Source organism: Pelodiscus sinensis, chromosome 13 (assembly GCF_052426305.1).
Source record: "Pelodiscus sinensis isolate ZL-2025 chromosome 13, ASM5242630v1, whole genome shotgun sequence".
In the NCBI taxonomy this organism is placed as follows: Eukaryota; Metazoa; Chordata; order Testudines; family Trionychidae; genus Pelodiscus; species Pelodiscus sinensis.
This window is the reverse complement of record NC_143064.1, coordinates 21,635,637-21,856,327: the sequence shown is the minus strand read 5'-3', so window position 1 is coordinate 21,856,327 and position 220,691 is coordinate 21,635,637. Positions and strand designations below refer to the sequence as shown.

The 220,691-nt window shown below is 43.8% G+C and overlaps 1 protein-coding gene, 1 long non-coding RNA gene and 1 pseudogene across 8 annotated transcripts; 1 reads left to right on the top strand and 2 right to left on the bottom strand.

Annotated features, from left to right (window-relative positions):
• Positions 1-9,150: 9,150 nt before the first annotated feature.
• Positions 9,151-217,445, bottom strand: PAK3 (p21 (RAC1) activated kinase 3). 7 transcript variants are annotated; one of them, XM_089781853.1, is made up of 18 exons: positions 120,856-122,420; positions 67,926-68,122; positions 60,113-60,213; positions 57,911-57,964; positions 56,321-56,332; positions 56,038-56,082; positions 54,743-54,896; positions 51,737-51,774; positions 49,305-49,436; positions 46,677-46,839; positions 40,219-40,282; positions 33,604-33,652; positions 27,357-27,469; positions 26,105-26,222; positions 25,217-25,316; positions 24,122-24,318; positions 17,223-17,360; positions 9,151-16,301 (listed from the first exon to the last, which is right to left on the bottom strand). In XM_089781853.1, the coding sequence occupies exons 2-18, from the start codon at positions 68,098-68,100 to the stop codon at positions 16,212-16,214; spliced, it is 1,743 nt and encodes a 580-aa protein (XP_089637979.1). In that variant the 5' UTR covers positions 68,101-68,122; positions 120,856-122,420; the 3' UTR covers positions 9,151-16,211. The 7 variants fall into 7 exon arrangements, with proteins under 7 accessions (XP_089637979.1, XP_075797030.1, XP_014435593.2 ...); XM_075940915.2 differs by lacking the exons at positions 56,038-56,082; positions 56,321-56,332; positions 57,911-57,964; positions 120,856-122,420 and adding exons at positions 147,701-147,789; positions 149,896-149,957; positions 216,870-217,445; XM_014580107.4 differs by lacking the exons at positions 56,038-56,082; positions 56,321-56,332; positions 57,911-57,964; positions 120,856-122,420 and adding exons at positions 147,701-147,765; positions 149,896-149,957; positions 216,870-217,445.
• LOC142831311 (E3 SUMO-protein ligase KIAA1586-like) lies at positions 74,180-79,413 on the bottom strand (annotated as a pseudogene).
• LOC142831238 (uncharacterized) lies at positions 125,523-154,455 on the top strand. The gene is made up of 3 exons (XR_012906910.2): positions 125,523-126,051; positions 151,588-151,721; positions 153,939-154,455. It is a non-coding gene; the product is annotated as an uncharacterized LOC142831238 (long non-coding RNA).
• Positions 217,446-220,691: the final 3,246 nt, after the last annotated feature.

Here is a 220,691-nt window from a genome sequence, read left to right as displayed (position 1 = left end):
GATCCACTGGTTGGTGACATACAGCCCCCTACATGTTCTAAGCCAGTAGTCACCAACTAGTGGATCAGGATCTACCCATAGATCTTGGAGCCTCTGACAGCTTCCTGACCAAACCAATCAGGATCACCTATCAAACATTGGCCCTTCAGTTGCCCCTCCACCCACTGTCATGCTGCTCCTGCCCTCTGCCTTGGAGCTGCCCTCTTGGGAGCCTCCTGCTTGCTGTGCAGGGTGTGGGATGAAGAAGGGGGGATGCTGATGTTAGGGTGTCCCTCCTCCTCCCACTTCTGTACCCCATCTCCACACAGAGAGAAGGGATGGAGGGAGCTTGACAATGCAAATCTCTGTCACGCTCAGTGTGTGTCTATCATTCTCACAAACACAGGGTCTGTGTCTACATTGGCACCCTTTTCTGGAAAAGGGATGCTAATGAGACAAGTCGGAATTGCAAATGCCGTGGGGGATTTAAATATCCCCCGCGGCATTTGCATGAACATGGCTGCCGCTTTTTTCAGGCTCAGGGCTTTGCCGGAGAAAAGCGCCAGTCTAGACGGGATCTTTCGGAAAATAAAGCCTTTTCCGGAAGATCCCTTATTCCTGATTTTAAGAGGATTTTAAGATATTTAAATCCCCCGCGGCATTTGCAATTCCGACTTGTCTCATTTGCATCCCTTTTCCGGAAAAGGGTGCCAATGTAGACACAGCCACAGTGTCCTTCACTCTCAGTTCCTGACCCAACACATACGTGGGAGGTTGTTGTTACTTCTTTTACTGCTTGCAAAGTGGGTAGTTTTGGTTTTTGACGGTCCCCACTCTGAACCTCTCCCTGCACCCAAACTCCTGAAACCCCTCCTGAACTCCAGTCCCCCACCCTGGGCTAAGCCCGGAGCCCCTCCCACACTCCAAATCCCTTGGCTCAAGACCAGAGCCTGCACCCCAACCTCCTACTCCAGCCTGGTGAAAGTGAGTGAGGATGGGGGAAGGAGGAGGATGGAGTGAGCAGGGGGAGGCCTCAGAGAAGGGGTGGAGCAGGAGCAGGGCCTCAAAGAAGGGGTGGGAAGGAAGTTGGGCCAGGGTATTTGGGTTTGAGGTAGATTTTACATTGCACTGAAATTGAAAAAAGTGACCTAGTGTTTAAAAAGGTTGGAGACCACTGTTCTAAGCCAAAAATGAACCTATCATGACATTACTGTGAGCTCTTCAGTGTAATGTACTGAGCTAGAAAGCCTTTTGTATAGCTTGACAGTTCCTTCCTCCACACCCAATTTTCCCCTGTGGTTTCCTCCTACGGCACGGGACATTTCTCCCTGACCCCAGCTGGAGAAGGACTTATTCCATGAAGCATGGGAACTGAATGTCCGTGTAACTTTATCTTCTGTGTGCAGTGCCACTTGGTTTTCTTTTTTATGGGCACGTGTTTGAAATTAACACTGATGGCTCAGTAAAATGCTGTGGTAGAGAGTTCCCCAAATTAACTCCATATTATGTTAACATATATTCCTTTTGTCTGTTTTAAAAATGGTTCCCCTGTTGACACCCCTCTTTTTCTTGTGCTTATAAAGACTAGTGCTTCCCACCTGTGTTTCTCAGGATCCTGACATCTGAGTTCTTCTAACCTATCTCCTCTTACTTTTCTCCTAACTCTTAGGGGAAAGTGCTGGTACAAAGTCCTGCCAATACTGACACTCTGGCCAGTGACTATCACCTGAGCAAATCAAAACTAGTTATCAGAGGCAGCTTCCTTTAACTTTTCTGCTCACTAATGGCCTGAATTCAAGCCCGCTGAATGGAGAGAGGCCCATTGACTTCAATGGCCTTTGAACAAAGTCCATTCCTAGCCAAGTATGGGCCTAATTTTTCAGAGGTGCTGAGCGACTCCAGTGGGAGTTGTGGATTTCCTGCATCCCAAATTAAAGGCCAATCTTGAGAAGTTGGGTGTTCAAATGAGATCACAGTGATCAAGTGTGCATATCACCATTGTGCCAAGCCCTCAGAAGGAACTACCCCTGCAGGACAATGTTTTCACCTCTTGCACTGCTTTTTTTGCAGAAATGACACTTCTGTGTCTTGGAAAATGTATTCACATGATGTAAAATAAACATTTTTAGCTTTATGAATAATGGGCTCTTTGTGTCTTTTTAACAGAAGCCAGCAAAGGCAAACTTTGTGTGCCATAGTATGGCAAACTGGACTTCAAAAAGGAAACGTTTTCAGCACCTGATTTTATCCATTTCAGAAACCTCTGCTGCAATCCTTGAGACCAGCACCTCAGAAGGCTCTGTGTTTGCTAGCTTGGTTGCTAAGACAATTGGCTTTGCTAGAAAATACCCACTAGAAATCATAAATACAAACACATATGTCCCTCCAATCTAGTGCCAGGTCTTCATCCATGGAAAGAAAAAGCACTCTGAAAAATGATTTGCACAAGTAAACTGTGAACTGCCTAAATTGCTCCCAGGCTGAGGGTCTCACCAGGTGAGGGGCAACAGGAGAACCTGGTGAGCATGGCCAGGTCTACTGGCAGGGATAGGAAGCTGCAGCTTGATCAATGGTATTTCATTGCTTTACTGAAAAGGCAGGAAGCAGCTGCATTATTAAGGTCTCATCCCACTAATCCTACTGTGTGTAGAACTAGGATTTGTTCACTGAAGAGATGCTATGGCTTCCTACAATAAACCAGTGTTTCCTAGGGAATAGTGCATTGGCCTGGGTCTCAGGTGTCAGAGAGTCTATTATTGGCTTTGCTACTGCCCTTTAGGTAACCACGGGCAAGTCACTTCACCACTCCATGCCTCGCTTTCCCCATCTGTGCCTTCGCTCCTTTGTAAAGGGCTTTCAGGTCACATGTGTGGTCTCGGCTATATTCCGAAGTGCACGTCCGCCTTGTTTCCTCATGGCCATACAAGCCTCACTGAGCTCAATCTTTGCCTGGGATACACAGGGATAGTTTGCACTTCATTTTCTGGGAATGAGCTCTCCGATTGCTGGCCTGCTAATTTAACCAGCCCATCACATTGTTCCACTGGGCCTCCTTAGGTGCTAGCCCACACCTCACGCTATTACAGCAGAGCCTTCGCCTAGACAGCAACATTTCCAATAAATTTGTGCAAAGAGTGGCACTAGCTGGAAAGCACTGGTGATATGCCTGGTCTTGGCCAATGCAAATGAAGCCAGAGAGCATCCCAGATCCTAACCAGACAGCTGCATTGAAGCTGCATGAAGACTGCTTAGGGATGGATTTCCCTACTCCAGTTGTAATGAATCCATGGTCCCACTGGGTGGCACTGCTGCTCTACAGCTGCTTTCCCTGAGACACTTTAGATGCCTTGGCACCTGGCTACACTTAAAACACAGGGGTGCTTTGCTGCAGACATGGCCCCCTCTGCCAACAGGAGCACATGGCCTGTTGGTGGCCGTCAGCCACCTCCCTGTTGGTGCCCAGATAACAAGTGTGAAAACTGAAAACCATTCAGGAGCGTGGAAAGGCGAACTATTGCGACTGCCTCTATAAAATTGGGACATCTGTTAGACCCCACTAAAAAAACAGACACGCTTCGGGGGAGGGGAAAGGACCAGCCGGGGGGAGGGGGAGGGCTGGCTGGGAGGGGGGCAGGAAGCAGAGCTGGGGAAGGATTGGGGGCCAGGGGGCAGAATGCGGGGGGCAGAGGAAGGGGGTGGGAGCAGACTTGGTGGGAGGCGGGGGGTGCAGCCACTGGCCACAGCCAGAGTCCTTCCGGCCGTGCCCCCGGCAAGTGCTCCCTTTACTTGCCAGCAGAAGCTGGGCAGGAGCGGGGCTGGAAGCCACTCCCCCGCCCCCTCCCCACCGCCCCGGCTTCTGCTGGCAACCAGAGGCTCCCAGCCGGGCAGGTGGCTGGGAGTCCCAGCCCCCGCACCCCACCCAGCTTTTGCGCGCGACCACAGGGCTCCCAAAGCCAAGCGCGCTCTGCCTCCCAGTCGCGTCCCCCACCCCTGCCAGGCTTCCCGCCAGCGCACTGCTGGAAATTCATAAAATACCGGACATTGCACATCTGGTATTTTCTGAATTTTTCTACCGGACTGTCCGGTAGAAAACTGGACATCTGGCAAGCCTGTGAGGTACACTGCTAGGCTTGCCAATGGCACTGGGCCCAAACTCAGAAGGAGCCCCAATGCCTGGACCTTGTCCCTCTGCCCCCCACCTTGAGGCCTCACCCACCACGTGCTCCTCCTTGCCCCACCTGACCCCCAGGGCATGGGGACAGTGCCCATGGCTGGGCTGGGCAGGTTCTTGAGGGGGGTCATGTCCAAGGGTCGGTCCCACTCCCCAGCATGACCCTGGCGCCAAGCGGTCTCTGACCGCTGTGACCTGTGGGAGCCCTGGGGCTGAGCCACCTAGGACTGGCACAGGGACTGGGCTTGTCTGTCTGAGCAGGAGAGGGGACGTGGCCTGGTCCTGCCAGACAAGTGGGTCCTGAGACAGCCCAGCCCCAGCAGGCTCCACTCATTCTCTGGCCTGTCTGCGTTGGCTGCTCCCACGGGCTGGAATGAGCCCAGCCCCATCCAGCATGTGGCTGTGGGGGAGGGACAGGTCCTGGGATGTGGCAGTGAGGAGCTAGGGAGGTCTGTGTGCTTGAGGTGCTGGGTAGTGGGGGGGACCCTGTGTGGGGTACTCCGGGGAGGGGTGTGTGAAAACAGGTATTCCCCTCCCTCCCGATTTCATTGTGTCACCATCATTTTTGCCAGGGACCCACAAAGGGAAGCTGGAGGTGTGTGGGGGGGGAAACGCTGGGCATGCCCATAAGCACAGTTGGGGGGGGGGGGGCCTTGCCTTCAAGCCAAGATGAGACGTGTGGGCACATATGCCACTGCCCCCCCCATCCCATTTCTGTGTGTGCAGAGCTGCTTTTGAAGCTGGCGGCCCCCTTCTGTGTCCTAGTGCTGGGCACGCGCCCCATGTGTGGCGTGCACACCAGCCTGTTTTCTGTGCAACAGTGAGTGTCTGTGATGTAGGGTTGCCAGGTGTCCAGTATTGTACCCGACAGGCTGGTATTTGCGTTCTCTGTCCGGTAACAATACCGGATATGTGCAATGTCCGCTTTTTTCCGGCTGCGCACCGAATGGAAGCCTGGCGTGAGCGGGGGAGTGCCTGGGAGTCCCAGCTGGGAGGCGGGGGCTGCGATTGCTGCCGGGAGCCTTCAATTGGTTGAGTGTGAGGAATGGGGGAAGCCTCCTCCTCACTCATGGGTCGACAGCCTGCGCGGGACAGGCAGCACATGCCCAGGTCCCCTTCTCCCCCCCCCCCTTTTTTTCCTTCAACAAAATTTTTTCCCGGTGTTTTTTTTGGGGGAGTCGGTATTTTTCTTTCAGCCATCTGGCAACCCTACTGTGGTGGAGTAAGCTGGGAGAAGCGGTAGTGGGGATGCAAGTGGGGGAGGAGGTAATGTAGCAGTGGGGAAGGGAAATAGGATGGTGAAGAGAGCGGGGGGGGGGAGGAGCCGAGGGACAGCAAAGTGCCCAGCATGCAGCAGCATCTTGGCAGGCCCACTGAACTCCCCCTCTGACACGCCCCACCACCTCTGCACCCGGACCCCAGATCCTGCTGAGCTTCCAACACTCCCTGCCAAGCTCCAACCACCTTCACTGCTCTCCCCCAGCAGTGTCCCATTGCCCCTGCCTCTAAAAGACACCCCCCCCCCCGAGCTCCTGCACTCAGACTGCCCCACATAGCACCCTCACCCAGCTCGCCTTGCTGCACTTGGCATCTGCTGCCAAGCTGAGTGTGCTCACCCACACCTGGTGCAGCTGTCATGGAAGGACAGGACCCCAGGATGTTTCTGGGGCAGCTCTAGCCCTTGTGCTATGGCCTGTCAGATGCAGCCTCACTGCCAAGTCCCTGAACCCTTGGGGAGGTGGATGGGGCAGGCTGGAGGGTGCGCTCCCACTGCCGTACGGGCAGTCTGTGTCCCTCCCACTGCCATGCTGGAGCTTTTTAAGGACTTTTGCAGCACTGTAAAATAGTGTGCAGCACATTTTAATTTTTTTTGGTGCAAAATTCCCTCAGGGATATGAGGTGCTGTGCAGTTATGATGGTTGGGCTGTTGAGGGGGGGAGGGGGCGCTGGGGTGGGACACTGGGCAGTTGTGCACTGGGCGGGTGCAGAGAGAGGGCTGAGGGTGCAGGCAGGGCTGGGGGGAGCTTGGGGTTTGTGGTGGTGGTGGTGGTGTGAGCGCGCTGGCTTGAAGTGCTGGCTCTGGGGTGGGGTCAGGGATGAGGGGTTTGGAATGTAGGCGGGTGCTCAAGGAAGGGGGGGTTGAGCTGGAGAGGACTTTGGGGTGCAGAGTCCAGGAAGGAGTTTGGGTGCAGGAGGGGGCTCAGGGCTGGAGTAGCGGGTTAGGGTGCAGGAGGAGGTTGGGGGCAGGCAGGGCCCTGGCAGTGCTTACCAAAGCTTCCAGAAAGTAACCACCAGCTCCCTACAGCACCTAGGCCCATGGGAGGTCAGAAAGGCTCTGCATGCTGCCCCACAGCTCCCATTGGTCACAGATCCTGGCCAATGGGAGCTGCAGAGACAGCACTTGGGCACAGGGACCTGGTGGCTGCATCTAGGTGCTGCAGCAGGGAGGAATCCTGCCTTAGCTCCAGGCTCCCACTGGGCCACCTATTGGACTTTTTGCAGTTGGCCAATCAGAGCCGCTGGAGTCCCTTTTCGACCAGGTGTTCTAGTCGAAAAACTGCACGTCTAGAAACCCTAGGCCCTTGCGAGGTGCTAGCTTGAGTGCTGGAAAAATTCTTCTGCAGAGCTAGGGTGGGTCTACATTGGGTGTTAGCTAGGTGAAGCTATGTCTCTTGGCAGAGGGGGATGAGCGTGGAGTGTAGCTATACTGATGTAAAAGCCTAGCATAGCGCAAACCATGCTTAGGGTCTTGCAATAGTGTTGGTCCCAGGATCTTCACAAAAGACAAGATGAGATTTCTCCTCTCCTCTCCTCTCCTCTCTCCCCCTTCCCCGCCCCAGCTTGTAGCAGCTGCCCTGTAGCATTGTGACATTCATTCCACTCAGAAAATGGTAGTCGGAACAGTCGCACAAATCTCCTCATGGAGAGGGCTTGAGTCTCGTGATTGCCCAGCACATCTTACACTATCAAGTGCACAAATAACAATCCACTCCCAACACAAGGTCACAGGCATGTAGAGCACAGAACACACTCGCTGTTTCAGCAGCTGGGAGCACCAGCCTCCAAGACAAATTTTCACTCTCTGCTGGTGTCTGACATGAGCCTCTCACACTCTCTGGCTTACAAAGTATTAGCAGCATTTCGCGTTTGTAGGATAGGCTCAGAGGCCACATTCTGCTCTTATGCACACTGTACCAGGTTTGGCCATGTTTAGCTAGCCCTTGCAAACCTCGGCCTCACACTTGCCTGAAACTCATGGGCCTTCTATTCTCCCTCTTTTGCCCATGGAGGATGAAAGCAGAGAGAGTAAGTGCCAGATTTAGAAAGGCAGCTAGCTGCCTTACGTTGCAGAGTGGCACCTATGGGATTCATAAAATCATATCAACAAGTGAGGTGCCTAACTCACTTAGGGGCGTTTGAAAGCCCATTTGTCAGCTCTTTAGGCACTGCAGTATCTTTGTAAGATTATGTCTACACTGCCGAGAAAAGTTGGGAAAAGATATGCAAATTGCAAACCGTAATTTGAGTATCTTTTTCCGCTTTTTTTCTGAAAGAGGTTTTTCCAAAATTTGGCCCATCTACACAGGGCCAAATTTTGGAAAAAAAACTCCTTTTTCGGAACATCCCTTATTCCTCTCACTGAGAAGAATACAGTGATGCCAAAAGAACACATTCACTTTTTCAGAAACTGTAGTCTAGCCATAACCTCTATCTGGCCTTAAGTAAATGACTTGACCCGGGTCACCCTCGAAGGTAGAGGCAAGCACGGACTCTGGTCGTCTGAACTTCAGTGCACTGTCTGCCTTGCATCATTGCTCCTAAAATACAAACCCACACAACTAGGGCAATAACCTGTTTCTGTCCATTCTGCACAATGGTAGCAGACACTAGTTCTCTAAAGTGAGAACCTCAGTGCTACGTGACATTATGTCAAGACCAAACTGCATGTGAGGCAATGCCAAGACAGATGTGAATGCCCTGAGTCGGAGGACCTCCTGTGGCAGTTGCACACGTTACGGTGCATGCTGTCAGAACACAACACAGTGGGTGAGGCCAAAGCTTTGTTTGGTCCAATTTCTGTTGGTGAGAGAGCACCACACTTTTGAGTTACACAGAGCTCTTCTTCATGTCAGTCTTGAAACTCTCTCACTTGCTACAAAGTTGGTCCAGTAAAAGCTATTCCCTCGCCCACCTTGTCTCCACTATCTTGGGACCACTATTTTCATTTGCATGCTATAAAACAGTTTCAATGCTTTTGGGCATGATAGCGGCAGATCAAAGCTGCTATTGTTAAGGGTGCCCAACATTTTCCATTGTAAGACCCTGTTTTCAGTTGGTTGTACGTTTGCCAAACTTCAGACTTGAATTTTTACATGCCAAATTTTACCTCAGCAAAATTTCAGTAAGAATGATTGATGTGTTTCTGAGGGGGCTAGTGAAAAATACATCATTCTGTTTATCTTTTCTTTAAGATGCTCTAGGGTAGCTGTGGCAAGAGATACAGGACCTCCTGCATCCAACTGGAGGATGACAGGTAGGAGGGCTCATTGCAGGCTGACAGCAGATGAGTCACTATGAATGAACATTTTGTCTGCATACAACTATATGGATCAGTCACAGTGGTATCAGAAAGGCTTAAAACATGAACAGTGTGTATGTAACCAAAGGAGTGATATCTGCCTGAGTCTGCAGACAGCTGGAGGAATGTGAATGGATCACAAAAAGGGGCTATCTCCAAGACCTGCAGCTCTGGGGACTTTTGCCAATGCAAATGCCTCAAAGGATTGCACGTGTGGTAGGAAGAGAAGACCTCAGGAGGGTCCATTCAAATGCATTGCTGCCACTCCAATTACCACCTGTGTTCTACATGGGGGCAGAAACACAGAGGCATCCATATCATGGTTTGCTTAGGACCCAAGATTGTCTTAATCCAGTCCTGTCTTATTTTACTATCTAACACAGGGAAATCCTATGGAGAGAGCTGAGAAAACACAGTTCAGTGGTATTTATTACTTTTATTTGCAATACTTTAGGTCCAAGTTTCAAACTGCAATATTTTTACACTCAAGACACAGTCATGCACAATCCATATTTCAAATTTTCTATTGCTTCAACCACAATTTAAAATAACTTAATGTTGGAAAGCAAAAATTCTTTTAAAAAAACTGAATGCTGAGGTCAATCAGATGGCTCCGTCCCATCAGCATATTTACAAAGTAAATAACTTAGTTCTCTTATTTTTAAAAAGATCATAAGTACCTCTTAATCCAAAGTTACCGAAGAATTTCACTACACACTTTTTATTTTTTTACAGATAAACACATCCTAAAAAAAGGAATGTACAGCAAAATGAGATACAGTTTTGTTAAACAATGAAAATGTAGGATCCTCCTGTTTACTTTTATCTGGATACCCTGCAAAAAATCCAGCAAACACCAGTGTAGCTGTGAACAGGTTGCTTCTGATTGACCCGGAGTTTACAGGTGGTTAAAACTCAAGCCAATTAATTGTTGCAGGATTCTTAGAATGTATGTGTATATGTGAGTACAGCACATGCAGTGCAGTATAAATATACATATACAAGCTCTAAAATAACACCCTAGTGTAGCCACTGGACTCAGTTTCTACCCATAACATTAGTTATTTCCACCACAGCCTTCTGGTCTGTATAGTACGCTGCTATTGCGGCATGTCACTCTCCAAGCAGCCAGACATTCATAGGATTTGCAACCAAAGAGTTGACTAGCCTTTTTGTATTGTTACTCTACAGACAGATTTATTAACATTGCCTAAAACGGACATAAATATTGCTGTTCAAAGCAACTGTGCACACACACAAGTTCAGAGCTCAATATCTTAGCTGGAGTGGATGGAAAAGGTCTATGCACCTCAAAAGGCAACATTCAGCCTATTCTGACATGTAAAGCACCAAACTGAGTCTGACTCTCTTGCAAATCCTTACTTATGCAGTAGGCAGCACATAAAGTGGCATTCTGTTTGGGTGGCTCTGCCTTACCAGAACCTGCTAATTAAGGGGCCACTTCTGCTGTCATTGACGTCAAAGGCAAAATTCTTACTGATTTCACTGAGAGCAGAACTGGATCCTCTACCTGGTCCCTAAGTGTACAGCAAGACTGGACAAATGAAACCGAGAATTCTCAGCAGCAAAAGGGTTTTAGTTTAAACCAAATCAAGCCCACATTATTCCCTTAAGTCTTCTCCTATACTATTGCCAGCTTGTCAGATCTGGGAGACAGGCCTCAGGAATGTCTTGGGATTGCAGGCAGTGATATAGTGGAGGTTACGCCCCCAATGGACTTGCTCTGTAGGCTGAGGATGCTGATTGAAAAACACTGCTGCAAACAGGCAATTGGTAAAAGGAATGACATGAGAAGTGTGACCACTTTATCTGAGACACAGTCTTGCTTAGCAGCCACTGAGGATGGAAGGAGCAGAGAGGGAAAGCAAATAAAATGTAGAGACTAGGTAGAGCACTCACTGCAAGGTTAGCCCTCTTTTGCATCTCTCTTTGGAAATATTCTAGCTGTTCCAAGTCCCTGAAGGGAGTGAAGGGGGAGACAGAGAAATGGTGATTGCTAGGGACACGTATTTCTTCCCTTGTAGCCTGCGATTCAAATATGTATATAAAAGCGTGCCCTGGCGCCTCAGAGAGGCATCTGCGTGAATGCCAGCTCACTGCTCCTGACCGCAATCCTATCCTTCCTTATGTGCTTTGACACCATTTGGTAGGTAACTGGTGCCACTGGCGATGCCTTGCAGTAATTGAGCACTAAGCATGCATGAGTAGCTATGAATGAGGACACGACTAGCTTGGAGACAGCAGTGCTTTGCACATAGATGCTAATGCAGGCATTTTGCATCCTTTAGGAAAATGTCAGGTGCAAAGCCACCATGCTCCAAAAGTAATGAAGGTCATTTTTTTCACTGAAAAGCAACTTTAATATTAACATAACATGTTCCCCACAGTTTCCTTAGGGTCTGATTCTGAAACCGAGTGCTTACTCAGAAGAATAGCTAAGCAGTGACAGAATTGGACTCCAATAACAGAACAGAAGGCACCAATTAAAGAGAACATACTCTTCCTTCCCCAACCCTGCCACACCCTTTTTGAGACTGCAGCTGTTTCCAAGGATCCACACAGCCTGCGTTGAACCACAACACATCAATATCACCTCCCAGTAGGGATTTACTCCTTTGTGACACAAGCCCAGTATGTTGGCTCATCTCTGAACCATTCATAAATAGGGGAAGGTGTAAGCAAGATTTTGCAGGCTTCAGCCTAGAGAACTACCCTTTTAGATCAAGAGGGGGCATGAATATCTTAAAGATACTTGAAGATCTCAATTTGCAGATGCTCCGGCACAAACCTGAGCAAGCTGTTAGAATGGTTGCCCTTGAAACACCGAGGTGGTCCTTTCTCTGGACCCAAAAACCATGAGTTAAAATTGAAGATATTTGCCCATTCCAAAGAGAATAGCTATTTTAAAACGTGGAGGCTTTACTTCCGTGCCATAGCCACTTCTTCCTACTCCCCATTTTTTAGTTACTCAGTGTGAATGAATGATAGTCCATTTGGGGAAAGATACAAGTCAGTGGCATTTTATACAGCTCATAAAGGCCAATCTAGCATCACTGTGCATACCTTGGTGTTCAAGCAAAGCAACATTTCCTCCTGTATTCCTTGCTAGATTTTATGGAATCTTTTTGGCTTGTCAACTGTGTCATTTGCAAACCCACTGATCAGAGAAATATATTTATTTACACGCTTACTGTACAGTATTGAGGAATATTCCTTATGTAGCAAAAACTATGACTCCGCATTAGAAGTAACAACCATGTAGGTAATTAGATATGATTTAATATTTCCCTGCTTTTAGTGACTGGAATGTGCTTGGTTCCTGGGTGGGACAGAAACTGGGGGAACTGGCTAACGGGAACCATAATATTGAGGTGCTCTCACTAGTCTCAAAGAAACCTGAATAACAACGTCAATAGAATAAATAAATAATTGAGTTAAACTGTGCAATGAGATTTGGCCAGCCAGTAGCCAGTGATGGAAAACAGACACATTCATATTTACAAAGGCAGAAAGACATGACAGGTGATAATACAACCGTTGCCGATACTGTGACCAAAACCTGAGAGCACTGTAAGATCCAGCAATTCCTCTGGCTCCCGTGAATGCATGCAGAAGCCTTGTTATACCTATAAGGCTTGCCCCCCACCCCGCTTTTCCATTTTCTTAAATAAATAATCTGTACTGTGCTTCTCAAGCATCCCTGATTTTACTGCTTTCTTGCTCCTGTCCTAGGTCCTTTTGGAACCACAGTGAGCTAACGGCCATTTTCACTATTTTCACGCATCACTAGGGGGACTGGACCAACATTTGAGATCTAGAAGTTCTTTTACTCTATTATGAATTTAGAAATAAAACACAAAAAGGCAATTAACCAGTCTATTACATCCTGGAATGAACATATCTGAAACATGTATAGTATGTTTATCTTTATATATGCTTTTGGCAGGAGGAACAGTTTATCTCCAATACTCCTTAAAAATATATAATTACCTAAACTAGGGATGGCTCTCAAAATACAAGATGGTGCCAGAGACTTATCTGATTGTTTCCATCTTTCTTCTTTCAGTAAAGACAATGACTATCCTGAGAGGCTATTTTTCAATTCTGTAACTCACGCACCAGGCCCATCTCTTCAGACCTTCTTTCACATTAGTATTCCACTACCAAGTTTGCCTCCAAATTCAGGAAGATATAAAAGCAGATGCTACCTTTCTGCGTTCACTGGCTTGAAGCATTTAGTGCCACAGAATCTCACAAGTAAAGAGTTTTAGGAATGCTACTACTCCCTTATAAAAGGGACATAAAGTAATTGGTCCTGTTCACAGAGTAATCAGCGGGGCAATTATAGCTTGTGTGCTGGATTCAGTCACTGGCAGGAATTGGATTTTCATTGACTCTCATGAGCATGCTAGGAATTTTTTTTGAAGTAAAGTCTCTGGATTTGCTACTCCAAAATAAAATCAATATTTTTACAAATAAAATAAAAATTAAGGCCTCTTATTAGAGCAGTTGCATTAAAAGAAAACCAGTCACATCAACATTTCACACACTGAAGCATACACTGTTCTGAAGTGTATATCTTTGATTATACCTTTTTAACATTTTGTGGAAGGGGGAGGGATCTGGGAAATAAAGGCAAAGTATTTATAGCTGGAAAAAAACAACTAGGAAAAAAACAGAAAATCGAATAGTGAAACCTCCCAAACAAAGATCTGTACTGGATGTCCCCCTTTCAAGGGACAGATGTAAACACCATGGTGGATAAAAAGCAAAGAAAAAGCTACACTAGAAATAGAAACTGTCACTTGCTCCTTTGCTTCTTGTATGGAATTTAAATTCATTTAATTCAGATTGATGCTTCACAAAATAAGGTTGGGCCCTTGTAAGTTTGAATCACTGGATTTTCAAGGAAGCCTAAACTCTCATCTCCTAGATGGCTAACTAGGGAAAGACCAAAATGACATCATTACAGAAGAAGAATATTTACTTATTTGGGCATAAAACAAAAACTTGTTCTGCATCCCAGGAGGCTGGGGAAAGTTAATTAACAGCTGAGTATGGTAAACTAATAAACACTGCCTCAGTCAAGTCCCAAAGAAACTGAGCTGGACAAATGATGAGCCAGCCAGTTGGCAATATTAATGAAAGTAACAACCCAACCCAAAAGTTCTGACTAAAATCCAAAGCCAAACAACATTTTAATTCCTAATCAGAAAAGGTCTGAGCACCCTTGACTCATACTAACTACAGATGAGGATGCTTAAACCTCTCAAGAATGCTCAGCTCTTTGCATTACCAGAAACTAAATGTGAAGTCATCTTGATTGACATTTGAGGGTTTATTATTATTTTTACAGAGGCATGCTCCTGTAATTCTGATTTTTACATGTAGCCTTAACACTAAAATCCAGTGGCAAATATTCCATACAATATATTTTGCAGCATGAAAACTAATCAGGTCTGTTCTCTTCACATAATACAAATTGTTTAATTAAACTATTTTACTTCTTTACAAATAATTTTAGTAGCCAGTACAATCCTCAATCAGTTCCAGCAATTATTCTCCCTTTGACATACACATACTTGCATGAAGGGGAGGTTGGTACATGTTTGAGGGGAGAGTTGAAGGCTGACCCTGTTTATGGTCTAGAGCAGTGTTTCTCAACCAGTGGTAGGAATACCCTTCGAGGTACTTGAGAGAAGTCCGGGGGGGTACGTCAACACAATTGAAATTTGGAGAAAACTGATTTTTTTTAAAGTTTTACAGTTTTATTATTTTTTTACTTTTTACACCCAAAAATTTCATTGCCCACACAGCTATGATTAAGTTGTTTACACAAATGTGTTGCAATGGTAGAAAAAAAAATTGTGTGTCTGAAAACTGTAGGTCCTGGGGGTATTTAACTTTTTTTTAAAGGGGTATTTTATAAAAAAAGGTTGAGAAACACTGGTCTAGAGTACAGCTGCTCCCCGAGTTATGACCACCTCCACTTACAACCATCCGCACTTACACCCAAAGCAGTCGTAAATGCGGATCTGAGTTATGAACGGCAATCCGTGCTTAAGAACAGCGCGGTCACCATATAACTTTATGGGATCCGAGTTACGAACACTTCGAGTTACGGACCAAGTGTTGGTCCATAACTTGTTCGTAACTCGGGGAGCGGCTGTATTTATGTATTCAATTCTGCATTTACCTTTCCCTCCCTTCACCTAGCACTATACAAAACCCCTTGTTTAAATAAATACTTTTCCTCCACAGTCTTTTGCTGCGTTGGCAGCCATACTCATGTAAAACTAAATCATTCAAACTCTTACTTTCTTGAGTAGCTGCTAACATTTTCAATAGGACTATTCACATGACTAAGGGACACTCACCCGAATAATAATTTAGAGGACTGGGCTGTCTGATTGATTGGGAGTTTTACAGATGCCTTTTCCAGCAGGTACAGCTTGGCTATGGGGATGGACAAACTCAATTCCCAGAATCAGTGGGCTGAATTCTGCCCCTCCAATACTCCTGTGCAAATCCAGTTTAAATAGGGCTGCATTGGCATGGATGGAGCAGATACCAGTTTTCATCCTACTATTGGTTCGGGTCTCATGCTATGAACTAGTATTATTCCATAGGGCACCAAGTGCCTCTCTCTGGCAAGGGGGCTGAGCATCCTCAAGTCCCTTCACTGGGAGTGTCCTTCTGTCTCAGTGCTGGGGAAGCTGCTTGTTGAGCACTCTGGAGGAATGAGCCAGCACCTGGCAAAACCAGTCCATTTTTATTACAGCTTCATATCACACAAACCCTTTCTGAACAAACGTGGTGGCCTTCTTGCTTTTCTGATTACCAGACCCTCACCAAATCCAACTGCCAAGGACCCAAACTCTCACAGCTGAAAGTGTGTAGCTCAACGGGATGCTCTTCCTGCTTGGCGCTTGATTTATTTTAGGTTGGAAAAGCAATTTCACTTTCATTCTTACCATCTAATGGAACCATGAATGGGCCAATATTAGCAAGTGGGTTGTATCCAGCCTAGAGGAAGTTTCTCAGCGCAGGAGGACCCTTCTTCAATTCCAAACCAAACCGAAAAACTCAGAAAAGTGATTGTGAATCTTTAAGAACCAACCAATCCTTTAAAGGTGAATGCATAGGATGGCCACTGGGAGTCTTGCTACTGAGTTTCTTTGACCTTCGAAATGGCTGAGACAGCAAGGTGATTTCTGGCCTTGCGGCTCAGTTTTGGACCCCGTTCGATATCAGAAATAAGTTAAGGAATCAGAGAGCAGGAAGAAGACACATGATAGGTTTTTAGTCCTCAAAGAGCTGGAAAACAGCTGGCCTCCATCATGACTGTGACTATTTGTCCTTATGTCTGCCTGTCCTGCAGCACAAGAATTGAGGTTTTACAGAGTTTTGTTCAGTCCTGCTCTGGAGGTAGCTGGCCGGGGGTAAAGCCAGCCCACAATGCTAGCGGCTGCTGTTCTTAATTGCTTCCTTTGCTGCAATGATTAGAGGAGTCAGGCTGGAGAGAGGCTTGGCTAATTTTAAAAATGGATGCTATTAAAAACAAAAACAGAAAGAAAACATATTTGTTATTTTCCTTTCAAAGCTCACTTTCAAGCAGTTTTTTTGTTGTGCTTGCACCATATTTAGACTCTCATTTTAAAAGGACATGATTCTGCTTAACATGTCAACACATGAAGGACAAATTCATCTCTGGTGCAATTCTAGTGACTTTGGGGAAAAGTTTGACTCAGTCTCATTTTACACTCCAATCTTGTACTCAGAAGAACTGAGGTGCAGGTTCAGAGCAGTTGCCTTTTTTATTAAGGCAAAATTCAGACTACAGAGTAGTAGGTGACAGAGAGCACACATTGGCCTCTCATCTCTGGGGCCAGACTCTCATCTCATTTACACCTGTGATTCAGCTTTGGTTGACTTAAAAGAATTTTGTCTTTAACTGCAAACATGTAAGCAGATGAGAATCAGCCCTGTTTTATGTCCCCTTTCCCCTGCCCCATTCAAATGCCATTCCCTGGTTCTGAGAAAGAAAAATACTCACATTATATCTACTGCTAGTGTCAAAGGTAGCAAGACTGAAATATAACATAACATGATGACATGAGACTACACACTACCATCTTGTATAGCTAGGAGGGCTCCATATTTGGAGGATACAAACGTCACCTCTTAGGGTGTGTCTACACTTGCAGCCTAATTTGAAATAGGACTGCAAATGTAGGCATCTGAAATTGCAAATCAAGCCCGGGATTTAAATATCCCGCACTTGATTTGCATCTTCCCAGCCATGTGCCCCTTTCTTTTTTTTTTTTTTTGAAATTGACAAGACTGGACTAACTGCCCGCGTCTACACACAGCAGTGAAACGGCCATTCAAAATAAAGCCCTATTTTGAACTACCTGTTAAACCTCATTGCAGCTGTGCTGTCATCTCCTCCCACAGCTGTGCCCATTTTACCTGCAAAAGCTCCTTGGCAGACCCTCGTCTGTCTACGTCCATCTCCAGACAGCGGTTCAGAAAGTCTCGGAACACAGCAGAAAGTCTCTCAGGATTTTGAAGCTCTGGGGTTCCATTAGTAGCGATCAGATACAAAGCCTAGAGAAAAATTAAACCAGAGGATTTAATCTATTTCTTTCAGAGTCCTCGAATTCTAATATGTATTCCTGTTTAAGGCCAAATTTACACTCGAAACTTTTGCTGGCAAAGCAATGTCCATTACAGATGGGGTATTTTGTGACATTTCTATGCTGGCAAAAGCTGTAGTGTAGAAACAGTTACAGCAACATAAAGGGCTTTTGTCCACATAGCTCATTGCATTTACCTAATAAGCTACCCCAACAAAAGCAATTTTTGCTGACATAAGTTGTGAGTGCAACAGGAGGGTTTTGCTGGTAAAGCTACTTTGGAAAACCATTTAGGCTGCGTCTAGATTGGCATGATTTTCCGGAAATGCTTTTAATAGAAAAGTTTTCTGTTAAAAGCATTTTCGGAACAGAGCGTCTAGATTGGAACGGACACTTTTCCGCAAAAGCACTTTTTGCGGAAAAGCGTCTGTGCCAATCTAGACGTGCTTTTCCGCAAAAAAGCCCCGATTGCCATTTTCACAATCGGGGCTTTTTTGCGGAAAACAAATCTGAGCTGTCTACACTGGACCTTTTGCGCAAACGCTTTGCACAAAAGGGACTTTTGCCTGAACGGGAGCAGAATAGTATTTCTGGAAGAAGCACTGATTTCTTACAGTAGGAAGTCAGTGCTTTTGCGGAAATTCAAGCAGCCAGTGTAGACAGCTGGCAAGTTTTTCCGGAAAAACGGCTGATTTTCCGGAAAAACTGGCCAGTCTAGACACAGCCTTTAAAGTACCAACCACACCTAAAACACATGTACAAAGGAACTTGGAACAATTCTTAAACACTGCTTACATAAGACAGTATGATACAGTTGATACTTCTCTTCATTCTGGACAGCTGGATACTACAGAGATTTTGTATCATAACTCAACCGTAGTGCATCAGTTTATACATTCAGAGAGGAAAATAGGGAAATTTTGGACTTGATTTTCAATATATGCATACAATCACATGTTCACTATGCATGCACACTTGCCATGTACATAAAATAGATGGATACCTGCATGTCAGGCATCACACTGGACCTAAATTTTGTAGCAGTTTACAAATTTGGTGTCAGGAAAAACTGAAGTTTTAAAGAATTAAATAGAAAAACCATTAATACTATCCACACAATAGGCCAATGTTCATTAGTTTGATGTTGATTTCAATGTGCTTGGTGTAGCCACATTTTTGATATGTTGCACAAGGCTACGTGCAAAATGGGATGATACAGGTTTCTAGACAGTAAACAGAAGGTTTTGTCAGCTAAGTGACAATGGGTCTCTGCCCTCGAGAAGGGGGCAGTTTGGAACTGCTGGCTAAGCAAAATAGCTGGATGTTTTTGCAAAAGTATAAGAATATGTCTAAACTTTCTCTCCCCCCGCCCTTCCCTTTTCCTATTTATTTTGAGTTTTCTTATCCCCTCGTCATAACTCTGGTCATCTGGAGAAGTGGGCTGTGCCCACGAAAGCTCATGATACCATCTACATGTTTTGTTCGTCTATAAAGTGCTACCAGACCATTTGCTTGCTGTTTTTTTCTATAAAATTAAGTTAACCAAATTTATGCTGGCATATAGCCAGCTCAGTGATCACATGGTTGTTGTACGTCTACACTTTGTAACTTGTGTTGATGGCGTGTGTCCTCGTCAGATGTGTTTGCCTGGATTGAAATGTTATTGCGGGGCACTGTGGGACCACTTCTCAAAGTCAAGAACAGTTGATGTAAGCAATACAGTGTCTACATGGAGACTGTGTTGACTTCGCTACATTGATATTAATTCTACACCTCTCATGGAGTTATTAATTCAGCAAACCTGATGATGCAAAGGGGACAACTACCACGGGGCCTGACAATTCAAAGGGGACTGCTACTGCAGCAGTGGCAGTGGCTGGAGCCTCAGATTCTTTAAACTGCCACCAGAGCCTGGGGAGGCATGTTCTGGGTGGCACTAAGTGCTGGCTGAGGAGTGTGGTATGGTCGGGGTGATGCTGAGGGCTGGATGCCCAGCCCCATCCCTTCTGCCTGAGGACCCACCTCATCCAGGAGCATGGAGCTTGACCTGCCTCACCTTGTCCAGGGGCCTGGAAATTCTGTCAGCCCCCTGTAAGTCAGGGTGGTAGGCAAGTTACATTAATGGGAACAAACATTTTAGCATAGACGCTTAGGCTACATCTAAACTGCCAACTTCTTTTGGAATAAGCTTTTCCAGAACAGATCTTCCAGAAAAGCTTATTTCGAAATAGAGTGTCTACATGCAAAAAGCAAAACAAAATAGTGACTTGCTATTTCAAAAGATAGTATCCCCACTGATTGGACGCTATCTCACATTTAAGACCACCTGGAACCAGTTCAGGCAGAGCATTAGGTCAGCATTTGCTTTCTGGAGCTGATGCCTAAGGCTATCGGAGACACCTGGGTTATAAAAGGGAACTATGGAACCCTACCAACTTTTTGCACTTACACTTTCAGAATAGGAAGAGGCCTGGAAATCCCCAGGAAAAAAAAATCTGTTTCTGTTAGAACAGTCTGTCTTACAAACAGATATTAGCTTTGATCTTAGAGGGTACCCAGACTATCAGGACAGATTCAGGTTTTATTTGCACCACTGTCCATTCAGAGTAATTGCACATAACTGATGTCTCTGGATTTAAACAGGTAGGCTACGTCTACACTGGCATGATCTTGCGAAAAAACTCTTTAGCGCAAGAGTTCTTGCATTAAAGTAGTTGTGCAAGAGAGCATCTACACTGGCATGTGCTTTTGCACAAGAGCATCCATGCCAGTGTAGATGCTCTCTTGCGCAAGAAAGCTCTGATGGCCATTTTAACCATAGGGCTTTCTTGCGTAACAAATTCATGTTGCCTGTCTACACTGGCCTCTTGCACAAGAACAGTTGCGCAAAAGGGCTTATTCCTGAGCGGGAGCATCATAGTTCTTGCGCAAGAAGCCCTGATTTCATACAGTAGAACGTCAGCTTACTTGCGCAAGAACACACAGCCAGTGTAGACAGGCAGCAAGTTTTTGCGCAAGAGCAGCCGCTTTGGAGCAAGATCGCACCAATGTAGACACAGCCGTAGAGTTTAGATCTGTGCCACTGTGTCTGAGGACTGCTGAGTTCATAGATGAATTGATCTTTTCCAGCTTTTACCACCTAAATGACTCCATCAGGATGGAGACATTTGAGATGTCAAATGACCTTCAGTTTCGACAAACTTACTGTCTCCCTTCTGTATGATGTAGGCATAGTATTGATCTGTTGGAGTTGCATCTGCCCCATTTTCAATTCCAAGTCATATAGGAGCTGCTGGTTAAATGCAGGAGCCCTTTTAGAAGCGGATTCACTGTGCTGATTTCGTCATAATGCATGAGTCATGAGGAACAGTCATCCTTAGCCAGACATTGCACCTTTTGAACATTTCAGGGGCAGTATGCAGGAAGTGAACAGATTTCTCGTTGGTAGTAACTGAACTGCAAAGGGGCAGTAAGCATTTGGCATACAGAAAAAAAACCAAGAAGTATTCAGCAAATAGTTATAGCTGAGATTCGGGAAAGTTAGATACAGCCAGTATATATGTCACATGTCATACTCACATGTGTTAAGATCAATTTATAAGGACTCTCAGGCTGGGAATTGTAGAGGCCCAAGTACTCTAGAAATATTTTCCAATTTTTGATTAAAATTAATACAACAGGCGATTCATAGGTAAAAAGAAGAAAAGGGCTTGTTTCACAGAAGCTTAAACAACTCAACATGGATTTCAAAGTATATTGCATTTTTGTGCACTAAGGTTTGTATCTTCGGGCCTGAGTGCATATCTGGCACAGTGAGTCACTGTAAAAAGAGAGTAACACTATTGCTGGCTGTGTTTGTGAACTGGAAGTGAATTAGGATCTCCAGAGGCTAGGAAAGGCACGTGTGTCATAAACTGTCTCTGAACACTTGTAATTCAAAGGCTATAAGGAAGTAATCAATCCAGCGTGGAATGTGCTTTCCTTGCATCTGGGAAATGACACAGGCTTTTGGATCTGGGCAGCTATTAACTCCGTCCATGATTAACGACCTTTAACTGCCTTTATTATTTATTTATACATTTATATTGATGCCAGCAACTTTAAGCACCTGGGCACCTTACATTATTAAAACAATTATTCATGTAATAAAATATCAACCCTTCAGTTTAAAGCTTTGCAGAACTCCCTGAACGCAGACAAACACTTAACCACAGCCATTACAATGACCTATAAACCTGCAGGAAAACTGGCCAAAAAGGTATATTCCTAGAAGCTCCCTAGACCACCCCTGGGAGCAGTTTTCAGAAGCATGGACCCTTCCCTGAGGATGCCCTGAAGAGCTTATTTCTGGGAATTAGAGTGATCCAACAAATCATAACTTCAACAGGAAATTAACCTTTGCTTAACCTGGATGGGCAGCGGTATAGCAGAATCTGAATGCAAGCAGAGAGGAGAAGCCTAATTAACTTTGCAATCTTTGATCAGCAGCTTCTAAAGGAATCCAAATCACTCACTGATGTCATATGGTAGGGAGATTCCAGCAGGTCAAAATCAGCTGCAATCCAAGGCATTACAGTTTTGCAAGGGTTCCCAGAGGAAGATAATAAGGTAGGAAATCATTCTCCTTACCAAGGAGCTGAGCACAGCTCTGTCATACCCACACTTGTGAAGATCAATTTATGAGGACTCTCAGGCTGGTTCTGCTCAGAGGTCACTGCTGTAGCACCAGACCAATAGCACAAGTGCCCATTAGAAAGCAAGTCTCCCATTTAGTGTAATTATAAAAATCCACTACCCATGTCCCCTCCCACACAGTACCTCCATGCACTGCAGTCTGCAGGTGCAGGTTGTCACGTGCAGGGAGGAAAAGCCCACACTTGCACTCCACACCCCGAACCTGTGGCTTTCCAAAAGAATTGAGAGCCTTTTGCAAAAATGGCCACATCAACTTCGTTTAAAGCCCCATGGGCCACTTCATCCTCACTGGTCCTTTCCTTAAGGGCAATGACCAGCACACTTTCTACTCCAACATTATTTTTGATCATCTACTAATTCTTTCAGGCTATGTCTACACTGCAGGCTTCTTGCACAAGAAGCTTTTTTGCGCAAGAGAGCGTCCACACTGCATGGACACTCTCGCGCAAGAAAGCTCTGACAGAATGGCCACCAGGGCACCTGTGCTTCTTTCGATAGGGGTTTTTTTGGCGCAAAACCAGCCTATTTCCCGTCCACAATAACTCTTGCACAAAAAGGAGTTATTCCTTGTAGAAAGAGGAATACCTATACTGCAAAAACCCCTCTCTTCTGCCGATTCACTGTACATTTTCTTGTGCAAAAACGCGCTTGAGGTGTGGACGCTCCACGAATTTTTGCGCAAAAACTCTGCTGTGCAGACATAGTCTCAGAGGCAATAGCCTTGAGCTGGTGATTGCAGTCTGGATACTACAGACCAAAACCTAGGAGTATGTCCACACTGCAATAAGAATCTTATGGCATGGACAAGGCTGGCCTGGGTCAGCTAATGGTGACTTGAGGGACCCGGGCTATCCAACTGCAGTGTAATAATTGGGCTCGGGTTGGAGCCTGGGCTCTGAGCCCCCATGTGAGGTGAGGGTCTCAGAGCTGGGACTACAACCGAAGCCCAGATATGCATACTGCAGAGATTGGCCAGCCCTCCAGGACTGTTCTGAAGTCTCCAGGAATTAAGATTAATCTTGAATTAAAGATTATGTCATGGGATGACATCTCCAGGAATAAATATAACTAAAATCGGCAACCCTGTCCAATGCCCAAGTCTGAGTCAACTAACCCAGGCCCCGAGATGGTGCTGCAGGCTTTTTGCTGCAGTGTAGGTGTCCCCCATGAGAAAAGCTAGAGGCCGTGCTTTGTTTTGATAGTCTCTCTCTAAAAATCTGGAATTACTTATGAAATGTTAATCCATGGGTGAATTCAGGAAAGGAGATACAAGCTGTATCTTCTGTAAATGTAGGCTGCTCTATGGCTCCAGGAATTCATCCCAGGGACAGGAGACCCGTGTTCAGCTGTGTATTTCATTCAGGCACATATCTTTCAGGCATATAGTTATGTAAGATTTCCTTTGCTAGTCACTCATCTTAATATGCATATGGATTAATTTAGGGAATAAAGACACTTCTTAGGGCAAAAATTTAAACTATTCCATAATATAAATGCCCCAATTGTTTGCTACCAATATTTGTATTAAAGGATAACTTTGAAATTGCACTTAATAATATTTAGTAATTACAGATTTCACAGGTAATTGCAGGTAAGACATTTCATTTATTTAACAAATATACAGTAGTCTGTGTTTGGGAAAATCGTCCTTTCCCCCTTGTTCTGTTCAAAATTCTTTTCACAGGAGTTTATCAGCTGGAGAAACTTGGAATCAGAAAGATTTCTGCCATCAGAGATACGGCACAAGGAGACTTAAGAAAACAAGTCGACATACCGAGCATTTTTAAACAGCTCTGAATTAAAAAATGACATATTGAGAACACCACCATGTCCCTTATCTCCTTTATGTACCTTTAGAGGTATATAAGCTTTTGTAGCCCGGAACCAGTTTGAAAACCAGTGCTTTAAACAATATATCGGTATGCTGCAATGACACTGTTGAAACCACACCTAGCTTGTGTGGTTTAGACAGGATTTTGTATCTAAAATTAGGACAGCATAGAAGAACAGTGGTATATGATTCCACATGCACCTTACCCTGAGAGGATTTTCATTAAGGTACGGGGGTTCTCCTTCCACCATTTCTATTGCCATGATCCCTAATGACCAGATGTCAACTTTGGGGCCATACGCTTTTCTTGTTACTACTTCAGGTGCCATCCAGTAGGGAGTCCCCACCATTGTGCTCCGTTTGCTCTGCTCTGGGGTGATCTGAGCACAAAACCCAAAATCAGCTGCCGAGAAGAAAAAAATACTGTTAACACTGTGAAAGTAGAAAGAATTATACTGTAAGAAAAAGATGAATTGTGCTGTAATAACTGAATAAGTTGAAGGAATTCTGTTTGTCTTTTTAAGAGGAAGAAGAAAAGTATGTTAATGTTGATTGTAGGTATGCAGATCAAGGTGCTAGCCAATTTGGGCCTGAGTTTAACAGGAAAAGAAACATTAAGTCTTAGGAAGCAATTCCAGATAATCAGGGAGATATAGCCAGGAGATTGCTGTGTGCTTAATATTGAAATGAAGATACTTAACCACACTAATAATGTGAAGTTTTGCCACACCCTTTGATCTTGTTAACTTGGCCTTTTGACTGTATAAAATCAAGGGGTTTGAACCTTGTAGGGTACTCACATTTTCTCCATGCATTTTAGCAAAGCTTTGCTGAAATAAACAGAGCAGTCTGCCAAATCTGTGAGTCCTGTCTGACTTTGACAACACTAACTTGAACTATGAAGCAAACCAATACAAACGTCCCATTCTCCATACAAGAATGCATCAGAGTATCTGCTGGATACCTTGCTTTTGCTTACATACCAGGATATAATCAAACCAATATTGAATTGGACCATTTATGTTCTTTTAACAAAGTCTGATGCTATAGCTATGTGAGAAATGACATATCCTTCGGGGTTTTAGATCAGAAGTCTGGGCTCTAGAAGAACACAGTCAAATAATTTTAAGTCACCTACCTATGTTTTGAGATTTCCCTGAGGTGTTAAAATTGTTTTCAAAGGAAACACTCCTTGACCGCAGTGGCCAATGTACCAGCACTTCCTTCTGATAACTGACAGTCAGTTAGCAATTCCACAACCACCACTGGGGGAATAATGCCACCTGAACAAAAACACCTACTCAGTTTGACAGATCCATCCATCCCAAGTAGAATGTTGTCACTCTTGATGTCTCTATGGATCACTTGGTTTGAATGCAAGAAATCCAGCGCTTGCAGGCACTGATTAAAAAAAAAGGAACATAAAGGTAAAAGTTAATGGCCTGATGTCATTATAGGGGGAGAGGGGCATAAAAATATCTTTAAAAGATTTAATTTCTATATGAATTGTCAGCAGTGGCAGAATATTGTGCTGTTAAGGGAAATAGCTTGCTGTTTCATCGCTATTAGAATAATAATTTACTAAATGAAGGCACATTAGCGTTTTGAATTGGAAATGTCAATTATTGTTACAGACTATAGCCTGGAAGCACAGACAGAATGATTGCTGCTACAGTGAACGTAGCTATCTCTGTCCCACATGACAAACCATTATTTGCCAGAAAAGAAAGAAAAAAGTTATTTCAGCATGAATTGGCTCACTATTGGCAGAATGCTCCATGCCAAAGAATTTAGTGTTAGAATTTACAGCAGACTTTAAAATATTTTTAGTCACTTTTCAAAAAATGCCTCAATTTTGGATGTAATTTCTCATACTTGAACAAATAAGCATGTGTTTTTATTTGCAGGTTTTTGCATTCTGTCACAAGACTATTTCCTTTTAAAAGGCAAGGAACAAGGTGCACTGCTGAACTACCATACATTCAAAGAAGCAAACCTAAGCATAACCAAATCAGTGAAAAGTGCCATCATAACTGAACTTTATTACAAGGGTGGCATCTTGCAGCAGAGCATAGATCTGATCTCCTTTAAGATACACTTCCTACTCTAATATTAAAAAGAGATCCCTTACATTTTTCCCATACCATTATACTATCCCAGCATACTCATCCATGCCTGGCACCTCTTACCTCCCTACAGACAGCTGCTATCTGTCCTTCATCCATACAGGTCTCCGTAACAACGTCTGTTAAAGAACCTCCTGCCAAGTATTCCATGACTACCCAAAGTTCATCACCTACTAGGTAGCTGAAACAAGAAAATGAAGACACCATTATCAGTAAGCACAACTATTTAGGCCTGGGGTGAGGAAAAAACAAAAACGGATGGCCCCCAACTGAGAAGGAAAAAGACACTCCCCATATTTCTTTCGTAGAAAAGAACCTAGGAGGACCCAGGCTAGTAGATTTTGTGTGTTCTAGCTCCATGGGGAAAGCTGGGGGGCCCTTAGGTTCCCCACCCCGATTTAGAGAGCTGTTTTGACAAATGATGACTTTGTCTATTTGTCATTTCTCAGGTACAATTAACAGTTCATCGTGTGAAGAATGTGTATAGTGCAAATGAAAAAAGGTAATGCATTATAAATAATACTTTAACTATATATATTGTGTGCTTTAGATAGTAAAAATACAGTTGAGAAAATGTAAACTTTAAAGAATGTTAAACCAGTCTGTCTCACATTACTTGTTTCACTATGAAATATGCATATAGAAATATAACCAAAAGCTATAAGGATATCCACTGATGGGGGCCGAAGATGGAATTTGATTAATGGTTTGAAAACCTTGAATAATGTAAAGACGGGGAAAGGAAATCCTTCATGTGCTGCCTGCAGAAAGCACAATCAAGCTGTAGCTGAATGTTTTTCATTTAGCCCATCAGAAGCAAAGCAAGAACTTTTTTCAGTGCATTTTTGAAGCATCCATGGATATACAAAACCAGTTTTAAAACCGACAAAGCAAAAGTTTATGAAGTGCTTTGACACATGAACAATTCTTTTAAAATTTAGTCTTCACTGAAATCACATGAATGGTATCCAGTTGGGAAGCACCAGTTGACAGAGTTTCTATCACTGTTTGCCAGTGCCCACTTTAAAAAATAGGAAGAATGTGTCCAACTACTAAAACACGCAGATTTATGTAGTTATTGACAGCCGTTTTCGGTAAAGGCCTGTGCTGGCCAAGATTTTCAAAAATTGTGTCTATACAGTTTGCAGGACTCTTTCACAGGTGCACATAAAGAATAACTTTCTGTATGTTTGTATAAATGGATCCTTATGTTCAGCGATCAGCTTTGTGTGCACAAAAGGTCACTGCACACAAAAGTTTAAAAATTGGCTAAATCTTTGACCCAAGCTCAAAGTTAATGACTGACACAGCTTACCTGTCTAAATAGTTAACGATATTAGAGTTCTTATTTTCCCTCATAACAAGGATTTCATTAATAATTAGTTCCTTTTTAGGCTGCTGCTGGAGATTCATTTGCTTTATGGCCACCTAAAATGACATTTAAAAAAATACTGTTTAATAGTATAAATTGCAACAGACCAGAATGTAAAAGAAATAAATGTGTTTGAAACCATACACTTCAGAACAGCTGAAAACTATACCAAACTGCCCTTTTATTGGGCATTAATTATCCATAACTAGCACAGCAATACTATGCTTTATACTTTGAAATCTACCCTATTTCATCCACTACTTGGATGCCAATTACAGAGTACACTGCCTTACATCTTATTTTGCAAAGTATATAAAATAGCTTTTAAAATGTCTACTGTTTCTTAATATCATTAACATGCTATAGTCCTTTCTTATTCCAAAATGGTCTCAATTCATTGCATTCATTTTTGCAAGTAATTACTGATTCTGGTACAGTACTTTGATTAGAATACAATACAAAATCATCTTGCAATAATTGTACAAGAACAAAACAAGTTCAATAACTGTTCTCCACAGGGAAGATTATACATTCCCATTACATAAATTATATAAAATGCACGTATGAATGTAATACAAAAAACAACATTAAAAAAAACATTATTAAGGTAAAAGAAGCCAACTTAATTCTGGCATTTCCTGACTTGAATGCTTGACTTAGCAATCTGAATAATGTTGTTTTAATGATGTCATGTGCAATTATTTAGGTTTTTTAAAAAACCTGTAAAACCCCGCCCCACCCCCAGCCAATGAAAGCGGTGGGAAGAGACACCTGCAGACTCACCTGCCCATGCTCCCCCCCCCCCCACCTCAAAGTATTATCTCTTTTGCCATAACCTCTGCAACATGTTTCTGACCCAGGCCTGTCTCTTCTTCCTCATCCTGTTTACTCATCCCAGGCCCATTCTGGGCTGGCCTAGTCTCCACTCATTAGACTTCTTATTCCAGTCCCACTTTCCTTGACCAACCTGTTCAAGTCTCCTCATCTAAGCTCTCCATTCCACGCCCACTCTTCACTCTCACCTCTGTTCCTAGTCTCCTTGTCCAGACATCTCCAGTACCTCCTAGTTCTTCCTTACATAAGAACATAAGAATGGCCACACTGGGTAAGACCAAAGGTCCATCTAGCCTAGTATCCTGTTTTCCAACAGTGGCCAATACCAGATGCCCCAGAGGAAGTGAAAAGAAACAGGTAATCATCAAGTGATCCCTCTCCTGTCACCCATTTCCAGCTCCTGACAAACAGAGACTAGGGACACGATTCCTACCCATCCTGGCTAATAGACACTGGTGGACCTAACCTCCATTAATTTATCTAGCTCTTTTTTGAACCCTGTTAAAATCCTGGTCTTCACAACATCCTCTGGCAAGGAGTTCCACAACTGACTGTGTACTGTGTGAAGAAAAATGTCCTTTTATTTGTTTTAAACCTGCTACCTATTAATTTCATTTGGTGACCCTTAGTTCTTACAATTACAGCTCTACTAAGCTTGTCCCCTATCTCTTTTCCCAGGCAGTCAGTTTGCCTCATGCCCCAACTTCCTCTTTCTCCTTTTCCTCCCCATCTATCAGTCTTCTTGCCTGAATCTACTCCGAACTCTCAACCACCTCTGACTCTTCCCCCCTCCACTCTGCCTGGATCCAGTGGCAAAGGTGTGGGAGTGGTGATCATCTCCCTGCTTAAATATTTGGGGCCCAGTACACAGCAGCAATTGCAAGGAAAGTGCTACTCAGTCCCCAGCTGTAGACAGCATTTGGAGTAATTTAGCTGCAAAAAATCTAAGACATCTCAACTGAGCACTTGCTGTAAATTTTCAAACACTGCCAAACCATTATCATAGGGACACAATAGGCACAATTTCAAATCCCTGCTCCCAGGGGAGCTAACAGCCTGAACGGGACTTTAGGCAAGGAGAGAAGGGGCCCAGTTCCGTACTCCTGGGACAGGATCTCAGGTGGAAGGGGCAGGGCTTGAGTAGCTAGCCCTTAGTACTACCCAGAGCATGGTGCACCCCCTCTCCCAGCCCTCAGAGATGCACGGAGCACACTGCACAGGGATCTGGTGGCAATTTGAATGAGCAAGGGCTCCTGGCCCCTTTGAATCAGCAGGCCCTGCGGCAACTGTCTCCTTTTCTCCCTCCCGCCATCCTCCCTCCCATTGCCTGCTCCACAGCAGGAGATTCTCAGTTTGCCAGAATGTTTAAACTGAGACAATGTAGTTTTCAATAACCTGCTTCTCAGAGAGAGCTGAACTGTTTGGGCTAAGAATTTTCTTTAAAAAAAAGAAAAAGAAAAAAAAGTAGCCTGCAGCAGATCTCTGACAATTGAAAACAGGGTCATATGACAAGAAATGTCAGGCAACCATTATATGATGTGGCATTATCTGTCCCGACTCTAATATGCACCAGAGGTGAAATTCATTCCATCTCAAAAAACAAAGGATTTGAAAGGGGAATGAATGAAATCCAGCCAAACAAACATGGGAGAAGCAGCCCTTTCATGGACACTACTGCAGCTCTATGTTGGCCTCTTTGGACCTGGTTAAGAAAATACTTCCCAGGTATAGAGGTGAGCTGAAACAGTAGGGCATCCAAACAAAGAGCTGCACTCAGACCCTCTCCCCCAAGAACTGTGTAAGATCCCAATACTCCTAGCAATTATACATGTGCTTAACTTTAATCACACGGGCAGTCAGTCAATGGGAGTATGTCTGTGCTTAAATTCAGCATGCGCGTAAATGTTTGTAGGACTGGGCTTAAACATGTGTTTTCATGGTAAACATGATCTATTCTAAACCATTATCTCCAGGGTTCTGAAACCCTTATGAAAATCCCATTACTGTAAATGTGTGACATGGTCAGATGAATGTTTTTGTGTCTGATCCTGAGAGAAGTGACTAGCAGCTCTGGATGATCAGCACTTCTGAAAACAATGCCATTTTTATTAGGATGTCTAAATATAGCTTTCCAGGGTGTCTCATCACTTAATCTTGAAAATGTTGGCCATTATAAATTATTTTATGTAATTTCAAAAACTTTGAAAAGGAAAAGGAAAAGTAGCAAAAACTTGGGAAGTTCGAAGTCAAGACATTCTTCATTCAAGACCTCATTCATTCTTCTGCACCCCCAACTGTGACTGGCTATTTCAAGGTCACACGTAATCAAAATATAGTGTCCTGCACTGTGATTGATACATGAAGCATAAGTGCATGTTTTAAGGACAGATCTTTATCTTTAATTTTGAGTTTCCTTGTTTTTAATGGTTTGGATCAACCAACTTCAATGTTATCAAAACATTGTTTATTAACAATACTCTGTCTTGAATTAATATTTGCAATGCACTCCGAAAATGAAAAGTGCTATAGAACAGCATGAAGTGTTATTAGCTGAATCAATGATTAAGATAAATTGAGAGGCACTGATGGAAACATCCAACAGCTAATTTGACAGTAGGTTGTTATATTAATACACTCAGTAATTAAGTGCAACCACAGGGAAAACAATAACAGGAAACTTGTAAATGGCAGAGGTGCTTAATAACTTCTTTGTTTCGGTTTTCACCAAGAAGTTTGAGAATAATGGATGCCTAACAGTGAATGTTAGTGGGAAGGGAGTAGATTTAGAAGTTAAAATAAAAAAAGAACAAGCTAAAAATTACTTAGAAAAGTTAGATGTGTTCAAGTTACTGGGGCCTGATGAAATGCATCCTAGAATACACAAGGAGCTGATAGAGGAGGTATCTGAGCCTTTAGCTATCATCTTTGAAAAATCATGGAAGTTGGGAGAGATTACAGAAGACTGGAAAAGGGCAAATATAGTGCTCATCTATAGAAAGAGAAATAAGAACAACCTAGGAAACTACAGATCAGTCAGTTTAACGTCTGTGCCAAGAAAGATAATGGAGCAGGTAATTAAAGAACTCATCTGCAAACATCTGGAAGAAAATAAGGTGACGGGTAACAGCCAGCATGGATTTTTAAAGAAAAAAACATGTCAAACCAATCTGATAGCTTTCTTTGATAGGATAACGAGTCTTGTAGATAAAGGATAAGCGGTGGACAAGGTATACCTAGACTTTAGTAAGGTATTTGATATGATCTCGCATGATATTCTTATCAATAAACTAGACAAATACAACTTAGATGGGGCTACTATAAGGTGGGTGCATAACTGGCTGGATAACCATTCTCAGAGAGTAGTTATTAACGATTCACATTCCTCCTGGAAAGGTATAACAAGTGGGGTTCCGCAAGGGTCTGTTTTGGGACCGGTTCTGTTCTATATCTTCATCAACAATTTAGATACTGGCATACAGAGTACGCTTATTAAGTTTGCAGATGATACCAAGCTGGGAGGGCTTGCAACTGCTCTGGAGCATAGGGTCATAATTCAAAATGGACAAATTGGAGAAATGGTCTGAGATAAACAGGATGAAGTTTAATAAGGACAAATGCAAAGTGCTCCACTTAGGAAGGAACAAACAGTTCTACACATACAGAATGGGAAGTGACTATCTAGGAAGAAGTACTACAGAAAGGAATCCAGGGATCATAGTGAACCACACGCTAAATATGAGTCAACAGTGTGACGCTGTTGCAAAATATGATTCTGAGATGCATTAACAGGAGTGTTGTGAGCAAGACATGAGAAGTCATTCTACCACTCCACTCTGCATTGATAAGGCCACAGTTGGAGTATTGTGTCCAGTTCTGGGCACCACATTTCAAGAAAGATATGGAGAAATTGGAGAAGGTTTAGCGAAGAGCAACAAAAATGATTAAAGGTCTAGAAAACATGAGCTATGATGGAAGGCTGAAGAAACTGGGCATGTTTAGTTTGGAAAAGAGAAGACTGAGAGTGGACACGATAGCAGTTTTCAGGTATCTAAAAGGGTGTCACAAGGAGGGCGAGGGATAGGGGGGAGAATTGTTCTCCTTGGCCTCTGATGATAAGACAAGAAGCAATGTGCTTAAACTGCAACAAGGGAGGTTTAGGTTGGACATTATGAAAAACTTCCTGTCGGTCAGTGTGGTTAAACATTGGAATAAATTGCTTAGGGAGGTTGTGGAATCTCCATCGCTGGAGATATTTCAGAGCAGGTTAGATAGACATCTATCTGGGATGATCTGGATGGTGCTTGGTCCTGCCGTAAGGGCAAGGGTCTGGACTTGATGATCTCTCTCCCTTCCAGTTCCAGTATTCTATGATTCTATGCCTTTCTGTTTAGGATATAACTTCTCTTTTCATACTCTTTCTGGTCATGTTTTCTGGGAGTGCTCAATAGTATTGGATGACCTTTCTCTGGTCAGTGCAATGAATCACAAATTTTCCTAATACCATTTAGAGATGGGCAGCTCTTTTGATATAAATACCTTTATACTAGTAGAACTGTTTCCACACAATAAGAGTATCTCTAGACTACATGGCTGTTGACAGAGCCATGTAGATGAGTTTACTAGACATAGGAAAATGAAGCAGCGATTATTTAAATTTCACAAGGTAAACCTCATTTCACAAGGCATAACTGTGTGGTCAACAAAGGCTTCCTTTGTTGACCGTGGCGAGTCCAGACTGTCCCGCTGTGCCGCCAAATAGCTGATCGGCACAATGCGGTGGCCATTTTTATGTAAATGAAGCGGCGATTATTTAAATCGCCGCTTCATTTCCCTATGTCTAGTAAACTCATCTACATGGCTCCGTCGACAGAGCCATGTAGTCTAGACATACCCTAAGATGACAGAAATTTATCTTTATCCATTTCTAAACCAGTATAGTTAAATCTGTAATAAAAAATTATGTGTAAATCAACCCTATGTGTTATCCATGATGCCTTTACAGATTTCTTTCTATACAGCAGTACAGGGATGCCATAATAATCTAGGTTGCTAGGGCTGGGATTGGTGAGATTTAAGAGGATGCAAGAATTGGATTAAGGAAAGAGTAGGTAGGGGAAATATTCTACTTAATAGCTAGCCATATTAAGGGTTCAATTTTGCTTCAATTGGAAGTCAATAGCAAAGCTCTCATTGGTTTCTATGTAGTGAGGCATTTCAAGAGTTCAAAGGAAACCATTTTAGGGATATCCTAACGTTAAGCAATATGTGAATAATGAATATGATATAATATGACAAAAGAGAAAATATTCAAGAATCACATACAAATCTGGATTTACTACTTAATATTAGCACTCACCTCCTGTCCTGTGGCAATATCTATTGCTGTATAAACAGTACCCGATGCCCTAGAAAAAAACAGCAGGTAAGAAGTGAGGAGATGTACAGTGCCTTTGAACAAAGTGAAACTCATGCACCAAATCTCTGCCTAAGTTGTTTATGGAATACATGTATTCAGCCAGTACAGAATTTAACTGTGCACAATGTAAAGGATGTAAGATAAAAAACCCAAGCTCAGGACATGAGTGAAAGGTGTACACTGAGTCATTTGTTGTGACTAGACCCGGTCAAAAAAAAGGGAGGGGTTTTCCTGGAGAAAAAAAATGCGTTGGATTGATTTTTTTAAAACTTTTTTTGTTTAAAACAGAAAAACCAAAAAAGTTATCTTTTTTTTTAAACCCAAAAAGTTCTGCATTTTCTTCTGTTTTGTTTACTGCTGGAAATAAGACACATTTCCCAACCAGCTCTACCTATGACTCCTTCTGCATGATTTAGGGGAAGAATTTATGGGCTTCAGAGGACCTGTACCCAATCCTCATTTCTTAGAAGCACTCTGGGGACTCTGGCAATGGAGAATAAGAAAGCAGGCAAAAATTAGGGAAAATAATTCCCTCTGTCCATCTTCCAGGAGGAAGACACAGATACACGCTGACGATTATTAGCATCTGAGATGCTCAAAGATACTGTGTTTGCTTGTAGGCTTTCTGCAGAGCAACCGGTTGGTGTCTATATCTTAAAGCAACAAGCAAACCTTGACAAAATCTCAATTTTCCTAAAGGTTTATCTTAATATTAATGAAAACCTTCTAGTAGAGATTCAAGTGTGGTTGAGTAGAGCTACTTATGTTTCATTCTAACTTTGTGTATGAAGCACTGCTAACTTTATTTTCTACTCTCAACATCCCATTTTCTGCCCAACTGCTTACTTCTATGAGCTCTTGTTTGGCTTTCCAACATTGCAAAGTTGTCCTTCTATTTTAATGTTTTCCTCAGAGGTAGAGTTTACTGATCTTCACAACATGGAAGGATAGGTTAGGAACCTTAAGGTTCTTTTTGAGGCAGAGATTTGCCATGGACTTGGTCTGTCCCTGAGATAACTGGCTAGATTGTGAAACCTCATTTTTAATTCTGTTTATGGCCCTAGAGACAATGTTTCTTTTATTTGCAAAATTCTGCCAGGTGAGAAATCCTAGATTCCTAAAACCAACTGCAAATAAAGAGATAAGAAGCCCCAGATTCCTAAGCACGTCAAGTCACTCGGCAGCTTCCTACTGTAGGGTGTGAGACGCTTGAATCCTTCATCATCCTTACATTCACATTTCATTTTTAAAGCAGATCTGGAGTCTGTCATAGAGTCACCAGAAAATAAAGTGATACACTGATCAGCATATGCAGACTAGACAGTCTGGTTTTTTGCCATCTGTTCCGGATTAAGAAAGATTCTTTTCCCACAGTGTTATGGATGGCTAGAATTGGAAAGAGGTAATACACAGAGTAAACCACCTAATTAATATTTAAATGTCAAGGGGCCAGGTAACATTTGCTTACACTACTGGAGACTAACACCTGAATTAAAGCATAGGTTCTCAAAATGTGATCCCCTAGAGACCTTTCCTGCTGGTCTGCAAAAGCGGGTGGACCAGGAAATTTTGGGAAAGGAAGCAGGAACATTTACTTACTCTTGAGTGAAAACCTTGGAGAACCAGCTAATTTAAATTGAAACCAGCTAGTGCTGCTCAGTGTTACATGACCTTCATGATACTTCTGTTTACCTGGAAGCTGAAATATTTCCACAGCATTATAATTTGGCAGACTGACTCTTTTGTGCACTACAGACTGAGAGCCTGCATTGGAAACAATGTTATCATTTGGCATGCTATGCATTCTTTTAATATAAATGCAAATGCATTTTTCTATGACTAATTATTGAGATTAATCCAATTTGTTTTCATAAAAATCAAACAGCTTATTCAGGGTTGCTAATACTGAGCTGTATGTACCTCTTCAGCTCACTCCTTGTTAGGTTTTTTTAATGAACAGCTATTTGAATTAGGGTGCTTTTTTGTAGGCTCAAGGCTATCTTGTAAGAATTTAGGTAGAGTATTTCAAATAAATACTTTTACACTATATAAATACACAGAGAAATACAGATATAAATTACATTATATAAATATGTAAATAATTTTACATTAGGGGCTTGTTCTTTCAAGTGGTTATAAATTCTACTCAGTTTCTAACAACATCTTAGTTTTAATAAAGTTAGGCACTTAGCAGGAGCTGGAATTGGATCTGTATCAGTATCCAATGGAAGTGGTGAAAGTGAACCAAGAAACTTTATTAGCTTTATTAACATGTGTCCTACAATTGACAGGTAAATGCTCTTTGCTGCTATATATATCTTAAATTGTGTTATTTCCACTCCAACTAATCTGATGAAGTAGGTTTTACCCACAAAAGCTCATGATTCTCTCATGATTCTCTTTGTGTGTGTGCGTGTATGTGCACATGCGTGTTACACAGCTATTTTGGGATACCAGAGGTATGCCGAAATAGCTACCCCGCATCCACACAAGCCACCTGTTATTTCAAAATATTTTTCAAAATAACGGGTGTGCTATTTCACCATCCCGGTAAACCTCGTTGCACAAGGGATAAGGGATGGCTCGAAATAATACATTATTTCAAAATTAGGCACGGTGTAGAGCCATCAAATTTCAAAATAAGCTATTTCTAAATAGATTCGAGATAAGACATACAATTTGTGTAGTGCAAATGGCATATCTTATTTTGAGTTTAGGGTGCTGTGTATATGCACCCTAAGGTGCCACAGGACTACTCTTTTTTTCAAATCATTGAAGCCACAAAATATCTTTATGGTAGGAGGAACCTGAAACTGATCTGAACCAGTGTAGCTTTCATAGAATCATAGGGCTGGAAGAGACCTCAGGAGGTCATTAAGTCCAGCCCCCAACCCAAAGCAGGACCAATCCCAACTTTCTCTATCAAGAAACAATAACCTAAGTTTCTTAGCTATTCTGAAATATCCACAAATCCTACACCAAAGATAAATACCAGGAAAGAGATTTAGCCCTGATGCTCACCCACCACCAAGTGTAACTCTGCTGACGAATGTACACTGTTCACTAACCATATGGAGCACTACTGAGCGACTGCCCACCCAGTTCACTTTTCCTTACATCAAAAGCTCTTTGACAGCTGCAGTTTGCCACGTAACCATTTCTTTCCCCATTGCCTTCAGTCTCCTTATTCACAGCTACTGAAAGATCTAGTCACACATTTCCTATTCTATTACTACCTTCATCATAAAATTTAACTGATTATTTGTAATAAATGCCAGGAAATCAGCTCGGTTCGCTGGGACATCTCGGTTCACTGGGACATCTTCATTGACGTTCACTAAATATATAAGCTGAGTGATGACCACATCATCTCATTTACCATGTCCCATCATGCACCGCAATTCCTTGTCTCACTTGAAAAGCAAAGCCCAAGTGTACAGCATCCGCAGAACAGATTTCACTTCCCCTGTGCTTCAACAATCTTTTGAGATCTGTATTCAGGGCAACGTGAAGGAACATTTACAATTCTCTTTGCCAGACTTGTGCAATATGTAGAATGAAGCTTTGCTATCACAACGGTCAAAATATACTTTCATCTTGGCTATAAAATTAAGCTTTGTTCCTGTCCCGATAAAACCAAAGGGATTGTTTTTGTATGTCTTTTTTTAAATGCAAACACTGCCACTACATTTTAATGCGAGTCCTTAATCTGAGTCATTATATATTTTTCACATTTTTTAAAAAAGAGTGGAATGTCTCCAAAAAAAATTCTTTCAAGGAAACCTGCAATGATTCAGATGCTAATCCAAAAATCGGTGTGATAAAATCAAACAAGAATTCTTAGGAGAATAGGTTCTCTTTCTCAAAGTCGTGAAAGAGCTTCTACATCCCACTTTTCAGTGACTAGAAATCCAACAAGAAAAGCTTCTTTCACTGTTTTCCTACTTGGAGGCCTGAAGTTTAAAGCCATCAGAACACATAATATAGAGAGAGTTGACAATAGTTAAGGCTGCATTCTAAGACACTATTTCCTGCTTCCAGGTGCTTCTAACTTTGACAAAGTTCAATCATTTTGGCTGAAATTTGCCATATGAATTGCTGGTCTCAGGCTACTGTTTTTTAAACTTCAGCAAAAAAAAATGTTTTTGAAAGTTCAGCCATTTTCAAGAAAATTGTTTTGCCTATTTAAAAATTCCTACTACTGTTTCATTGAGAAGCGCTTGTAAGTCCATACTTGGAAGTAGGGATTTGAAAAGTAGTGGGAGAAATCAGATCTCCCTCGTGTCAAGGGTGCCTTTTGCTATCTACATGACACCAAATGAGGCTGGGGAGACTGTGCAAAAGAAATATGAGATCGTTTAATAAAAGATTGTCATAATGCAAATACATAAGTAACTTTAATAGTGTCATTTCTTAACTTTTAATTGAACAAAACTTTAAAAACAGCGAATAGTCCTGCAGCACATTAGAGACTAACAAAAAATGTAGATGGTATGATGAGCTTTCATGGGCACAACCCACTTCTTTAGATGAACTTCTAACTGTGTGACTTTACAACAGCAACATCATGTAACACAGATTGTGAGGGGACAGGTGTTGGGTGCTTATATACATAAAATTAACAAGAGTTCAAAATGGTTCTGGTCTATTTTAGGATGAATTTTGGGCAATAATTTAATATAGTTCTTATTTTATCTAAACTTGTTTGTACATCCATATTTTGAAACAAAAGGTTTGCCATGAAAATAATTGATTTTGGTAATAGCACTATTTATGTGCCTTAAAGTTCCCTAACAACTACTGCAGTCTTGCTCTAACTATAATTGTAGGGTAAAGTGACCTGCTTAAAGGAATAGTAATAGAGATGTAGCCATGTTACTCTGGTCTTGCTGAAACAAAAGACAGAACTATGCAGAACTTTAAGGACTAACAAGATGGTTTATTAGGTGATGAGCTTTCGTGGGCCAGACCCACATCCTCAGATCAAATTGTGGAAGAAAATAAGCACGACCATATATACCAAAGGGATACAATCAAAAAAAGTGAACACATATTCTAAAATCTGTTCTAAAATATGATTTGTCAATTTTACATGTGTTCACTTTTTTTTATTGTATTCCTTTGGTGTCATGCCTATTTTCTTCCACAATTTGATCTGAGGAAGTGGGTCTGGCCCATGAAAGCTCATCACCTAATAAACCATCTTGTTAGTCTTTAAAGTGCTGCATAGTCCCGTCTTTTGTTTAAAGGAAGAATGTGTTTGCTAAAGTCTTAACATTGTTCCCTATTGTTTGGGCAAAGAAAAATGGGTCTGTTTCCCTAAATATATAGATCTTTCTTTTGTCCATTGCTTGCTGTTTTCAGCAAAACTTTCCACTTTGAGGCAAGGTTATAACGTGTGTCTCTCCCCTCCTTCCTTCTTCCCCAAATTTACATAGTTTTGACTAAAGAAACACCCTCTTCATTTCTTTAATAAAATTGCTGTGTGCGAACTTTTGAGTAAAAGTGAGTAACACATAATAGTCTAATTCTTAAAGCCCAAAATAAGAACATTGTTAGAATAATGGTTACTAAAGTTTTACCCTATTCTAGACTCCTGAAAAGGTATTTGCTTCTACAATGATAATACATAGTTGATTGTACCACTTCAGCAAAAAATCATATGGTTTTCCATAAGATTTTATGATGGTTATCAGAAATGAAAAGTCTAATTCTTCTCAAAATAATATTTTGTTGCTGTGGTAAAGTAACTTGCAGTAACACATGATACTAGTGTGTGTTTATCTCATCACAAGATTGTAATTACCTTATCTTTGTAATGCACAGGTCTGGTGAGACTATGCCTTGTGCTTAATCTACATGTGATTGGATTTGGGACTTTACAGGTCAGAGAATTTCCACAAAATCAATACTTTGCTCTTACTAATATGATAAAGCATACATGGGATTCCATTCTGGATAAACACCTAACACTTTGAAGAAACCATGTTTCTGATGACTAGCAAATGATGTATCTTATGGCCAAATATTGAGAATTCTGTGCATTAGAACAGATTGCATTTCTGTGTACCTACTTTTCATTATCTATGCTGGGAAATAAGGGTTATTTAGCCTCGGGCTTTTGTTCTCAAAGTACATGATTTTAAACCTGACTCCTGCAATATTCTTTTCAACTAAATTATTTTTGACTAATGTCTCAGCTGTACAATAATACCCAACAGATAAAATGATAAATGGCATTTTCATGCAAAACAGGGTAAATGTGTGTTTCTCTAGTATGTCTGTATAATTCTGGTCATAAAAAAATTGGCTTCTTCCATGAAAGCAGATGAAATACACCATACATCTGAGGGATGACAAGTTTGCCATGTCCCCGTAGTATGCTATCAAGCCAAACATGAAAATGTCTTTGATGACTCCTCTTGGTCACAAGAAAATATTGACCAAGTACAATCTAAACAAATTATTTGAAAGTATAACTTCCTTGACTTCAATGAAGTAATGTCAGCAAAGTATTTGGCCCGCATTTATAATTATGACTCCAACTCTACTTACCCTTGACCTATTTTTTCAAATCGTGTGTATTTCTTCTTAGGGTCACCAACACTCACAATACTTCCTGAAAGAGAAAAGAACAATGAAACTCACTTGAAAATGAGTTTTATATCTTCTTCAATGACAAACTGCGGCAAGTCAAAAATCAATCATTATTACATGGCAGTATTGCCATTATGTGCCGTTTAGGTTCAATGTGGTCATATAAGCAGTAAGAGTAAGAGTAGGAGTTTAATAATTCAGGTGGCATCCACTATTTTTCTTTAATCCACTGAAGAGCTTGTTTGCCTCTGAAGCTAGAAAGAAAACTAAGAATGCGAACAGTGGAGAAGAGCTTGCCTAAGATTCAGATATGAGTTAAAGAATTAATAAATATGCAAATGAGTATATGCTTAAATGTTAATGAGAGCTAGCATAAGAGTACTAATTTCCTCAGAACTAAATACTCTCTTTATAATTCCATAGGGGGGTTCGCACTTTTATATATTAAACCCAACTTTGGTTTTTGGAATCAACATTTGTATACAGTTGCCATGTAGAGACCAGGAAGAAAGTGATTAAATGTTTTAGCCTTTCCCACAGACTGTCTTTTTAATAAAATAACAGGTAACATAAGTATTTAATTACAGGCTTTCGACAATCTTCATTACATAGGCTTAGTTGTGAAAGAGCTTTCATTTGTGTAATTCATTTATACAACAGCAACACTGCTTGTCTTCAGTCTGACTTGTCTCAGTAACAAACATTTTATTTGGTACTTTACAGTGTGCACACATGCTAATCTGACTAAAAGAGAAGACATCTTCCACGATTTAAAAGAGCAGCAGTATTCTTCAGACTCTAGCTTTTAATTTATTTAAACAGTTATTACATTAATAAAGTGCTGGTAAGTTTATAAATAAATTGATCTCCACAAGCAATGATGGACAGAGTGCTGCCCTCTACTGAATAATTGTTGCAACAACTGGCATTTATTAGAAAGTTGCGAATACATTAAGGGTGGGATTTTTTTAAAACGTGTGGTTTAGAAGCCCAAATCCCATTGGAAAAAAAAATGCTAATAATTCAATAGTTTCTTGCTTGATCAGAAGTGTAAATGGGCTGAATCAGGAGCAAACAGAAAAAGTGGGGAAAGTGTGCTTAAACTGAGTAATGGAGCCACAACCTTATAAACCCTCACAAACGAAAGAATACAGACTTAGCATTGCTACAAACTTCCATAGATAAAACATAAAAATTGATGAAAGCTATAAAACTAAATATTCAGTGGCTACTAAAGATTTACTTTACAGGGTATAATGCTACAATATTTGGATATTATTCCTTGATTGAGAAAAATGTCTAGAATGTGATAATGATTTGTGTGCATTTGCCTGGAAATTTACTCTCTCTCTCTCTCTCTCTCTCTCTCTCTCACACACACACACACACACACACACACACACACACACACACACACACACACACACACACACACACACACACACACACACACACACAAACGCCTGTACTTCCAAATGATGGACAACTAGTTGAGTTGGAACTCTCTCTCTCTCTCTCTCTCTCTCTCTCTCTCTCTCTCTCTCTCGTCTACAGTATTTCTACAGAGCCCATTGCTTTTTGGATGGGTATCTGATTAACTCATCTCTGGCCAAGTGCAATGGGGAGAAGCACAGATATTATCTGGGGTACATTTTCATAAAGGAATCCTGCTGAACAAGGCAAGATCCTTAACAGGGAACTGTTGGGAACTGGGATGTGCTATGGCAGGTGCTGTACTGCTCCTACAATCAGGAGCATCATGAGTTACCAGCCAGGATTTCTTACTGATCGCAACATATGTTCTTGCTGCCTGGAGGAACAGCAACCAGCTCTCATATGCCTCATCCTACAAAGACGTAGCACAAGTTATTCTTTCTTTACTTTCAGTCTCCACATCAAACGTTTATCGAAAGCAGCATTTCAGGGACCTTGCAGATGTTAACTAGTTTACACTTAGGTGAAAATGCAATAATTGCCACTCATTGACAAATGCTTGATGAATTGAAGGGAAATGGCCTCACTTCAAGTATGCCATGGGTTTTCTCAAAACAAACTACAAACAGAATGACAGTATTGAAATGCAATTGATTCCAGTCCCACCTCCGCTCTCTGAAGTTGGTAGAGTGATTGCATTCTGCCAGCCTACCAACCCTTTCCCACTGATTCACAGAAATGCAGTAAACGTGTTTAAAATAAAATAATAAAAATGGCACCCAGATGGGCGAAATGAAAGTAATTAAATACTTCCCATGATAGAGCAGTGATTTCTGAGGAATATGGAAACAATATGGAAGAGATCACAACAGGTCAACTAGTGCATTCCCCTGGCTTCAAGGCAGGACTAAGTAACAACTAAACCCGCTAATGGGGGGGGGGGGACAACAAAGAGTGCAAGAGCCTGCAGGGCTCCCAGCTGCTGCTACTACTACCGCAACAGCGGCGCCTGGAGCACCGAGCTCTTTAAATCATCGCTAGAGTGCTATGCAGAGTGCTCCAAGTGGCGGGAAGGGCTGGCTGACCATTCTGTCTGAGGCCCTGCCCATTCCAGGAGCACAGAGTGGGCCTCCCACCAACTTGCCCAGAGGCCCAGCATGGCTGTTAGCTTGCCTACCCCAGCAGTTCCCAATGGTCAGTCCGCAGACTGGCAGCGGGCCGCAAACCCATGTCTGCCGTGCTGTGTCCACAGCTTTTATTTAGCCCCACCCACTGGGGTTCCCAAAGAATTCCCTTCCTGCCCACTTCCCCAGCAGCAGCAGGATGAGTGGGGTGACTGGCGGCTGGGACTGTGGTGAGGCTGTCCCTTCTGGGGCAGCCTCACCATGGTCCCAGTTCCAGCTTTGGCAACCACTACACGGCCTGGCAGGCAGGGCCATGTGGAGAGCGGCAGCCCTGTCTAACAGTGCCAAGCACCATGTGGAGAGTGGGTGCCCTGGCCAGTGGGGCCAAGCACTGTGTGAAGGGCAGCTGCCCCAGCCAGCAGGGCCAAGTGCCATGTGGAGAGCAGCAGGGCCAAGCACTGCATGGAGAACGGCTGCCCCATGGAGAGTGGCTGTCCTGGCTGGTGGGGCCAAGTGCCACACAGCTGGCAGGGCCAAGCACCCTGTCATGGGTGGCTGTCCCTGTAACCCCATTCTCTTCCCTCCTGGCTCAGCAGGATCCTCGCCCTGGCCTCCAGCTGCTCCCAGCCAGTGGGTACACACATTACTATTATGCATTATTAAGTGCATAGGAAAATATGAATGTACAGAATGTGTCAGCACTGTCAGACCGGTTAACTACTCCCTCTTTAATTCTGGTGCAATTGAAGCAAACGATTTGGACTGTAAAATACTCTTTAACAAGTATTAGAAAAATTGTATTGTTTTATTTAAATGTGTATGTGCAGCAGTTTTTCAAATTCTCGTTAACTATTATGTGCCACCTCCTTTGATTTGCTTGATATACCATGGGCTAAACTTACCATAATGAATATGCAAATATTTCCATGCATTCACACATTTAAGGGTTTAGCTTTAGGATTCGTTATCAGACTGTAAAGATTTTCATTAGTCAATACTAGCAATGATGAACACTGAGCATAGGTACAGGCAGTAACATTTGCCTGGTCAAAGAAGAACCACACTCTCCGAAGAAGAGGCTACAATTATATAGCAAAACATCACGTTACAGATTATCTCAAACTTTTATTCATTTTAAGAATACATTTTTCTCAATTCAGGAGGGTGTTGGCTTCAAGATTATACGTCAAATATTTAAAAAGATCTAGAACTCCCCACTCAATTTATTTATCAACTAGTTATACTTGAGGATAGACTGAAATAGCCTATTTTTGGAATATGAGTACCCATTTGCTAAGAAAGTAGCAATGATCTGTCATTTTACTTAGGAGACTGAGTAAACCTGTTTTGATTGAGACTTACCAGGGCTTGGTGTACATCCATGGACCATGATCAGTTTGTTTTTGGGGTAGCTCACAGGTAGACTCATTACAGAATTATTTGGTTAGGAATTGAGTGTGGTAAAATCTCACATATGCAAAGGGTACCACAGTTGTATTGATGCTTTGCTACTGAGAGATGCTTGCAGAGATGTAATGCAATCAGTTCTCAAATATTTTTAATCAGCATCTAATTACCCCAGATTACTGGCACCAACTTTTCTATATACTTTTAATTAATGAAGTTAAAAAGTAAAACTAAACTGGGTATGGTATAAAGGCAGTTTTCAAAGGCTTTCCCCTCCCTTCCCCTCTCACTCCCCTCAGGGTTTTATAACTTCCAGCCTTTTCTATCTATCTAGATTTGATAATATCCTCATCAGGATATCTGAACAAAGAACCTAATTCCAGCACCCATTCAGATGAATTGTGTCCTTCAAGAATGGAGCACCTTTACAGAAAAGGAACTCACTATTTTAACAGAACACAGTTTTCAGAGCATGAGATTTCCAGAAGGCAGGAGGAATCTTAAAGGAGTATGATTCTACTTATGAATTACATGCTGACTGAAGTACTATCATATTTTGTTGAGATCACAACAGAATGTGCAAGCTGAGCAGAAACAGGCTGAGAAGATGCCTGGTCGGAAGACTTCCAAGGAATACTTAGGATGGTGTTACAGTGGGTATTCAGTCAGCCACATTCTTTGCACTTCATTACAGAACCAACATCCTTGGATGGTGTTTGGGGCCATTCTGCAGCTGCAGGCTCCATATTTCAGGTGAAGCATAAAACTGAGTAAGGTCTAAATGTGAGTAATTATACTATGCAGATTTAGCTGGATTAGTTCCTGTTTTAAACTGATATACAGTATAGAACCTAGCAACCAGACAGCAGCCAACCACAAGTCTTGGATCAGGCTGAGTATTGCATAGGTACTCTTGGGCTAAGTCCAGACATTTTTAACACCTGCATGCATGTGGCTCCAACGTTCTGATGCCCTCATCCCACGTCCTATTTTTGCCTCTTTCTTCCTTCCTACTCTCCTCTCTCCCCTTTCCCAGCCCATTCCCTCCATCATTTGCCTGCTCCTCTTTCCCTCCACACTTCTTTTCTCAATTCCTCTCCTCCTCCCATATCTAAAACTTTGGCCAATGGCCCATAGCTCTCCAAGCAACACTAACACCCTACATGTGTCTGGCGTGAAAACAAGTCAAAGCTCTTGGGCTAGGTCTGGCCTTGGGTCAGGCTTTAAAATTAGGCCTGAACAGACCTCCAGTGTAGTTCTGCTCTGTATTAACAGCTGACGCTTTCCATGCCACGGATACTGCATTTCACTGGTTGCAGCCTTAGATGGATAGTTTTAGTTACTAGGCCAAATTCATGCTCAGTTATATATAAACGCCAGAGAACACAGTATGATAATGAAAATAGGGTCATAAGGGTCTCCCTTCTATACCACTACGTCTGCAAACTGGGTGTAATAAAGCTTTATATGAAACAACAATGGCTTGTAAATGTTATGGATACCTACATATGCTACAGTTTATTGAATTTAGCCATGCAGCGGCTAAGGATGTAAAGGAGTAGCTGACTACACGATAAGCAGGAGCTTATTGGGTAGTGCTTTCGACTACTCACTCACTCACCCTGCCTCTCCCACACCCCGCATTTTTAAAGGGAAGCTGGCAGGAGAGGACGCTGGCTGAATCCCTGTTCCCAGGTCTCAGCACAAACACCGTTTAAAAATGCACAAACTTCAGCCCAAACTCCCTTTTAAAAAAAGCAGAGCAGCAGCAAGCGGGTGAGGGGGAAAAGGAGGGGATGCTTGTGCTGAAACCCAGGACCAGGGACTCAGACAGTGCCTCCTCCTGCCGGCTTCCCTTTAAAAATGCAAAGCACCAGTGGGAGGTTGTTCTGAGACCTGGCACGAGCTGGAAGTGAGCACTGACACTGCCCTTCCTTACTAACTAATCGAGTAGTTGATGGAAATTTCATTGACTACTTGACTAGCCAATTAATTGGTACTTAACATCCCTACTGGAGGTGGAAGGAGAGGAGGTGCACTACCAAAACAGCAGGGACTGGAGTCTTTATGCCACTGTGAACCCAAAAGAGACATAGTGCCTTGAGAGGAGGAGATATTCATTGGCAACTCTTGCTACCATTTTAAAAGAGCTGTAGTATGTGTTCCCTTCTCAACCCAATAGATGCCTGCTGGTGACTCAGAACACCAAGGGTTACTAAGCCTCAGTGTTCAGTTTACCCACAAATGTTCTCTGACAGATTACAAAACCCACTCAGAAGGAATGGATTACCTTCATCTTTTATTCCCCATCCACAGAGCACAATTGCAGTGTGTACAAAAAGGTCCAGTTGTCCCAGTAACACTAAAATAAGGATATTCCTTCTGCATGCCTACTGAAGGGATACACGTAGACAATGCCTTATCAAACAAGAGGTAAGGGCAAACACTTACTCAGTTTTTCTAGGATCTCTTCATCTGTCATCTTGGATTTTTTTCGTTGCCGGTCCGTATTTCTGTACAAAGTGTTTGTGTTTGAGTTCTCAGGCTGAGGGGTTGTAGCCTCTTTAACTAGTGCTGGTGCAGCAACGGGTTCAATTACAGACCGAGTATAGATCTGTGACAGAAAATTATTTTATGGTCAGAAAAATAAATCCTCATCAGATTTTCATCTCGCACATAAGTCTTTATAGGGGCTCTGCCCACTTACATGCCACACTGAGAAAAAATCATGTTCCTTTATCACCCGCATTTGTTTCCTTTGTGCATTTCTCAAAACATGGACAATAAAAACGAATGAAGTCAGTTTCATCCATAGTTAAAATCGGTTTCATTTTTAGGTTCATGGTGCTGTAGTTTTGTGTTTCAAGCCCTGGAGGGGAACATTTACTTGCTTATAGTCTGATTAAACTCTGAAGGGAGACTGTAAAAAATGACATTGTGAGGCTCTGTGTCTCAGAGACTCAAATTGTCAGTTTACATATATAGCTAGGGAATGGAGAATCAGGCTAGGCTCTTTCTGACCTCGGCTCAAACTGCAGGCAAGATGTGCTGAGAGAGCAAGAAGACAGACATTTAAGGAACAGTGAGTGTGCCCAGTTTGGTATTGGGGGTGAATGAACGAAACTTCAAAGAGAGAACAGAAGCTCAGGGAGAAGGCTGGGCCCAGACGAAAATGAGGTAAAGACTGTGGTTTTGAATTCTATTTTGAAAGACTTTGCTTAAGTTTTAATAAATTAGACCTTGAGCAAGGGAAATGTAGTCATTTTAAGAGAAATTGAGGAAGGCCTCTGCATAGCCATGTTTGGCCAATGGGGGCACCAAAGGGAATGGGCATTTCTTGACAATCTGTAATTAAAATATATTTCTTTTGGAATTCAGCTAAAAATACTACTGAAGATACATGAGGCAGAAGAGTATCCAGCTCAGCCTCCAGAACCTGTGATGGCTCTGCAGAACAAACAGGAGTAATTAGTAACAAAAGCTTGTTTTAGGTCAGTTAAATCTGAAGATACAGGGTATGACTAGACTGAGGGGGGAAGGGGTAATCAAGTTGTTAAGACAATGCCCTTTCTGGTTGAAATGGCAAGAAACTGTTTTTTTTTTATGATACTGTTTGATAGCTTCCCCAATTATCACCTCTAATATCATTAGCTCACAGACATTTACCTCCCCCGCCCTCATCCCCCCTATGTTCTGAAATTTGATTTTTCCTTTTTATATGTGTTCACATTTTTTTGATTGTATCCCTTTGGTATATATGGTTGTGCCTATTTTCTTCCACAATTTGATCTGAGGAAGTGGGTCTGGCCCACGAAAGCTCATTGCCTAATAAACCATCTTGTTAGTCTTTAAAGTGCTACATAGTCCTGTTTTTTGTTTCAGCTACACTAGACTAACACGGCGACATCTCTATTACTACCCTTATAAACACAATCTATTATTGTAATAGAGCAAGTTAATGTAAAAGCAAGACAGCTACTGTTATTCAGAAAGCTTTTTTGCTCTTCTTTAAGAAGAAAAAATCATTTAAAGAAAAGTAATGCCATTCAGCTATTATTTTTTTGCTTCTGGAACCATGTTGGTCTCATGTTACAGACAGCAGTTCTGAAGGAGGCTATCACAGTGGATTTTGGAACCTCTGAAAGTAGGTACTGAGCTCAGAGATCACTGATCTAAAGGAAATTTAGCCTATTCAGTTCATGATCTAGGAGTCTGAACCAAGGACATGAAAATCTACAAAGTTTTGATCTTGATGGGAGCAGTTTCCACAAAAGTTCAGTAACAACCATGATACAAACATCACCAAAGCCAATGTCTGCTCCAATGAATCATACTGATCCGGCAGATGCAGTAGAAGTGGATATGGCTGATTTGGACTGGTTTATATTTTCATCTACCATCACAGAGTATTTAGACTTAACAGATCCCACCATTATAACAACAGGCCTTATTATTTTCATGATGGGAAACACATCTTTATCGAGTCACTATCCTGTGGAATTCCTTCCATCAATTTGTAACCTCACAGATCACTTCTCCCACTCATAACAGTGTAACAGTCCCAAAGTAATGGCAGCAATTGCTTGCATGGAGTAGCATCATTAGGAAAACATTTGTATATGTCATCTGCCTTTTAATATGACAAGTGCTTTGTCCTGTTAGAAGACAAGAAATTGCACTGTCTGTATTTGCTCTTTATTTCATCACCCCATCAATCTGTTCTCTCTCCTTCTCTCTCTCAGTCAGGAAGCAAGGAGGAAAGCTAGCACTGTCACAATAAGCTCTCTCTCCACTGACCATGGCTAAATCCACGTTTATTACACATACACACATATAAAAACTGAATTCAGAGTTTCATAATACCTATTGGCATGATGGGAAAACCTCAGGATTATATGAAAAGCCTCAAATCAGAATGTCCTGGTTTCTGCAGATTCATGGGAATTAAAAGCTATAGTTAGGATTCTATCACTAACGCTTCACTCTGAAGAAATCCTATGCACCTTCCTTTTATAACAGATATCTCTCTCCGCTATACCATACTATCACAACTGTAACCAAAGCTACAAACAGGCTTACTGATTTTGTATGTTCAGGCCGTGGTGCAATAACAGGTGGAGGTTCATTATCATCTTCTTCTTCATCATCATCTTCATCCTCTTCTTCTGAAACTGGGGGAGCTAAAGGGGGTTCTGATGCAGTTTTTGTGCTCTGTGGAGAAAAGGCAGTGGCATAAATGATTGTTCACTTATTGCTTAAAGACAGAGCATAGGAGGCTTGTCAGCATATCTACTCAGACACAGAAGAGAATTTTACATTTATATATAGTTGTAGATGCTTCAGTTGTTAGTTGCATGTGGTGCAATCTGTTTTTTTTTTATTATTACAAATATATGTACTGTTTGGTTCATTCGTTTTGGTGTTTTTAATTTTGCCTCTTATTTATTCATTGCCAGTCTTGGTAAGGTACTATCAAATTTACTGGTTTGGGCTAGTAAATTGTACCCTGGGCAGCTTTAATAGAATAATTAAGTTAAATAAAGGCAAATAAATAATGTATTTACTTACTTAATGAACGACTAATTTAACCGAGAACAGTACTTGAACACATACAGGAATTAGAAAATCACCTCTAGTTTGTGGTTAATTGCTTTGGCAACATGTCTGCAGAAATGATTAAGCTAACAAGTCTACCTTGTTAGACTAATTAATGAATCAAAGGATCCTTCATTAAGTCAAACAGGAAATTCTGTATTATAGAAAAAAAGTTATTCTTTTTTATTATTTTACACATTGTAATATTATTTTTTTCCTATTTAGATGCTTTCTCAGTCATCTTCATCTAATGCTTAATGCTTAGCATTGCTGCTATTTACCAGGTTTCAGTGAATCAGTGGTATAAAGTTAATGGGGCTACAAGTAGCATAAGCTCAGCCACTATACATAAAATGTGGACTAATGACTAGAATTTGCTCGAAGAAAAGTAGACGGGGGGGAAATGTCCAATCAAACATTTAGCAAAAGGTTAAGGGAATTTTATAAGGGGTTTAAGAAAAGGAACACAGAGAAGAACATCGCTATCAAGGCAGGTTCTTAAGCGAACTAGAGATGCTTATCAGGTCTCTCTGAGCGTGGGAGAAGGGGAGGGTGCGGAACCTGTGAGATGACCACTTCTCTTCAGGATAGTACATGGTACCAGTGTTAAAAGGGACAGAAAAGATTGTATGGCTCTTCCAGTTTAAACCCCTATATTTTGCAGGACATTTCACTAAATCATTCCGACCACCACCTTAGTTAATTGGTCCCATATACAGTGATATTGCATCTCCCTTGAGAATCTATTTTATTGTACAACTGCTTTTATTGAAAACGGTGACCTGTAAAACAAGTTACAAAGGTGTCAAAACTTTAGAATTATATCTTGCATAACCCAACCACCGGGTTAGAGGCACATTCTCCATATACTATATGATATCATGCAACTTTGCTAGAACTTGGAGTTCTCTTAGTGTAGGTAGGAAAGAGCTCATATTAATTTGCAGCATATCACATGACTGTAAAGTTTCCTGTTCGGTATTCCTCTTTTACACACTTTGGGATATAACACAACAACATTTAAAAAAAAATCATCCATTAAAATAATCTCATTTATAAGATGTCAGACCACAACAAACCATTTCTGATGTAATTTGCATCGACTATTTGATTAGATGATAAGGGCGCCTCCGCCTTTGAAATGTAGCAAGACTCTGCTGGGAGGGCTCTTCTACATTTCAAAAGCAAAGTGCTGCCAGGAGTGCAGGGTCAGCAGGGGACTCAAACTTGTTCTTGTGTGATTGTCATATTCTTCAAAAAATTTATTTTAGTAAGGATACTTGAACTGGCTGTCATTAATAAACGTAACTGTGAAATTGAGTCACCGAATTTTAAAAAAGGCCAAATGCCTATTTAATTATTTAAGTATTTAATATTAATACTGATAAATTCAGTAAATACTTATACGGGCATCATAAATACATCTTTAGGAATTCCACAGTAATCCAGTATTATTTATAATGGACCAATGTTCAGAACATTCTTACAAATTTTTACAGTGAATTATGAATCATTTCTAACCTTATTTGTAATCAGTCATCTATCTAGTTCAATAATAGATGTACAAAAGCAAAAAAAAATAGAAGAGATTTTATTTCAAGATAGAAAAATCTACCTTAAAGTGTAGTTATAAGCTAGAATAACACATTGTACTTAATCATAGAAACAATAAAGGGCTGGGAATGGTAAACAATTTTCTGTCAACAAACCAAGACTTTACTCTCTCTGATATTACACAGAAAATTAAAAATAGCCAATGACATCTAAATGCCACTACTGCAAAGATGTTGTGTGTGACTTCCTTTCAGTTGAAGAGACTGGTATTCTGAATACCAGAAAATTCAAAGTGCCTGGATTACTCCACCACACTTACACAAACATCATAAATGAAAAAGCTGGGGTGTTTTTACACTTACCGAAGGATGGGCTGCTATGTATCCATGGGCACTCTTATCTGAAAGATGCAAAGGGAGATTAGCTAGATGCTTTTCATAACAGAGCTTGTTCTGGGGAATCCAGAAGAACAAGTTAAACCAAATTCATCAGCTTTCGTTCACAATACCCCTTGAGCAAAACCAGTTACTTCATAAAGATGACTGCAAGATGGTGTAATGACTGAGGTTATTTCTTTACTACAATGTCTACCTTTTACTTTAGTGTCTGCTTTCCATGTTTCGCTCTACCCTTTACTACTCAAAAGAGAGAGAAAATGGTCTGTCTTCACTTAGCACATGTTGCTCACCAAGGGTATGTCTAGACTACATGGCTCCATCGATGGAGCCATGTAGATGAGTTTACTAGACATAGGAAAATGAAGCGGTGATTTAAATAATCGCTGCTTCATTTACATCAAAATGACCGCTGTGCTGTGCCAATCAGCTGTTTGGCGGCACAGCGGGGCAGTCTGGACACACAGTGGTCGACAAGGGAAGCCTTTGTCAACCTCTCCAGCATGCCTCGTGAAATGAGGCTTACCCGAGCGATCGACAAAGTCTTCCCTTGTTGACCACAGCGCGTCCAGATTGCCCCGCTGTGCTGCCAAACAGCTGATCGGCACAGTGCGGCGGCCATTTTGATGTAAATGAAGCAGCGATTATTTAAATTGTTTAAATCGCCGGTTCATTTTCCTATGTCTAGTAAACTCATCTACATGGCTCCGTCGACAGAGCCATGTAGTCTAGACATACCCCAACAGGGAAGGTAGTTTGAAGTCAGGCTTATGATAAAGTTGCTTGGAGAAAGAGAATGTTTGTTTCTTTCTATTGAGATCAAAATTTTGCCAAAAGAAAGTCACAGTATAATCCCCCTCATATTGTGATCATCCCGTTATTATGAAGACACAATAGCAACTCCATAAGATGTAATTCAGTTTTCTTTCTAGAGAGGATGAGTCGTCCTGTGGCACCTTAGAAACTAACAGCTTTATTAGGGCATAAGCTTTCATGGGTAATAACCACTTTGTCAGATGAATTGGACCGGAAGTTACAAAAGAAAGGGTATATATATATATATATATATAGAAGAAGTTGCTTGTGTTAATGAAGCTAATCAAATCAGAGTGGAAGTGGCTCATTTACAGCATTTGAGCTGGAGATGTGAAAATCCGGAGAAGGGAAATTGCCTTTGTAATGCATTATAACCAGTTGAGATCCTTATTCAATCCTAAATTGATAGTGTTGAATTTGCAAATGAATTCCTGTTCAGCTGTCTTCCCTTTGTAACTGGTTTTTGAAATTCTTTTGTAGAAGGATGGCTATTTTCAAATCCATTACTGAATGCCCAGGTAGGTTAAAGTGTTCCCTTACAGGTTTATGGGTGTGACCATTCCTAATGTCTGATTTGTGTCCATTTGTCCTTTGGCAGAGAGACAAAGGCAGTTGCCCTGGGGGCTGGCAATTCAAAGGGGCCCCAAGCTCCCAGCCACTGCCACTGTGTCATCACTGGTGGCTGGAGCCTCTAGCCTCTTTCAATTGTCAGCAGAGTGCCATGAGCAGGGAAGGGGGAACACCATGGTCCAAGTGGTGCTAAGGATTGACTGCCCTCAGCCCCACCCCCTTACACCTAAGGCCATGCTCCTTCTGGGGAGCTGGAGCCCCCTCATCAAATCACTGTTTAAAAGATCTTCAAGTGGCTGTCCTCAGAAACCAGTTCTACTAGCCAGATACACAGAGAAACACTGGAATTAGAGTTCATCCACAAATTCAATTCAGATGCTAATGGACTCAATCTTGATGAAGGGTGGTTGGAGCACTATCAGCTTAACACTCGTTGAAGGTGCAAACAACTCTTTGTGTAGACTTCTATGTCAGGAATGATACTATCAATTGACTTTGATTCTTATCTGCTTCATTTTAACTACCCAATCTTCAGATAGTGATAGAAATGTAGCCGTTGGACAAATGTCTCAGACACTTCGCCAAAAGATCAATGCCCACAAAACAGATATTAGACAAGATCACAAAGAAAAAACAGTTTCTTGCCATTTCAACCAGAAAGGACATTGTCTCAATGACTTAATTACCTGCATCCTGCTTCAAAAGCCTTTTAAGACTGCACTTGAAAGAGAATCCTCTGAACTGTTATTCATGCTTAAATTCGACACTTTACACCTGAGTCTGAATAAACAATCTAATTATCTTACCCATTACAAAGATAGCTTCCCCAATTATCACCTCTAATATCATTAGCTCACAGACATTTACCTTCCCCCCCCCCCCCATTCCCCTTCTGCTCTGAAATTTGATTTGTCTTTTTCATATGTGTTCATTTTTTAAAATTGTATCCTTTGGTATATATGGTTGTGACAATTTTCTTCCACTATTTGACCTGAGGAAGTGGGTCTGGCCCACGAAAGCTCATCACCTAATAAACCATCTTGTTAGTCTTTAAAGTGCTACACAGTCCTGTGTTTTGTTTCAATCTTCAGATACTTACTGATTCCCCCTAGCTCCTTTTCTCCCACCCCCCTGCTTTTTTTCCCTCCCCTCTCCCCCTTCTCTCCTATTTATTTTGGGTCTGCACATCCTAAACTCAAAACTCTGGTCATCCAAAGATGTGGGCTGTGCCCATGAAAGCTCATGATACCACCTACATGTTTTGTTAGTCTATAAAGTGCTACCAGACCATTTGTTGTTATAGAGTATCAGTTTTGCCTCTTACATACCAGCTTGGTTTTCCCTTTAATATTTATATACCCACTGCCTCCTTTTGTTCCCCTCCTCCCACTTTTTCTCCTCCCTCCCCTTCTTCCTTATTTATTTTGATTCTGGATATAGAACACTCTGGTCATCTGAAGAAGTGGGCTGTGCCCACGAAAGCTCATGATACCATCTACTTGTTTTGTTAGTCTTTAAAGTGCTACCAGACTATTTGTTGTTTTTTAAGTTTATTTCAGTTTCTTGTACAACATGACTTCAACTTACCTCCTGAAGTAAAGCTCATGTATTTCTGGTTGTTAACTGTTTCTTTGGAATCATAGAATTTGAGAACATCTAATACAGCTTGTGGATTCTTCTTTTGCTCCAGTTTAGTTATATTGGAGGTCTGTAACAACCTGGCCCACTGCTCTGGAATTCCCTGTGGATGCCAAGCAGAAGGAATGATTATTTAGGAAATTCAGTAGTCACAGTCAGTATAGTTTCTTACCAAGAATCCCATGCTACCTGTAAGATTACTTTCAGAAACTTAAATTGACATCTCATTTAAAATAAGAAACTGATACGGTAGATGTAATCCTTCTCTTCTCTATCAAAATACAGAGCTAAAACCAGGATCCAACTTTTAAAAAAGAAAAGAAAGTTATGACTGACGGGAAAAAAAGTGCATGAAACTCATCTTTAAATCAACTCTGCTCTTCCATGGAGTAATGAGGTAAGGCTTAACTTGTTTTCCTGGTGATTAAGTGCAGACATAACAAGACTACTCTATATTGGTGGACAACACGGTGTATTTTAGGAGCTTTACACTGGATTTTCAATTCTTAGTAATGGAAATATATAGTTGTTGTTCTAATTAAAGATAAACCCCCTCCCTGATGCATTTATTTGACAATATGTTTAGGTCAGGAGAATGTTGTTTCTAGTTTGGAGAAGGGGGCAACAATTTGGATTGAAATATAAAAATTGTAACACTGAGTTGTGTAACACGGCTGTTACTGCTGCTGGAAGTCTCTTTTTTCAGCACCTTTAGCTCTCTGTGTTTGTTATTAAAAATTTATAGAAAGTAGAAACTCAGAAAACAGGCTGAAAGTGCCAAAGCCTAGCATAGGTTTTCAATCATATTAGGAGGTAGGGTGGCATTTGGAAATTGGTCCAATTTCTGAAAGCTGCAAATTTGCATTGGAATATTATCGTTGACAAATTGTTTTAAACATCCAGTATAATTTCCTAAATTTCGAGCCTACAATTTTCCCCTTTTACTGCACAGCCAACATCTAGCAGCGAATTAGAGGAGCTACCGAATAAAGACTAATCCTGACGTGCATCTAAGCACAACCTTGGTGCCACCCCAATCTAGATATACATTTTACATGGCTTTTTCCTATGAAGTTCTCTGCAAACCAATGTGTGATATGGGCCTCCAGAGTTTGGGATTAATGACAAAAATGTGGGATAAGCCAAGCAACAAATCTACTGCACACACATGAACCTGCTGCTGCAGTGCTATGACATCTCAAAGAAGCACTTTGATGCAAGCTTCTTTTGGGCCTGTGACGCACCTCTGGGAGCTTCCCTGTGCACATCTGTGAGCCATAGAGATCTGGCTGTAATGAACGTAAATAAAGAAAGAAAAGAAAGTTAAAACAGAATGTGGGACAACTTAGAAGGTGGTAAGGAGGTGAAACCAATGGGCCGAAATGGGGAAAATCCCATCTAAAGTGGGAAAATTATGAAGTAGGTACCAAATAGATTAGGTACTGAACAGCTACAGGAAGACAGACTCAGGAAAAACAGAAAAATCACAATTGTTCCAAAGTTTGGAAGCATCATCCCCCTTTTTACCATTTTTTCTCCCTTAAATACATTATTGAGAATTCACAGCAAGTGACTGGAAAAATTACACAGTGGTTCTTTTTTGTTGTTGTTGTTTTTTAAACCAGTTCAGCAGTTTTTAAGAACTGTATGCAATTTTTTCCATTGCTTTTCCAGTCTTCAGAACACAACTGGCCAGTGCACAAGTGAACAAAGTGCAACTGAGAAAGCAGTTTTCTAGTTCAGATTTCATATTAGAGTCAAGTATTGCTATAATACAAGAAATATATGTGTCCGAGTGAAAACCCCAGGAAACTTTGGACAGACAATTGTTTAGGTCACTAATGTGCAACTTCTTTGGACCTAAAGCCATGACTTCTTCCAACTGGCTAAAATCTTGGTCAATAATCTTTAAAAGTTTGGTGTATGGCAAGTTTTTTTTTTCCAGAATGGGGTTCAGAAAACTATTTCCCCAGAAGGCATGCCTTACAAAATTCACTTTCAAACAAAACAAAACAAAATCCTACAAATCTGGAGCCTTTCTTCCCTCAAAATAAATACAACAGCTTCTTCAAGAGAATTAATAAAGCTAAAGAAGCATGCTTCCACCCTACAGTTTTCAACCAATTTCATTTGGTGTTTTGTGCCCTAATTCCTAGCAATCACGACCGCTTCAAGCACAGTGAAATGGAGATTTAACATGCATACATGAGTAACAACACAGCTTGATGCTAAACTCTTAAAGCCAAAACTCAGGAACCCATGCAAGTGTTCCTGATTCCAATTCTAGATGAAACAAATAGCAGCCAGGTAATAGTCATAGGGGCGATTAACATTAGGTGTTAGAAATTTTTCTATGCATTGCACGTAACCATAAAGCAAATATGGCTAGCATGATGACCACTACAATCATTTGACATTTTAAATATTCGCACATTTCTTGCATATTCTCATGGCACTTCCAAACTTCTGAGAGACACAGACAGTGTGATCACTAAATGGTGGGAATTTTTTTAAAGTAGCTAATGTCAGGTCCTTCAGCAAAATTTACTTACCATGCCACAATTTCGCTGACATGAGACTTGTGTTCAGGTTGGGAAAAATCAGGTAAGCCAAATGTAATACAATACTTATAGCTGGTGACCAAAACTAGTTTGTGTCTCTCGGGCAAACTGTGGTCCTTAATGGAGCAAAATTTCCTTTGATCTGAATGGGCATTTTGCTGTATTAAGTATTGCAGGACAGACCTCAAGATCACCACCAGGCTCGTTTGTTTCATGTTGGCTTTCTTTTTTTTTTTTTTTTTTTTTTGTAAGTATATTCAAATAGTGCAGTTATCCCTTTATGGCAGCAGCCCAGTGAATTAACTTCTGCACTCTCATGCTTCAGGAGCAAATATGTAACACTGTAGAAATTACGGTCCAACAAAGTATGGTTGGACAACAGCAAGCTAGTGCCCATAATTTAAAAAAGAAAAAAAGTCTTTAAAAAGCAATTACTGCTATAAAAGTGCAGACTTTCAGTGCAGAACAGATGTTGCTTTTTATAAAAGGCCAGGACCTGTGCTGATGCACTGCCAGTGGCACTAGAGGTGAAAATAGGAAGTCTGATGCTGCAGACCTTAGACACAATGGAGGCTGACAGCAATATTAAAAATGACTCAAATGGTGATCTCTGAAGTGCAAGTAGAAGGCACCTGAAACTTAAATTCTTGTTTTTGTTGTTGTTCCACTCGTTTTTCTTCTAGCTGACAGGGAAGTGAAAATTACTCGGATCACTGCCTACTGGGGAAACAGGGATAATAACTGTGATCCATTTCCCTTTTCTTACAGCCAGAATATAGAAGAGACTAAGGAGAAGAAACAGATAAAGAGAAAAGACTGAGAAATGCTGAATGCAGAAAAAGAGCAAAAGAACAGAACTGAGAGAACAGTGAACAGAGGGCTCAAAGAAAAGAAGAGAGAACACAAAAGAAAAGGAAAGAATAGGATAGAAAAGATGGGAGGGAAAGTGAGAGAAAATGTAAACACTAAAGGAAAATAAAAAAAGGGACAGAATGTAATGTAGCACTGAAAAATGGCAGCAAAGGTTAAAGTTAGCCTTAGTATCTACTTCAAAGCTATGTCTACACTATGGAGTTTTTTTCCAGGATACCAAAGATATCCCAGAAAAACTCCGCCGCATCCAGGAAACGCGTCTGCTCTTCCGACATTTTTTGCAGACGAGCAGACGCACTCTTTCGGAAGCCCTGTACACCTCGTTTCACGAGGAAGAAGGGCTCTTCCAAAAGAGGAGGCTTTTCCGTAATTTGGCCCAGTATAGACGGGCCAAATTTCAGAAAAGCCTCTTCTGAAAAAACAATCAGAAAGAGGTAAGCAAATTGTGGAGCGCAATTTACGTACCTTATTCTGAAAAAAAAAAAAGTGTAGTGTAGACATAGCGAGAGAGAGACAGAAGGGGAGGGAAAAACAATGACATGTGGAGAATACCAGAGAAGTATTTTGAAATTGACATCGTTGTTGCATTTTTCTCAGGGCAAAAGACCAATTCTGGAGATCTAAATTCAATCTCTCTCCAGATATTACATAGGGGAAATTCCCAGTGAAGCTAGTCAGTTTTTCCTGAGTAAGAACCTCCAGATCTGGCCCAGAATATTTCTGTACAGTTTGCATTAGAAGTCATATCTACTCTTTAAAATCCAATATAAATATCTGAAGGTAACATTTTCAAATCACTAAGGGCTCTTCAATTCTAGTTCTCTTATAAAGAGGTGTTGCCACTCAAAAGCTTTCATTTTGTATGCATTGTTTGATTTTATTTATTTATTTATTTAGGAAGCAGGAAGGTTCTAATTTCCTGAAACATGTTAAAGAAACAGAAGAAGAAACCAAAACAAAAACCACAGAAGAACTGCATTTAATACCCAGACTTTGGAAACCAGGGCACATACGACAGGAAGCCACAAAATGGTTGTCCCATTTCACCTGTTTTATTTATGCTCCCAATCAACACTAGCACTTCCTATCGTTCAACGTTTGTACAGCAGAGTCTGATCAATCAGCGCAAAGGATACTAAAAATATGGAAAGTTGTGAGCGGTATTAGGCTGGGATAAAATAAAAGCAAACTCACTATCATGTTAGGCGTACTAATTAAATACAATACCTAACCAGAGATCCTCTCCCACTGACTTCAGTGGGCTCATTCAGACTCATTTTTCTCATTACTTGCACTGAAACACACTGCATTAGCTCTTCCCACTAATCTTATGTGGTAAAGTTGACTATTACATTATTACCATTCTCAAGCTAAAAGCATGCTTGATTACCAAGTCTTTAGACAGGGAATACCTCGGAGTCTGTTTACTGAAACAATTGATCAGCCTTCCACCATGGCTGATCTGCAACTTTCAGCATTGCTCTAAAGCTGTCTCCACTCCAGCCCAGAGTATGCACGTTAGAGCCAGAAGTGTCCAGATGTGTGTGTGGGTGCATGCTTTCCTTATTTGACATCTTTCCAAAGATAGTGACCAGGATAGAACAACTTATAAGACTTATCCAGGCAGGCACCTGGGTTCTTTCTAGTTTTCATTTTCCACAGGCACTGTGCTGTTAATCCGGGGGGCTAGGGTGGGGGGAAGGCCAGGGGATAAGCAGTGGGGAAAGCAACCAGAATCAGAGGCAAAGTACTGAAAAATCCAAATCCAACAAGTTTGTTTTTTCTCAGCGTGACTGATGTCATCTGAAGTTTCTGGCTACAAAAGACTATTTTACTGTCAAGGAACTGGGAGACTTACTAAAAGTGCAATATAGAGGTTACTTACAGTGAATTCCCCGGTGACTGCATCAAACCCCACATGAATCGTATGTTCAAAATCTGACGGAAGAGAGATCTCAGGACGTTCTTTCTCTTTCTTCTTATTGGCTAGAGGCAAAAATGTTAACATGCCCTTATTTTTGAAGTTTTTTCATTCGCAGGTTTTAACAATCAGATTTAGTCAAAGTAACCATTTTAAACTGGCAATCAATAAATTCAAAGGGAATCTTATCCACAACATAGACACAGGTTAATGAAGTGCCAGCCTAATGTATTCCTTTTTCCAAGGTGGTCCATAAGGTTATGTTTGATTTTCTTCACGTGACCAATCCAAATTATAGCTACCAAGAGTCACGCAGGGAATCCACTTCAACAAATGCAAAGCCTTCTGAGGCATGTATAAAAAGGCATCAAGTAGGCAAATTATTTCCACCATCATTTCTCTTTACAATCAAACCTTCATATTCAGTTGTTAATACTTAATTTATTTTTTCAAAACCTTGAAGTCTGTCCTAACAGATTTTGGTGCTTCTTGTGGAAGGAGTTTGACTTGGGGGAAGGGAATCGATAAAAGTTGCACATACATTTCCTCTCTATTCTCTTCGAGCACTTTTTGCAAAATCCATTCCCAGCACTTATCTCCACTGAAGGACTGAATGCAGCACCACTTCCAAAACCAGTTTTCCTGGGTAGTCAACTGACAGAAAACAAAATTTTGCCCCAACTGGTGGCCAAATCAAGGTACTTCAGGAGCACTTTTGTGTCTGGCAGATTGTTTGAAATACTATGCATGACAGCCCTCTATAGAGGTACCTCTGCTACTGTGTGTTATGGTGAAATCACTGTGTTCATGCAATATCTGGGGAAGCCTATTCAAATACAGGCAGAGCCCTAGTTAAAATATCAGATATAAGCTTATAAGCTTATGAATATACTTTACCGTAGAACATATTTACATGGACTCTCAAATACATCTCTAAAGGCTACATATAATTTATACGCTATGTTCAAACAGTAATATAATTCATTTTGCTGGCAGTACAAATGGAAATATTTGGTTCCTTTGGAGAACCATCATACTTTCCAAACAGAAACCATGCAGCAGATAGTATAGGATATAACTATTTGCAAGTTCTTCTTTTATCCAGGTGCAGTGCTGTTGAAGGGAGCAACTGAATCCCTATGGAATAGTTTTGCCTCTTCACTTGAAATAGCACGTACTAAAAGGGGGGCTGGAAGGTATTCAAATTTCTATCGACAAAGTGTTTAATTTACTAACGACAGTTCAAGAAAGATGTTAATAAAATGTTTTATGTAGAATGCACATTGCATTATCTCTGGTTCTTTATATTGAACATTTCTGCAGTACACCTTTGAAGTCAGCTATTCCTCCCTGCCCATCAATTTAATACACATATTTAGGGAACTGTTTCCAAATTCTGATCATGTTCTTAGACAGACTGGCTCTGCAAGTCAGATATGACTTCACACTAATTGTCACAAGGTCTGCAGAGATATATGGGGTCACGATTCGAGTCTTCGGGTGCCACTGTAATACAAATTAATAGATAATATGGAAACTGTGAGCTAATGATCTAAGATAAGGCACTACTGGATAGTGGAGGCAAAGAACACCTCCTCAAAAGTTGTGGGAGTCATGTTGTGGACCTGCATGTTCGGTCGGCCAGACGCACGCCAGTTTAATAAGACAGCAAGAAGTGATTGTGTATTCCTTTCATTTGTCCTTCAAACTCCCTGGGTGCATTATTAAGGATAACCAAATTGTACAGGAAAAAATGGTTCTATGGCAGCAATTTTGTTGAGAGACTTATCTCCACATGCAAGTTTCATGTTTTATTGACACAGAGCAATGGAGAGCTGAGTGATTTGATTCTTTGTTCTATAAATATTAATATTTTGCACATTTATTTGTATCTGAGCCAAATCAGACTTCTACCTTAAACACTTAGGGTATGTCTACACTACCACCCTAGTTCGAACTAGGGTGGTTAATGTAGTCAATCGAAGTTGCAAATGAAGCCCGGGATTTAAATATCCCGGGCTTCATTTGCATCTTGCCGGGCGCCGCCATTTTTAAATCCCCAGTAGTTCGGACTCCATGCCCGCGGCTACACGCGGCACGGAGTAAGTAGTTCGAATTAGGCTTTCCACGAGGAGTAACGGTAGTTCGAATTAGAAAGCCTAATTCGAACTACCTACTCCGTGCCGCGTGTAGCTGCGGGCACGGAGTCCGAACTACCGGAGATTTTAAAATGGCGGCGCCCGGCAAGATGCAAATGAAGCCCGGGATATTTAAATCTCGGGCTTCATTTGCAACTTCAATTGACTACATTAACCACCCTAGTTCGAACTAGGGTGGTAGTGTAGACATACCCTAAGCTAGTGGCTTTTCCTTTAGTCTTTCCTGACAGCATTGGGTCCAACTGATGGCATTAATACACTCCCTCATCTAGGGTACGTCTAGACTACATCCCTCTTTCGACAGACGGATGTAAATCAGATACTTTGAAATTGCAAATGAAGCCAGGATTTGAATTTCCCACACTTCATTTGCAGATCATGGCACTCTTTTGAAAAAGCGCTATTTTGAAAGTGAAACCGCAATCAAGATGGTTACAGGATCTTACGAAAAAGGCTTCTATTTTCGAAAGAACCGCATCTAGATTGCAGTTTCAAATAGCCGCCTGTTATTTTGAAATAGCAATTTCAAATAAGCCGCCTGTTATTTTGAAATTATTTTGAAATAACGGAATTCCTGTGTAGAAGCTCGCATTGTTATTCCAAAATAATGCCAGTTATTCCAAAATAAGCATGCTGTGTGGACACATCCGAAGTTAAATTAGGTGCTATGAAATATGCTCTATCAAAAAATAGAACTCATTATCCTTTACAGGATGCTCATTCCTGGTGACAAGCATTATAGATTACATGGCATACCTTTGACAGGATTCAAAACACTGATAAAATGTAAATTAAATAGGGAATTAGATGTCTATATATAGCCTCACTATCTAAACATTTTGACACTTTTCTATGCCCTGCAATCCAAATCACACACATTCTATGTGAAGTGGTGAAATATAATGTGATGGACTAATTCCTTTGAGATGGATGACTGGATTGGTACTTCCATATTGGTAATTCTTGCTCCCTTATGTTATAAATATCTCTGATAAAATGGCCGATATAAACACAGCTCTCCAAGTTTGGGAAGTGTGAAATCACTTATCACATCTGCAACAGTTAGTACAGATCAAAAGATGACAAGGAACTACACCGTGTTCTGTCTGGTGTCTCCCAACCACACTATTATGATGTCAAAAAAAGCATCTCTTCGGCAGTAAAATGTGACTCAGCTAAGTAGTGACTTTTTATTTTATCTAATGAGAGAAAAGCAGCTTGCCCTCTGTTTACCTGCTCATTTCATTGTTGAATTCCCTTCAATCCTTATTTCATTCTATTCTTTTCTGTGTCCTTTTCTTTTTATAACCTCATTCTAACCTTTACTTCTTCTATTTTACCTCAGTATTCCTGTTCTTTTCTTTCTTCTCCCTTTCTCCACTATCCCATCAGGTTTGTACTTCTCCCGATTCCTTATTTCTTTTATGTATCTTAGGCAAGGCCTAGATTTAGTTCTCAACTGCACTAGTCAATCTTCACTGACGAGTAATCCTGTGGCACCTTAGGGTGCATCTACCCTACACCCTTTGCTCAAAATAAGCAATGAAATTTGAACTATGCAAAGTGTGTAGCTCAGGGATATTCAACACGCGGCATGTGGCCTGTTTGTTTGCGGCCCGCAGTGCGGTTTGGGTTTATGCGGGGCTCAACACGTAGCACAGGGAGGGGATCCTTTGAACATGGCCTCCACTGATAACATGCTCCACAACGGAGAGGCGTCTCCCAGGCGGAGTGAGCACTGAAAGATGTAAACAGATGGGCTGGATGGAACCGATGGGTACAGGGTGTCGGTGTTTCTAGCTACCAGGGAGGAGGTGCCGGGAGCGCTGGGGCATTGTGAGAAGTGCTTTGTATTCATGTCCTTCAGTGTCAAAGAAGCTATTTGCATATATATGCAACCACACTTAAATTGAGGCCCTCAGCATGTGCTGTATCATTGTGGCCCCCGGTGCTTCCAAAGTGGAGTAGCCCTGGCGTAGCTTTCTTTGAGTGTATTTCAAAATAGCTTTTTTCATAATTTGGCACTATCTACACAGCGCCAAATTTTGAAATAAATCGCTATTCCAAAATGTCCCTAATCCTCATAGAACAAGGTTTGCAGGGACACTGGAATAGCAATCCCGTTATTTCAAAAGATATTTCAAAATTATGGGCGCACTGTTCAAATGCGGAATAGTTATTTGGGAGTACCCCGAAATAGCACTGCAGTGTAGATGTACCCTCAGAGACAAACAACAATATATTGTATCATGAGCTCTCGTGGGTAAAACCCACTTCATCAGATGAGCAGGTGAAGTGGGTTTTACCCATGAAAGCTCATGATACATTATATTTTGTTAGTCTCAGGACTTTTCCTGATTAATTAGTGTTAATATTGTTATTGATGCTACAGATTTACACTGATATAACTGAAAAGAAAATCAAGTGGATAAGTTCCCTATAATTTGCTCACTGGGACACCACTTCCTACTATGTGGTAGCAATTTGTTTTTCCAGAGCAGCAATCCAGGTGATTCAGTAACAAGGGAAAAGGTGGCTCTATCTATAGGACAGCCCCTCCCAATCCCTCCACCACACAACACAGCCAGATTCCTTCAAGGGCTCTCTCTGTTCGCTGTTTTCTTGAAGGTGCAGAGCCCAGCTGGAAGGAGAAACCCCTATCGCTTAAGAGAAAAGGAGGTGATTAGGGCACCAGCCTGGGACATACAAGACCTGGTTTCAATTCCCTGCTCTGACACAAGACTTTTTGTATGACCTTAGTCAAGTTACTTATTCTTTCTGTGCCTCAGTTCCTCATGTGTAAAATGCGTGCACTGCCTCTCAGGCTGTTGGGAGCACAGAGGTGCAAGTTTCTCAGAGCCTAGGACCACACAGCTGTGACTCAGCCTCTATGACCATAATTCATGCACCACCACACATCCACTTCCAGTGGCTCAACCCTGCCCCAAAGCACATACCCCATTGAAACCTTAAATCATCTCCCACTTATATCTGAATTCTCCAACACTGCCAAATAACCTCATCCCAGTAACTCACCCCAACACATTCATAACATAAACTCCCCCTAACACAAACATCCCCACTGTGTCTGTGCCACACACAGTTACTATCACACACATAGCCGTACACACTTTCCCGCTTCTGTGCCTGACATATTCAATCTGTGTGTCAAAGTCTGTCTCCCATACACACAGTGTCTCTCTTCCACACACACACACTCTTTCTTTAGCCTTCTGCTCAACCCCTTCCACCTGAGGCCCCGCTCTTTCTGAGGCTATGTCTAGACCGCAGAGTTATATCAGAAAAAGATATGCGCAATTTGCGTCTCTTTTTACGCTTTTTTTTTTTTTGGAAGCAGCTTTTCTGAAATTTGTCTCGGCTACATGGGGCCAAATTTTGGAAAAACCTCCTTTCAGAACATCCCTTATTCCTCATACAATGATTCCTCGTACTCCTTGGACACAGAAGAGTTTGTCCAGAATATCAGAGGTATCCCGGAAAAGCTCTGCAGTGTAGACAGACCCTAAGGGGCCTGCGGTCAGCCCATGACCATTTACCAACATTCATGGAGTACCCCTCCCCCCTGCTGCAGAGGCTCATGCACTAAGCTCCAGAGGTCCCAGGTTTGATTCCTCCTGTCGGTGTTACGAAAGCATATTAATCTTCCGTTCTCTTTGCATGGTGCAGAGCCTATCAGAAAAATCTATTGTGGCATCAGCATGGAACTGGGAGGACCTGTACTGCTCTCAGAGTAATGTGACATGTCACAAAAATACCTTCTGACACAAGGGCAGATATACGTTATTTCCTGTCTTAGTTCAGATGTCAGACTGATTTCTACCTTTACAGCTGTAAATGCATGACATGTCAAATGATGCAATACAGCCAGATGGCTTAACTGTAACTGCATTTAAAATAATAACCATATTTACCTTCCTTAACTCTGCAAATGCATTTACTGCAAGATACAATAACACAACATATATTCCTAGTTCATGCATTTGTAGTCCTCTTACTAAAGGTGCCTCTGCTTATTTTCTGGGAAGATCCTGTGTGCTGCAATCCAGCCTCACAGACTACAATTCCCATGAGTCCTTGGGAAAAACAGGAAGGAAGTGACTTGTGTGTGGAAGATCTGAGTCTCTCCATGTGTGTGGAGGAAGTCTCAGCAGTCTGTGGACTCATCCCTCTGTTTTTGGAGCAGAAAGGGAGCTAGGCTGCTGTGGAGGAATTTGATCCAGTTTGGGAGCTGTTATGTCCACGGGTATGAGGAATCAAATTTGTCTTTTTTGTATGTGTTCACTTTTTTTGATTGTATCCTTTGGTATATATGGTCATGCCAATTTTCTTCCACAATTTGATCTGAGGAAGTGGGTCTGGCCCACGAAAGCTCATCACCTAATAAACCATCTTGTTAGTCTTTAAAGTGCTGCATAGTCCTGTTTTTTGTTTCAGCTAGACCAGACTAACACAGCTACATCTCTATTACTATTGTGTCTAGAAGCTACTCTGCATCCAGCACACAGAAGGAGACTGAATAACTGGGCATCTTTGGGGAAATGCAGCCTGGGGCAGACCTCAGAGATACAGACTAACTCTGGGTTCAAAGAGAGGCAGAGAGGCCAACCCAGCAAACCAGAGCTGCTGCATAGCTTGGACCCACATACACCCTACCTTCAGAGAATCTCCATTACAGCTGCAGTTCTTAAAGCGCGTCCACGCAAGCAAGAGTCTGGGACTCTGAATCCAGGGGTGTGCACACTGGGGTAGGATAAATATTGGCAGCTAGATAAGTTCCTTTTACTTCTGTGTACTTTGTTAATTGATGTATTCACTGGTAATTTGTTAAAGCCAAGTTTATTCCTGGAGGCTCCCAAGGCACACCAGTGTGTACAGGGCCAGCCAGGTGGAGGCACCACCCTTGTACATTCTTTTTGAGCAAGGGACTGTAGCAAGGGGGTGGATAGGTTTTCCCTAACCAAACAACATCACCACTGGGTTACTCAGGATCTCCTTTTATGTCAAGACCATCAGGCACCCTGGCACACCTGTGAGTGTGACCTGCTCCCAAGTAACCCAGGGAGGAAAAAGGGGGTTACACATTTAAAAAAAATCCAGGATACACTTCTACCTTAATTGGGCACGTATTTACAAAAAAAATTGCAACCCCCTTTCCTCATCTCTACAACTGCAAATAAAAGCAACAACCTTCTCTCTATTCCTTAAATGCAATTAAAACAAATCAAAATGCACACCTCCCTTAATTCTGCACATAAAATCTGAAACTTATCGTCTGGGTTTCAATTTACAAATACAAGACAAAACCCAGTCTCAACAGCAACTGCATTTAAAAAATGTAAGACTATATATGTGTGTTTTATTTTTCTGGTCAGCTACACAAAGATAATTAATTAAGAATCATCTCTTCCTCTTTAAAAAATGGCATTAGAATTATAGTAACATAAATCTTCGTGTGTGTGAGTGTGTGTGTGTGAGAGTGAGAGGGGGGAGGGAGGTTAGTTACCCTGACCCCACAGATGAAACTAAAAGAAAGCACAGGCAGAAACAACAAACCACAGAAAGAGAAAAGTAGCTCCTTTGCACTGCTGATACTTTACTTTTATCCCCTCCTCCTGGGAAGATGGAGCGCAGCCTGGCCTTCTTGTTCTTCTCTTCTGGGGCCATTGGGAGTGGTTTGGAGCTGTGGTTCAGTGCTGAAGAATCACGATTGTTGCTGTTCATTCTCAATGGAGGGGCAGGAGGTTTCTCTTCAATATCCAGACTATCGGACATCTTCAGCAGCCCTCACTGCTTCCTGTAAAAAGCAGCACGGAAAGCTAGAGATCACAAAAAGACACTGATCTGCAGATGAGATGAGTTGTTACAGCCCCCAGGCTAGGGAACTGAAGCTCTTTGGCTTAAGCTATAGCTGCTTGTGCTTTAACTCTGGAAGCTCCCACCTTGTTGGCCAAAGATGTCAGCCTTCACACTTGCAAGGTCACACCTTATAAACCCTGAGGCCCTATAAACTTAAATGTTATGTTCAAGGTTTGGCCCTGGGAAAGTTATTTATGTGTTTGCAGGATTGGGGCTAAAGTCTCTAAGGCCAGGTCTGCTCTAAAGGGGAAAGTCGACTTAAGATATGCAACTCCAGCTATGTTAATTATGTAGCTGGAGTTCACATATAATAAATCGTGTTTTTGTACCATCCACACAGCGGGAAGTTGATGGGAGCAAGATCAACAATGGCAGCATTGGTCTTCCACATAGTATAGACATGGCTTAAGAGTAACTGTATTAACACTCATACAGTTAAAATTCTGTCAAGATTTTCTCGATACAACTTTTTTTATGGGTTAATAACATTCCTATTGGCTTTAATGAGAGCTACATGCATCTGAACTCAAAAGGATTGGTCCCAAAATAGAGACGGTCACCCCAGGCCAAATTTGTTATAAAAAACTTGGAAAAAAAATAAAATGTTTGTTTGTTTTTAAAAGTACTACACACCAATTGATTGTTTCTGAATTTTTTGTCTTTATATCTGTCTTTATTTTAACTGAATTAAGCAGGCATGAACTCTCAGATGGCTAAGCTCTGAGATTCAAATCCTTTTCCCCACAGACAGGTACAATACAGAAATGGGCAGTGCAAAATCAGCTAATGTGCCTCATGCTTGCACTAGAGATGTGCTAATAGACTTTACAATGAGTCAAAATTTAAATCCAGTTTCTACAAATGAGCTACTGAACTGAGACCTCTCTCTCCAACGCATTTCATTCAGGCTAAGATCACTATTGACCTGAGATTCATAGGGCCTAAATGAGAAAAGTTCTTTGGGCATGTCTAAACTAGGAAATTATTTCAAAATAACTTATTTTGAAATAATAACTCCCGAAATAATAATTTTGAAATTGCGTGTTCACACTATGGGGAAGCCTTGAAATTCGTTTGAGGCTGGCTCCGTTAATGTGGACGTACTACCTCGACTTAGAGCCCCAGGAAGCACTGGAGAGTAATTACTTTGAATGACTCTGGGGAGTACTTATTTTGAAATAGCAGCAGGGAAGCATCCACACTACAGCTATTTCAAAATAACTACCGGTATTTAGAAATAGGCGTTATTCCTCATGAAAAGCAGGAATTATTATTTTGAAATAACCAGCCACTTATTTTGAAATAACGGGTTTGGAAGTCTGGACACTACCCTAATAACTCCCCTGATTTCGAAATAATTCCCTAGTGTAGACCAGGGCTTTGTCTCATCAGCAGCACCCTGAGCCATCCAGCCCCATTTAAATGTTTTAACAATTTTTTCAGGCACTTTTGGTGGAGTTTGGAGGGGGAAAATTGATTGCTTTTTTAAAAATAAATTAATGACAGTTGCAAATTAAAAAAGCTAGTAGAAAGACTTTGAACATGTGGACATAGTGTATGCATACAGCTTCCACATGGATCTGACAGACCATAGCAGCACTAGGTAGATCATATTAATGATCCATGAACTAAAGTGTTTTCTAAGGATTTAATGTGGGCCTCAGAAGTGATTACAGTTGTTCTAGCCAGTGACCCTATGAGGCCTTGACACCTCATAGGGTCACAGAGTTCAGGCTGAAGTCTGGGCCCAAATCTCTACACTACAATTAAATACTCCCCCCCCACCCCTTAGCTTGAGCCCCGCAAGTCCAGGCCAATCACAAGTTTTTAATTGCAGACACATTCTTAATGTATTATAAACTGCTCAATGAGCATCCTGCCACAGTATTTTGTTCTGTGATAAAAAGGTTTATGTCTCCTTCCTCACATGGCTTTAGACAATTCTTAAAAATTATGAACTAGAGGCAACCATAATCTCAAAGATGTTATTTATCATTAACCCAGATATAAATACATTCCAGTATGCTCAAAATAGCCTTCACCCTCTGAGATCACTACATTAAGGAGGTAACAAAACCATGGAGGCGGGTTTTTTTATTTGTTATTGAAAGAAATAAGTTTATTTTGTGAAGTCTTTTGCACTGTATGAATTTGCAGCTCTTCCATAGAATGGAACAATTGTATCTGTTACTGTATCTGTTTGTAAACTATGCCAGTTTTATGAAAGAGGCCTTCCCCTGGGAATTCTTTCCACAAAGAATACTATTAATGGTTTCTGGCCCAATGCGCCAGTGATGTAATTGTTTCCAAGATCTTGAAAGAAATAGTATATTTTGTCCAGAGCTGCTTCAGGCTCAGTTTCAAAAGCCAAACACAGCAGAATTTATTCACTTCTAAACCTAATAAGGGTGATAGTCTAAAAGGTCTAAAGGTTGATATTACCTTTCTAAAGGTGTCTAAAGGAAAAAAATAAAGCAAGCCACGAGGTAGTGTGCACAGAAACAATTTCAATTTATAATTCTTCTGCTCAAGCCACATCTCCTGTCCTTTCATTTAAATTTCAAACATCATAATATAGCTCTGGATTGAGACAAAAGAAAATTAACAGTCTGAAAGGGTGGATCTGGCCTTTGTGGTTCCTTACAATAGGGCCCACAATCCTACTACTCTTTGCCCCAGGAAGCAGTGAAGTGACAGGAAAGAAGCAGAAGAGGTGGGTCCACCAAGCCTTCTTAGAGAGGCCTCATGGAAGCAGCCAACCATAGCCCACCAGACTCAGATAAAAGGAGAAACCTGGCTTAGCAAGTTCAGTTCTTGGGTGCAATAGGAAGGGTGTTGACAGGTGCTCTTCTCTGACCTGCAGCTAGAGAAAACCTGAGGATGTTGGCTCTTAGATAGGCTGGAGATAAAAGAGGCCCAGCAAAACAGCAACAATAAATTGGAGTAAGTTACTCCAATATATGTGGCTACTGTAGACAGAGTCCTTAGGCTGAAATCTAGAACAGTGGACAGGCTTGGGTTCCCCTACTAGCCACAGGTAAAGTGGTGTAAATCCCCAAAAGGGGACAGGACTTATTTGGGAGCCTAAGGGCCAAATTGAAGGGACACAGAGCTGGGGATGAGGACCCTAGAATGCAGAAAGAGAGTCCAATAAATAAGCAGGCTAATATCCTGAAAGGGTTTCATTTAGACATTGAGAATGGGCTAGAAAGAAAAGACACTGAAAACTCACCAAAGTCAGTATGCAGCCTTCAGGAGGCACTGGGGCAAGAAAAGGACTGTGGTACTGCACCCACCCAGTTGGAGGCACTCAAGAGATGAGTGCTTCCTTGCACTGTCATGCGCGGCTTCAGACTTCACGATAGGACTGCATAGTGTGTCCGTACTTTAAAAAATTCCTCCTGGCTATTGAAAGTGCTTACACACCATTCCTAATCAGACACCGTTAACATTACCAATGATCTTCCCTTTGTCCAGAGACACTAACGAGACTGGAAGATCAAAAACTGGCTACCATTTTCTTACGTTTGCAAAGGCCGTGATTCTTTGGATATGGAGTTTACCTTTGAAAACAATGCTTTAATTACTCTCATCAATAATGCTGACAATAAACCAGTGGAAACGTATAGCACAACACTCATGGGAAACACTCTCATTACAAAATGGTATTTACATCTGACTGATTCTTAACAGGGCCCAATGACTTCCATGACATAATGAGACTAAATTCCTTCTTAGGTACCCTAAATTCTTCAGTAATATTTATTTATTCCCTCTGTCACTCCTATTCCCTTTCATACTATTAAATACACACACCTCTGATCACAGATGAAAATATTCATTGTTATGTTTCCTTGTTGTTTACTTTGTCATCTCTCGTTAGCATGACTCCCTGGGCCTCAGCAGCAATAAAATTGTCCTGTGACCCAGTTCAGAGCCTCGTTCAATCCTAAGGAAGGTGCAGAGGGTGTAGTCAACTTTAGCAGCTCGCCTTCTTAAAAATCCAGGCCTGGCTGATTTGCTGTTCTCCTCCCCTTCTGGTTACAAGACAGACACCATTTCTGGAATCCTGACCCCATGCTGTTTGGTTTCATGTAATGAAGCATGCTACATAACTCTCCCTTGTGGGAGAATCTGGAGTACAAGAGGCACCTGAAAGCAGGACCCAGCAGCCCAGAGAGACACACACACACAGGGCATGTCTAAACTACATTTTTTGTTATCATCTTCCGATCTCACTTTTGAAAGAGGATCTTTTGAAAGTGAAAGTAGTTTGGACGTGTGTGTTTTTTTCGGGAAAAAAACCTTTTTTTGAAAAAAAACCCACGTAAACCTCCTTTTTTATGGAAGGGCAGGTTTTTTTCGAAAAAGGGGTTTTTTTTTCTGAAAACCCCCCCCCCCCCACGTCCAGACTACTTTCACTTTCGAAAGATCCTCTTTCAAAAGTGAGATCAGAAGAAGATATGCACATTCCCACAGAATTTGTATATCCTCTTTCGAAAAGGCTACATAGTCTAGACATAGCCACAATGTCTAGTGCCCACTACAGCAAAACTGCAAATTCCAGGACAGAAAAACTGAATTCTCCCGCTTCTTGAAATAACAGCATATTCTACGGCCTAAAGATTGCGGAGTGAGTGAAGTGAATGGCAATTCACACTTCTGGAAACTATTGTTTCAGGTTATTTGCAGACTCAGGAAGACAACAATGTTGTTTACACTAGTCATATTTCATGACTCTTTGCAGCCACCAAGGCTAAAAACTCCCAAAGAAAAGACTGTAAAGCACAAATTTGCAATAGGAGATAAATTCCCTGGTAAATTACGTAGGCACAGAACTGTGAAACACACAAGCCCCGATTATAAGCCCCTCTACAGTGTGACTATGAACAGGCTAATACTGTTGAGCAACCCTACAGCAATGTACCAGCACACACCAGGCAGCAAGAGTAGTATTAGCTCATCATCAATTAGCACCTTTTTAAGAGGCTAGCTTGCACAGAATAGGCTTTTCCCTTCTCAACCCTCTAGAATCTAGTTATTGCAGTCTGACCCACAACTCTTTAATAACAGACTGAAAAACTGATGTGCACATGCAATGAGTAAAAGAGATTTCAATTTCATGTTCAAGGGGATTGTTTAAAAACAAGTGTGAGGATTTTGGTTTTTTTACTGTCTCCCTTAAAAACTCTGACTTTAGGGAAACGTTCCAACCACGGTCTGTTTTGCTTGGGAAAAAAAGGCCCCGTGCTTCAACTACATTTCCTAGGCTTTCTCTATAGTGTTGTAAAATCATAACTTTCCTGCCTCAGTGCCCCTCTCATCACTGTGCCACACGACTTGTGTAGTAAGCAAAGGACAAAGACATTTGCCCACCAATGACTTCTCATTCTCCATCAGTTGCCTAAGTGCTGTAGACCAGTAGGAAGGTGAGCATTAGAGTTAGGCATAAATCTATGACCCTGCACACAGACTCCACTGGTAGCACTTACTTACATCACTCTGGAGCTCTCAAAGGAAGATTCGATTTTTGTCTGCACTTAAAAGTTTAAAGCCTAGCAGCAGCAGTGCTTTAAAGTGAAAGTGTGGCCATGGCACAAGCACTGGGAGAGAATTATCCTAGCTCTCTATGGGCACATTCAGTGCTTTTTTTGTTTTAAAAAAAAAAAAAAAAAAAAGTGCAGGTACTCCCCAGCTGAAGGATTTTGTTGAGCAAAAAACAGTCGGACACCTGTCCTGAGCGGCAACAACCCAGACCAGGAAAAAAGATGACGGTACTCATTTCTTGAGGAAAGTAAATTGGAAAAATGGTCTCCCACCCTTTTTCTTACTGAGCCCCCTAAATCCTTTTCTATTGAATTTGTGATAAACTTTTATAATTACGTTGAAATAAATAAAGATTTTTGAACTGAAAAATCAAAATGAAACATTTGTATGTGCCGTTTGTTACTTTGATTTTAAGGAATTAATACATGAAAATGTACTAAATTGAGTTTTATAGAAAATTCCAAATTTTCATCAAGTTCTCATCCAATGCAATGTCCTGACTTCGTTCCTTACTGTTGGTGTCTATGGCTGAATGTTTTCGGAGTAACCATGAGTCCACATATTTTTTAGGGTCGAAGCAAGGGAGGAGCAGACCAACAATTTTAATAAACAATAGTGCTGAAATTGTTTTTGTTATAAACAAAGCTCTGGTCGAAGTGATGATCAGATTCATTTGTGAAAATCCTCATTCACATTCACTTGAAGAAATGTGAATAGTACTCAGAGCATTTCAAATGCAGCAATTTTTCCGGAGCTGTCTTTTCAGTCAGATATTCACAAAATCCGTAAATCAGATCTCTTTCATTTAGTTGCAGACTAATCGATAATTTTCTAACTTCAATCTCGCCGAATGTCAATTGAGAATTAACATCTTCAGGCCACTGTTTTTTATCAAGCACACGTATCCATTGCATCAAATCATCATCTTCACTATCAAGCAACCTTTTTTAGATTGATTATTTTCAAGGTTCTGTAAAAAGCTTCCAGATCAATTGAAGGATAATTTTTATAATCTTTCTTGTGAAGTGAAACACCCCGAAAGCAGAGATTTTTAACAGATTTGGTGGCACTTTCATAATACAGGCCTGGGGTCATTTGTCTTTCTTGAAAAATTTGTTCCCACAGCTTTTATCTTGTGATCCACCCTGTATAGGTCCATGTCGCGCTCTTGCAAGTCCAAGCTCAATTTGGACAATTCTTGATGAGCATCACACATAAATCCTAAATTCAATATAAAATCTGTGTTTGTAATTTTTCACTGTAAGCCCTCATATATGCATTTATCTTTTGTGTCCCTAGTTGAATCATTCTTTGCTTCTTTGAAATGTTCACTAAAGCTTCACCATTATCCCAAACAGCTGAAACTGTCCGGAAACTGGATGCCACCCAACGTGTGCTTAAAATTCAGCCAATTTTTACAAGTTGAATCTCCAGCAAGTTTGCACACACTTTCAGTTCTCTGCTATTTTTAGTCAACATGTTATACAGGACATAAAGCTTATCAATAATTGCTTTCAATCCGTTGATACCTGAAACCGATTTTACTGTGTCACTGACCAACAGTTCTAATCTGTGATTAATGCAATGCCACACAATTAAAGAAGGAAATTTGTCCTTCATTAGTTTCATATCTCCACTTCTATTCCCCAACATCAGGACTTCACCATCACATGCAACACAAACTAAATAAGTTTTTAAGTAGTCTTCTGTCAGTCCATATGACTGAAGACAATCAAGCAAAGAATCAAAAATGCCTTTTGCACTAACACTTCGGAGTACGATCAAGTCCAAAAATAAATTTACCACAGTATTCATTCCACTATCTGTGACACAAATTCGAACATACGCAATTAGGGTTGATTTTTTACTCAGAGTAGTAGACTCATCAATTATCAATGAAATTTTGCTTTTTGATCTAGCGATTTCATCAGCCAAATTTTTTCTCATTTCATCACTAATGTGATTCATGCTGTTAATACACGCGTTCGCTGAGTGATGAATACGGCCCATGTCAATTCTGTTTAGTTTTTGTAAATCAGTTTCAGATTCAAAATTATGAAATGATTGGTTTTCTTTTGCCACCTTATATGCTATGTGAAAATTTTTTGCAGTAATCACTTTTTCGCGAGATAAAGCCTTTAAACACATATTCTCAAGGGTCTCTTTCTCAGCTTCTGCAAGCAATTTTAACACAGCTTTATGCCATGCAGTTTCCTTGTGATCAAAGTTTTTTTCGTAAAGACATAAGCTGTTGCTCTTGATTTCATTGTTTGCCCATTCTTTAGAAATTTTCATTCCTGCCTTCTTTTCTACTCCAAGAGTTCTAATTTTTTGACAGGGCGTACAGCCAAGCTTCTTATTTCAAAAATTTAGCCAATTATACTTCATGCAAAAGTCATTTTTTTGATCAACAGTCCAGTGCCTAGGCCAGTTGTTGTCAGTTTGCTCTTGGACACCAGTTGAACCAGGAACAGCAATGGTCACTGACGCAGTTAATTCTTTCTCTTCATTCACGTCCTCACTTGTTCTGGCTTTCTTATTCATGGAAGGTGAAAAGAAACTTGTAATCCTTTTTATTTTTATGCTGGGGCTCATGACACAGTAAACTAAAATATACACATGTACTCACATTGGCATTCCGTCTCCACGCTGGAAGTCACATGACATGACTATTTCATGTACCAGGGAAAGCTGCTCCTGGGGTCAGCGGGAGCTGTGCTGGGGGAAGCGGCAGTGCAAACTGCTCCTAGACCAGCAGGGGCTGTGCCAGGGGAAGCAGGGCAAGCTTCTCCTGGTGCTGGCTGGGGCTGTGCTGGGGGAAGTGGTGGCGCAAGCTGCTCCCAGGGCCGGCGGGGGCTGTGCCGGGGGAAGCAGACGCGGGAGTGCTCCCCAAAAAAGGTGACGGTATGCCATACCGGTGTGTACCGTCACAAAAAAAGCACTGGGCACATCTATACTTACGAGAAGATTGATGCTCAGGAGGTCAATCTTGTAGTGTTTGATTTAGCGGGTCTAGTATAAATCCGTAAATCGAACTGTGAGGACAGCCCTCACTAGCATCTGGTACTCCTCCTTCTGCAAGGAGTAAAGGAAGCTGACAGGAGCATTTGCTCTCGTCGGCCTCCTGCAGTGCGGATGTCTCCACAGCTCGGCTTGAGGTAAGCCAACATCAGCTATGCAAAATGCATAGCTGGAATTGCGTTTCTTAAGCTGACCTTCCTGGTCTAGTATAGACTAGGCGGATGTAAACTACTTTCACAAGGGGTAGTAGCTAACGGCACTGGGAGCTATAGTACGGTTCACACTGGTGCTTTACAGCACTGTAACTTGCTATTCTTAGGGGAGGAAGGGGAGAAGGAGGGTTTCACATCTCTGAATCAGAGAGGTACAGCACTGTGACATGCCAGTGTAGACTCAGCCTGGTACAGTGTTTCTCAACCAGTGGTAAGAGTACCTTAGAGGTACTTGAGAGAAGTCTGGGGGGGTATGTCAACAACTGAAATGTGGAGAAAACTGAATTTTTGTTTTAAGTTTGACAGCGTTTTATTATTTTTGTACTTTCTACACCCAAAAATTTCATCGCCCTCCCTGCTACGATTAAGTTGTTTAAACAAATATGTTGCAATGGCAGGAAAAAACCATTGTGTCTTAAAACTGTAGGTACTGGGGGTACTTATAATTATTTTAATGGGGTACTTTATAAAAAAAAAGGTTGAGAAACACTGGCCTAGTACACTGGCTATACAAAACTATACAAAACTACCCTTTTGCAAAGCACTTCCTTAGCTCTAGCCTTAGCATACCTGAAATTATGCATGGCTATAGACCTCTAAAAGCTCATTAGGCATGTTGTTTACAATTGGTGGTTTGTAAACAATGGTTCAGACTGGTGGGCTCCAAAGACATTTTCATTTATTCTCGATTGGTATTTACTAAAATGGGCATGTGGCTTTGCCACTGCCACATTGGACAGACTTGATTTGGAATGCCCTCCTCTATGATCCTCTGCGCTGGGATCAGAGGCCTTTAAAGAAGGTGCCATGGCAGCTGCTACTGAAGTTTCCACAGATACCATCTCTACCTATTTATCCATTTCTCCCCTCACCAGTCTTCATTTAAGTGGATTTTTCCTCCTTGTCACAGCTCTCCTTTGTTCTTTCTTTTTGTTTAGCTGCCTTTTCTTCACCTCCTAACTGTTCACTCCTTTTCCTTTCCTCACTTTCTTTCATGGGTACTTTGGGTTTTTTGTACTCCTGTCTTGTGACTGTACATGGTCAACAGCTGTAACCTAGAGAAGAGCTTCAGACGGCTGCAGGTATATAGCAAGGACTCAGGTCAGCAGTCCAGTCTGCTCTGCAGCTCTTTCCATGTGCAGTCTATTTGCAGATCCTCAATGCAGAAGAAAACTGTCTAGGATCAGTCAGTTTCACCTTGTTAAACTCTTTCTACAGGATTGCAAATAGTGAAGGAATAGGACACTAGTTACTTTCCCAGTGGAGCCCCACCCAGCTCCTCCTCCACCCTTCTGGCCACCTGTGTCTAAAACCCCTGTAGATTATAGGTTACAAAATCTTACTATCATCAGTGAGGAATATGTATTACTGTTTACAACAAGAGACTAAGACTCCTGGGTTGTTTAATTTCTGTGCCTCAGTTTTCCCATCTAAAATGGCTTCTTGGGTTCTTTGGGTTAGACAAGCCAGCAGCAAAGTCAGGAAAAGCATGAGCAGAAACGTTTAAAATACTCAAGCCTTTCTGAACACGTGTTGATTTGATTCAATGTAAGTTTTGGGCAAAGCTTTATTCCTACAGCTCTACCAAACTGACAGCTATACAAAAAGCATCACGGACTGTGAAATCTGGTATCCCCCTGTGAGATGTCTCTGGTGTCCTCCCTTGTGTGCTTTTATCCTATACTATACAGATTTCACATGGGAGATGAGCATTTCTCAAACTGGGGGTCCTGACCCAAAAGGGAGTTGCAGGGGAAATCACAAGGTTATTCTAGGAGGATCATGGTATTACCACTTCTGTGCTGCAGTTAGAGTTGGACAACTGGAGAGTGGTAGCTACGAAGTTGGCCAGGTTGGTCCAGCTCGGAAGGGAGCACCCCGCCAGCAGCAGCAAAGTAGTAAGGGTGGCAGTACCACACCCATGTTGCCCTTATTTTAGTATTGCTGCTTCAGAGATGGGTGGCCAGAGAGTGGCAGGTGCTGACTAGCAGCCCAGTTCTGCAGGCAGCAGTGCAGAAGTAAGGGTGGCCGTACCATACCAGGCCATCTTTGCCTTCAGAGCTGGATTTCTGGTCAGCAGCTGCCATTCTCCAGCTGCCCATCTTGGAAGCTGCCCAGCTCGCAGCTGTACAGAAACTGAATCAGCCGCTGATCAGTTTCAGCAGCAGCTGACTTGGGGACGCTTGGGGTTCTTAAGTTGAATCTGTATGTAAGTCAGAACTGGCGGTCAGTTTCAGTTTCTGTACAGCTCGCAGCTGTACAGAAGTAAGGGTAGTAATGCCACAACCACCATACAATAACCTTGCGACCTCCATACAATTCCTTTCTGGGTCAGGACCTCTACAATTACAGTGCCATGCCATTTCAGATTTAAGTACAGGCAGTCCCCGACTTACGCAGATCCGACTTACGTCGGATCCACACTTACGAACGGGGCTTTTTCGCCCCGGAGCTCGCAGGCAGCGGTCCCGCCACCTCGACCTCCAGGGCGAGAAAAGCTGCTCCCGGTGCCTCTGGTCTGCTGGAGACCGTCCCCAGCAGACCAGAGGCACCGGGAGCAAAGCCGCAGCCGCGGCGTGTTCCCGCGCTTCTGAGGCTTTGCTCTGGCAAAGCCTCAGAGGCACGGGACCGCGCCGCGGCTGCGGCTTTGCTCCCGATGTCTCTGGTCTGCTGGAGACAGTCCCCAGCAGACCAGGGACACCAGGAGCAAAGCCGCAGCCGCGGCACGGTCCCGTGCCTCTGAGGCTTTGCGAGAGCAAAGCCTCAGAAGCACGGGAACCCGCCGCGGCTGCGGCTTTGCTCCTGGTGCCCCTGGTCTGCTGGGGACCGTCTCCAGCAGACCAGGGGCACCAGGAGCAAAGCTGCAGCGGCGCCTCTGAGGTTCGTAAGGGCAAAGCCGCAGTGTTGCCTCCCCCCCCCCCCCCAGCAGACCAGGCTTTTGTTGTGGACCCTGGGGCAGAGCGGCTGGGGCGCTGCCGGTTGGTCCCGCAGTGCCGCTCTGGGCACTACAGGACCAACCCCAGCACCCCGGCTGCTCTGCCCCAGGCGTCCTGATTCAGCCGCTGCTGGTCAGTTTCAGCAGCGGCTGAATCAGGACGCCTGGGGCAGAGCAGCTGGGGTGCTGCTGGGTTGGTCCAGTAGTGCCGAGGAGCGGCGCTACTGGAGCAACCCAGCAGCAGCCCAGCTGCTCTGCCCCAGGCGTCCCCAAGTCAGCCGCTGCTGAAACTGACCAGCGCTGACTACAGGAAGCCCGAGGCAGAGTTGCTCTGCCCCAGGCTTCCTGGAATCAGCCGCTGATCAGTTTCAGCAGCAGCTGACTTGGGGACGCTTGGGGTTCTTAAGTTGAATCTGTATGTAAGTCAGAACTGGCGGTCAGTTTCAGCAGCGGCTGAATCTGCCAGTTCCGACTTACATACAGATTCAACTTAAGAACAAACCTACAGTTCCTATCTTGTACGTAACCCGGGGACTGCCTGTATATGAAATCATGAAATTTACCATTTTAAAAATTCTATGACCATGAAATTGACTAAAATGGACCATGAATTTAGTAGGGCCCTAGTTTTACTGGTCCTATATCTGGGCAATGCAGCCTGTGTGCGGATCCTGAACAGCTTTTTTTGCCTAGACCAGGGGTGAGCAAGACAGCCTCTGCAGGCCGAATTTGGCCAGCCAAGCAGGTGGATCCGACCCACAGCTGCCCTGCTGCTCCTCTGCCTCAGGCCAATCAAGACCTGGGGGCAGGGGAGCAACCAAAGTCTCCTCCCCCACCAGGAGCGTGCGGCACCAGACGGAACCAACGGCTGTTTTAAAATACCCAGGAGTTCTCTCTAGCCACCGTGCACCCGTGTCAGGATTGGGGCACGGGATGAGAAACTTTGCACACTCCCCCCATCCTCAGGCTCTGATTGGCCCTGATTGGCTTGGGGGGACAAGAGGAGCCCGTGAAGTCTCCTCCCACTGCTGTGTCCAGAGGTAACCACCAGCTGACTATTTTACTCTAGGCACCAGTGGCAGGGAACAAAACTTCACGTGCCCCCCCACCCCGCGGGCCAATCAGGGTCTATGGGTGGGGAAGCATGAAAAGTCTCCTGGCCCCAGCCCTTCTGCCTGAGGCCATGCTCCTTCCGGGGTGGCCTGTGATCACTTCTGAAATTTATGAAGTGGCCCCCTTTTTAAAAATTATTTCCCACCCTTGGTTTAGACTCATTATTTCAAAGACAGCAGGATTTAGCCACAGCCTGTTACAATTAAGATTCAGAATATCCTGTTTCTAGAAGCCTTTGTGTTCATTGTCAAAGAAATTTGCCTCTGAGATGCTGTTGCAGCCTGTGATGCAGCAAAAATATTTCTAAGATCCCTTGCCTGTGAAGAAATTGGCCAATTTTCAAGCAGACTTGCAAATGAACTTAACGTTGCAATGGTCTTTTCACAGAGCTTCGTCTATAAATATTTATAGGGCAAAAGGGTACTTTACTAGTGATTGAGATGGGCCAAATTCTGCTCAGTTACATCCATGCATCTTGCAAAAATCAGGAGAGTTGCATGGTTGTAGCCAATAGGGACTATTGAGCTCTGAGATACTGTGTATATTTCATACTAAATAATCATATTTATACAGTACTTTCCATCCAGTATCACTCATGCATCTATATTTTCTACATCTTACACAATTAGAATAAACCTGCATCTGCATGTATTTCTGGCCTCCCTGGAATTCAGTAGAAAAAGCTGCTCATTAGCTCTAGTTTTGCTGTTTGAGAGCTTCAATTGTTGATTATTACACTGACATCTTTTTGATAAGTTAGACCAAACTCACAAAATAGAAAAAGCAAAACCCAGCTCCTCCGGCCTTTACTTCTGTTTCTGCAGAGGAGTTCACCAACTTTTTCCAAAGGAAACCTGGAAAAACATGTCGTGAACTTTCTGTTCCCCTCAACTCATCACCCTTCCCCTCCTACAACTCTCGCTTCTTTCTCCTCGCTTGTCACAAACACGGAAGTTTCTTGTCTCATTCTCTGGTCCTTCCACTTGCCCTTGAGTCCCCATCTATCTTCTGATCTTTCTCTTGCCAACTCTCCCTCCCTTACTCATTCTAAATCCTCACTCTTCTCTGGCTCGTCCCCTCACAATACAAGGATCTGTTTATCTCTTCCATCAAAAAAAATCCAAAACTCCCAAAATCTCTCCTGTTACCATGTCATTTTCCTTTTCCCTTTCATGAGCATTCTGTTTACAATTGCTATCTGAAATTCCTCTCCTCAAATTTCATCCCTAGACCCTTTCCAATTCAAACTCTGCCCTTTGCATTCCATGGAAACTACTGTTGTTGAAGTCTTAGCCAAAACCCAGATTTGGTGCTCCAACCTTATCCTTGAGCTGTCAGTGTCCTTCAACAGCATATAGACCATGATGATCCTCTTGAAATTTGTTCTGGTTTGGATTTTATGACTGTTCTCTCCTGGTTCTCCTCCCACCTCTCTGGCCATACCTTTAGTATGTTTTTTTGGAGAACCCTCTTTGAAACCTCTCCAATTTTCTGTGAGGGTTCCACAAGGCTGTGTCCTTGGTCTTCTTCTCACCTCCTTCTATACCTTATCTCTGTATATTTCATCCACATATTTTCCTTCCACCATCTCTATGTGGATGATGCACAAATCTACTTCTCTGCTCTGGACCTCCTTCTGGCCAAACTAGAATTTCCTGTTTTCCCTAACATCTTCTCATGGTTATCTAGCTATCAGCTCAAGTTCAATATGACTAAAAACAGAGCTTGCATTTTTTTGATCCCAAGGCCTTCCTATTCCTTTCTTGATCACTCTGGAGAACACCACCATCCTGCCTTCCAATCAGCCCATAACCAAGGATGGGTGGCATCCTTGACTCAGATTTCTTTCCAGGCTCTCACATCCCGACTGTACTTAAGTCTTAGAGATCCATTCTCTAAAATATGGCCTCTCCATTCCATTCATACAGCTACAACTCTCGCCCATGTACTTGTCTTAGATTTCAGTTGCAGCAACATCCTTCTCTCTGGTTTTAACCCCTGCAATTTTGCTCTGCTCATACGCATTCTGAATACTTCTTCAAAGATCGTTTTTCTAGCTAGCCACTTTGATCATGTCACTCCCTCTTTGCATCCTGCCATTGCTCCTCCTTTTCTTCCATATCAAATGTAAGTGGCATGTCTCCATTTTCAAGGCTCTTCATGGCCTGCCTATCATCTCTCATTTGTTACTGAAACGTTGACTCCAACCTACAATCATCCCATGATTTCATCCACCCTCGTTGTTAAAAAACAAGTACTTTGTGCTTTCTCCCATGTTGCTCTCACACCTGGGAACAGTTCCCTGCAAAATTAATGCATTGTCTATCCTCTCACCATTCTTGTCCCAAAGCCTACAAAAAATTGAGAATGATTAGGCTGCTGGTGTGCTAAGCCATTATCATGATGACCAATCTTTGTTCCAATATTTTCTTGTGCTCCCGAAGGGTATAAGATCTTTAAGGGATGGCCCATCTTTTTATTCTTCATACAGCAACAAGCCCAGTGAGGTCTTGGTCCGCAGCTAGAGCTCCCCAGCAATATGAAAAAGCAAAATAATAACGCCAGTTGTGGCACTCACTTATGCCAGCTGTTAGTTAAATGGACAAAGTGGCACACATTTTCTGAATAAAAGAATCTTTCAGCTCTTATTAGTACACGTATCCCACTTATATAGCTGTAAGCAGTATGATTTTTATCCAATAAAAAAGTAAACTATAACTCCACAGCGCATGAAGAATTACAACTATTCTCACAACTATAAGCCCTAATTTAACAATGGCTCACCATTTAGAATTGTTTTTAGATGAGTATCTTAAAGCACTTTCCAAACATTCAACAATTAAACTTCCCAAAATGTGTAGATGGCAAGTAAGCATTATTTGAACTGAGCAAATAATTCAGACTGAATCCTTTTTTAATTTACTCTGTTTCTGTTTGCAACTAGTCTTTGAGGAGCTTGTAAGTTTCTCCAGGGTATTCATTATTCAAAATTATTTCCAGAAAACTTCTACATGTAACTCTTGGCCTCTGGACTGTTCCCAAGCAACTCATTTTGAGGACTGAATGTTCAAAATTCAAGTTGTGTCCAATCCAAACTAACCAGGTCAGATGGCTAACATAGAATCACTTCTCTTCTCTGAACTTTTAGAACCAGGTCTGCTATGAATACTAATGTCAGAATCCAAAATTCATTTCCACTAAATTATTCTTTAATGTTGGTTTAAAATTCACTATTCCATGTAAATTAACTTACTAGATTCTTGTCAGAAAGCCATCACAATACATTTGATGATTTTGAGTAAATATGTATGGAAATGTAAAGGAGACAATATAGATCTAGGTGATGATTGTTCCCATTTTTCTGGCCTAGACTGCCCTGTGATTGAAGGTCACACCGCGACTTGTTAAGAGAGCCCAAAATAAAACTCAGAGGCTGTGTCTAGACTGGCCAGTTTTTCTGGAAAATCAGCCACTTTTCTGGAAAAACTTGCCAGCTGTCTACACTGGCTGCTTGAATTTCCGCAAAAGCACTGACAATCTCCTGTAAGATTGTCAGTGTTCTTGCGGAAATACTGTGCTGCTCCCATTCGGGCAAAAGTCCTTTTGAGCAAACCTTGTGCGCAAAAGGTCCAGTGTAGACAGCTCAGCTTTGTTTTCCGCAAAAAAGCCCTGATCGTGAAAATGGCGATTGGGGCTTTTTTGCGGAAAAGCACTTCTAGATTGGCATGGACACTTTTCCGCAAAAAGTGCTTTTGCAGAAAAGCGTCCGTGCCAATCTAGACACTCTGTTCCGAAAATGCTTTTAATGGAAAACTTTTCCATTAAAAGCATTTCCGGAAAATCATGCCAGTCTAGACCGGGGGGGGGGGGGGGGGAAGAAAGAGAGAGAGAGAGAGAGAGAGAGAGTTTTACAAACTCTAATGCCAAGATTTTTCTTTCAATTTCATTTTAACAAACTTTTCAGCCAGGCCCCTGCTCTAACCATTTGGCTACAGTGCTTTCCGTAGTTTTTTCCACTCTTATTCAATGCACCAATCATGTCCACAGTAGCCAACAGTATGAAATAATGTGTCAAATAAGATTTAATCTCCTTGCCCAGCCTGAGCTCTCTTCCCACCTGGGGAAGATTTGCTGCACTTCTCCAGATTCCTTAGCATCCCAATAGCCACTCCCAGCACCTGCTCAACTCAGCTGTATGAGACCTCTGACTCCCGTCAACTTCTATAGCCCAAGGGCGTATGGTAAATCACCTGTACCTCGCCAGAGGCTCAGCATGGAGGAAGTATTCACTCCACAACATCTGCACTCACAAAAGCTGTCTGTAGCTTTTCAGGGCAGGCCCTCAGCCCTGCAAAAAGTATGTTTAATTTACAAACTGAAGTCACTGATGCTGAATGCTAAACACGTGCTTAAGTGCTTTGCTGAATCTGAGCCTAAACGCATTGGATAGTCTGGTCTGAATAGCACCACCTAAATGGGATAAGGAGTAAGGACATTGGGGCTGCAGTGCAGCAATGAGACTCCACTGGATCACCAGCTTCTGCGGTCCTCCTGGCAAGGTGTGGGAAGGGGCCCAGCTCTGCATGGCCCAGAAGGAGCCTTGGGCAGAATGGACAGGGGCAGCCAGCCCTCAGCACCATCTGCTCTGCAGCACTGACACCCCCACTTCAGCCTTCAGAACCATGTGCCACCACTGTCACAGGAGCAGCTGGGAGCCCTGATCTTCTTTGAATTGTTAGGCCCCAGGGCAATTTCCCCTTTGCCCCACCCCCCATCGGCAGGCCTACCAAACAGGCAAACAGCGGGAAACAGGAAACACTCACTGCTCTGTGAGATCTGGATCCAGGCCTAGAACATATACGAGCAACACAATTTTTCCCTCTGTGCACTTTTAATCCAAACTGAACACGTCCAAACTCTGCAGTCACCCCATAGATCTGACCACCAGATGAACCATTCAAGCTTTGCTCTGAGGCTACGTCTACACTGGTAGCTTCTTGTGCAAGAACTCTTTTGCCACAAGAACTCTCCTAGACTGGATGGACTGAAGGTTGAATGGCATCTGATTGGTCTGGACTGGAAGAGTTTGCAACCATCGGAGGGGAATCAGCATCCCCACTCTAAGTCCCTTGCGCAAAAATGGTGCTTCATTAAGTATGCAAATGAGGCGTGGCAATATATATTGCCATGCCTCATTTGGATATGTTCTTGCGCAAGAGAGCGCAATGTAGACATAACCTAAAAGTAATTCCAGTGCCACTGCGCTTGATGGAACAGAGCATTATTAAATATTTGTTCCACATGTAGATAATTCAACTGCAATCAAGTCACCCCTTAATCTTCTTTGTTAACAGGTTGAGCTCTTTGAGTCTATCACTATTAAGATGTTTTCCAATTATTTAATCATTCTGATGGTTCTTCTCTGAACCCTCTCAATAGAGCAACATCCTTCTTCAACTGTGGGCACCGGAACTGGGCACAGGATTCCAGCAGGTGTCGCACCAGTGCCAGGTATCGAGGTAAAATAACTCCACTGCTGCTCTTCTCTCCCCCTCTTTGGGCATCCCAATTAGCACTTTTGGATACTGCGTCTCACTAGGAGCTCATGTGCAAGATTTTTTCAGAGTCACTGTTCTGCTAGATGAAGCCCCCCCATCCTGTACATAGGTCAGGATGTCCCTAGAGGTGAACAGTCAGCTGTATTAAAATGCATATTGTTTGCATGTGCCCATTTTACCAAACAATCCAGACTGCGCTGAATCAGTGATCTTCCTCTGCATTATTTACCACCCCCCCAATTTTTTATATGAGGTAGCATACAAGGGCCTATTCTGTTAGGTGCTTATTCTGCTGGCTTCAATTACTCTGTTGTTGGGTTATTTTTTCCACAGTAGTACTGCTCTAGGTGGAAAGCGTCTGAGTCTCACTAGCTCCTCTTTGAGCATGGTTTGAGGAAGGCATACTTATCCCATTTTAATTCCCCAGGTACAGGCAGTCCCCGACTTACGCGGATCCGACTTATGTCAGATCCGCACTTACAAACGGGGCTTTTCTCGCCCCGGAGCTCACGGGCAGCGGGTCACCACCAGTGTCCTCCGGGGCGAGAAAAGCTTCTCCCGGTCTCCCTGGTCTGCTGGGGGGGGGGGGTCCAACAAAGCCGCTGGACCCGCCCCAGCAGACCAGGGACACCCGAACAAAGTCGCCCAGGCGGTGGGAGTTCCGCTGCCTGGGTGGCTTTGCTCGTTTGCCCCGGAGCAAAGCCGCCCAGGCAGCGGGACTCCCGCCGCCTGGGCGGCTTTGCTCCTGTCCCCCTGGTCTGCTGGGGGGGTCCAGCAAAGCCACTGGACCCCCCCAGCAGACCAGGGACACCCGAGCAAAGCCGCCGCCTGCCCAAGTTGCTCTGCCCCAGGCGTTCCCAAGTCAGCCGCTGCTGAAACTGACCAGCGGCTGACTACAGGAAGCCCGAGGCAGAGTTGCTCTGCCCCAGGCTTCCTGGAATCAGCCGCTGATCAGTTTCGCAGCAGCTGAATTGGGGACACCTGGGTTTCTTAAGTTGAATCTGTATGTAAGTCAGAATTGGCATCCAGATTCAGCCCCAGTTGAAACTGATCAGTTTCAGCAGCGGCTGACGCCAGTTCCGACTTCCATACAGATTCAACTTAAGAACAAACCTACAGTCCCCCTATCTTGTACGTAACCCGGGGACTGCCTGTACTTTTTTCCCCTTTTGTTCCTCACCAGGCCTCTTTAACATCCCACTAACTCTGTATTTCTAAAATTCTCCTGCAGTGGTAGTGATCTTATTGTGTGTAATAACAGCACAGCAACGTCACGGGGTTGGGATAATTACAGATCTAGAGTAGGTAAAGGGGGAAAAGCGGAACACTCAAGGTCAATGCTTACCAGAAGATCGATGCTCCAACATTCGATTTAGCGACCCCTGTAGACCCCTAAATTTACTGTAGACCCTTAAATTGAATGCAGAGGGGAGCTCCTGCCGACATCTGATATGGCTCCCTTTTACAAGAAGTAAGAGAAGCTGACAGGAGCATTTACTCCTGTTGGCCTCTTGCAGTGTAGATGCTGCCAAGGCTTGGAGGGTTGGCTTAAGGTAAGCCGATTCCAGCTATGCATTTTGCATAACTGGAGTTGCATATAATTTGATGGAGGTTAGGTCCATAAAAGGCTATTAGCCAGGGGATATAAATGGTGTCCCTGGCCTCTGTTTGTCAGAGGCTGGAGAAGGATGGCAGGAGACAAATCGCTTGATCATTGTCTTCGGTCCACCCTCTCTGGGGCACCTGGTGCTGGCCACTGTCGGCAGACAGGCTACTGGGCTAGATGGACCTTGGTCTGACCCAGTACGGCCGTTCTTATGTTCATATCTTAAGCCTACCTTACTTGTCCAATGTGGACCAGGCCTCAGTGTGTGATCACATTTCAAGTTCCCAGCTATATCCCTGCTTTGGACCAGTAAGTGAGGTTTAAGTAGGTTAGAGGAAACTTTCAACTTACATGCAAGAAGCTCCGGAAGATCCATACAGATCTCCAGTTTAACTTTAAAAAGGGGCAACTGAAAAAACAATGTGCAATTTTATAACCTTTCTATAAAGCTGTGTTACACCAATTGTGGGTTTGACTGCTCAAAAACATAAGAAAAATGCTTTGCTTCAGAGATTCTCTGGCTTTTCCATATTGTGACTCCATTTTGCAACAGTCAGTCTCCTCCCTACCCCATCTAGAAGAAAAGGAGAATAAAGCCCCTTCCCCAAAACATGTTCCTGGACATGAAGGGATTGGGATCCCCAGCCTACGAACACCTAGTCCATAATAAGAGAGTTTCAACCTGTACTAAGCAGGATTCTCTGGTCTGGCAACATACATGGTCCAGCACGGATGTTGCAGGACCACAGTCCCAGAGGAGGCTCAGCGGCAGGATCCCTGCAGGGCTGGCAGGGAAGTGGGCTGTGCACAGCAAGCTGACAGTGGGGCCACAGCACATGGCAGCAGGGTTGCGCAGTGTGCTTGGGAGACCCGGCACATGGCTGTCCAGTGGGGCTGGGAGCCACAGCTGCCTGGAGGGTCCCGGAGCCCCAGCAGGGTGTGTACAGCTACCCTGCGGGTCCTAGAGCCCTAACATGACACACCTGGCTGCCGTAAAGGGGTCGGCAGGGCAGTAGGGCCAGCAGGATGTGGGAAGCCAGCCAGGAAGCAAGTGGGCAGGGCCAGAGGGACAGTGGCAGGAGTCCAGAAATGACCTCCCCATGTCCAGCAAAATCCCTCATCCGGGACTGGACAGGTCCCGAGGGAACCAGACCAGGGAGGTCCAACCTATATTAGTTATATAGAAAGTTGGAAGTATCTAAAACTAACACAGTCTAATGTTTAGAGCAAAGTACTTGGGTTTTAGACCCTGCTTTCTGCCACTGATTCAAGGTGTTATCTTGGACAAATCACATAACCTTTCGGTGCCTTAGTTTCCCTCTGCATATAATACAATGCATGTCTTTCAGAGAAACTGAGGCCCAAACTTTCAAAACTTCTCATGCAAACTCATACAAATGTTCTGATGTCAGAACAGAAGGCAAGGCGTCACATGCCTGTATCTTCATACAAAGGTTTATGTGCACACCAAGGGCTTTAATACCTCAGCCGGGAATGTGTAAGCCTGCATATGCTCCTTTTGAATCCTTCATCCTCTAATGAATATTTATGAAGTATTCTGAGATCCCCAGTACAAGTCTCTAGAGAAGAGTAAACATTCAGGATGGCAGTAAGCACTAGTGTAACCTGATATCAGATTTAAGTAAACATCAAAAACTACTACCCAACAAAAAATGCATATAAACAAAACAAAGAAACAAAATATCGGAAGAAAGACTGGGGAGGGAGGGGAAGGAGAAGAGAATGGGAACTAAAATAGATTCCAGTGTGTCAGCCTTTCTGTGCCAGGCATAGGCAGGGTTCTGCCATAAAAGCTTAGACAGGATCTCTTAGAATCAGCATTTGCCTCCCTGATGGCTGATGACCACCACTTTTCAATAACTGCCTGCTTTCATTTTACATCATCATCCAACCTTTACCGGAAGCTGGGGAAAACTGAGGGTCTTCCTAGGCACCAAGTGGCTGCTGTTTTCTTATGAATCTCACAGAAAACAGACTGAAAACCCGACTGAGGAAAGGTTGAGGGTGCATTTTGCTCCTCCATATGTCAGTTCCTTAGTCATTACAAACATGGGCCTGATACATACAACCAAAGAACATGTAATCTTCCCTGAAGTAAGCAGGAGCTGTGTCCGAACAGAGCAGGAAAAGTCTTGTTGCCAGCAGAGCTTGTTTTGGGAGCTGCAATATTTCACACTTCCATTGTGATTGCTCTAGCTGGGGAGATACTGCCCAGCTGTCCCAGTTCCTAGGAACGAAGGATGTTAAGTATCGGGTAGCTGACTAATCGAATAGTCAATGCATTTTTGCATCAACTATTCGATTAGTCGATAGGGCGTCTCCACGGTAAAGTGTAGCAACAGCTCTAGCGTTTCAAAGCGGCAGCGCCACACTGACCCTGGGCCTCTGCACAGTGCTGCCACTTTGAAATGCTCTAAGGAGCCCAAGGCCGGGCTCCCCATGGCATTTCAAAGCATCAGCGCTGCACAGAGTCCGGGGTCAGCTGTTCCCGGGCGCCATGCAGTGCTGCCGCTTTGAAATGCCATGAGGAGCCTGACGTTGGGCTCCCCGTGACATTCGAAGCAGCAACGCTGTGCAAAGCAGCTGACTCCGGACTCCATGCGGCCGCTTTGAAGTACTCCCTTCTCCTCCCCCATTGCTGCCTCTATCTGATAGAGGCAGCAAGGGATATGGGGAAGCAACTAGTTGACTAGTCCTTTACATCCCTACTAGGAACATCCCTCATTTCAGAGACAGCTTCACCTCTTACACATGTATGTGCTGCACAAGCCCGCACGGATATATGCTAGAGTACAGACTGACAGTGTATCTCTTGCGCCACTTCTGCCAATTCCTGGCTGAGCAAGATCTAATTGGCATGGTGACATGGGACAGCCCGGCCAGAAGACATGTGCTCTGAGGTATATGTCCGGCAAGTTCCCTCCAGGGCTCCAATCTGAGAGCACTCATGCTGTACCACAGGACTTGGAAAAGCCAGTGCCAAACTGCCTAAATTTCAACTTGCTAATCTCCATCACTCAGGGGAAAATGCCCTGATGATGGCTGTAACCTTTTGCTTCTTTGTTCTGTCTACAGAGAAGAAGGATGAAGTGGTTGGGTCAGCCGCCTGGGATTTAAAACCAGGGGTTCAATTCCCTGCACTGCTACAGATTTCATATAGGACTTTGGAGATGGCACTTAGTGGGAAAAAAAGAGAGATAACAATAGGGTGCAGTTACACAAACATCTGGGAATGAGCAGCCTGTTGGCAAGCTTTGAGCAGGTTGGGAACTACAACAGTAAAGCACTTCAGGTTGCAGGGCAAGGGCGATGCAGCCCTCCATCCCCTCTCTGCTCTGAACAACACAGAAGTCCATATGTGATAACATTGACAAGCATTTGTAATATAACTGCATCCTTCTTAGAGATCCCTGGCACATTTTAAAGGCCTGGGCAGTACTGCCAGCACCGAGCATTAACAAATTGATAGTGTGGAGCCTGAATCTTGAAATTAACTATTTTTTTAACAAAAATCATAATGTTTAAGCTAATGTGGGAATCTCTATTAGCCTTTGGGGTTTAAAATGTTTAACTTTTTAGTCTTCAAGATTCTCTCTGCAAACATGAGGGCTTTGAAATGAAAGTTGAGATTTCTTATCTAATCACATGACTCCAAGAACTGGGGGGTTCTAAAAAAACAAACAAACATGAGAATTCAAACAAAATTACAATACTGCCTGTGTCACATTACGACTGATATAGAGTTGAGAACATATTATATGTGCATCCTACCTGAGGTGCCAGCACAGAGATTCAATAGGTGAAGTGGAGAATTTGGATTTGGTGCAATCTAGTTGACCAGGGGCTCTCAAACTTCACTGCACTGAGACCCCCTTCTGACAATAAAAATTATTACTTGACCCCAAGAAGAGGAACCAAAGTCTGGATCCACCTGAGTTCCACTGCCCCAGGTTTGGGGGGGGGGGAGGGGAAGAAGGACAAAGCCAAAGCCCAAAACGCACTGCCCTGCACGGAGAAGGGCTCCAAGTCCCTGCAAATTGAAGCCAGCCCAGGTGAACTAGGGTTGCCAGATGGTTTAACCAAAAATACCAAATAACCCCCCCCCCAAAAAAAAACAGGGAAAAAAATCTGTTGAGGAAAAAAAAGGGGGAGACCAAAGTTGTTGACCAAAGGGGGACCTCCAAGAGTTATTAAGCAAAAAAAAAAAAAACACCAGCATGGCCCCTTTAAGAAATGCTTTTGAGACTTTTTCACCCTAACAGGCTGCAGGCAGCCGTCTGCCATCTTGTCTTCCTGCTCCGGGCCAGATAGCTCCCCCTGCAGAACCAGGTAAGCACCTGGGATTTTCGCCTCCTGGCCAGGAAATAAAATAAGAAAATACTGGACACACAACTTCCTGCTGCCACAGAGAAGCATGGCACAGCAGGCTAGGAGAGGATGGCAGGCCAGAGCCGAGCAGGCTGCGGGACCACTCCAGCTCCCACCACTGCAGTAAGTGTGAGGGAAGGGGTGACTTCTGTTGCTGCCCCTCATCAGGGCCCTAGTAATCCCTGGCTTGCATTATTGCATGGGGAAGGGAGCAAGGGGGAGGAGCAGGGGCAGGAAGGGGCATAGTAGAGGTGGGGCTTAAGGAAGAGGATGGGGCAGGGCCCCCACTAAGGATGGCTTTGGGCACATCTGTAACATGAGGAAATGCAGAGGGGAAGAAAGAAAACTGAGACTGCTTGTAACCACACACCTTGTTGACAAAAAGGTTACGAAACTGGATCTTTTCAGTGGTAAGCTGTAGGCAGGAACAACAAATTATTCATTAGACTTAAACTGTGGCAGATACTATAAAAAACCCAAAGTTACTATTCTATCTACAGAGACTTCTAAGTTCAACCAAGTTCTACTAATTTTTCATGGAGGAAGGCTCATCCAATATTATGTATTTTAGATACACTTACCTAATCATTACTATTGTTTTGCATTCTTAGGGTCTTATCCAAAGCTTAAAGTCAAAGAAGAGAATCCCAACGACTGCAGTAGACATTGTATCAGCTATTTTTTATACGTATCTCAGACACACACATGCTCAAACACACATCCCTCCCATTAGAGCAGTTCAATGGCAGTCTAGACGTAGCCTATGTGTCATCTACATTTTGTTTACCGTTGCCCACATCAGGGTTGCCAGAATCCAATGGTTTCTGCCCACTTAGGTTTTTTTCCTACTGATGTTACTAAAGTGACACACATGTAAAACAAGGGCACATGAAGTGAGGTGTGTGCTGATTGCATACAACATTGACTGAGAACCATGCACGCCTTCTGCATCCAATCAAAGCACTGCTCCAGTGGGCACACCCTGCATACTATAGGTATGCAAACACGGTTTGCAAAATACCTTATCCCAGGAGACCGTCTTGGTTATGACAATCTTGCAGCCCACTGAGATGAAGAAGGGCCACTCATGTGGCCCACTCACTAGCTTGGGTTACCCATCACTGAGTTAGAGACTAGGCAAGGCTTTGGAAAGTGTATGCTATTAATACTAGTATCTAGGTGGCATGTCAAAAAAGCAATTGCAAATGACACAGGCATTTTTGGCTTCTATTTTTAATTATGCATACACCTGGTTTAGACACATACAAGTTCTTGCACATAGGTATGCACGCAACCCAAATCTGCACTAGGATTTGAGTGCACTAAATGCAGATGTATATGAGTTTTGATATGTACGTGTTCGAAACTTTGGATCATCACATCCTCATTTATTATGTTTTCATTGTCTTAAAGCTTAACTCAGCTTTCAAGGAGTCACTTGTGATAAGCACGGCACTTCAGAAAAGTTATTTTTATACTTTCAATGGTCTTAAATATTTCATATTACATGGGAGAGACGTATGGAGAGTGGAATTATATGCTCTTGCAAAACCTTTTATCTCAGGCTCACAAATTTCTTTACCAGTACTAGTTAATTAAGCCCCATGACACCACATGGGTATACAGATGTTTACCTAGCCTTAAATCCAGTAATCTCAAAGGGCATCAGGAATGAATCAATGTGCTGGTACTAAATGAATCACACACTCTTCTGCAGAGTCAGAACCATAGACTATCAGCTCCAGAAAGACAGGTCTCTGCCAATTGAGCTGAATGAGAACAGCCACTAGAGGCAGACACTGCACACAGAACATGTCCCCCCAGGCAGTCAAAGCTCGCCCTGAGCATCTGATACTAAGTGGAACTTCTATACAGGTGTGACACCAATCTGTAATAAATTAAAAGACGAAGAGACAGAGGCAAGGAGACGTTAATAAATGTGTCCAAGTTCCCATGATGGGTCAGTGGAACTAAGAAAAAAATAGTTATATTGCCACTTAGTTCTTAGATAGTGCTTATAGACCTACGAAGTTTCAGCAACTAGTTCTTGTATGCTCTAACCACTAGGACACACTCCTGTTGGTGCAAAGAGGATAGCCCAGGAGTCTTTGCTCCACCAATTGCTTACAGAACGTCTAGTATGTAAAAATTGTTATTTTTAATTCAAGCATGCAAAATGTTCACTGTAATCCAAAAGTGAGCAAATTATTCTAATAAAAGGTGCATTCAAGCCAACAGATTTATCTTTCACATTACATTTCTGCACCTGAGATGTCTTATGGACACACGTGACTCCAAGATCTGGGACATTTAAAAAACAAACAAACATGAGATCTATAGCAAAATCGCAAGAGCTGGTAGTACTGCATATGACACATGTATTGATAGGGCAGCCCTGTCCAAACAAAGGAATACAGTCAGACAGTTTATCATTCTGAGAGATCAAACCTACAAAGCCAATTGATCAGTCTGTGTACAGTGCTAAGATTTTCATCACCCACCCTGTTACTATGAGCTATGATTTGTTTCTCTGTGATTTGCTCCTTTTGTTCCAAGAGGTTTGGCCTTCTGTGAATGTTTCTGATTAACTCTCGTTTCTGCAGCACTAGCTAAGGCAATCGGGGCCAAATTTCCAAACTATCTTGGTCCTATTTAAATACCAAAACAAGTGGCTGGATTTTGAGTGTTCAGCACCCACCTGTTCCTGTTGTTCTTAAGAGGAGCCACTCGGAGTAAAGTACGTTTAAAAATATGGCCCTAGATCTTCATGTCCAGGCTCAAGTAGGAAGAGCTTTTCCCCACTCCACCATCTGACTGCTGCGAAGAGATCTTCCGCAAAAACTTCTTGTGCAAGAGCACGTCCACACTGCAAAAGCGCATCCAAAAAGTCGTGTGCTTTGGCGAAAGAGAGCATCCAGACTGCATGGATGCTCTCTCAGACAGAAACTCTGATTGCTATTTACAGAATGGCCACCAGGGCACCTGTGCTTTTTTTGATTGCTTCTTTTTGTCCAAAAGACCCCTCTGTTCCCCGTCCACACACACCTTTTTGCACAAGAACACTTGCGTAAAAATGAGTTATGCCTCATAGGAGGAGGAATACCTACCCCGGAAAAACTGCTCTGTTCTTTCGTTTTACTTGCGCAAAAACGCGATTGCGGTGTGGACACTCCATGAGTTTTTGCACAAAAACGGCCGGTTTTGCACAAAAACTCTGTAGTGTAGACCTAGGCTTAGAGTGTCTACATTAGAGATCTGCACCAGTTTAACTGGATGATTGTAAACTAATTTACACCAATGCAACTTATGTAACAGACAAGCCCAGGGAATCCTGTAAACTTGCTCCTTGTTGGTGAGATAGTTTCCAACTTCTGATCTTTTGACTTACTAGCAGGGAACCACAAGTCAGCTGATCTAGAGATCAGGGAGTTTTCCCTTTCTCACTTCACTTACACCCATGGGAAAAATCCCTCTCAATAACTTGCTAACAACAGCTGTTGAAAAGCCAACTGTGCACACACACACACACACACACACCCCAACCTTATTTTGCATCATTCAGCTATCTCACTAATCTTCCTACTGAACTCAGTGGATAGGGTAACAGGGTATTAAGTAGACTTGGCAAGATTATCAGTATGTGCTGCATGACGCACCATGGTTTGTAGCTGTTCAATCAGCCTGCAATTTCAGATAGCTCCCTTTCCCCAACTTCTTGTGTTTGCTTTATATAACTTTAAGAAATAAAGAGGCAATAACTTCTCTCTCTTCCTCCCAAATGATAAATGATCTAGCAAGCGGATAAAACAATGATACAATAATACGTCATTAAGCCGCAAACACTGCTGGTGGAGAATGGCTAAAGTCTTACTGATTAGAAATGATACCTAGATACATCTAGACGCTGCACTGTGAACATGCAGAGAGACTATACAACGTCTTGTTTTCTCCCAGAAATGTTCAATAGGCTTTCTAGCTAAGATTGCTTACTGCTTTGCTTGGGATGAAAACTTTTCAGAGTCTCAGCTGCTGTAGATATTGCCTCCTGCCCCTCACACTCTCGCAGTTGTTTGATTTTTATTTAGTATCAGAATAGTCTCCCTCTTCCAACCCCCATTTTTCTGTGCACTCAGTGGTTCATAATGTGCACCTAGCTTGTTGTGTTGAAAGCACAAATGGCATCTACTATTAGAGAGATGTGGGACTCACAAGCAACTTGGCACAACTAGGGTTGCCAGATGGTTTAACCAAAAATACCAAACACCCGCCCGTTTCCCCCCCCCACACACACACACAAAACACTGGGAAAAAAATTCTATAGAGGAAAAAAAAAGGGGGGAGACCAAAGTTGTTGAGCAAAAAAAAATAAAAAAAATCAGCATGGCCCCTTTGAGAAGAGGCTTTTTTGCCGGTGGCCATTTTGTTTTTCTGTTTCAGCCACAAGACAAGCTCCTGAGGACCCAGCTAAGCGGGCAGGTGGGAAGGGTGTCCGGGGGCCCAGGGGGAGGTCCGCTGGCTGGGCTCGGTTGCTAAGTGTGTCGTAGGGTTGCCATGTGTTTGGTATTTTCGCCTCCTGGTGGGAAAAAAAAAATCAGAAAATACCGGACATTTTAGGTGTCCAGTATTTTCTGAATTTTTTTTTACCGGACAGGAGGCGAAAATACCAGACTGTCCAGGTCAATACCGGACACCTAAAATGGGCTCATCACATGAGGCCCATCAGGGTTCAATGTGTGGCCTGCAAGATATTTTGTCTACCACTGCCCATATGCAAAGTTGTCAGATTCTGCTAGTTTCCATTGGCATGGGGTTTTTTTCCCTACTGGTATTAGTAAAATGACATGTATGTAAAGCAAGGGCAAGTAAAGTGAGGTGTGTGCTGACTGCACACAACATTGGTTAGAGAGGTGTGCACTCTCTCTGCATCCAATCAAAGCATTGCTATGGTTCAGCTGGCATATGCTGCAAATTCTAGGTACACAAGTACAGCTAGAAAAACTACCCTATTCCAGGAGACCGTCTTGCTTACGACAATCTTATAGCCCACTGAGATAAAGGAGGGGTCAGTCATGCACCCTACTCACTAGCATAGGTTGCCCATCGTTAGTATAGCCTCTTGACCCACCCTTGGATCATGACTGTAATGAGCTATTCAGCTGCAAAAATCAAATGTTTTCAGCCAGTTCTCTGTTTACATTTAGGAGAAATTATAGTTAGTCCTCTCAGGGGCTTCTGGTGAACAGATAGGATGGACTCGGGGCTCAAGCACAGAATGGAGGGTCAGAAGGTCTGCATTCATCCAGAATGACCTGGGGCAAGTCTATGCCTCAGTTTACCCATAAATAAAATGAAGATGGTAGCACTGCGGTAGCTGCATAGTTCTTCAGTGGGGTAATGAAGAGCTACGCAGCTGCCTTCACTAGTGTCTGCAAATTACCTCAAGCTGCTTGGGAAGAAGACGCTATAAGTGCAGAGTATGTGTGTGTGTGCGTGTATATATATATATATATATATTTGCACAAGTCTCCACTTACAGTAGATAAGCACTGCATAGCTCGAAGGTGCATGCTCTGCCTGGTGTTCTGCCCTTTGACATGTAAGCTGAGCTGGCACACACCAGCCTGTCTGAAGGATTTAGGGCAATGTGTGTTTTGCTGCTGATTTCACACATTTGCATAGGTTAATATCTGCTGTCCCTCTGACTTGGCCAAGACTCTTGCCAAGTACAGACTCTTCCTTTTAAATTTCCATGTGAATCTCATTTTGCTTAAAGTGTCTTGCCAGCCTATCTTGTGTATCAAGTGCCGTATTTATCCTCAGAACCAGTGCTGCATAGACATCAGCAGTGCAGACTTCCACATACTGCTCTCCCTCCCCCGCCTCACTAAAGGCTGGAGGGACACTCTCTAGGAGCTTGGTGTTATTTGAGTCTCCATTTGGTCCATGGCCTTTCTTAGAGTTGCCAGGCCTGGTTTTTGACCGGAATGCCCAGTCAAAAAGGGACCCTAGCCAGTCTGGTTACTGGTGCAGGAGGCCCGGGGCTAAGGTAGTCTCCCTTCCTGCCCTGACTCTGCACAGCTCCCAGAGTGGCCGCCCAGTCCCTGTGACTCACAAAGAGGTACCAAGCGCTACCCCCACCCCAAGTTCCAGCTCTACAGCTCTCATTAGCCAGGCACCACAACCAAATGGAGCTATGGGGGAAGCACCTGCGGACACAAGGGCAACACACGGAGCTTCTTTTCACCTAAGGGTGGCAGGATGCGGCTGCCACTTCCTGAGAGAGCCTCCGGATCCTACAGAGCCTAACCCCTTGTCCCACCCTGAGTCCCCTCCTGCACCCCACAGGCCTCATTCCCAACCTCACCCCCCCTCACAATCCAACCCCCTGCCTCAGACCAATGGAAGTGAGTGAGGGTGGGGGACAGCAAGTGACAGAGGGAAAGAAGGGGTGGGGCTTCAGGGCAGGGGTGTTTGGTTTTGTGTGGTTAGAAAGCTGAGGCTGGCAATGAGAGTGCCAGCTATACTAGCGGCATTTATGTTGTGGACAGCAGCACCCCGGGAAATGGACTGTGAGCTGCATTCACGTAAACAGGCCACTGCCGGGTTATTAGGTGGCCAGAACTTTTGATGACTATCAGCCTGGACCACAGAGACGTACGAAGATTCCCTGATATGGATGCGGATTTGCCACCTTGGCTCACACTGAACACGTCACCTTTCTTTGATTTCTATGCGGACTCATGAAAGGCAGCAGAATCAGGCACTTCCTCCCTCTGATCCTTACAAATGGGTAATTGTTACAACTTTCAGAATCTCAGCAGGGACTGTCTGTCCTCTGTGTTTGCACAGCACCTGGCACCACGGGGCCCCATCCCAGCCAGGGCCTTTGAGCATTGCTATAAATAGTTACGGCTACTACTGTTAGCAAAAATGTCAGCCTTGATTCACTCAGGCAGAATAGTTGTTATTTTCAGGCCACATTTTTAATCATTTCTTTAAATAGACACTGCTTTGATCCGGTTCATATGCATGGTTTTGTATCTTGAAGCACATGCCATGAATATACAGTTATGATCCTGGTGCCGTGATACCAGAGAGCAGCAATTCTCAAACTGAAACTCAGGACCTCACTGTGGGTGAGGACCCCATTTGAAAGGGATCACTAGGACTGGTAGGCTTACACTTGCTGCAGCCCAGAGCTGAAGCTGAAGCCTGTGTCTCTAGCACCCACAGGCTTCATCCCTGGGTGATGGGGCTCAGGATACAAGCTGCCTGCCTGGGGCTGAAACTCTTGGACTTTGACTTTGGGCCCACAGTCTGGAGTGGCGAAGCTTGGTCAGGCTCAGGCTTCCATCCCACATCCTGGGGTAATGTAGTAATTTTTGTTGTAAGAAGGGGGTCGCGGTGCAATTAAGATTGACCCTGCTAAAGGTCTAAATAGGAATGAATAACACAAAGAATACCTATGAAAATTACATTTGCCCTGCAGCACCTCAAAAGAACAAGCCCTAATTTCCTGAAATGGCTTTCTGTCTTGAATAGGTGAAGCTTCCAGCATGCAAACTACTTCTTGAATGAGTGGGTAGTGAAAGGAGTTGGCTACGACATACATGCCCCAAGATCTCTGGGGTCTGAGAAAGGAAGTCCGTGAGAGGAAGAGGAAGTTGAGAGCTAGCTAATGGCAGATAGCAGGTTAGGTGGACATGAATTGGGAAACTATATTAAACTAAAAACCGTGTGTTCTTTATACTAATACAGGAGTGTTACATCAGGAAAAGGGCTTTTACATTATATTAAATGGTGCCATGTTATCATTATCAACCACGTACATTACATGAAAATCTGAGCTCAAGCCACATCTGGTCCACAGGATACTTTCTGTAAAGACAGCTAGCGGACTGCAATCCATTCCACAATGCAACTAATCACAAACTATTGGAACAGTTCTAGCAGATTTAGATTTTGCTAAATGTAATCCCAGCACCAAATTCAGGCATTAGATTTTAAATCTATTTAAATCCCAGAAGCTTGACTGCAAAATGACTCAGACTGTGAAAAATCTCACTAACCACCAGTATCTAGGTTTTAATTGAGATCCGTCTTGAAAGGTTTTCTTTGTTTTTAACTGGGTTATGTTTCCAGCAGCTAAGACTGGGGGGAATGGGAATCACAGCTAGTATGGAGCAACACTGCAGATATCTGCTTTATATCTGTGGTGTTTTTTGCAGATATGAATGTGGATACAGATAAAGATTTTGTATGTAGATCCCTACAGATTTGTGGATATCTGCTTTATACCCATGGGTATCCACATCCACAGATATGGATATCCATGCTCATTTTTGCAGATATGGATGCAGATACAAATGTTGTATCCGCACAGGGCTCTAATCACAGCTTCCCAACATTCAGGAAAAACACTGCAAAATTGGTTCTCTTCACTATACAGTAACAAAGATACAATCACATTGCTAGGATTACAAAAGTTATCAAGCCCAATTCATGTATGGTTCAGATTCAGAGAGTCTCTGATAGAATGAGTGGAGTAGGTTACAATATTACAGTCTTGTCAGAACTGATTCAATGGCCTCATTTTTATCCTTAACTACTTCACAGGTAATTGGGCTGCAATGTAATTAGGGGATACCCTGAGCAGAGCACTATCAGTTTCCACTATGCTAATAGAGACCTGCTGCATCTGAATGCACTTGGGCTTATACTTCTTGTCACCAGGGTATGAGAAGAGATGTTGGTTAAACAGTGGAATCTCAGGTAGCAGGAATGTTGTTCACAACACAGTCCTAGAAAAGGCATGAAATAAGGGGGTTCCAGAGATATAGCCTGTAAGAGATGGCTCCAGCATGTACATCTGGCCTGAATTTTTTACTGTGCTGGGGAGGAGCTCTGTTCTCCCAGATGGCTGCTGTTAGTGGGTGTTGGAGCCCACCAAGGAGCAAGCAGGCATGCAATATTAATAGCATGACTGAGAAAATTATGAGCCCACATCAAAGCTTTGAAAGTTGTTTCATAACACTTGGCTTTAAGACCAAGAGACAAGCAAAAGGAACTCAACTCGAATTATACGTGTTTAGAGGCTTTTTCTGTTTTAAGTTGTGATTCTGCAGTTTTCAAACACAACAGGCAAAAAGAGAATGACCCTCTAAGGACATCCAAAAGCTGCCATCAGATGAAATTTAGCAAATCCCAAATTACACAGAGAAGTAAAATCACTGGTTCGCTGTCCATTAACTAACAGACGCCAATGTTCTTGCACGACAGGTTGAGCAATCCCTGTTGGTTCTCTGATACTGCTACGATGCAGTAATAACTTTGGTGTCTAGAACCTGAGGATTCTGCGGTCCTCTAGGAATTAAAGGAGTGAACATAAAGTAAATGAAGCACTGCAGGCTAGTTTGCTAGGATTTCCTGTATAACGCATAATAGAAAATAAATTAATGTAATTTGTAAGTAGCCTCCTCCACTACAGTACTCAGGCACTATACAAAAGCATATACAGCCATAGTTAAGAAGAGTGGGGGGTCTTGGTATATGGATTTTGTATGCAGAATGGAGCTGCTAGTAAGGACCCTTGGCTTCAGAATATGAGTAAGCAACCAAAACAAGTCAAAAATATTACTGCAAGGTACTAGCTACTATCACTGCCCTCTGCTGTATGGAATCAAAATTGCTTGACTATGTGTGATGGGCGCTACACCACTAACAGCTAATGGAGATTCTCTTCTGGCTTTTGGGTATGAGGAAGATCAGAGTTCTGCCAGTGCCAAGTTCCAAATGGTCATGGAGTATGGCATAGTGATAACTTTAAAATCACTAATATTGTATCCATTCAACTGCAATATCAGCACAAAATGAGGGCCTGCTATATTTGAATGGAGTTTGAGATGACACCACAGTCTGATGACCAAAATTAGACACTTCTGCTGGAGTGTGAGAGACCATACACAACTGGGACTGGTTGTTTGCTGCTCCATGCAGACAGAAGATATAACAGGAGAGGAATTCTCCCCTTTATCACTGGCAAGCTAACCCATTTGTCCTACCTTCTCTGCTCTAAAAAGCTTTGGACCAATTAGTTTCCATCCCTAGTGTTTCATCTGATGGAAACATACAAGGCCAAAGTCAGCCCTCAGTTACACCTGTGCTGCTTCCCTGACTTTGGGGGGGCAAGGGGGTTGGCTAAACATTCTGAAGTTATATCTCCTGCATCTTGATGTAGCTTAGACAGCCTCACCTCAGGTTATATTATGACATGTGCCTCATCGGGTGTACCTCAGACTGGCTATAAGTGATGTAACCTGACACATTAAAAAAACAACCTGCCCACAATCATTCACATGTTGAAAACAAAATCAGTGCTTGCAGCAAATAAAGCAGCAGCTTAGTCCAGTGATCAAGGCAGCAAGGCTGGATGTCAGGACACTTGGGTTCTATTTCAGCCTCTGCTGCTGACCTGCCATGTAAGTGACTTCATGTCTCTGGCCTCAGTTTTCCCATTGGTAACATGGGAATAATGCCCCCTTTGTTAGTCACCTAGGAGCTGGAAATCAAATGTGCAATATAAGAGCCCGATATTTTTTATAAACCTAATCTTCCCAACAGAGTTTTAAAAATTCTTTTAAAAACTCTCCTTTGTAATTCAGTCTGGATAATTTGCTGTCTGTGCAACTCTAAAATTTAACCTGTCAGAGCCTAGCAAAGGTGTAATCTCATCCCCAGGCTTCTATGACTTAAAACTCTAGCGCTTCTCTTTGTGTATGAGATGTCAAAGGAACAGCTCTGTGAGCCTGCAGCCATTCAATACCCCACAGCCCATGCATTATTCTCACTAAAAACTGACTAGTTTAACAGGCCAGACTCCGAACTTTTCTCCACTCTCCTTTTTAAAGAAAGGACAGACACAAAGAGAGCGTGAGACAGAGAATGAATGTTGCATCCTAAAAGCAGAGGATTACTGCATCATGATGTAGTGACCTTGCTCAGAAAACAAGAAAGCGTTACTTCCATGACAGCATGAGTTGAGGAAGATCGGCTCCTTTGCAGAGCAAGGTAAAACAATGACCATTTAAAGTTAAGCTGAAGAAAATGAAAAACACTTGTCCAGTGAACTGGAAAGAGAGAGCAAGCTTCAGCAAAATTGGCCAGTACAGAATCTCTCTCCAGACAAACACACACAAAACACTGAATCAAATGAGTAGGCAGGTTGAGTAGGTAGCTAGATATTGAAAGCAGGTGTCATTCTGTTTTCTGTGTACTGCTCCTTTAAACAGCTTGGAGCCCTGAGGACCTGTGACACAGCTGCCATTTTTTGTTTAATTTCAGGTGCAGAATGTTTCAGAGAGAGTCACGGGGGTTTCTCTCTAATGAGGAATCTATATTCGTTCTTTCCTTGCCATTTTCTTAAATCTAAAGCTCATGTAGAATATTTTTAGTTCTCTGAGTATAAGGAAAACAAGGGAAATACGGGAATAACTTAGGGCATATCTACACTAGGAAATTATTTCAAAATAACTTATTTTGAAATAATAACTCCTGAAATAACTATTTTGAAATAGCATGTCCACGCTACAGGGAAGCCTCTAAATTAGTCCTAGGCAGGCTCCCTTAATGTGGACGCACCACTTTGGACTTAAAGCCTCAGGAAGCAGTGGGGAGTAATTACTTTGCATGACTCGGGGGAGTAATTGTTTCAAAATAGCAGCAATGGAGCGTCCACACTACCGCTATTTCAAAATAACTATTTTGAAATTAGTGTTATTCCTTGTGGAAAGCAGGAATTATTATTTTGAAATAATGGGCTTCGTAGTGTGGACACTCTGCTTGTTATTTCGAAATAAGGGGAGTTATTTCAAAACAACTCCCTAGTGTAGACCAGAGCTTAGATTCTAAACTGGTAACTGATGAGGTTCATCGGTTTACGTGCATAGTTGCACACAGGCACCCTCTTCCCCACATTGCTATATCTGTGTCAGAGGCAGCAGTGCAGGGGAGGAGGGCAGGTGTGAGCCAGTATGCATGGGGAACCGGCTCTTAAGCTGGTTCTCCATGTGTCCTGGCTCCTGCAGAGCTGCCTGCCATCCCCGTCTACTCCCGCACTACTGAGTCTGTATCAGAGCCAGCAGCACGGGGAGAAGGGGGTGAACACAGGTGTGTACCAGCTCCTGCGGAACTGCCTCCCCCCCTCCATGGAGCACCTGCCCCCTCCGTATCAGAGATACCAGCATGGGGGGGGCTGGTGGGAGTCATGTGGAGAACTGGCTTTTACCGGCTCCTGCCCCCCGCCCCGCCACACTGCTCCCCCTGCGTGCAACTTTTCAGCGGTCATACATTTACTTGAATAAATGCATTTTAACATCCCTAGAAGGACTGTCTCTCTGTTCTGTGTTTGTACAGTGAGAAGCACAGGGGGCACTCCTCCATGACTAGAATTCCTGGATGCCAGAGAAATAAACTTGAGTTTATTATAATTGCCTTTTTGTTCTAGTTAATTATCTGAGCTAGGAAAAGATAAACAGTATTTATAGTTCAAAGTCATACAATTAATTACAGGCAGTCCCCGACTTACACGGATCCGACTTATGTCGGATCCGCAATTACGAACGGGGCTCGCCCCGGAGGACACGGACTGCGGGACCTCGCGGTCCTGCCGCCCGTGTACTCCGGGGCTTTCTCCGCGTTTCCCTGGTCTGCAGACCAGGAAGACGCGGAGCAAAGCCGGAGGGGCTCGGGGAGCGGGGCAGCCCGAGCCCCTCCGCGGCTTTGCAAAGCCTCGGGGAAGCCGGCAGCGGGACAGCCCAGACGCCCCGCGGCTGTCCCGCTGCTGGCGTCCTCCGAGGCTTTGTTCCCCGTCTCCCTGGTCTGCTGGTCTCCAGCAGACCAGGGAGACTGGGAGCAAAGCTGTGGAGGACCCAGGCGGCGGGACCGCGGTGCGTCTTGGTCCACCGCCCACGTCTTCCTGGTCTGCTGGGGTGGGGGGGGGCGCAGCTAGTACGCCCCCTCCCCCTCCAGCAGACTAGGCTTTTCTCCGGACGCCTGGGGCAGAGCAGCTGGGGCGCTGCCGGTTGGTCCCGCAGCGCTGTTCTGGGCGCTACTGGACCAACCCGGCAGCACCCCAGCTGCTCTGCCCCAGGCGTCCTGATTCAGCCGCTGCTGGTCAGTTTCAGCAGCGGCTGAATCAGGACACCTGGGGCAGAGCAGATGGGATGCTGCTGGATTGGTCCAGAAGCGCCGAGGAGCGGCGCTACTGGAGCAACCCAGCAGCACCCCAGCTGCTCTGCCCAAGGCGTCCCCAAGTCAGCCGCTACTGAAACTGACCAGCGCTGACTACAGGAAGCCCGAGGCAGAGTTGCTCTGCCCCAGGCTTCCTGGAATCAGCTGCTGATCAGTTTCAGCAGCAGCTGACTTGGGGATGCTTGGGGTTCTTAAGTTGATTCTGTATGTAAGTCGGAACTGGCGGTCAGTTTCAGCAGCGGCTGAATCTGGACGCCAGTTCCGACTTACATACAGATTCAACTTAAGAACAAACCTACAGTCCCTATCTTGTACGTAACCCGGGGACTGCCTGTACATACCTCCATCCCAGTGTTCCAGTACATTATGCTTAGGGCACTTCATTTTTTATTTTTATTTTATTTCAGTTTTTTTCAGGAATTGATTGGTATTTATTACTAGAACAATAAGAGCAGGTGAAAAATCGATGGAAAAACTAGTCATATTTTTTCTGGGTAAATGGTGGGTTTATTTTGGTGGATGGAAGGACGGGGGAAAGTATTCATAGATTAGTGCTTTGATGAATGGAATTCGACATGGTTTGCTGCAGAACTAAAAAAGAACCCAAAACACAATGGCACCTCTGAGTTAAAATAAACAATCTCTCTCCAATGCCCAAATAAAACTTTTCATATGAATAAACAATTTACTGTTGTTTACTTAGAACTATTAGCCTTTCAAATGGTTAGACTCTGGGAGGCTGTTGGGGAAAAACAGTGTCTGGGTTCTGAGGGGAGGAGATGCTGGTGTCTGAGCTGGAACATGTCCCATAGCTGGGGTCTGGCAGAGACAGAGTGTGGCTGTCTGGCCTGGAGTATGCCCCACAACTAGGCTCTTTGGGTAGGGAAGTATAGTGTCTGGGCACTGGTGGTTCCACATAGTCCCCTTCAGTACCACACAACTGGAACTGGGTTTTCACAGGGGTTTCTTTAACTTCTGGGGCAATCTATTTTGTTGTTGTGTTTATTATTGACAGGCACTTTGAAAAAACTTATTGAGACAGGAGTGATTAAAGTGTGTTATTTTGACAAATAAAATATGCAAAATTTTGCAGAATTTTTAATTTTTTAAACACAGAATTTTCCTAGGATGGATACATATATCTCATACAATGTATTGTATTTTCCTAATAAAATAAGTTATTTTTATATATTTGAATGACTCAAAAGTGGGAGGAAAATTTTTTTGGGGGTAAACACATCACTTTTTGTGGTAAAAATCAATTTAAACTGAAAACAAAGTGGCTTAAAGATGCTCCATTCAAAACTCAACATTTACCACCCGGTGCTACTACTTTACTGGGGTAGAGGGCCTGCCATTAAAAAGACAGTACTTACTAAAAGTTACCACATAGTGGTAAAGATACCAGTTTTCCTAAGTAAAATGATAGGAAGTAACAGGCAATGCTGGTGGACACTTTTAATGGTGGTCACTGCATCTCTTATTGCAGCTACAGGAAAATTTTGCAGGACATAGGGTGGTGAATACTAAGTTTTTAATGATGATTATGCCATAATCCTATCATTCAAGTGGAAATGCTACAGCAGGCACACAAAGTTCTGAGGCTGAACTGATAAAGATATTTTCAAAAAAAAAGTTGATTTCATTTTGTTACAGAGCAGAAAAAAATTGGTTTATTTGTCAGCCCAGGTTTCTTCAGGTAGGAATGGCCTTTGATAACAAGTCTGCACACCACCTAACATAACTGGACACCCACATCAATTGGGGGTTTTAGTTGTCTCAATTCAGGGCAGCTGCACCTATATTTCCTCTCAATGGTCCACCCACAACACCCATTGTAGACCCTCAACTCTCAGATATCACCCCTCTTGGGCACCCACGTCTCTCTCCCTCCTGATCAGGGATTTTTCCAGGCTGTATGGTTCCCTCCTTACACTGTGATATTCCCAGCAAGGCAGGCTGCCTAAGCAGGCTGGTGTTTGCACATCAGTTTTCACAGTTACAAGTTTCCACACTGATATTTCTAAGCAAGCACATTTATTCTTAAGGTTAAAGCATTACATAGGAAGCCTGTTAAAAGACATAAAATAACCTACCTTCATACTAATACTTTTACCAGAGGTTTCACCCCCAACTCCAACAAGGACTGTGGTAAGAGTCAGTCCTATAATTTCACAAAGGGGATTTTCAGTGTTTACAAGGTCATAACCTTAGTTCAACCCAAGATCTTAACTGGGCAGATCAGATTTTTTCTTTTATCTCAAACCTTCAGCAACAAGTAATCAGGGCCTAGCTCAAAGGCTGGGTTTTCGCAAAACTGGAAGTGGAAAGTTATATTCACCTTCCCATAGAACAGGGGTCTAAAACTCCTGGCCTATGGGTCAGTACCAGATGGAGCAATTGAACAATGTGGGTTGGGGGATTGTGGAGGGAACTGTCCATTACTAGCCTCCAAGCCTCACCTCTTTCCACCATTGCCCTACACTCTCTGCCCCATGTCACCCTGTCGCCCAAGCACATTGCTTTGGGGGCCACTGCGGGCCCTGCTGCCACATGGCGGCAGGAGCCATGGGAAAAGCGGAGCACACTGGACGAGTGCATTCACTCTGCTGTGTTCCTCTTCCCCTGCAGTGGCTGTATGGCACTAAGCTCCCCGGTGATCTCCAAAGCCGCGTGCTAGAGGGCCAGGGTGTCATGGGAGGAGAGGGCAAGGCCAGGATAAGAAGGGGCAAGGCTTGGGAGCTTCCCCCAACCCTTGCCCATTGGAAGTCCCGGGCCAGATTGCATAATCGCTCTGGCTGAGGCTGACCAGTGGGCCGGTAGTCTGAGACCCCTGCTGTAGAGATTCCCCAGGTAAATACTCACTACTGCCTGTCCCAAAAGTCCATTCTCACCTGGCACATTGTTCAGTCTTGTCCTTTGAAATTCAGAACAGTTCCCAGATGTGTAGAGCTCCCATCTCCTGCCTAGAAAAGTTACATGCACTTCTGCCCCACAATCATACATACCAGTGAAATACACAGTGAAACTTAGTTCAGTGAATATTTTAAAAACAGAAAATCGCCAGATATGTCACAAGACACTACAGGTTGAACCTGCCAGGCCCAACACCCTCAGGACCTCACTGGTCCCAAACCAGGAAATTTGCCAGACCAGGGGAGGTCAATGCTGGTCCCTCTGCCTCTAGCCCCTTCCCTCTCCAAGGGCACAGGACTCTGCTGCCGGTCAACTGATCACTGGAGCTCCACTACTCCAGCCAGGACTCTACTGCCAGCCCCCAGAATCCTGGAGCACAGGGCCTTTGTGTCCTCATCCCACCAGGCTCTGTTCTTTCCTGGTCCCCCAGCCCGCCCATTTTTCCCAGTGAGTGCTACAGTCCCTGGAGCACCCATTGCGTCACCGACAAAGCTGAATCAGGGAAGCTGATTAGGGAGGTTCAACCTGTAGCATCACACCAATCATATTGTTATTCCAGAGCTAAAATTGACCCATTTTGACAAGCCCCTAAAGCAGCCTTCACAAGTTGATCTAACTGAGGCTCCCCAAGAGCTCAGATTGTACCAAACACTGAAAAGTACTTGATTCAGATGCCTACTCCCCATAACAGTTTTATCCCAACATCAGGCATTCCTGTGACAACTTTCCAAGCTGTGAGGAGGACCCAGCTTCTGTATCACTGCATCACTCTTACAGCAGTTAGGGGAAAGTAATTTCAGTAGGCTTGGAAGGATTAGATTTTATCAGTAAATGGCAGTAAGCGTCAATTTCCACACACACAAAAACCAACATAAAATATTTCCATCAATAATAACTGAAAGGAACAGATAGGCAAAGTAAGAAAAAGCAGCTTGACAACTCATGAAAGTTTAATTTAGGGCTATATACTTTGTATATTTTGACATGTGACTATCACTGTTTGCTTTTTAATGGTTACACAAAGCTTTAACTTTTTTATTCTAACTCATTAAATAATTATTGCCTGACTTCCCCTATTGTCTTAGCCCTGCCAATAATTTCCTGCAAATGTGAAAATTTAAAATCAATACAAATCTAAAAAAATACTTTAAAATAAACATCAATATTATCAACCAATATTATCAAAAAATTGAATTCTGCCAAGCCTAAATGTTAGGTCTGGTCATCTTATTCCCACACTCCATGAAACTGTGGAGCATCTGATGCTCACTGACACTTTATGGCAGTATTGAGACCCATCACTGGGGTCCGCATGCTACTTAACTCCACCAGAAAGCCAATGGCAGTTCTAATAGATGTTTATGCTTTAGAAGCAGGGCAGATGGGAAAAGTATGGAAAGATTTTTTTCTCCCTCCTTGCCCAGGAGCAAATACCAACAGAACTGTATTTCCCAGTGTAGCTACACTGGTATAAATTGATTGCTTTAATTAGAATCCCCCATTTGGACACACTACTCCATATACTTTATATCAGTATACTTTCTCCACTTTCCATGTGGACTAAGTATATTTGTCTAAAATCACATGTGCCAGAACAGAGTGTCTACCTGGGGACTTATACCAGTGTGACTATAACAATATTATTATAGCTACACTAGAAAATTTCCCTGCAAAGACAGCTCTTAGTCCAGTGAACACTGCCATGCACTATGGCTCAGTGAGCTAAACAGAAGAAACGAAGATCAAACTGCGTTCAGTAGTTGATTTCTGGCACCACCTATTGGCTGAAAAACTCCATCCACATGATGTTGCTCCAGAATCTCATTGGACAAGGAGAGAGACAGGTCAGACATGCCTAGAAGTAAAAACTGGAGAAACATCTTACTAGGATACGCGTTTGCCGCCTTCTATTAGTTCTGCTTGCAAACAATAATATGGTGCTCAGAATTCCTCACTGCCCGTTTAAGTCTGTACCATAGCTATTCCTGTAGACTGCACCGTAAGTGTCCAGGGGGTTTACAGGCTATAGCAAAAGACAAGGTCCCTATCCCAAAGAACACATAACTCTAAGACCAGAATATGGATATAAAGTCGATGGCTGCAGCAGAAGTGAGGGCAATGGGTGGGTGCAATCCCTGTGGGTGAGCCCCTGGTAGCAGTATGCCTGGTGCAGGTACAATACCTCTGGGAGATCAGGAAAGAGTGGTTGCTGCTACACCCCTTGAAAAGAAGGGTCCAACATGTGTTTCCTGCCCTTTGTGCAGGGCCAGCCCGGCTGGCCAGCGTAATAAGGACAAGGCTAGGGCTCCGCTCTCAACCCACATCACTGGTGACACTGGGTTCTCACAACAACATTTTTGGTTGCCTCAGAGTGTGGCCACCAATTCTGGCTGATGGCCACTCTGGCAATTTTTCCTAAAATACTTAATTAACTTTCGGAAAACTACATAGATGTCCAAATCACTGTCCTTTAGGTATGTCGCAGGGAGGCAGTGGGAAGTCAAGCTCTCCAGTCAGTATATACCCGGACTTCACTACCTGTGTTTGGAGCAGTCATGGAGTGGGAGTCCCTCACCTGCCAGGCTGCTGCCAAGCAGCCCAGAGCCTTTGAGCTGCTTAGTAGCTAGAGCAACTGTAAACAGCAAGTGCGGCCCAGGCAGGGGACGCACTGACCCATTTCTGTCCCTGCCTCCTAATGGCCTGTTAGTAAGAACTCATCCCGGGGAAGGCTCGTCCCGAGCTCACTGGCTGAATGTGGAGTTCCAGCCTCTTCCTGCCCCAGCTGGACAAAAATTGGGGGGGTGCTCAGGGAAGCAGCATGGTGACTGAACGCTGCAGGCTGCCTCCTCCGCTGATAGTCCCACATATCTCCAGAGACACTGGCCAGAGCCCCCAGGCAGACTGCACAGTGCCAATCCCTGCTGGCAATGCCAGTGCAAACACTGAGGCAGCACATCTCGGTGCTCTCAGTAACAGCTGGTCACTGCAGAGGATGCGGGTCCTGCTTAGTCCCCAACAATCTTTTCCCGGGTTTTGTAGACTGTTGTGGCTGGAAAAATATCCACTGGTGGCCGCATGCAGGAGGCTGAATTTGAGAAACACTAGACTAGAGCATTCCTCGTGATCCCTTAGTTCAAGGACTGGAATGCTGACTGGCCTCTCTAGGGATGCAAAAGAGAGAGGGGATTCTCCTCATTCCCCCGCTCTCCACCCCAAGACGTGTCCCATTAGTCCCGTCTGGTTCCAACCCCATCAAGTCCAGTTCCAGCGTGTGAAGGACCAGTAGTGGGATCCTCATAAGGAAGCTTCAGAAAAGGGTTCAGAAGGTGAGGTGGGGACGCCATTGGCACATGGGAAGCAAAAGGCTCATCCAAGCAAAGAGCCTGGCATTAGAAGGTACAAAGCTATGAGTGGGAGAAGGACACAAAGGCTACGTCTAGACTACATCCCTCTGTCGGCAGAGGGATATAAATGAAGCACTTCAAAAGTGCAAATGAAGTGGGGATTTAAATATTCTATGCTTCGTTTGCATAGTCACGTAATGGCACTCTTTCAAAAAAGTGCTATTTCGAAATTGAAACTGCAGTCTAGACGCAGTTCTTTCAAAAACGGGGCACTTTTTCAAAAGATCCTGTAAACCTCATGACATTTAAATCCCTGCTTCATTTGCACTTTTGAAGTGCTTTATTTACATCCCTCTGACGACAGAGGGGTGTAGTCTAGACACACCCAAGGGAGAAGTCTGGAGAGAGAGCAGGTGGAGGCGCATAGGGCGTAAGATACAGAGTAGAAAGTCATAAGGACAGAGACGTAGAGTGGAACAGACTTGATTCTCCCAACCATGACTGTATGAAAACCTCCCCCATAACTTTTTGGACTGAGCATCCCCCCAAAAAAGGAATGAGCCTCCTTAGTGCATCAGTACAAAAGAAGAATTCTTACTGCCATGTTTTCTTCCTCGAAACCATGCACTTTGCTCAACTCTGAGCTCCCATGGGTCCAGTGAGGAAGAGGACGGGTCACAGTACAATCCGTAGAAATTTAGTTATTATCAGCCACGCTATAAGAACTAACTAGGATGACAACCTGAGCCAGCCTGAGGCCTGTTCATTAAAGGGTCAAATGAGGATCCGAACAGCTCTTTTCTGGAGCAGGCAGACAGCATTTCAATTGTTAAAATATTCATGCGCCAATAGGAGATGTGATCTTAGTGTCCACCCCTGAGACAAATGAGCCTCAGCTCAGAGCACAACAAACAGTGTTTTACAGACCAGAATGGAAGGTATGTTCTGCACTTCCACCTGTACAAAACCTCTTTTTCAACAGCTTTAGAAGTGCTGGTGCAAGGCGATCCCAAAGCCACGTCCAGACTCAGCCAGGAAACAGTGTGTGTGGGAAGGCTGACTGGCAGTATTGTGGCACATTGTGTACAGGAATTTAACAAAGGGACTACCATCCCTGTCACCAGGTACATAGTAGAACTGTAGCTGCAGTTCTAACAGCCCCACATTACGTCAAGACTGTGGCTGTCAAGAATATGAACTGGCACCTGGCCACTACAGGTCCTGTCAAGAGTCACTCCAGAAAAGCACTGGACATTTTCAGGTCTAGAGGATTTTCTTTTACAATGGAGAGATGGGGAGGAGACAACACAGAAAACATCATGACCTTCACCACCAACCAGTGAGACACAGCCACAGGCCTTCTCAAAAGGCCTCCCAAAATAAACCTGCTTTACTGGAGCATATGTAAGATAGGTTATTGGGTGTGCAAAACAATGGACGAGACAGCAAATCTTCCAGGGGCATTTTTAGTGCCTACGCCTTCTCTACAACACACTAGATACTACTAAGGCAGCAGGAGCAGCATGAACACTGCCACACCTGTGATTCAAGTTATTTTAACTGTGTGACTTGATGGTAACACGTAGATGTAGGGATCCTGTCTTACTCCGTCTGTGAAGGACCAGGTAAATTTATATCACTTTGTAGTGAAATGAGCTTATTGGGAGGTCAATATTTCTAGGGAGAGACACGCTTACCTACTTTATACACCCACATGTTCAAAGTCCATCAAAGCAATACAAACTCTGAGCTAGTCCCAGCTCCTGTTACTTGCCACCACAGTTCCATTGGCATCAATGGCAGAGCTGTCTTGAAGGAGACAAGCAGGATTTAACCCAATTTTTGGAAAAGAATAAATTGTGATTTGATCAAAATCCCCACAGAAAACTGAGGGATATTTTCAGACCTGACACTGTTCAGTGCTCACTCATACCAACTACAACGTCTCAGGGTGCGTCTACACAGAAGTGTTATTTCAGATTAAAATAGCTGTTATTCCGAAATAACAATGCGAGCATCTACACAGCAACTCCGTTATTTTGAAATAAATTCGAAATAGCAGATGGCTTATTCCAAATTCTCTAAACCTCATTCCATGAGGAATAACTCCTCTTCTAAAATAGCTATTTCAAAATAGCTGTAGTGTAGACACTTCACTGTTGCTATTTCGAAATAGTTCCTCCTCAGGGCCATTCAAAGTAATTCCTCCCCAGTGACTCCTGAGGCTCTAAATTGAGGTAGCGGATCCACATTAGGGGAGCCTGCATCAGACTAATTTAAAGGCTTCCCTGTAGTGTAGATGTGCTATTTCAAAATAAGCTATTACGGAGTATTTTTCAGAATAGCTTATTCCAAAATAAGCGTGCAGTGTAGATGTACCCTCAGGGAGTAACCATGTAGACTGTAACTTTAAAAACAGAGAGCAGTCCTGTGACACTTTAGGGCTAGGGGGGCAATAATTTGTGCCTGGGGACCACTTCAAAAAATTTTGAAGTAGCCCTGGGCCACCCCAGAAGGGGTGGGGCCTAAACAGGAAGGGGCGGGGCTATCCCAGACCAATCATGGTCTGGGAGAAGGGGAGCCCCTTTGCCCCCCCTTCCCACTAAGCACCCATGCCCTGGAAGAGGCTTGGCATGCTCTCTCACCCCCAGGACAATCAGGGCCTGGGAGCAGGGGAGCGTGGGAAGCCTCCTCCACCCTGCGAGGAGCTCATAGCACTTTGAAGTGCTACAGGCTCCTCACAGGGCCAGGAGAAGGAAGCTTCATGCACCTCCCCCGCCCCCAGGCCCTGATTGGCCTGGGGGGGAGCTCGCAAAGCCTCCTCCACTCTCCCCCCACCCCTTCCCCGCCCTGCGAGCAGCGCGCGGCGCTTCCAAGTGCCATGTGTTCCTGGCAGTGCAGGAGAAGGCTTCGCGGAGGCCCTTTTGCCCACCTCTGCCTTAGGGCATGTCTATACTGAGGAGCTATTTCAGAATAACTCCCCTTATTTCAAAATAACAAGGTAGCGTCCACACTACCAAGCCCATTATTTCAAAATAACTCTTGCTTGTGAAGAGGAATAAGCGTATTTCAAAATAGTTATTTTGGGCATTATTATTTCAAAATAACATTTCAAAATAACCTGGTAGTGTAGCTATAGCCTCAGAGATTAACAAATACATATAGGATCATGAGCTTTCATGGGTAAAACCCATTTCATCAGATGAGTTGGACAGCTACAAAGTCATACTAGTTCCTACTTTGTGTGAACTAAAGATTGCAAAATGAAGTCTTGTGTCTGCCAGACACTGAAGTGGATATGACCCATTAGCAGAATCCCCATCCAGGGGCCTGGACACTCTCTATGAGCTTTGTCTCTTATCACAGCTAAGATCTTTTTTATTTCTATGTGTCAGTTCTCTGTAGTGCAGCAGAAATGGAGTATTCTTCCTGGGATCACCAAAACCTAAATACTTTTGCAATATGTTTTTAATTTCCATCTTAGGAGTGACCTCCCAGGGAATCAGCTAGCTGGAGAGGAAAGAGAGAGCCCCATTTTCATGCCCCACCATATGCCAGAGATAGGTCTAGCTCACGAAATTAAAATCCAGGATAGGATTTTAAGTTTCCCAGATTTTGGGGTAGCGTGGGTGGGATCCCATACCCAATATTCTTGTTTTAGGTAGGTGCTTCCCTAACAATATTCTACATGTCACAGGACTTTCAAAAATTAAATAAGTTATTATAATAACTGAAGAAATGAAAGATGCAAGAATAGGAAAATGCCATCTGGCTTCAAACCTTTGCCTAGTGTTAGCTGTTCCTACATTTTCTCATATCCTTCATATAGGTTATCCATTGTTGTTTTTTGAACTCCTCTTCCCCAGTACCCTGTTCCATATGTTTACCCAAGTGACTCATTTTTTCTCTCTCTCCCCTTTCAGTCCTTTGCTCCCAATAAGTACCTTGTTTTCATAAGGTTGGAGAACTGTGGTCAGATAATCTCTGGGTCTCTTTTCCATTTAGTTCATGCTCCTTTAACTCTTTCTTGCAACTTGGCTTTTTGAGACCTACTGCTGTATCATCTCTGTTTTGTTTTATGCTGTACCCTTTTCTCACTATTTGGCTTCTTACTCAAGAGACCGTACCTCCTGTTGCATTAAAGCATTCTTGGTTGTTCTTCATTCACATTCGGCAGAGGCAAAATGTCCAAATACTTGCTTATCTCACAGGTAATTGAATTAGGATCAGAATTAGAGGTTCTCATGGTTTCCCCATGTTCTAAAGACAGCGTTCAACACTAAGAAATGTCTCAATAAAAGTAGAAGATTGTATAGGAAACACTGCAATACCTGTATGACCTCAGACACTGAAGTAACTGTACTGGAAGTTGTAGTTCATTACCGGTTTGATGTCATGTTCAGAACAAACAAGCTCGAAATCTCAAGCTGTGTGACTGTGGGGAAAGTTTAACTTAATTTCTGTGTCTCACCTTACCCCTCTTTGAAAGCTAATCTTATAATACTTTCCTACTTCCCACATTCATTATGAGCCTTATACGCTGCAAGGTGTTGGAGAGCCTCAGGTGGGAAGTGCTAGATAAATGGACAATATTACAGCTGTTAGTAAGTTTTATTATGGCAGAACAGAGTAGTGGGGATGGAGTTGCTATGAAATTCCTAGAAATCTAACTAATGAGTAAATGATTCATGAGGGTTTTTTTTGTAAACTGAGAATACAAAAGCTGATGGTGAATGAGGAAAATCATAGAGAGTTCCCAAAAGAGTCAAGGAAAGCCCAGCAAAAGTTCATGGCGGCTATAAAGGAAGACAGATCTGGCAACATCTCCCTTTTGACCTGACAGTTCCACAAAAACATGATTAAATGAGAGGGGAATCCAAAGCAAAATCTGAAAATCCTCACCCTATGAAGCCTGTTCTGAAGTTCCCAACAGCCCCTTTCGTGGTCCTGGTTCTGGACACCACTGAATTCCGGGAAAGTTCAGATTCAGACTCAAACTTTGTGGTGTGGGTCCATCTCCAACAATAGCACAGAGGTGAGGTGGTTTCACTGCAGGGGCATGGACACTGGAATGGGCTTGTCAACAGTACCCAGCACTCTTCCTGCTGGAGCATGACAAACTGATGGCTACCAAGGCTAATAACTGATCTGGATTCCTCCCATGTGTATGTGCAATGACTGTATATAATGGCGTGGGAACCATTTTTAGGGTGGAGGTGCAGAGCTGTGTCTGTCCCCCCAAAAAAACTTTCCACACTCCTCACCACACCAAACTGGGGCAACCTAATGCTGCCATTTCTCTGGACTTTGCTGTTAATGGCATCTAGTCCAGGAATGCTGGCAACCTGGAGGCAGATGCAAAGCCCCTGTCCAGCAGCAGGACCCAGTACAGCAGCACAGCCTCCAGGGCCAGTGGTCTGGACCCCACAGACAGCAAGCTGCAGAGCCTGTGGTGCAGGAGCACAAGAAGTGCTGAAGTCAGAGGCCAGACACGAGGCTGGTGGAGCTGGTGGCGGAGCCAATCCCTGGATGCAGGGAAGCCAGGTGGAAAACCAGGGGTGCTGCTGCACCCCCCCACACTCCTATTTCCCTTGCTTATGACTGTATAAGCACCAGGGTGACAAAGATGCAGCCTGTGGTGCCCTTACTGGGCTGTCACTGCCCCTTACTCCAGGCTTGTAAAGTGGCTTGTGGAGAAGGGCCCAGGCCACAAAGGTTGGATTTGGATCCCAGCTTCCCAACATGTTTAGAGGCTGTTTGGATACAGGATTTTGATTCTGTCCAATACAGACAGAGGAGTCAAAGTCCTATTGACTTCAGTGCGGCTGGGATTTCACCCAGGGAGTTTGTTCAGATTTGTCTATTTGAAAGGATGATGGGTGCACAGCTCCCTGGAGACCCAGCACTGCCGGAGTCATGAGAACCAGCCCGACTGCAAGGAGGATGGGGGTGGGTCCTTCCATTGGTGAAAGTGGTGAGGGAGCAGGAGGAAACATATCTGAGCATAGGGCACTGAGCCCATGATTACAAAGGCAGACTGCCCTGGTTAATGCGTCCCACTGGGCTGATCAGAGGTGCTACTGAAGCTTTTTCACATTGCTACGGCTGCAAACAGTAGTCCAGGGTACTCTGAATCCTTCTCATGGCCTGTAGGAGCAAAGGTGCAACTCAGATACATCTCTAGTGTACACGAGTAATGAGCCAGCCAGCCACCCAGGTCTAGAACAAGGAACCACTTGTCCAACTTGTCCAACTCCAACTCCAGAGCAATTCCCTTCCAGGCCTAGATCAGGTTGCCTGCAGAGCCCTTGCCACTCTTAAAGAAGCTGTGTCATCCTTACCTAGGCCTAGGCCATCCAGCCCTACTGCCCATCCTCCAACCTCAGGACAATTTTCCTCTCCAGTCCTGAAGGAGCCTACCCAGGTTCCAGCCCAGACCTACAGCAAGACACCCTCTCAAGCCCACAGCAACCGCACCTTCTTCCCACCCAAGCAGTTACCTCACCCACTAGTCCAGGCCTCAAGTCCCTCTTTTCCTCCTATGCCTACAGTAAAAGAGAAATCTACCAACTCATCCTTTCCAGACCTAGAGCAATCCATCCATCCATGCCTGCCCAAAGCAACCTTCCTGCCCTATCCTGGAGCAACCTGTCAAAGCACTCAGCTGACTCAGAGCCTCCTTTAGTTTTTTAACCACTATGACTATTAGCAAATAAATTCTCCCTAATGACCAAATTACTGCAGTCACGGCCTCTATCCATTCATCATCCGTGACATATGTAGGAACAAAGGACCTGGGACTCATGGTGGGAAATGTTAAGAAAAAAAGTGGAGTTTTGACAAGACCCGTGACAGGGAATGCTACCCCCATGGCTCCTACGCAGGAAGCATGAAGGGTAGGCCAGCCCTCGGCCTGTCAATCCTCTTCTCCCCTGGAACTTATCCAGCCCCCAGCTGCTGCCTCGGTTGAGTGAGATTTTTCACCCTTCTGTCCCCTATCATGCTCGCTCATCCTGCCACTACAGACTTGGCCCTCTGCTTTTCCCTTTCCAGCACCGCCTCTGCCTGTCCACCCTACCCTGCCTTCTCCAGTTCCTCTTCAGAGCCTCCTGCTCACTCCTTCCTTCCTCCCAGCTGCCCACCTGGCCCACTTGTTCCCTCACCTCCACTGCATACCATGCTCCTCTGTCCCATCCTCCTCACTGTGCCCATCCCCCTCCGCTCATCACAGTGCTACACTATCCCACACATCCCCTTTCCCTCCAGGTTCCTCTCCCAGCAGTCATACAGAGACCTGATGTAGATCGCTTACTCACACAAGGGTTATGACACTGGGGAACGTTTTGTTTCATCTTCCCTTCAAGCCCCAGCATTTTCTTTTCTTCCTCCCTCAGGCCAGCAGCTGCCTTGCCCATGCTGCTTACCCAACCCACCCCCACCCATGTGACCACGAGTCCTGTTGATCACGCTGGGAAGAGTCAGAGCAGCACCAAGTCACCCAGCAGAGTTTGAGCTCTGTCTAGCCACTTCCCACAGCTACCACACCAGCTTTCACATCATAAAAAACAAACCCCAAATGCTCCTTACACATGGCTAAAAAAAAACTGGTGGTTTTGGTGGGGGAGGGGAGCAGAAGAGAAGGAATGAAAAGTACAAACTTGTTTGCCAATCTCTGCTAACAAGCTGCTCACTCCTAGTGAGTTGAGCATCAAAGTTATATATTAGCCTGAATGGGGACTATTTAGACGCCCCGGCTCCCAACACTCTGCACGTTTGATAGGTCCAAATACAAAGCCTGAGCCAGATCTGCACTTCACAGCTCAGGCCCAAGTCCACTCGACACTTCCAGAAACAGCACTCGAGGAAGCAATAGCTGTTCCCTTTTCTCTCCCTCTATTGCTTTACATGGAGCAATATTGAAAAGAGTCTGGCCCTACAAAACGTGTTTCAATTCTAGCACCAGAAAAAAAAACGGATTCTAAAAGAAGTTGAATGGTCTCCAGAGCACCACTGTTGAAATCCTCTCCCCCTCTGAGACTGGAGCAGCAGGCCACTGGGCTGTAACACTTTGTCAGTTGGCTAGTGTACAATACTGGGACAAAGGGACAACCCAACACAGGGCCAGCTTCATTCTGGTGTCACAAACCACCACCATGTGTGTGCATGAGAGAGACCAAAATTGCTGCATTTAATCGATTTGGAGGGAAACTTAGCAAGAAAGTGTTTTAAAAGGGATGAATTAGGTGCCTTTTGCCAGCAAATTACAGAAGAATAAATAACAAAGGTTTTCTTACTCTTCCGCAGAAGCACAGCCTAGAAAACTGCATTGTTGGGATTTGATTTCAAACACAGCAAGACAGCTTTTACGGCTGGTGTCTGTGTTGACACAACTTCAGTGCCAATGCAGGCTTTGCCATTTTCATTTAACCAGGAAGTATTCTACCAGAACATATCAATCTCCATTTTAAAAAAAATCCAGATGCTATAAAATAATACAGGTGTCAACTATAGGGAAAAAATACACAAAGCCTAGAATACACCACCGGAGCCTCTCCCCACCACCAAATACTCCAGACAGCATCAATTGTGTTGGATGGTTTCCCTTCCTTACATACAGTTTTGGCAACAATAAAGGGAATATAAGCAGAACACATAGCTGTTTGTAATGCTCATTGCAGGCAGCTTTAAGAAAGCAACCATAGGCCATTCCTCTCCCAGCTGAACAGCACAAGATAAGGCACCAATTGCACTGACAGCCTGAAAGCAAACATAAAGGCATTACCTGCACTTTGTCCTGTCATGATGCACTCAATCTTCCACCCTCCAGGTCTGGTATTGTCAGCAAAAGCAACCTCCCCTCCAAGCTTAGTCCATCTGCAAGCTTCCCATTCTCTGTGGAGAGCAGCTTCTTGACCTCCAATCCTAACATTAGTAGCTTGGATGCTCCACTGCCTCCTTGCTGTTCCCTAGCTCATGTCGTCACCAGATTTTGGCTGCACTCATTGGTGGAGAGAGAGCAGATAATAATACTACTAATAGCACTGAGAGGGCTGGAACAGACAAATCTTTTGTTTCAAAGCAGGAAACACAGGGAAACTGCAGAGAGAGAGGGAGTATAGAAACTTGAATAAAATAACACAGGAGGGGTGTAAGAGTCTCCACACTGGCAGCAGGTTAAAAAAAATCAAGTGCCCATACCAGAAACACACACACACACACACACGGATCCCAAAGCCATACATAACTATTCCCTAAACCCAACAAAGAAGGGATTATCAAGACATTCCATTTTTACACTCTTTTTTTTCATTTGAATTTTTGATTTAGGTTAGGGCATTGAAATGTACAGCTATTGACAATGAAGACCTCTGTTTATCCATGGAGCACACATTGAGCACAGGCAGAGAAGTTTCCTCAACTTTGTCCTGTCAGTATACCTCAATCCGGAACAGCTGGGATAAAAGGGTTGTTCAGTCTTCTGGGCTCTTTCAGTTCTTGGCCTTCGTCATTCATATTAAAGATATGTCTGATTTATGCTGTCGGTTTTGGTTGGCATCATCGAGTGGTTTCTCTTTGTCCAATGACAAGATGAACATTTAACAAAACTTGCTTGGGTTCTCACAAGAAGCCACTTGCAACACATCATTCCCTTGTGCTTTTGCTGCAGCAGTTCTTTTTCTACACAAACGCCCAGCCAGTCCTGAATAAAGAGGGCACATTTGTGCAATGAGCCATAGACTAGTCTGAAGAGATTCTTATTTCCCACAGTGTCATTTCTGATTATTTTTCTTGTTCTTTCTCTCTGTTTAAGATTTTAAAGCACTGAACTTTGGCTTGAAGAATTAAATCTTCTGAGACATCATCTGATCCATTTTACCACTTCACCAAAGTTGGATTCCTCCTGACAAGATCGGTTCAAAAAGCAGCGACCCATCCCATTTTAGTTACAATACTGATGATAATCATCTTACATTTAGATTGAGACTTTAAAAAAAACAGACCTTGTGATCACTTTGGCAGCCATTAAAATGTGTCCACCTCTAGGATGAAGCACAATGCCTTAGGGAGATGGGCACTCAGTTCAAAAGCCACCGTATGCCGTACGCAACACTTTGGGACAGGAAATGAAGATTGCCTTTTCTGAGCTGACACTTCAGGAGAAATTTAGGCATTACCCGAGTCAACATGTGAGCTAGATAACAAGCACTTCCCAGCCTACACAGCACCATGTGATGTGGTCATGCCAGAGTTGTACAACTCATTCAGAAGACAGCTTCTCCAGCAGCAACACCATGCCAGGCCATCAAATCAATGCTGACTAAGAAGCATCAGTTATTATCACTACTTCCTGCAGCACACAGAGATTTCTCAAAAGTCTTCCAGCCACTAGTACTAATCTAACCTCATGCTAATTAGCTTGTGAGATCTGGCATGATCACAGCACCTGGGATATGGCAAGGTGGCATGGCTGTTCCCCGTCCTACAGAGAGATGTTGAGTTAACCCAGAATAGTTGGTACCAACATTTGCTAGACCCTGCCCAGCAATCTCATAGCAGTCTAAGAGGGGCTCTGTCCTCACTCAATAAGTAGCAGGAGTGGGTGTACTGGTAATTTACATATCAGGCACACGCTGTATCCCATCACAGTTTCAGTGGATCGCCACCCACCTTCAGCACCATCCCTGGCCCATCTTCAGGAACAGCCCCTCCTAGTAGAGAAGAGAAGGAGCCCCTCAGGGAACAGAGAGGAAGGAAACTCTAGTGAAGGGCCATGGAGAGAGATTGAAGGGAAGCATGGAATAAGTAAGAGGAAGAAGCCACAAAAAAGGCTCTGGGGGAATCCCGCTAAGAACACAATGCCTGTGGATGTCTTCTCATTCTGAGAGTCACATGCACTGAGATACACATAAGAGGTCCTGTGCTGTGTCCCTGTAAGCTGAGTGCTTGGGTAGCCACCCAGCAGAGATACAAATGCCAACCAGCTGACTAGCAGAGTGCCCATAACTGGCAGCATATGTTTCTATTGGTGGTGCACATCCACACATGCATTGGCGCACATAACAAAATTTATTCTGCACATGGGTGGAAAAATGAGAGGGAACATTGTTCCTGTGTGCTTCCAAGTATTATGAGGAAGAAAACATTGTTCTTTGCACTCCCAGAGGCTAACTGCTTGCCTCCGCCAGGGACTGGTTTCATGGCCTGGAATTTCAAAGGCTGCAGGGCACTGAAATTCTGCACTTCAGGTTGGACTTGCTTGACTGGTGAGGCACTTTGGACAGACATGGGCTTTGATACTGCTGCAGAATCCTGCTTAGCCTGGTACCCCAAACCTTTACTGGGCCATAACAGGATTTCTTTCTCCTATCTACAGGGCACAGCAGAGGATATCTCCCTGCTAGATGCTAATTTTCTCTGGCAGTCTCATTGTTTGCCAAAGACAGTTAAAATGTTACATAAAATATAAGTGTCTTGAATTGTCATTTATCTGAAGGGCTGATCAGTGTTTGCTTTTACACAGCACCTTCCTTTCCTAAGCACATTAGGGACCCTATTCAGCCCTGTGTCAGCTGACAAGGGGCATGCTGAGCCCTCCCTCCAAGTTTGGGAATGCCAGAGGCCAAATTAGCTCTGGCCCATGTTAGAGTAGCTTCAGGAGCTGCCCTAACTTGACCTGCAGCCTCTATGGGCCATAGCAGTAGCTGAGAATAACCAGGGCACAACTTGGTCATGTCTCCTCCCTCCTCTGGCCTCCCCCTTTCACGTCTCCTGTGAAAGCGTACAGCTGGCTGCACCAACTCCATGTTTGCAGAGGATGCTTCCTACACTGGGATGCTTCTTAGGGGAGCTTCATAACTGCTTCCTAGTCATTTTGCAGATGTAGCCAGCATACTGTGGCCCTGCAGCAGGGATGAGTTCCTCCTGACAGCTACAGAGCCCTACTTAAAGCACAGGGCTGACAGACAGAAAACTGGTGTATAACCAGTAGGGGAAAGGGAAATAGCAGCAGAGTGGGCCCCTATTGCCCTGAAACAAGCCAAGGACATTACAAATTACTGCAGAGGAGCTGAAACCTGCCTTTTTAGATCTGATCAGATAGACCACCTCACAGCGACAGTAAATAATAATACGTGGCACCCATACAGCAGTAAACTCCTGCATACTCAGTCTACCCTGAAAGGATTTAGCGCTCACTAAAACCATTTATTGGCACTCACCACTGAGTACCTGTCAGCCCTGAGGTCTCAATAAAAGAGACCAAGTCAAGAGCTCCCACGTGTTTGCAGGAGACCAGGTAGGATGGCTGACCATGCAGGCAAGGAGGCAAATCTTTCTTGGGCAGAGAGCAACTTTTTGTACAAGTTTATAAGTTTGTGCTTCAGCTGATTTCTATCAGGAGTGAATTTTAGAGCAGTGTTTCTGAACTGATTAGGTACCAGGGACCAACTTGTTGCCTTCCTAAACTGTGTCAGGGAGATCTCGGGTGGGTCAATGGACCAGTTACTCAGAAACACTGTTCTAGAGAAGCAGCTATTCAGGAAAACTCTGCAACCAAATGTCAGAAGCATCAGCACTGGGAATCCTCAGGTCCATCCTCCTGAAATGAATTCACCCCAATCACGTCTGTGGCTCCAGGTGCAAGAGTCCAAAACCCATGCTCAGAGACACTGAGCAATCCCTCACTGGTATCCATTTGGCAGTATGTGCAAATGTATTCTCTGTTAGTTACGGAACTGGTTCCACCGCATTTACCATACCTTGCCTGCAAAACAAGCAATATAATGCATGGTTCTCAGTATTAGCTCAGGATCCAGCCTACTGACAGGATTGCAATGGATCACTTTTCTCCACTAGTTCTGAGCAAGCCTGAATTAATTAACTGAAAAGCTGTTTGTTTGTTGGCTCTGGCGACGCATTAACACCCCTATCCCCACCAACCAGCCTGAAGCTTTGAGGTCTGCAGGGAAAGGGTTTGAAATGGGAACAAAAACCAGGACTATGTAGCACTTTAAAGACTAACAAGATGGTTTATTAGGTGATGAGCTTTCGTGGGCCAGACCCACTTCCTCAGATCAAATAGTGGAAGAAAATTGTCACAACCACTTTTTCTTCCACTATTTGATCTGAGAAAGTGGGTCTGGCCCACAAAAGCTCATCACCTAATAAGCCATCTTGTTAGTCTTTAAAGTGCTACATAGTCCTGGTTTTTGTTTCAGATACACCAGACTAACACGGCTACATTTCTATAACAAATGGGAACAACTGAGCCTAGTTTGGCTCCTTACGTGCCCAGCTGAGGGTTGGGGAAAAGCGACAAGGAGGAAGACGGCAAACCAAGAATTTTTTTTTTTTTTTTTGGCCTGCTTGGACTATGATGTCATGGTTTCCCAGCTCGCCGGCGATTGGCTGAGGGGTTGAGCAGCTGCTGCGAGCTCAGGGCTGGTTCTTTGCCTGAGGTTCAGACCTTTCCGAGCCGCTTGGAATCACGGCTGGTTGTCGTGACAACCTGGGTAGTGCCAGCGCCTGCTAAGCGAGTCATGAGGTTGTCACCCAGAGGCGCCCCTCCGTCCGTAGTGGAGTCCGAGCGGAGCGGGCGGGCAGGACAGGTAGGGCGGCCGCGCACGGCCAGCCTGCCTCGCAAAGGTGCTTCCCTAGCTAGGAAACACCCAACAAGCCATGGAAACCAGGGCGCTTGTGTCACAGCAGCGAGGGTGTCAGAACAGCCCAGTCATGGGACCTGTGGAAATCCAGGCAGAGGGGAAAGCAAGAGGAATTCCCACATTCTGAGCTGAAATGACTCCCGCCAGCGTTGAGCCAATAGCCAGGTGGTTAAACCCTGCCCAGTGGACAGTGACCAGAGCATGGTCCAGTGGACAGTGACCAGAGCATGGTCCAGAGTAGAGGGCCCAGGACTGGGGGGGTCAGGAGACCTGAAAGCGACTTCTAACTCTGCCACTGACTTCCTGTGTGACCTTGGGTAAGTCACTCAATCTCTCCCTAGCCTCAGCTTACCCCATCGGGAGAAAGGATATGATGATACTTACCCATTCCTGTGAAGAAGTTTGAGGTCCAGGGATTATCAATCCTAACTACTAGTTATTGAGGGCAGTGGCTGAGAGCAGTGGAAAAAAACTAAACAAACTAAGCCAAACTAAACGGTCGTGCTCTACTGAGTAGCCCATCAGGTCAAAGATGTGGGTGCCCAGTTAGAACAGAGCATTTTTCTAAGCCTGCAGACATTTATACATAGACTCCAAGGGAAGCTTCCGGCCTCACACTAACTGTTTCCTGACACTAAACATTCAATATTTTCTTTCTTTGTCCCCTTTACCAAATATAACCCAGTCTTTTGCCTCACCCTGCTTATGGGCTTGACCCTGCATTGACTGAACTCAATAAGAGCTTTCCCATTGAATGCAATGGGAGCAGGGTCCAGATCTATATTACAACATGCTTTGTCCAAAGTCCCAGACTTCTGTCCAACGTCCCAGACCTGTATGTGTCACCCCACACCGCTGTCTGGGGAAATTCCATCGCTGAGTTTTGTAAACTAGCACTCCCCCTAAAACAAACTTCAACCAAAGAATGAATTTTACAAATGTTCTTTGCTGCCTTAGTTGCTGCTGTTGCACACTCATTTCAAGTGTGTTTTTAAAAAATTCAAATGTTATAAGTTTGCCAAAAAGGAAACGGCTGTGGAAATTCTCTCTTTTAATTGACAGATTATTTTTGCTACCTTTCTTACATAGTTTTAAAAGTACCTATACCAAATCGACTCTTTCATTGGTAGAAGAATATTCATAAAGTGTTTGTATTTAAGATCAGCTGTAGCATATGTGATTATATTTTAGTTTATGTTTTTACCTCCCATCATAATTTGGTCATACTCAAAACTGAGTGCTTCAACTGAGGATTTAATTGAGATGTAATAAGAAAATTAACATGTCAGTTAAACACCAATTGACTATTGAGATTGTGTTTAATAGATATTTATTTTAATATTTAGTTGTTACGTCTCATTAAGCAGTTGTTGAATCCCAGCAACAGTTGTTATAATCAACTGGCATTTAGCCCACATCCAATAACTAACAGCTAAATGGGGTGTTCACATACTGGGGTGATGGTTTGCAGTATAAAACCCTACGGGGTAAGATCTTAGATGCAGGAAGAGAAATATCAGAATAATAATGGGCCACATAATGGACCATAGATCCTCAAATCCTGCCTCTGCTAAAAGAAACAGCATTAAGGGCTATCCACAAGAAGATCACTGTCTCAGAAAAGGATTAAATGAAACATTAAGGATTAAATATTACTTTACTTTGTATTCTACCTTGCTTGTTCTAAAATTTGTATAAGACTTATTGAACCCTCACAACAGCCTTGTGCAGTAGGGAACTAGTATTATTCCAGTTTTGCAGATGGGGAAACTGAGGCAGAGAAGTGCCGTGACTAGCTCGATGCTGTCCATCAATTCAGGGAAGGGATAGGAGCATAACCGTACTCCCCAACTCTTTGTCCTGTGCACTGTTCATCAGATAACTTTGCCTCTCACCATTTTGCACTGAGGTTTTACAAATCCATTCATAAGGGTTCTTTTGTAAATTGCAGTGGAAACAGGGTTTTGGTCTTGATTGCATATTGCACTGCAGGCTGGCACCCTAAGCCTCACAGCATTGGGCTAGTGCATGAGACCCACATAGTCAAAAGTGAGCAGTGTGCTTTTATTGTGTAAACAAAATGTTTAGTTTTCTTGTTTTTTTAAAAAAGTCAAAGCTGAGGAGTTACTCAGGGTATGTCTACACTACCCTCCTAGTTCGAACTAGGAGGGTAATGTAGGCATACTGCACTTGCAAATGAAGCCCGGGATTTGAATTTCCCGGGCTTCATTTGCATAAGCGGGGAGCCGCCATTTTTAAAACCCCGCTGGTTCGAACCCCGTGCAGCGCGGCTACACGGGGCACGAACTAGGTAGTTCGGACTAGGCTTCCTAGTTCGAACTACCGTTGCTCCTCATTTCACGAGGAGTAACGGTAGTTCGAACTAGGAAGCCTAGTCCGAACTACCTAGTTCGTGCCCCGTGTAGCCGCGCTGCACAGGGTTCAAACCAGCGGGGTTTTAAAAATGGCGGCTCCCCGCGTATGCAAATGAAGCCCAGGAAATTCAAATCCCGGGCTTCATTTGCAAGTGCGGTATGCCTACATTACCCCGCTAGTTCGAACTAGCGGGGTAGTGTAGACATACCCTCAGAGATCCAAAAGGCTGGGTGCCATAGGTGGTGGTGTGGGCTAGCTGCCTCAGTACAGTGTTTCTCAACCAGTGGTACGAGTACCCTTGGGGGTACTTGAGAGAAGTCTGAGGGATACGTCAACACAACTGAAATGTGGAGAAAACTGAATTTTTGTGTTAAGATTTACCGTGTTTTATTATTTTTGTACTTTTTACACCCAAAAATGTCATCACCTGCCCGTCTACGATTAAGTTGTTTAAACAAATGTGTTGCAATGGTAGAAAAAAAATGTGTGTGTCTGAAACCTATAGGTACTGGGGATACTTACAATTTTTAAAGGGGTACTTTATAAAAAAAAGATTGAGAAACACTGCCTCAGTACATACCCAAGGGGTCTAGGCAGGTATGTACTTGAGTGGCTAGCCCAAGTCACTGACTGTGCTCCCCTAGCTAAACTGCTATTTTAATGTTCTAGTTTGAGCGGAATTAGCAAGGGTTTATCTCTGCAAGCTCAAATGTAGACATACCCCTTAGTGATAGGGCACTGGACTTAAGGATGAAACCCTGACTGCATTGATGTCAATGGCAAAATTCACAATGACTTTAACAGGACTAGGACTTCACCCAGAATTAGTATTAGTCTCTCCCCAGCCACTGATATAATATGTGGACCTGGGCATGTGACTTAGCCTCTCTGGCCCTTAGTTTCCTGAATTAGGTATCCCAACATAGCGTTGCAGTGTAGACGTGGCCTTACGGTAATGATCCTATTTACTCCTTTTTGTAAAGCACTTTGAGATCTGCGTATGAAGGGTGCTAGATAAGGGCTACATATTTTAATGATTAGAAGAGGAAGTAGGGAAGTGTTTGGGAACTCATCATCTAGCAAAAATGTCTCAGACAGAGTGCCCAATCCTTTGTTGGCATAAAATTACCATAGTTCATTGACTTCGGCACTATGTTCCCGTTTCCCCAATTATAGAGAGGCTACAGCTAACATCAAAATTATCAAAGTTCTATGCAAATACTGGTGCAATTTTTTTAAGTATTTTCTGTTTTGTAAACAGTTGTTAGAATGTCTAAAATAGGGACCAATTTGAAGTTTCAGCTAACCAGGTTTCAAAAAGCATCAAAACATTTCACAAACAATTTCCTTTCCAACACCTGACAATAGGAGCACTTGCTCATGTGCCTCACAGGAACACTACCCTTGGATGGGCTCAAGAGCCGAGGTTCTGACCAGGATTCAGACTTAAAACACCAGATCCAAACATGGCTGCAGTTTGGTTAATTGAGATTCATCTTTAGGTGTGAAGATTGAATATTGTACAGCTGGAAAGCACTATGGGATGGATGTGCTAAGTGGAAAAGCAATTGAAAAACCTCGTGCTTGTGATATCCAACTGCCTGGGCTGCTGCAATCAGTGATTACTGACACTTAGGCCAGTGTTTTCAAAAGAGACCTATGAAGTTGAGTGTCCAACAGCATCAGATGACCTGGGTCTAATTTACAGAGGTGCTGAGCACCCACAACTCCAAATCACTGTGTGGAACCAGCACTTCTGAAAGTCAGTCCAGAGTTATCCCACCTAGCACCTCAAAATAGAGACACTTGAACTAATTGGTCACTCTTGAACATTTGGACTTTCGGTCCTGATCTGGAGTGACTTTCAAATGACTTTAACACAGACACAGGGGCGCCAAGAGCCTCTTCAGGTCAGCGGTCAAGATGCAGGGGCAGCTCCGCACATAAGGGACAGGGCCTCCAGTGGAAGGGGAGGGGCCAAGAGCGCAGCATAGCCCACCCCAGAACCCTCAGAGCTCACCAGAGCCTGCTGGGAAGCACTCCAGGAGGTGATTTAAAAGGCCTGGTACTCTGGCCACCGCTGCTAAGGCAGTAGCAGCACTGGCGGTGACCGGGAGCTCCAGGCCCCTTTGCATCGCTGGGCCCCGGGCAACTGCCATCTCTCTCCCTCCCATAGGCAGGTCTGGATAGATGCGGCCTCATCACAGTATTGGGATCCAAAGGAATAAAGATTCTGCTCTCAAACCTACTGAAGTCAATACAGAGCCTCATTGATTTCAGTGGGCTTTGCCTCAAACCCTTAATGGCAACTACCTCAGAGCTGAAGGAAGGGAAGAGAATAGAGAAAAAAATTACCACCAGGAGAGATCAACAAAATGGTTTCTAAATGGAATGATTTTCAAAGGCTTCCCCCTTCCCCAAAGACACAAGTGTGTCATTTAAGGTGATAACCTCATTATGAGATGACAATTGCCAAAGCAACAGCCACCAAGGTATGCCAGCTGCAGGCCTGACCCCCCTGAGAGCATCCCCGCAACAGCTGGGAAGCTTGCACTTGACAGCTCGTCAAGTCCTTGCCAGCAACACAGCACCTGGACAGCAGCTTTCCATACATGATGTCCTCCTCCTAGGGGCCTCTCAGGTGCTGCTGCTGCTGCAACAGGTGCCTCATCTTTTTGAGATGGAGAAAGCATTCCCGCTAGGGTTGTTACAAGAAGGCCACAGCAATATTGACTTTTGTCTTATGAATCATTTATGTGTAATTAAAGCTGCTATGGCCCTTAGACAATGACACGGTATTAACAGCTTTTTCCGTGCAGCCTCGATTTTTGTATATGCCGGTCTCTGTGTCAGAAGGGTTTTAAAGCTTACTCTTTAGTTCTGTCCCAGGCAAAGGAGTTGTGTTTTGCTTCATGAATACAAGGGCCTCATAAGGGGACACACACAACCATTTTACATGGGCAGGCCTGCTGATGGGGGTGCAAAAGAGGCAGTTGCTGCAGGCCTCATCTCTAAAGGCTGGGGGGCAGTGTGGCGCACTCTGGGTGGCACTGAGGGCTGGTTGCCCCTACCCCACCCCTTCTGCCTGAGGCCCTGCCCCTTCTGGTAGTGCAGAGCCGGCCACCCCACCTTGCCTGGGGCCTAGCATGGCTGTTGTTTCCTCTGCATATGGGTTTTTTCCTCCCTATCTTCAACAGATTTAGCAGGCAGGGAGACCCCTAGCACAATGACTGAAGCCAACAAACCCAGCATGGACACATGGTGCAAGCTTCACCCAGCCCCATTACACCCCCTGCTAATCATAGTCTGTACAAGCCAGATGCAAGTCTGAGCCCACTGAAGTCAATACAAAACCCACTGATTTCAACAGAGCCAGGATTCTCCCCTTCTTAGCTCTGGCTAAGAAGGTATTTCAAACTCCATAATCCAAAGCCTCCTGAAGATTCACTTCTTCAAAGCCAACAACACACACTAATGCATGGCTGAATAAGAAGTGATGGAGGGGAAAGAAGGAAGAAAATACACACTGTAAAGTGAGCTCCGTTCTCTGTGACAATGCGTAAAATCCTGCCCCCACTGAAGTCAGTGGCAAAATTCCCATTGATTTCAATGAGGCCTGGATTTCAGACTAGATTAACAAAGATATTTAAAGGCACGAAAAGAGGCATGTAGGTGTCTATCAGGATTTTCAAAAGCAATTATACAAGATAGGTGTATAGGACAACCCAGTGGGCACCTCTCTACATAGATGGTTTTTATCTGTTATATAGGGATAAGACATCCCAGACATCTTATCAGAGAGCTAGTGTACTGTGAGGTCAGATATCATGAAGTATCCTGACCTGGCATTCTTTACTTTTGTTTTCTCTTTTGCCGTTCATTATTTACTATTTTTCCTCAACTGTCGAATCCTTGGATTTGTCAACTGAGATGTTACCCAATCAGATTCCTTTGGGATAAACTGGAATTTGTGAAGGCTTCCCCAGCCTCTCTCATGTTCAATTACTTATATTTCCTCTCTCATTGTCCCCCAGTGAGAAATACTACCTCTATTTTGGAACATGGGCAGGTGGCTGGAAAGTAATCTTATGCAGAATCAATTGTTGAGCCAGCATACGATTATTTCTTTATGAACATGAATTGAGAATATTTTGGTGTGTGGTTACATTGGTTCAGAATAATAAATCCTTCTGCACCTCTCTCTCTTCCATATCTTAAAATAGTGCAACATTCATTCTCTGGCCCCTTGGCAGTGGGCCTGATTCTGAGACCATCTAAACAGGTTTTACCCTAGGGCTATCAATGGATTAGCTCCAGATATACACCAGTGTGAAATCACAGGCTGGATCTTTCTTTAGACTCCAGCGTCTATACTTTACTGCAGCTGTGCAAAGGAAAGAGAATAAATGCCATTACATTTGTATTGATTTGAGTGGGCTCCGAGTTAAGGGGTCAGATTTATCACTGTTGCAACTCCATTGACTTCAGGGGAGCTACATACACTAGGATGAACATGAGCCAATGAGCTGCCAATCAGCAAAGCCATTCTTTCCTCTACAGCTGGAGAACTCGGTCCCCCAGCTCGTATATCGAAGAGGAAACTACACCTCCACTGAATGTTATTACCATTCCTTTCAAATCTTATGCATGAGTATTTGTCCATGTCCATTCTGCTTAGATTACTCTAATCCAGGGATGGGGAACTTTATTTGAGTCGGGAGCCACTGATCCACAGAAAAATCAATATGGGTATGGCTACACTAGCCCCCTAGTTCGAACTAGGGAGGCTAATGTAGACATTCGAAGTTTCAGCCCCGAGGAGGGGCAGCGGGGGAAGCTAGAGCACCAACGCCGGGCTGGAGCAAACAAGCTAGAATGTCTGACTATAAAAGCAGTTTGAAGTGGTCAAACTAGTGTTAGGTTTTGGATTAGAGAATCAATAGCATGGAAGAGGAGAAAAGGCATCAACCCAGCAATACAATCCCAAAACAAATTAATGCAAAAGGCTAAATTTTGTGGGATTAATTTCTTTAGCATAATTAATAGCTTCTAAAACAGCAACATGATGACTCTGCCTTTCTGATGTTAATTATTTACAACAATCAAAGAGAAAGACAGAAAGTCCAATGTTGTGGGGCAGTTCTCAGTCTGGATCTGAAGAAAAAAGATTTTTTCAGGCATGAGTACTTCTGAATTTGACGGGTTGATCATAAAGTCACTATCATAAATGGAGAATGTGCTAGGAAAAAGGAACCTGTACACAGAAAGGGGAAACACAAAAGCCTTAAAAACAAACTGGTTCACTTCCCCATTCCAACACATCTCATTGCTATTTCCTTAGCAGACGATTTCTTCAAAATCTACATATTCTCCTGCCATGTGAGGCCAGCAGACTCATGGGGCACCTAGGTAAGGCATGGGGGGGAGGTGGCTCTGCACCCTCAGAATGAGCGGGGCCTCAGGCAGAAGGAACAGAGCTGGGGCTAGTTTCCCCCACGCAGCCCTCAGCACTGCCAATAGAGCAGTGCACCTACCCCAGGCAACCTTCAGTGCTGCCTGGAGTGCATCATACAGGGCTCCGGCAGCAATTTAAAGGGCCTGGCATTCCGGCCACCGTCACTGCCACAGTAGCTGTGACCAAGAACCCTGGGTTCTTTTGAATCGCCGAGCCCTGTGGCAGTTGCCCCTTTGCTCCCGTCACCAGGCCTGCCATCAGGGCTTCTGTGAATATTTTCCTACCACCACCACCCATTTCTTCCTCTTAAACTCTACACAGGTCTGTGTTGTAATGTATTTCCCAGCAGCAGACACCAAATAAAATGTGAGAGTGCGCAGATTTAATAGGGCCACAGGTTACCTCAGTACTGTCTGGCAGGCTACTTCCTGTTCTGTTCAGTCACAAAGAGAACTAATTAAGAAATAATGAAGTCTGGGGACCCTGGCTCTGTGCAGCTGCAGATACTAATAGGAAAAAAAGAGGTTTGCTGTATAGATTGATCATGTATGCTACTGAGAAATTAATACCCACATGGACACATCACAGACAAGGCCAATAACTGTTTTTAAGACAGAGGGTCAAAATACTTGCAAAAAAAACCCCAAAACCCCAAACAAACACAAAAAAACTCTTCCCGTAATGGGAAATACGGGACGGGTGTCCAGAATTTGGAACAGCATCAACATTCCCAAATGCATTGACTCTTCAGCTCTAGCCAGGAAAGTTAGGTGTTTTAGACAATAGCACCTGTTTTAATTTTCATGCTTCAGGGCCTCATCGGATCAGCAGCTGGGATCAGAAAAAGATCCCCTTTGGTATCCCGCTGTTAGGTGCATTGAGCCAAGTTCAGCTCTCACTTACATGAAACCTATTAATCGCCCAGAACCTAATTAATTACTTCACTGAGGTTGCCATCATATGGCGTTCCTCTGAGGAAAGCATCTGGCATTGATTGCGTGGTAAGCAGGTTTTATGACTAGACAGATCCTTTGATCTGCTCTGGGATTGCTGTGGTCTGTGTGAGGAGTCAGAGGGCCCTTTGCAATAGGCAGACTGGCACAATCCAAAACAAGGAGTTTAAACCCTTTGCCCCCTTCCCAGGAAGGTTAACTTGCAAGGCCGTGGTGGACAGCACAGTGGCAGCTCCCACAAGGCTATAAGCTTGCAATTGCTCTCCAGCTGTTGCACTGACACACATTTTCAAAAAGATGCTTGTTTCTTTTAGTATCAGTGAGACCGCAAAGCCTAGAGATGCATTGTTTCTTGGTCATCCCAGAACATAAGAGAAGAAGCAGCCTCCTTTTGTGGATCTGTGCTATTGGAGAACCTATCTAGGGGTTCCACTCACTGAAAGATGCAGTACCTTCCACATGTCCATGTACATGTGTGTCTGTGTCTGCGTGTGCTGCTTGTTGTGTCCCAATTTCCTTCATTGTCCCAGAAGTAGCTTTTGCAGTTGTCCTGTAAGTTTCCATGCTGGGCAGAGCTGCCTTAGCATAAGCACCTGCCTCAAATATCCACCACCAAAAAAGCATCACTCCATAAGAGTGACATGACTGGCTTGGGCTGACAGTCATCAGCTGTTGTGAAGCTCAGAATCCAACTAAACAAAGTCATCTTGAAAATAACACCTGACAAGAAGAACATGCCAGTCAGGAAAGACACTGTGGCTGCCTCTCTTTTTGTCCCCACACTGGGAATCTCAGTCATCTAACCCCTGTGGGTTAGCCATGGGCTGGTTCACATCAGAAATGTTGCTAAGCAATATCACAACTGGTCCTACCTCCTTGTTCTTAAAGTGGGGACAGCCAGTTTCCTGGGAATGGTAGACTGTTCCAATGAAAAGTGATGTATAGTTTATACTCCCATTCAGAGAGGAGAACACAGCTGAGCACCTTCATCTGTAGTATCCTGTGTGTTTTCCTGATATAGTTCCAGCAGCAGGAGAAGGGACCAAGTGGCAGTGCATGGATCTGGAGCCAAAGTCCAAGTGGGTTTGGAATCAAGGGTTTAGATCAGCCATATTGCAATGTGCTAGAGGAATGTGTTTGCACTCAACCCAGAGAAGTGCAGCCTATGGCTTTTTACAAGGTATGGGAGTTCTGAATTCCATCGGCAATGAACTTCGCCTTCAAAGTGTTCCCAGGGTCCATGAGGAAAATTCTGCATTGTCTTAATGTGAGAGTTACGAGGGCATGGAGCTGGACTGGGAATCGCTTACTCTGCAGCCAGAGCTGAGCACTCTCAAAGTGCGTCTACACTGTACCGTTATTTCGAGATAACAATGCAAGCATCTACACAGCCATTTTGTTATTGTGAAATAATTTCAAAATAACAGACATCTTATTCTGAAATCTGTAAACCTCATTCTACGAGGAATAACGCCTTGTCTGAAATAGCTATTTCGAAATAAGGCATGAGTGGATGCTCTACTATTGCTATTTTGAAATAGCGCCTCACCAGGGCCATTCTAAGTTATTCCTCCCCTGTGCCTCCTGGGGCTCTAAATCCAGGTAACGCATCTACATCAGGGAAACCTGCCTCGGACTAATTTTAAGGCTTCCCTGCAGTGTAGATGTGCTAATTCGAAATAAGGTATTTTTGAATAACTATTCCAGAAACCCTCACAGGCAGGGGCGGACATAGGGCAGGGCAAACGGGGCGGCCGCCCCGGGCCCTGCGCTTCAAAATGCCCCGGGCATGCGCCGTGGCGCCACCGCGCATGCACCGTGGCAAAGGGGGGGGGCCCGCGAAATTATGCTGCCCGGGGCCCCGCAAAACGGTCATCTGCCCCTGCTCACAGGCACTCCGCCAGCTCCACAAGACTTAAAGGGGAACTTCAGGGTGTTGATCAGTGTGTGCCCCTGTCCTAATGGACTGCATGTCTAACCCAGACAGCCTGATCTACCCACTCCTCTCCTTCTTCAAGCACAAGAGGAATGGGGTGTTTTCGTTCCAGGGTAGCTTCATGCAATTGGATTTAATTTTGGTTCATTCACTCAGGTTTGCACTCTCCAGAGATTTGAATTCAAACAGTCCCCAAATCTCAAAACAAAACACAGCCAGTGACACCCAGTTTTGCTGGATTTTTTTTAAAGCTAGTTGTTGTCCTAACTGCTGCCGTTGTCCTTCTCATTAGCTGCCATGCACAGCCATTCAATTCCAAAGGAGGAGAAAGGGTCTAATCGGCTACCACCAGTTCCCAGGGAGGTGAGACAAGGCAGTGCATAGTTTCTAAAGGGTAGTGTATTCGTCTGTTTCAGCAAAAACAATGAGGAGTCCTTTGGCACCTCACGCACTAACAAATGTATTTGGGTATATGTTTTTGTGGGCGGGAACCCACTTCGTCAGCTGCATGAAATGGAAACTTCAGTTTGGCAGGAACATGCAAAGATAGGAGTGTTACATTACTATGTAGAGGACCAGTGCTAACGAGGGCAGTTCAGTCAGGGTGGACGTGACTCAATCCCAACAGTTGACCAGAAGGTGTGAGAACCAAAAGAGGAAAATTACTTTTTGGAGTGAGCTAACCACTCCCAGTCTCTATTCAGACCCAGTCTGATAGTGTCCAGTCTGCATATGAGTTCCAGCACTGCAATTTTACACAGTACACTGTTTTAGAAGGAGTTTTTGCTGAAGGATGGCAACAAAACAGTACTTGTTTCCTATGGAATGAGTGGTTTCCCTTCACACAGGGGCAATGATAAAAAAAAATCTCAGAAAATCTCTGAAAAATAAGGAAGAAATGCTGTGCATGTTCCTGATCATCACAGTAAGAAACAGGTATTTTTCATTAACAATTACCTCTACCTCCTCCATGCAACAGAGGGTGGCACATGGCCCTATAGTGCAGCAGCAAAGGAGCCATTTCAAGGGATAGCTCTCACCGTGGTCAGCAAGCAGGCCAGCACAGCTTTGAGAAACTCATTCAGCTCTGGGTTTGAAAGCTGGTTCTGGATTATAGTTCTGTGGCTCCGGCCCACCTCTGGAGCTGATTGACTGAGGCCTACTTCATTCAGTGCCCAAGCTCCATCTGATCAGCTCTAAGCTTCTACAGAACAATCTCCTTGGCTTGGAGTTATTTTTTAAATCCAAAAGTGGAAGAACAGAGCACAGAAACGCTCCACCACAGTTGAAACGCCCTGGAAACACTGAATCTAATGGAACAAGGTTTACGCAGTGTTTCACTTGGTATGTGCAAGCAGTGGGTGCCAGCTAAAAGGTAGTCGGAAGGCAATTATTTTGGACACTAGTTGATTCTGAAGCAGTTAACTCAGGCAGAGCAGGCTAACTGCAAAACTAAAGTACAGAAATGTGGGGAAGCTACACTGCATGGGAAAATGAAATTTGAAGAGTATTGTGCAGAGAGCAGAGCACAAAAAGGTGAAACCATAGAAGGGTTTGTGACTGATCTAAGTCTGAAGAGCCAATCTTGCAATTTTGAGAGGCTGAATCTATAAAGTAATTAGAATTTGAAGTAATTAGAAGTGAAGTTACCCAGTCCAGACTGAACATGATAGAGGGTGGCCAGTGATCCGACACTGTGGACATGAAATAGAATCCTAAATACTCCAATAAACAGAAACCTGAGGCAGAATGAAATATCTAACTGGCATGTCTCTCAGGGATGGGAGGAAGGAGAGACAGAGATACTGTTGTTCAGAGCCATCTTAGGACTTGGGGTCTTATGCAGTACTATTAAACTGGTGCCCGTATGCCCAATGGCGGCCTGGTGGGGGGGGGGGGGTGATGATTTTTTACAAATGTGATTTTATAATCTTCAGCAACACGCTAATGAAATAGCTTTTAAGCAAATTTAAAACTCAGGTCCCATCCACTAACACAGTAAATTCAGAAACTGACAGTATACGCCTAGGGTTGGCAAATGCCTGTAAATGGCGATCACCTGAATGGCTCTTTCACAGGTTCAGTGTTCTGCTAACAGCTCTGGCAGGCTTTTTGCACTTTTAAGTTAAGTAGATCCGCTCCAGAGGAAGAGAGCCACAGACCAGAAAAAGGAAAAGGCGGGTGGGCGAACACTAAGATCCAGTGGTGCCCCAGATGTTCAGATGCCCTATGCATCCGTATATTCTGCATATGGATAATGGCAGCACTGCTGTGGCTCCCATTTGGAGGTCTGTTCCCTCCTGGGCTGCCTCCCCTCCACCTTCCTACAGCAATCTGGATTTGTCTTCTATTCACACAGGTCATGTGATGCCCAAATAACTTCAGAAACATCAAAGTCCAGGCCGTTGACCTATTACACTTCATTTCATCTGGCAACCCTACAAATGTTGCATGCTCCAAAACACATTGACTTCACTGCCAGGTAAATTACCATTGTGAGGAAAATGCATGGACAACTACCTATGACAAAAAGGATTGGTGCACCCACATGCACAGCGCTTCATGCCACTATAGCCAATTATCTCCTTCCTGAGTGATAATTCACTTGCCATCTTGTCCTCCCTGAACAAAGGAGGAGGAACTCTGGTCATTCCTTGTGCCTCATTCCTTGTGAGAATACCCTTTGACAGGCAGATCACTCCACTCTTGGAGCGTAAGCTTTCGTGGTCTTTGCCCATGAAAGCTTATGCTCCAATATATCTGTTAGTCCATAGGGTGCCTCAGGACTTCGCATTGTTCTTGCAGATTCAGTCTTAACATGGCTAACCCTCTGATACTACACTCCACTCTTCTGATTCCAAAGAGAAACCATTCCCCCTCTCCCTCACCTGGGCTGTGGAAATGAGTCATCAAGTAGCTGATGATGCTAGAAAGTGGCGATGGGAGAAAATGGGGCACTAAATCCCATTATACTTCTCTGAAGCCAAATGGGAATTTAGTGCCACCATTTTCTCCCATTTGGTGTAAGAGCATCATAATCAAGAGCAAAATCTCACCATTCAGCAGTGATAGTTCGGGGGTCTATTAACGTGAGTTAGTGTCTCCAGGATCAGAGAACCCAGTGCAGTCATTTTGAAGACTATTCAGAGAGCCCTTGAAATAGATGATGTGTCTGCAGTTATGTTCTCCATTCCAATCGGTATGTGTTTGGCACTAGGAACCCCTATGTTGTAACGTAAAAACAGGGGTGCTCTGCCTCCCTGCAGAGTGTCAATTTTGCAACGTGTTACAGCCTTCATTTAACTGAATTAATTTAGTCCTTGTGGAAGGAGCTGGACAGACAGCACAGGAAGCCAAATTTCATCCAGAGAGCGGGCGCCAGCACTGCCAGCTACTTTCAGAGTCCACCCCGCTAATGTGCTTCAGATGTTAACTGAGAGGTATCCACATTCCACATATGGTCTCTCTTGTAGTTACCAGCATAGGCATCAGTTTCAGGGCAGCTGGAGTGAGGGGCTATCGATGCTGACATCTGGATTGAAGGTTCATTTTTTTCCAGTTATAACAAAATGATCTGGTGGGAGTTAGATTTTTTTTAAGAGTTTATTTTTACTAAGATAATGACAAACAGGAACAGTCTCGAGGCTCAAGTCCTTTCCAGATTCTTGACATACCCTAAATTATAATCTGTCCAGTTTAATGAAATTTTACTTGACATGTAGTCTCTGAAAATATTGAATCTCTCTCTCTTGCGCGCACGCGCGAGCGCGCACACACACACACACACACACACACAGAGCACAGCCCCATTTGAGCTGCAGATGCCAGTTTGAATGCCCAGTTCGTGCCTAATGTGGTTCCTCTTAAAAAGTCACTGACCTGAGGAGTTGCCAGATCTCAACCCAGGTCCTAGTGGGGAAATCTCCAAATCACAAAACCAGCTCACCAGAATTAACAGGACCTGAGCAGACAGGACGAGGATGGGATGAGATATGGAGAGCCAAATGTTCTCTCACTCATGGAAATGTTCTCTCCATGCTAGGGTTGAAATGTGGGGAGAGGAAAACAGCTTGAAAAGTTTGCATCATGCTACCCAAGCTCTATCTGTTCTGTGGACAAACAAAAATGATGCACTAAATACATTTTTGTGGTCTTTCCAAGTCTGGTGCAGGTAAAGCAGGCAAGAGAAACTAGACAAGACTTGTATACATGGAGGAAATTTATTGGCAAACTATTGCATTAAATGCCTGGTACAGTTTAGCTATTTGAGAATAGACTATTCCAGAACAAAAGTGATTTGATTCTAAAATAATTATTCCAGAGTAAAAGTCATTTGAATTCCAGAATAGAGAGTCCAAAGGGGATCTACTGTGGGACAGCTGTTCTGGTCAGTTTCACTGGCTAGATAAGATCTGTTTAGGTGAGCTGTTCTGAGTGGAAACAGATAACAACCCTGGCCACCAGACTTAAGAAGGCAACAGGTGAACTGACCTTAAGTAAAGTCCATCTCTCATCACCCACACAGATAGCGCTGAGATTAAAACTATCCACTTGCTTTAGTATACTAGATACTTGCCTTTCAGCCACTGATGTACAGAATGATTTTCTTGCCAGCAGCCCACTCAAATATCAATTCACACACAGCAGCAGTGGATTTTCTTACCAAAAAGAGATGAAGTTACAAAGATATAAGGTAACACAGGAGGAAATGACCTCTAACCTTCATGGACTGAATCAGCATTTTCTAAATTACTGACATGAGAGGGACAAGTATTATTTGGCTAGATCCTTGGGTGCCATCTGCTGGCACCTTATCTACTCAGTACTTATATATAAATGGACATTTCTTTCATTTATAGAACACTCTTGTAACAATGTGGATGTGCCTCCACTGAATTCTGTTGGAAATTAATAAGCAAACCCATGTGAGCGACCAGTTGTGTGATGTGAACTTGATCCCTGTTTATAGAAAACAAACTACTGAGGCCAAAATAAAACCAAGAGCCTTTTCCAGTTTCTCATTGTATCAGTTCACAACAATTAAAGACAAATAAATCATTTGTATTCATCTCCATCTATTATCTGTCCCAAGAGACAGTTAATAAAATAAACTAATTTCATAGGCTTATTTGCAAGAATAATCTTTATGGAAACATCTGAAATATATCAGAACTCCATTTTTGCTTCTGCTACTGGAATAACATGATCATTTATGAGCAAAATATGCAGTCTAGTATCAGGGCTTGTAACTAGCTGGTACATTCATATGCCTTGTTGGCACCTCCCTAGAACTACTGTTCTCTTCTCCAGAATCCATCCCTCCTTCCCTTCTTCCTTCCTTCCTTCCCTCCCTCCCTCCCTTCTTTCCAGTCCCCCAAATTGGATGCATAGATGTATGTCTCAATCTGTAGACAGCCTAGAAATAAAGCTCTGAGATTATGTCTACACTACAAGTTTTTTGCGTAAAAGCAGTTGTTTTTGCACAAAAACTAGCGGAGTGTCCACACCTCAAGCACGTTTTTGTGCCAAAAAAAAGATACAGTAAATCGACAGGACAGAGGGCTTTTGCCAGTAGAGTTATTCCTCTCCCCACAAGGAATAACTCCTTTTTGCGCTATAGCTCTTGCGCAGAAAGTTGTGTGTGGATGCTCTGCAGGGGTTTCTTGCTCAAAAAGAGCACAGGTGCTCTGATGGCCATTCACAGAATGGCCATAAGAGTTTTCTTGAGCAAGAGCAGTGTGGACGCTCTCTTGCGCAAAAGCACATCGCTTTTGCACTGCGCTTTTGAGGTGTGGACGTGCTTTTGCATAAGAAGTTTTTGCGGAAGATCTCTTCTGCAAAAAGCTTCTGATGCAAAAACCCTGCAGTTTAGGCAAAGCCTAACATTTAAGTGAGATGTTAACTCAGATGTAATAATATTCATTTAAATGTCAACATTGCTAACTACTATATTTCTCAAATAAAAAAGGAAAGGGGAGAAATCACACATTTCCATTATTTACTGTGAGTTTTGTCCCATTTTGGTGTCACAAGTGGGTGGTGTTTGGGAAATACACTGCTTACTGTCTCTCCAATCAAGAAGGAGACAAAGCCAATAACAAAAAGCACAGCCTATGAGCATAATGAAGGCTCATCAAATAGGAATCAGGTAGCACATACCATCATTATTTGAATATCCTCACAACGTATTATAAGTGCAGCTTATTTTGTGGGAGGAGTTTGAAAGACTGCCACCACCTTCTCCTACCTCCCCATTTTACTCCAGTCTATCAAGTACCATGAGTTTACACTATTTTCATTAAAACATCAAAGACCAAGTTCCACCCTCAGTACAAACATGAACTGCCATTAATGTCAATTAGCACCAGCAGTTCTGGGGTCCACACTTTTAAAAGGATGTTAACAAGTTGGAAAGGTTTCAGGAAAAAGCTACAAGAATTATTTGGGATCTGAAACAAGAGACTAAAGAAGCTCAATCTACTTAGTTACACAAATAGAAGGGTAAGAAGTGATCTGATCATAGGTAGTAAGTACCTACATGGGGAAAGGATTTCTCATAGTTCTGTGTTCTTTAATTTGGCAGACAAAGACATAAAAGATGCACTGGCTGAAGCGAGATAAATTCAGACTATAAAGTGCACAGTTTTTACAGCGAAAGTAGTTAACTATTGACATAACTTACTTAAGGGCGTGTTGGATTCTCTATGGGTATGTCTACACTACAACGTTAATTCGAACTAAGCTAATTCGAACTAACGGATCCAGACTAAAAAACTAGTTCGAATTAGCATTTTGCTAATTCGAACTAGCATGTCCACATTAAGTGGACCCTGAACCGGGGTTAAGGATGGCCGGAAGCAGTGCTGGCAGGGCATCAGAGGAGAACTTAGAGCGTGGAGATGCTTTCTCAGGCTAGCCAAGGGCTGTGCTTAAAGGGTCCCGACCCCCACCCCGGACAGACAGTTCTCAGGGGTGCCCCGCTTGCAAAGCAGTCCTGGCTTGGAGTGCCTGGACTACCCACACTGGGCACATCACACCACTCGGCCATCAGCCCGGCTGCACTTGCCGCAGGCTGCCATCTGGGGAGAGGGGGCAATTGGGGGGCTGCAGGAGAGCTTCCACCCCCAGAAGCCCGCAGAGCCAGCCCAGTCCTCCCCATCGGGGGCTCGTGCCCCATTCCTCCCTCACTTCCTTCCACTTACCCTTCCCTAGCCCCCTTCCTGATGTACAAAATAAAGATAACGTGTCTTCCAAAATAGAATCTCTCTTTATTGAACAAAACTGGGGGAGACTGGGAAAAGGAGGTGGGAGAGGGGAAGAGAGAGGGTGGGAGAGGGGAGGGCAACTACAATGATCAGGGGTTGGAAACAGGTCCCATATGAAGAGAGGCTAAAGAGATTGGGACTTTTCAGCTTAGAAAAGAGGAGACGGAGGAGGGACAGGATAGAGGTCTCTAAAAGCAGGAGTTGGGTGGAGAGGGTGCATACAGAAAAGTTCTTCATTAGTTCCCATAAAGAAGGACTAGAGGACACCAAAGGAAAGGAATGGGTAGCAGGCTTCAAAGTAGTAACAGAAAGTTGTTGTTCACAAAGCAAAGAGTCAACCTGTGGAACTCCTTGCTGCAGGAGGCTGTGAAGGATAGAACTAGAACAGAGTTTAAAGGGAAGTGAGATCAAGTCATGGAGGTTGGGTCCATGGAGTGCTATTAGCCAGGGGGTAGGAGTGGTGTCCCTGCCCAAGGTTTGTGGAAGGCTGGAGAGGGATGGCACGAGACAAATGGCTTGGTCACTGTCTTCGGTCCATCGCCTCCAGGGTCCCTAGGGTTGGCCACTGTCGGCAAACAGGCTACTGGGCTAGATGGACCTTTGGTCTGACCCAGGACGGCCACTGTAAGCTCAGGGCTCAGGGTCGGGGGTCTCAGTGGACCACCTTGATTTTCATGCACACCTGCTCCTGGGTGGCCAGGCTGGCAGCTCTCCTGCCCTAGACGGCCACTTTCCTGTGCCTAGTGCGGAGGTCGTGGACGAGGTCCACGATGTCCGCACTAGCCCAGGCGGGTGCTCGCCTCTCGCGGTCCCGGGCAAGCTCCCGGGAGCCGCCAGCCTGGTCCCGGGAAGAGGGGGAGGGCTGGGGGGCATCGGGTGGGTGGCTCAATCCATGCCAGGTGCAGGGTCTGCTGGCTGGGTGCGGGCAGGCTTGCACCTGGCACAGGCACCGTAGCCAGCCCGTGCCCCTTTAAGGGGTCCGGGGCCGGGAGGGGGGCAATAAAGTTTCCCTGGTGTTGGCCAGAGTGGCCACCAGGGAAACCTGGGGAGGGCTAGCCTCCCACTAGTTCGAATTAAGGGGCTACACACCCCTTAATTCGAACTAGCTAGTTCGAACTAGGCTTAATCCTCGTAAAATGAGGTTTTCCTAGTTCAAACTAAGCGCTCCGCTAGTTCGAATTAAATTCTAATTAGAGGCGCGCTAGTGTAGCGCCTATTAAAGTTAGTTCAAACTAACATCCATTAGTTCGAACTAACTTTGTAGTGTAGACATACGCAGGGTCTGGACAAGAATCCAGAGCTCCTAACTAATCAGCAGCCACTTTCTCCCTAGCCAGGATTGGCCTAATTTTCAGAAGTACAGAGCTCCCACAATTCCAGCTGTAGACAATGGCAATTGCAGGGTGTTAGCCTCTTTGAAAACCATGCCCTGAGCTGTGTTTGCTTTGCTGATGACTGAAGCTGTAAATGTGTCACTTCTGTCCAATACTCAGATTCAGTATCTGAAGTTAAATTCCATTTCATACCAAAAAACTAAAAGCAAATGACAATTTCAATGTACTCTGCTCTGCTTTAAGGCTGGCAGACCTATGGTATAATTTATGACACGATTCTCTCTCTATTCCGAGTTGTCAGGACCGCTACAAAAAACCAAACCAAAACACCCAACAACTAAAAAAAGCACATTGCAGAAATTAATGCAGCTTTCAGAGTACAGATTGTTCTTTAGGCTGTGGACTGGACTGGATAATCGAGTAAGTCATTTCTATATCTAAATACTGTGGTTTGGGGAAATCATTGTGCATAGACAGCATAAAGGTAAATTGTACTTGCTTAACCCTATAACTATCTTGCAGTTTCAGCGTTATGATCAGGAACCAACTAGGAAAAAACTACTACGGCTGTCAGTTTCTCTCTCATTTTGAAATGTAAATTCTACATGGAAAATTGTTAGCAAGTGTAGTATGTGTGTAGAATATAAAAGGATATATTCTATTTTCTGACAGGCAAGGAAGAGTAGAGAAAGGCTTACAAATAATAAACACTAAAGAAAGGAAGGCAACCAAAGCTGCAATCTAAACACATGGCTGAAATTGAAATTTATGTATGAAAATGAAACTGCAGTCAACATTCCCACTAATCTTTTCCCTCCATATGCAGAATAACTTTTCTGTGCACCAAAGTATGTGTAAATGTGCATCACCAATAGAAACAAAAAACCTAGCGGTGAGAGTTCTGTGAATCTCTCCTGAGTGGCTGTACAAGTGCACATCTTACAGGGAACACTGCTGCAAGGTATGAAGCTGTTATCCCAAACACTAGCATGAGTTACAAATGATCAGAGGTGAAATGCTAAAACCGATAAAGAAAACTGCTCTGGGATGGCCTGAGAAGCTGATCCAGAATGTTGACTATATGCCCAGGACTGCACTGTGCAAGCTGCACGTCCAAGATAATCCCATGCCAGCCCAGACACCCTCTGGAAGCAGACAACACCGATGCTGAGTTGCATAAGCACTTGGCAGAGAAGAAGGGGGAAAAATGTCTGAACTTGGAAGGTAAAAGATGAACATTTCAAACCAAGTAACAATATGTGAACAATGATGCCCAGCAACACCGCAAGGAGTTGCCAAATGTTGGGAAGGAATATTGCTTTGAAAAGAAAATGGGATGTTAGAAGGAGTTAAAGTTAAAAAGCCAGGCAGTTATTTCTGATTCAACCATTTTCCCTGGGAGCATTTGTGGCAATAAAGAATAAACATAAAGACAGAGGATTTCTCTGTTTGCCTGGCAGAGAAGAGCTAATCAGCACCATGCTTCAGAATCACGTGGAAATTGAAAGTCTCTTGGGTTTTAACATGAGACAGCCTGGACAGACCAAAGCAGAGGATGTAGTTAATTTGAAGGCATGACAACAGTGCCTAGCCACAGTATCACACTGCAGTCATGCTCCATGTTGCTCAATGCTAAAGTAAGGTCAAAACGCAGGAGTGAAAAGGCCTTAGGATGCTTGTGACAGATTTGGAACTGTTCTTTAATAACTTATGGCTATTACACTTTCTGTTTGTCTGACTGTTGTAAGGGGTGTACTGTATGAATTCAAGCAGAGGTTGGCAGCACCAATGCAGCAAAGAGGACAATCACTTCAGAGAGCCATCCAGCTACCCACATTTGAGGGACAATAATAGACCGCTTTGCTTTGATGCCCCTTCTCTGACTCTTTTTCTTCTTCCATTAAGCTCAATAAACTAGTTTATTGAGGTTGGGAATTCCACTTTGTAAGCCCAGGAGAGCCAAACAGCCCTGAAACTTAAAGGTTTACCTAGATTTGAAAATTGTCTCCAGTAAGGCAGGGTGTGATAAACCTAACTGGGAAAAGGCACTCTCATTGCAAGATATGAGCATCTACACAGGATGCAATCACGCAACAAGGCTCCAGGAGAAATGTTCTCTATGTGCACCAAGAACATTTTATGTGCACCAAGGCACAAAACCTATCTGTGGGCTCTCTGTTAATGAGCTGGTTGGCACCTGAGTTTCTCCTGAGCAGCCACACAAGCATCCAGTTTACAGGGAACACTGTCCAGGAGCTCTGGTTCCCTGTGTTTTCATCTGTCTCCCTGTTGCTTCTTCACTAATCAAACTCTTGTTTTCCCTTCCGTCTTTGATAAAACCCTAGTGATGGCTACAGACAGGAGGTGAAGAAATGTAATTTGCATGCCTGTCTGTGCATTTCAGACTTATGTGTATGAAACGCTGCCGCACAGCAGGATTTGCACATACAGAAGAATGAAAGATTTGCAAGAAATAAAATACTGAACTGATTTGTTTCCTATAAAATGGTAATGATCGGGTGGTTTCACTAATGTTTAATATGGAGTGTTTTTAAGCCTCTATGCTACAGAATTTGTATGTATAAAAGAGCCTCCCCCTCTTTCCCCAATCCCACAAGCCTGTTTGCTTCAGATTAACATGACTGACCTGAACTTCACTTGATCTTCATTCATCTCCCAAGAAGCAGAGTCTGATTTTACTGCGTGATTTCCCTGTCATCACAAAACATTATTCAGCTGCATTTGACGGGAGAAGGCATGCATTAGATTTCTGTTAGGTTAAGCTTACTGCAGCCAATCATCTTATTTAAATCTTAGCTCTATTAAAACATATCTGTACTTAACATTCCAAGAATAGTTTCTGGAGATCATGGGCCAAATTGATAGGGGCTGCAAACAGAGGGAAAACTGCATACTAATAAATAAGGGCATTTCATGTCACTGCTGATAATCACCCATATCTGAAAGATATGCCCAGTTCCAGAACCACGAGAAAGAGAGGACATGACCTGCTTTCTCCAGGCCATTGAGAATGACTCCCCAGTTCCCTCTGAAAGCCAGATTTCCTATGTCATACGAATTATTCTGACACACATATGCAGTTTTGTTGTGATAGAATGGCCATTGGGCAATTAACAGATCAAGCTTAAATCTGTCTCAGTCTTTGTTCTACCTCAGGGTTGTATGACTGACTGAGTGAATCCTTACATTTGGAAAATCAAATCTCTGGCCTGGTTTTCAGATGGAATAAGTCATTGCCACACTACTGATGATTTTGATATTTATACTGGCTGAGGATTTGTCCCGTGACTGTTAGTTGTATCAAGGCTTTTATATACAATGCTACCTAAACTGTCCTCATGCTTGTGATGGCCTGGGAATACCTCCAGAAACCAAAGGAGAGACTACTTCTCCCACCAAATCATTAACAGATTTTACACTGCGGCAGGATTTTAGGTGATTTGGTGGCAATGTATGAATACTCATAAAGTATAGATACAATCAATAATGCTCATTATTAGAAATATCTCTACTAAATATCAGTCCCTTGATTAAGGAAATCTCTAGTAACCTAGGAGATAACAACTACATTATAAAGGAGTAATGTTAGGCTACGTCTACACTGCGGTGCTATTTCAGGATTCCAGAAGTATCCCAGAATAGCTATTCCACGTCTTTTGAGCATTCTCGTTATTTCAAAATATAATTGGCTCACTGATGTCCCTGTAAACCTTGTTCCACGAGGATTAAGGGATCTTTTGGAAAAGTGCTTTATTTCGAAATTTGGCACTGTGTAGATAGCACCAGATTTCAAAGTAAGCTATTTTGAAATTACCCTGAAATAAGCTATACAATTTGTGTAACTGCATAGTTTATTTTGAGGTGAAGGTGCAGTGTAGACGCACCCTTAATGACCAATTTTAGCCCTCGCTGACTGAGCAAGGAAAAGACTAACTGCCCATGATATTTGAACTATCCAAACACAGAGTAACTTGCTTAGCTACATGGAAAAACTGTGTGGAATTCTTGCATCTTGCTCAGAAAATAATTATCTCTTGCATTAGATGCACAGCTAATTTTCTAAAAGAAAAATCACATGTGATTCATGAGAAAAAAAACTAAGACATTTGAACAGTCCAAGTGCCCAGAGGCAATCAAGAAAAATAGAAGAGTGGTTTGTGTGCCTGTCTTCAGAGCACACACTTCTGTGCCTTCCCTGTGATTCCATCTGAATAGCAAGACAGGCCATTATTATTATTTCATTCGTTACTTTCACGTGCTTGTGATGTACTGTCCACAGCAGTCTGAATAAAAGATATATGTGCACGCACATGCTACATTATCAAAAACAGAGCTGTGAGAAATTTTTCAGATAAATAGTACCTTTTCTGGAAAAGGCAATTTTAGGATGACCAAAACAATTTGCATATTCAGGTTAAATACGGCAAATAATTTCAGCCAAATATTTTGTCATTTAAAAATTCAAATCTCTTCACTTCAACATTTTCAAACAAAATGTTTTGACTTTCAATTTCAAAATGTTTCATTTTAGTCAGATTTGTTTAAATGATATTACAAGGGTAAAATATACCTCAAAACATGAAGAAATGAAAAAAAAATACACTAGGGAGTTATTTCAAAATAACAAGCGGAGCATCCACACTGCCAAGCCTGTTATGTTCCGCCTGGTCCATTAAACAAGCACCCTTCATGCTACTCTGCTACATTCTGAGGTATTGAGAATTTTATTAGTAAAATGCAGATTTATGAAGTTCCAAGATGCAAGAGGAAACTAGATCAATTCAAAGCAAACACATATAGGGAAAAAAAGTCAATACTCACCAGAGTTGTCAAAAGTCCTCTTATTAAATCTTGGCCACAAACATAACAAGCTCTGTCCAAATCTGGAAAGGAATACCCAAAGTAAAAACTAGCTTCTTAATGAATTCTGTCGTCCTGATCATTTGTCTCTCTTGCCTTCACAAATACAGAAGACAGGCTCATAATTGCTCTTGTAGATAAATTGTTATTTAGGATTTTCTGTACTGTGTCTAAACTAGAGTAAGTAAGGGTTTATGAGATTTTCTGTCAAAGCAATTGCCATTACTATACCAAAAAGGACACTTTTACTGTTAAACAAATGGTTAGGGGATGCTGTCAGGTCAAATTGGGTTCAAATTTAAGTTATATAAAAACTGGAGTTTATAGGATCTGAGGAGCAAGAGAAATGTTTCCATTATTTTAAAAAATATTCAGTGGAAACTGCCTTCTTTTCAATATTTCCCACAATATTTGCAATCCAAATATTGTGACATTGTACTGATCTGTGAGATCCAAAACATGAAATTGATTAAAAGTAAAAGTAATTGACTAATTGTGTGTGTCTTTATTGTGTTTGCACATTTATGACAAGGATGCTCAGAGCTCTGGATGGGCAGTTTATGCTATGGCACTTTCTAAAGACATAAGTAATAGTCATTTTTATTGTCCAAGATATGTGGAATGAAAATTCAATTTTTGTTTTAATGTTCTTTTTAATTGGACTATGTCTCTTGGGCAACATGTAGCATTGCCTTAAAAATCATTTAATTCATAATGCAGTTATTTATTCAGTGCTTTAAGTGAGAAGTCAAAGATACAAATTGCCATGTAAATATGTTCTTGAAGGAAAACGGATTCCTTAGCAAGTACTGGTACTCTTTACTGGTATGGTAAACAAATGACCTTTAAGCATAACTAAAACATATCTGACTACCCAATTCTTCTCTTCTCATATGCAAGGAACTCACTTTGATGTTTTTGATATGCTCCCTAATGTAAAGGAAAATTGGGGGGGGGGGTCAAGAAAATAGGTAAAGCACTTTAAAACACAGGGAATCCTGGGAGAAAGTCAACACCGAGAACAATAGCCCTTCAAATAAACCTCAAGCTAGCACAGAATCCCAAATGTGATCTGTGCCTCTCTTTAATATTATACTGCTTTTCCCTCAGTACCATTTTAAAAAATGGAAGCGTGTGTATCAAATATGCATTGAAAGAATTTGGATGCAATTTATGTTCCCTTCAAGTAGTACTTTGCTCTTCCCCTCTAATAGTCTTTCCTCTCAATTACCCCTTTTGTCTTGCCCTTTCAAGCAACTGCCAAGGGGGAACAGAATAAAACATACCTTATTTAGAGGACCCTAGAGTGATGTGTGAAGCAATGCTAGCTGGTGTGAAGCCAGCTGGCCCACTGCAAGGTACAACACTCCGGGCTCTCACCACCAGTGTGAAAAGATGACTAAACCTAGGGCATGTCGGGCAGTGCAATCAAGATTCTGCAATCCCATATTTTAATTTTACAAACTGGTTGGGAGTCAGCAGGGGTTTGCCTAGTGAGCAAAATTCAAGTTTTCCGACCACAGTGAGAACTTACTATTAATGTACTTGAAAGCAGAGTACACATGCAGAGATGCTTTCGTTAACAGAGGGTTACTTGGATATGGCTGAGTGCAAGCGAGATTGTGAAGATTTCTCATTTCTCTTCCACCACAGGTTGACTATTTGAGTCTGCTGTCCTCCTGCATCTCACCCATCAGAAATATACTTTACACATTCCTGCTCACATCATGAGGCACTGTCTAAGTATATTGGCCTGGAGTGCAATAGATCTTCTGATGGTGTCCCAGGTACTTGCACTGTAATCTATTTCACTGCTAGCCAACGAAAGAACCCACCACGGTTGATGGAATTATTTGTATTGTGTTGGTGCTTAGGAACCCCAATCAAGAGTTAGGCCTCCATGTGCAAGATGCTGCACAGATGTTCAACAAAGACAACAGCCCTGCCCCACAGAGCTGACAATATGTATATCACACGGGATTGGGCAAAACCAACAAGGGAAAGGGGAGGGAAGAGCACAGGACTGGGAGCTGAGTTATCAAACAGAATTGAACATAAAAGCACAAATGATGCTTAGCACTTGTCTAATCAATACCAGATGGTCGCAATTTTTAGGCATCCCAAAGAGACAGGTTTGAAGGGGGGCTTTGAAGAAGTTAAGATGGCAGCTCCCTTAAAGTTACTGTCCTCATAGGCGGAGCAAAGGCAAGGCTCCTGATACATTTATAGATCTGATAGACAGGGCAGGGTTCAGTGGTAAAGAGCTTAAAAGGAGAAGCTTATCTGATTTTTTTTCCACAAGCAGCAGTCAAAAACCAAAACTCGAGATTATCGTCGATTATTTTTTGGTTACGTCTCCTGTCCCTAAAGTGTAGCCATGTACTTTTGTCAGACTGGCTTTGGCTTTAAGATCGAGGGAAGCAACAAGACAAAACAGAGGCACCCTCCATGAGACAGCACATTCTGAATCATTAATGTCTCACACAACAGAATAAAACAGACATATGCTTAAGTGCAGGACACAGTGACACTGGAACAATTTTTAGGGTGGAAGTGCTGAGCTGTGCCTCCCCCACATTTCATCCGCAGCCCACACTGCCCCAGGCTGAAGGAGGATGCAGAGCCAAAGTTGGGACCTCGGGGCCTGCAGTGGAGACGCCAGGATCCCAGGTGGCCGTGATGCCCTTAGCTGTGCCAGCCTGGCTGCTTCTGGTCCCATGTAGGGCTGTCAACTTAGGCTTCTGGCCCCTGTGCGGGGCTTCTATTGCTGGTCCCGGTGCAGGGCATCACATTAAGCACGATGCTTAAGAGCATAACATTTTACATCCCTAACTGTCAATCTTTAGGCCTTGATTCAGAAAGATACTTACACAAATACTTAAGGCTAGGCCTGTGAGGGGGCCTAGGAAAGCCAATGAAGCTATTCACATATAATTAGCCACACCTTAAAATATCGTGTAAAATTGTGATTTTAGATTGGGATCTCTTTGGAACAGGAATTACTGATTATATACTTGTATAGCAACCAGCATAACGGAGTCCCTAATGCAACCCCAAGAGCAGTAGTTTAATTTAAATTCTTTGATGGCATAAAGATTAGCCTAAAATTGTGAATCCTACATATGATCCATTTTTCCATAAGCAACAATCGTGCATCAAGAGTGAAATCCTGGGCCCAAGAAGCCCATGGGAGTTTTGCCATTGACTTCAGCAAAACCAAAATTTTGCCCCAAGGCTACGTCTAGACTGGCCCCTAATTCCGGAAGAGGCATGCAAAGCAGGTAAGTCAAATTAGGGAAATCCATGGGGGATTTAAATATCCCCCGCGGGATTTAAATAAACATGTCCGCCGCTTTTTTTCCAGCTTGGGAAAAAGCCGGAAAAAAGCGTCTAGACTGGCGCGATCCTCTGGAATAAAGCCTTTTTCCGGAGGATCTCTTATTCCTACTTTCAGGTAGGAATAAAAGATCCTCCGGAAAAGGAGTTTTATTCCGGAGGATGGCTCCAGTCTAGACGCTTTTTTCCGGCTTTTCCCCAAGCCGGAAAAAAAGCGGCGGACATGTTTATTTAAATCCCGCGGGGGATATTTAAATCCCCCGCGGATTTCCCTATTCTGACTTACCTGCTTTGCATGCCTCTTCCGGAATTAGGGGCCAGTCTAGACGTAGCCCAAATGTTTTCATAAGATGATTGCCACTAATGAAGGCTTAGCATCTTAATTCAATCTTGGTTTGGACATGAAAGATTTCCTCTGGGTTGCTATATAGAATTGTGTTATTTTGAACCTTGACAATGATGCCACTTGCACCCATGCCTACAATTTGAGAAAATAAAACCAGGGAGGAAAATATTTTTGTACAGGCTACAAATGGATACTTCTAGCAAATGCATTTATGGAAGTGTTCAGTGACATAAATGACACCTCAGGAAAAAGAAACTGTCAACAGAGGGACTGTCTCTGACATAAGGACCATTTGTATACTTTCCTAGTTTGTGTTTTGCAGGGTTGCCTATTGGTGGAGCAACACAGGACAGGCCTTCTGGAAACCAAACAGGAACACTAAGGAAGTGAATGACTTGTCACACTTATCCATCTTCATCTTCTTTCCATCACTTGGAAGTTGAAGGCTGCCCCACAGTGCCAATATACATCCCTGATGTGGCTTAAGAAGATCAAGATGGCTCTGCAACGTTTCCTCTTTTCTCTCCATCAGTTCTGTTGTCCTTATACCATGTGCACTTAATCATTATTTCTTAGCTTGCCCTTGTGATGTTACCAGCCAATGATCAGTTTATCTTCTACACAGTTGTCAAGAAAATTATCTTGATCATGGTTTGGGTTTTTTTTCTCTGTAATTTGGTTCTCCGTGCTCCTGCATACACAATACAGCACAATAAGGGCCAGAATTACAAAGGTATTTAGGAATGCAATTGGGCCTGCAGTGGGTGACAGATGACAAACCTGTTTATCAGAGGGGTAGCCGTGTTAGTCTGGATCTGCAAAAGCGACAAGAAGTCTTGTGGCACCTTATAGACTAACAGACATAAGCTTTTGTGGGCAAAGACCCAGATGCATGCATCTGACAAAGTGGGTCTTTGCCCACAAAAGCTTATGCTCCAATATGTCTGTTAGTCTATAAGGTGCCACAAGACTCCTTGTTGCCTTAGCCTCTTTATGTAATTTCGAAAACTCCACTTGACATCTTTCTGCCTTTGTACCATTGCAAATCTGAACCTAAGCACACATATGTCTATTCTTTGATGTCTAGATTTTGACTTCTGAATTATCTTCCCTGGTGAGCACTTACATATATAATGTGAGGAAGAGCCTAATAGGCTATCTCGCCTCTGGAGAGCGTCATCAGAATAGTAGGATTTAGGCAGGGACTGAAAGAATAGGTGGGGTGACTTGGCTAACCACTGGGGATAAGGGATAAGAATGGGAGAAGAAACTGGCTGGGGATGAGGCAGCTCTGGCCAAGCATAGCAGGATTGTAAAGGCATGGGGAAATACAGTGAGTCTGCAAGGGGTCAAAGATTACACCCCAAACAGCCTGACAGTACTTGTTTCACTAAAAAAAGCTTTTGGGCAAAGTGGAACATTAAGACTAAGAACTGTTTGTGTGACCCCAAGAGGAAACTTCATATGACGATTTAGTTTGTACTGTTAAGAATACATTCTGTTCAAATATCCAGTCTATGGAGTTATACCAAACATGAACTTGGCCCGGCGAGTGTCTGCCTCTGATCTGGGAAATAGCTTAGCAGGAGTTTTATTATTTATATCTACATGTAAATAAATTCACCTTATATTTTACTGAGAGTCTGGCGCAATGGAAGAACCATGTAAGTCATTAAATCACTATTGTGCCATGAATCCTGAGTATCTAGTGTTTTCTAATTATAGCCTGTTTTCACAGATATTCCTAAACCACTTTGAATAATTTATTCATTTGGGCAGTGCTATCATTTACATGATCTTTCACACTCCATGTTGTCTAGGGATCTTTTTCTGCTACTTCTTGTCCACCTAATCATTCCTTCATCTCTCGAAGACATTATGGGTATGTCTACACTATACTATTATTTTGAAGTAAGTTATTCCGGAAGAAATACTCCAAAATAGCTTATATCAAAATAGCACGTCTACCCTACAGGGAAGCCTCAAAATTAGTCCAAGGTAGGCTTCCCTAATATGGATGTACTACCTCGATTTAGAGCCCCAGGAGGCACTGGGGAGTAATTAGTTTGAATGGCCCAGGGAAGGAGCTATTTCAAAATAGCAGCAGTGGAGTGTCCATACTAATGCTCTTCCAAAATAGCTATTTTGGAATAGGTGTTATTCCTCATGGAATGAGGTTTAGAGAAAGTTGGAATAAGCCATCCATTATTTCAAATTTATTTTGAAATAACAGAATTGTAGTGTAGATGCTCACATTGTTATTTTTGAATAACGGCCATTATTCCGAAATAATGCTGCTGCGTAGACGCACCCTAAACTGTAGCTATTCAGGCCATTTCTACACTAGGAAAGTATTTCAAAATTACTAAATTCAACTTAATAAATCCTGATTTAATAATTCGGAACTAGTGTGTCCTCACTACGGGAACGCCTTGAAATTAGTCTGAGGCAGGCTCCATTAATGTGGACATGCTGCCTCAGACTTAGAGCCCCAGGAAGCACTCAGAAATAATTAATTTGAATTATTCTGGGGAGTAATTCTTTTGAAATAGCGACACAGGAGCATCCACATTACCATTATTTCAAAACTATTTTGGAATTAGTGTTACTCCTGATGAAAAGCAGATTTTTAATTCTGTGGCCTGTAATTTTGAAATAACAGGCTTGATAATATAACAGGCTTGATAAATAACAGGCTTGATAACAGGCTCTTATAAATTCGACCTTGGGTGGTGGGGGCGTTATTTAAAAATAAAATCCTAGTGTAAAGTCCCAGGGCTCTGAAGTGCACTCCTGCAGGACTAGTGCATCATGAAACCATGCACAGAGATCAAGAGAGGAACATTTTAGGGTGAGTGAAACATGTCAGAGTTAGAATTATCACCATGTCCTGATTGCTAGACATAGAAATATTTGACTTTATACTGAATTACCAACTCTACAAGACTTGCTCTTCTCACTGATCCAACACACAACAATAAGGGCTACAGTATCATCTCAAGACACAATAGTTACATATTCCTAATGGATTCAAGGAGCAAAGTTTCTTAATATTACCTAGAATCCTCTCCAGGTACACCTGTAAGCATTAAATAGAGGGGGTTGGTTTTGTGGAAGACTGGGCCTGCTTCTATAGGGAGAGGATATATAACTTGGACTGCTTTCATCTGTAATCATACCTATGGTCAGGTTTGGATAGATACCCATAAACTAAATATATACATCGAGTAAGACTGCAGGCTAATGGGACAGTTGGTTATTAAGTCACAGAAATCCAGTCGACCTGCTCATCTGTAAGTGTCAGGGGAACATTCAACTGTGATAATTTCCTTAACTCTCCTGCGGTTCAGTTTATGAGGGTACGTCTACACTAGCTTGTTAGTTCAAGCTAGGTAGGGTAATTAGGGCAAGCGGAGTTGCAAATGAAGCCCGGGATTTAAATATGAGGAGTAACGGTGGAATGAGGAGTAACGGTAGTTCGAATTAGGATCTTTAATTTGAACTACCTACTCCGTGCTGCATATAGCCGCGGGCACGGAGTTCGGACTAAGGGGGATTTAAAAATGGCAGTGCCCGGAAACATGCAAATGAAGCCCGGGATATTTAACTCCCGAGCTTCATTTGCAACTCTGCTTGCCCTAATTACCCTACCTAGCTCGAACTAACGAGCTAGTGTAGATGTACCCTGATCTATTAAGGCAGATTCTACACAAACTTTAATATCTCAATAGATCTCTGTTTGCAGGTCATTTTAAAGTCATCATTGTGGGTGGTCCTTAACAGCCACAACACTAAGGCATCCTTCACATTACCTACTACAGTGAAAAGAATTCAGGGGCAGTCTTGTTTTCTTCCTAATTCTATTAACATTTATCTTTGTTCCAGTAGCTGAAGGTTGTTTGCATTTGAAAAGTGTTTCAATGCCTGGCTATAATTGAGAGCCAAGCAATTTTCCTACAACTATAGGCCTGATCCTCTTCTCTCATACAGTGGTGTAAATCAGGAGTAACTCTGCTAAAGGCAGTGCAATCACACTGGCTCAAAACCTGTATCAAGTGAGTGAAGAATCATGCCCGAGTTTTTGGCACAAAAGTTGATTCAATTTGCTAAATGATTTTATTTCAAAGCTCGTTTGGCAGAAGGGTACGCAATAGCAGCTGCCACCTTCCAGTACCTTCTGCATATTGGTCTTGCTCATGAAGAACCATGAATAGGTTAGTATATGAAAGCCAAGCTTATGTGCATTCTATTAACTGTACTACCTGAGTCTTTCCTTAGATTGCCTTGCTGAGCTCACACAAAATGTGAGAGAGGGAGGCTCTTTGCTGTTGAGTGAGGAGCAGATGTTATACCTCACAAAACGAACTTTGAACAGCACAGATTCCAAAGCCAGATTCACCGGGGTAAAAATAATTTGTTTCCTTCATATCCAGTTTGGCCACAAGTTATCAGGCTCAGCGGAAGAATTATTGAGCAAAATTCTATTATTTGAATCATATGCAGGAGGGCAGATGAGATGATCACTGGTGGTCCCTTCTGGTTTTGAATTTTATGCCTCTCACTCTTCCCCTATCCCCACACTGAGCTGCTATGACTCAGTCCACTTACCATAAATAACCGATCTGCATCACAAGTACCTGAAATGCAGCACCTTGGCCTAATGCCATACCTCTCTTCAGAAGAATAAAGTGTGCTGCTCAGTCAGCCTCCAACCTGCCTGTCTCCTCTCTGATCTACAAATGATCATCAAAAGGTTTGATTTGACCTCCAAACTCAGCAATGAAAATTATCACAGGGCTGGACGACAGAATCCATCTCTCGGTAAGGTTCTGTAAAGAGCATCCCTTCATCAGATTGTAGCACATACAATGAGAAACCTTTCCAGGTGCTCATTGCAAAAGTCACTCCTGAATGCAGAAACAGAGACAGAAAATCTGATCAGGGTGTATAAATCCACGCTTAACACATGCCTGCCAGGATTTACAGACCCAATATTTTCAGGGCACTAAATCATTATAAATGTGAATAAAGAGGGATAAATCAAAACATTTCAATTAGGATCATTTTCACTGAGTATATTTCCACTGGGTGCTTTTTCAACATGCCACTGAATTTTTTTTTCTGATTTTCACATCAATCAGGGTTTTTTTAGAGGTAGTCTCTCTAAGGCTACATCTAGACTACAGGCTTCTTTTAGAAGAAGCTTTTTTCGGACTAGATCTTCCAAAAAAGCCTCTTCCAAAAGAGAGTGTCCACACTGCAAAAGTGCATCAAAAAAGCTATCTGCATTTTCGAAAAGGAGCATCCAGACTGAATGGACGCTCTCTCGCATGTAAGCTGCGATTGCTGTGGACGGAGTGGCCACCAGGGCAGCTGTGCTTTTTCCTCTTGCCTCTTCTTGCAAAAGAACTCCCTCTTCCCTGTCCACACACACCTTTTTGCGAAAGAGCTCTTTCGCAAAAAGGCTTCTTCCTCATAGAATGAGGATTACCTATGCCAGAAAAACCCCTCTTTACTTTTGATTTATTTGCAGAAGAATGCAATTGCAGTGTGGATGTTCCTCAAGTTTTCTTGGAAAAATGACTCTGTCGTGTAGACATACCCTAAGTCTTGAGCCCCAAGGAAAGAGCCACTAGTGAAAGCATGGCATCATATCTTGTCAGGCATGGCATATGGAATGGCAGCATGTGGGATGAAGTATAGCCGGGGGAACACGGGTTCTGTTTTCTGCTCCACCATTGATTCCCTATGTGACTTGGGTCAATTTCCTAGGGTAGGTCTAGACTACAGACTTTTGTCGACAGAGGCTATGTTGACAGATACTGTCGACAAGCTTCTGTCGACAAAGAGCATCTACATCCAGTTCTGCTGACAAAGCAAGCTACTTTGTCGACTTGAGAGTGTAGACGCAAAGGACAGTGTAGATGCAATAACGCCTTCTGTCGACATTACTCTGTCGACAAAAGACATTATTCCTTGTAGAATGAGGTTTAGCGCCGTCAACAAAACTGCCAAGTTCTTTCGATGTTATATCGACAGAACTCGGCAGTAGTGAAGATGAAGGTATAGTTTTGTCGACAAAAATCTACTTTTGTCGACCAGGGCCGGCCCGAGGTATTCTAGCGGCCTGGGCACAGGCGCACGGTGCCGCCCCCGGGCACACAGCACATACACGGCCTGGCTATGGCTGCTGGCGTGCAGCCCGGGGCCCGCCCCCAGGGCGCACGGTACATGCATGGCCCAGTCCGTCCCAGCTCTTGCTGCTGGCGCACATGCCGAGCCATGTGGGGCCCCGCAGCCATGGCGGGAAGGGTGTTGCTGGCTGGCTCCGCAGCGATGTGGGCGGGCCAGCATTGCGGGAGCCAGGTGCACGGCGCCTGATGGCAGCTGTAAGGGATGCCACACACCCCTTACAGCTGCCATCAGGCGCCTCCCCATTGGTTGGCGCCCTGGGCAGCTGCCCGGCTCACCCACGCCTCCGTCCAGCCCTGTTGTCGACAGAACCCTGTAGTCTAGACACACTCCTAGGCTCAGACTTTATTTAGTTATTTAGGCACATAATGTGGGTAAGAGCCTAATAGGCTATCTCGTGTGACAGGGTCAGGCCAGGGAGCTGCTGCAGAGAAGGGAAAAAGCAGCCCAAAAGGGAAAAACCCTGTGACTGTGTCTACACTGGGCCACTTATTCTGGAAAATCAGCTGCTTTTCCGGAATAAGCTGCAAGCTGTCTAAACTGGCCCTTGAATTTCCGGAAAAGCAACAACGCTCTACTGTACAAAATCAGCCGCTATTCTGGAAAAACTATTCTGCTCCCGCTCGGGCATAAGTCCTTATTCCGGAACACTGTTCCGAAAAAGGGCAGGTGTAGACGGCCCAGTAGTCTTTTCCGGAAAAGCGCGTCTACATTGGCCACAGACGCTTTTCCGGAAAAAGGGCTTTTCCGGAAAAGCAGCCTGCCAATGTAGACGCTCCTTTTCCGGAAAAACTGAAAACGGAATAGTATTCCGTTTTAAGCAGTTCCGGAAATTCATGCCAGTGTAGACACAGCGGCTACGTCTACACTGGCCCCTTTTCCGGAAGGGGCATGTTAATTTCAGCGATCACAATAGGGAAATCCGCGGGGGATTTAAATATCCCCCGCGGCATTTAAATAAAAATGTCCGCCGCTTTTTTCCGGCTTTTAAAAAAGCCGGAAAAGAGCGTCTACACTGGCCCCAATCCTCCGGAAAAAGCGCCCTTTTCCGGAGGGTCTTATTCCTACTTCAAAGTAGGAATAAGACCCTCCGGAAAAGGGCACTTTTTCCGGAGGATCGGGGCCAGTGTAGACGCTCTTTTCCGGCTTTTTTAAAAGCCGGAAAAAAGCGGCGGACATTTTTATTTAAATGCCGCGGGGGATATTTAAATCCCCCGCGGATTTCCCTACGACGACTGGTGAAATTTACATGCCCCTTCCGGAAAAGGGGCCAGTGTAGACGAGCCCAGCCTGTGAGAAGAAGCAGAGAACTGCAGCCCAATTAGATGCAGCTGGGAGGGAGCTGGCTCAGGCAAATTGGGGCCAGCTGACTTCTCTGCTGTCTGTCTGAGGGCCTTTAAAAGCCTCAGCAGTTGGAGGCTGTGGGGGGAGAGTGAGAGGATGAAAGGAAGGTGGTGGTGGTGCAACAGAGAGGAAGAAATCGGAGAGAACAATTTTGACCAGCATTAGGTAAAAGTAGCTAGGGAGGGAGCCTGTGGGCCCCTGGCTGGGCTCCCTACCATTGAGACCTGCTGAAAAACCCACAAACTTGGGAGCTAAGGGGAGGAGGCCTACCCAGTGGTGGCTTGGGGAAGAGGGACCCTTGCCACACTTGCTTCTCTAGAGTATCATCAGAATAGTAGGATTTTGGGAGGGACTGAAAGAAAAGGTGGGTGACTTGGCTAACCACTGGGGGTAAGGTGCAAGGATAAGAATGGGAGAAAAAACTGTCTGGGGCAGATGCAGCACTGGCGGAGCATAGTGGGTTGCACAGCAGGACTATATAGGCATGAGGGAATCAAGTGTGTCTGTGAGGGGCCAGTGATTACACCCCAAACAGCCTCTTCTCACAGTCCCCTGTGTAGATTATTCCCATTTCTGCTGTTTCAGTATCATGACAGGAGGTGCCTTTGAAGAGGGTGGCAGGATTGCTCTGCATGGGGAGCTGTGCTGCTGCTCAGGACACAGGTGACAGACACCTCAGTGCTGTGTCTGCAAAGCGTTTGCACATCTTTGGGGGACCTATTTACATAGCTCCAGAATGTGGCCCCTAGTTCTGATCTATATAGTTGTGTGTAGATTTTAAGGCTCAATGAGTCATTTAAAAATCACACCTAAGGCTCTTGTTTTATGCCTCTAGGTTACAAATAGTGCTCCACATGCTTAGGAGCAAAACCTTCACCAGTACTGAATTCCCATTACAAAAATACAGGTGCTACAGAAACTGTAGTGCAAAGATTCTAGGCAAGTGTGTCCAATTAAAGGAATTTAGGCACCATTAGCTGAGCTTTCCTCTTCTAAACAGCTACACCTTGACTCCCAGTGAATTTCAAATGCAAATGCCATTTCCCAATTTAACCTTTGATTGCAGCTTTCATGTTACAGTGTGGCAACGAAAAAACAATGCTAGAATCATCTACAATTTGGCAGACGTGAAGTTGATTAGTGCTGTACATGAATCACTGTCTGACCTTTGCATTTATTTAATTCAGCAGCGACGCTCATTTGACTTGATCTAAAAGGCTGCTTTCTGAAACGCTGTTACACTCATGAAAACAGGCCTAATGGATATGTAAAGAAACAGATACAGTGCCAGTCAGGAAACAGATTCAAAAAGTCCTTTCAGGGAGCTCTGACTCTGCTGTAGGGAAAGTATCACAAGTAAATTGGCCTGAATTTCTCCCCCGTTAGATTTAAATAAAACCAATGGGGACATTTTCAATGGAACTTTTTTCATTAGAATATGCCCATTTGTCAAAACTAAAGCTTTTCATAGAAATGTATCAGGATGCCTAATTTTCTTTTAAGGCAAAGATACAATAAAATGTTAAGATCTAAGACTATACAGTTCTCAGTATGGGTCATGTAAAGATTGGCTTGCTGGCTGGTGAACCTTCCTCCTCTGAGGATGCTTAAAAAGGTGACCATATTTCTAAATACCAGTCCTTTCTCTGGCACTTCTCTTGTGTATGTGCTTGGTGTGAAAGCTTTTCCATGACAAGCACAGTCCTTTTTCTACTCTACCACAATTCCACAGGAAAAGGCACACTTTCCCAATGATGTGCCACCCAGTCTTTGTCAACCATAAAAAAAATGAATGTGTTGTTCTGTTTAAAATGTAGATCCTGTACTGAATGATGCATTAAGTAAGCTGGTCAGGGGATCTCTGGGAGACTGGCATTATGTTAAAAGATAAATATTTTTTAAAATTTCCTCCTCAAACCTAGGATGAAACTTTTTCAGGTCCTGGCTGAATTTCTGATTGAAACCAGAAAGAACATGTGAGTCTCTCTCCCAATGGCCTGATGAATATGTATTTTATGCAAAGTGGGACAGATCCAGTTGTGGAGATTGAGAGCGAGATTGAATTTATAGTGTGGTAGGTCAGGCAGTGAATCAGGAAAAGCAAGGGCTTCACAGATGAATAACCACTGGACTATAGGCTCCTTCAGGACAGGTGGGTGGGTCTCTCTCTCTCTGCAGTAAGACCTCACAGGTAGCTGCTCTATAGCAACAGGAGACAGCTCTCCCACAGACATAATTAAACCACCCACAACAAGCAACAGCACTTTTGCTGACATAAGCCGGTATAACCATAGTTGTGCTGACAGAAGCCACTGGTAGAGAAGTAGTTATACCAGCAAAGTGAGCTTTTTTACTGACACAGATTATTTTGCTTGGGGAAGGTGTTGGAATAAGCTATTCCGGTAGAAGCAAAGCTTTGTCACAATAAGCTGCAGCCACACCAGGCATGCTATGTTGGTAGTGTAGTATACCACTATTCCTTTTCCAGTGGGAAATGGACAGAATTATTTAACTTAACATCAAACCCACCAATGAAGGGAATAGGGAAGGGAGCAGTTGCCCTGAGACTGGAGCCCTGAGTCCTTTAAATCACTGCTCAAACAGCATGTTGTGTGCTCCAGGCAGCATAGAGGGCTGGCTGCCCTTGGCTCCACCCCTTCCACCTGCACCTCCTCCCTTTGTAGGATCACAGAGCCAGCTCTTGCCACCTTGCCCAGGGCTTCTGCAGAGGCTGTTGGCTTAACTTCTACACATTGACCTACTGTTGAAGCACTGAGCGCATTGTCCATCTCTAAGCACATCAAAGCTATTGGGATGAAGGTTTGTCAGGAAAGAGCACTATGCTTTGCATTAACTGCACCAGAATTCATGCCAACCCGAATCTGCTTCTGGAAAGTGGGCCCGTTCGGAGACTTCACAAGTATTAGCGGAGTCACTCTCGAATTAACAATACAGCACCTCGTTGATCTAGTCACTCCCACACTAGTAACTTGATACCTATACTTAAAATATTTACCCGCACTCCACAAAACAAACGTTCAGTGTTGAAATAAGGATGTGGGTGGGCATAATACACCTTTTTTAAATTAGTTTTAGGAAGTAGGAGGTGAAATTATGCACATTAGTCTTCGGTCTCCAGAGAATTGCTGGTGGTTTCTATACTTACACATTGTCACAGAAATTCTTTCAAGAGATTTGGATCCTGTAAAATGACATAGACTAAAACGGAGGAGAGGAGAATCTGCAAAGAAGTTCTTGCCATATCCCTAACCACAGCAGAAGCTAATGAGGTGTAGATGGCTCAGAGATTTTTCTTCTCCTCCTCCTCTGTAGCCAAGCAGCGGGAGCCTTTCACACAAGTGGCAATCATAAAATTGACCAGGCTATCACGAAGTGGAAAATGTATGAAGGAGCATTTGTTATTCACTAGCAAGTAGCCAGGCAATGGTACTCTTCACACACTGATAGCAGCATGGCTTGAATCATGCAAGTAGGACAGATCTGTCTTACTCTGCTCTGGGTAGTGGCACCTGGGTTTGTTCTTCGCGCTATGGGATTGGGTGGATAGAATCAGAGTTAGGCCCAGGGTTGGGTGTTGTATTTGAACACAGACAGATGGATAGTCAAATTACGCACTGTGTATGATGAGAGAAAAAGGTGAAAATCCTTGTGGCTAAACAGAATTATTCACGGGTACAGTTTTTTATTCTGATTGGCTTTGATTGATCGTCCCCTGAGAGAGGCTGCCTGCTTAGCCATCTGGCTGAGTGAACACACCGGAGGTCAGTCATCCAGCAGAGTAATGAAGAAGGAGAATGCTGTGGTTCAACTGAAAAACATGGCGGTTGCTGCACCTTCAGTTACCTTTCTCTCCCACCATACTGCCGTAGCTGTGGTCTTAGGGCACTTGTGTTGGGCCCCCCTCATTACAATGAGAGACAGGACTGCTGGCTGGGCAATTCCCTATGAGGACGAGGAGTCTGCAACTTCCTCCCTCTCTTACCTCAAAAGAGCCTCAATGAGGTAGTTTTGCCTTTTGCATGGATACAGTTTTGGAGAAAACTGAGGATCTGTTGGGGGGGGCGGGATTGGGACCCTGCAGAAGACTGAGGGTCTGTTTCCTTAAATGATGCTAGGGTGGAAGAGAGCTTTGGTTGGCAGCTAGTAGAGCACCTGGGCTCCCCACTGGTTATTGTTTTGTAATGCTGCTGAGATTTGAATTCATTCTTAAGGGCATTCTTCCCACAGGACATAGACTCAGCAGTGAGGCTGCACCTGACACTGGCACAGCACAAGACCTGGGCCTACACTAGAAACACCCTCTGTGCTTGGTGCACCAGGTGAGGGACAGACAAGCGCAGCCCAGCAGGATCCAAGTGTGCAGAGGCTCAGCATGGAGAGATCCAGTGGTGGGGCTAAAGGGGTTTGTGTGAATCTTGGTGCAGGCAGCTTGAGGGGGGAGGAGTTAGCTGTGGGGGGGATCTGGATGCACCGAGGCTTACGGGGTGGGGGACGGATTCCAGGTGCAGGGGCACTGGAACTCTGCACAGGCTTCCAGGTGAAGATGGTTGGGAGTTTGGGTCAATGGCATGGGAGTCTGTATTTGGGGGCTCAGGGTGGTACAGGAGAGTGGGGCTCATCAGGGTGGAGGGTTGAGTGCAGGGAGCTCACTGAGGGGTGGTTTGGGTGCAGAGTTGGGAGTCCGGGAGCAGGGGTTCCAGATGCAGTGGTTGAGATTCATGGGGTGGGGGTTGGGTATGGAGGACTAGGGTGGTTCTGGATGCACCAGGAGAGGCTTGGCAGGGATGTCTTGGTATGCAAGGTCTGGATGCATGGAGTTTGGGTGGATAGTGAAACAGCTCCCTGTACAATGATTCCTCCCCCCAGGGCTGAAGAGTCACCAGCTGGGGTGTCCACAGCCCTAAAGTGATTTACCCCTCTGCTGGTGATACCTGAAACGATGTAGCTGCGTAGCTAAGGAGGTGTATGTGATTGCTTTTGTAGCATCAGAGTCATTTTTCTATGTGGAATCAAATAACATGTGGGGAACATGAATTCTGCGCGCACACAGTGTTGCAAAATTCCCCCAGGAATATTGAAGTGTATTGGTAAGAGGTGCTAGGGCTCCGAGAGGCTTGGATGGGCTTCATTTTAGAGATTTTTTTTTTTAAAAATCAACTAAGTAAATCACAAGGGGACAGATTCTTATGACTCACTTTAAGGTGCTATTCAGTCAGGTCAATATATTGGAAGGGAGACATCAGGGCCTGGGATCCAGTGGGCAAATTACATGCAGAAAATGAAAGTTTAGCTGTAGAAGTTAAATGCAAGCAGCACATGTTCAACCAGGAAAGTGGCAGTCCAGCATTAGATGGTATGTTGCAGGTGGGGTTTTGTGTATCACAGCAGGTGCACAGTGACAAAACAGGAGCAAGCGGTCAGCCTGCCTCTTGCACATTTTTTCCATACTGCACGCACATCTGACCTGCTTTCATGCCCCAAAGCGTGCACTTCAGGTGCAAAAGCAGGGGAGAATCACTACCAGAGTGAGGAGAATGGGGTGTCTCTTATTGTAGACACACTTGGCCCTCCAATCTCAACATAGCTAGCTTTGGTCAACCCGGTTTTGTTGCACATTTGCCAAAGCAACTGGAGGCACCTGAGGCAGCTAGTGGGAAGGATCAGTAGCAAAGCTGTCCCTCCCTCAGGGGCATAATCTTTGCCTTATTTCATGAGTCCTAGTCCCCCATATTTGGCCAGTGCAAAATTTGGCAGAGCCCTTGATTGAACACATGCAAGGGACAATAGAAACAGATAGAAAAACATGTTCTATATATTATGTTTCTTTTCCATTAAATTTCAGCATAACCACTCCTACTGTTATCATTCACCCTAAGATGGTCTGTTGAGTGAACTGCAAAAAGACCAGCTCAGACCCCCAGCTGATGTAAATGACTGTAAACTGAAGCTTATGTCAATTCAAACCAGCTGAGAATCTGGCCCAGTGCTCTGATTTATACTATAAAATTATATGTCATACTAGATAGAGGTTGTACATCAGCTGATTTTTATGTAGAGGATATTGCAAGCAGTTTGGATGTAAGATGATAGGTCCATGGATTATAGTAGCTATTTAAGTTTATACATATTCTAACGAAGAGTATCTCTCTATATGCCCTTGATTAAACCTAAAAGACACATAATACCTACCCAAAATTAACTTACGCTGGTATTTGGCTGTTGGGTCTTACTGAATGCTCAGGGCTAGTCTACATCAGAAGCGTTTTGGTGGAGCAGGCACATCGGTGTAACTGTGCTACTGTAGCACATCTAGTGAAGATTCTCTAAGGGCTTGTCTCCATCACAGGGTGAATCGATATTGCGGTGACTGAGCCATCAGGGGATTGATTTAGTGAGTCTAGTGAAGACCCACTAAATCAGGCATGTCCAAAGTCCGGCCCGCGGGCCAATTGCGGCCCGTGTTCCGGTTTAATACGGCCCCACAGGTAATTTGGCAATATCTATCTTTTATGGCCCCCAACGAATCCATATGTATTGAGATGAATACATTGTAAAATCTCAGTTAATGTCAGTTGGTCTACATCAGTTATAAATATATTTGGACACAACATGTATACTTGGTGTTATGTTCCTGTTCATACTTTTTTAACTTAAAAATTGACAGACAACCTTTATTACCAATAATATGTAATGTACTTTACAATGTTCCTGACATATATTTCAGCTTCCTGGATTTTTTTTTCATCTGGCCTTCAGATATGAAAGGCAGAGTGATTTAACACCTGTTTAGATTTGTCATCCATGTGACGAAATGAAAAGTATGCCGTTTGCAATAAACTTTGCATAAAATAGTTAATTTGCGTTTAATTTTAATGGTTCAAAGAATGTCAGGCAAAATGGTCGGCCCTCACGCATGTTCACTTCATAAAATCTGGGCCCCTCTGAAAAAAGTTTGGACACCCCTGCACTAAATCAACTGCTGATCACTCTCCCAGCAACTCCCAGTACTCCTTCAGAACGAGATGAGTAAGGGGAGTCGACAAGAGAGTTTCTTCTGTTGACCCCCTGCCATAAGTAGGTCTAAGCTACATCAATTTGATTCATACTTCTAATGTAACTCAAATTCCATAACTTAGATTGACCTGTCCCCCTTGTGTAGACCTGCCCTGAGTCAATGGGAGGGAGCTCTTCTGTTAACGTAATTACTTCACCAAAAAGAGGAGATAGGTAAGTCAGCAACAGAATATTTCCCACTGACATACTACTGTCTACACCAGCACTTAGGGGCATGGATTATCCACACTGAGTTATACCGAAATAAGTGGCAATGTAAAAAAGCCCTCTGGGTCCAAATGACCACCATATTTGGGGTCAGAAAGGTATTTTTCCTGGGTCAGATTGGCAAAGACACTGGCAGGGAGGGTTACCTTTCTTTGCAACATAGGGCACAGGCCCCATTTGAAGGTTCTGTGGTCTGAGCCTAGATAACCATGAGAGTCCCTTTGTGAGTCTGAAGTGTGCAGCATATAAGTCAGTACAACCCACTATCAGGAAACCAGGCAACTCCAACACTCCATGCGAACTAAGACAGAAGTCAACATTAATGAACAATATTAAAGCTACTTTCAAGGGACTAAACTGGGTTGAAACTACTACACAGTATGTAATCCCATGTACTCTGCTGAACAGATTATTAATCATGTGTTTTATGATGTAGACAAATGCTCCATTTCCTGCCTGTTTGGCAACTTCAGTATCTTCTAATCTGAAACACACTCTTGCTTGCTCTTTGTTTAAAACCCCAAACACACACATAAGAAAACCCACACACTTGTAATAGTTGTCAACAAGATTGTAGTAGTGAAAATTGTCTCAACTAACCACTCTCTAATGCAGTAAATACTGTGGGACATCACTGGGTCACAATTCAGTGAAGCTTCATTGTTGTGGGGCAGTTTGAATGTTAACATTTTACCAAGCAATTGGAAAAAGCTTTAGGATAATCTCCAGCCTGAAGCAACAGTAAAGCCTTTGCTACCTTTAAACTCTTGACCAGATATTTTTTGTCCTTCTCACTTCACATTTCTGTATAGAAGGAGAATTAGTTAGCTCCCCCACATGGGCAGTTTTAAAATAGGCAAAATTCTCTTCTCAGTTCCAGATCTGCAGCTTTCATTGCCACCAGTAAATGCTTGTGTCCAAGGAGGCCGACAATTTCCACGGGCCCCTCAGCAAGTTGTAGGTGGGGGGCTGGTTCCGCATCCCTGGAAGGGGTGAGGCTTCAGGCAGAAATGGGTGGGCTGAAGTAGCCAGCCCTGAGTGCAGCTCGGAGCAAGGCTGTGGGCGCTCCCCCACAAGCTCTCTGAGCCACACACAGTTGGTGTGGAGCTCCAGCAGCAATGTAAAAGGCCTGGGCAGTAGCAGCAGCGGTGGCTGGTAGCCCTAGATCACTTTGAATCACTGGGCCCCAGGGCAATTGTTCCTTTTACCCTCCCCCCCCCAACCCATGGGCCTGTCTGTGTCACTCTTTTGCTTGACTTATCATTGTAGACCTACACCGCATTTATTCAATTAGGAGAGAAAGCAACAAGAAGCAGATATGACAAGTTCTGCCAGATAATCCTCTATTTATCTTCCATAACCTCAACCTTGAGGTTCTTTTTTTTTTTCCACTTAAGATTCCCAACTACTTACCAGTCGGATTTTTTTATCTTAGGAAAAAAATAATTTGTCATCTTAGTCAGAACAAAAAAAAAAAATCTTGGATGAATCAGCAGAAAAATGGATTGTTGCAATAGATTTTTTTTTTAAGTCAGTGTCACTGCATATGCACACCCCATCTCTTGAGGTGCAAATTCCCAGGGTGTGGACACGTCCTGGTCAGCTGCCAGATCTTCATCAGCAACCTCTCTCAGGCTGTACCCACAGCCCTCACTCCAGGGCAGTCCAGCATAATTGCATGAGTCAACAACAACAAGGGTCGATAAGGGTAGCCCTGGGTTCAGGGCAGCAGAGCCTAATGACTAGAGTCAATAGAGAAGGCCCAGGCCCACCCTATTCTGGCAGGCCCTGACCCAGAGCCCTGTGGGTGGCAGAGTGCTCCACCACTTGCTCAGTGGTGAATCCAACTGCAACATGCAGAGCTCACTTGGGTGGGAGATACCACTCCAGCACACTTCCTGGCTCACTTCCTACCAAAGTTGGTGCAGGGACATTCCACATGGTCTCTGGGTCCTCCAGTTCCCCAGCACAACCTCTCCCTGGGGCTCCTCCGGTGCTAGCAGCTCAAGGTTGCCTCTCTGGATCCTGTTGTCCGGGTCTCTGACGCTCCTGCAGAAGGTCCTTCTCCTCTAGTGTCCAGCCCAGACTGAGCTGAGCTACTCTTTTATACTGCTCCAACATTTGGAGCATGCCCAGTCTGGGTGGAGGGGTGGGACTTTCTCTGCCCACAGTGTTTTAACCACTCCTGTCTCAGTGTGGGCATGAACACCCTGTCACAGTCAGAAAGAATAGATGGTTAACTTTCAGCACTTTGCGGGCCGTTAGATCTGTAGAACCCATTTAACAACAAAGGCAGCTGTATACAAAGTTCCTTGTGCGATCCTCTCCCCACCACACACACATGACCAGATAATTATATTGCATTTTAATGGGCTTTGGACAACCAACTCTCTTAGGTTCCCTGCAAAAACCCAGCATTATACAGTAACTCTCATGCCCGAGCCCACTACAAACTCATATCCAAGCTAAAGGCAAAATCACTTTGAGCTACCACGGAAGTGCCACCACGTCCCTGGTGAAACAGCACTTGTTAAAAAATCCACAACATTCTACGGAAGGTGAAGAATACTGTATCCAGCTGCTGCCGGCTGAAGGATTTCAATAGAAAAATGTAATGCCAAGACACCAGGTTTCATTGCCCTACTCTCTTAATAATGCACCTTTTTGAGGATTCATGAGCTAGGTCTTCCATAAAATCAGCCCGTGCAGTGGCACAATTCTCTCCCTCCCACCTCCCCTGCATCACCATACAGAATTCACTCAGAGCGAAGAGCAACACTGTTCAAGGCCCCTGCATGTTCCTTAGAAGTCTCCCATCCAAAAGCTAACCTGAGCTGTGCCAAACCTTGTTTAACTTGCAAAAGTTTAAGGCAGCATAGCTGCATGTAGATATATGGGTCAGAAAATACAAACTCACAGGGAAATAAGTTTACAAATGGAAATAATCATTTTAGAACAATCCTGTTTTAAGGCTTGGGAGAAACTCTCATTTGGGAATGTGGGCTCTATTCTCTCACTAAGATGAATGATTTCACTCTTCTTTTCTCACTCTTCACCTATACGTGTCAGCTCTCATTTATGTACTATGTAGGCAACTCACTCTAAACTGGATTTAGTCAGCCATGAACAGGCGAACTAGGTACAGTACTTCCACATGGAATGCCCAGGAAAGATCTAACAATGTTTGGATAGTTCAGGTCTGCCAGTGGGGGAGGAGGGCAAGGGGGCAACTGTCTCAGAGACCAGTGATTCAAAAGTGCCCAGGCCTCTGGCTGTCACTGCTGCCGCAGTAGTGGCTGGAGTCCTGGGCCCTTTAAATTGCCACCCAACCTCTCAGGAAGTGCTAAAGGGCTGGTGGGAGATGATAGGGCACGTCTTCTGCCTGAGACCCTGCTTCTCCCAGGAGCCAGCCCCCAACCTTGACCATAGGCCCAGCAATTCTGTCCCCCATCCCGGGACAGTTCCATCGAGGTGAGAATCCTTGGGAGGCCCAAGGACTAGGGGAAAAGAAGAGTTCCAGTCCTCTCCTTCGGCCTTTGATTCCCAGATTTTAAGGCCAAATTATTACTGTCCAATGTGGGTTTGTTGTGAGGGTGCTGGTGGACCTGAAGGTGCAAGGAGCCCCTCCCCCTACCTCATCAGTGCCAACTGCTACAGCACACAATACAGCCATGGTAACGCAGCACAAACTCCCTGAACACAAAGAGGCTCTTGGACAGGGGTGGGCAATAATTTTTGGTGGGGGACCACTCCAAGATTTTGGAAAGTGGTCAAAGGCCACACTTTTCTGTGGAGGGGGGACAGGGTCTAGGATGAAGGTTGGGTACAGAAGGGCACACACGGTAAGGAACTGGGGTACAGGAGGTGGTGTGGGGTCTGCGAGAGTTTGGGTGAAGGAGGGGGCTGTGACCTGGGTCAGGGGAATGCGTGCAGGATCTGGGAGGGTGTTTGAGTGCAGGAGAGGATTCTGGCCTGTGGGAGGAGTGTAGGGGGAATACAGGATCTGGGAGGGAGTTGTGATCTGGGGCAGGAGAGTGCAGAGGGTTTGAATGGTGACATGAGGGAGGGAGCTGGGGTGCAAGAGGGGCAGGTGTGCCAGAGGCAGGCTCTGGCTGGAAGGTACTTACCTATGTGTCTCCTGGCCAGCAGCCCTGCAGCACCCCTAAGGCAGGCTGGACTCCCTGTCTGCTGCTGCCCCAGTCCACTTGAAACTGCAGGCTGTTCCCTCCAAGTGGCTCTCAGCTCTGAGAGGAGGAAGAGGCTTGCATTGCTCCCACCCCTAGCCAATCTCTCAGTTTCTATTGGCTGGCTGTTTCCAGCCAACAGGAACAGAGAGATTGGCTAGGATCAGTTCCTATAGCCTGGTTGGTTCCTATGTGCTGAAAGCGGGGACATCACACAAAGCTTCCCCCTGTCTGCAGAGTAGAGAGCCACACACGCTGCACTTTAACCACGGCAGCTGTGTGCCTGAGGGTCCCAGCAAGGTGGTCTGCGGGCTGGATCTGGTGGCTTGGCAGGCCAGATCTGGCCCCCAGGCAGTACTTTGCTCAGCCCTGCCCTCGGACCTATTATTTATTGGTATTGTGGTACCATCTAAAGCAGTGTTTCTCAACCTTTTTTAATAAAGTACCCCTTTTTTCAAAAAAATGTATAAGTACCCCTACTACCTACAGTTTTCAGACACAACATTTATTTCTACTGTTGCAGCACATTTGTTTAAACAACTTAATTGGAGCTGGGCAGGCGATGAAATGTTTCGGTGTGAAAAGTACAAAAATAATAAAACGCTATAAAATCTAAAAAGAAAAATTCAGTTTTCTCCACAGTTCAGTTGTGTTGACATACCCCCCAGACTTCTCTCGAGTACCCCTAACAGTACTCATACCACTGGTTGAGAAACACTGATCTAGAGGCCCCAGTCATGGACCAGAATTTTATTGTGCGAGTTACTGTACAAAAGGAACAAAGAGTCCTTGCCCCCAAAGAATTTGTAACGAGGGATATACCAAATTCAGACATGAAAATCATGTCATGGACTATGAAATCTAGTCTTTTATGCACTTTAATCCGTACACTACATCAGGGTTCAGCAACATATGGTGCTCAGTATGACACCAAATAGGACTCTTTTGTCATTCCCAAAATACATGCAACTTTTACAATTAAAATGAAAAATTAATTCAAAATTTTAAAAGCTCGTAATTGCTCATGTCAAGATGTTTTTGGGGGGTTTTTTTTTGGTCTATGGGTATGTCTACACTTGCAGCCTATTTCAGAATAGGACTGCAAATGTAGGCATTCAGAATTGCAAACCAAGCCTGGGATTTAAATATCCTGCACTTGATTTGCATCTTCCCGGCCGGGCGTCATTTTTTGAAATTTACAAGCCTGGAATAACTGCCTGCGTCTACACACAGCAGTGAAACGGGCATTGAAAATAAAGCCCTATTTCAAGCTACCTGTTATTCCTCCTGCAATTTTCGATATTTAAATCCCGGGCTTGATTTGTAATTCCGAATGCCTACATTTGCAGCCCTATTCTGAAATAGGCTGCAAGTGTAGACATACCCTATTTCACCTTTAATAGGCAGTGAAAGTAAAGCGCACTCTGGAAAGACCCGGCCGGGGCACTCTGTTCATTTAAAGAACCGGCTGAGGGTGCGCAGGGAGGGATGTGTGTGCACTCCCAGGCAGGCTGGGGAGAGGGGCTGGTGGCAGCATATGCCACCACCTGCCTGCAGTGTCCTGTCCCCGGCCCCAATCCTGGGGCAGGCACCATAGTCTGGCCCCCATCTGGCCGCAGGAAGTGGCACAGGTAGGAGGAGAGGCCATAATCCAGCTGTGGCGATCCTGGCCCAGTCCCTCGTCCAGCCACTGCTGCCGAGGTGCAGCAGCCCAACCCCAGCCAGGTAAGGGAATCCAGCCCAGGGCCCCCTACTTACTCTATTTCCCACTCCCAGCGCCCTGCCGTGCCTCCTGCACCTCTCATACACCCCTAGTCCCTGCCCTGAGCCCCTCAACCCTGACTCCTACCCCCCCAGATCCATAAACTGCATGCCCAGCAGCTGCAGAAGTCCCACTAAATAAAGTCTGTGAGTACGTTTCCTTTATGCCATTATTAATCATCGTGTCAATTCTCAATATATTAAGGTGTATATTTCCAGTCATGCAAGTGGGCAATCTTATAGGGCTCTTTGTTGACCGCTTGTTCTGAATTTTGATGTAGTTTGCCTCAAGGTTACCCACCCCTGCTCCAGACAGACTTAAGGTTCCGTCATAAATTCAAGGCAAATAGTTTGTCCTATTGGGGTTTGTCTCTAGAACTTCCATGATGGCATCTGACTTCAGTTTTAAGCTACACTTTTTAATGGTAACATTATATAAGAACCTTGGAATGATGATCTAGGTCAGTTGCAGTAGCTGGATCTTCCTTAACTAAGTGGTTCTCAACCAGGGCACATGTATGCCTGGGGGTACACACAAGTCTTCAAGAGGGTACATTAACTCAACTAGATATTTGCCTAGTTTTAAAACAGGCTACATAAAAAGCACTAACAAAGTCAGTGCAAACTACAATTTCATACCATGACTTCTTTATACTGCTCTATAGATCACACTGAAAAGGAGTAGACTATTTATATTCAATTATACTGTTTAAGTAAATGAGAAAAAATGAGAACGTAAGCAATTTTTCAGTCATAGTGTACGGTGCAACTTCTGTGGTTAATTTGGTAAGCAAGCAGTGTAAGTGAGGTGGCACTAGGCCAGTGTTTCTCAAATAGGGTGGCCAGATGGTTTCCCAAAAAATACCGAACACACATGCTAAAAATTTGTCAAATTAAAAAAAGAACCCACCACAACTAAGCTCAACACTGAATGGGAACTTTATTATAAACAATCAACTGTTTCCTCATATATTTTGACTACATGAACCACTGGGAGCCCTCAGCTGGTTCTGTGCAGAAGCCTGGCAGGGGGAGTGGCTAGGGCCTCCCAGCACCAATCACGGCTCCGCCTCCCCCACCACTCCCCCCACCCCCGCCAGGCTTCCATCAGGCGCCCAGCCAGAAAAGCAGAAAATACCGGACATTGCACATGTCTGTTATTTTCTGAATTTTTTTACTGGACAGAGTGTGCAAAAAACGGACTGTCCAGTTGAATACCAGACACCTAGCAACCCTGTTCTCAAAGTGGTTCATGGATCTACTCTGAGAAACCTGCTAACTGGCTGCTCCAGTGTGTTTATTTACTGGCTCCACGGGCATGCAGCCTCACAGCTCCCGATAGCTCCAGTTCACTGTTTGCAGCCAAGGGGAGCTGCAGACCACTTTGAGAAACGCCGCACTCCTGAAAGGAGTTCCACGAGGAGTGCCTAATCCGAACTACCTAGTCCGTGCCGCATGTAGACGCGGGCACAGAGTCTGAACTAGCGGGGATTTAAAAATGGCGGCGCCCAGCAAGATGCAAATGAAGCCCGGGATATTCAAATCCCGGGCTTCATTTGCAACTTTGGTTGCCTACATTAACCACCCTAGTTCAAACTAGGGTGGTAATGTAGACATACCCTGAGTTACAGATTATGGGCTACGTCTACACTGGCACCTTTTTCCGGAAATGCTTAGAACAGTTTTCCGTTATAAGTATTTCCGGAAAAAGAGTCTACATTGGCAGGATGCTTTTCTGGAAAATCCCTTTTTCCGGAAAAGCCCTTTTTCCGGAAAAGCATCCGTGGCCAATGTAGACGCGCTTTTCGGAAAAAAGCCCCGATCATCATTTTCGCGATCGGGGCTTTTTTCGGAAAAGACTACTGTGCTGTCTACACTGGCCCTTTTCCGGAACAGTTTTCGGAAAAAGACTTTTGCCCGAGTGGGAGCAGCATAGTTCTTCCAGAAAAGCAGCTGATTTCTTACAGTAGATCGTCATTGCTTTTCCGGAAATTCAAGGGGCCAGTGTAGACAGCTCTCAGCTTATTCCGGGAAAGCGGCTGCTTTTCCGGAATAAGTGGCCCAGTGTAGACACAGCCCTAATGTAGGTCATCAGAGCTCCATTGTGATCTTCTGCGCATTAGGGTTTTTTTGGTGACACTGTACCCAGTGCAAGATTTCCAGACAATCAAGTGTCTCAATAAGGCAGGCAAAAAGGAAGAATGTGCCTAGGATAGAAATAGGTGACCTACATATTAATAGAAAAACAAATCCATTTGCAAGTAAATCTTAGAAGGCGGCTCTGTATCAGTAGTTCACCTTTGTTTTGGTAAAGGTCCTTCCATTAACCAGTGACCCTGGATGCATAGCAGGCTTTCTTTCAAAGAAAAATTCAGTGAAAAGCAGGCATGGGGGAGGACAGTCTCCCAGACTCTCCCTCTCACATGCCATGAAATCAGAAAGTAATTTCCAACAATGTTTGCACTGATGCGCTCACATGAAATTCATATTCCCTGGGAGATGAAATTTCTGGGAATCTCTTTTTCTGTCAGGGAAGAAATAGAATAAGGACAAAGCACAGCAGCTGAATAATGATCAAGGAAGGGGATCTGCCTGGCAGCATAAAGAAGAAGGGAAATGCATTGCCTGACATGATCGAAAAATTAAATTAACACCTTCTGCTTTCTGGGTTCCTTTCCCATTAAATGTATACCAGCTGACTCAGGGATTCTATCAGTGTCCCCTGATCTCATGGTAATCTTTCCATGGTAGGGCACATTGAGCATACTTCCCTCACAGTAACTTAAGGCTAACACGCTACCCCTCTGAGACTTGAGGACACTAAGGCTACGTCTACGCTGCAGAGCTATTTTGGGATACTAGAAGTATCCCAAAATAGCTATTCCATGTCTTTTGAGCAAGCCCATTATTTCAAAATATAATGGGCTCACTATTCCAACGTCCCTGTAAACCTCGTTCCACAAGAAGTAATGGACATTTCGGAATAGTGTTCTATTTCGAAATTAACTCAAAATAAGCTATGCATTCTGAAGATGTCAAAATGGCACAGTTGACAATTTCAACATTATGGCTTTCAAAATTGTTTGAATCAAGCAATTTGTTGGAACTGACCCTTTCGCACAAGAAGATTGGGGTTGACAAGTTAGAATCTTGCAACAAAGATCATTTTATTGAAAAAATTCTCAATCAGCTCTACTTCTTATCAGATCAGACTAATGTACTGACTCAAAATACCAGACACAAACACCCAAAGTTCTGGGGGATTTAGTATCTGATTTCAAAATCTCTACAGTGGGGCTGAACCAAAATTCTGGATCCAAACACCACAAAACACCAAGAAAATTCTGATACAGATCCAAAAAACTGTTATTCAAGCCAATTTCCAAAGAACAGAGAAGAGAATACTCAGGCCTTGTCTATATTAGCCCCTGCCAACAATCTATTACAAATAGGGTCACTGAAGTCGACATACTTACTGCAGCATCTTGTATGCAGTAAAGTCAGGGTGGGGAGCACTCAGAGATTGATTTATTGCATCTAAGCAGACAGGATAAATCAACAGCCAGTGGCTTGATTGCTGCAGCATTGATTCCTGGTGTAGTGGAGACAAGAGGTTGGCCAAGTGCTACATTTCAAGGGATATCATGACTCAGAAATTCCATCCAGGAAGTTAGCTCCAGAGTGGGTCAAAGAAGGCAGGCTGGCCAGAAGACAAGGTTCTGGCCCTGTTGAGGAGAAACGAAAGAAATGGAAAGCAAATGGGTCAGGTAGAAGAAGCTAAGTTAAAGGGGCTGATCCAACCGAATTGAAGTAATCTTTGGCAATATTTCCAGTTAAAAGGTTAAAAAAATTCTCTACCTCAGGTTTCCATCCATAATAGATCTTAAAGATCTTAAGGGATCAATTCAAAGCCCACTGAAGTCAATGGGAATACTCATCAATTTAAATGGATTCTGGGTCAGGTGCATTGTGCGGTAGATGTATTCCTTCAAAGCACTGGGGAAGATTTTGAATGACAAAAAAAAAAAAAAAAACGAGCAGCTGAGAATTTCACACTGCTAAAATCATCCACTGGATAACTGTTCATTTTAAACACAATTATTAACCAAAACAATACACCTGTTAGACTTTTCACCTGGGAACATTGTATTTTGGCAAAGGGTTTATGGCCATAAATTAGCCCTGCAGCAGCTGAAAAGGAGAAGCATCTTTCTGCCTGAAATGACCCAAGTGTTCCATGAAAGACCTGTATGTCACAGAGCAGTTCCCTTTCATGGTAATATCTTTTCAAACTGCTTACAGACACTTAGCGGTGTCATTAAGCATTATTTTTCAGCTAACGTTTCATTATGCAGATTGGAAAGTTAATCAATTAATTAAGCAACCTGCAGCATGTTCTAAGTAGCTAGTTCAATGCCCAGAAGAAAATCTACCGTAGTCTTGCTTCCTTCTCCCAGGCCCATAAACATCTCAGAAGGTGCAAAGCAAACCAAGCAGTCACTTGTTCACACCACTCTTGTTTATATCATGCAGAATTTGTTTTTCTTAAGAGAGCAGTCACCTCTGAGTATGCGGATGGAAGAACACAAAGAAATCATGACTGCCACAATGTATTGACACACGGCTCAACTGATATTCTTCCAAACAGCAGGAGCTTCACAGAGACAATAGGATTTTACACAGAGTAACACAGGTGTTGCCATACTGGAGCAAACCATTAGGCCATCTACCCCCAATGACCTTGAGGAATGGCCTATTCTGCAAACATGTAGCGTAGAGGTCTCCAAACTGTAGGATGTAACCTCCCCAGAGAAGTACAAAGAACCATTTGGGGGAGCGCTGTGGGGCACAGGCCAGCCTGCATGAGGGATGGGGAAGGAGTGCCACCCCTCCCCGTGCTACCCGCTGCTCTTCTACTGCTGTAGCTCCAGCTCCCAGTCCTGCTCCTGGCCCCAGCTCCAGGACTGGCTACAGTTCCACTCCTGCCCTATTTCACACTCCTGGTCCCCTTGCCCTTGTCCAGATCCCTGTACCCCCACCCCAGGACCTGTTACCTCAGAGGTTCAGACAGGGGTAAGGGTGGTGAGCACCTGAAAAGTTTGGGGACCACTGACATGGAGGAAGCAACCACAACCAACATCCCAAGTAAACCTAGGGCCAAATCCTGTAATCTTTGCTCTGCTGAGTGTTCCCACTTAAAGGAAATGAAACTTCTCACCAGAAGGAGGATTACTCCCTTGAATAAAGGTTGCAGGATCAAGCCTTTAGGTAACTGTGCAGTACTATACTGGGTGACATGAGTGTAGAAAGGAATCCCTTCTTTCACCTCAAAGCATGAGCTGTGATTGCCTTTATTGTTGTCTTACGGTACATCTACACTGCACGGCTATTTCAGGATACCAGAGGTATCCCGAAATAGCTTGTGTAGACACGGGGTAGCTGCCCGTTATTTCAAAATATTTTTCAAAATAACGAACAAACTATTTCGGCATCCCAGTAAACCTCCTTCCATGAGGAATAAGGGACGTCTAAAAACAGCACGTTATTTCGAATAGATTCAAAATAAGATACACAATTTGTGTAGTGCAAACTGCGTATCTTATTTCAAGTTTAGGGTGTTTTGTAGATGCACCCTTAGTTTGCAAAGCTGTGTAGACACACCCTTAGTTTGCAAAGCATTAGCACTCATAATGCTTTCCAGACCTTTCCTCAACTCTTGCTGCTCAATTTGTGCACAGAGATGACACCTTGTCACTGTATATTCCATGGGTCAACTACACACTTTTTTAATGAAGAATTTCCTTTAGAACATTTACAGCCGAAGTTTCCTCATAGTCTCTCAAAGTAACGTAGGGGAAAAGAGACTGACCAGTCTTCATTCTACCCTTTTGCACCTCATTCAACCCCCTTCATGCTCTCTCAGCTTCTCAAATCTCCACAGCCCCCTGCAAGCCCTTAAAGCTCACAATGAAAGTCTACGAGGGGGGTATGTCTACACTTGAACACTCTTTCGAAAGAGGGATGCAAATGAAGATATTAGAAACTGCAAATGAAACCGGGATTTAAATATCCTGTGCTTCATTTGCATATTTGTGTTATGACACTATTTCAAAATAACAGATGCTGTTAAGATGCAGTTATTTCGAGAGAAACCCCTTCTTTCGAAATAACTGGTAAACCTCATGGTATGAGGAATAAGGGTTATTTCGAGAGAAGGGTTTTCGAAATAGCGCCATCACGCAAATATGCAAATGAAGAATAGGATATTTAAATCCCGGCTCCATTTGCAATTTTGAATGTCTTCATTTGCATCCCTCTCTCGAAAGAGAGTGCAAGTGTAGACATACCCCCTCTGCTTGTCAATTTTCTGCAGTTTTCCTCACACCTTGGACCCACATTTCAAATTGCTCCTAATCTGGATTTCTCCTAATATAGTTCCTGCAGGGCTCTTGTGCATGTTACCTTTCCAAACAGAGTGAAATCTACCAGACAGATGACTACTGAGTACCTATTATGTACTATAGATTACATAAGAAAGAATTTTTAAAAGGCAATGTTTTTCCTCCTTGGAAAACCCTTCAGAGTGTCTGCTAATTCATCATCATCCATCCTGTAAGGCCTTCTCGTTTTAGAGGAAATGCAGGTTTGCCTTTCTTTTCTCCCTGTGACATGACAAAAGAGAGAGAACAAATCCACCCCTAGTGATCTGACAGCTACAAGTGACACTAATAATATTTCACTCCTTGCTGCCTCCTGATTATATCAGGGGAAGAAGAACTGATAAAGGACACCAAGAGGCAATATCGCCAGTGAAGACTGGGAGCAGCAGGTAAATTTGTACTTTGTGCTTTGAAGTACTGATGGCTTATCCACAAGGACAGCATTATATACCTGGTTAGGGAGAGACTTAGAATATTGAGTAACCAAACTTTATAGATTCTTATGTAAATAACATATCTGAAGGCTATTTCACTACATCACATCCTGAATTTGCAGACCAGCTCCTTGCCCAAGCGTGTCTGAAGTAGGTGCAGGGGAAATCTGCAAAGACTCTCCCCACAATGGCTGGAATCACACAAGCCTGCTTAGAGGCTTCTGTAGTGTATACAACAACAAAATAACTATAGGACAACAGTGTGTACCTGACTCAGCATGTGGTGGGGAGTAGGGTGGTTAGCTGCCACAGATTCTTGCTGGGCTTTAACCTTGTGGTGTCCAGATACAAAGGGTATTTAGAGTCAGCCATGCTAAAAGTGGTCACAGACACAGCTAAAAAGTTGGGGGCCAAGCTTGTCCCCCTATATCTCTGAAGCAGTTGGCATAGAGATCAGGCTGAAATTCAGCCTGACTCCTGAGTTCTTATTTTTGAATGATTAGAGGAGCTATTCCATTGTTTGTAACATTTATTTCCAGATGACTGGGTAGCTGGTTTCAAATGTCCTCCCTCACTATCAGTTTTGCTTCTTCAACAGTACAAGAGAAGGCCAACTCCATTCATCACAGATCTAGTTATATTTTTGCAATAGTTATATACTTAAACCCCATATCTCTCATGTGTTTATGCTAGGAGCAGGAAAAATCACCATTTCCTCAAACCATTTCTGAGATTCCAAAAGAAGTCTGATATTCTTTCCCTCCTGTTATCTTTCATTTTCACTAAACCTCTATTTTGGCTAAAAGCTCATCTACTTAACATATTGTGAGACAGGCATTCGCCACACCATCATAGGAGCCTAACTGAAACCAAAAAGTTCCAGAATTCTTGTGGGAAAATTCATCTTCTTGAAACCACCCATGCAATAGTGAAAATGTAACACCAGCAGGTGGAACCAAAGTGAGACCTCTGGCGCTTACTGCATGAGTCTCTACAGTTTGAGCTATAAAGCCAGCTCTGAGTTAAGGCAGTAGAGCCAACTCAACTCTCTCTAAGGCCTCTAGACTGCATCCCTCTGCCGACAGAGAGATGCAAATCAAGCACTTCAGCAGTGCAAATGAGCCTGGGATTTAAATATCCTGGGCTTCATTTGCATACTCACGTTCCGACACTGTGCCGATCAGGCTCAGTGTCGAAAGTGAAAGTAAAGTCTAGCCGCGACTCTGCCGACAGCGGGGAGCTTTTTCGGCAGCTCCTGTACTCCTCAATACACTGATATTTTTTGGTTTGTCTTCCTCTGGCTGAAACCTCTGGCTCTAACCAAAATATTAGATCTGAATAGTTGCAAATTTTGGGAATGTTTCTAAACATTGTGACTTGAACTTCTCTCTGTTTTAAACTTCATCATGATTCAGCCCAAGGCACTTGGTAGGACCCTTACATTTCCAAATGAATCCAAGAGACAAGGGTGAGATCTCCAAAACGCAGCCACACCCTCTCCACACCCACTGGTTTTTCTGAGGACTTTTTCCATATAGCAACCACCTTTTTCACACTGAGCATCTCTTGCTTCTCCATCCCCTTTTGGGGACCACCATCCCAATTAGCAACATGGGAAGAAAAGGATGGTCTTGTGTCCCAAACACCTGTTCATGACCCACAGGTTGCAAATTCTTATTCTAAGGAACAGGGACGGATGCCACTATTAAAGCGGCTAATATTCATTCTGTTTTGAATGTGTAATAGGCTCTGTGGCTCAGCCTGAATTTCAAACCAGCTGGCTGATTGTGGGGCAAACAGCTGCTTTATTTGTTAGGCTTCATTATCTGTTCAGTGAACAACATTAAAAAAATCTAAATAAATCTATAAAGCGTTCCAGTAAATACATTTAAGTCTTTAACTTTGCTCCACACAGACACCCTCCTCATCACTTTAATGAGGTCAGGGTTAATTAACCCAATTTCAACCCCCTTCTTTGAATAACCTCAAAAAAGCCACTTTTGTTTTCCACTGATGAGCAACTACATTATGTATATTTCACAGCGTACTATGAAAAAGCAGCTTGGTTTTGGGAGAGCCATTACTTTATTGTATGTAGTGTACTGTCTGATAAGTGATTAGAGAAAGGGTCATGAATATAGGAGACTGTATAGGTTAGAATGTTTGCATATTTTACTCAATGGCAAAGTAGGGTCATGGAATTAAAGGAGCACTTTTAGCATTGGAGTGGGGCCCTTTTAGAAACGTTTGGCTATACTCTCTAAATAGACAGGCTTTGTTTTCAGTGTATATATGTTTATTTCATAAACAAGCAGCTATAGTATTTATCATATAACAATGTTAAGGGATCTCCTTTCCTCTGTCCCTGACACACACAACTTGATTTCTCATCTCCACTTACCAACGAACCCCTCCAAAACACCTCAAACCACAGAGGACTGCTAGAAAAGCCTTGACAAAAACAAAGGTTGTGTCAAAAATGAAAAGTAGAGCTTGTGTTTCCTGAATTTGTTGCTAACAAGCCAAGGGGAGATGACTCCTAGAGCCAGTCTAATGTGATTTTTCTGTTGATCTGGGTTACAGAACTTTAAGTTTATTAAGACTAAAAGAATTTTCAATCTTTTATTTTACAGTTCAGACTGTTTACTTGTTTTTTTGCAGTCCACTCAGCTTATTGCAGTGTGAAATGTATTCACTGGGGAAAAAACCACTTGTGTTTTTAAACTAAGATTGTTATCCTGATGTACAATTGTAGCATAGAGTGGGCACAGATCTTAGAGTGATTGACCAATGTAAACTCCAGGTAGGAGAATTTGGATTGACCTCCACCAGCTGCGCTGAGATTAAAAGCTGTAGTATTGTCAGTCCCAAGATTTTAAAACTCACGAGTCAGGCATCAAAATAATAAGACTGGCTTAAAAATGATGAGATTTTTAAAACAAACATAAGTCTTATTTTGCTTTCTGGTTTCTGAGCCTTTAGGGGTCAGCTGAGTCATACTTTTCCCTGAAATCATGAGAGTTAGATTTTTTTTTGTAAATAAAATCTGAAATTCTCACCTAGTCATAAGCATCCAGTTATTGAGGTTTTAAGAAAAACTTCAAATATAGTAAGCCTCATGACAAAATCATTGGAGTTGACACTACCTGTGCCCCACCAAGATTTTGTTTCAATTAATCTCTATGTAAAACCACACTTTTTTTTTCAGTGAAGACAGCTTATAATATTCAATTTTAGAGAATTCTTTGCAATCATGATTTCTAACTTCCCCTGTAACATATTCTATTATTTTATCAACTTCTCCTCCCCCCCTCCACCAGTTTGTTCCTTAAATATAAATCTTGGTTATGCAGAAGCTCAGAAGGGAAATGATCACTTATAACATTTCAAAATTTAAAACCAGAGAGGTTGCACGTGCCTCTCTTGTTACTTCATACAACTGCCCTGGAGCAGATCATGCCTGTTAAGACTGTCTACTCTTAATGAGAATAGTGATAGAAATGTAGCCGTGTTAGTCTGGTGAAGCTGAAACAAAAAACCGGACTATGTAGCACTGTAAAGACTAACAAGATGGTTTATTAGGTGATGAGCTTTCGTGGGCCAGACCCACTTCCTCAGATCAAATAGTGGAAGAAAATTGTCACAACCATATATACCAAAGGATACAATTTAAAAAAATGAACATGTATGAAAAGGACAAATCAAATTTTAGAACAGAAGGGAGATGGGGGGAAGGTAAATATCTGTGAGCTAATGATATTAGAGATAGCTTCCCCAATTATCACCTCTAATATCATTAGCTCACAGACATTTACCTTCCCCCCTCCCATCCCCTTTCTGTTCTAAAATTTGATTTGTCCTTTTCATACGTGTTCATTTTTTTAAATTGTATCCTTTGGTATATATGGTTGTGACAATTTTCTTCCACTATTTGATCTGAGGAAGTGGGTCTGGCCCACGAAAGCTCATCACCTACTAAACCATCTTGTTAGTCTTTAAAGTGCTACATAATCCTGTTTTTTACTCTTAATGAGACATAATGCATATACTGTAGCATGGTACCTACACTTATTCTGCACACCCCCGAAATGTATGCATGTCTCTTGCTCTGGCTTTGGGATTGATTTCTGAAAGGTACAGAGCACCTGCAGTCATTAGAGTCATAAGTGCTCAGTACTTATGGACATCTGGCTCTTTGTCTTTAAATTCCAGCCAATCAAAACTCATTGGTCTGGCCCATTATTTCCTTCTATTCCCTGTCCATTATTGATAGGATAATAGAACTGTAGGACTGGAAGGCGCCTTGGGAGGTTACCTAGTCCTACCCTCTGCATCCTGACTTTCCTTTTTCCCCATATTTGAGGCCCCACAGCCCATGCCCTCCCCCCTCCCCACTAACCCACTGCACCCTCTGCTGAGTCCCTCTGCTCCACGGTGCCCCCTGCTGAGTCTCCCCTGCCTCGCTCCACAGCATCCTCTGGAGACTCGCTGATGAGGAAAAGCAAAGAGATATCACAGGATGACAGACACAGGTGCTGGGAGCCGTGACATGGGGATGCGGATGGAGGTGAGGGACGTGCTTAGACCAGGACTCAGCTCTAGGAAGGGGGTGGTCAGCCAACAGTGGGCAGAGAGGCCCCTCAGTGGGGACTACGGGGACAGGATTGGGACAGGGGGACCAGGGACACAAGGACTCATGGGCCATTGCCAGCAGCTCTGGGAAGGAATCTGGCAGGGTCAGCAGTTTCAGCCCCCCCAGAAAAACAATGTCAGGATTCTGGCATCTGACTCCAGATAGCACGGGTAGGAGCCATCCACCAGAGGGTTTTTGTCTGGGGATATGGGGTCAGTGGTGAAGTGTGGTGGCCCCAGCCATTCCTACCTGGCCCTCACCTGGACACCCTCCTCCCCCCCCCCAAAGGCCTCCAAGATTTTGGTCACCTGCATCTGTGACCCTGGCATCTGGAGTGAGGGGGGAGAGCTGATCTGTGGGGCCATCTGATCCTGGGGTGCAATTTGAGAAACCCTGACCTAGACCATCCTGGACCATCCCTAACAGGTGTTTGTCTAACCTGCTCTGAAAAACCTCCAATGTAAGCACTTCGGGGCAGAGATCATCTTTTTGTTCTGTGTTCGTGCAGTGCCTAGTACAACGGGGTCCTGGCTTCTTACAGGGTTCCTTGTCGCTACATAATTCAAATAAAGACATACATAATAAGAGACATCAGGAATCTTTTTGTGGATCATGTTATTTGCCAGTTTTAGCTCTTTACAGATCCAAAAGCCTCACAGTCCAATCATAAGGTAAGACGGGATTGCAAGGGTTGTCCAGTCGAACTCCTGCCAACTGAGGAGCCAACAGACTCGCTGGGTCCCTGAGCAAGGTTGGGTGGGGTCAGTACTGCGCGGGGTCAGCACCATGCTCTGAAGCTATGCCTAAACTGCAGGCTTCTTTCAGAAGAAGCTTTTCCGGAAGAGATCTTCCGGAAAAATTTATTTCGAAAGAGAGAGTCTACACAGCAAAAGGGCAACAAAAAAGCGATGTGCTTTTTTGAAAGATAGCATCCACATTGACTGGATGCTCTCTCGCATTTCAGTTGTGATTACTGTGAATGGAGTGGCCACCAGGGCACCTGTGCTTTTTCCTGGAGGCCTCTTCTTTCGAAAACACGCTCTCTTCCACATCCACACACAGAAAAAAACTTCTTCCTCATAGAAGGAGGTTTACCGCTGTCAGAAAAAACTCCTGTGTTCGACTTTCTGTCGAAATAACATGATATCTGTGTGGACGTAAGTGTACTTTTTCCCGGAAAAACAGCTGTTTCTCCAGGAAAACTTTGCAGTGTAGACATACCCTCAGAAGGGGCAGGCCCTCAAGCAGAAGATTGGGGTTAGGGACAGCCACCCCTCAGCACTACTTGGAGTGCTGCTGCCTCCAGGCAGCCTCACTGCCACCCAGTGTGGCACCATGGCCCCAGGCAGCCCATAGAACCGCCCAGAGTGTACCACACAGCTCTCTAGCAGCAATTTGCTACTGCTTCTCTGGTGGCAGCAGCCAGGAGCCCTGGGCCCTTTTGAATCGCCAGGACCCAGAGCAACTGTCCCCTGTGCCTTCTTCCCTCCCATTAGCAGTCCTGCCTGCCAATATACAAGGCTTGCATCTAAGCCATCCAAGAGAACCTTTCTAGGCATTTGTTCCATTGTCCTTCTCTTCTTACAGTTAGGAGGTTTTCCAAGATGTTATCTAAATCTGCCATGCTGTCGTTTGACTCCATTGCCTCATGTTGTGCCCTCGGTGGCAAGAGAAAACAACTTTTCTCATCTTTTTTATGGTAGCCTGTTAAGTACCTGAAGACCACTACCAACTCCCACTTTGGTCTCATCTTTCAAACTAAACATCCAGTTACTTCAGCCTTTGCTCCTAAGGCTTCCATTCCGTCCTTTCGCACCATCTTTCTTACTCCTCTCTGGATCCTTTGCTGTTCCTTTACATCCTTTCTATTCATTGGTGACCAAAACTGGACACAGCACCAAGGAGAATGGTACTATCACATCCTGTGACTTGCACACTATGCCTCTGTTAATGCAACCTCAAATTGCATTTGCTTTTTTTTTTGCACCAACATCACACTGACTCAACTCGTGTTGAAACTGTGATCCCCCACAACTTCTTGATTCTTCTCAGCAGTGCTGCTGCCACACCAGTTCTATATTTGTGCATTTGGTTTTTCTTCCCTATGTGCAGCGCCTTTCATTTCTCTTTGTTGAATTTAATTGTGCTGTCTAGAACTCAGTTCTCCAATTTATCAAGATCCCTCTTCACTTTTAGCTCTATCCTCCAAATTGCTGGCAATCCTCCAAGCTTTGTGTCATTTTCAGGTAGTATGTTCTTTATTCCTATGTCCAAGTAGTCAATGAAGATGTTAAGCAACACCAGACCCAGAACAGATCCCTGTGGAACCCCATATGAGACTTCCCTCAAATCTGACATTATTCCATTAATAGAAACACTTTGCAGTTGCTTACCCAATTAGATGCCCACTGAATGGTAGTTCCACCATGCCCGCATTTCTCCAGCTTACCTATCAGAATGTCATGTGAGACAGTTTCAAAAGCCTTGCTGAAGTCCAAGTATATTATGTCCACTTCATTCACCTACCCACCAAACCAGTAGCTCTGTCAAAGAAGGAAATCGAGCTTATTTGGCCTGATTTGTTCTTAGTAAATGCATAATGGTTGTTAGTGATTACCCCCTTCATCTTCCAAGTATTTGCAAATTGAATGTTTTATACATTGTTCTAATAACAGGTACTGAAGTCAGCCTGACTGTTCTGTGGTTCCCCAGCTCCTTCCCCTCCCCCCCTTATAAAGAAGGGCACTATGTTAGTCCTTGTCCAGTCTTCTGACACCTCACCTGTCGTCTAAGAGTTTGCAACTATTATTGCCAGTAGCTCTGAGATTTCGTCAGTTAATCCCTTCAGTATCCTGGGGCAAATACCACTGTCAAACTCATTCACATTGTTCAGAAAATCTCTGATGTGTTCTTTACTTATCCTGCTTTGCATTCCTTCCCCTTTATTGTCCATGGTAACTTTGCTAGTCTTTGGTCATGTTATTTTTTTGAGAAATGTATCACACCTACAGAAGAGCTCTGGGTAGCTTTAAACTTGTCTCTCTCACCAACAGAAGTCGGTCCAATAAACAATATTACCTCACCCATCTTGTCTCTCTCATGCTCTAGGACCTAACTGGCTGCAACTATATTACATTTAAACATATAAAAAAATATATGCTTGCACCAAGTTTACCAAACAATCCAGTTTGTTCTGTATCAGTGACTGGTCCTTTCCATTATTTACGACTCCCCCAATGTTTGTATCTTCTGTGGTGATCTTTTCAGTGGTGATTTTTTTCTTTTCTTTGATGTCACCAGTAAAAATGTTAATTAACATTAATGCCCAGTGGGTCCCAAATCAAGACCTACAGAGTTGCCAAGCAACAAACATCTCCAGAATGCCACAGGAAGTTCTCTCTCAAGTAGTTCAACAGACAACAGTCTTATGTGGCCTGATTGGCTCCCTGTCCTATATAAACCCTAGGGCATCCCAGGAAGTGTCCAGGCAATCTTAACTAGCTGCCACAATCAACCTTCATTCTCTGTTTCTGAGCTCCCAGTACTAAGCTCAACTCTGACTTGGACCTTGACCCCTGATTGAACCTCAGAGCACACACACAGACCCCATATCTAGTATTGACTTTCAGCCTGATCCCTGACTTGTCTCTGCCCCTTCAATCTGATCCTTGTTCCTGCCTATCAAGTTCCTGACATTAGTCCTACCTATCTTTGTCCAGAATCCTGACAACTGAGGCCAAGAACTGATCTCCACTAGAAACATACTTGATGATTCTCCATTCAGAGTTACAACCAATTATCCAGTTTTTAATCCATTTAATTCTAGTCTTTTTAATAAAAAGTTATGTGGTACAAAATCAAACACCTTACAGGAATCTAACCTTGACATTATTACCTTTATTAACCAAATGTGTAATACCATAAAACATATCAATTTAGTTTAACAGGACTTATTTTCCCATATTCATTTGCATTCATTACACTACCATCCTTTAATTTCTTATTTATTTAGCCTCCCTCAGCTACTCTATTATCTTGCCTGGGACCAAAACTGGGCTGACCCATAATTACTGATTCATTTAATTTACTCTGTTTTAAAAATTGGCATGTTCGCTTTCTTCCCGTCTCCTGGAACTTCTCTGGGGCTCCAGACTTATTGAAAAATCAATATTGATAGTCCAGTAATCTCCTCAGACAGCTCTTTTAAACCTCTTTGGTAGACCTATCTAGATTTGCTGATTTAAAACTGTCTATCATCTAGATCAGAGGTCCCCAACGCGGTGCCCGTGGCCACCATGGTGCCCGCGGGGCCATTTATGTGCACCCACGGAGCAATCTGGGCTGGGGGGGGATTTACCTCTGGGGAGACTGGGAAAAGGAGGTGGGAGAGGGGAGGTGGAAACCTGGGAGGAGGGAGCTGGAAGGGGGAAGCCAGGGGAAGAAGGAGGAGGGGAAGTATAAAACTATGGTACGCCATATCTTCAGTACTGTGTACAGATGTGATCTCCTCACCTCAAAAAAGATATTTTGGCCTTGGAAAGGGTTCAGAAAAGGGCAACTAAAATGATCAGAGGTTTGGAACAGATCCCATATGAAGAGAGGCTAAAGAGACTGGGACTTTTCAGCTTAGAAAAGAGGAGACTGAGGGGGGATATGATAGAAGACTATAAAATCATGAGTGGTGTGGACAAGGTGAATAAAGAAAAGTTCTTCATTAGTTCCCATAATATAAGGACTAGAGGACACCAAGGGTACGTCTAGACTACATGCCTCTGTCACCAGAGGCATGTAGATTAGGCTACCCGACACAGTAAAATGAAGCGGCGATTTAAATAATCGCCGCTTCATTTAAATTTACATGGCTGCCGCGCTGAGCTGACAAACAGCTGATCAGCTGAGTAATCCATTAAATCGCCGCTTCATTTTACTGTGTCGGGTAGCCTAATCTACATGCCTCTGGCGACAGAGGCATGTAGTCTAGATGTACCCCAAATGAAATGAATGGACAGAAGGTTTAAAACTAATAAGCGAAAGTTCTTCTTCACACAGCACATAGTCAACCTGTGGAACTCCTTGCCACAGGAGGCAGTGAAGGCTAGAACTATAACAGAGTTTAAAGAGAAGTTAGATAAATTCATGGAGGTTGGGTCCATGGAGTGCTATTAGCTAGGGGGTAGGAATGGTGTCCTCCAGCCTTTGTGGAAGGCTGGAGATGGATGGCACGAGACAAATCACTTTGTCATTGTCTTCGGTCCATCCTCTCCGGGATACCTGGTGTTGGCCGCTGTCAGCAGACAGGCTACTGGGCTAGATGGACCTTTGGTCTGACCCAGTACGGCCATTCTTATGTTCTTATGTTTTAAGTTCAGGGCTCAGGGTCGGGGGTCTCACTGGACCAACTTTATTTTCATGCAAACCTGCTCCTGGGTTAGCATGTGGCCTTTGGTGGCCAGGCTGGCGGCTATCCTGCTCTAGATGGACGCATTCCTGTGCCTAGTGCGGAGGTTGTGGACGTTGGAGGCCTCCCCCCAAACCTCGATGAGGTCCACGCTCCCCGCACTAGACCAGAAGGGTGCCCGCCTCTTGCGGCCCCGTGCAGGCTCCTGGGAGCTGCCATCCTGGTCCTGGGAAGAGGAGGAGGGCTGGGTGGCAGCAGGTGGCTGGCTCGGTCCGTGCCAGGTGCAGGGTCTGCTGGCTGGGTGCTGGCAAGCTTGCAACTGGCATGAGCACTATAGCCAGACCGTGCCCCTTTAAGGACTCCGGGGCCGGGAAGGGGGCAGAAAAGTTTCCCTGGTTTGGCCCAGAGTGGCCACCAGGGCAACCTGGGAAGGGCTAGCCTCCCACTAGTTCGAATTAAGTGGCTACACAGCCCTTAATTCGAACTACTTAATTCGAACTAGGCGTTACTCCTTGTAGAATGAAGTTTATCTAGTTTGTATTAAGTGCTCCACTAGTTCGATTTAAGTTTGAACTAGCGATTTGCATGTATAGATGCTATGAAAGTTAATTCGAACTAACGGCTGTTAGTTCGAATTAACTTTGTAGTATAGACATACCCTTACATCCCTAATCAGATAACTACAGAAGGTTTGCAGATTTCCAAGGCAACAGATAGCACGAATAACCAACTGGTCTGGGAGTCTCAAACCTCTGGAATCCTCAATCTTGGGCAGACTCCCAGTGAGGTTCCACGGAACCACTTGAGAACCCCTCCCAGGACTAGGGAAAACATCCTAGGACTTCCAGGCCCCAATTTCTGTGACAGGAAGCTTGGAAGAGCCCTGGCTTCAGCTGAGGTTCGCAGGACTTCCAGGTTCCCTGGTGCAGAGTTGAAAATAGAAGCCCCAGGCAGAGCTGTCAGGCTCCTGACTCCCTCGCAGTGAACTTGGAAGCTCAAGCATGATGGGACTGCCCTTGAGTTACAGACCCTGGAAGCCTGGAGACCCAGCCCTGGGGCATTCCATTTGGAAGGGCTACTCCAAAGCCCATCAGCATAGGATTCTGCCAGAACCCAGCCTGTGATTCAGTGGAAGCTCTTCATACCCAACTCAGTCTTGGAAGAAATGGTGTGTTCCATAAACTGGCTTTTCTGACAATGTTCTGTTTTGCCAGAAAATTTCCAAGCAACTCAATACTGTACAGCCAACAGAAATCACTAGTTAAAAGCCTCCCCACACTCCAAGTTCAAAATGCTTTAACTCTCTTCCTTCTCTGTGCATATCTTCAATAAAGGAATACAGAGATTGTTAAATGGTAGCTGCTATGGTGGGAATAACCAGTGACAACCTGACACGAAACCCCAGATCACACTTAAAATGTTCAATGTTGTCACAGTAAATAGAGGTTGTACTCACATCTTATTGCTGATTGGGAACCAGAAGTTCTCTTCGCCTAACAGCAAAGCAGGAGACCATGTTCTCTCTTCCTCCCTCTCAAGCTACCTGTCAGTCATGTAAGCACCGGTATGGGAATTTTCAGAAGCATCCCCTGTATCAGGCTAAGCCAGGCGATTTGTGTTTCTAAGCCACTTAGGCTATGTCTACACTATGTACCGTACAGCGGCACTGCTGTACTGCTGGAGCTGCACTGCTCTAAAGTCTCCTCTGTTCATTGAAGAGAGCTCTCCCACTAGCATAATTTAACTATCCCCAACGAGTAGTAGGGTTGTCAGATGGTTTCAACAAAAATACCGGACACACTTGACATTACATCACAATCTACATTACATCATATTTAGAAAATACCGGACATTTATATTTTCTCAATTTGTTTCCAGAACAGAAAGCTCAAACACTGGACTGTCCAATTCAAAACCGGACACCTGGCAACCCTAAAGAGAAGCAGTAGCAATATTGATGGGAAAGCGTCTCTCAACTCTAATCACATCAGCCCTTTTGTCAGTGAAACTTAGGTCAATCAAGGATTTGGGTTTTTTTCACACCCCAGACTGATAAAAAGTTTGTCAGACAAAATACTAGTATGGACAAAGCCTTCGGTCCTTTGACGAGCCCACCCTTAGTATTTAACTGTATTTTATTTTACAGTTTAAGAGCTGTACCATGTTCTCTCCAAGTTATCAGCATACGACTTAGCCCCTCGTCACCCCCAGAAGATCTTACCAGAAGCAGAACAGCCACATTCCCAACAGTGCATGTGTCCACAGGCCTGTGACCAGAACTGAGGAGCTACCCAGTGGGTTCTGCAGAAGCATTGCCTACCCCTACACGTCCACCCTGAGACTGCACGCCTCTGCTAGATAAGGTGCAGCTAGAGCTTGATCCTAATCCTGCTGAAGTCACTGGGAGTTTTGGCTGTGGGAGCTCAGTGGGGCCCCTAATGTGCAAAGCTTAATATAAACTAGCAAATCAGAATGCTTTCGACTTCGCATTTGAGAGTGAGCAGGGGAGAGGGAAAGAAGAGCCCTGCATGGAAGTGCACCAGTAGGAGCATGGAGATCATTAAGAGCACCATCCCCCAAGCCTGTGTCACATGAGCAGTAGCCCCAATGCCTATGTGCCTGCCAGCATTAATGGGGATGAATCATATTAGTCAGCATTGCAAGAGCAGCCCCTGCATGTCTCGGGCAAGAAACACCAAGTGAAAGAAATTAAAGGACTGAATTCTTCCCTGCTGTATCTTTAGACCCCAAAACATAGTTTTTCTACAAAACACATGTACACGGGGCAACATGGATAGATTCAGTTCTCAGCACAGTGCAGGTGATGTATTCATAAGGCAAATACAGCAAGAGATAGAGGCAAGCAGAAAGAAAAATGAATGCAGAGCAAAAGCCACAGCAATCTGTCCTGCTTAACATAATTTGAAAGGCCAATTTTTATGCAGCTTATTTTGAACAGAGATGCATATTTACAACCTCCCTTGCTCCTCTCCAAAATCCCCAAACTGCTACAGTCAAAGGCCCTCTGTGAAACAAACTAAATATACATGGCTTTTCAAAGCAGGCATCACTGCACCAAAATACATAATCCTTTAAACCCTTGTGCATCTCAACATCTACTGGGCCTTAGGCAGCAGAGAAAAAAGGACAAACTCAGCACTGCAGCTGTGAAATATGAAATAAGACAGGAATGAGAACACACTCCCTTCTCTAAAGGAAGTGAATATTGAGCTGCAAGCATTTTGATCTACCAGTTTAAATTAGACTTTACAAATCAGTTCCCATATATACACACGCACTTTGTGTGTGTATGTGTCTGTGTGCACACAAACACAGAGGTGTGGGTATGTATATATTTCATACATATACACTCATACACATGCACATGCGGCCCAGAAATTTTGCTTACAAAGTGTCGCTCCCCACTGCGTGCTGCGGGGGATGTGTTCTGGTAGGAGTGGTAACAAGCAGAAAGTCCATGAACCAAAATGAAGACAAAGACCCCCAAAGTACACTGTTGTTGTTTGGTTCTCTCTGTTCCAGTAGAAGTCACACTTGTTATTAAGAAGTGAAGCATAACTGTGCAAGAATAGAAGGATATGAATCATGCTGCACAACTAGCCACATTTCTAAATCTGTAGAGCTGAAAGTGATCACCTAATGGCATTATAAAAGAGAAATTTAGCAATGAGAGATGTTCATTGTATAGTTCATTTTCTGAATGACAGCCATCCTACTAGCAATGGTGCTAATCTCTTCTAGTTCTGCCACGTAGCAGACTATATGCTCTTTCTGCTACAGAGATTACTGTACATTGTTTGTTGTCTCTAATCATACACTATGATTCTAGTCTATAAGGCAGCGATTGCCTTTTTTATTAGCTGTATTACAGAGCCTAGCACAATGGCGCCCTGATCTCTAAATGGACAAATAATAAATAATTACCAACACCAGAGAAGTTCTGCTTATGTAAAATATGATCCTTATCATCCTGGTTGTGATGGGATACTAGTGTGCAGCCTGGGAATGCTGTGCCCCCTTTAACTCTCTCTAGCCTGAGTTGTCTCTCACAATGCTTTGCTCCTGACAATCAGCAAATCCCTCTGGCCCTGTTATCACTCAGCACAACAACATGTGGAGCCCCACACCCAGCTAGATTGCATCAATGCTTCCAAAACCACTTGTGAACCACACAGAGAAGGGCATCAGGCAAATCCCCCTAGGTCCCAGCAGTCTACCTCAGGAACATACCATCTTGCACTGCTCAAGACAAGCAATGCAAATGTATTAATCGGTTCACCATTGTGTCAATGGAAAGTGGATATAAACCAGCCTTTCTAAAAACTCTTCAGCAAATTTACCAAACACTTCAGGCAAACTCGCTGGTAAAGATAAACAGCTAAACAAGTTTACTGACTACGAAAGAGATTTTGAGTGACTATAAGTGACAAGTAAAAGTCAGCGTTAGTTACCAAAAGAAATAATATATAAGCACACAGTCTAAATTATTAACCTATTAGACTGAGCAACTAGACTGAACAGTTTCTTTCACCCCACTGGATATTGCAGTTCAAAAATTTCACCTTGGAAATCTGGACCAATCACCTCTGTGGGAGTCTTTAATCTTCTCAGTATCCTTCTTGCTTGCAGCATAGGAGAAAGAGACTAGAGGGGCCCCTTGCTTGGCCTTTTATACCTTGGAGAATGCAAGTCTAGGCATTTCTGGGGGCATTAGTGACTTCTCAGGCAAGGCTGAGCAATTCCCTTGGTGTCCTCATGCAGGACAGTCATTGAATTGTAGCCCCTTTTGCTGGACAAAGGCTGCTGAGCTGCCCAAGCATTGGTTACTATCCTTGCTGTTGTCTCTGGCTGATTTCCCAACTTACAGCGTGCTGTAATGGCCATAGTCTCTCTGTGCTGGGCACCGCAGGGCGTGGGCTCTTGCCACAAACACAGCCCAGGCAGCTCCCAGTCATGGAAGCTGTGAAATAGTGTGAGGGGCAAGGGCAGCGCATGAAGCCCCACCCCCCAAGGTGCATGACAAGCAAGGAGCACATGGCCCCCTGCAGCCAGCCACTTTGAGGTGCTCATGGGGGTGCAGCAAGCAGGGAGCCTGCCCGAGGTTCCCACTGGGCCGTGGGACAGTGCTGTGATGGACCTGGTGGCTTGGAAGGCCGGATTCGGCTTGCGGGCCATACTTTGCCCACCCCTGGGTTAGGGTATAGCACAGATCCTGTAAATTCATAAAGTGGTAATAAATGAGGTTAGGTCAGATGATAATAAATAGGATGATGAATACTCCAATATGCAGCCAATTACATTAGCATTTCCAAACCAAGCTCTTACTCCAGAGAGCCTTGCACACAGGAAACCAAATTTAGCAGGCACAGTCATCCCACTTCATGTATTTCTCCTTTCAAGTTCTCTAGGCACTGATGAACTCTCTCTGATCCGTACTTTATGGTGACTTCCTTGAAAATGGAGACTGCTGGCATTGTGATAAATAGCCTGAAAGACTGTCTAGCAGCACTGTGGTCAGCGTATCCATATCCTCTGCAGAAATGTTCCTTGGCAACTTCAGAAAGCAACAACTCAATGGATCACTCACAGCAGATATCCCAACACCTCCTTCAAGAAATATCACAACAAAGGATTTTTACTCCTGTTTCTGCAATGATGGAAACACATTGCAGTCAAAAATATTGATACATCTAGGTCCTAATTCTTATTTCCAACACAAGTCAGTTCGGGATTCATTCAAAGCTTCTCTTATTCATCAAAAACCTGTTATTATCATCAACAGTTTTTTTCTGCTGGACAGCACATTTCCACGTCAAAGAAAGAAAAAAAATTAAAATATTAAATCTTGCCAATGTAAACTCTGGCCACAAAAGAACAAATTTAAAACATCAGAACTCATTTGGACATTATTTTAATTTGCCTGTATTCATTAATACAAACCACAGCCATAAGCTGTACATACAGCAGACATAAGTAGAATAGGTTTACAGCACTGAAAAAGAACTATGTTGTCTATGACAATAAAAATTTCTCCAACACATCCAACAATTTATGCATTCAGATAAGCAGAACATTTTGTCTAGTGGACAGTCCCTTTAATATTAACATACGTAAATTCCTCGTGGTACATAAGGGGATAACAATTTCATTTCATGGCAACATTAAAGATTATTTCTAAATTTGTTTTCAGTCCACATTGGTATAAAAACAAAACTTTGCAAATGTTTTAGTGAAAACAGAATTGTTCTGAAAAAAAAATCAGATCAAAGCTTGAGCTTTTTGATTTGGAAAGTTCTCATTGACCACAACTGGAGAACTTTCTGGAGAGAGATTCCGAGTCAATGTTTGAAATTATCTTAATTTATCACAAAGAATGTGCAAAGGGTTGTACCAAAATACTGTTATTTTTGCTCTTAACTATTCATATTATTGCCTGCATAATGCAAGGATCCTCTTCTAAAGTTTAACATCAGAAATTAATTGTGCAACCACCACCAAGGCGGATATGAATCTGGGATCTCGGGAGCTGACTATAGGAGCCTCTACCCTCTGAGCTAAAAGCCAGCTGGCTCTCAGTTCATGCTGTAGAGGTCCCTTGATCTTAACTGTTGCAGTGGTCTAGGTGCCATTTGCAGTACTCAGTGACCATACCAGGTGTGTGGGTTACAATTACACCAGTTAAAAGACTCATTTTTACTTCATATGAAGTATTCCTATTTGGTTCACATATGATCAAAGAAATTGAAAAGGTGTAGAAAAATTAGTTAAAGCTTCTCTGCACAATTTATAGCTCTGCCAACCTCCACATGTGTGTAGGTCATATGTACAGATAGTTATGTCATTTTCACAATATGGTATTGTACATTCTCTGGTTATGCTCCCAGCTCAGCCTTGACTCGCTATTTGAACTTGGGCAAGTCATTTCCTTCAAATCCCTCCTTGAAATTCTCCTTTACCATGATATCTACAAAAACAAACAAACAAACAAACAAACAAACAAACAAACAAACCAACCAACCAGTCTTAACAGCCTGGTTGCTCCTCTGCTAAGACCACTGCTTAACACACTGACCAATAGTGTCTCATTTTTCCTTGTACTCCTGATGCACCTATTGTCATTTGTCTTACTTTTGAGTTGTAAACTCTTCAGTATGTATATGAACAGTATCTAGCACAATGAGGCCGTGCTCCAGGGCTAGAATGCCTAGGTGTTACTAACATATCATGCATTACAGCCAGGCCTCAATTTAATCATCTGTAAAATGGGATAATTCTTCTTACATCACAAAAGGAATTATACTTTTATGACAAGAATGAGGCATACTTATCACTTATCGAAGTATCAAGATCATTGGATGGAAGGAACTACTTTATAATTAAAGTACACTGAAAAAATAAGTGCAAGTATAATTATCAAAAACTTAACAACAAATAGTCTAGTAGAACTTTAAAGACTAACAAAACATGTAGATGGTATCATGAGGTTTCGTGGGCACAACCACTTCTGGTTGTGCCCATGAAAGTTCATGATACCATCTATATGTCTTGTTAGTCTTTAAAGTGCTACTAGACTACTTGTTGTTTTTAAAGTTTTCCCTGTTACAGACTAACTCGGCTACTCCTCTGAAGTATAATTATTAAAGGCTTTCCTAAGTTACTCACAGCTAAGAATTTAGCTATTTGATTTGCCGAGAAACTTGAATAAAGCTGATGATTATGTCATTTAAACCTCAACTGGTTTAACCAGCTGCTCACTTTGGCATTTCTAAAAATAATCACATAATATATTTTATTTATTAATTTTGATTCAGATAGAAATCCCCCCAGGATCTCAGGAGGGCTTTTACAAAAGTTAAAACACATAGTAATCAAATAAATTAATCGGAGGTAGAATCAAATATAAGGCCCTTCACAGATTTGCACACACCAATTGCAACTTGGAAGACGGTGCCTTTGTCTAAAATTGGTAGCTATCACATTTTACTGCATTATTAAAAGTGACAATTATCTCCAGGTTCGTACAATTAGAACTTCTAATATTATGAAAAATACTGTGTGCGCCACTACTGTTCTGGATGGCCTAACGCTAATAAAGCAAATCTATTCTAAATGCCCAAGACCAGGACCTCAGGGACAGCAGATGTTGCCCAGGATACCCATTCTCACATTAGCATAAGAAAAGCATTGAGTGGGTCACAGATTGCCTGTGAGCAAGCTTTCTCTTGTCCGCACAATCTCTCGCCATCTACCAAATGGGACAACAGCATTGTTTTGTGGGGTTTTTAATTTAGGTAATCAGCCGCTTCATTATATATAGAGGGAACTCATTTCACAGACAAGTCAAGCAACACAGAATCTACTTCCTTTGTCACTACTTGGGCTCTGAAAGCTCATCATTCAAATTCTAGGCCACACAACAAAAGGAAATGAGCAGTAGTTGATAATATGCATTTAAACACTTAGGACCAAATAACCTCTGGTTCTTAAATTAGATTTTTTTAAAGGCCTCGAATTCTGTGTGCAGTCAATTGCAGCTGCAGTCAGTTGCAACAAGCACAAATGGCACTGTTTAGATACTCAGCTACCTGAATGCACTTTCCATTCAGACTTGCTGAGATTCTATCATCTGGGGCCAGAATGTACCACAGACACAAAATCAGTGTCCCAACTCAGAGCTCTTTGAAAATTTGGGGGTGAAATCCTGACCCTCAACCATCAATGGATGAATTCCCACTGACTTTCAAAGGTGTAGAATTTCACACCTGGCTCTCAATGGGTATGTCTACACATCAAAGTTAATTCGAAATAACACCCGTTATTTCAAATTCACTTTACTAGTGTCTACACAGCCAAACTTCTATTTCGATATAAATTCAAAATAGTGGAGCACTTATTTTGAATTTTGTAAACCTCATTCCATGAGAAATAATGTCAAATTCAAAATAGCTAATTCGAAATAAGTGCTGTGTAGACACTTATTTCGAAATAGGGGGCCTCCGGCCTTCCCAGGGTGCACTGGTGGCCACTCCAGCCTCAAACAAGAACACTCCTCTCCCTCCTTTCCCTCCCCGGAGCCCTTAAATGGGCTGACTCTGGCCACCGTGCCTGTGCTAGCTCCAAGCCTGCCGGCCCAGAGCCAGCAGTCACTGCCCCTGACCCAGTGGCCCCAAAACATGAGCCAGCAAGCCACTGGCAGCCAGCCCTCCACCGCTCCCCAGGAGCAGTCTGCCAGCGCTCAGGAGCCTGCCAGGGCCCAGAGAAGGCAGACGCCTTCCTGGTCCAGGTTGGAGATCAGGGTGAACCTTACTCAGGTTTGGGGGGGATGCCCCCAACATCCATGATCTCCGCATTAGATGGAGGAACGTGGCCGTCTATGGCAGGATAGCTGTCAGCCTGGCCACCAAAGGCCACATGTAAACCCAGGAGCAGGTTCGCATGAAAATCAAGTTGGTCCAGCAAAACCCCCAACTCTGAGCCCTGAACTTCTCCTCCCCCTTCTTCCCCTTGCTTCTCCCTTCCAGCTCCCTCCTCCCAGGTTTCCCCCTTCCCTCTCCCACCCTGTTTCCTCCCCTCTCCCACCTCCTTTCTCCAGTCTCACCAGTTTCATTCCCCCCCCCCCAGTTTTTTAAATAAAGAGAGTTTGTGTTAATGAAAATATGTGTATTTTATTTGACATCAGGAAGGGGGGCTGGGAGGGTAAGTGGAACGATGTGGGGGAGGAATGAGGCACAAGCCCCAAGTGGGGCTGACCAGGGAGACTCTTGGTGCTCCTCAGGGTGGAAGCTCTCCCGCAGGGCCTCCTGGATACTGACAGCCCCCCGATGGACCTCCTGGATAGCAGCCTGCAGAAAGTGCAGCCAGGCTTGCAACAACGCGTTCACGAGAAGCACCAGAGTGCCCGGGGACAGCTCCGGCTCCATGTTGCAGAGTGCTGTGGTGTCCCAAGTGAGGGCAACCAGAACACACAGAGACACAAATGCTTTGCTGTCCCTCATCGAGGTAGGCAAGCAAGCAGGGAAAGCTGAGAACTGGCTGCTCGGGGTGGGGGTCCCTTTAAGCACAAGTCTCAGATAGCCTCAGGCAGCAGCCACACAAATAAACTCCTGACCCTATGCCCTCCTGGACCTGGTTCCGCCCAGCCTTCAATGCAATTCAGTGTCCACTCAATGTGGACACGCTATTTTAAAATAGCAAAATGCTATTTCAAAATGCATTTTGTGTGTAGATGTGTTATTTCAAAATAAGCTATTTCGAATGAACTATTTCAAAATAAGATATTTCAAAATAATACTGTAGTGTAGACATACCCAATATGTTTCATCTAACTTTCTGCACCTTTTATCACTTACCAGTAGAGGCCCATCAACACTGAACAAAGCAGCAAACAAGTAAAAGCGTCAGGGTGCCCCATGAAGCCCCAGTGTCCATAATATCATACCCAATCTGTCAAGAGGTGTTTATTCTTTTTGCTCTAGAATTGACTTCCATACTAACTACTGTGAATCACAAAAACTCATAAGTAAAATCTGTTTCTGGAACAACCACCATTGTGACCAACAGAATCTTTGTGTTTATGGGTCTTTCTTCACTGCAGAGTTTCATTAGGGTGATCAGCACCTGGATTAGCTGATCACATTTGGGTTAGGCAACACCCCCACCTGATTTACTGGGTCCTTACTGATGTTGCATGCGCCTGTGAGTCACTAGAATTTCTGGGGTCCTATCCAATGTGTCTTTGTGCTGCAGTAAGCTGAGACTCTCATTCTTTCCCAGTGAATTGTGGGAGGATTTGTTTGTTGTTCTGGGCACATTGGAATTGTGGGAAGGCATCAGAGGACTATCAGCACTCAAGTAATTTAGTCTATGTCCTCAATGAAAAAAAAGGGCAAGTTACCAGCCAATGGCACTGGAATGGGGTGGGAGGCTGAGGGCCCACCCCTTCTCTCTCTCCCAAGTCCCCACCAGAGCAAGAACCAGAGGAGCAGCTGTGGGGAGCCATGGATCCTCCATTTATCCTGGATGGGAGACCCAGAGGGCAGGGACACAACATGGGGGCTGCCTTTGGACAGGTGGAGGGTCCATGATTTCCCACAGATGCCTCTACTCCCAGCTGGGCACCAGCTGCCAGCCCAGCCAGGAGTTGGACTTCCGGGGTAAGAGAAGGGACAAGGTCATGGAGGGGGCAAGGTGCCTGATTCTCTCACATTTGGGAAGGATTTGCCACCTGAGCTCCTGTGAAAACAGCACCTGGGTTTTAACTGATATACCAGGACAGGACAGCTAGCCAGGACTGAAATCACCCCTAAGCGCAGCTGAGAGGTTTGTGTGTGTTAATGGGAGGAGAGTTAGAGCAACACACAAGTGAACACCTAGGTTAACTCTGCAGTGACAACATACCCTCAGGGAAAGGAAACATAGTGAGTACACTCTGGATTTCCTTGTTCATCCTTGTTGCCTATTCTGTAACATCTCTGGCTTACTGATTTGAGATAAGGTCAAAGAGTATTTTCAAGTGCAAAGCATGATGCACTGAAAGTTTTGCATGGTGTAAACAACAAGTTCCCTGTAGAGCTGAGTTTACAAAACAAACCAACCTAATTTGAGAATCAAAGTCCCAGGTTTAGCTTCCAATGATTCTGAGGGGCTTGTCCACACTTACAACACTAAGGCTACGTCTACATTGGCCCCTTTTCCGGAAGGGGCATGTTAATTTCACGAGTCGTAATAAGGAAATCCGCGGGGGATTTAAATATCCCCCGCGGCATTTAAATAAAAATGTCCGCCGCTTTTTTCCGGCTTTTAGAAAAGCCGGAAAAGAGTGTCTACACTGGCTCCGATCCTCCAGAAAAAGCGCCCTTCAAAGTAGGAATAAGATCCTCCGGAAAAGGGCGCTTTTTCCGGAGGATCGGGGCCAGTGTAGACGCTCTTTTCCGACTTTTCTAAAAGCCGGAAAAAAGCGGCGGACATTTTTATTTAAATGCCGCGGGGGATATTTAAATCCCCCGCGGATTTCCCTATTACGACTCATGAAATTAACATGCCCCTTCCGGAAAAGGGGCCAATGTAGACGAGCCCCAAGTGCTGCTGTAGCACTTAGTGAAGCCACTATCTATACCAACGAGTGAGCGTCTGTACTCTACCTGCCCAAAAGGAGGCAGCTATCTATGCTGATGAGAGGAGCCCTTTCCTTGGCATAACACTGTCTGCACTGTGAGTTTTGTCAGTATCACTGCACTGCTCAGCTGAGCAATGCAGTCACATTGACATAAGTTTGTATAGACCAGACCAGAGCTGCAGGTCATACTTTTAGTTATTCAGAAGTATTCAGAAAACCACCAGCTATTTGTGAAAACTTTCATGGATCAAGAAAGTTTCATGAGTTTTAACTGAACTACAATTAGTCTGAGAGGATGGATCAGACAGTGCATTCTTTGTTAAATGCTCCCTGCTAAAAGGAATTGAAGTCATCTTCTTAGAAAGCAAAAATAATTCCTTCCACCTGAAGTAAGCCATTCACCTACACTGCAGAGAATGAGTAGCAAACATTTAATGAACAACCCATCTTCCGAAGATCATTCATCCCAAGCTATTCTACAAATCTTTCCAAAGACATCTGAGGAAAACCAGGACTGGTTTGTGAAGGAAAAGCAAACATATTAGTCATAGTGAACAGAACCATGTGGCAGCTTCATCAAAAAGTCAGTCTTAGAGTCAGGTTCAATGAAATCTATGCCTGCCTCCAAGACAATAAGCTCTCACCGCCTCTTGCAAACCTCCTTCTTTCCCTAAAGCACCTGATTGAGAAGGAGCTTCGTGCCACAATGGAAATCAAAAAGCAATTTCAGGAATGACATTGCCAAAATAAAAATCTGATTTTTAAAAAAAGTGTCCTCATCTCTACGGCAACTAAAACATTTTAGGATAGTAAGACAGAGGGAGTTTTAAGAGTAACTTTCAAAAGGCGAGAAACCCAGCTCCTAGTGTATTTTCCTTTTGAAAATCTCCCTCTTACATTTTAGCCACCGTTCGTTCACTTGTCGTCCAATTTGGGCAGTGAAATGCAGCCAGATGGTTTAACTGAATCCTGAAAAGTGATTCCTGAATCCTGAAAAGTGCTGCTTTGGTCCTTCTCAAATCCATAGTCAGTGACATTTTTCAATGTAAAATACAATATCTCATGAAAACAAATTATATTCACATTTGGGTCAGTCAAATTCTCTATAAGAGGAAGCCAAAATAAGGGCCTAAGAGCTCTCTCCTTCTCAGAGCTGTGCCAGACTATACCACAGTAGGGAGGGCATGGAAAGATTCAGTCCCACCCCTCTCTCTTTCCAATACAGGGAATGAATACAGTGTTTCTACCACCAAGCTCACGGAGCCCAGGCAAATACGCAGAGGCCTTGTACTCCCCTAACAATCCCAACCACCCAAAATCTGCAGTTCTGCTGACAGAGCATTACCACGCATTGACCCAAGAAAGTCACCCTAAGAATCCTCTTTGACAGGAGCATCCACAGCATATGATGGACAGTAGGACTAAAACTCTGCATTGTTTGAAGGAGATGGTGTCCCCACCCTACTCATTCCAGCTCAATTATCCCCAGCCTTGTGGTGTTTCCAAGAAGGGACACCAGTACCATGGATACACTGACTGACTGTCTAACTGGGACAATCAAGCCCTAAATCAGTGGTGGGCAACCTGCGGCCCACAGACCACACATGGTTAGTCAGCGTAAGTCTCTGGCAGGCCGTCAGACAGGTTGTTTACCTTGTGTCCACAGGTGTGGCCACCCAGAGGTCTCATTGGCCAGGAATTGCTAACCATGGCCAATGGGAGTGGCAGAAACCAGCAGCCAAGAAGTGCCTGCGACCTGTGCTGCTTCCAACAGCTACCATTAGTTAGGAATGGTGAACCGCAGCCAATGGTAACTGTGGACAGCTGTGCCTGAAGACACAAGGTAAACAACCTGCCTGGCAGCCTGCCTGGCTTACCCTGATGAACCCATTGCCCACTATTGCCCTAAATTCTTGTTTGCCTAAACCACTGGCACCTTACTTTTAAGCGAACCTGCCCCTGACAGAGCTAGTGAAGGGGAATCATTCAGGACTGCGCACAAGCCTAGCCTCGGACTGATGGCAAGGCAGCTGAGAGTGACATATTTATGCACAACACAAACTGGCACAAGGGACAGAGGAAAATCTTTTGTTGTTGCTGCTGCTCGTGTAACACAGTTGTCATTCTCTAAAGCCAATGTGCTAATTGCCAACTAATAGAGTCTTCTCATTAATTTAACTCTAGCAAGTATAAACAATATTTTAGCATGACTAGAAAATGCAAAAGGCCTCATATGAGTAGTGAGAACACTAAGTTTCTGTGTCTCATGTTTAGTATCCTTTTCCTTAGAATCATAGGACTGGAAGGGACCTTAAGAGGTCTTCTAGTCCAGTCCCCCACACTGAACGCAGGACTAATTATTATCAGACCATCCCTGACGTGTGTTCATCATTGGAGGCTTTTAAGAGCAGATTAGACTGAGATTCTACAACCTCCCTAGATATTTTATTCCAGTGCTTAGTTACCTTGACAGTTAGGAAGTTTTTCCTAACATTTAACCTATGCCACCCTTGCTACGCTGCTTCTTGTCCTGTCCTCGGAGGTTAACAAGAACAATTTTTCATCCTCCCCCTTAGAACAGCCTTTTACGTAATTGAAAACTATTATGTCTCCCCTCGGTCTTCTCGTCTCCAAACCAAACAAATGCTCTCCAGGGTCTTTCTCCAGTTTGTCCACCTGAAATGTTGCACCCAGATCTGAACACAGCACTCCAGCTGAGGCCTAATCACCAAGGAGTAGACTGGAAGAATTACTCCTTGTGTCTTGCTTACAAAATTCCTGCCAATGCATCCCAGAATGATGTTTGGGTTTTTTTAACTCATAGGTTCCTTTCTGTAGTACTCCATCCTAGGCAGTGACTTGCCTAACTCAGTGGTTGAAAAGTACAGATTCACAAAAAACAGCTGGGTAGTGGTGGAAGTTTCTGAATGTATTTGAAAACATTTCGGTCAATAAGATTGGCATAGCTCCGCTGAACACGAGAGTCGTTATCATAGGGTATGTCTACATTACCCGCCCTAGTTCGAACTAGGGTGGGTAATGTAGTCATACGGAGTTGCAAATTTGAATTTCCCGGGCTTCATTTGCATAAAGCCGGCCAGCGCCATTTTTAAATGCTGGCTAGTTCGGACCCCGTGCCGCGCGGCTACATGAAGGGGCAGTGTCTTCAGGCACGCTGTTACGCTGATTATTTTCAGGAATAACGGCATTGAGCAAGAGGGGTTTTCTGGCACAAGAAGGGGCAGTGTCTTCAGGCACAGCTGTCCACAGTTACCATTGGCTGCGGTTCACCATTCCAAACTGTAGGTTTGTTCTTAAGTTGAATTTGTATGTAAGTCGGAACTGGCGTCCAGATTCAGCCACTGCTGAAACTGACCAGCGGCTGACTACAGGAAGCCCGAGGCAGAGTTGCTCTGCCCCGGGCTCCCTGGAATCAGCCGCTGATCAGTTTCAACAGCGGCTGAATCTGGACGCCTGGGACAGAGCAGCTGGGGCACTGCCGGGTAGGACCCCGCAGTGCTGCACCTCAGCGCTGTGGGGACCAACCCGGCAGCACTCCAGCTGCTCTACCCCAGGTGTTGCCAAGTCAGCCGCTGTTGAAACTGATCAGCGGCTGATTCCAGGAAGCCCGGGAAAGAGCAACTCTGCCTCGGGCTTCCTGTAGTCAGCCGCTGGTCAGTTTCAGCAGCGGCTGACTTGGGGACGCCTGGGGCAGAGCAGCTGGGGTGCTGCCGGGTTGGTCCAGTAGCGCCGAGGAGCGGCGCTGCAGGACCAACCGGGCAGCGCCCCAGCTGCTCTACCCCAGGCGTCAGGAGAAAAGCCTGGTCTGCTGGGGGGGCAGGTGCACTAGCTGCGCCCCCCCAACCCGCAGCAGACCAGGGAGACGCGGAGCAAAGACTCGGAGGAGGCGGGCAGCGGGACCGCGGCGCGTCTGGGCAGTCCCGCCGCCCGCGTCCTCCAGGGCAAGAAAAGCCCCGTTCGTAGCTATGGATCCTACATAAGTCGGATCCGCGTAAGTCGGAGATTGCCTGTACTATATTCCAAGCAAGGATTTAGGAAGACCCTTTGTGGTACACTGGACAGCTCAGGCTATGTTTAGTTCTTGTCTGTGGGGTCAAGGTTTATAGCACCAGTGTAGCCAACCCAGACTAAGTCCTTCACATCAGACTCTGTTAAACTCACATGCATAGAAGTCACCAATTACACTGGAGCATCTGCACTGATGCAGCCACATTGTGGTAGCTTCACTCATGCTAAAAACCCAGCGTATCTGTGTGAAACCTCCAGAGTCAGGGAGCATTAGAGGTCTGCCTGTTTCGCACAGCCTGAGTAAAGGATCGTTCTATATTCATTACTAGCACTTGTACCCAACATTGCTCAGCTCCTCAATGTAACTTATTTGGCTGGAGTGTGTGTGTGTGTGTGGAGGGAGGGAGGGAGTGCTTGAGATGAAGCTCCCCCCTAAGATTCATACTAGGGCTGCTTGCTTTCCTGTCCCTGTCACGGAGTGATAGCACAGCTCATCTGCCCCCTGCACTGCCAGACAGAGTGGGGAATGCAGCAAACTGTGCACTTTCCCCTTACTTCCTAATGAAGGGGAACAGTTAGAAATGTCCCCTTGCAAATCCGGAGGGGAGAGCTTCCACACCCCCACCCCAGCCCTCCCTAAAGGCTGCCTGAGGGGTGGGAGGCTGGGGCAGTCCCAGACGGGGATGAGAAGTGCACCCTTAGCCAGCCCCTTTCACCCGCCCGGTGACTCTGTCTCTTTTCTGTATGGTTTTATGAGACATAATCCCATTCCAGGCACATCCCATCTTCCTGAACAACCGAACCCTAACGTTGCTTAATGATAAGAGGAAGCTGTATATCGATTTCTGGTCTTAACTCTTACCGTTTATGAGAAGCAAAATGCAGGACAATGTAGCACTTTAAAGACTAACAAGATGGTTTATTAGATGATGAGCTTTCGTGGGCCAGACCCACTTCCTCAGATCAAATAGTGGAAGAAAGTAGTCACAACCATATATACCAAAGGATACAATTAAAAAAAAAATGAACAAATATGAAAAGGACAAATCACATTGCAGAACAGAAGGGGGATGCGGGGGGGTGGGAAGGAGGAGGAAGGAAGGTAAGTGTCTGTGAATTGCTGATATTAAAGGTAGGGAGAGTGGGATGTTTGTGAGTTAATGGTATTACAGGTGATAATTGGGGAAACTGTCTTGGTAATGGGTGAGAAAGTTCAAAGTCTTGTTAAGTCCTTGTTGACAAGTGTCGAATTTTAACATGAATGACAGTTCAGAGGATTCCCTTTCAAGTGCAGATGTAAAAGGTCTTTGTAGCAGAATGCAGGTGGCTAAGTCATTTAGAGAGTGTCCTTTCTGGTTAAAGTGGCAAGAAACTGTTTTCTCTTTGTGATCTTGTCTGATATCTGTTTTGTGGGCATTAATCCTTTGGCGAAGTGTCTGAGATGTTTGTCCAATGTACATAGCAGACGGACACTTTCGGCACATGATAGCATAGATTATATTTCTGGATGCGCAGGAATATGTATTCTTGATCTTATAACTCACTTGGTTAGGTCCAATAATGGTATCAGCAGAATGAATATGTGGACAAAGCTGGCAACGGGATTTGTTGCAAGGGAAGGTACCAGGGTTGGTATTAGTGTGGTATGTCCTGTGGTGGTTGGTAAGAATCATCTTGAGGTTAGGTGGTTGTCTATAGGAGACTATGGGTCTGTCTCCCAGAGCCTCTTTGAGTATGGTATCCTGTTCCAATATAGGCTGTAGTTTATTGATAATGTGTTGGACAGGTTTAAGTTGGGGGTTGTAGGTGATGACAAGTGGTGTTCTATTGTTGAGAAGTTCCTAAACAGATAGACTCTCTCAAATCTTCTAGTAGGCTAGAGGATTACCCGGCGTTGCTCAGGCCCTTAACTCAAATTAGTTTTGTTTTTCTTCATGTAAATCGTTATTCTGGGGTGCGGCTGGCAATAAAGGATTCAGTATGCAGGCTGTCCTGGGGAGAGAGGGCAGTCCAGTCCTCTCCCACTGTAGCAGATTGGGGCCAGGTGAGAAACATCTGTCCATGGCTGCTGCAGTTTCAGCTGGCACAGCCAGGGTAGTGATGCATGTCCCCCAGCTGGAGAGCAGGCAGACACGCAGACGTACTCTCTGAAATATATAGTAGATAGCTGTTCCTTTCTCCACCTCTGCTCCCTGGCCCAGTGGGGTTACAGCTATCCCAGTCCCCATTTCTAGTCCCTTGCTGCCCACCTGTGGTCATTCTATAGTACAACTCCCTTCTACCAGACACCTCTCTTTCAGTTTTATGGGAAACCATCATATTCCAGGCACATCCCATTGTCCTGGCACAACCTAACCCTTACTTTACATTACATTATGATAAGAGGAGAGTGCATAGCAAATGTGATGGTCCTAGCTCTTACCATTTAGGGGGAGTTCTTGAACAAATGGACTCACAGACGGACAGACAAACAGATGCACATTTGTAAAATATAAAGTAAAGAAGATATCAGAGTCATGTCCATTCTCTACCACTAGGGACACTATAGAGTTCATTGGCTTTCTGTGCTGTGTGGGATGCAATAAGGGTATATCTCCAGCGCAGATGAAAGCATGATTGTAGGATGGGTTGGTAGACCCAGACTACCTTTAATTTAGCTAGCACAGGTATTGTGAGTAGTGATAATGCAGCAGTGGAGGATTCAGAGCAGGCCAGCTGCCCTAATACAAGCCCCATAGGAACATATTCCAGTTGCTAGCCTGTGCCAGGATTTTGCCTTTGCAGCTTTACTGCTGTTGTTACCTCCACGCTAGATTAACTCCAGTGTGGCTTCCCTATCCAGGCTACAATCACATTTTAGCTTCAGTGTAGATGTACCCTAAGCCCCTGACAGAACAGGGCTGCAACCAGCTCATAGCACCACTTTCCCACCCCTCCCAGAGGTTTTCTGGTACTGGGGACCCACAGCTGCTGATGCTGATTTAAATAAAATAATTTCCACTCTAAATAATTGCACAGAAATACATTGCAGCTTTACATGAAGGTTCAAACATAAACCATGATTTGCAGGTGCAGGATCCTGGATTAATGCATGATCCTCAGGCTTACTTGTATTGTAGTAAAGACACCAAGAGCTGCAAGAACTGCAGAGCCCAGGAGACCAATAGATAAGCCAGAGGGATACAGAGAAAATGTATGTCTACTGGCAGGCCGACTTTAGAAAGATATGCAAAAAGCAGGACTTAAATTAAATACCCTAGTACCTGTGAGCTGCTTCAACATTGCATCACCCACATTTGGGAGTAACCAAAAGTGGAGTAGTCAGAGGTTTTCCAGCAAAATGTTTTTCCTTTGGAAAATGCCACTTAGTCGAAATCAGAACAGTTCAGAGAATGATGTTGATTGTGATGAAATTTAATTTAGACAAGAGATTAGAATGGACCATTCCAAACCAGGTCAAAAGGGAATGAAAAATGCTGGCATTTCCTGAAGAAGGGAAGTTCCCAGTTTGACCAACTCTACTGAGAATCAAAGGAATTAAATCAGGACCAAACCTTATTAGCCAAACAAGAATGTTCAATATTTACAGGGTCAGGTTATTAATTTTTTACTAATCTTAAGAAGCCTATGGGAATAGGAAATACCAAGGGGCAATTCTGAAGCTGTAAGAAAGCTCACTCATGCTGAGGATGCATTTGAGGCAGGTGTGAGGTAGAGAATGGTTTTCTGGGTACAGCACTGGGCTGGGACCCAGGAGAATCAGGTTCAATTTCTAGCTCTGCAACAGATTCCCTGTATGACATTGGCCTCGTCACCCTCTGTTTGATCCTCACTTCTCCATCTATAAATAGGTACAATAATCTATAAATAGGGACAATCTTCCCCTACCCTTTAGATGTCTTGTGTTAAGCCTGGGCTTGCAGTTCATACTCACAGGTGGACTGATGCACATATGGAGAGTCTCCTTGAAGTCAACTAATTTGAATGGGTCTGCACCCACACTGTCTTTACAGGATTAGAGTTCTCAATATAAGCTCTTGTGGGCCCGAAACTCTCTTTTTTAGATATATGCACAGTGCATAGCTTGGCTGGGTCCCCTATGTGCTACTATACTACAAATCATAATGTACTTAATTGGGGCTTCTAAGGTAAGGCTTAGCTATCAGTCCATCAAACTGCTCAGATCCGGCTTGCTCCCACTTCCACAACATTAGACTCCTCGTTAACATTTACAAACATTAACCCCCAAACCACCAATAATTCCATGCTCATTTTTGCAACAAAACCAGTCTGAGCTTAATTTACCGAAAAGGGGATGGAATAAAGTGCATGAGCAAAGAGCCAATTCTCAGCAAGGAAACAGAACTGTCCCAGCGAAACACCAGAGATGTTCAGCATCGCTGCTGAAGACCTTTACAGGGTCCCAAACATTACCCCTGTCAGTGCACTCAGTTAACCTTTCAAACAGCTCAAACCGCTCCTGGAATTGCCACATCTATTGTGGTGTGCTCTTGACAGACTGCGGCCAGCCATTAGTTAGATTAAGAACTCCCAGCTCCAGCTGTGACAAAGGCTTCTGGATCTTGATGCAATGGAGCAAGATTTACAAGGAAAATGATCAGAAGTAAAAAAATAATGAAAAGACCTTACAGGGACCCTTGCCCCATTCAAAGGGTTAAGCCCTAAAGTGCTATTAATTCTGCACAGAACTGGGAAGGGACTCGTGGTTTTATATCTGTGTTTTAGAATAGCTTAAAGTAGTTTATCTGCATAATTTAAAGTGATGTTTATTGATGCCATGGGGTATTTTAGGGCCAATATTGTCTCTGCAGAACATTACCACCCAGCTGTTCTGCCAGCTAGTGACAAGCTGTTTAAAAATACCAGGGAGCATGAAGCCTGTAGTCTGTAAGCATGTGTGTGTGTAGTCCAAAACCTCGGCGAAAATAACCTACAGGAATGGCAATTCTCCAGGAGCACAGTTTGAGACAGTTAAGATACGAACAAACAACCATGCAGCTAGATATTTCAGATTTAATGTATGCTGCTAACATAGATAAATATTCAGATTTATTTGGGTTATGGAGATCAAACTCTCGATAAAAATGTATACAGAACTGTGCAAATAAATGTGAGTCTTTTGTTTTAATTTTTTGCTGTCTTACCTTCTGCACAATGAGCTGTGATATATTTGTAATGCTCTGGTTGATTGAAGCTATTTTATATATATTCATATTTCTGCAGGGGGCATATCAGATGGAAAGAAGTTTCACCCCATGATTTCTGCCAGGCTGTGGGAGTCCTTGTTACACCATACAGAAGTGGAGCTTACTAACCATCCCAACTGGTTGTATCATTTGACTGTACGCTGTTTAACTGTTGCTGCATTTAAACCCAGCAGTGGCTGCACTTCAGTGGTGGATAAAGTGATTTCAGTGCAGCCTGCCAATTACTTTGTCTTTCTTTATGATAAATGACAATGTAAATGTGAGATATTATTACATTATTACCATCAACTCTGAAGACTACATTATGTTAAGGAGAATGTTTCAGTTATATAAATTCTAATATCCCAGTTTATTGCAACTGACACTGTGTGATTATGAGTTTGCACAAAACGCACAGTTGACTGCCCAGGGTTTACCATCTTAGGTAAGTAGGGTTAAGTCCTGACTACACTACTAATAAGAATGTTATTGTCGCTATATAAATCTATGGTATGCCCATAGCTTGAATACTGTGTGTAGTTTTGGTCGCATCATTTCAAAAAAGATGGAACTGGAATTGGAAAAGGTTCAGAAAAGGACAACAAAAATGATTAGGAGTATGGAACAGCTGCCATATGAGGAGAGATTAATAAGACTGGGACTTTTCACCTTGGAAAAGGGGGGATATGATATAGGTCTATAAAATCATGACTGATGTGGAGAAAGAGAATAAGAAGAATTATCTATTCCTTCCAATAACACAAAAAGCCAACTGACTCTTAGCTAAGGCTGTAGAGCACACTTCACTCTCCCTTGCCATGGTCCCTGGAGACCTAGCTACCCCCTTGCCTGGCTGATGTACTCAGACTCCCTAACGGCAAAACACAGGGTCACTTTAAATGGCAGATTACTCTGATGTGAGCCAATATGTGACAACTTCTGTAGGTTCAATATAGGCTTGAGATTGGTTGGCAGGAGCTGTTGGAAGGGCGGATAGTTATAGCAGCTGGAGTTCCAGGCAGCACTTAGTGCACAGCAGGAATACTTGCAGAAAACGGAGCAAACTGGGTGTTAATAGAACTCGCTGATCCTACAAAACAGGGAGAGATGGCAAACACTAACAGGGACAGAAAAGTAATATTATAAGGGAGTTAGCAATTAGCAACACAAGCAGAAAGCAACAAGATATATTTCAGTTGGGGAAAATGCAAGGTACTACCACTTCAACACATTCTATGCACATTAGACCAACTTGTAGGTTTCCCAATGCAGATTTTCTACCAGTGTTGCACTAAAGATCAACACAATAACTCGCTTTGCACAAGCATCAGTGCTTTCCCTGGATATCAGTCATCAGTTCAGAAAAAGTTACTCTTATTTAAGAACAGAGAGAAAGCCTTCCTTTCATCAGAAATAACTAGTAAAATGGGAGTGAGCTTTACAGCCCAGTCTTAAAGCGCTACTATCAGACTCTCGCAACACCACTTTGGCAGTAGGTCAGGCTATACATGTTGAACTTCTAACAACAGTCATGTTAGTCTATTTTAAAAATAAGGCAGGACCCTATGCACATGGTACATAACTTGAACTTTTAACCTGTCTCCAAAACAACTTCATATTTTACTAAGGGATATGAGTAAGCTTGAGTAACTGGTTGAAAACTTCCTATTTGCATCAACTCACCACTCCCCAAAATTATGTCTTCTGTCCCAATGTTAAAATATAGTAACTATCCGCCATCATGAATTCCCATGGTATGTCACAGATTGGTGTGACTTTATTGGAAGCCTGGCTGTTGTAACAGCATACAAATGGAAGTTTTCTGGTTTTAAAATTGGATTGAGGTCCTAATGCCCTGTTTTTCATGTTGAATAATTAGTTTTGGGGCCACAGAAATAGAATGGCAGATTTTCCTGTTCCTTTGATTTCCCTGGTCTCAACAAATCAGAGATTGATAAGCTTGCTTTCATCTCAGAAACCATAAGGGGAAAATAAAGAACAGCTAGGGTAACAGTATTTCTCAAAAGGAAAACAGGACACTACACTGCGCTGGACCAACCTCCACTCCCCCCCCCCCCAGCCACGCTACAAAACCACTGATGAGCCTGTGCCCCACTGCCTCCCCAAGCCAGGTTGTCGCTGGTCTCTCAAACCTTGCCAGTCCCACACACAAGGCTGTTGCTGGTGACCCGAATCCTGCTAGACTCCCCACATACTGAAATCCTGCCTGCCTCTTGCATGGGGCTGATATCTCTGCTTCCCCCTCAACCCCAACACATATTCCTCCAATCACACCACACCCCACTTTTTTGACAAAAAAATGTGGGATGACCAGGACAGGGCTTAAAAAAGGGACTGCCCTGGCCAAAATAGGACACACAATCACCCTGAGCTAATATAACAAAGGAGGACCACATCTGCACTTGGTAAGGAGCCAGTGAAGATACTCAATAAAGTTAACAAAAGTGGAAGGAAGCATGAGCGTATGGTATGGCATGGAACTGGAAATCAAGAAATCTTGGGTTAGTTCTCAGCTTAGTAACATACTTCCATGATGACTTTGGGTAGATCACTTCATGTCCCGTACCTGGATTACCCACCTAAATAATAATAAAATGAGTAGATTTTATTATTCCAAGCGATGTCCAATGCACATAAGATCTAATCGCCAGTGGGTTGGCCTAATACAAAGGATACTGGATTCTAAGAGTTCAAGCCTCTCTCTTAGCCATAATAAACAAGTAGAAGCAGCAATGGAAAAGATTCAAATTCACTCAGCACCTTTTTTATCTAAAATTAAGATCTGTGCACTTTCCACCTCAAAATGTGCTAACACATCTGATCTTTTTAGTTTTAAAAAATATACACCAGTGATAACAGCAGCCAGTACATTGATCTCTTTGGTAAAGGTAAGCTCAGATAAGTCCTTATATGAACCCTACAGATCTTCCTCAGGTAAGAAATTGTCAGCCCTGTTGGCAAGGTGAGCAATTTCAGCCCTAGAAAGATTTCCACTAGGCACCCTATCAGAGGGGAGAGGTGAGGGAGGGGACTTCATTAGAACAGTTGCTTGGGAGAAGAATTTTTCTGCCCCAGGATCCATTAAGTCAGTGCTGTGCATCAACTCCTAAGTGTATGTGATTTGATTTCAAGAAGCCTATGGTGATCTCCCTACTCACTGTCATCATGGGCCGTCATTGTAGCCAGAGCAGGAAATACAGTATTTGGGTTTCCTCCTTTTAAAAGTAATGTGGGTAAATACAATAATAAGAGAAACGTGCCTGCTCCCAATACAGTCAATGGCAAAACTCCACTTTACTCCAGTGGTGCAGCATTTGGGCCCACAGTCTTAGTCTGCTACTTCTTTCAACTCAACTGTATGTATACCCTTCAATGTAAGCTACACTGTTATATTCTGCTCATCACTACAGTACAACCAAATCTGAAACCAATTATTTAGTAATAATAGAGGAAGATGCTGTATTTTTGATTGACCTGAAAAATAAAACACTTTTTTTTAAATTGCTGGTAACACTGAGTCTTTGGTTGTGAGAGTGAGTTTACAAGAATTAAAATGATTCTCTTCTTGAGAATCTGAAAGTGACGGATAACAAAAGAATCACAGTGAGGCTTGAGTGTCTTGTCCTATAAATATATATGTGAAGATATAAAAAATGGGGATTTTTTCCCTGCTTCCAAGATAATTATTATTCTCAAAATGTTGGCAGAACAGGTAAAGCCCGGACTGCAGCCGTGTACGTGCAGCGTACTGTGTGTGACACAGGATTAAACACAACCTGGCCCATTCCCGCTTCAGCACTCGCTCCAGTTACACTGCTTATTTAAGTGCCTTCAGTCAGTCACGCACAGACAGACACACACACGTCTAGCCCTCCCACGAGTGCAGACACAGCCAGCGGAGAGAGGCGCGCGCAGGAACATTTTCCACCTAGACAGTCTCAGACTACCCACGTCGCGCAAAACACGGAGAGCGAGCGAGCGAGCGAGACAGGCAGGCTTGTCCCCCCTCCGCTGACACTGACAAGGAGAGTGCTGCAATTGACAAGGGATGAAACTGACCAGTGGCTCCCCGCACGCACACGCACACCCTGGCCGCATCAGCTGCCTTTCTTGCCCAGCCCAGCCGGCGCTCTGCAGGGCGAGCTGGCAAGGTAACAAAGCAAACGACAGACCTGCTCTCTCGCCTCCTCTGGGCTGGGGAGGGAGCGCTTCCTCTCCCCGGCTGTGCCTGTCGCTGCTCGGCAGGAGGCTGCCTAAGGGATGCTCCAGGGTCTTGGCTCGCGCTCCGGCGCGGCGTGGCGGGCTCTCCGAAGGCTCATTTGGCTCCACGTTGCGCGGGCCGCGGGGATTCTTTTATTTGTTTCAAAATCTCGCTCATAGTGTCATTATTCTAATATATTCTGGGGGCTTGTGGTTCCTGCAGCCAGGCGGAAGTGAAACCCTTCCCCCCCTTCCTCTGAGCTCAGCCCAGCGCAGCGCAGGGGTGATTCCCAGGCACCGCGCCGCAGGGCAGGCGATTCCCCATCCGCCGGGAGGGGGGTGTTCAATCTGCCCCAGCTGCACTGAGGAGCCACAGGCGCCTGCTGCAAGGTCGGGGCTGCTCGCCACCCGCCGCCCCTTTGCCCCGCCAGAGGCCTGCAAGCGCCGCCAAGGGAAGCCCGGGAACCCGGGCGAGCCGAGCCCCCTGCAGGGAAGCGCCCTCCTCGCTGCTTTCAGCCCCTCCGCCACCTGCTGCTCCGCAGGGGCTTCCCCCGCTACCCCGACCCGGTCCCCAGGGCGGCAGGCGGGGAGGGGCAAAGGAGCGGTGTGAATCTGTCTTCCCCGCCCTGCGCTGGATCACGTAGCCGAAAGGGAAGGAGGTAGCTGGGGGGCTCTTTTCTCCCCCTCTCTCCGCCCCCCATCTGCAGGCTGAGCTCCCCACGCGATTGGGGATGGGGATGTCAGTTTCCTCTCCCCCCCCCAGGGTTTTGTGTCGCCTGTTTCTCCCCCCCCCCCCGCGGGGGAGGGGACCTCCAGCTGCAGCCGCCGTAGCCCTCCTGCCTGCGGAGCAGGTGCAGAGGCTGAGCCGTGGCCAGCTGCCCCTCTCCCCCGCCCCCAGGATGGCGGATAGCAGGGCCAGGGAGGCGCAGGTGGCCGCAGCGATCTGCGCTCAGCTCCTGGCGGCTGCACAGACCGCGGGGCTGGGCCAAACGGGGGCCGATCTCGGCCCCAGCCAGCTCTGAATAATAGAGCGGCCCCTGCTTAGAGCAATGATTTAAATCACAAGGGAACGGGCCTTTTTCTTAGCTTCTGGAGTATTCTCTTGTGCGAGAGCTCTGTGGGTCAGGCCGTGACAGGAATAGACACACCCTTTCCCATCGAGATGGAATTCTGTACTGTATGTAATTTACAAATGCCTTCTGTGCTGTCGCTTCATTGCCTTCTAGGAAAAGGCCTTTGTGGAGACCAAGACATCCAAATACCCCTGAAAATCTGTGTAATGTTTTCAGAAACACTCAAGTGGCCCATCCTCAGCAGTGAGCCAAGAGCACTTGTCTCATTGAAAGTCAATGCTACAGAGCCACCAGAACATCAAATTGCTTTGTAGAGCAGTGTGGCATATTCTGTGCAAATATATAACACAGTCATTGAGGAAGGGAAATTGTCAAGCAATTCAGGCTTAAAGTACAAATCTGTCTTCTTGCTAGTTATTTGCAGGATTTCTTGGGTGTTGTATTAAATGCTTTAGATGCAAGAGTGGTTTCTTTAAAAAGAATTATGGTTGTGCCTACGAAGGACCCACACACAAGGTCCCATGTGCAAACACAATTATGAGAGGGACAGTCCCTTCTCCAAGGAGCTTCTGTCTAAACATGCAGGACAAACAAAAGAAATAGGGAAAGGCGTAGAACAGGCAGCAGAGTGAACAATGAGATGGCTGCAAACTTCATGCTAATTGTACAATCACCCACAAACTATTGTACATATTATTTTAGCCACAATCTGCTATATTTCATTGTGTTCTACAAAGAGGCATCCATCAGCAACCAAGACATCCAAATACCCCTGAAAATCTGAGTAATGTTTTCAGAAATACCCAAGTGACCCGTTCTCAGAAGTGAGCCAGGAGGGCATGTCGCATTGAAAGTCAGTGCTACAGAGCCACCAGAAAATTCTTGGTAGAACACTGAGGCATACTCTGCATGTACATGTGATGTACAAACATGTTGTGTAGCATGTCTTAGGGCAAACAGTTCAGATGTCTGCTCTTGGGCCCTATCCTATTTCTCATAGCTGTAAAATTAAGTGTGTAATTCTTCTGTGCCTACTAGGATTTCCCTTGCAAAGCAGCAAGCTACAGAAGTTGAAGGGGATTAAGTTGCATGCAGTTACTGTAGTACAGGAGGCAAGACTGTAAAATACAGCCCCATACAATATTTTCTGCTAGCTCCTTAGTGACACCATGTGGTGAAGTAGCTGCATAACAAATTCATTTATACCTTTTGTTTGGGGCCTAGTCTTGCAAGCACTCCTGTAGAAGCTTTATTCCCTCAAATATTCTCTCTCTCTCAGGTTGGGCACTCAGGTCTTTGGAAAATCAGGCTGTTTACTCAGGTGCCTAACTTTAGGCTCCTATTTTGTCCTCTGTTTCATGCCACTATCAAATTACTCAATTTCCAAACATTATCCACACCCCTTCTCCACAGTGACCAGCACTTTATCAATATGCAGAACATCACACAATAAGATATATTTGAAATGTATCTATTTCAACTGGATAAGGAGCAGAGTCAGAAAGGGAGAGATGCTACCTGATCTGTTAGCCAAAGCTGGAAAATTCTAAGGTGGGATCTGAAGTCCCAGAGTTGCTGCATTTGAAATAAAGACAAGACTGTGAATGAAAGTTAGGCAATTTTTATACTGATATACTTAATGAAGAATGATGCATTTGTTCACCGTCATGGATTTTCCAGTGGCTTATGCTGTTCAATAAAAAACATCTGCTTTCTAAGTCAATGAGTAAAATGATGGATTAGTTACTCACGTTTCCACAGCAGGTCAACTCCCCTAAACTTTTGTTCAGGTACAGCGAATAGTGTGGTACTTGTGGGACAGGACAGTTCAAAAGTGTGTTTCAGAGTGAACCTTCAGCCCAGTTGGGTTGTTCTCAAATATCCAGATAAGGGTTCAAAAAAGGCAACCAGGTGGGGAGATCCAAGCAGAGTGTCACAGACTCATCAGAAAATAAGGCTTAACCTGAGAGTACCCTTTGAGGGACATAGCAGCATGGATCACTTGTCTGAGGGAATAATGGGAAGTGACTGAAAAGAATGAGAAAGCAATGGTGATACTGCAGACTTCTTACAATCTAAAGGAAAAGAAGAGAGATTTTTTCTTTTGTCCATCACTTGAACACCAGCTGCAAAAGATGTAATAGGGAATACTATGATTACACTTTCAGACTCTAATCCCACAAAACATTTACACCAGTTTATCTTGATTTGTCATTTGTATTACAGTCATCTTAGGGGCCCCATGCAGAAGCACTGTATATAGACAATCTAAGAGTCCCCAAAGAGCTTACACTTTACATAAACAAAAGGCAAAGGGGAACAGCACAAGATTGTGGGGAACAGCTCAAAGATTAGGCAAATGACAAAGCAAGGGACAATGGCTAGGTCATCTGAGTCCAGTTGAAGGATTTATCCACAGAATCATGCTTCCCAAGTGTGTTCAGAAATATCAAGACCTCTGGGAACTGTTTGTGAGCAAGTGGGAAAAGGAAGTGTTCCTTGCAGGTTCCTTAATCAGGCAAATCTCCCACTGAATCATCTTTAATATAGTTTCAATTATGTTGTTGAAATAACTAGCCAGGAGTCGAATGTAAGTAATAAAAAAAAACTATTGTGAAAGAATAATTATTTCCTCTGTAGAAAGATCAAATTAGTCCCTAAATACATCCATAGGCTACCAAGAGATCTTCAACATCCTGTAACAGGAGACAATAAAATCCG

Excerpts from the sequence above, each read along its gene's own strand:
- PAK3 (XM_089781853.1), bottom strand. The coding sequence starts at position 68,100 with ATGTCCGATAGTCTGGATATTGAAGAGAAACCTCCTGCCCCTCCATTG. Across the intron at positions 54,897-56,037 it reads GCACAGGGAAGCTCCCAGAG|GGAATTCCAGAGCAGTGGGC; the intron begins GTGCGTCACAGG and ends TGGCATCCACAG. Across the intron at positions 24,319-25,216 it reads GGATGGATCTGTCAAACTGA|CTGATTTTGGGTTTTGTGCT; the intron begins GTAGGTGTTTTT and ends TCTTCTCGGCAG.